Source organism: Pelecanus crispus, chromosome 9, assembly GCF_030463565.1.
Source record: "Pelecanus crispus isolate bPelCri1 chromosome 9, bPelCri1.pri, whole genome shotgun sequence".
In the NCBI taxonomy this organism is placed as follows: Eukaryota; Metazoa; Chordata; class Aves; order Pelecaniformes; family Pelecanidae; genus Pelecanus; species Pelecanus crispus.
The window spans coordinates 37659906-37938494 of record NC_134651.1 but is presented as its reverse complement, the minus strand read 5'-3'; the positions used below and the strand labels follow the sequence as shown (position 1 = coordinate 37938494).

At 48.5% G+C, this 278589-nt stretch overlaps 15 protein-coding genes across 34 annotated transcripts; 7 read left to right on the top strand and 8 right to left on the bottom strand.

Annotated features, from left to right (window-relative positions):
* The first annotated feature begins 18629 nt into the window (after nt 1–18629).
* IER5L (immediate early response 5 like) lies at nt 18630–19628 on the top strand. The gene has a single exon (XM_075717080.1). It carries the CDS (start codon nt 18630–18632, stop codon nt 19626–19628), a length of 999 nt encoding a protein of 332 aa, XP_075573195.1.
* Nucleotides 19629–30763: 11135 nt separating this feature from the next.
* PTPA (protein phosphatase 2 phosphatase activator) lies at nt 30764–58894 on the bottom strand. Of its 2 annotated transcripts, none has more exons than XM_075717147.1 (10): nt 58838–58894; nt 56197–56297; nt 54783–54869; nt 49440–49565; nt 48577–48694; nt 46942–47041; nt 45652–45776; nt 45051–45151; nt 40359–40466; nt 30764–31223 (listed from the first exon to the last, which is right to left on the bottom strand). In XM_075717147.1, exons 1-10 carry the CDS (start codon nt 58860–58862, stop codon nt 31197–31199), a joined length of 918 nt encoding a protein of 305 aa, XP_075573262.1. In that variant the 5' UTR covers nt 58863–58894; the 3' UTR covers nt 30764–31196. The 2 variants fall into 2 exon arrangements, with proteins under 2 accessions (XP_075573262.1, XP_075573261.1); XM_075717146.1 differs by lacking the exon at nt 30764–31223 and adding an exon at nt 34141–34645.
* Nucleotides 58895–59276: 382 nt separating this feature from the next.
* CRAT (carnitine O-acetyltransferase) lies at nt 59277–77009 on the top strand. Of its 5 annotated transcripts, XM_075716534.1 has the most exons (15): nt 59277–59455; nt 61856–61958; nt 63350–63613; nt 64077–64195; nt 66410–66463; nt 67485–67650; nt 68225–68399; nt 68893–69071; nt 70122–70222; nt 70683–70802; nt 71311–71433; nt 71784–71919; nt 72395–72457; nt 72986–73123; nt 73694–77009. In XM_075716534.1, exons 1-15 carry the CDS (start codon nt 59277–59279, stop codon nt 73907–73909), a joined length of 2136 nt encoding a protein of 711 aa, XP_075572649.1. In that variant the 3' UTR covers nt 73910–77009. The 5 variants fall into 5 exon arrangements, with proteins under 5 accessions (XP_075572649.1, XP_075572653.1, XP_075572652.1 ...); XM_075716538.1 differs by lacking the exon at nt 61856–61958 and having other exon boundaries at nt 59429–59455; nt 63350–63502; nt 64086–64195; XM_075716537.1 differs by lacking the exon at nt 61856–61958 and having other exon boundaries at nt 59429–59455; nt 72986–73051.
* A 2923-nt stretch (nt 77010–79932) lies between these two features.
* DOLPP1 (dolichyldiphosphatase 1) lies at nt 79933–93867 on the bottom strand. Of its 2 annotated transcripts, XM_075716947.1 has the most exons (8): nt 93792–93867; nt 85918–86018; nt 84188–84272; nt 83820–83919; nt 82873–82971; nt 81408–81536; nt 80530–80619; nt 79933–80045 (listed from the first exon to the last, which is right to left on the bottom strand). In XM_075716947.1, the coding sequence occupies exons 1-8, from the start codon at nt 93865–93867 to the stop codon at nt 80009–80011; spliced, it is 717 nt and encodes a 238-aa protein (XP_075573062.1). In that variant the 3' UTR covers nt 79933–80008. The 2 variants fall into 2 exon arrangements, with proteins under 2 accessions (XP_075573062.1, XP_075573063.1); XM_075716948.1 differs by lacking the exon at nt 81408–81536.
* A 6525-nt stretch (nt 93868–100392) lies between these two features.
* MIGA2 (mitoguardin 2) lies at nt 100393–113060 on the bottom strand. The gene is made up of 15 exons (XM_009491323.1): nt 112965–113060; nt 112083–112293; nt 111107–111219; nt 108629–108746; nt 107986–108125; nt 106343–106460; nt 106057–106157; nt 105456–105571; nt 104977–105049; nt 104229–104315; nt 103752–103850; nt 103110–103244; nt 102294–102347; nt 101212–101328; nt 100393–100593 (listed from the first exon to the last, which is right to left on the bottom strand). The coding sequence occupies exons 1-15, from the start codon at nt 113058–113060 to the stop codon at nt 100393–100395; spliced, it is 1779 nt and encodes a 592-aa protein (XP_009489598.1).
* Nucleotides 113061–115618: 2558 nt separating this feature from the next.
* SH3GLB2 (SH3 domain containing GRB2 like, endophilin B2) lies at nt 115619–141913 on the top strand. 6 transcript variants are annotated; one of them, XM_075716423.1, is made up of 13 exons: nt 115619–115681; nt 124610–124751; nt 125096–125224; nt 126465–126598; nt 127081–127173; nt 129331–129342; nt 131704–131766; nt 136226–136249; nt 139047–139136; nt 139629–139729; nt 140224–140238; nt 140860–141124; nt 141795–141913. In XM_075716423.1, the coding sequence occupies exons 1-13, from the start codon at nt 115619–115621 to the stop codon at nt 141900–141902; spliced, it is 1239 nt and encodes a 412-aa protein (XP_075572538.1). In that variant the 3' UTR covers nt 141903–141913. The 6 variants fall into 6 exon arrangements, with proteins under 6 accessions (XP_075572538.1, XP_075572537.1, XP_075572541.1 ...); XM_075716422.1 differs by lacking the exon at nt 129331–129342; XM_075716426.1 differs by lacking the exons at nt 129331–129342; nt 131704–131766.
* A 4052-nt stretch (nt 141914–145965) lies between these two features.
* On the bottom strand, nt 145966–176885 carry NUP188 (nucleoporin 188). 3 transcript variants are annotated; one of them, XM_075717142.1, is made up of 44 exons: nt 176860–176885; nt 174881–174935; nt 174205–174278; nt 173528–173612; nt 172758–172838; nt 172239–172283; nt 169570–169662; nt 169308–169427; nt 168681–168892; nt 167775–167889; nt 167051–167251; nt 166251–166340; nt 165601–165666; nt 164953–165072; nt 164351–164477; nt 164075–164230; nt 163582–163708; nt 162858–162945; nt 162688–162764; nt 162414–162528; nt 161949–162069; nt 161647–161713; nt 161123–161251; nt 159793–159926; nt 159274–159380; nt 158254–158460; nt 157431–157600; nt 157019–157088; nt 156300–156367; nt 155471–155666; nt 154872–154949; nt 154431–154516; nt 153849–153994; nt 152501–152682; nt 151912–152112; nt 151149–151241; nt 150774–150932; nt 149841–149978; nt 149352–149426; nt 148421–148630; nt 147515–147646; nt 147304–147374; nt 146740–146869; nt 145966–146509 (listed from the first exon to the last, which is right to left on the bottom strand). In XM_075717142.1, the coding sequence occupies exons 1-44, from the start codon at nt 176883–176885 to the stop codon at nt 146339–146341; spliced, it is 5214 nt and encodes a 1737-aa protein (XP_075573257.1). In that variant the 3' UTR covers nt 145966–146338. The 3 variants fall into 3 exon arrangements, with proteins under 3 accessions (XP_075573257.1, XP_075573259.1, XP_075573260.1); XM_075717144.1 differs by lacking the exons at nt 172239–172283; nt 172758–172838; nt 173528–173612; ... (1 more) ...; nt 174881–174935; nt 176860–176885 and adding an exon at nt 170130–170192; XM_075717145.1 differs by lacking the exons at nt 169570–169662; nt 172239–172283; nt 172758–172838; ... (2 more) ...; nt 174881–174935; nt 176860–176885 and having other exon boundaries at nt 168681–168888; nt 169308–169374.
* A 130-nt stretch (nt 176886–177015) lies between these two features.
* On the top strand, nt 177016–182634 carry DOLK (dolichol kinase). The gene is made up of 4 exons (XM_075716502.1): nt 177016–177043; nt 177654–177794; nt 179010–179135; nt 180103–182634. Exon 4 carries the CDS (start codon nt 180208–180210, stop codon nt 181777–181779), a length of 1572 nt encoding a protein of 523 aa, XP_075572617.1. The 5' UTR covers nt 177016–177043; nt 177654–177794; nt 179010–179135; nt 180103–180207; the 3' UTR covers nt 181780–182634.
* Nucleotides 182635–184435: 1801 nt separating this feature from the next.
* On the bottom strand, nt 184436–191646 carry PHYHD1 (phytanoyl-CoA dioxygenase domain containing 1). Of its 2 annotated transcripts, XM_009490477.2 has the most exons (11): nt 191477–191646; nt 190496–190654; nt 189872–189947; nt 189693–189740; nt 188012–188067; nt 187762–187824; nt 187644–187665; nt 187156–187284; nt 185469–185585; nt 185195–185321; nt 184436–185004 (listed from the first exon to the last, which is right to left on the bottom strand). In XM_009490477.2, exons 1-11 carry the CDS (start codon nt 191507–191509, stop codon nt 184959–184961), a joined length of 876 nt encoding a protein of 291 aa, XP_009488752.2. In that variant the 5' UTR covers nt 191510–191646; the 3' UTR covers nt 184436–184958. The 2 variants fall into 2 exon arrangements, with proteins under 2 accessions (XP_009488752.2, XP_009488760.2); XM_009490485.2 differs by lacking the exon at nt 187762–187824.
* A 6471-nt stretch (nt 191647–198117) lies between these two features.
* Nucleotides 198118–216477, bottom strand: LRRC8A (leucine rich repeat containing 8 VRAC subunit A). Of its 2 annotated transcripts, none has more exons than XM_009490496.2 (3): nt 216365–216477; nt 204110–206273; nt 198118–201060 (listed from the first exon to the last, which is right to left on the bottom strand). In XM_009490496.2, exons 2-3 carry the CDS (start codon nt 206264–206266, stop codon nt 200785–200787), a joined length of 2433 nt encoding a protein of 810 aa, XP_009488771.2. In that variant the 5' UTR covers nt 206267–206273; nt 216365–216477; the 3' UTR covers nt 198118–200784. The 2 variants fall into 2 exon arrangements, with proteins under 2 accessions (XP_009488771.2, XP_075572603.1); XM_075716488.1 differs by lacking the exon at nt 216365–216477 and adding an exon at nt 215153–215174.
* A 9592-nt stretch (nt 216478–226069) lies between these two features.
* On the top strand, nt 226070–231718 carry KYAT1 (kynurenine aminotransferase 1). The gene is made up of 12 exons (XM_009484627.2): nt 226070–226128; nt 227093–227243; nt 227557–227706; nt 228080–228166; nt 228272–228400; nt 228743–228863; nt 229544–229620; nt 229871–229960; nt 230340–230526; nt 230748–230824; nt 231132–231218; nt 231650–231718. Exons 1-12 carry the CDS (start codon nt 226076–226078, stop codon nt 231716–231718), a joined length of 1278 nt encoding a protein of 425 aa, XP_009482902.2. The 5' UTR covers nt 226070–226075.
* A 1823-nt stretch (nt 231719–233541) lies between these two features.
* SPOUT1 (SPOUT domain containing methyltransferase 1) lies at nt 233542–238923 on the top strand. The gene is made up of 12 exons (XM_075716016.1): nt 233542–233583; nt 233666–233708; nt 233941–234060; nt 234386–234545; nt 235189–235278; nt 235629–235678; nt 235919–236049; nt 236462–236534; nt 236904–237002; nt 237683–237785; nt 238336–238483; nt 238677–238923. The coding sequence occupies exons 1-12, from the start codon at nt 233542–233544 to the stop codon at nt 238749–238751; spliced, it is 1134 nt and encodes a 377-aa protein (XP_075572131.1). The 3' UTR covers nt 238752–238923.
* A 960-nt stretch (nt 238924–239883) lies between these two features.
* Nucleotides 239884–242349, bottom strand: ENDOG (endonuclease G). The gene is made up of 3 exons (XM_075716970.1): nt 241852–242349; nt 240880–240989; nt 239884–240169 (listed from the first exon to the last, which is right to left on the bottom strand). Exons 1-3 carry the CDS (start codon nt 242347–242349, stop codon nt 239884–239886), a joined length of 894 nt encoding a protein of 297 aa, XP_075573085.1.
* Nucleotides 242350–246663: 4314 nt separating this feature from the next.
* TBC1D13 (TBC1 domain family member 13) lies at nt 246664–254958 on the bottom strand. Of its 4 annotated transcripts, XM_075716438.1 has the most exons (12): nt 254935–254958; nt 254747–254820; nt 254077–254117; nt 253524–253585; nt 253131–253230; nt 251660–251742; nt 251342–251501; nt 250348–250555; nt 249504–249667; nt 247798–247958; nt 247509–247566; nt 246664–246825 (listed from the first exon to the last, which is right to left on the bottom strand). In XM_075716438.1, exons 1-12 carry the CDS (start codon nt 254955–254957, stop codon nt 246760–246762), a joined length of 1200 nt encoding a protein of 399 aa, XP_075572553.1. In that variant the 5' UTR covers nt 254958; the 3' UTR covers nt 246664–246759. The 4 variants fall into 4 exon arrangements, with proteins under 4 accessions (XP_075572553.1, XP_075572554.1, XP_075572556.1 ...); XM_075716439.1 differs by lacking the exon at nt 247509–247566; XM_075716441.1 differs by lacking the exons at nt 249504–249667; nt 250348–250555.
* An 808-nt stretch (nt 254959–255766) lies between these two features.
* Nucleotides 255767–272551, top strand: ZER1 (zyg-11 related cell cycle regulator). Of its 2 annotated transcripts, none has more exons than XM_075717081.1 (16): nt 255767–255803; nt 260626–260885; nt 261769–261919; nt 262222–262658; nt 264244–264420; nt 265555–265669; nt 266159–266305; nt 266574–266747; nt 267442–267657; nt 268358–268399; nt 268747–268866; nt 269327–269442; nt 269574–269762; nt 270736–270833; nt 271235–271337; nt 272447–272551. In XM_075717081.1, the coding sequence occupies exons 2-16, from the start codon at nt 260728–260730 to the stop codon at nt 272502–272504; spliced, it is 2301 nt and encodes a 766-aa protein (XP_075573196.1). In that variant the 5' UTR covers nt 255767–255803; nt 260626–260727; the 3' UTR covers nt 272505–272551. The 2 variants fall into 2 exon arrangements, with proteins under 2 accessions (XP_075573196.1, XP_075573197.1); XM_075717082.1 differs by having other exon boundaries at nt 271887–272488.
* The last annotated feature ends 6038 nt before the right edge of the window (nt 272552–278589 follow it).

The following is a 278589-nucleotide window of genomic DNA, read 5'->3' as shown; positions in this document are numbered from 1 at the left end:
GGTCTGCGATGGCCATACACAGCCAGGAAGGAGGGAAGATGAAGGGACCCAAGCTTTTGGGGTGACAGTACAGCCAAGCCCCGGTTGCCTCCAGACTACAGAGCACCTCTCCTCCTGCCATGAAGGGGTGGGCTCACCTCACCAAGTCAAGACCACCTAGATACAAAGCTTGGCACGGTTCTGACACCACTGCAATGGGCAATGGCCCAGCCATTTGTCCTCCTGAGGAATAGAAGACATCAGCAGCTCCTTTCAGCTCCAGGAGCTCCAACTATTCCCTGTGATACCCCACAGAGCTTGACCTTATGGGGCAACCAGAGAAAGGGTGGAAGTTTTGAGCTGCTGTGAGCTCCCACTGGGACATCGCACACCATCTGGTCACAGATCCTCTTCTCCTCCACATGCTGCTGGCCTTCAGCCCCTTCTCCTGGTAGAGTCACTCATGGTGAGAGAAGCTCTGGCAAGGGTACCTTCACCTCCTGCCCCCCAGGATGGGGTAAAGGATGGTTATCAGGGACTAGAATTTCACTATTTGCCTCTTTTCATGGTGCTGAAGGACAAGCTGGACCAAGCATCTCTCTGCATGGGTGTGGGCACTGCTCCGGGCTCTGGTGGGGCCCAGCAGATCCCCTATCACTGGCAGGACCCGTCTGGCCGCACTCAGCTACACAAAACATCCATTTCTCTTCAGAGACATGAGGACTTGCCATACCCTAGGGGTGAGTCAAGCCTGGGTTTTGGGATGCCAAAGGCAGCCACTTCAACCCCCCAAAGCTTTGACTTCAAACCTAAAGCTGAGGCTGATGGCTGGGTGGAGACAAGGGACAGGGTGGGACCCCGTCACTGCCTTTGCAGGTCTCATTTGGAGCTGCACCAGCACAATCCTCCACAAACAGGCACCACATCCAACCTCATGTCCACCACTCCATCCCTGGCAGATCAGGTCTATCAGGTGAATCTGGGCCCAAGTTACAGCTTTGCAGCTTCAAGCTTTAGAAGTTTTAAATAATAGCAAGTCATAGCCTCGCATCTCAGATCAAGCTCCCTTTTGGATCATCCAAGCCCAGCCAGGAGTGCTAAACCAGACAGGCAGGACCAGAAAACATTCTCGTCCTACCTCTGCAAAGAGGAGCTTCCACTCCACACCCTTCCAGTCTGCCCCTGGGGTATCCATCTGACAGGCAGAGCAAAGCTTTGTTGTTTAAGACAGCCTAATCCTGCAACCTTTACATCAGTGGGGCCAGATCCTGGCTCTCTTGATTCACCCAAGGTCGGGCCCTTCTTGATTCACTCAAGGTTGGGATGCAGCTGGGAAGAAGGGGAACGACTGCAAGGGGCAAGAGAGGGGACATGACTTGGGGCCATCATACACCAAGCAGCTGAGCTCAAGCAGCAATAGCTCTTCCCTTTTCTCCGCTTCCCTCCTGCCTCTGCAAACCCCTCTTGGCTTTGCCCGGTGAGCGAGGCTCAACCCAAAACCTGGCTGCAGCAAGGCTGTACCTGCACAGGTTGGTGAGTCAGAGCTGGCCGGCCAGATAGACACGCACCAAGCCTTCCCCCAGAGCCCCTTTTAACTTCTGCCTCCTTGACATGCCCTCACCAGCAGTTTAAACGGGGCTCCCCCCACCACCACCTCTTTTTTTCTTTTCTGTTCTTTTTTGTCTTCAGTCCTCCTAGTGGGTGGGGAAAATCCCGGGTGTCAAACTTCAAAAGGGAAGCCTGAGTTCACATCGCATTCATGTCCGAGGCGCTGCCTAACCACAGGCTCCTGCCCGCACCCACACCCCGGGCCCGAGGAGTCGGGCACTCACAAAGGATGCAACAACGCTGCTGCCTCACCTCCCTGCAGCCCGGTTCGGCTGGGGATGTCCATTTGTCCATCCATGGCTTGGTGCACCAGGTAAGCCAGAGATAAAAGGAGGGTTTGGACGTGAAGCCCTGCTCAGGAGGGTTGCATGGCCAGGATTCAGCCCCCTGCCAACAAGCACTCACAAAGGATGCAACAACACTGCTGCCTCATCTCCCTGCAGCCCGGTTCAGCTGGGGATGTCCATTTGTCCGTCCATGGCTTGGTGCACTGGGTAAGCCAGAGATAAAAGGAGGGTTTGGACGTGAAGCCCAGCCCCTGCCAACAAGCCCACACCAAAAGCAGAGCTCCTGGAAATCAGCTTTGCAGGAAGGAGAGAGAACCCCTTGCCTTCTCCTCCCTGTTCAGCACCACATCCCTGACAGCAGCTTTGTGGCATGACGTAGCCCTGCCACACGCCCCATGAGGCATCTCGGTGGCACAGTATAGCCCCAGGATGCTTCACACCAAATATTTTGCTTTGTGCATTTGAATTTCACTCTTGGTCTGGGGGATTTTTGCCAAAGACTGTGCCCAGCCGAACAGAGTGGCCAGACCAAGGAAGAAGCAGAGCACAGACCAGCACAGAGGCACAAGATGTGCTCCGTGCTGTACAGCCAAAAACCAGGAGGTACAAGGAGGCAGCCTGTCCTCTGCGAGGGCTTTGGTAGGGATGAACGGCTGGACAAAGCCATCTGCACCAAACCTGCTCTGCTGTGCAGAGCTTGGGTGCTCTGTGCACGCTGCAGAGCCAACGTGGAGCAACAGAGCCTCTGACCTCAGCCTCGTGTTGCTCCCACCTACAGCAGCCCTGGTCCACACAAGCCGCCACCTTCACATCTCCTGGTTTCCACATTAACAGAGCAGGGCAGTTTGGACCTGATGCTTTCATAACAAACCTATTTTCTTTCCCCCAGTCACCTGCAACAAAGAAAACCAGGCACACAGACAGTGGAAGGAGATGTAGCAGCTATTTGATTTTCTATTGTACTCCTGAATAGTAAGTTAAAGCCTATTCACAGCTGATTTGGTTCTGTTTTCGGTGGCATTTGAGACCCTCAGGCTTCATGGGGAGACAGCTCTCCCACAGAAGCGCTAGCAGGAGACGGCCTTGCAGAGTTAGGAGACAGGTCAGTCCTGGGAGGTGAGCCCAGAAACCCCACATGGAGGGGATAAGGGGGATGCTCAGAGCAGGAGAGCCCAGACCTGTGAGCCTACACCAGGAGCCCCACAGTTAGAGACTGGAAACAGCTTCGGTCCCTGCCAGGAGCGCAGAGAAACGTCAGAGCAGCATTTTCTTGAAAGGGGATGAGCAGGAGTGTGGGAGGATGTGTTGATGCTCCGTCCCCAGAGGAAAGGGCACAGTTTTCAGTGAGAAAAAGCTGTCCTGGCTCGGTAACTGTGCCAGAGAGGTTGGGGAGCACCGGACGGTCAGTGCTGCAGCCTCCCCTGATGCCCAAGGATATATCAGGGCAGCTCTGACACCCAGGTCAACCCGCAGCATATCTGGCAGCTCACCTCTGCCAGCCATCGTCTTACAAGTACACATGCCACGACTTTAATCCCGCTCTCCCTGTTGGACACCCAGTGTGTTTGGATGCAGTGTCCTGAGCCATGGCAGTGAGCACTGCCTGGGAACAGGCTCTTACCCCATCTGCACCTCCAGGCACATGGGCTCTTGAGCATCCGTACCAGCATAGGACCAGATATCGGGATACACAGAACACCAGCCTACCAAAAGCCTCAAATAATGATTCCTGAATACAGCGGAGGCAATGTGGTTGGGGACACAGATCCACCACAGATGTCTGCTCTCAAAATACCTCCTGCAGGCTTGGCTCCAGCAAGGTGCTCACCTCTACCAGCTCGCAGAGCCAGCCGGGAGGTGAGAAACAAGCAGTCATGCTTTTCCGTGAAGCCCACGGTGCCCAGCAAATATTCAGTCCGTGTCTAACCTGGTGAAAAGCCCTTTTTGATTGAATTTGCCCTCTGCTCCCCCTCCAGGTAAGCAGGTACCCCAGAGCACCCCAATGTGCAGATGTGAGAAGGATGCTTTGAGCAGCACACTGTTGCAATGGAATAAGCCACTGCTGCAGGATTGCTGAGGACGAACCTTGATTTTAAGGGCTCAAACATCGCGGAGTTGCAGGGGGGGCTTGAGAGGAGGGATGTCCTTGCAGTGAGGTAGCAAAATAGCGGCACCCACATTTCCCACCGTGAGCCCTTCCCGAGGAGCAGCAGGGCAGGAGGTCCCCGGCATCTCCCCAGGGCTGCCCCCAGCAAACTCTTCAGACCCTCAATGACCCTCCAAAGGCATTTCCACTGCAGGACCTGGGCAGGAGGCGAGGAGCTGGGGGAAGGGGGCTGCTGTTCCTCCAGCCAGCGAGCCAAGGGGGACGCACGTGACTAGGTGTTGGCTTGGATTTCCAAGCCCTGCGACAGCACCAGCTGCTCCTGCCCGTCCCTCTTCCCCCAAAGAGGCCCACAGATCGGGTTTCCCGGGTCGATACGTCCAGGTGAGTCCCCGCAGATGTAGCCAACATCCCCTTCTCTGCAGCCATTCCACAGAGATGTCGGACCAGCCCTTCGGCAGGTGAGCACTGAAGCATCCCCGTGAGCTCTGGGCAACACACTGGTGAAGGAAGCCAGCGTGTCTCACCTCCTGCAAGCCCAGGGGATGCAAGCGCTCGCCCTGACAGAAACCAGATCTGGGCCGCTCCAGAACCAAAAATAACCTGCCAGCTGCCCGGGAAGAGAGGAGAGCCAAGCGTGCACAGATCACACACATGTCAGGAGGAGAGTCATCTGCAGCCATCTTCAGGGATAACGGGGGGGAGCATGGGTTTTGGTGCAATTCAATGGATAACAGCAGAGAAGTGGTGTAAAACAGCCTCCAGGCCTTTTTGCGCAGCAAAGCAGCAGACAGCCAATACCCCCAGGGCCCCATCCTCCATCTGGGGAAGAGCTGCTGTGCCTGGGAGCCATAGAGAGCCCCGGTGCAGCTGTGTCGAGGAGCAGAGACCCCTGCTCGGTCCCTCCTCTCCTCCCTCAAGAGGCAGCAGCAGCAGCAGCCAGAGCAGCTGGGAGCCCAGAGAACTTGCAAACTCGTGCTGGGTGGGAGGGTGTTCTCCCACCCCCAGTCACTCCAGCAGCAATTACCCAGAAATGCCCTCCCAGCCTAAGCAGGGGCGAGCAGTGCTCAGAGCAGCCTGTAGAAGCAGGAAAGAAAATCCAGATGTGCAAACGAGAGTAAGGAGGCACAAGGGTCTGTTCACATCTGATGCCAGCCTCCTGCCAGAGGCTCTTGGTGCAGCCACACCTTGTGTTTTCAAGGACCAGCGAGAGCCCCAATCCTCACAGCTTTCAGGGAGGAGGATAAGATAGAGTTTTTTGTCCCTTGGGTTAGCCAGGGCTCAGGAGTGATGGGGTCACAGAATCCAGAGCTGCCTTTGGGGTGAATGCAGACAGTCAGACCCCATAAACAACAGCCCTTTGGGCAGACACAAGGTTACCATGGCCCACACATATCCCACCAACAAAGGAGCAGAAAACAGGACACTCACTCACCAAAAACCTTCACACTACCAGCACTGGAAAGGTGCAGTCCCTTCTCCAGGGCTTTCTTCTGCCACTCAGGGACACTTTCCCTGGGAGATGTTCCCAAGCAAGGCCACAGATTTTCCATATCAGAAAAATATGATTTTCCAATTTCCATAATCACACACCAATCACTACCAGGAGCAGGGCATAGGGTTAGGCTGAACGAGAGAAGCAGGAGGTAACTTTTCTGCATCAACCCATACTTTAAGGAGTCATTTTTCCCCAATCTTTCCCAAACCTTCCACTTTTCTTGCTTCTTCCTACCACCGAGATACTGGCAAATTATATGTTTCAGGACCTGCCACCTCAGAGCAGGTCAACACCTGCCCCAAAACCCAGGCAAGGAGTGGAAAGACCTGGTGCAAGTCACTCAGCGCCCCAACTTCATCAGCCTCCCAAAGGCATCGGCATTGCTCATCTCCAAACAGTGCTCCCGCAGCCCAAGGGAGGGCATTCACAGGGCACACCTCATGGAAAAGCTCTATAAAACAGGGCCAAGCCCTCAGCAGGTACAAGCTGACCTCAGAGAGCAGAGCCGCAGTGAAGCTGACCTCAAGGGGAAGGCAGGAGCATTTCCAGCCAGGCTTGGGAGGGGAGCTGGCAAGAGCAACACAAGGGTGCAGCTTTGCAGGATGCCAGCGCTCACATTCACCCGCCGCCTCCCAGGGTTGTGCACGGGATCGGAGCTGCTCCTGCTTTCCCTGAGCCAGCCTCCCCGGGCAGGAGGAGGCAAGCAGGAGCTTGGTGCTCCTGGAGCCACCATCCTCCCTGCTCCGGCAGCAGAAGAAGAAAGCAGCATTGAACAAGTCTTGGGCTGTCGGCTTCCCGGCACCCTCAGCAGTGCCGCCCATGCCAGCACAGTGCTCCTCCACCTCCTTCCCTCCTCAGCATCATTGTGTCTGCAGATGGAGAAGGAGCGGCTCTGCTTCCCAGCCCGGGGGTAACAGCAGCTGGGGAAGGATGGAGCCAGTTCCTCCCAGTTTCCCAGTCCCTGGTCGCTGCACCAGCCAGAGGGGAGCGTCTCCTTCCTGCTCCCCCGGCTCCTGGTGCAACAGGGGCCAGGGAGGAACACCCTGCACGGAGCTATCACTTCCCCAGGAAAGGCTCATCCATGCAGGGTGGAAGAGGAGGCTCCTGCTACGAGGTGAAACCAGGAGGCCCTGGTGCTTTCCAGCTCCATCATCAGCTCCCTGCGATGGTTTGGGTAGAGCTGCTTGGTCCAGGTCTTCCTGCCCCTTGCACCCCCAGACTCTGCTCACTGTGCTTCATCAGAAGAGCATCCACCCAGTTTTGCACCAGACTCTCTGGCTGCCATCGATAAGCCTCCTGGGCAGGAGGTTTTAGAGCCTGGCACTGCTGGCTCTGCCCAACCAATCTTACCGGCATGGGAAAGAAACCTTAACTTTGCTCTCCAACGTGGGTCCTCAGAGCACCCACCAGGGATTAAGACCTTGCTATCCTGACCCTCAGCATCCCAAAGGACCGAGTGGTAACTCAGACACACAAAGAACGCAGAAGCTCCATGTTGGTGCTCTGCACCATCTAAAAGCCTTTTATTTCATTTCACTTGCTCTCTCATTTCAAGCTAGCCGCCAATACCTTGGGAAACACAGGCTAGAGAGACTTAGGATTTATTTTTGAGAGCTTAACATCCATTATGCTCTTAAAAAATTTATGCCCTTAAGCATCTCCACAGTGGCTGCTGAACACCCATTAAAAAAATTTCATCCATTGCTTAAGCCTGACAAGTCTCACCTTCGAGAGATACCCGTAAAGACCTGGCAAGGCGCTCAGCTTGAGCCCTGGGCTCCTAAGACCTGACCATAGCACAAACAGCCCTGGGAAAGATGTTATCCCCCCAAGAGAGCGAGACACCAGAGGTGAGGTTTATATCCCGGAGCAACCACTACGCGCTGACTTTGCTGCAGACGACCGTGGCAGGACAGCTTGATGTGTCAGTTGGAAATGCAATTAACTTCGATGTGCAAGGGGATAAGGGAAGAACTGAGGTTCCTATGGATGCAGTTGCTTGGCTCTTAATTCCTCTAGCAACGCTAGCCTAGCAATGTTATCCACATTTCATTTCTACCCTTTCCAGAGCGGGAAAAGTTCTCTTCAGCCTTGGAAATGCCTGCACACGTGGGAAAGTCACGCAGCGTGCAGAGCAGCACTACACCAGGAGCTGTTTGCAGCCAGCTTCACCTCCAGAACCCCCAACCCACAGCTCCTGCCGCTTCCTCCAGCTGCTGCGTTTCACCCTTTGGGGCTTCTGCTCCAACATCAGAGCAGGAAGGGTCCAGACTCAGTCCGGGTCTGAGCGGGACTCTGTCAGAAGCAATCAGCTTGCGGGACACAGAGGGGTGCACCCCTCAGTGGCCTCAGTGCAGGGCCCCTCCAAGGCACCTGCTGCAACACAACCATCATAGCATGTTAGGCAGCAGTAAGGCTGCTGGTACAAGGCTCCCGAATGGCAGGCAAGCGATGAAAAAGCAAAAAGGAACAAGCAACAGAGCCAGACAGGCCTGCAGGAGAACTTTCCTGTGCCCTCCTCCACCAGCTTCACCAGGTCCCCATGCAGCCCATGAACCCCCCCACAAACACTATATCAGGGCTCACAGGCAGGTCCCCGCTGGGCCAGGCACGGCACGCACACGTACAATAGCTGTTTGGCAGACAGCAAGCGTCAGTGTCACAGCACAGCGGAGTACAGGGAGCAAGTGACTGGACCAAGGTCATGCAGCGTGGCTGCGGGCTGAGCTGTGCAGCCCAGCCCATAGCACGCACCACCTCACCCAGCCCCTGAACAGCCCCCGGAGAGCAGCCGGGTGTTAGATTGAGCCCCAACCCTCTCCAGGCCAGACAAATATGTTTCCTCCTACACGATCCTCTCCATTCACACCTCGCCATAAGGGACGCACTGGCCGCTCTGCTCCCGCACGCTGCTGTGGGCTGGCCGCAGACGGGCGAGGACCCCCCCAGGCTTCTATTTCAGCATCCATGAGACAGCAGGCTGGCTGCACCCGCAGCACAGAAGCAGTGTGGGCTCCCTGTGCCCCGGGCACTGTGGGCTCCTTGCTGGATGCAGCAGCCGGCAGCTCGCCGCAGGCAGCTTCTCCCACTCTACTGCTTCCTTCTTCATAGAAAAGGACCCAGTGCAGACTCCGCTGCAGCCCAGAAGGGTCTTTCTGCTGCCCTTGATGCACCCAGGAGGTCACAGCTGCACAGGTTGTGATCCGGCATCCAACCACACGAGTCCCTGCACACAGGGCGGCCGGGTCCTGGCACCACAGGTCCCTCTGCAGCCACAAGCTCTGATGAGCTTCAGCCCTTCCACTCCCACTGTGCCCCACATGCACCAGGAGCTGTCTGCACCCCAGGGGAGAGTTCGTCTGCTCTGGGTAAGAATTTCACTCAGACAACCCCAAATCCAAGCAAGACCAGCAGCTCTGCCCGCTGCCAGCCGTGCCCGGGCCAGGCACCGGGCTGGAAGCAGCATGGACCAGCTGGAGCCCAGTTCCAGGCAGGATCAGGCGTGCCCAATACTCTCTCCAACACCTGCACCCAGGAGGGAAAAAGAATAGAGTGCAGCCCCTTGGCAGGCAAGCACCCAACTCCTAGGCTGCAAGGACGCTGAGCTGCACCCAACAGCCCAGGAGAGAAAGGCTAGGCCGAAAGCACTGGGCTCAGCCCTGCCACCCAAACCCTCCACTTGCCTTCACACCGATGGCAACCCATGGGTGAGCCATGGTGTGCGACCACGGGCAGCACAGGCAGGCCTGGGCCATCTGCCCTGGAGCATCACCCAGCACCAGCCAGCTCAGCTGCCGGCTCCCTGCAGCGTCACAGCCCTCCCCGCCAGTTGCGTTTTGGTGGTTATTCCTGCTTTTCCAGTCAGGGAGGTTCCTGTGCTGTGCTCCAGCAGCCCCTCCACAGTGCATTTGCCTGCCAGAGGGATTTTATCCCCCTCCGCCGAGGCTCAGAGGGGCACCCAGGCAAGGACCGCCAGGAGAGGCCAGCAGGGACAAAGCAATTTAAGGCAGCCAGGTGCCAGTCCGCAGCTGGCGGGCGCTGCTGGGGCAGATGTTTCACAGACACCCCCATCATGATCCCACCACAGGGTTGCTCACTTGGTGGCAGCTCCCACCCCATGCCCAAGCCAGTTGTCCCACAGCAGGCAGGAGCTGCCGAGGGGCTGGATGCTTCGTTGTCATCTCCCTCCAGGTTTGCACAAGCTGTCTAGAGGTAGCTGCTGGCAAGGGGCCAGGCAAGCCGCGGTGGCTTTGATGTGGGTGTCTGCTGGGCACATGCCAGGGCCAGGCCAGGGTGTTTGGCTGGAGGCACCCAGTGCCAGACTGAATTATGCCGGGGGGGGGACGGGGAGGGGGGGGGGGGGGGAGAAATCTCCAGGTCACAGCTGTGCCACAGTGGCATGAGAAATCTGCCTCGCTGCCTACGTCGTCGCTATTCCATGCTTCGCTCCAGAGCTCTTTAGCTGCGGGGCTCACAAGCAGGGATGTCTCCCCTGCGAGGAAACAGCCGCCGCGCTGATTTTCCATGGCACGGAGAGCGCCGGACATTTCGGCACTCACCTCCTGGCAGCACCAGGCTCTGGGGCACAGAGTGCCGGGAGGAGGATGCTCTGGAGGGATGCAGGACCAGAGGTGGCTCAGCATCGCGCACGCAGCCCCGCGGCGAGGCAGGCCCACCGCCGCGCCGGGCTGCCGATGCCCAGGCGCCGAAGGAGTTACTGAGCGCAGGAGATGTCATTAATAACGAAGGCCACGCGAGTGATTTTTATCTTTAAAAAGCCCACAGCCCAGGTTGCACGGCTCCGCTAGGGAGCTCGCTCGGGCACAGCCACTGCTCCTTTAAGGTATTTAACAACAAAGTGGGTGAACACACTGGCTCCTCCCCGAGACTGTACATTCCCTCCGGGTCCCCCCGCCCTAGCCAGGAGTGGCAGCGGGGACCCCCCACGCCAGGCCCGGACTACCAGTCCCGGCATCCACCGGGGAACCCCCGGGGGTTCGCTCCCTGCTGGGGATTGTAGTCCTCCTGCCACCATCCATCCGTCCGTCCATCCCTCCGTCCATCCATCCACAGGGCAAGGCCACGCTCCTCCCCGGCTGCACTGGAAGGGCTTTGCTCAGGGAAGGCTGCAGTTTCCATCACGGGCAATTAACCATTTCGGAGCCCCGCATCAGCCGGCAGCACTAATTGCACATGCTTGGGGTCACTTTTAGCAAGGAAGGGGACGCCCACCGTGCCTGGGGCCAAGAGCCCAGGCAGGTCCCACGCACCATCCCTGCATTCAGACCCCACCTGAACCACAGCTCCAACTTTAACACAGTTTTTGTCCCAATCGCCCTCCCTGCAGGCTTGGCAAGCACAGGGAACAGGGAAGGATCTGCCGCTTTGGTGGTTCTCAGTGCCATGCATCACTGCCTGGCACCGCGAGCCCTGGGAGGGTGGTCTCGCTGGAGGTGGGCAATTCCTATCGCAGGAGTTGCCCAAGGGGCCCCCCACATCAGACGCTGCCTGCATGGTAAGACAGGCCCTGCCCTGTACAGATTAGCATCTAGAAACCACAGGACAGGGTAGGTGGGAGGGGAAACAGAGGCAGAGAGACATGATTAGCCCTAGATCACAGGCGCCTGGTCTCCATGCCCTCCCATCACTGTGTAACAGCTTGCTGCTTGGGCTTCTCCGAGAGCCCGCTGGTCCCATCGCTGGTAGGGAGCACGGCTACAAATCCCACTTGGTCCCCAGCAAGTCCCATCCTGCTCCACCTGGGACAGATGGGAAAGGGATCTGCAGGTAACGTCCCTCGTTCATGCTGGTGCTGGAGACAGGCTTTGCAGTGAGGGTAAGGACTGTGCTCCAATACAGCCACATTTACAGCTATAACACAGGGTCAGGCCAAGGCCAGGGATCAACCCTTGGCTACACAGAGCTAAAGACTTAGGGATATTTGACCTAGCAATTAAATAGGGTTGCTATCAGATACCACAGCCCAGCAAACAGCCCTGGCCGCCCAGGGCATCTCACCCCTCCTGGAAGTGATGCTTTGGGGCAGCAGCAGCGAGACCCCAAAGCAGCTCTGGAGAGCCAGTTGCCAGCAGCTGCCAGGGGAGCCCCCGGCACTGACCTGCTTTCTCCAAGGAGGTGGTGGTCATGTCCACAGCCTCCAACAAAACCAACTCTGGGGACCTGGTGCCAAATGCAGCAAACAACTTTGGAGCCCTTCTCTTGGTTTCTTCCCAGGAGATGGGACCAAACAGCAGCACAGAGACGCAGCCTGACTGCTCAGCACGCAGCCAGACCATGGGGACAAAAGTGCATTTCCCAGGCAGGGACAGAGCTCAAATCTGTCCTTTAGCCTCGTGTCCACCTCTCCATGGGGTCCGAGTGATATTTGTTCCCATCCCTAACCCAAGAGCTACCACAGGTCAAAGCATCCTTCCAGGAGTGACCCCACAAGCCATGGTCACAAGTGTCCTGGATGAGGGACCTACCCTGACCCCCCTGCAGCCCCACTCTCCAGCTCTGCCTAGATGAGAGCTAGTGCTGAGTGCAGCTGGGTTTCATGGACAGAAGCACCCCAAATTTTCTAGCCCTTCGGCACAGCTCCCACAAGCCAACCAGGAAAGCACCCAGGCAGCTGAGCCCAGCCTGGAGCCACACAGCCCTGCAGCCAGGCTGAGCTTTGCTGCCATCACCACTGCAAGCTGCAGGACTTGGATCACCTGCAAGTCACTGCCAAGCAGGGCAGAGGCTGTGGGTGTTTTGACCCCTGCAGCAACTCAGAAATGCTCAGGGGAGCCATGGGGATGCCGCTGACGCAAGGCCCCCGTGCAAGCCCCCAGGCAGCCACCACAGTAGCTGTGCCTGCCCTGCGCATGCAGCAGAGGCGCTCCTGGGATCCCTCATGCTCCCAGGAGGGTGAGCCCCATGTCCATCAGGGAGCTGTGATGAGCTCCCTGGAGCGGCAGGGTCCAGGGGAGCACCCAGTCCAAGGTGCAAAATACTAGGAGGGAGTGGATACCAACTTCATCTCCTCTTCCCAAAAGAGTGGCTCCTAAGCTTGCCGCACCCAGTTCGATCTTGCAGCTTTAGCATCCTGCAATGGTTTTGCAGGAAATCCATGTCCTGCAAATGCCAGAAACAAGGAGACAAGGCACCAGCAGAGACCAGCACAGTAGGATAGGCTCGCTAGAGACCTGCAGAAGCACCTGTGCCAGAAGCTTTACAATGCTGCCGCTGCAGAGCATCACCCCAGCAGCTCTGGGTACCAGGCAAGCCAACCAAATCACACTGAGACCAACTGGTACGCTGCAACCTCCCCATGAACACCCACAGCTCTGCTCACCCCATCGGCAGCATGTTCCCCCCATCTCCAGCAAGGAACAGATCTGCTACTGCAGACGGACCTGTGAGCACAGCAAGCCAGCAGCAAAAGTACGCATGGGCTAAAAAACATCAACGCGGGCAGAGGCCCCCTTCTCCTTTGAGTCACTTCACCAGCTGGCCAACACAGCCAGCATTTGCCCACTCACAGCAGGATAAGCTGAGCCCACTGCAGAGGCGATCAGCAATAAGATCCTGGTAGCAATCCACCCTCCTCAATTCTACCCTCCTGAATTCCACCCTCCCAGGAACAGTCAAAACAAGAGTCATGCAATTCCCAGCCAAGGGGACCTCCCAACACTTTGGTAGGAGTGCAGGAAGCACCGGGAGTGTTTGTGAGCACCACCTTGGGCACAGGGATGGGTTAGGCTGCACTTGGCCACGCAGCAGTGAGAGGCCATGAAGCAATGGCAGGGAAGCTTACAGGCTGCACCCATATCCTGCACAGCGGTGCTCAAGAAATGCAGGAAACGAGTTGGTGAAGTTAGGTAGGAACAGACCAGATCAAAGGACTGCGCACTTCATCCATGCCCCATGCCACAGTGGTGCTTGGGAGGCATTATACAGCTCCCCAGCTAAAAGCAAGGAGGAACAATAATTAAATGGATGATTTTGCGATATGGTTTTGTTCCTATTTTCTCCAGGGTTTTATACAAAGTATTTGACTGTGGTAGCAGAGCTGCAAGAAAGAACCAACAGCTACGACAGTGGGGTGACAGCCTTACCCATCACATGCTCGATCAGTACGGATGGATATGCTGCCCCGAGGGCTGACAGCTTCTGGAGCCAACGTGCCCTGTCCCCAACTCGCTGCAGCAGACCCCATGGGTCTGTGCTATAGGTCCCCCCAAGTTGGGGAGCAGCTTGGGGGTCCAGGCAACATTGCGCCTGCCCGGCACAGGGGAGGGGGTGGCAGAGGCCAGCCCTGATCACGGAGCTCAGCCTGAAAACCTTGTTCTGGCTTGTTTTCCCACTAGCTTTGGGTGCCTGACTTGTAATAAGTGAGCCTGAAAAGCAGGCTCCTTTTCAGACATGCCAGGCACCCACAGCTTCAACTCACAGACACGTCTCCAGGGCGTCAAGTTCCAGGTGCACCCAAAAAAACTCGTGTTTCAGCCAATACCCAAATGCCTCCGCTTCCTTGTCTGAGAAAAGCTGGGCAATGCCCAGGCCCAGGACTCTGAAGCTCAAGGGGAAATTGCTCTATAGCAGCCAGTCTAATTGCACTGAAATTACAAGATCAAGCAGTAAATTCACGTCTGTGTTCATTGCTCTGGGTAGCAAAGCCGCACCGGCAAGCGCCTGATCTCCAGTCGCTGCAACTTCACGTTTCATTGAAAAGGGAAGGAGGGGGTTAATGAAGGAGAGCATTGCCAGTTGGAAGTGCTACCTAAAAAGGGTTTCTCCTACTAGCTGAAGCAAAATGGTTTCTCTTGCCAGCTTGTTTACTCTGCAGCTGAGAGCAGCGGACCGCCAGGTTTTGCTGCTGGAGCCCGCTGCAGGATCGACGGCTGCGAGACCGGCCCTGGCAGCAGGACATCAGCAGGGCTGGACCGACTGCGGTGCAGCTGCACCATCCCCAGCCCAGGGTCAGCCCCACGGCAGCCGCACCGCAGCCCGGCCCCCAGGACCGGCACCATGTATGCAGGGAAATGTGCAGCTACAACCCTCCAGACAGCAAATCCTGGGCCCATCCTCCTTTCCTTTGGGGAAATAATGGTACTCTCCATTTAATGGCCAGTTAAAAGCTGCAATTACATTTAACCGAGATGGTTTCAGACCAAAGGTCCCCTCCAGCAGCAGGGTCCTTAGGGCCCTTTCCCATGGGAAGGACGCACAACCCCCAGCAGAGACCAGGGAATAGGGATGCTAGACAGGACACAGGGATTTTCCTGGGAAAGGCAAGTACCAAACAAACCCATCCTGCCCCAGCTTGCTGCTGCAGAGCCAGAAAACGGACAGGACTCGTTATCCTCTTTTAGAAAAGCAGAGCTTACAGTCATGTGCCAAGACAGGTATCAGCCAGATTCCTGTCTCCAGGAGATTTCGGAGTCCACAGGCCAAACTGAAGCAACGCGGCTTTCGCAGCACACAGACCATCCCAGCTCCAGGATTAAAGCCACCGTGTCTGCAAACAAAACACTCGCACCCGCCAGGAGAGCCAGCCGGGGAGGAGAGGCAGCCTGCAGCCGCCGCCGGCCTCGCCAGCCGCAACGCAGTGCCTGGCAGTCAGCGAGAGGATCAGGCCCATGTTTTATAGCCTTTATATTAATTACCCAGAGTCTAAATAAGATTAAAGTTTTAATTCCGTCTTCATCTCCTAGAGGCTCCTTCTGTGCTCTTGGGTTTTCCTGGTGCCACGAAGCTTCTCAGGCAGCTACAGCAGAGGGCACTTCTCTGACAGCCAGAGACGGCAGCATCTCCTGCAGCAGGGTTGCCCCACGATGCCCGAATGGCTCCAAGGATGCAACACCCTCTGCAAGGCCCTCTGCACCTCCATAAACCCGGCACTGCTGCATGCAGGGCCCTGCAAAATCCACCTGACCCTTCAGTTAAAGCCGTGACCCGAGGCCAGCGGGGCCACGCGATGATTAAAGAGCAGAGGGCCGGCGCTGGGCAGTGTCCCGAGGCCACGCTGCAAGTCCGAGCTGAGACGGGACGGTGAGCGGGAGCTTGAGGCGGAGGATGTCTGCCAGGGCAATGCTTTGCGGTTGGCAGCGTCCGTGCCACCCAAGCCACCCCATAGCAGCTGGCCGACGGGCAATTCAGGCTCCTAGCCTGGACCACCTAGGCTGGAGTTTTACAGCTGGAGATGGGCCAGAGAACAGCAAATGCCAGCGGAGCAAGAGAGGCAATTGCTGCCTGCACTGGCTGGGTGGAAGATGTGGCATGGGCTGGCAGCAGCAGCGCTCACTGCCCTGGTTCGCCGGTGCCCAGGAAGCCACAGAAAGCCCTGCAGAGCCGCAGCTGGGGCTCAGTCCACAAGCACAAATGCCAACACCCTGCGAGGGCAGAGTCTTGGATCTCACTGAGTGGGAGCAAGGCCTGGCTCCAGCCACCAAAGCACCAAAAACTCAGCACTGGTCCGTGCAATGTGCCCCAAACCCCAGCCCTGCTGCACCCTGTATTATCTGTGCAGACCAGCTCCGGACATCACCTCCCAGATCTCCAGCTGCAGCACAGCCACAGCCTTGGAAAAGCCAACCTGCAGCCAGGAAGGGTTGCAAGGGAGAGAGACCGGTGGAGGAGAGGAAGGAGACGGCACAATCCCCCACCTCAGATGCTGCCCATACCTACCACCTTGAGCTACAGCCACCCTCTGGACAGGGTTGTGATTATTTTCCATGTTACAAGACAAGGAAAGCATCAATAGCATCCTACAATAACTTGGGAATGCACAGAGTGTCGTTCACCCCGGTTTGCATGGCTGAGGGCAGATTGTGGGGAAGGTTGCTCCACAAGCAAGGTTGCACAAGCGAGGAGGGCTTAGCCAGCTGCCACTCAGGGGGTAACGAGCTGTCCCAGCCCAGCTGCCACCCCAAGGGCCCTTCCACAGGGAGAAAATGCTCTGTGGTGCCGGGCCTGCTCCCATTCCCTTGGGTGGAGGACATGGATGAGCTGAGCCAGCAGAGTCCCGCCAGTAAGCAAAGCCCCCAGCTCTATGAGTATGCCCCTACAGCCCTGGGCTTTGCACGGTGCCCCCAAAGCTGATGAGCCCAGTGACCCTCTTGTGCGACTGCCCCTGCAATTTGGAGGTTGGGCTGCACCATCGAAAGTGAGGGCTTTGGAGGTTTGCTCTCTGGTGGGCACTCCACAACCTGCAGAGACAAGGCCGCCCGTAGTCACCGCTAAGGTATGCACACCAGCGCATCCCCCAAAGCAGGCACCCAACACGGGGAACCTCTGCAGTCAGTGGGGAAACCCACTCGTCTGTCCCCTACCTTCTGCTTTTTACAGAAGATGCTGTTTCAGAAGCAGCTCTGCAGCTCACGTTGCCCCAGCTCTGCAGTCCCTCCCAGGCACCCCAGCTCACAGCCCCTTCTCCCACCAAGGCACTGCAGCCCCATTCCCCAAAACCCCCACGGTTGCACGCCCAGCCCTGGCTCTTACCTGCTGGCCAAGGGTTGCTCCTCTGCGGCGGCACCGGCTTCCCCAAGTACTGCTGCTCCCTGGGCACTGCTGCTCCCCGGGCAGATGGTCCCTTGATGGTCAGGTCCTGTGAGCAGCCAACATGGGGGGCAGCCCCGAGCCCCTGCGCCCCCTTAGCCCCTGAACACCCCTAACCCCATACATCCCACAAGGGTCTGCCCAGACCTGCCCCCCTCCCCCAACACATGCACCCTGTGAGGGGGGACCCTTTGGCATGGGGGGCCCCGCTGCCCTGCAGATTCAAGGCATCTGTGTGCAACAAGGTGGGGTGGGAGCCCTTAGCTAGTGACAACCCGTGCATGGTCCTACTCCCACTTTGGGGGAAAAACTGGCGTGATTGGAGCACTTTCCGAGCGGTGACTGATGCACAGTCCCGTTCCCAGGTGGGGAGAAACATCTGACTCCAATCCCGAAGCGGGGGCTGAAGGTGAGCGCTTGCAAGGCAGGAGAAGGGGGTGGCCCTGCCGGGGGGCTGCTCGCTGTCGGGCCACGGGGGGAACCAGCAGCGCTGGGGTGCCGCCAGCCCTTCGTTACCTTTAATGCCGCAGGGCTGGGGCAGCCGCAGGCGGAGGGGGGCGAGGGGCTGCGTCCAGCCGGGAGGGGAGCAGCCCTCCAGCACGGCCGGGGAGGGGGCTGCCAGATGGTGCTGCGGGGGTGCCGGTACCACCAAGGGCGCTGGGGGTGGGCAGTGCTCGCGGGGGTGTCACAGTGAGGGGGGGATGGGGGGCCCGGTGCCCCCCAGAGAGCGGGGCGGGGCGGCCCGGGCCGCGTCCCCGGGGAGCGCCCCCGCCCTCACGGCTGCTCGGGGCCGCCCACCGGGGCGGGAGCCGCCCCCCGCTCACCTGTGCGAGGGGAAGCGGCGCAGGGAGGCGGCGCCTCGGCCCCGCCGCCGCTCCAGCGGGGCACCGGCTGACCGGCGCGGCGCCCCCCGCCCGCCCCGGCCTCAGCCCCCGCCGGGTCCCCGCCGCCCTCCCAGGCCGCGCCGCGCCGCGCCGCGCCTGTCAGCATTTGAACGGCGCGAGGGGCCCGCCTCGCTCCTATTGGCCGCCGCTCCCGCCCGTCAGGCCGCCCGCCGCCGCCCCGTTGGCCGTGCACGCCGGGGGGGCGGGGCGGGGCCGGCGCGGCGCTATAAAAGGCGGGGGCTGGGCGGGCGGGCGCTCAGTGCCGCTGCGCGACAGGTACCGGCCGGCGGGGGGGGGGCGGGGGGCGGGCGAAGGGACTGGGGGGGGCGGGGCAGGCGCGCGCGCGCGGAGGGCGGGCGGGGGCGGCGCGCGGGGAGGGCGGGGGCGCGCGCGGCGCTGGCTGCACGCGCCGTGCCTGCACGGAGCGCGGCAGCGGCGAGCAGCAGCGGCAGCAGCAGCAGCAGCGGGAGCCACCGGCGCGCACGGCGATGCCCGCTCTGCTCCCGCCGCTGGCCGCCCCCTGAAGCCACCCCTCTCTATTTCCCTCCCTCTCCAGCGACCTCAGGCTCTTTCCCCCCCTTCCCCTTCCCCCCCCCTTCTACTTCCCCCACCCCAACCCCCCCCCCCCCCGCCTCTTTATCCTCCTTTTTTGCGACCCTCCGCACCCTCCCGGCTGCCGTGTGGATGCGGCCCGGGGTGCCTGGCTGCGCGGGTGGCGAGAGCAGATGCTGAGGGGCCGGAGGAGGATGGAGTGCACCCTCGATGCGCAGAGTTTGATCAGTATTTCCCTGCGGAAGATCCACAGCTCCCGCACGCAGCGAGGCGGCATCAAGCTCCACAAGAACCTGCTCGTCTCCTATGTGCTCCGCAACGCCCGGCAGCTCTACCTGAGCGAGCGCTACGCCGAGCTCTACCGCCGCCAGCAGCACTACCCCGACGGCGCCCCGCTCCTCGCCATGCCCGCCTGCCCGCCGCCCGCCGCCGCCCCGCCGGAGCTGGCGGCGCTCCCGCTGCCCGCCGACACGCAGGACCGGGAGGCGCGGAGCTGCGCGGCGGCGCGGGGCGGTGCGGAGCTGCTGGAGGTGCCGGTGTGCGCGGCGCCCCCGGAGCTGCAGCGAGCGCCCTGCAGAGACTCGTCCCCGGGCTTCTACCGGGCCGCCGGCAGCGCCGGTCCCGGCGGCGGCGGCGGTGGCGGCGGCAGCGCGGCCCCGGGGCTGCTCTACGCCGCCGGCTGTGACTTCGGGAGCGGCGGGGCGCCGCACTGTAGCAGCCGCACCACGGTGCTGGATTTGGACACTCACGTCGTGACCACGGTGGAGAACGGGTACTTGCACCAGGACTGCTGCTCGCAGTGCCCCTGCTGCTGCCAGCCGGCACCGGCGCTCGCCTCCCCGCCGCCCGCGCCGGGCGCCAAGCGCAAGTATTACCCGGGGCAGGAGGAGGAAGAGGAGGGGGTGGAGGAAGGGGAGCCGGGGGGAGGCGGGGTGGCGGGCGGCCCCCCCTTCGCCCCGTGCACCAAACGCGCCCGTTTCGAGGAGTACAGCGCCGAGCACCCCCAGGACTCTTCCAACATCTCCAACTTGATCTCCATCTTCGGCTCCGGTTTCACGGGGCTGGTGAGCCGGCAGCAGGCGGACTCGGAGCAGCCCCTCAACGGGCAGCTGTGCAGCAAGCAGGCGCTGGCGAGCCTGGGAGCCTGGACTCGGGCCATCGTCGCGTTTTAGAGAGGAGCGGGGGGCAGAGGGGGGGCGGGGGGGCTGCAAAACTGGGGGTGCGATCCGAGGGACAGCGGCTCCGGGGGTGGGGGGGGACCCTGAAACAAAGACCCCGGGGGGGGGGGGTGGTGGGAGGGAGGGTTGGGGCGAGGGGGGGTTGGGGGGTGCCGAGGGGTGCGCAGGGGAGGTGGGAGGGCAGAGCCACGCTAGTGTTTTATAAATTGTACAATAAAGAAAAAAAAATCTCAGATCTTGGGACTTTATTTTTGCAGAGATGGGAGAAAAGCAAAAAAAAAAAAAAAAAAAAAAAAGCCAAACAACCGAAAACAAAACAACAACAAACAACACCCCCCAAACCACGGCAGCAGCAAGCACCTACTCCAATAATCCTCTTTGTGTCCGCCGGGCTCTCTCCGCGCCGGGGTTTCCCGGGGCCGGTGCTGGCGCCACGTGAGAGCCGGCCCCGGGACCCCGCGGCCGGGAGAGCCCCGCTGGGGACCCGGGGTGCGGGGTGCGAGGGGCAAGCGGCCGCTGCCGGTTGGCTTTTGTGCGTGTCTTTATGTGTTTAAAAGGGGGTGGTGGTTGGGGGGGGGGCGGGGGGAGAGAGGCAGAAATGAAAACATTTCAACTTTCCTCCCAGAAGAAGCGTGTGCGATGCGACTGCTCCTTCCCAGGCTTGTGCCGGGGTAACGCCGGAGGGGGACGAGAGCTGAATTGGGGGGGTGGGGGGGTGGGGGTGGTGCGGGGGTGGGGGGGAAAAGCAGGGGCCGGGGGTCCCCCCGGGCTGCTCCCCGCCGCGCCGGGGAGGGGGCGAGCCGCCCCCGGAGCCTCCGCCTCGGGGTGCGGGTGATGCCGCAGGTAACCGGGCAGCACCGCTCGCCTCGCCGGCTGCTGGGGCCGCTCGCTCACTTTTCTTTTTTTTTTTTTTTCCCTTTTTTTTTTTTTTTTTTCCTTAAGTTCAACTGTTCTGGTTTCAGCCTTCCAAATCATAAAACCAGTATTGTTCGGTCTTGTGAAGAGATCTGTCTCCCGTAGACTATCTTGATTTTTTTAAAATATACATTTAAAAAAAAAAAAACAACCACAGAAAAACCTTTTGTTGTAAAAAGGTGGGTTTTCTGGTTGTGTTCCCCTCCCCTGTTTATGGTTTTGGGGGTTTTTTTTGTTTGGTTTGGGTTGTGTTCTTTTTTTTTTTTTAATCCAGCCTGCCCACTCCCAACTTCACGGTATCGGCACTATGTGTAACTGAGGATGCTTTGCTAAACGGTCTGTTGGGGTCTCCCCCCCCCCCCCCCCCCCCGCCTTTTTCTTTGTTTGTAAGCCTGTATTTTTGTGCATATGGAATTGTATATCACCGGGTAAAACTGTTCAGATTTGTTTAAATTTATAATCTTAATAAAAAGTCGATTATAAAGTTGCTGTGCCCTCGCTTTCCTTGACACCGCAGCCCGCGGAAGCCGCCGCTTCCCCCCTCCACCGGGGAGCCTTTGCGGAGGCTCCGACCCCCTCCCGTGCACCCCGCCCCGGCCCCCCCCCCTTTGCCCCTCCCCAGCACCACCCAGCTTCACCCTCGCCCCCCCGGGCTGGCAGGAGGCAACAAAAGCCCCCCCCGTGGGTCCGGAGCTGCCACGCACGGCGAGTCCCAGGTGGGGAAGGGGCCGGGGCTTGTGTCCCCTCCCCGCGGCGGGGGGGCCCGGCGGGACCCCCCGGCCCTGCCCCTACCTGCGCGGCCCGGCCGCCCCCGGCACCTGGGCAGCCGCCTGCGCGCTGCTCCGCGCCGCTCCGCGCCCCCCGATGCGCTCGGGAAGTTTTTTTTAAGTTGGAGTTTGTTATCACCGCGCGGGGCCGCTTGGTGGTGCGTGCGGGTTTTTCCTTCTTTTTTTTTTTTTTTTTTTTTTTTTTTTTTCCTTCTTTTTTTTTTCCTTCCCCTTTCTCCCCCCTTTTTGTGTATTTTTCCCCCCCCTCCCCTCCGTCACACAAATGAGCGAACCCGGGGGGTCTCCTCACCCGCCCCCCAGCCAACCTCAGGAGGAGAGAATTTTTTTTTTTTCTTTTTTTTTTTTTTTAAATCCCGTGCAAAACGCGCAGTTTCCAGCATCCAGCGCAAACGCCGCACCCGGAGCCGCTCCTCTGCCCCGCCCCCCGCGACCCCCAGCATCCCCGGGACCCCTCCGCCCAGACCGACACACGGACAAACCCCCCCTCGCCCCCCGCGCATCACCGCGGGAGCGCAACCTTCCCCTCTCCCGGAGAGAAAGCCCCCAAAATGGACTGGCGGAGCAGGACGGGGGGGCCCGGCGAGCGCGCGGCCCCCCCCGAGGGGCCGAATCGCGGGGCGCCCCCCCCCCCGCTCCCACAGCGCCCCCTGGCGCCCGCCGCGGGAGCCGCAGCGCCCCGCCGGGGCCGGGGCTTTGGGGGGCGGCTCCGACCCCACCGCGGGGCAGAGGAAGGGGCAGGGGCTGCCCCCCCCCCCCCCCGCCCTTCGGGCAGCCCCGTTCTGCTCAGGAAGCAGGACCCGGCTGCGGGGCTGAGCCACGCTCCCCTCTCCTGCTGCTCCTCCAAATAGCCCTAGGAAATAAATTAAAATTAAAAATATAAACCCCCTGTCCGGGCGCAGCGGGAGCACAAATGCTGTGCAGAACCCAGGAGCTGGACGCTTTGGCCAGGGGAGATTCCCTCTCCCTGCTCCAGGCCCTGGGGCAGCCCCGAGGCCTCCCCGGGCCCGTCCTGCTCCCCTGCCCCGGGGGGGTCGCAGCTCTCCAGCACGGAGGCGGCTGGAGAGGAGCCCCGGCAGCGGGATTAGCACAAGCAGCAGCCCCTGCAAGCATAGCCCTGGCTGCTGCACACAGCATTTGGGGGAAGTTTTAAAACCCAGGTACTTCTGCACATGCCCACAGGTCAGCACAGCCGGGCGCTGAATCCCAAACCCCAAAGAGCCCCTGCCCCGCATCCCCCACTCCGGGCGGCCCCGCCAGACAGGGGCAGAGCTTGCTTTAGCCGAACAGCCACATGCACGCACTCATCAGCCCCCAAAACTGCTCCCCGTCCCCCAGACCTTGGGGTCTCCAGTGGTAAAGAGACCATCACCAGGAGAACTCCCCATTCCTGCAGGACCCAAACACCCCAGGCGCACCCATCCCTCCGATCTGCCCCTCTCCACGGGGGGATTCAGCCCTCACCCCCCACTCACGGTGGAAGTTTCTGGGGCTTCAGTCAAAGGTTTCAAAGGCTGGAATTGGCAAAGACGCCTCTGCATCAGCGGTAACTGCACGGGGCGGGGGAGATGGGGTGCGTGTGCCATGGGGACACTCACAAAAACCCCTGACACCGAGGGGCGAGGAGATCCCGCAGCTCCACGGAGCCGCTGAGACTCAGCCGCTCTCGGCGGCACAGTTATTTATTTATTTTAAACCCCGGTACATGACAGTTCTCTTCTTACGAAGGTGGCAGCAGCAGAAAGCCCATCACACAGCCTCTCTCCTGAAAGCGGAGCCTGGAAACCAGAGTCTCATCTGCATATTCATAAGTACCTGATAAATTAATCATGATGGCAGAAGCATTCAGGCTAGAAGGGAGGTGACGGGGGAAGGTTGCACCCCCCAACACAAGCCCATCCTCACTCTCGCACACGCTCCTCGTCTTCCAGGAACAAAATGTTTTGATCCCTTCGCAACTCGGCTGAACCCCCTGGGCGCTCGCAGGGAAGGGCGCTGTGCCCCCCACACCCCCCCCACCGCCTCGGCCCCCCACCCCTCCGCTCCCTGTCTCCGGTGAGAGATGCTGAACAGATGGGCTGGAGCAGGGCAGAGGACCCCAAGTCCGGGGGAGCTCAGCTGCCACCACCAGACACCCCCCAGCCCAGACACAAGCTCTGCTCCCATCTCAGAGCCTGTCCCCACCCCAGATCTGCCCCCCCAGCACGATTCAAGGTGCCCCAGTGCTGCCTGACCTTAGAGCCAGCGTTCTGATGCCGAAGAGTTTGACCCTAAAAATCCTTCCATGTCCTCTCTCCCGTTAGTTCTCCCTCAGCTGGGGGTGAACGGGCATCGCCAGGATTTTGTGCCCGGCAGCCCCAGAGTGGGAGCAAGGCACAGAGGGGTGCTGCAGAGGGGGCAGGTGGAGTTTGGCTGGCACGGAGCTGCGGGAGGTGGGAGATGGGGGAGAGCGAGGGGAGCCAGGGGGGTCCTGCACCGTGCCATGGCAGAGGGAACCGCCTCCGCGCACACCGCTCGCTCCGCCAGCTGTGAGACAGCTGTGGCCTTCCCTTCGCCGTGCAAAATGCTCTCCGCAGGCAGCTCCAGTTCTTGGGGTGTCCTCAGTGTCATTCCACTGAACCCCCTTGGTTTGGGGGAAGACTCACCCTGGCCTGGGGAGAGAAGCTGCCTCCGGTAACAGAACCCGAAGCTGGCGCAGCTCCTGAGCCCACCCTGCTTTTCCCAGGAGCTGCCCGCAGCAGAGCGGGCAGCCGCCTGCAGAGCCCCTGAGGGTCGGGCACAGCTCTCGCCTTTATTTCCCCGACCTGGAGGCAATCGCAGAGGTGGCCGCAGGGCTAGGCTGGGCTCAGGGACAGCGCAGGGTCACCCAGTCCCCAGCACCCACCAGTCATGGGGCTCTGCCCAGCACCAGCAACACCCCGTGGGTGTTTGGAGGGCTCAGATCTGGCCTTAGGAAGTTGTGCATCAAATCCAGCACCGAAGCCAAGAGCCCGGCCAGGTCCTCCCGCTGCTGGAGCGGCTCAGCCTGGGAGAGGACACCGCTGCACACCCAGCAGGTCCCTCTGCACCAGGAGGGACAAGGATGGACACGGTGATGGAGAACTGACCCCTCTCACCTCCCGGACTGCCAGCCCAGCTCTGCCCCAGCACCCAGCTCCCCTGGGAATGGTTGGGCACCCACCCAAGGAAAACCCACCCTCGCACCACAAGCCAGGCACCGTTTCCCAGGTGCTGACCCACAGATGGGGCGGCTCCGTGTCCCTCTAAACCACGAGGGCCAAGAACGACACTGCACCCGGTCCCAGCAGCAACTTCGTGCTCTGCTGATCCCAGTGCAGGACCTGGCCTTCCTTCGGTCTGTCAGATCCCTCCCATCGCATCTCGCCGGCTCAGATACGAATGAGCAGAAGCATATCTTGGGATCTGCACGTGTTAGCAGATGTTTGGAGGAGTCCCCTGCAGAGAGGGCTGTAGGAGAGCTATGGGGGACACAGCAACATGGTTGAGAGGCCGCTCCCGTTAGCGGTGTGTTTAATATGTTGGGCTTGGTCTGGGCCTGGGTAATTAGCATCTGAGAGGTAATTATTCACACTTGGCCTTTCTATATCCTGCTTATAGATTTGATGATTAATGTTGCTCCTTGAGTTAAGCCTACCCTGGATTTACCAGTGCGCGTCAGGAAAGTTAAGAGGAGGCTGTCATGTGACAGAAGATGCTGTCCCTTATATCTAACAGCAAAAAAAATACGATAGAAAAATTAAGAGTAAAAAGCGCTTTGCACAGAAGCAGCAGACGCTAAGCACAAAGCAGCCATCTCAGCAACACACCACCGCCACCGTCGTATCTCGGTTGTGTAGTAGAAGCAAAAACCTCCCCCAGCATTCAGAAGATGCCGACACTGGATGCTTTGGGGGTTTGCTGGCACCAGAGAAACACAAGCTGGGCAGATGCCCGCAGCAAAGCAGGGGCGCACAGATCCCCTTCAGCCACCTTTCCACCACATAAACCCAATGAGGGGTCCCCGGAGAAGGGCCTGCTACCCCCACAAGCTAGGAAACAGGGAAGCCCAGCTGCTAACATCTCCATGCTGGGACTAATACAGCTCAGCCAAGCAAAATCCATAAGCCAGCCGTGGGCTCACCTGCTCTCCCGGGCACTGGCTCCCCTGGCGTCGCTGCTGGCCCCGGGTGAGGGGGCTGTGCTGCCCACGACGGTCCTGATCCCTCCACAGAGGGACCTGGGGCAGGTTTGCAGCAAGACTTTCGGAGGCTGAGTGCTTTTCCAGCTGCTCCCCAGGGCAAAAGGCATTTCCAGCTGAGCTGCTCTCAGGGGTTTCTATGCCAGGCAAGCAAGACGGCCACGAGCTTCGTACAGGATCTTGCCCAATGCCAAATAGCGTGTGGAGGCTGGCGTGGAAAGAAGGAGCCAGCCAAGCCCAGAGGCAGCTGGCAGGCAGAGCTGTCCCAGCTCCTCTTCCTCAGGGAAGGCGCTCAGTGATTCCAGGTCCCACAGTGGGAGAAGAGGGGATAAAGAAGGGGAGAAAACCCACCAAACCCTGCTCTTATCCTCACCTCTGGCCCCATGATTGGGCCGGCTGAGCAGAGGCACCTGCCCCACACCTGCGGGATGAGACAGAGCATTAACCCTGTATGTGCTGCTGCCCGGAGGAGGGGAAAGGGCTTTCCCCAGAGTGATGAAACCCCCACGAGCCACCCAGGACGCTGCTGTGGACCATCCCTGCTCCTTGCTACCCTCCTCCGGCTGCTTTCATGGGACTGACACTGCCATTTCTTGCCTGGCTGGCCGGCCCCCCTCAGACCAGACCCACGGCTGGGAGGGGAGCATTTTCCCCCTGCTCCTGTCGTGCCAAACTCGTGGGGGCTCATATGTATCAGAGCACAGCACCTGCACCGTGGCCCCTGCTCCTGCCTTTCTGTTGTGGGAAATGGGGACGGTGGCTGCAGCGCAAAGCCAGAGGCACTTCTGAAGTCGCTCCCAACCAAATCCGCTTTTCGTTCTCCCCAAGCGGGATAAAGCAAAAAGTCGTGTCCTTTAAGGTTGGGGCTGGACTCCAGCTGCCGCTTCATGGCCCTGCTCGGGCTCAGCCCCACGCACGCAGGAGCAGCCTTGGGCTTCATGGCAGCCACGCCTGCCTCGGGTCCCTGAGTATTTCCACATTTTCATTTTGGGGGCTTGTATTCTTTTATAAACTACCGCCAAAGCAGTGCTTTCCTCCCCTTTTCCTCGCCAAAATGAGGCTTTTGCATTGAAATGTGTGAAGCTAGCTGCTTTTTTTTTTCCCCCTTTTTCCTCAGGTTTTACAGCATGAAAGTGGATGTTGATGTGAACAGAATTTTGAAATTGGAGACGGGGAAGTTCTGCTCCGGGAGGCGACTATTTGCTCACAAAATCGTCTCTTTTCAAGCTCCCCGATGAAATTCTGCACAATTATTTTTTTCTCCTCCTCGCCCAGCCAGCCCCGTGCCCTGCGCTGCTCCAGCTTTTGTTTCTCCTCTGCTCCCTAGTGAGGATGAACAAAACACCACCACGACGTGCAGCGCCCGTGCCCACTTCTCCTCCTCGCCGTGGCTGCCCGCAGCGGCTGCCGCACACAGACCGGTGCTGCCCGCACCCTGTGTGGCGCTGCCAGCGTTAGCACACATGCTCAGCAGCCTTTGGGGCTGCACACCCCAAATAGGAACCTGCTCCTGCTCCTAAACTGTTTGCAAACGGCGTGCCGGGGTGCTGCGGATTCAGGGATATTCCCATGAACTCCCCCCCCTAGCAGAGAGCCAGGGCTTGTTGGATGCGCAGCTCAGGGAACGGTGTTTCAGAAACTCATCCTTTCATTTGCTTTGGTGCTGGAGAGCAAACACCAGCCCAAAATATGTGCGTGCAGTGACAGGCTTCGTCCTCATCAGCCCCATGCTGGTGTAAGGCAAGGGAAAGCTTTGCAGACAGCTTCCAGCAGGACTCGGATCGGGATGCGGGATGAACCCATGCAGGGGCAAAGCAGCACCCTGGGTGTGTCCTACAGACGCCACAAAAGCCTGGAGGACTCTCAGGGCTAGAGGACAACCCCCACATCCAGGCTCCACGGCTGCTCTCCTCCATCACCAGTCTTCCCCCAGTAAAGGCCATGCTTGTGGTCCCTGCAGCACTACGAACAGCCCGGCTCTTCCGCTCCCGTATGAACCAGAAGGCAAGAACATGGTTAAAAAGCCCAAAAAGCCAGGACGCGAACATCCCAGGCTCCGCGGCGCTGCGCGCTGGGCTCAGTCCTCCAGCTCAGTGACAAGAAGAGATAAGGGGGAGGACTGAGCCTTCCGTTTGTCCCTCTGGAGCTACTGCTGGATTAACTCAGCCTAACGTTGTTTAAGGAGCATTTACATGCAGAGCTTCTTCAGCTTGGCCCTCCGTTGCCTGCCGGGTTAGGCAATGCCTCTGGCTTATACCTTGGCTTGGGATCTGTTGACTCTGGAAAATCCCCAGGTTTTGGAGCATGTCTATTAAAACAAGCAGCACTGTGGTCATCCCGGCTCTTCCCCGTTCTGCCCATGAACCACCGAGACCACGTGCTCCGGTCCAGCGTGAGAAACGGTGGAGCCGACTGCCAGCCGGGGTGGATCAGCGGTTCCTGGCGTGGTGCCTCTAACGGGGCACGATCTCCACAGCCTCGCTGCTACTTTATTTGTCCCACAGTCCTCCAAAACCAACTGGAGCATCTCAGAGATGCGTGTTCAGGACAGGCAGAATGAGGGGCGTAACCGAAAGCTGGCAGCTCCAGCAAGAGCAGCACGTGGAAACACGGCAAGATGGAGGAAACCTGGTCCCTCTGACCCCAATTTCAAATTTATCTTTTTTTTTCTTTTTTGTATCTTAGGTTGCAGTAAACAGGACCACACCACCAGGCTGGGCTGAGCAGAAACGTGAGGAGCTGCTGGAAGTTGTGAGATGCTCCAGCCGGGCAGTGCAATGTGCAGAGAAGCCAACCCATGCCCCAGCTCCCTGGATTTCATGTTACTGATGTATTTATGTCACCTCATGCCCAGATTTACTGGATTTATAAAGCAGGACAGTGCTTTTATTCTTGGTCTCCAGGTGGGAAACCGAGGTGGTGTCCTTAGTTAAGGTTACAGTGGGGGTCTGCGGTAGAGTAGGCAACTGAACCCACATCTTCTGAATCCATCCAAAACAGTGGGCAGCTCTCTCATGTATATGCAATTTATGTTTGACTCTCTCCCCAGGGACTCATCTCCTATCTTCCCCCTTTAATTATAAAAAATAGTAGGTTTGAGGTACATTTGAGGGGTTTTCTTTTCCTGTGTTGACAAAGCGCAATACTTGATGACTCTAACCCCAAATTCTCTGTGACACAGATACCCTGGCAATTATAAAATACTTCCAAGCTCGCTCCATAAACCCCTTTGCTGTTGCTATTAGTATGCATTAACATTTTATTGGTGTTACAGGATGAAACATCCAGTGTTGCAGCTCCAGTGGGCTTGGGGATTTCCAGCATCCTGCAATATGTATCCGTGCAGAGGAAATTAAAATGTGGATGGATCAGCAAGATACAGTCAAATCCTCTACAGTAATTTGGAGAAGACTAAACTCTGGTGCTAGTGGAGCATATTCCAAGCTGCCTAATAGAGAGCTGATGATCTCTGTAACAGTCTTTTTGTAAGTTTTATTCTTGCCTACAAGGGATTTTTTTCAAAGGGGATATGTAATACCTAAACTAGTATTTTTAAAGGTATATGCTCTGAACATGGAAAAGTAAGACCCTTTGCAGAGCAGTCGCTTTCAGTGATCAGCTAGTACCCAATAAAAGAATACGCTCCAGTATCTTACAATCTAGCTGGAATTTCTTTCTAACCACCAATACCAGTCAATTTTATATAGTTCGTAGCTATTATAGGACATATCGACTCTTAGCAATATTGGAATGCTTTGCTCTTTTCGCAATAGTACAACACACATTTCCTTTAGCAGCATTACCACTTCTAGCTGAAATCCAAAGTGGTGTGCCTACACGAAGGCTGTAGAAGCGCAGTGCTGGGGTACCTCTAACTCCACGTACCTGAAGAGGCCACGCTGGGGTCCAGCAACGGAGACCTCACCATCTCCAAAAAAAAAATGTTTCCACACATAAAACTGGGAGGAATTCATGTCAAGATAGGTAATTTGGGTACCTTGACTTGTGCAGTGCAGTCTGCTTGGGTTTATCTCTGCCAGGTGTCTTAGAAACAGAAGAACTGATAAGGAACTGCTCCTCTGCTTTCTCTCCTTCCTCCATTTATAGGCTCAGCAAATCCTTGAGCACATCCTTAATCTATTTTTATAAAAGGAAGCAAGTATGCATTCAGGAGGACTTAAACACACCTCGGTGCCCATTGGATCAGGGCCCCGCAGCGCTGTTCCCGCAGGATCCCACTCCTGTTTCCATGGGTTTGCATGCACCGAGCATTAAGGAGCCCAAATTCTGATGAGGGATTTCAATGTTATTTATTATCTGTGTTACAGTTGCAACTGGGAACACGGGGAGTGACTCGTTCCAGTTTTAGCGACAACTGAATTTATGCCCTGCGTAGAGCCAGCCGATGTAGATATTCCCAAGCCCAGGCTTTTTATAGCAAGCAGAAGCACCCACTCCACCCCCTCAAAAGCCTTTTCTAACCTCCAAAGCCTGCTCACAGCCTTGTGCTCTTCAGAATGAGCACATCTCCAAGCTGAAGATCTCCGTCATGGTTTAGCCCTCGCTAAATCTGATGTGGAGGCAGCCCTTTTTCAATTTGGCTCATCCTAGTTTGAAGTTTGGCACAATTTTTACAAGATCAGCCCAGAGGAAGGTGCGTCTGTCCCCAGGATGCTCAAGGAGTTTGCCCCAATGTCAATGGGAAGAGTGCTCATACACTGAAGGGGAAGAAACGTTAAAGGATTAAGATCTCTCCTCTTGGTTATTAGAGCATGAAACGACCTCCAAAAGCCCTGTTAAATTCTACATCTGAGCCAGGAGAGTCCTTGTTGAAGCAGCGATGAGATCCCCATGAGTTTCTCAACCGTAGAAGGTTCCCACCAGCACGTTGGCAGCGGGAGAGTTCAGTTTATGTTAGCAGTTACTGTTAACCACCAATTTCACCTTCTCCCACCTATTTCTGCCTCCTTCCCTCTCTCAGGAAGTAAGTCAACACAGTTGCAGGGATGCAGCGCGGTGTCCAGAGCTCTTACAGGTTCAACACCAGTTCCTTGGGGTACGAAGTACGTCTTTGTCCTGGAAACTGCCAGCTCAGATTTTGCTGCTCAACAAATGCTGGTGCTGCAGTGGGGACTTCTTTGTTTATTTAATAGCAGGAACCCAGGACTACGTAATGGAACTGAGCCGCACACGAGGGACGAGTTAATACAGCAACAATAGCACAAAACAGTTCTATTTTTTATTCTTTTACTACTATCACTGAATGAGGCTGCTTCTCTTAACTCTTACTTCATTTATTACTGGCTGCCATGAAGGATCATTTATAAAGGAGGGCTGCGAAGAAAAAGACAGGGGAGGGTTCACGGCGATTTGCGAAACGCACCCCATGTAAAGGCAACAGCTGTTAACAGAAACACGAACTGGCCTACGTATTGCAACCCCAAAGGATCCAGTTCTAAAAACTGAATTTAAAAAAACCTGGCTTGGTCAGTGGGCTGAGCGGGAAGATGGTAAAAAACCCACACTACGTCTGCTTCCTCTTCACTGCGCGTCATGTTCACCAAGGGACATGTTCAAGATGAATTCAAGTGCCTTCAAAGAAAACATCTGTGATCCAAGATGACATTTCTGCTCACCATCCATCCCTCCACGCTGCTGCCACTTTTAGCAACATGCACTCACACAGTTGGCCTGCGTTGACGGAGAAGACATAACCCAGTGACAAGAAAACTAGCATTTGCTAAGCACATCTACACTAGCTCCAACCGCTCATGAGAAGGCCCAGGTATAATTTTCTATATAAATCCAACAAAGCTGCTGAGCTAAACTGATACTGGAAGTCCTGAGTCAGCCCCCTACAGCAGGACAGGAAAAACATCTGAAGAAAAAGGTTCCAGTTCTCACCCTGCCTCAGAAACAAGGCTCAAACATCCTTTGGTTGTGAGAGTCTCTGATCTTCAAGAGGTATTTGCTGGCCTGGGAATAGGCTTCACACATCACCTACCTGCCAAATCCAAGCTGGGAGAGAGGGGGGGTGGACACAGGCAAAGAAGTTAAATAAATAAATAAACCATACTATACGACAGAAAGACACCTAGGAAGGATACAAAGACAGACTGGATATACTTGCTTCATGCAGTTAAATAACGAGTCAATTTTGGTGCAAGCAAGAGATCAACCACCAACACGACAAGTGCCTCCACAAAGCCTCTTCCCTGTGCCAAAGGCTCCAGCCATCGGCTTTGCTGGCTCTGCTCCCAAAGCAGGAGCAAACCCCAGTCCGAGAGAGACCAACACAGTCACCGGTGCAAAACACAGAGACTTTAATGAAAACCACAGTCTGGGAGGAGGTGGGGGAATGCTGCTTCAGACAGCGAGCAGCCCTGGGTGCTGCTACGTGCGTGGACCCACCGGGAGAGGAGCAGAGCCCCGAGACCCAGTGACGGACACCGGCGGGAGCCAGAAGAAGGCAAGCAGCTGACTGCCACACGATGGGGCACATCCCAGGCAGGCTGACAAGACTCAAACTAAGAATTAGCTGCTTGAAGTCCAAAAATCCCTAGCAGGACAGATGTGCAGACTCAGGCACGCAAGAAACAGAGCTCTAGGTGAGCTTCTTCCCACCTCCTCGGCAGGTCCCAAGCCCAGGGACACTGTCCCCAGGGAGCAGTGGCTGCAGCTGCAGGGGAAGGAAGCACCTCCCCACCCTTTTTTGGTGCTGTATTTCACATTCTTGGTGTCCCTTCCATGCATGGATACTGACGTTTCCACCCATCCTTTTGCATGGAAGCCCCATTTCCATAAGATGACCAGGAGAGATGTGTTCCCAACCCTTGGGCAATTTTGGGAAACCACGGGCTTTAGCTCAGCCATTGCCGGCCAGATGCTGCACAGCCATTCGAAGCATGGTGATGCTTGCCAAAAGCCACACAGCAACACGAGGAGGCACAGGTGGAGACACCTGGGTTTTCCGCTCCAGGCACTGGCTGCTAAACTGCTCCACCAGAGATGAATGCATCAAGTCCCAGCAAGCACACAGGTCTTCAGCACCACTCCAGAAGCAGATCCATTTGGAAAGCCAAGACAAAACACACATCCCATTTAGGAATAAAACAAGACTTAACTCCAGTCTTCCATTTTCATTTAAAATGCAAGTTTATACAGTTGTTTCAGGCAGGTGAAAAGATCCTTGCCCTGTCCTGCCCAGGGCTGAGCCAGGAGCAGACAGGACAGTAGCAGTGCTAGAAAGCTCTGCTTCAGCTCTGCGGACACCTGCGTTTCACTGCCTCTTTAATTTAGACCCTTTTCTTGCTCTCCCTCCCCTGAGTGCCTGCGAGAACCTTTACAAGAAGGAGCAAGTAGTTCTGGCAAAAAGAAAACTGTGTGTGGGGAGGAAAAACAAAAAAAAAAAAATCACAAGCAGGCTTCTTCCCCCCCGCCCCCCTCAAAAGTAAAGCAGTGCAGCAGCAAAAGCCGAGCAGGCTGGCTGGGGGCAGCCCCACCACCTGCTCCGTGCTCTGCAGGAGTGCCAGAGAAAGGATCTCTGCTGCCCCCGACCCTCAGCAAACACCAGATCAGAACCCTGTCCCCCCGACACCCCGCCTGGGAACCTCAAGAAAAAAGATCCTCTCTCCAGCTGCAAAGTTGTGGACTACCTTGGTCAAGACCTGTGGACATGACAGCTCATCTCAAACCCAGCACCAGCCGTTCCTGCCCTCCTAGTGATGCTGCTGGTATGATCCGGACCACATCCCCATTCATTCACCTGCCTTGGAGACACCGCTGCTGGTAGCACTGGACGTGCGGTCCCCCCGCCCGAGGTCCAGCACAGCAACACCAGCAGGGAAGGACAAAGGGAAAGAGCTTTCTCCAGTTATAACCCACTGTCCTGGGCTATTTATGCTTTTTGTTTCCAGCACAGGCATATAAATGCATGTAAAGCTGAATGCTTGCCCCCCCATGCTGCCTTTGCTCTGGGGATACCTCCCTAAAAGAGCTGGGGAACATGCTGCTTCATGGGGAAATCCTTTGCTACGGGGCTGTCTCTACAATTTATGACCAAGCAGTAGCAACCATGGTCACCTTGTGCCACTGAGGCCAGCCCAGCCCTGGGGCAGCAAAGAATGGAGGAGGAAAGCAGGAGTGCAGAGGGCAGGTTGGACCCAGCGATGAATGCGTGTGAACATGTGAGGTTTTGTGCCCGTTAAGAGGGAGCCTGAGCAAGCGCCGCTCGAGCAGTGTCTTTGCATAGCTGTTCCCACAGAGCTGGGTCCCTCCGGGGACCTTGTCTCTGACTCCAGAGCCAGCTCAGACCCTCGCAACCCAGAAGGTTCCCAGCTTCACCCAAGGGAAGAGGCAGTGGTGGGAAAGGAAGACCTAGGGAACCTTGCAGAAGACATGGAGGGAGGAAGGAGAGGGCTTTGCTTACCCAGAATAAGGGAGAGATGGTACCCTGGGCTTCCAGCAACCCACAGACCTTCCCTACAACTTCCTCTACCTATTCCAGACCCCCCCGTGCAAGCAGAGGTGGCTGCCTACAGGCACGTGCAGGCTCACACCTCACCCCTTGCAGTGGTTTCCCATACCAAACAGCAACAGGAAACTTCAGTGAAATTCAAAAGGGAAATTGCAGTTACCACTGCCCAACACATACACACGTGCCTTCCTCCCCTCCACACCCGCTTCCTCCTGGAAAGGGAAGCAGAGGGCCTTTGCTGCAAGGCAGCCCCTACCCAAACCCCATTCACATGCCCAGAGCCGTACACAGCAGTCACGCTGCCCGTGGGTGCAGCAGAGAGAGAAGCACAGCCCCAGCTTGGTCGCTGGCGAGACATCCCCGTGCTGGGGTACGTGCAGGAGGAGCCGCTCTGGGTCCCATCTCCCGTGCAAGGCCGGCGATTGCTTTGGATCTGTGGTTGCCGATGAGGATGTGCAGGAATGAATGGGCTGTGTGTAACGGGCAAGGTGATGAGGGGGTGAGGGGAGGAGGAAGAGCGCTGCGCTACGCCTCCGCTGCCTCGACTCCTCCCATGGCCTCCTTAGGACGTCACAGGCTGGATGGGGAGCAGGCTGCCGAACTTAAAGTGCTGGATCACAGGAAACTTCTCCAGGCACTGCAGGAGGGGAGATAAAGAGGGGTGAATTCAGGAGACATTTCCACCTTACACGCGCAGCCAGAGCTACATCCTGCCTCCAGGATCAGGAGGCAGCGAGCTCGGGGCCATTCGGCTCAGCTGCAGGCAGACGGATCAGTCCCATGTCTCCCCCCTACCACCATTCCCCTCAGGCTCCTCAGCCCAGTAAAACTTTATAACCCCATCCCCTTCCCTTCGGCCAGAACCTTTTGCTTGCTGAAAATCAGGCCTCGAGCATGAGCAGAAGAGGCATGTTTATGTCAGCAGTTTTCTCTCTCACCACCTCTCATTGCTCAAGCTGATCTCTTTGAAGAGCTTCACCCTACAAACCCTTTGAGAACTGCAGAAACTCCCCGGGGAAGAGGCTCTCCCTCCCCAGCATGGTGCCCATGCTCCGGGTTCGAGGCACCATCCTCCAGCTGCAAGGCGCTGCCCAAACTGCATTGTGGATTCTCAGGTCTTTGATAGACAAGCACCAGTGATTTTGCTGCCATAGTTTAAGACACGATCCTATTCCCAACAACCCCTTGCCCCTGAAATTCCCATCCCCCACTGCAGAGTAAGGGTAGAGGGAGCGTGGATCACAGATCAGTCATACATGTCCACCGTGAGGCAGCTTAGCTCACAGCTGCTTCGTCCAGCTAAGACCAGGCTCTGCGCCGGGAGAGCTGGGCTGCGAGGGCATAGCCCCTTCTGCTCACCATCCTGCCAGGGCAGGAAGGCCAGTGACTATGGTCAATAAGCACGTCAAAGTTTGCCAGTACTTGCCCAGCAGAGTCACTCAGTGCTCTTTTTTTGAGTCATTGCAGACTCAGACTGCCCAAAACTCACAGAGAGCACAGAGCAGACTCACGTCCAGACACACAAGCCTCAGCAGTACGTGTACGCCAACCCTGCAGCTGCATCTCCACTAACGTCACCCACGCTAGCTGTGAGTGGTTGTGCTAAACAAGGGCTGTAGGCCACCTCACTGTGCTGCAATGGGGACTCATCTACCAGGGCGCTTGGGGGCATCGCTAGTGAGATGGTGGCCACCTCCTCACTGCAGGCAGAGGGGCAAGTTCTTCCCTTCCTAGACAGCACAATATGAAGAGGAGAAAAGAAACCCAAGTGCCCCAAGTCTTGGAAGGAGAGACTTTCCTTTGTACCCAGCTGAGGCATGGGTCTGCTGATGGGAGTCTTATCCTCCAGGAGGCATGAAGTACATACAACCAAAGCACAGCAGCTACCAACCAAGAGGAGTCCATCTAGTCCCAGCAATTCCTTGGCACGAACAGCATCTGCTCAGAGCCAGGGTCGATGGGATTCTGCACTAGGCAGGCGCCCAGCTCCCCACAAGCTGCAGACCCAGCAGCAGGAGGGTGTCAAGGCCACACCAGCTCCCGCCCGCAACCAGCAGCCTCCCAGGCAGATCTTGGGGACAAGATGCATGGCTCGTTCCTCCAGGCATTTCTTCAAGGTACAGTTCCTTCCTACCAAAGGGAGGCAAGAGCCATGTCGTAGTTACAACTCTCCATAGGAAGGAGTCCTGTGCCCTCCACAGGGCTGAGGTGAACCCACTGCAGCTGTGGAGATCCCAGCTCTGGGGATGGGGAGGAAGCAGTGAGCTGCAGACAGCTCTTCACCCCAAGGCAGGGCACAGCCAGAGGCAGGCAGCCTGCCCTCGTGCTGTCATCATGGGCAAGCAGGAGGATTTGTGCTCGGAAGCCCAGGCCTATGGTAATCCCTTTGGAGCCATAGGTCAGATAGCTGGTTCCAGCACAACTGAACTGCTCGCAAGCACACTGGAGCCAAAGCAAATTTGGAGGCGGTGAAGGTACAGCACAGCTGTATCCACTCCTGGGAAATAACAGCCATGCAGGAAACCACAAGCCTCCATGGCAAGGCACCAAGGAGAAAGAAGTCCTGCGACCATCAGGGCACATCACCTTCAAAGCTTCCTAATGTGTGGGATGCTCAGAGCTGCTGCCATCTTCCAGCACAACCACTTAGACAAACCCTCAGAGGAAGCAGTGCTGGACAGCAGTGACATGAGGGAAGAACAGAGAGACATGAATATTGAAGATGTTGACAGCTAGGAATGTCATCCCAACCAGCTCCAAGGAGTCCCACAGAAGACCGGACCGGTTTGGGCTCTGGATGAAGAGACTTTACCACCAGTGGGAAGAATGGGTATCCATTCTACTTAACACATTGCCAGCCCAAGAAGAGACAAGCAGAGAAACTTCTCCTCTCTCCAGCTGGACTAGCACAAATTTACTGGATTATTAGAGGTGCCAAGGGACAGGACCCTCCTTGCAGCACTTGTGGGTGAAACTTAGCCAACACTAGCTCAATGGAGGGGACAGGCTTATTTTCTTCTTGCCATCATCTTGATCACGCTGAAGGCCTGCTCGGAACTCAGCTGGGGAGTAGAAACATGCTTCAGGTCCAACCTTTAAAGATGGAACTGGGACTAGATTAGTTACAATGGAAAGCATTTCCTGACTGACTGCAGCAGAGAAGGAAAGGTCAGAAGACTCAAAAGCAGGCTTGGGGGAAAACCATCAAGGCTGTTGCTTTAACCACACTCTATTCTGTCAACTTCTTCACTCACTTTTGATGGAGAGAATAAGAAAAGCCCTTGCACTTCCAAGCAAACACATCTTCATCCATTATATTTTATAATATAAATAGACACATCTGAGATTTCATAAACACACAGAGCTGAAGACACATTGTTTTCAGTCTACTGCCCATTCACAGACCCTGCAGCAAGCACCCTGGAGTGCCTGGATACAGACTAGAGCTCCCAGCCACATGGATGCACCTGAGCTTTCTGTTGGCTGTTTAAAGTCATCCCATAGCAGGGACAGAGCAGAGACAAAGCATCCAGAGTGCTTTTGAAGGAGCCAGGTCTGGGGACTGCCCTACTCCTGCCAAGTGAGAGCAGGTTGCGAGTAAGCATTTGATCTCTCCTGGTCTGCTTCTAGCAAGTGAGCCCTTTGCCCGGCTGCTGCCTCCAGTCAAAACCCACTCACGGTCAGTGCCACGTGGCACCGAGCGCTTCTCAGCTACCCCAGACATGTTAAGAAGCCGGAGTCTCTGTTCGAGTGTCTGATTTCACCTGATCTAATTGCAATGGGTGATCAAAGGGGCAGGGAGAAGGGAGGAGAAAAAAAAAAAGGAAATCTTGCTCTCACCTTAGCCCATCAGACAGAAATCAACACCACAACCCCAAACCTTCCCTCCCTTTACTATCACACACCCTGAGCTCTGCCACAGAAGCTGCCTGCCTTGAGCTGGACGAAGACCCATGTCAGCACTTGAGGGCTGTTGGCTCACTTATCTTCTGCTAATGTTGGCAGTGGCTAATTGGAGAAAGACCACAAGGGTGAAGGCAACACATCTGGGAACATCGAGCAGAAACTTGCTCCAGGAGCCAGCAGCAAACAGACAAGATCTTCAAGAATGACTGTGGGTGCTTAGTCTGAAACACCCAGAAGGATTCAGTTTTCAAAGGGTGAAGCCTCAGCGATTCCTGAACACTGTGTCTTTCCCAGAAAACCAGTCAAAGAGATCCTCTAGTTGCAAATGTTGGTAAAAGCTGCACGGCCAAGCACACCACAATTGAAAGCTCTGTCCAGCCACACTGTCATGTCCATGCTCCTCTCATCTCCCAAGCCAGGCAGGAACCAGCTGAGCCAGCAGCGGGGTGGGAGACTCCCCAGAGCAGATACAAAGAACCAGCAGGAGTCCCCCCTCTCCTCTGCCCATCCAGGTGAACACAGCACTGTGCAGTGCCAAGAGAGGACATTGCTGCATGGGGACCACGTGCTTAGGAATAGTGCTTTAAGATTTACACACATGTCCTTTGAGGGGGGAAAAAAAAAAAATTAAGTGCTTTGGCTGACTTAATGTTTTCTACACCTTAGCCTAAATTTGCGTCGTTACTCTTCCTAGCCGCTTTTGCATTCTCCCCCCTGACACAGCTACATCTCTAGACATTTCTAAAAACCCACCAGGACCGGATCTGGCATTTCTACAATGTCATCTGCTATTCAAAATAGACCGAGGCCTCCAGAAAAGACCATGTCTTGGGTGCACCTAAAAGAGCCAAAGAATCTCCCAGTCTCTAGAGGATCCCCAGGCTGTGCTGTCCTCAGCAGGCCAGGTAGATCTGCCAGCATACGGTGGCCCAGCGACATCCATGGACACACACGCTGCACCGTGGGCATGTCACTGCCAAGCTCCTCCAGCCATGTATGTGGTGCACGAGGTGGGAGAAACCATACGGCACAGGGCACGTGCGGCACCAGGCAGGAGCACCCAAACAGCATGGGGCGCACAGGATGCCAGGGGAGTGTGAGAAGGAACTGGTCCAAAGGAAAGGAAGGACCAAGGCAGCGCTCTTAAGGCAGCAGCAGCCATGCTCAGGCTCTAGATTTTAGGGGACCCATGTTTCACTTTAACAGCCCCCCAGACCCTCCAGACCCCCAGCTCTCACACCAGAGCCTCCAGCTCAGGGTTTCCCAGCAGGCAGCATTTCCAGCCCCCATGACGAAGCTGCGAGCGGGGGGCAGTCCTGAAGGGGCAGCCCAGGGGCACCCCTCCAAGGAGCAGCCAGTGGAGGGGGTCAACCCCCAGCCCGGATTCTCTTCTTCGGAGGCCTGGAGGAAAGCTGAGCTGGGGGCGGAAGGAGCCAGCGGGCCTGGGAGTGACACCTCACAGATTAGAGAGGTATGTGGCCTGGAACCTAAACACAGGATGTGCAGTGCAGAGGAAAGGCTGGGGGAGGGAGCGTGCGGAGTTCGGCACAGTTAACCCCTTTGTGCGCTGGGCCTGAGCGGAGCTGCCAGCTGAGCCTCTGCCATATGTCCCAGCAACAGGAGCATGGCAGAGACCACAGAGTATAGGATTAACTCCTTCAAGCCCCACCGGTCTCCCTGGGCACACCAGGGAGCTGCGCCATCCCTGTTCCACCATCCCTGCTCTTTCAACGGTGACTCCCTGCAGAGCCAGCATGGTCCCATCCTTCCCAGCAAGAGATGCTGCCTGTCGGCTGTTCCTGCCGGAGGCCCAGATGTGACGGTTCCTGTCCTGCTTCCTCAAGCTCAGGGTTAGCTCGAGCAGGAAGGAGAGATAAGGGAGAGCCAAAACTGCCCGGTTCCCCAGGTCAGGGTTCGTCAGGAAAGCCTGCTGGGGCAACGCCAGCAGAGCCCCGGTGGGTGGAGGGCTGCCAAGCTGAGGAGGTAGCTGTGGCCTCACCGGTCCGGCACACTGCATGGACAGGACTGTAGCGAGGGGATATTGGTAGGAAGCATTCAGCCTGCTCTGGGGCTCTTGAAACATGGGATGATAATTTAAACGAACTCTCCTCCAGCTGGTAAAATAGCAGTGCAGGGACCAGAAGAACAAGCAGGACAAGACATTGGCCCTAATTTGGAGACCTGCAACTTGCACTATGGGAAGACAAGAAATGGCAAAAGTCTTGTCTTCAAGGAACGGCTGTTTTGGGATTGGTTTTGGGGCAAACACTGGGCAGGCAGGAGCCTCCTTCTAGCCAGCAGCACCTGAACTGCCAAGGGCTCCCAAGTCACATTCAGCACAGGGCCCCCACCCAAGTTGCAGCAGAAGGGTAGAGCTGATCCACAGTGAAGTGGAAGGGAGGAGGCGTGTGGTGAAGCAGCCTCCCCCTGCCCATGGTGCTCACCTCTGCCTTGTACATGCGGATGAGGCCCTGGTTGACCTTGGACCAGGAGGGCACAGCACTGATGTTCCAGAGCTGGTTGGAATGCTCGGCAAAGGGGCCCGTCTTCATCTGAAAAAGACCCAAGAGCAGGGCTGAGGGAGCCAGGCCAGCCAGGAAGCTCGTGCACCAGCAGTGACTCACGCTCACACTCTCTCCAAGCAAACATTCCCACCAAGCCCTGTGACCCACGCACTAGCCACCTCACTGCGCCTTCCCTCCCTCCCTCTGCGCTCCCTCCCGCTGCGGCCACATCACATGAAGCCGTGGCAATCCAGCTCCCCCCTTCCCTGATAAAATTAAGTCTCTTCCTGCCACGCTTTCCTAATCAGACCTCCCTCTGCACACCTCCCTTTTAATGACTGCGTTAAAAAAGCCCCACATAAGTCCCGTTCTCCCCCCCTCCCTCCAGTAGAGCTTGGCTCAACGCTGTTCCTATTCTACCCAGAAACCTCCCAGTGCAGCACTGCTGGGCTTTCCAAGAAAATGACTCATTCCCCATTCAGATCAACAACAAGCAGCAGCGACAACCGCTGCTGCCTTCCCTGAATACAGAGGGCAGCGCAGGTTGGCAGCAGCTCCGGTGTCCGCAGCCCACTCCACACCTGCCTCTAGCAGAGGAGGGCTCTGGGGGGAGGCAGAAGCCGAGGGGACATGCTCCAGTCCTGTTCTCCAAACCAGCTCCAGAGCTGTGAGTTGCTAGCTTGCAGCAGATGCTTTAGATTTTTTTTTTTTAAATACTCCAGTGTTTCTCCTCCCAGGGTGAGGGGTTTGGAGGAGCGAGGGCATGGGGGAAGCTGCAATCAGGGACAGTTGTATGTAGATTCCCTGGGTAGTTGTCTCTCCTTCTCCTCCATGAACAAAAACAGACCCTCGGGGAGAAAAAGAAATACAACGCAGCCACTCTGACTGAGAGAAGTTCCCATGACATCAGAAACCACAAGGCCGAAGCTCACGCTAAAAAGGAGCGTGGGGAGAGAGGAATCTCTTGGACTCTCGTTCTTGACTCGGGGCTTGAACAACCAAGCCCTTCCCTCCATGCACGCACAGGCCTGGAGCAAGGGTGGGAAAAGAACCTCCAAAACCACCTCTCTGCCGACTGTAAAAGCAAGCAAGGCTGATCAATCTGCTTTGGGAAATTGCTGCTGCCCTTCTGCAAGGTCTGTGTGGCACCAGCCTGCAGCAGGGAAAGACAGAGGGAAAGGGCAGGGAGGAACCCAAAAAACCCCACTGCTTGGAGGACATCATGTTTCAAACCTGCCAACCTCAGGGCTAGAGCACTGGGGGAAGCGGGTCTGTAGTTTTGCCCACTGCCGGGAGAGTACAGACACATCCCCGCTTCCCCTTGGCAGTTCTTGTGAGCTGGGGGATGACGGATGAGCCACTCGGCCGTTCCCGCTCCCCTTTGCCGTGTGTGCTTTCCTTGCAGATACAAGATGAAACGCACAGATACACAAAGCACAACGTTACCCGACAGAGCCGGCGCATTATTAAACGCAAGGATTTGGCACTGGCAGGCACCCGAGTTAAAGGCTGCCGGGGAGCTCAGCGCCAGGCGGTCTGCTCAAAGCATCCCCCCCCGTATCAGAGATTTGGCTGCATGCGTTTCGACACCAAACCTTCCTCCAGCTTTGCCGCCCTTTGCAGGGGCACAGCTTGCGTCAGCCACCACCACTGTGCTTTGCTTCTCTCCCCTTCCCAAGCTGGGGTGAGCACGGAGGAGGCGAGCGCGGATGGCCAGCCCCACGCTCATGCCTGGGGCTGTGTGAGCGCCTGGCACGGCCGCCACCACGGCCCTCCTCACCCAGGGCGTCCGGTGAGGGACGGCTTGGCTACGGTTTCAAACTGGGGAGGGAAAAATAAGGGGGACGAGGGGGGGAACAAAAGAAATCATCTCCTTCCAGCCACAAAGGGCGAAGAGGGAGAGCCAGGGGGGAGAGCGAGAGGCGGCGAGTGCGCTGCAGTCCCGCAGTGACCCCAGGGGAACAGAGTGAGTCAGAGCAGCCATATTGAGCAGGAAATTACTCACAGACGCGGCGTTCCTGCCTCTCGGTTCCCAAGAGAATCGGCCTTTTGTAAATGGTTCCTCTGTCAGTGCCGGGGGGAGGGGGACGGCTGAGGCCGTGCTTTCCTGTCAGCTCCTTCCCTTCCAGCCGAAATCCGAGCCCTCCCTTCCCAAACCTCCAAATTTAGAAGCCAGATTGAAGCTGAAATTCCTGCTGCCTGCCCTGGGCCCTCGGAAAAGCTTCTGGGCAATCGCACTGATCCACGGCAACAGCTGGGGCGTACCTGGCCCCCCTCTTCCGCACAAACACACACAGCCCAGCCATCACTGCTGTCCACAGGCCCTACTGTGGCAGGCACTGCAGAGATGCTCCCAAACGCTCCTCATCCTCGCACCGACGGGTACCGCAGCACACTTTGGCAGGCAAGGTGGCAGCAGGGGGACAGCTCAAGTCCCAGCCGGCTCCGTAAACCTCACCCTATTCAAGCACCACGTGTTCAGGTCCAAAACCACCCTGCAGGTTTCTCAACAGCGGGCCAGCTTATGCAAGGCTCGCTGTTGTGCCTGTGCGCCGTGCAGGGTGGTGCTGCTGTAAGAGGGTGCCTCGGCGGGTTCAGCCTGGACATCATCGCACTGCTACTTTAAGAGCCCAAGGTTTAAATATACACGTGGCAAACACCACGACAGCGTATATTCATATCCCTGAAACGTCACCCAGGGGCAGAGAAAAATATCTGCTCAAGAGAATATTCTCTCATTTGAAGGAAAACAACCTACCTCGGTTGTAGCTCGCTGAAACAAAACCTGCTCTCATGTCAGTAAGACGTACCAGACCTACTATGGGAACTGTGGTGGTGTTTGCTACGTGTTTAACACCTTTAAAGGAGACCTGTTTCCAGCTGACAAGCTCAGAAGAAAAGAATATTGTTCATTTATTAAAGTCTTTAATCCCTTCTGTCTCTTTCCCTGCTATTTTGTTTTGTTGTTGATTTTGGAGAGAAAGCATTTGGAGGGCACTCAAGGCTGCCTCAGCCCCCCCTAGTGGCAGTAACAGCCTTCCCAGGCATTTGGGAGAGGAAAAAACCAAATTTTAAAAGCAAAATCTTTACAAAAAGGAAACAGTGCCTGCATGAAGATGGATTGAAAATACCATGCATTTGATAATCCAGGTTGTTGCCATCCCTTGGCAGCTCATGCCAGGAGGGCCGGAGAGGAGGGCTCCCTGCCACCAGGTGGCACTGAGGGACACAGCAGAAACACCAAATTCCATGATTCTCAACACATGTGCGGAAAAAGAAGTGAAATCACTTATTTTGAACGCCTACTAAAAAGCTAACTTTCTACAGGCAAAAGCAGAGCGACCTGAAGAAGCAATATGGTGCTGTGTATTTTAAACTACATGTCATCCATACACTGCAGAATTTTCTACACACGTCAAGAGATGCACGTTTTTATGTTTTTAACAGGTTAGTGCACTGTCTGGATATTACAGAGGCCCAAATTAAACTAAATCTTAAGCTCCTGCTTTCCTGTCCTCATCTTGATCTCTTCTGCCAGTGCCTCTTTACTACCCATGGCATGATTTATCTCTGCATTAAGGGTTAAACCCTGTGAGGTGCTAAGTACCAACAAACCCTACTAGATTCAGCAGGACTTGACACAGCACCTCCTGGGGTTTGGGCCAAAGGCTCCCATGACAATTTCCTACATGAAAGGCTAAGTTCATATTCTGTAACATCCCTTCTCATCTAATCACTAAATTAGAGAGGCGGGGGGGGGGGGTGGGGGTGGGGGGGAAGTGAACAGAACAAAGGGGAAGAACCGCATTCTGTCCTTCAAAATTAATTCCATCAACTCCCTCTTGCCAGAGACAAGAAATCCCTCACCACAACAGAGCATGTGGTTCTTGCTCTCCCTGACCAGACCATGCAGCAAGGGGGACGGTAGAAACACAGCCAGGTCATCCACTGCAGCTGAGGGCAGAAAGCCATGCGCTCCCTCATTGAGAAACACTGCCCACAGTTGGCAACGTGCTGAGTATCACCAGTCCCTCACCCAAGGGCCATAGAGAGCTTGAGCAGAAACATCATCCTGATAGCATTGCCAGCTGGGTGAACCTCAGCACCATCTCTGCTCTGGATCATTTGCAAATAAGGAGCATTTAATGGGCAACTCTTTTGGTAGAATCTGGAGGAGACCAAGCTGCACGGAGATTTCGGAGCCTGCCCTAAGCGAGGGGAGGCTCAGGGCCTGCCAGGCAGCACCCAACAGCTGGAGGGAAGGGAGGTTATCTTGGCAAGCCCAGTCGTTTTGCAGGTCCTACTTCATCTTCCTAGCATACTTGCAGGCACCAGTCTTCTCCATCCAAGTTCCCACTGACTGATCCAAGTGATGATCCAAGGTTATTTGCTTGCTCTTGTTAGAGCTCCCTTCAACTGCAGTCCACAGTCCATCTAGCTTAATTGTACTTTCCTCTCAACATCCCTGTCTCAACTCATTCAAAGAGACCCCCTCAGACATGCAACAATGGCTCATCTGCACAGTTCCATGAGAGCAAACAAACAAGCAAAGGAGGAAGAGAAAACCACAGCCAGAGCCAAGTATCTAATGTCAAGAGAACTTCCCTGTGGAACAAACCTTCCAGTCCTCACCTCTGTAATGAAGAGGATGCACTCCAGGAACATGAAGTCCTTATGGTTTTCGTTTACTACCTTCTCGTCAACAAAGTGTCGAGGCTCCAGATTTGGATGGTCTAAAAAGAGTAAGAGACAACAGGAAGTAACCTGTATGGCACCCCCCTTCTGAGACCAAGTTCAATCAGGTCTTGTCCTGCCCCTCTTCCAGAAGAAACACGGTTCTCCCATCAGAACTCTTCAGAAGTCAGCACAGAGCTGCTCCTTTCCATCTCATCTCCCACTCCAGTGCCTCAGCAGTGAGAGCACCTGGTAAACTCCCCAGGGCAGAAAATGTGTTTTCTAGCACCAAAACCAAGACTGTCCTTTTAAAAAGCTTGTAGTCATTGCAATGAAGACAGATGTACTGTACAAAGAAGCCTTCCATCTCCCAACCTAAGCAACTAGATTTGGAAAGCTGAGAAGAAAAAAGTCCAAGCTCCAAGCAAACTCTTCTGCTCTATTATACACAGATTTGACATATTTGAATTTAAAAGTCAGTCCCAAGCCCCATCTTCTTTGCAACCTAGACAGACAGGGCAGGGGGCAGGCTGGGACACGAGAAGATTTTTATTAGTACCTATCAGCTGGGAACTGCCCCATATGAAAGGTAGAAATTGGAAGTCATCCAAGCCCCACACGCCCTGGCTGCCAGCAGGTTCCATCCTGTAGGTCTTCTGAAGTTTTCGCATCACTTCTAGGTACCTGAGACCAAAGAGAGAAGGAAAGGTTAAGACAAGGCCTTCTTCTGTCTTCATTGACTTACATGAGGACAAGAACTACCAGTTTGGAGAAGGACACAACTTTATCACTTGTAAGCAGGACCCCCACATATAGCACAGTACATATATATTCAGCTCCTTTGCCACAGAAAGCAGCCTGATGGTAGGTATAGCAGCAAATAGCAGCACCTTTTAAAAATTGTTTTTTTTTTTTTACACCAAATTCACTAAGAAAGCAAGTAGCAGGGGTTTACTTCATCTGCAGTGTCTTATATTGGTGCAGATCTTTCCCAACCCCCACTGTTACTTGAAAACATTGATACTTCACCCTCCTTCAACAACTTCCAAAAGAGCTCAGAAAGCTTTCCACCTTACAGCAACCGCTACTTCCACTTTCCAGGTGGAAGTACTATTGAAGGAAATTGTTTCTATGTCACCAAGCAGCGATACAGCTGGGATTAGATCTCTGGACTCCAAACACACATTCCACCAGTTTCATCACTACCAACTCTACCTCCTGGGCTGGAAACACATCTAGAGGAGCAGTGAAGGCCTGCCAGTTTCACAGATTTTTTTCTTTTTTTTTAATGCCTGAAGAGATGTTAGATCATCTGATCAGATATTCCTGTCTATTAGAAAGCACAGAGCTTCACCCACATACTTCTGTGGAGCTCAGTAACTTGTGCTCAGCTAAAGTAACTCTTCAGAAAGACACTCAGCCTCTAACACACAAGGTGATATCACCTCTTTTGGAGATGGTTACAGTGGGTCACTGTACAGTCCATTAGAAAGTACATCTGCCTCCTAATTTTGCCTAAATTTGTCTTCAGTTTTCCCATTCTGCCCTTCTTCCTTAGGCCAGCAAGCCCTTCAGTGCTCACATTCCCTAATTATGTACACATCTTTGTAGAAGGCTCTTGATTTGCCCAGCTTACACCCCAGCAGGAGGCTCTTCTTACAATTTCTCACCAAATGGGTGCAGATGAGTGGAAGAAAGGGGGCACAATCTGCCCAGACCACTGGAGGAGTCTGGTGTACAGAACCGGCAGTAACACCTCACACATCTCAGACAGCTGGAAGCGGACACTGTCAGGGATCTGCCCCCAAACAGCCCAATGCTTCCAGCCCTTCTCCTTCAATTACCTCACCTGTTAAATACTTTAAAGACAATGGCCATCTGGTCATCCACTCTGAGCACACCGATTTTGCAGAGGCAGCAGAGAAAGGCTGCAAATGCAGCTTCGTGCCCTGGAGTTAAAAGAGATAAAGAGATGTGACACTGGTGTCTCTGGTCCACAGGACAACCTTTCTGTGGGGACAACGGCTCTTCAGAAGTCACAGCAGTCACATTCCATGTGTCAAGAGCCCCATCCAGCTGTCCCTAAGGTGCTACTTCATCCTGTTAATGACATGAGCTGACAATATTTCATCCCCACACAGCACCCACCCAAAGTATACCTTCTAGACATTCATAAGGTGATTATTAACTCTGAGGGAAAAAAAGAGTTCTTAAGGAAAAACAGCTCCAAAACTGGGTGTGCTGGGAGCAAGGCAGGGCCTTTCCCAGGAGCTTGGCACAGCAGGGGAAGTGGAGCACTGCAGAGTTGTCTGCTCAGGGGATGCAAGAGAACCTCACATCTGCAAATAAACAGATTTCCTCCCGCTTCAAAAATATCTGTGTCAGAAGGATGCAGATCCCATGATGCTGCTGGGAACAGTCCATCCCAGAAGGTACTGGGATCTCAGGCTGAGCCTCTGCAGCTTGGTTCTCCAGCTAACAGCAAGGAAAAGAAACAAACAGCAAAACCAGAGCAATGTCTTTTAGTGGAAAGGACCACAGAATAAGGGAGGGTACAAGATCAGCAGCTCCACGCTATGAAGAAGTGCAGCTGCCAGTGTAGGAACAAAGCTCACCTCTGGTCAAGCCACTGTGAGCTAGGGCATGGGCTTGGGACACGCAGGAGGGGAGGAAAGGCTGAATTTCCTTCCCTGAGCTGACAAAACCCCAGCCAGTGGGGCCCTTTCCAAAGGCAACATCTCCCCCTGGTGCCGGCGAGCCGCAGCTCTCCTGGCAAGCACTGCTCAGCTGCCAGCTCTTCACCCTTTTACCCACGTCCTCTTCACCCTGCCCAGGCCTAAAGTCATGTTTCCTTGCACCCACAGTGTCTTGCTCTTCTGCCTTTTGGTGAGGACACTCTCTTCAGCACACCACCCGTCCTCCAGACAGAGGAGCAGAGCATGTAGAAGATTCTGGATTTAAGTCTAACTGAAGCCAGTGTAGTTACTCCAACCTGCAATTCAGTGTCTCCTTAGGCGCAAAATGCTTCTACCTTCAGGTTTCAGAGCCCCTCTGTAAGCAGTGATGTCACTTCTAGGGAGCACCAGACTTCAAACTACCTCCCACTGAACACAAACTTGGTGCCCATTCCAGTTCCAATTCAAGTAATTGTATTTTATCCCTCTAAACTGCCTATTGCAGATCAGCCATGCAGGACTGCTGTATGCAGAAAAGCAGCTCCTACAGCTTATCCCACAATGGCTTACACAGCTTCGTTCACATTTCTTCAGATGAGACTTGAAAAGGGTGCCCTGCTCCCACCCCCAGCTCTCTCAGTCACAGCCCACACTGGACGTAAGGGTGAGAAGGCCCTTAGAAGGAAGGTGTTTGTATCAAGCTGGCACTAAAAAAGTGGCAATAACATATTTAAATAAATGAAGCACCAGGCTCCAAAGGGTCACTACCCAAGGAAGTGAAGTCCCAAGCAACATGCATGCCCAGGTACCTGTGCCATAGTCAATGCGGGTGGAGTTCCCCACAGATTCCTTCAGGTACACGGCCACTTCTGGAGCTGCGTCAGCCAAATGCTTGGGGATCACTGTTGCCACCAACTTTTCTGCTTCCTGAAAGACACAAAAGATTCTCTCAAATGAGTGCAGATTTGTCACAGTCCCCAGGAGCAAGTCACCCTCTGCACATACACTACTGCAGAGTGGGAGCTGCAATGGTGCACTCCCACAATGGCCAGAGCCAGTATGACAGAGGAGCAATTTCTCCAGAGATGGAGCAATTCGGGAAGAGCTTGCCCTGACACTTACCCAGGCCACACACATCCTGTAGGAAAAAAAAGCTTCGCCATCCAAGTATCAACCCAGTTACCCACTGAGTCATCTCCAGGACAAAAGCATTAACAGGGCAGCAGACTGCCTGCAAGCTCATTGCTGCTGGGACTGAGCCTGTGCCACCTCCAGGGCTCAATGCAGGGCAAGTGCTCTGAGCTGAAGAAGTCGAGCAGTTTCACAACCTTCCTCTGATTTTGCATGTCACCCATCAGCTAGCAGACGCAGTGGGCAGTTACAAGGCAAAGCTGCTCCTTGGGCTTAGAGGGCCCTCGTGGACCGTCCAGGACTTGGAGACCCAGCCAAGAGCATTTACATGGACCATGTGCTCTCATAAGAGGAGAAAACAGCACCAAATCAGGGGTAAAAAATGCATATCAAGAGGTGGATCCTTCACAGCTTATCTGAGCAATTCCTCTGCAGGCTGCTTGGCTGCCACGCAACAACGAAGCCATTCTGCTACCCCTGCTGGGCATGTTGCCCTTCTGTAGGGACTGCATGTAACACTGCTCGTGACAGACATGCTCACCTGGTCTAGTTTGGCATACCAGGTCCTGAAGGCTTTGTTCCCAAAGCGAGAAGGTTGATCCACTGGCGGGGTTTCATCGATCCATCTATCAAGGGTGTTCAGAAGAGCCACCAGCTTTTCAATGGGCTATAGAGACAAAGAAGATGAGGGGTCACGGTGACATAAACAGAGCAGTCCCTCAGGTTCCAACATCTCTGCCCTGGATTGGAGTCGTTAAAGCCCACACCATCCTTCCTAAGAGTGGCAAGCGGAAACGGGATGTGCCAACAACCCCCAAAATGCAGAGGGGCCGGGAAAACCGTCCTTCCCCTCAGAAGATCAGTCCAGTACAAAGCCCAGCCTGAGGCAGGCTCTCCAGTCACCCACACAGTCTTTCATGAGCTGTAACAGCACAATGGTCTAAAACCTCTGGGCGAAGAGCTACAGCAAGCTCCTAGCTGTAGGACATACAGGACAGAGAAGCAGGGACCTCCAACAGAAAACTCAGGCTCTGAATCTTGAGGGTCCTGTCCCCCCCACAGGATACACCACAGCACTTACCATATATCCTCACCAGTGGCTGACAATGTGATTTAGAGGCCCTTCTGAAGGCCTCTAATCTTTGTCCTGAAGTGTCCCTTAGGAGCCAGGATTAGCAGTGATGGTGTTAGCGTTTGTACAGCACCCAGTGCCTAATCGCAAGTCAACCTTCTCAGCTTGATTCCCATTGCTTCAAACTCATACCAGCCAGACTGTTACGGCAGCTCCAACCCAGGGATACCCAGTGCATGTGGCAAAAATACAACCTACCCAGGGGAATAGGCAGCCTGGTTTGCCCACCAGTGGTCTCATCAGAGCAAGCATGAAAAGCTCTTAGCTATCAGAGAAATGTCTCAATATAAACACAAAGCTGATGGGAAGACAAATGCAACAACAAGACAAGAGAGCCACCTTTCTTACACTTTGCGTTGGAAGGAGAAAGTGAGGAACCTGCGTGGGATGTACGAGAGTGCCTGGAGGAGGCACTTCTGTGGCCATGAAGGAAAAGAAGAGAGGTGCAACAGGCGATACAGCACAACGTCTCAAGCCGTACTGTTAGGACCAGGGCTGGCCAATGCACACAGCCTCCTCCCTGCCTTGCCCATACAGCTGGGGAACGGCTACATGCCACGCACCAAGAGGCAGCACTGTAGGCAGCACTTTAAGCAGCTCCAAACAGTTTTAGGAGGCTCTGCCGACAACTGGTCAAGCCTGCCAGAGGCTCTGGGATTCTCCTCACCAGACTCCAAGCAGTTGGAGAGCCGTCAGCCGCCACAGCAGCTGGCCAGGCCCCGGGCAATGTAGGCTCCTCTATCTCAAGAGGGGATTCCTCCTTCAAGGGGACAAAGAGGACAGAAGAAGCAGCGGCTGGTTTGACTTTGCTGGAGGCATCGACCGTGTGAAGCCGGCTGGTCTCCTGGGCTGTGGTTCAATTCTTCACGCTGCCTGCTGGGACGACAAGGAAACAGCCGAGCCCAGCAAATTTCTAGCCCTTGAAGTGCCACTCGAAGGGGGCGGGTGAAGAGACAGGCATGGCAGAGCCATGCTGCTGCTGAACCAGCTGCAGATCGCTCCCCATGCCCTCCACTCCCAGAAGGAAGGGTCTCATGGCAGACACAGCCTCCCACAGACAGCAGTTCCTCAGGAGCCAAGAATGCGGTGGGATCAGCCAGCGGGAAACAGGATCAGGCAGGGGAGGGATCCACCCACCCCACAGGACCTTGACACTTGGCCACTGAGCGAGGCTAGAGGCTGGGATAGAGGACAAGACCTGTGCACACCAGGAACACAAAAGACCAAAGTGCCAAGGGACAAGGGGGTCAGAAGCTCTGGGTGCCCTGGTGAGGCTGGAAGGTAGAGCCACTAAAAGGCTAGTGCCCCAGATTTGCGGGGACCGAGACAGCGTGACCCGCTCTGCTTCAGCTCCCTGCTGCCCAAAGCACTGCAGAAACCCAGCATCTTCCCACTGCACCAGGCCAGGTTTGGACTCAGCTCTACTCCTTTCTGGCTATTGCATTCCCCTCCAATTAAGCAACAGCGTCCCCTGTACTGGGTTGCCTTAAATAATTAAATCGTGCTGGTGATTTATCCGCCGGCACCAGCAGCTCATTATGAGCAGCTACCGTATTTCAAACCCCTCTCAGCAAGCACTCAGTGCTGCCTGGATAAATGGCTGGCAAGGACCAGCTCCTTCCCCCTCCCCAGATCTGCCTACAGGCCTTGGGGAGTGCAAGAGTCAAACCTCCCCTTCCCCACTCGCTTTCTTTAAAGGGATTAAAAAGCCCAACCCCACTGAACACGGGAGAGCAGGACCCAGCTGCTGGCTCAGCCATGCCAATAAATAATTAAAGAGATGCGGCTCGTTTTGGGCTTAAGGCCCTTTGAAAAGGGGGTTACTAAAAGAAGCAGCTTCCCATTGTCCAGCAGAGGAAACTTGTGCATCCAGGGCTGACCCCAGCAGGGGAGAAGGAGGGGAAGAGCAGAGCTTACGGGAACACAACCATCAGCACCACTGCAGCCTTGTTTTGCCTGGCTGGGTTTTTAAGCTCTATTTTTGCTTTACCTTTCCAGTGATCAAAGCAAGGGCAGCCTCCCCCACCACTCTCCTTGGTCTTCTCGTTGTGCTGATTTTGCATCCCCTTGACCCTGAGTCTGCCACCAGTCCCAAAGGCAAACCACAGAGCCTCCTACAGAGCAGAGACCTGTCAGCATCTCTCAAGAGCAGGGGCCAGGCAGACAGAGGTGCTGAGAAGGCATCATGGCAGCCAAAGCTGCCCACGGGGACCAGGCCTGCCCCTGTGGGTCCCTCGGGCCCGGTCAGAGGGGGGAGCTGCTAAAATCGGGGCATTTGCTGCTTCCCCCACTTCCCTCTTGGAACCAGAGCACAAGGCCAGCCAGTTTCCCCCAGTGCAGCCAGCTGTTTGAAGGGAAGGTCTGCTCCTCTCATGGCCAAAATTAACCTCCTCCTTGCTGCACTGCTCCTCTGATCAAAGTCGCAGCTTTGAAAAACTGCTCCAGGCTGCAGCCCCAGCAATCGCTGCACGGATCCCCATGTGAAAAACACTCCCTCCAGGAGGGGAAGGCAGGTCACAGCCTATCAGTCATACAACCTTGTGCCAGACAGAGCGTCTACGCCAGAGTCCTGAACAAGAGCTCAGCTATCACTAGTTGTCAGATGCCTCCAGCAAAACCCCAGACAGCTCCACGCAATTTTTCAGTAACAGCAGAGCAAGCTCAGCAAGTCTCAGAAGGGGCTCAGCCCCCAAAGGATCCAGCTCTCGCTCCAGCAGACAGTTTGGTATCGACACACGCTACTCTAGAAACCATTAAGCTGTCTCTTTCAAAGCAGAGCAGACCATACTTTCTTTTTTTTTCCACGGCAAAGCAGTATCAGTAAGTCATGGAGAGGATACGCATTCAGCAGAAAGGATTCCAGGAGGTCATTTGCCAAAGGAAGGCGTCCCCAGCATTTGATCAGGGAGGAAGATGGGACGGCACAAAAGCACATCAGCAGCAGGTACGGCAAAAGAGAAGAAAGCAGAGCAGAGATGCAGAGGCCACAAGGGGCTGAGCCTTTAAAAGCACAGATAAGCAGTTTGATCTACAAACGAACCCGCGTGAACAGGCAACCTCATCAACAAGGCAACCCTGGGGATGCTCCACCTGTGCCTCAAGTCACAGGCTTCTGCTCTCCTCAGCGCGAGGGGAATGAGACATGTTCCCTGCCACTTCCCGAGCAGTCAGGATCGTGTCTCGTTTATCAGCTGGACTGGGACTGCAGATAGAAAATATTCACTCCAAGAGGGATCTGCTGCACAGACAGAGCCCTGATACAGCTTTTCCTAGATAGCTGACAGCTCAAAGGGATTGGGCAGAAGGGGCCGGGAGGGGTTCCCCCTTTGTTTTGCTCATTTTTAATGTTTTGTTTCCCTAGAACAGCTCCGTGAATGGTTGGGAATGAGCGAGATTGTGACAAAGACGAAACTCAAAGGTGAAATGGAAACAATGGAAAACAAGAGCAGCATTTGACAGCAGTTTCTACTGAATTGAAGGAACAAAAGGCAGACACAAAGCCTGTTAGGGAGGGACTCATTATCCCTGATCCCCCCCATGCACTACAAGCAAGTTTCTCATTCACACGCTGGCTCCTAGAAGGGAAGGCTGGACTTAACATGCCTCCTTCAAACATAAATGACTAGGTTAAAGATCATGGTAGGCTGCCTTCCCACACCAGAGTGAAGCTATAAACACACAGGGCCCAGCCTGCTTCCCATTCTGCCTACATCTTTTTAGACTATTCCCAGCTTTCTTGCAGAGCTGTGATAAGTTTGAGCAGTAAAAATGTACCCAAGAATTTCCTCATTGCAATGCAGAACAAGGGAGGGGGATCCAGCGTGCAACACAGAAGCGAAGCTGGTGGCCAACATACGCTCTGCAGATCACAGCAGCACCCAGAGAGACCTCAGGCCAGCACCGAGCATGGCTGAGGCCAGGCAGTACCACCACTGAGGATGCCTGCCCTTCCTCCCTGGCTCCAAACGATCTCGCCATGCCCTGATAAGGTGAGCAGGCATTAAAACCAGCTGCGGCAGCAGGCAGAACCAGGTGACAGTCACATTAATGCAAGGGGAAAAAATAGGTCCTTTCTGCTTAACACCTTGGAAACAGCGATCCTGCCCCACAGGCTAAACCGACCTCCCCAGTGCAGCCCTCCTGCGCGCTCCACAGCCCCCGTAGCCCTCAGCACAACCCTTGGTCCAGATCCACTCAATGACATGCCTTGAGCTCACACGCTGTCAAACCAGACCTCGCGCAGCTCAGCTACAGCATGGGCCGAGGAGATTAGTGCTGTTAACACAGTCTGAGCAACAAGGAAGCCCAGGGACAGCGAGACGAGTGATTTGCCCAAAGTCCCACAGAAAGGCCAGTGGGAGAACAGGAACGGTACAGACATCTCAGCTTTTTGCTGGCAACCAAGAGGGAATACCACATCTTCGAAACATCAGTGGTTGAAGCCAGACTGTGAAAACAGGGTCAAAACATGTCCTTTCTGCATCCTCCTTTTCACCACCAGCTTCTGTCCACTTGTAACTTGCTTGATTTCCTATCCAGCAAGTAGACACAGAGCCTCTGCATCCTGGGGGGAGGACTGCAGGCTGCCATTTGCATCCCCAAGCATAACCCAACCGCATTTATTCTCCCTGGCTCCCAGATAAGCTGCCAACTCATTCCTCACCTAGGAAATATTCACTGTAGAGCCAAAAAACAAAGAAAAAAAAAAAAGGCAGAAAAGGAGAAACAAGGGGATCCAAACTCTTCTCCTACCTCTGAAACTTTGTATTCGCAGGTCAGCTTCTTGCCCCTGACACCTTCATTGAGAGTGAGGATGAAGCCCATGTAATCTGCGTATGCCTGCAAACACACCCGAGAGATCAGGGCGTTAGTGAATATCCACAGTCTGTCTGAACAAGCAACGCACAATGAGAGCACTCCTGCGCACCAAGGGAACCTTTCCCAACACACAACACTGCTTTCTTGGAGACACCCAGGGTGCAGGGCTTGCTGTGAGGTTACAGCTATTTTTGGCAGACATCAGAGGCAGATGGCGATTGCACTAAGAACTCTGCATCACTGTAAAAAATTACAGAGAGAAGAATCCTAAAAATTACTGCACTGCCCCCAAAATCATTCCCTCAGCTCCCTGTGTGCTATCAGGTCAAATCCAAACTCCTCGACTTTGCAGAGTCTCAGTTGTGCCTAGACATCCTGCTCTGCACTGCTTCTCCCAGACCTATGCCATTATCTCCCCTTTCCTCCTTCTACTCTTCTCCCATGCTCATGCATGATGGAGAAGTGGGAGACAGCCCAGGCTCCTCACCGCTCTTCTCTTTAAATTGGCTGCTTTTGAAGCATCATATCCAGTGCAGCTCCACAGCTCTAAGTCTTTGAAAACATCAGACTAGCACACTGCCACCCCTCCCTCCTTGGGCCCCTCTTGCACAGAAATCCTGACCAGGAGCAAGTCCTTAAAGCCAGGTGACTTAACAAAGGAAGCTGCACTCTGAGGTTTGCTTGAGACCTGGCTGTAACATAAGCTTCTCTTAAGACATCACAGATCAGTCATCAAGCGAGAACTTGCTCCTAAGAGGTGGGACAAGTCTGGGCTAACACACCAATCCCTCAAAGGCAGAGAGGGCAGAACCTGCCTGTTCCACCGGCTCCACACATACTGTAAACAAAAATTATCCAGGAAATTGAAGGCCTTGGCTCCAGAGCTCTTTCCAGTACAGTAAGGTGGGAAGGCCCCAGGAACCAACCCAGCCTGGTGCTATTACAGGGCCAGGCAGCAGGACCATGTTCAAGCTGAGGTCAAACAGCACTGTGTAAATCCAGTTGCGATACAACGTACAGGCTAGGTAGGATAAAATAGTTACCAGCTTCTCATCTAGCTTGTTGGGAGGGAGCAGTAATAATTTTTAAGCATCTACGGTCTCCCTCAACCTCTGGGCTCTCCCTGGCTCACTCCTTTGTCAGAGCATTTGGCTGCCAGACTCCACACTTCACTACCAAGTCGTTTTCCTACAAATAGGCAGTGACTCTTCTGTTTTAAAACACAAATAAATTAATTCCCCATTACTTGCCCAAACCAGCTGTACCTCGTGGCTGCTCCCAGACCAGACCTGGCTGCCACTGAAGCATAATAAGCACTTACCAGTTTTCCCTGGCCCCAGAGCCATACCTGAGAGCGCTTCCACTTGGCCATGTCAGAAACCATGTTTATCTCCTTTTTGGGGATCATGAAGCTCTGCTGTAGGGGAGGAGTCACCTCCTCAGAGGCGCCTGGGAGATGCAAAAAAGAGGTAAAATAGAGGCAGTGGAAAAGAAGAAATCCTCTATCTTCCTTTCTTAGAAATCAACATTCATTTCTCAGGAGACAGAAAGAAAACAAATCCATCCCAGCTTGCGCCATTATCTCACCAAGTCCTCCTCACCAAACAATATCCTCCTGATCCCCAGATAATATACTCCCAAGGACACTGCAAGGCTTCAGAAAGTGGCATTATGTTTGTTTTCACCACTAAAGATGCATTTCCCATCCAGACAGAGGCTGGTGCCGGAGATAACAAAGACAACATCCAGCTAGTTTAATTATTTCTGTCTAGCGAAGACAAGCCTTAGGTCGTGCTGAAGCACTGAGCTCTCCTAACAAACTAAGCGTGCATTGTTTTTAGGGTGTTAAGCCTGAACTGCATTCCACTAAAAAGGACAACTCCTGCAAAGACAAAGCTGGAGCAATTCAACAGATGGCAGTCCAGAGCCACTGCCCCTGGTCCAGGGAGCACAGGGGCTCGGAGTATGCCAGTATGCCGGGACACAGCCTCTTCCAGGTAGAAGCTATGAAGATCATTTAATTTTAAAGCTCTCTCAGAGCTCAGGATGTAATATTCAATGCAAATGTAAGTTGTTAACGCATTAGAGGGGCTCTTTTCCCTGGCATCTGAACCAAGGACCCAAACCTGCTGCAACCCCTACCCCACGCTCTCCAGAGCTCTGCTCTCAGCCGGCAGTCCCGCAATGGGACACAGCAGAGCCAGAAATGCATCACGAGGATAGAGGTAATTTGCATTATGCTCCTATAAGCACAACTTTTAATAGCAAGAGGCAGTGCAGCAGACCACTGTTAAGGAAACTGGGTGCTAATGTGAATTTGTGAATTCTGTTAGAGTCACCCAGTTCATCTTTTTAATCCTAGAAAATCTGAAGGCATTTGTTCAGCACCAGCCACCCTGGCAACACTTCAGCGACTGCTCTCCTCACTACAGCAAGTTCAGGCACTGTCTCCCTAACATACACCACCAAACACCAATTCCTTAAAAATATTATTAGCTGCATTTACAAAGAAAATACTACCCAGAAGCATCAGCAGTCTTTTCTGCAGCAGAGCAGTGCTATCTAGCAGGCAGATCAGGGAAAAAGGAATCCAGAGTCCCAGGAAACACAGAGTCTGCTATAGACTTGTCACATAACCTTAGAAAGTCATTTAACTTCTCTGCCTTTCAAGTTCCCCATCTACAGAACAAATGCAGTCTCATCACCTGCCTAGGGTGTTACCGCGTTTGGTTCGTTCTGGCACATAAGTTACAGTAAAACTTCCAGGTACAAGCATGAGAGGAACTACACGCAAAGAATTTAAATGAAAGACACATGTGCCTCTCTTCTGAAAATTCAGCACACAACTCACAGTGACTAGCACTGTAATGATGGAGCTCTTATTTTCAAAGAGCTTATAACATGAAGAGAATGAAAAACTCCAGAGCAGTGGTGTAAAAAGGCAAACACTGACTTGTCCATTAATACAGATGACACATAAAGACCAGAGATGCGGCCAGGGCAGTGTCCTGGACCAGGAGAACGCAGGTGTTAGCCCAACCTCTGTCTCATCATAGAACATTTTTCTTCTCTTTGCATTTGTTTCTCAATCATCACTTCTTCTGACACATACTTTGTGTGTTTCCGCTTGGGGAGGAGACCACAGATACCATAGATAGGAAGGAAACACACTGAGGACTGCAGGGGTTACAATATTATATATAAAAAAAAAACCCTAAGCAAAAGTCCAAAACCGATGGTGTGATGGAGACAGGAGCAGAAAGGGTTAGCTTTATGATGAGAGGTAACTTGGCCAAAGGCAGAGCTTCCAGTCTTACTCTCGTGTTGTGGGGAGGGGGAATCAAACCCAGCCACAAGACGGAACTTCTACACCGGCAAACACCACCCGTCTCAGCAACGGGAAACAGTCACCAAAAATGGCCTACGGGTGACAGGGAGCCCCGACTCCCTCTGCTCCGGCAGCCCAAATCCCGACCGCCTTGCCCCTGGGACGGGCCCGCACACCCTGTCAGCCCCCACAGGGCAGAGGTCCCCCCGGCCCCGATCCCTGCTGCCGGGTGCGGATTCCTCAGGGAGCACCAGCCCAGCCCTCGCCGTCCCGGGGGGATCAGGCCCTAACCGTGCCGGCAGCTCACGGCCCAGCAGGCCTCAGCCCGGAGCGGGGCCGGGGGGCGGCTGGTGCCGGGGCTCCCCGCCCCACCTGGCCGGGGTCAGGGGGCTCCAGGGCCCCTTCGTAACCTCAGCAAAGCCCCCTCCCCCCTCACCCCACCACAGGCCCGGCCGCTCGCTGCCTTCGCCCCCCGCAGCCTGGGGCCCGGCGCCCCCGGCCCAACAAGGACCCCCATGCAGCATGAGGCCCAGCGGCGCACCCGCCGCACACCTTGGGCCCGGCACCCCGGCCCCAAAGACACCCCTCAAGGGCCCCCGAGCGCAGCCCCCAGCCCAGAAGGCCCCGGAGCCGCCCCTGCCCCGCCCCGGCCGCCCCTCACCTGCCCGCCGCTCGCTCTCTGCCATCTTCCCGGAGCCCGGCCACCGCCGCTGCCACCCCTCACCTCTCACCTCCGGACACGCCGAAGCCGCTGGCGGCCATCTTTGAGCAGGGCGCGCCGCCCGGCCCTGACGCTCCCGGGGCCGTCAGCAGGCGGCAAGGCCCCTCCCGGCCACCGTCGTGCCCTACGCTGCCATGTTTGTGCGGGGCACCGCCTCCTCTTGCCCACACAGGACGGCGGGGCGGCCATGTTTGTGCGGGGCGCTGCGGCGCCGCGCGGAGTGGCTGTGCGCGGAGGGGAGAGGAGGCGCGCCTCGGTGAGCAGGAGGCCTCTTCTTACCGACTCCCGAAGAAGGCAGCTGACAGATGAGCCGCATCCCCGCTCCGACGCAGGCCGCGGCGCGCCCTCCCCGCACAGCGGGAACCTGCCCTTTCCCAAGATGGCGTCACGGGCTTCGCCCCGCTCCAAGATGGCGGTGGGGCGTCTACGGCCCTACCCCCTGGCGGCCGGGCGGGGCGGCAGCGCCCGGTGTCGCCGGTGTCCTTGCGGCGGGCGGCGGCCGGGGCCCGGGCCGCGGGCAGGCGCGGAGCCATGCTGGCCTTCGTGGCGAGGGCTGTGGTAAGTGTCAGCCGCGCTCCGAGGGCGGGGGCGCCGCGGGGACGGCGGGGGGTTGGTCTGCAGCGGGTCCGGGATGAGGGCGTGAGATGGCGGCCGGGCCGCGCCACCCGCCGGAGGGGCGACAGCGGCCGGGCGGGAGGGGACTGGCGGCGGCCGGGTGGCCCCGGGGGCTTCCCCGAGCCGGGCAGGTGGCAGCCGGCGCCCGGCCAGCCCCCGGGCTCGACAACGGGCAGGAGTCGCCGGGGGTCAGCGGCGACCTGGGCACGGCCCCGGGCCGCGGCCCCGCAGCACGGGTGTCGGGGGCCGGGTCTGCCCCGGGGCCGGGTCTGCCCCGGGGCCTCCGCCAGCCGCAGCCTGCCGCCTCCAGCCGCCTGCAGGCGTTTAGAAGGGGCCGGGGAGGAGATCGGCACCGCAAGGCTGTGGCACAGAGGCCCACCCTGGTCCGACCCATGGCATTGCTGCTGCGGGGTCCGGCGCCGGTCCCTAAACCTGGAGGAGAAACACGGCTTCCTTGGTTTGGACCATAAGGACGGTGATTGAGGCACACGGCGGGCATGTGTTTCTCTTGGACGAGGATCCCATTTGTGAGGAGGGGTGTGAACCCGTTTGTGAGGGGCTTGGCCACCGCTGGGCGAGCCGTGAGGGCCCTGCTCATCCCGGGTGGCGGGCAGGGACGCTGCTGAAGTTCATCCTCCAAGCTTGGTTTCTTCATGTGCCTTGAGGCAGCGCTGTGCGGCGGAGCATTCACCAGAGCTGTCAGAGATGGAGGGTTTGGGGTGGGATGACAGCAAGGGAAGGTGGATGCTGGCCATGGCTGGTCAGGGGCGAGGGAAGCCCAAGTAGCAGCTATCTGTGGCTGCAGGCTTTGCCTTTAAAACACAGCTTTCCCTGCAAGCAGGGGGAAGGCTACACACACGGCAGAGCTGTCAGCCCCGCGCCTGGTCTTAGCAACTGTTTATTGCAAACACTGACGGATCCCGGGGGAGGAGGAGGCAGAGCGGGATGACAGCAGCTACATGATGGATTCACTCCCTGAGACGCTTTCTCAGGGGCCAGGCAGGGCTGGTTGTCTCTGGGCTTGAGGGGGTCTCCAGCTTCCAATTTAAAAATAAAAAAAAAAAAAGACAAACCTCTGTCATTTGACACTAAATGTTGTGGCCATGCTGGGAATCAGACACTGCTTTGAAATTCCTTCTGCCCCCCAGGCTGCAGGTGGATTTCCCACCAGCTCTGGAAAAGGTCATCTGCTGTGTTGGAACGTGGCTCAGGAGCAATGCCAGCCCGCGAGCTGGCCATGTCTGCACGCCCCGCTCTCCGCTGGTGTTCGTTTTCCCTGTCGCTTGTGGGAAAAGGTGGCCTGTTTGCTCTATTTGCTGCCAGCTGCCTCCTCTGTTCAGCTGTGGTCGCTATTCGTCCTCCCACCAAACACTTGAGTTTGACCTCAAACCAAACAAGCAGAGGACATAAAAGAGGAAAGATACAAATCCTCAATGTTTTAACATGCAATGTTTTCAATTAATTTGGTTTGGGATTTTCACTGTTACCCCAGGGAAAATCTGAAACTGTTTGGAATCATCATACTTGACCTTAGCTACATAGAAGACTGTGCTTGTCTGCCCCTCAATCGATTAGACAGACACAAAGGAGAGGGTGATATTCCTTGTGACTGCACAGTTCTGTTGTTACCCTGCTTTGGAGATATCTTTTTTTTTTTTTTTTTTTCAAGGATTGACAACCCAGAACTCCCCAAAGTCTCACCTTGCAATAATGATCACACATGCATGAAGCGTCAGGGCAGTTAAGATACCGCCTTTAGCCCCAAAGTGAATTTGCTCCCATCTCCAACTAATCCTACCATCACCTACAGTGATGCTAGGTCACAGTCCAGTTCCTCCTGGAGAGCTGGCCTCATCTGACACCCTCTGGCCACCTTTGCCTGAGCAAAGGGACTAAATTCCCCATCGCCCCCATAAGTCTTCCCTGCAGGTTGTCCCACCTGGTGACAGCCCACAGTGTTACCTGCTTCCAGGACGTAAATTGGGGTCTCTCCTGCCTGATGTTCAGGCTTTTCTCACAGTGGCCGCAGTAGTTTCATGGTCCAGGCAAAGGCTGAGGGAACAACATCCCCAGCACCTTCACTTCTGCCGTGGCTGGAGGCCCAGGGCTATCCAGTGGGGAGAGACTCTGCCCACGGTATTGATCAGCAAGCACCCACTGGGCAGTGTAGGGCCACCGGTCAGTGGCCACAGGAGGGCTTCCCAGAAAGGTGCTTTCATGGCAGTTGACGCAACCCGATGGTCTGATTAGCCCCATCCTCCCCCAGCCGTGTCTGGCCTTGAGCCCTCTGATCAGAGCAGTCATGTGGCAGTTTGCTAATGAGGTGACGCCCTGCATGGGCAGCACATTGTCAGGTGGAAGAAGAAACCGAGACAGGCGGAGGGAGAGGTTTACGATCTTTTCTGTCTTACCACCCATGGATAGGAAGCAGAAGCAAGCAGAGAAGGTACAGTATGCCCACACTGCCATGATTAACACCCTACATTTCTTCCCAGCCCCACTCTTCTTTCATGCTTCAGTAATTCCCTCTTCTCTTGTTTTTAACATTCCTTCTCCAAACCTCAATCTCATAGTTTTTGCCAGGTCCTACAAAGAGCATAGGGCATATTCTCTTGGGGCTCAGCACCACGCAGAGGCTTTGGCACCTTGCAGATTTAGCTTGCTCTTTCTTCTTCTCTGTGCTTAACTGCTGGGAGGAGGTGGGGGGACAGCTATTTTCTCATTGCCTTGGAAATCAAAGGGCATGTCCTCACTGGCTTTGCATCTTCAGTGCACTGAGGATGCAAAGTCTGGCGTCCTGTAGAAGAGTGTCTGATCCAGTAGATCCAACAGAGAAACAGAGGGAACTCAAAACCTCTAGAGTACTATTTAAACATCTTCAAGCCAAAGGGTGACCAACCCTGTTCACCCATGAGGATGTTGTTGTTCTTTTGGGGGAAAACTGGCAAGTTCATTTCCTGGTTAGCAACTGGGTTTGCTCCATTTGATTTTTCCACCCAGAGAAATAGTACGCTGCTTTCTAAGGTTTTCACTCCCACATGACCCCATCGGATCCCAATGAGCCTGTTGGCATCACCCACAGCTTCCTGAACAACTCTCCCTGTTCCCTCTCCAAAGGCTCAAATTACCTCAAAAGGTAATTTGGCCAGTCCCATACTGGTACAACTGGATAGAGGTTCTCTTAATACAGCTGGGTCCTCCAGTAACTGGGAGGTTCATCAGCATAAAGGAGCATTGCCCCAAGGCCTACACATCACAGCCAGTAAGGACTGACCACTGCTGGTTACGTACGATCCCGGGCCAGTCAGAGAAGAGGCATTTTAATCCTGCCCCAAACTTATCTAAATTTTGCCGCCTCAAAGCCCAAAGGGTAGGTTGATTTGGCACAAGGGTTCTGCTTAACTTTCTAGCCTTACGCTGTCAGAAAGTTTCTGACAATACATAACATGAATATTTTTTTCACAACTTGCTTTCTTCCCACTTACCATGGGATGGAAGGGTTCGACTTTGTCGAACACATGGAGACTCTCAGCTGGAAGGTGCCCAGAGAATGGGAGATGTATCATTATCCTGGCAGCATTTCCTCTGATGAGCTGAGAGTCAGTGTCTTGGGAGATCAAGTTTCTCTTTTGCAGCTTTTCTGGATGTCCTACAACCATCCCTAGCGTGGAGCCAGTAGACCTGAGCCTTGCATTTGTGCTTTGTGTGCTCTGCTCCCATGCTGAGACATCTGTGTGCCCTCAGAGGTTGGAATGGAGACTCCCAGATCCAGGTTATTTGCTACCTTGTGCACATTGCGGGGAAGTTTTGTCTCGACATTTGCTCTGTGCTTTGCAGGCCAGGCCCTACGGCCTGCTGAAGCCAACAGCTTTAGGCAAGATCCCAGGCAGACTCCAACTTCATCAGGAAGCGCTGCCCCATCTCCCTGTGCCACCGCTCCAGCAAACACTGGACCGCTACCTGCAGGCCCTGCAGCCCATCATCAGTGAGGAGGAGCTGAACCACACACAGGAGCTGGTGGCTGAGTTCCGCAAGCCAGGAGGTGTTGGGGAGAGGCTGCAGAAAGGCCTGGAGAGAAGAGCCAAGAAAACAGAGAACTGGGTAGGTTGGTGCTCTGGCCCCAGGCTCTGGTTAGGGAGGGTGGAGGTCTGATGCACACCTCTCCAATGTCCTGCCTGCATCTACTGGCACCTGTGTTTTTATTGCATCACCTTCATGACCAGTCTGCTGCTGACCTCCCTGAGCTGTGCAAGCTCCTCACCAGGAGAGATTTATGGCAGAACAGGGAGTCGCTCACCCTGTCTGTGGCTGCTGAAGCCCCTAACCTGCTAGCATCACACAGCTGCCCCAAGAAGTTGAAGGAAACCCTCTGCTCGAGCCCTGCACCAAGAGCCCCCACTGCCTTGCTCAAATCCCTCTCTACCCTTCCACGTGCAAAGCATAAAACCCAAACAGTTTGCAAAGTGTGGGACAGAGCTGGGGGCAAGATGCTGAGACCATTCAGCTGGGCTTGGGTCAAACAGCAGCAGATGCCATGCCTGCATGTTGTCTTTCTCCGTCCCAGCTCTCAGACTGGTGGCTGAAGACAGCTTACCTGGAGTATCGCCTGCCAGTTGTGGTCCACTCCAGCCCAGGTGTGGTTTTACCTAAGCAGGATTTTCTGGATCGACAAGGTCAGCTCAGGTAAAGTCCTTTTCTACCTTCCCCTAGGTTTCAGATGGGATGAGCTATCTCTGCTGGACAGGGAGGAGGGTGTTCAGGCTGATTGGGAGAGTAATTAGCATGTGGTACCCAAGTTTGATAGCTGTGCAAGAGGGCTGTACACATAAGGAAAGGCTGCCAGGCTGTAAGGAGACTCCTGGTTGCACCAGACTAAATATTTCATCAAGAGGGAAAACCGAAGAGTCCAGTGGTTCAGGTACTGAACTGGGACTAAAAAAAACCTAGATTTTGGTCTTTGGTCTAGCACAGATCTTCTTTGCAAGATGGCCACATTGCTGGCTGGAGGCATTGTGAGGGTATATCTGACACACTAAAGATTATGAGACACTAGGATTGTGTGTGCAGTTAAAGAAGGCATAAAAACTAGCCCAGGCACATAAGGGAGACCAACCAGAAATGCCTCTGGAGTTTGCTAGTTCAAAGGGATGGGGGAACCTGCTACAGGGACTATCAGTCAGTCTGTTCCTGCAGGGGACTGTCCCCTATTGTGTTATTTCACTTGTGGATTTATGGTTTGGAAAACTTAAGTCACCAGCCCCTCTCCACTCCCAGTTTTTCCTTGCAATCGAACCCTGCCATGTCCTCTCTTCCCTGTGGGCTGTAACCACTATGACTGTTGTTAAATCCACCTGCAAAACTTTGACATTTATGCAATGAATTGACCTTTGTGCAGGGTAACCTTCACCACGCTTAACAGTCATCACTGCTCTTGCACATCAAAAGTACCAGCCAGGGGAGTAGCAAGACTGAGAACAAATGCTCCCTTTCCCTCCCTTGGATACACCCAAGCAGGGGTGCAGAGGGTGAGCCTTACAGGGACAGTGCAAGAATAAACAAACGTGTGTGAAAGCTTTTTCTCATATTATTCACTCTCAAGTTATCCAAAGAGAAGATAAGATCTGGAGCACTACCAGTGCCCCAGCCAGTAGAATCTAGCAGCCGCATGAGAATCTGGGCTCCCATGTAAAATTGAATTTAAATGCGTGTTTGCATAGTTTGTGGCTGCAGAAAGAAGTTTGACAGTGTGGCTTGAGACTTCAGAAACCAGAAGGCAAGTTTAGAAAGTAGAGTTCTCCATTCCTTAATCTGGCAACACTGTTGGCTGAAAACAAGTCAGCTAACTTCTCCCTTGTCTCCCCCTCAAGTCCCAGCTCTGCTCCCAGGCTGTGTGCTCTCTGGAAAAGAACACAGGCTCTCTCACTGTTGTTTCCCAGCTGTTTTACTTCCTTGGGTTTTCCAATAAGGCTGGGAAGTTTTCATTGAAAGCTACTTTGCAGGATACCTTATTTGTTTAACAGCCCTTAGGTTCTTGGAAGTTATATCCTTTGATCTTTACTAGGGATGGGTAGGCTGAGCAAATGTAGATGACACTGCCTTCAAATGCCAAACGCTTGCACCACTTTAAAGCCTCTGAAGCTCAGTTGACTGCAACCTCTTGTCACAGTGACCTCCTGCCTCCTTCCTCCCATGCATGGGTGGCAGCTCCCAGGTCGGAGTAGGCCAACCTGTCACTCCTAAGCTAAGCAGCTTGATGTGACTTGTCACAGCCTCCCTCCCTGCTGGGAGTTGGCATCGGCAGTGTTTATGTTGATCCTGGTAAACACAACACCTCGGTGTCAGCATGCAGCATGTCTGCATTTGTTTCAGATCCCTTAGTGCCAAAGGGATGCTCTTAAGAGTTGCATTAGCAGCAGAACATTAATCAGGTAGGAACTAAGTCAGCAGTGGTGAGTCTTGGATGCAGGGAGATACAGCTGTGTCTTGGCTTGAAATTCAGAGGTGGCCCCTGGACAGGGAAGGGCAGAAATCCCCTTTTCTTGGTGCTGTTTTAATGCTAAGACTCAGAACTAGGATGTGATAAAATAACAACACCTGTTAGAGGGTCATTTATGCATTTGGACTGAACCCTGCTTTCTTGAAAGTTGTCCATAGTTCCTTGGTTATACATAAGATACATAAAAACAAGTGCTGCATGGTAGGACTATCCAGCAATCTCAAACCACAACCCCAGAGTGGCTGTATAAGCTAACCAGAGATGGGCACAACAGGGGCTTGGCAGAAAGGCTGAACTTTCCAAGGAGCAAAGAGAAGCTCTGCCAGCCCTCCTCAGCTAGTTCCTCAGCCCTAGATGATCTACATTTGAATCTGAACTTGTTACATTTGATATTTTCCCAGGTTTGCTGCCAAGCTGATCGAGGGCATCCTGGATTTCAAGGCCATGATTGACAAGTGAGTTAGTGACCCTCCTGATTTCTCATGTGTTCCTTACTGTCATAGAGAGGCTGAGCCTATTCAGTAAATCTCCCTTGCAAATAGAAAGGCAAGAGTAGACAGCACATATCTGAAAAGAGATATCAACATCACTGCTCACTGCCAAGGTGACCACCACTGGAAAAAAGCAAATTTACTTTTCTTTCTTCATGTTCTTTGTTTACCTTAATACTTTCATTAGCACGAGTATGTGCTTAGCAGGAATGAGTCTGACTGACAGTCCTGTGGAGCTACATACTTTTGTTTGCCCACAGAACAAGTTACAGCTCAGGCAGCAGGAATTTGTTTCTTTCCTTTTGGGTTTCTGGTGTTTCTCATCTCCCAGCTAGATCGGATGAGCTCTAGAGAAACTTGTTCCTCCCTACCCCTTTTCTTCTGATCACCAACAAACCTCTGCTGAACGTGCCTTATTTATATTCCAACATATGTTTACCAACATACTACCAACATCACACCTTCACAGCCAAATTCAGACAAGGCTCAGGGCCAACCATGAGAAGGATAGTTGGAGTAGGACTGCTCAAGTGATCAACTGAGTCCCAGTCTAGTTCATGAGTCACAGATAGCACATCAGACACCCACCACTCAAGATTATAGCTGAAAACCTATTTCTGCCATTTCACTGGAAACAATACATCTCCCAGTATATTGTGCCCTGGATTCTCCTCTGTGGAGAACATAGTGTATGCTAAGCTATGTAGTAGGTCCAGAGATCTGTTTTTCTGGTGTTACAGAGGCTTTTCCCCTTCCCAAATGAAAGACTGGCAAACAGACATTTTTTGTAATCCCTATTAAGAAAACCGGTAGGAATGGGGAAGGACAGCCCCCTTTTTATACCGCCAGTACCAACACATTTAGGTCTTGCTGGAGTGAGCGACAGGAGCTGCATGGCTGAGCCTGTGCCTGTCTTGTGTGGGGAGCGCAGGCCTTCTCACTGCTGTTTTTCTTCCCCTTCCTCCTTACCTTGCTGTGTCACCAGTGAGACCCTCCCAGTGGAATACATGGCTGGGAAGCCCCTGTGCATGAACCAGTACTACCAGATCCTCTCATCCTGCCGCATTCCTGGGCCCAAGCGGGACTCCATTGTCAACTATGCCAAAGGCAAAAAGCAGTCCAGACACATCACAGTGGTTCACAACTTCCAGGTACAGCAGCTCCTGAGCTTTTGAGGAGGTTTGTTTAGATGCAGGTGTCCCTTTCAGCTAGCTGTGGTCCAGGGGAAGGGAACAACAGAACGTCTCTACCTACAAGATTTGCCTCACCAGGGATTCATTCCTGCTCCCTTTATCTCCTTTGGCCTTAGCTGGCCAACAGCTGGGATTGCCATGTGTGAGCAACACTCTCTTCCTCTGTTTCTTGTCCCTGCAATTCCTGTCTCTCAAAGCCCAGAGATCGTGTCTGGAATTGGAAATTACAGGTGGAAATTGGATAACAAACCCTACCACCATGGGCGAGTCTCAGAAATGGGAATTCCTCATGTGTTTTGGCCCTCATTACTATGGTTTCTGAGCTTCTTAAAACCTGGACTGTATTTATGCCCTACAAGGGAAGTTGGACTTGGGTCTCTCAATTCTGAGCATCCTTCAAAGGTCTGCTTACAAGCCAAGTTCTTAGGTGAGGGCTTACCTCCTCAAAGTGGCTGTTCCCTGCTTCTGGGGCTGGACAGTAAAGATATTCTCATGTTGTGTCTCTGTCCTTGTCTGCTCTTCTCACCTTCAGTTCTTTGAGCTGGATGTTTACAACAGTGATGGCAGTCCCCTTACCACTGACCAGCTCTTCATTCAGCTGGAGAAGATATGGAACACCTCGCTCCAAACAAACAAAGAACCTATTGGGATCCTTACCACCAACCACCGAAACAGCTGGGCAAAAGCCTACAACAACCTTCTGAAAGGTCTGCAGAGCCCCTAACATGCAAGCGCTAACAAACACCATGAATGCTTGAACTACCAACCTCACAGCTGTGCTCTGCTCAGTTCTTTCCTTGTTCTGGTCAGATAACGTGAACTTTCCACCTCAAAGAAGCAATGTGATTTCATTGCAAAGTATTGTTATTTCTGTTTTGGAAGGTACACAGGTGAAGTCTGAAGCTTGGTTTGTGTCTAACAAACCTGAAATCCTAGAGTTTGTTGCCTTGCAAATGGGTGGAATGTATGAAACATGAAAAAAGGAGGGTGAATGCAGCATGCTTGCCTCTGCAACAAGCCAGCTGGCTACAATCTTAATTACTGTACGTGCCCCTAAATGACCAATATTGCATTGAAGTACAATGGGAATCCAACCACCCTGGGTCCTTCAAACCTGCTCTTTCCAATTTAAATCTCTCTCCAATTAAAATGCAATTTTTTCAACTCCCATTTCTTATTTGCTGTTCACGTCTCTCCCAGATAAGACCAACAAGGAATCTGTGCGTACAATTGAGAAGAGCATTTGCACTGTCTGCCTTGATGCACCTATGCCACGGGTGTCTGAGGACATCTACAAGAGCCGTGTGGCTGCTCAGATGCTGCATGGCGGAGGCAGTCGCTGGAACAGTGGGAACCGATGGTTCGACAAAACCCTTCAAGTAAGTGCTGATGTTCTAAAGATGCTGAAGACGTGAGTCTGGAGGAGATGCTTTTTCCTGAGACTACAAAGGTCCAAGAAATCCCAGAAGCCTTTTGCAGGAAGGTTTTCCTTATATCAAGAGTGTGGGGAAATAGGGGAGACAAGGTGCGGTGACTGACAGTATGAGATCCTATGGTTTCCCTTGCAGTCACCACAAGCACTCATTCCTGCCTCAGGGACTTTTGTTTCTTTTACTGCCTCTGCCCATGCTTATTCAGTGTAGCAGTTCTTTGTGTTCCTTGTAAATCAATTTTCTGCCTGCAGTGAACAATGCCTCATCTGCTTGGAGGCAGCCCAAACGCAGGGAGGTCTGTTCCTTGTATCTCCTCTAGGCTTGTCACTTTTCCTGTTTCTGCCAGAAGCTGCCCAATGGCTTTTTTGTTTTGTTTTTTCAAACATCAGCTGCCATCCCACGGCATCCCTCTGATCTCTTCTCCATTCAGTCCTGTCAAGAGCCTTCAACAGCAGCTGCTATTCAAGCTTCTCCTTTATCAGTTGGTGTATCCTGGCTCGTGGATAGTAGCAATGGTGCTTTAAGAGAGTCTTATATCTGCTGAACTCTTCATAACATTTTCCGCTATTTTGTTCCTATTTGGAACTCTTCATTGATGGGATAAAGCTTAGATGTTCCAGCTAATTGAAAAGCAAGGGTAAGCCAGCACATGGTGACATTATTCCCGTACTATGTGTGCATCTAAGTAAATCGAACCCATTGAACCACTCTGTATTGCCAGGACACTGAGCACATCAATACATCTATCAGGCACACTCTTATGCAGTTAATTTTGCAAAACTGTAACAGTGCTATCGGATCTTCTAGGCCTGCTGAAAGGCTTCCGTTGCTGTTCTGCTAAATGAGACCTTTGTGCTACCTACCCTTCCAGTGCACAAGGATAGGATCACTGTCCATTCTGATACAGAGCAGTGAGATACTGAGATCTCTCTGGATAGCTCCTGCTTCACACACTGGATGTCTGTCTTCAACACTCTTCTCATGCTTCTCTCATAGTTCATCATTGCTGAAGATGGCTCCTGTGGTCTTGTATACGAACACGCTCCTGCAGAAGGCCCACCCGTTACTGCTCTTCTGGATCACATCGTGGAGTACACGTGAGTCCTGCCTCCTCTCCTTTTCCTCAGCATTGGAGACAGGTTTTAAACCACCTGCTCCCCAAGAACACACCTCTTCACAGCTCACCTCCTAGGAATTTGTTCTGGAGAAAGGGTAGTGGTATGCTAATTAGGTATTGCAGTTCTTGGATTTGTGAAGAGAATTGAGTGGCCAAGCTACTAAGTTTCACTACTGCTTCCATTCTCAGGAAATTGCACTGTTCAGAGTTAACAGGACTTCTGCCTGAGAGATGTGTTCCTTTTGGGCAGAAGGCGCAGAAGACACTTCATTCATACCCTTCAAAAAACACTGGAATGGCAGTGTGAAGAATTTTTCAGCCTGTGACTAGTATCACAAGGTGTTAGGGAAGATCTCCTGTGCATTTCTACCCAGGTTCTGGTGTGCTTAGCTGAGCTTCACGTTAAAGGTCTGATTAAACATAATCATTTCTCTATGCAGGAAGAAACCTGAGCTGGTAAGATCGCCCATGATTCCTTTGCCAATGCCCAAAAAGCTGCGGTTTAACATCACCCCAGAAATCAAGAATGACATAGAGAAGGCAAAGCAGAACCTCAACATGTAAGTATGAAGCAGTGGAGAGGTCTGGTGGAGTGACTGAGTGATTCATGTCCGCCTTTGGAATGTGTCAGTTGTTTAAGTGAGTCTTCCCCCACTGCAGCCAGGGAGTTTTCCCAGTGACTTCTTTGGTCAACAACATTGAACCTAGCTGAAAAGCACACTAAAGTCACCTACCAGGAATAGAGTCAAAGGTGCTGGAAGGGGGTAATTGCTGATCCATCCCACTTCACTGAGAAAAAGCAAGACTTTACTGGATCCAACTAGGGATACTACAGCATACATATACACACAAGGCCATCTAACCCTGTGAAGATTTCCAGTAGTGGCCAAAAAAAGCTCATCTCCATAGTGCTGCCCAAACAAGTCTGTGACTGAGCTCTCTCTGTCCCTGCGTAGATCAGATCCAAATAGCCTGTTCTCTCTGAACCTTGTGAAAGCAAAGTCCGTACCTTTACGTTACAAAAACTAGCAACACGCAAAGGAACGCTTCCTCTTTCCTTCCTTGCAGAATGGTCGAAGACCTGGATATCAGAGTCATAGTCTTTCATCAATTTGGGAAAACCTTCCCCAAGTCAGAGAAGATAAGTCCTGATGCTTTTATCCAGCTGGCCTTGCAGCTAGCATATTACAGGTAAGACCACCAATAGGTAGCTTCTCAACCTCTTCACCCTCAGACTCAAATATGTGAGCTCGATAAAGGTGTCACACACGAGTCTCTCGCAGGCTGCTATGGCCTGCTTCCCAAGTCCCATGTTTTCCCCATGCACTGGGACTGAACAGCAAATCTCATTTGTGGCAGCTGCCAACCAACAGGTGAGATTAACCCCTCTGAGTGTGTACAATCGTAGTAAGGAAGCATCGGAGATCAGCTGTCAGTAGGACTTACTTAAGTCTTCCCCCTCCCCCCAGTTCTTCTGCTTCACAAGAGGCCATTCCTCTCAGGACAAAATCACTTCTGTGACTTTCTTCTCCATCTTACAGGATGTACGGCCACGCCTGTGCCACATATGAGAGTGCATCGCTAAGGATGTTCCGCCTAGGCCGCACAGACACCATCCGCTCCACTTCTGTAGACTCTCTTAAGTTTGTGCAATCAATGGACAGCCCTGACAAATCGGTGAGGATCTCAAAGTGGAGTAAGAGGACCCCACTCCAGAAAAAGAGGAAAGCTGCTTATTTGGCTAACCCTGTATCAGCTGGTTTCAGCAAAGCAGAACTGCACCTGATATGAAGTTGAGCTAAAACATAGCTTGGAGTATATAGTTATACACCTTTGGTTTCATTTGGCTTTCCTTTCACATGTACTGAAAGCATGGGAAACAACATGTGAACATTTCTAATCCCACCAGAAAGAAGTATGGCCCTTCTAAAAGTCTGTTTAGCTACTCAAACTAAGTTCTGCTACTGATGGATGGAGAATTTCATTCAGAATGAAGTAACACAGCCAAAGTGATTTAAAAATTAAATCTAGTAAATCTAAAAATTAGTCTAGTATAGGCACACAAGGCAGAAATGTCCTCCATCCTAGAGGAATAGCTAAAATGAGGTTTTCCATTCTGCAGAAAAACTTAGACATATCTATGTGTTCTCAGGACCAGGAGAAAGCAGACTTGCTGAGGAGAGCTACCCAGGCCCACAGGGAATACACTGATATGGTGAGTGTCCTCTGTGCAGACAGAATTGGGGTTTTACATAGCAAATGAAGGCTCTGGTGAAAGACAAGACCTTAAGAGCTTTCTCTGCTGACCTAGCGATGTGACCATTAGAGCTCTTGCACAGGTCTAACTCTGATCTGACCGTGCTCTAGGCCACAGCCTGAATGCTTTCTCTCTAGCTAGTGGTTTAAGTGTCCCTAGTGACTGACCTAAAGAAGAGCATCAAATATGAAAATAGCTTCAGTTCTCGCTGTTGCTGGTAAGTGCCAAAGTTGCATTGAGGACCCCTTAAACCAGAGGGAGTCCATAGGCAGGAACTGTAAGGTTGGTTCCACTGTGTGTTTAATTTCACAGTCCTTACAAACAAGGCTGACTATCGGTCCTAAAGACAAAATCTAGTTTCCCTCTAACTTTAAACATGCAGACATTTTTTAGAAGTGCTTTTTTTCTTTCTTTAACCCAAAGAAATTGATAGTTTTGCTCACTTGCCTGCTAGACAGGCTTTCATCTAGTCTTCCTTCCTTACAGGCAATACGGGGCAATGCAATAGACCGCCACCTCTTAGGCTTAAAGCTTCAAGCTATTGAGGACCTAGTGAGCATGCCCGAGCTGTTCATGGACACGGCATATGCTGTTGCAATGCACTTCAATCTCTCAACTAGCCAGGTAGGATTCATCTGAGCAAAGATGGAAATGCTCTCTTTATTTTCATTGCCTTTCTTCTCCGCATTTCTCCTTCATTTCTTTCTGTTTGAAACTAATCTTCATTTGGGGGCAGAAATTTTTAAGCCTGCTACCACTCCCATGAAGCTGCAGATCTGATCTTATAGCTGCTACAGTCCCTCTCAACCCTGTAAAACACCAGCATAACTAGGGTCAAGATCACCAGAAGTGTTTGGTGTCTACCCACAAGTGATATCAATTGAAGTTAGCTGATAGAATAGCTTTACGTTCATCTGCTGCGCTGTGATTCTTACCAATATAGTTCTGCTTGTGACTTACAACAAGCTTATCTCGGGGAGAAGTACTCCTTTGCAAATGCTTAGGAAAACACATTGATGCTAAATGGCAGAATCCAGCATGCGTGTGGTGGTAGGTGGGTCTGACCAAAAAGGCCCTCTTCTAGAGCATTTTCATGAGATAGCAGTTTCTTCTACTCTTGACAGAGCTGTTAGCATTTGATGGCTGCATTTCTCTCTGGCTGGTTAGAAGTTTTTAATCACATTGTCTCCACAGGTCCCAGCAAAGACAGACTGTGTGATGTGTTTTGGGCCCGCAGTTCCAGATGGCTATGGAGTCTGTTACAACCCTATGGATGAACATATCAACTTTGCAATTTCAGCATTCAACAGCTGTGCTGAAACAAACGCAGCCCGCATGGCACATTATCTTGAGAAAGCACTGCTAGACATGAGGATCTTGCTCCAGTCCACTCCCAAATCCAAACTGTAAGAGGCAAACATGATGCAAAACCCCCAGCTAAAGGGGCTATCCCTCATGCACTGAAGTTCCCAGTTCCTCAGAAAATGATTGAGGGGACAGCTTGCCCTGGAACCTAGAAGGACATCTGCCATTTGTTTTCAGCAAGAGGTTACAGAATAGTCATCCGCAGCTATTAGTGGTGAGAGGAAACACTGTCTTAAGCTGAAGTAGAACTGACTGGTCCTCTCCCATCAATGTAAAGTGCACCTTCCTGTCCTCAAAGAGGACTGAAATATGATTTTTATGGAACTTATTGTAAAGGAATACAGAAGGCACAGTCCTTATCGAGTACCTAAATCTATTTGGTGAGGAAGGTAGTTCTCCAGGAAGAGCAGGGAATGTTTATTATATGATGGAACTACTCTAAGACCAAGTCTTTTTGCTCATTTAGTCTTCTGGAGAGCACAACACCTTTCAAACTTGACTGAAGATTTTTCTGCTGCTCCAGCAAAACATCACCATTGAACTTTGGCAAGGGGAGAAAGAAGTTCTTAAGTCAGAGCAGATTCAGTCTCGTTAGAGTGCACTTGCACTACTTATCCCAGGCACTCTGACCATTACATGCTTTACAGGCCTGGGAACGTTCCCTTCCCCTTGTTTTAGGATGCTGGGATCTCCTTTCCGTTGCACTGACCCTATTAACAACAGAATATAATTTGCTACAAACTAAGGTGGGTTTTTTTTTGTTGTTGTTGTTCTGGGCTTTTTGTTAAGCTTGCTATTGTGGTCCTAGCCATGGATCTTCAGGCTCAGCATAAAGCTTTTTCCCCCACAAAGCTTCCACAAAACTTCTCTCTCGCACAGGTTTTGCTAGCTTTGGCTTTATGTACCTTAACATTTGGAGAGATGAGAAGGGATTGCCTATGCATTTAGCAGGACGCTTGCTTCATTGTACCTTTCTTTGGAATTGAGGAAAAGAAACAGATGCTGACCTTCTGTTTACTACCCAGAAGGCCACCTGCCTAGTCTCCTTCAGGGCACACATGTTAACCCAGTGTGGTTTTATACCTTGCTTTCAGAAACAACGTATTTGTGCATAACCTGTTATGCCTAAGTTGTGGACAAATAAGAAAGTTTCTGATCAGGAACTCCAGAACATACTTCTGTTTCTGGCCCACAGAATTCAAATCTGTTAGAGCCAAAGGATAATCAGCTGCAGAATCACACTTCTTTCACATCACTCTGCTTTAGCAAGGCAGAAAATCTTGAAAACCAGGAATAAAGCTGAGAACATGTGGGCACCATAGATGTTTGTCCACTGTGGCAGCCATTGTTCCTGCAAGTAACAGTGCTGCACCTTTTCTGCCACTCTTTTTTTTTTCCTACTGCAGTGTAACTCAGATTTGTGCCTGCTCTATTCTGCGAGAGAATGATCTCATGATAGTGTTTTCATGTTCCATTGACAAACCTGAGACAGCAAAAGATTATATATAAACATTAACATACAATTTTAGCATAGGAATTTTTGTAAGTACTACTTCCAATGAATCTGTCAGAATTCAGGCTCCTGACTATACTTTTTTTAGTAAAATCATATGGTAATGAAGAATTGTAGTGCTATTTCTGCAACAGAAATTTAATATTTAAATTGCACACCCTTCAAGACGTGGCTGCTGGGACATCACCATAAACAAGAAGCATTGCAAGTCTGATGGCCTGTTTTGTTACAGGGAAATATCTGATCATCATTGCTACTTTTCTGATCATAGAACAGCAAGGGACATGATCAAAGTGCCTTGGTGAATGTATATGAAGAAATTTGCACTAAACCTGTTTAAAGTAGAAGGAAAACAAAGAAATATTCTAGCTTGCTTCTTGAAAGACACAAGCCAACACTACTGCATTTTTTCATAAAAGGATGTTATTTCAAAGCTTCTATCTTATACCTAAATAAACCTTAAGAAGAAAAATTTAACTGAAACTCACCTGCACAGCCAGTGATTGTATGAACTGCCACTTTCACAGCATCTACATGGATTTAGTTGATCTTTTAGAAGAATCCTGAATGGAGTGAGATAGTAAAAAAAAAAAAAAGCCCCCAAATCCAAAACAACCAATAGGAGCACTACAAGCCTGTGAGCACGCATCCCTGCTCTGTTGACTCCTCTGTATGAATTAAGATTGAAAACTGCAAGAGGATACTTAGTATTATCACTGTGTGATTGTGTAAATACTACATAAAAGACCAAACATTGCTGGAATAACATCTGGATTTATGGAGCCTTTTACATTGAAAAAAAAACTATTCCTTTTGCCAAAGTAATCCTCCCCCCCCATACTGAATCAACCTCTGTTGCTAGGGGATGAGTTATTTTTCCCTGTCCACAATGCCTTCAACCACTGATGCTGCAGTATTGCCACTTAAGTATTTGAGACTGGCCCTTGTCTACTTCTGTCTCATCAAAGGGGAAGGCTCTCAAAGGAAAGTGCCTATTAAAGATTAAGCACAGTCACAGCAGCACATACTTCTATCTCAGAAGGTCGGATTGATCTATTCTGGATCTAAATCTGGATATCTCACTAGCTTCAGCAGAGTACAGCTGCAAGAAGCAGACTATCACATTGAAGGAGATACAAGATTCATAAACCACTTAATGCATCCTTAATGATATAGGGAGCTGAAATTCAGATGAATGAAGCTGATTTTTGTAGTGCTTGAAAGGACACTAAAATCATTACAAGTTTTTTTCCTTTAAAAAGTTTTCTTATTGTACAAGTTCTAAAATATGATGTCCTTCTGATTCATAACTTCTTGATTTTTTCAGTGTCGACTTACTGAATACTATTCTCTTCCCTGTTTTTGATTGTTTTATCAAGAGATGTCCATTGTCTTAAAGGCACATTAAGTACAAGAAACTTAAGTTCCAGAAAAACTACCGATTTGGAACAAATAATTTAAGAAATGCATAGACTGAAAATACTGAGATAACTCTTGGGGTACGAGTGCAATTTATGACACCGCCTGGTAGTGTTGCATGCTTTGCTGCTTAGCTGTGTTAAATAGTGTTTTGGTAGTATCATCCATGTCATGCAAAGTTCTGAAATGTTCTTTGAATAACATGAAACACAATAAACAGATAAGTGCTACAAAAAGGCTTAAATTTCCTTAGACACTGCAGAAGTTACACAACTACCCTTATGGGAGAAGGTTTGTGTGGGGACAGCAAGAACAGCGAACCACAGCATTCTGTCACCTTCCTTTTATTGTCTTAGTATGTCCATCCAGCCCCCTTGATTACAGGGGAGGAACAGAAAGCATCTGCTTGCAAAGCCACATATTCCAAAGAAAATATTCCATTTCAGAAAACTAGTGGCAGGAGACTTCATACAAGTGTAGGATAATAAGGCAGAGCTCAAATCTTTTTCCTGCACAGCACCATTTAGTTAAGAAAATCCATGGGATCACTAAGGAATTTCTATTATATCAAGTATTGCAAAGATTTCTGGAAAGGTACAGCAAAAGTAGGCAGAAGATGCAGATTACAAACAACTCACAGAGAACAGAGGAGTTTATTATAGTGTCTTATAAGAGCTCTTCTTCCTCTCCCTTACTCCTAAGAACTACTGTAGGAAGCTTGGGTTTGAAAGCAACATGAAGTGGAACAGCTTTTTACACTACACTGCTCTCCATGAGGAGATGAAACCTCTTCCCTGTGCTCTAGTTCTCAACAAGTGCTTCCACACAGTTTTTCCAGCAGTCTGTTATAACAGCTTAAGAGAGGCTTGGGAAGTGCTAGCCACTCATGAAGCAATCCACTCTTTCAGCCTTGTCCTTGGGGAAGAGAGCTGTGATCTCCCTTCTGCTTTCCAAGTTAACTTACAAGAGATATAAAGAGAAAATAAATGGTTTCGCAAGACATAAGTCATTAGTACCAGCTTTCAAACTGAAACGTATGGTACCACCAGGTCATGTGGCCTATCTGATGTCTTGTCTCATTTTAATAGGGCTGTTCTAAGTCAGATCAAACGTCCTTGTGAAAGCTGCAAGATGCCTCTTTATCCTGATGCAGCTTCAAAGCAGATCCAGTGCTCAGGTCCTTCAGATGTTAACAGGATTGCTCATGTTATGCAAATACTAAACGGTTCTTTAAAAAAATAGATATTTGCTGTAACAACGGAAAACAGTTAGTTTACTACTCATAGCTACTTAAACACAGAAACTTAAAACAGCCTTCATTCCTGATCTAGGAGATCAGGATCACTGGTTTCTACAGTTAACACTGGTTGTCCAACACTTTCTACAGCAGCTCCCACTCCATATGAACACACAAACTCCTATGGCAACAGGCACAGATGAAAACTTAAAAAAAATAATCAAGATGAACAGAAACACATCTCACTTCAAGCAGCTTTATAATGCAGGAGTCTGACTGAAGTGGAGAGAGTAAAACAGGCAGCAAGACTAAGATGGGACAGTCATTTTACCTCTGCTCACATGACTGCATTGAAGGCACACCGATGACCTTTGAGCCAGTTCAGAAGCTGTCCTTTATCTGTGAAAGTTCAAGTCTATTGTGCTTTGAATAAATACTCCCCTCTAGTTACGCTGAAACTGCTGCATTATATACTAGAAATACAGAAAGTGTCCATGCACAGCCCTGAAGCACTTTGAGTATAGCCCTTGCCAGGTTAACTCATGGATCACAGAAGTTGTAGGCATCACCAGCACACACAGATGGCAGGCACACTCCCACAGAGACACAGCATCCAGAGAGCTGACTGGCCAAATGAAGAATCAGAATGGAAGAAGGATGGAAAGCAAAACTTGCTTGTAGGAGTTCGGCATTCAAGGTTACTACTGCAGAACCCCGACCAAGCCACTGTAACAACTGGTAGGAGTCTCTGCTAGGATAAGCTACTTGAGTTCATGGTTGGATTCTAACAGGACTCTTCAAGAAATAATTCAGACAGCAGCTGAGCTAGTTATTAGTCATTTGCCTTATTATTCATTTATGGTTGTCACTTTGTTCATTCTTAAAAATCCCTCCCTTAAATTTTAACAGAAAAAAAAAAAATTAAATCCAGTGCTTAAGACAGAGACTAGCAACTGAATTTTCTAAGGCTTTGGGCTGACTCTTACTGGAACACAGCACTGCTTATAACCAACGGGATTTCTAGTGCCATCAGCAGCACACTCAGTACAACAACAGAAGCTGTACAGATCACAGCAACCCTGAGGTAATAAAAGTATAAAGGAAGAGATGGAATAAATGTGAGATATGTATGATAATCTTGCCACCTAGAAGAGATTCCAAGAAAGAGACTCTTGCTAATTACACAACAGGAGCAGCAGTGGGGAAAAAAAAAAAGTCAGTATATTTCAGTTTTTCCTTTGTTTTACACACACATTCCCCTTAATGGTATCCGTGCAGGCTTCCCTGCAGAACCGTCACTAGTGTTAAAAATCAGATCTTCAGTCTTTCTTTCCATCTGTACAAAGTGCAGTTGGAATTGATTTTGATCTCCCAAAGTAGTTGCAGAAAGGAAAGGAAGCCTTCTTCTCCCTTCTGCCTAAGTCACCCCATCCTAGTTCCCCTCCCTCCTAAGAGTTTTTAAAAATTAAAAGCCCTCATTAAGCATGATCAGTGAGATTAGTTTTGTCATCTTCTTCCAAAAAGAAAAACCCAAACAAACAAAAAAAACCCCAAAACACACAATCAATGCCTCACCCACCCCAAAAACAATAGTTCCATTTAAAAAAATAAATAAATAGTGTGTATATTTCATGCTGGAAAAAAAAAAAAGTCACAGAAAGGATTCATTTTTGGGTTTCCCTCCCCCGAACATGACACCAGGCATTTTCTTCCCCCTCCCCTGACGTAGACACGATGGTACATTCCAACCGGCAATGTGCATCTGTGTTGAAAATGAGTTTCTACTCCTGCACGGTCCCACATGCATCAGGGAGCATCCAGCTAGCTGCTAAAGCAGAGCAAAGGCTTTCAGGTTTTGGGTACGGTCCCTGCCTGTTCCTTTGGTCCGTCTGTTAAAAGGCTCCTTGCTGCTCCCCGGTCTCTGCTCTTGTCTGTCTCCGTTAAAACGTGCACTCTGGTCCCCGCACTTCCCGAGTCACTGGAGCTTCGTACCCAGCTTGCGCTGTCTGTTTCTGCAACGGCAACACAGAGGGTAGGGTGAGAGAGGTGGCCCCAACCCTATCACAGGGTATTGCGGCAAACCAGGGGGCAAAAGATAGGAAGATTAAAGTAAGGCTCTGCTTAGCTCCACACAAAAATAAAGCTGCCCCCACCGTACTTGACAAGATCAGTCCTTCCTACTCTTTACAGTCCTAGAACATCCGCCGTGTCTTAAGTGTGCACAAGCTCACATGTGGATGCAAGATTATAAACAATTGCTTGAAAAGAACATGGGCTAGGGAGCTGAAATACTGACTATTTAAATGAAACACTCTTTAATCCCAAACACTTCCCAACAGACTCGCCTTCAAGATGCAGTAGTTAACCCACAACTTGGTATTTCTTTACTCTGCTATTCTACCCACAGCAGCTATTTACATATTAGAAAAATAAATTAATAACTACATCTGACAAGTCAAACCAGCTACAGCTCCCGCACCCCCCAGGTTCCCTTACCTTGCCTCTGCTCTCGTGACTGTGTATTCAAACCACAAGATGTTAGGAATGAGGCTGGTGTCTCGGATTAAAAAGAACTCTGAAATTGGCCTGGAAATGGACAAGGTGGTAGAAAGGGGGAAATAATTAGACTTTCTCCACCACAGTTTTTATCAAAATAAAAAAAAATTAGCACAAAACCTGCTCCAGACTTAACATTACTATTCTATTAACCTTCAGTCTGGGAAAGGAGCTCCTTGTTAAATTTAATAACTACAACAAGAAAAACCCTCTTGGTTTTTTTTTCTTTCCTCATACAATGTTTCCAGACTGCATTACATTTAAATGGCTTTGCTATTTCACTAAGTCATCACACATTCATTAAGAAAGGTCTGTTCTGCTTGAAAAGCTTCTCCAGCACTCTGCCACACCTCGCAACTTTAGTAAGACTTTACAAACTAACAACTGCTTAAATTTCTTCTCTCGGCCACCCATATCAGGCAAGGCTATGTGATCCTGTGTATATGCATGCACAAGAAAACATGGAGGAACAAGTAGGTTACACAACAGTCAGCATGCAAAACTGGAACAGAACCCAGGAATTCTCCTTTCTAACATCTGTAACTTAGGTGGTTCAAAGAAGTTTGAGCAGCCCACTTACAGTCAGGGCTCGCACAGCTACAACTAAAATTTTAGAGACTGAAGTATATTTATGTTTGTTTTGCTTCAGATGCAAGTACAATTTTTACACTGATTGATTAGGAGAATTTTCTTTTGCCAGGTAATTCTACTACACCTGTGTTACCAGCTCATTGCAAGGGAGTCATTAATGAGCAAAACAGCAATCCACAAAATGCAGACTTGCAGGAATAAAACCTCCACAGAATGAAGAGACTTACCATGCAGCTATCCTTGGGAAGAGAGGTGTTAATATCTCTTGTGTGAAGGCAAACCAGGCTATGGCCATAATGCTTCCTGCCACACCTCCATATAAGACTTGGCTCCAGGTGTGGTAAAGCAAATAAACCCTGCAGTGAAAGAGAAGAGTCAGACAGGCTTTAAAACAAGAGGAGGCATGACTCAAGGGCTGGTGTTTCACTGGACCCTCAGATATTCTGAGCAAGTTATCCTCCAGATGTTAAAAGTGGGTATCTTACTTTTTTCATTAAAAAGCCAGCAAAAAAGTGGGGAAAAAAATGGGAAAAAATGTCTTGCCTGCCACAGCAGTTTCAGCTTAGCGTGCTTCTAGTTTAAGCTTAACTCGGTAACCCTCCACATTCTTCTTCATGTATCTTTGGATTAGCTGAGGAACTATTACTGTTTGTTCCCATGAGAGACTTTTCCAAAGCCAGTAACAGGACAAGTCCCCTCCAAGCCACCAAAGCCAGGGCTTAAAGGCTTTTAAGAACAGCACTTTTGTTATGATTTTGCTGCTCTCAAATGTGACAGCATGAAGGCTGCACTACCACAGCATGCTTACTGTGACTGCAGCCATTCAGAAAGCTGTACTAATGGTCTGTTAAGTAATCTCTGCACATGAGCTACATGAGTCACATTCAAAATGCTTTTCACCCATATATCATAAAGCCATTAAGATCATCTTATCTGACCCTCTGCCTAGCACAGGCCACTGGATTTCCTCAAATTAATTTTTATTTGAATTAGACCATATCTCTTAGGAAATTGTCCTGTCAGAATTTTAAAAATAACCAGTAATAAGGAATCAGCTCTAGTGTACAGTCAACTGTGCCAACAGGTAATTACTTTCCTGTGGAAAACATGGCCTTATTTCTAGCCTGAATTTGTCTGGTTTCTAGTCACTAGAGCTCATTTTATATGTGTGTGTGTGTATATATTTTTTAAATCTACTAAAGCAGAAAAAAATCATTATCAAAGTTTCATTTTCTTTATTCATCTTAATACAACTAAATCTTGAAAGTCAAACAGCTATAAATGCTTTTATTAACTAATGCTCAAGCAAAACAATCAGCTTGATCAACTGTAGCAATCCACATGCTGCAGATGCTGGTGTGCCGAGGCATGGTATAATGCTTTCATGATTAGTGCTGGAAAGAGGGTGAGGCAGTGAGGCTAGAGCATGGCAATGGAGCCAACGGGGAACTGATACAAGCTCAGCTGATCTTGGGTTTTATAAATGCTTCTGTGAAGCACCACACATGTAGCACCTTTGTTTGCTTATTTGAAGGGTCTCATGGCAACACAGCAGCTTCCACAAAGCTCCGACTTGTACAATGCAGTCATCGAGAATTAGATCAGAAATGCAGGGTAACGAAATGACAGGTCTGCTGGCTGTTAAAGGCCACAGGACTGTATGAGAGCATAAGACAAACAATTGCTCCATACCTACTATATGAGACTAGCAAAGCCACTGTGACGAGGCAGATGGACAGCACATGTCGCCATAGTAAATCCAGAAACCTCGCATTGTTTGTTTGGTGCATTCTGAAAGAGATGGATAGCCATTAGCACAGTGGCAGGGAGCTGAGCAGTCCTTATCTCTGTTCTCACTATCTCTGAAACCCTAGGAAAGCTGTACTCCAGTGGGGTCACGGGCAGCTCGATACCATCCCAGCAGCAATCTGTCCCACTGGCAGCAGTTAAAGAGAAGCCAGAAAGCCATACTTCCCTCTCTCCAACTGTTAATGGGGATTGCTGTGATGGAAGGCAGAACGCTCACAGTTACCGCAACTGATGTGAAAGGCACATGCTGAGCATATGCATCAGGGAGCCAAGACGTCAGAGTCCCTCCATCGCCCACAAAGCTAGGAGGAACTGCGAGTTTTGTCTTCCTCCACACGTGGAGCCACAAGACAGAGCCATGCCCCAGCAAGAGTTTCGGAAAAGCACAGCACAGCATGTAAAACCAGTACTTGGTAAGGGAGATGAACTAAAAGGTCATGCAAGTGGGCAACAGGTATTACCTAAAAGACTGCAGACAACCCCACTGACAAACTGAGTAGACACATGAGAAAGCAGCTCTTCTTTCCTCCTCCCTATCCCCCCCTCTTCCTTCACACTGGTGGATCATCGTGGCTTAGAAAATGCAAATCAGGAGACCTGTACCCAGATAGGCATAGGAGGCCCACCCATACCCTTCAGTTTTCAACAATGGTAACTACAGTTCTACATTCAGATTGAGATAGACATGCTTCATCCACCCTAGCCACAGAAAATTGTGCAGTTCCTCAGATTTAATTCCATTACGCCACTTAAGTGGCATACAGTAAGGGAGCCATCTATTTGAGATGTTTCAACATATTAACAGCCAAAACCTGACATTGAATTTTTACCTTAAATAAAGGAACAGAAAGGAATAGACAGAGAAAAACCACATGAATTGGGAGTGGCTGGACGGCATCCCATATTTTGTGGTCACTGTTGAATGGGCTTCTGGGAAGAGAAGAAGAAAGAGTATGGTCAAGGTCTACTCTGTACATAACAGCTGGAACGCTCCAGTTGTGAAGCCAGACCACTCTGCTGGAGTATGTGCACATGAGTTCACAGGACACGTCTCTGCTCAGATGGCTCTGCCAGCCTTCGTACACCGAAACATCCAAAGCCAACATGAGGCAAAGGGGAAAATACCCTCTAACCCCCCACAGTTAGCATTCCACTCAAAACTCAACCAACACCATGACACCAATGGGCCATACCATACCTTCACAGGGCCGAGGCTCCCGGATTACATTTTTTATTAACCAGTTCACTCCCTCGTTGAATGCCAGCCCTCCCAAGAAAGAGATCTGTGAAGGCAAGACAACTGTGTCATCCTATCTAAAAGATCCATCTACTTACCAGGTGCTCTCTGTTGAGAAAACTCCAAACCATATATTTCTAATTTTCTTTTTTGACTACTAGAGTTAAAACCAATGGCTTCAAAATTCTCTGCCTGAGGAAGAAAGGCATTTCTTTTTTAGCCCACTTTGTGTATTTGGCAACACATTGTGTACATGCAGCTTTTCAGCACGATACACAGAAAGAGACAAAAATGACACTGTACAGCAATTCTGTTAGCATACTTCCACCAGGAAGTGTAGAAGGCAACACTTTTTAACAGGGCAGGTTTTAAGGGATTGTCTTTCCCCGACAACCAACAGGGGGAGGGCACACACTGTTATTTGGGTAAATAGCTTTAAAAGGTGACTTTTTAGGCTTTCTGGCTTTTCCCTCTATGAATATTTTCATCTTGAAGTTGCTGTCTTTAGTCTAAAATTAAGTAATATTCTGAACTGAGCCAGACTGGTAACATTTATTTTTACTCTTTAGTTCCATAGTCCCTACACCTCCCCTAAATTAGTCCTGCTGCTCTGATCAAATTCCCAGATAGTGATGATACTCTGTCTCCATAACATTCAGTCCCATTCCAGATGATGAAGCAATTTTTCACTCTATGTCCTGAGCTACAGGTCAGGCTGCTGCAAGTCAGCTAACATCTCTCTCCAGATCAGGAGAACCAGGAATTGACCTCAACACTTGTCTTGTTATCAACACCTAACAAGCCCCTGTATTCAAAAACCTATGAATTTGTGCAATAGTTACTCTAGCTTATTCTGTCTTTAGGGCCAACAAGAAACCTTTGGGTTGCCAAAACTTAACAGCTGCCTCTCCTAGCTAGCATCAGCTTAATAACCTAGAAAGTCCCATTCCCAGGCCCCTTGAGCCACTGGTTCCCATGACACCATGGCCCTATATTAGAAATCTGCTGCCAAGATCCTTTCACTGGCCCCTATTTTATCTGTTTACCGAAGGCAAACGTTACAAGAGGTTTATACCTCCTAAAGGGAATTTATCTATGTCACCGATTCCCAACTACCTGTCAGAGCAGACAGAAAGCATTATGTATTACAAAAGAGTCCCTTGTTGGTCATTTGGACAGAAGCAAGTCTCTTCTGTCCCTGGTATTTGATTCACAGCTGGGAAGCAGCCCTTATATACAGATCCACTCCCTTGGGAATCTGTAGGTTTTATTTGTATCCCCTTTTCTGCCCCAGTAGCTCTAAGAAAGCACATCCTACTGAGTTACAGACACCATCTCCTGCACATGCTGCCCATCTTGCAGGAACCTACTAGTGCTATGATCCTACTGACCTTGGGAGTGTTCCCACTCTGCAACAGCATTCTTCAGTTCCTCAGACACCTCCCTCAATGTTTTTTGGACAGATAATGCCCAAAACATACCACAGAGTAACAGAAAAGTCAGCAAAGGCTAAGCAGTCTTTTAACCTGGTACAGGTGATAAGTGTCTCCTGCTGTTCTTTGACAGGAAGATCACCTTACCTAAGGCTGCTCTTTGAAGAGAGAAAAAGAAGTGCAAATACAGGAACACCAGGTGACAAAGGAAAAGACTTTTGTCATAAGGAGCAGCTAGGAAGGGAGAGAAGGACTCACCGTGTGAAGTTCTCTCTTGAATATGATGAGTGTTACAAAGCCAACAATAATGAATATTGGACCAAGACTCAAATAAGCTAAAAGCTGACCAGAGAAATCACCTAGGGAAACAAACAAGAGAAACAAATCAGTTTGTACTTCACAGGTACTTGCCTGCCACCAGAACGTGGGTCAGTTGGTGCCCTAAATCACTGAGAGCAGAGGGGCAAACTCAGCACTGCAGCAAGTCTCCATTTTGCAGGCTGACTACTGCTGCTGCTCCAGCCCGAGGAGCTGAGGCAAGGAAGGCAGCAGTGCTTACATGCAGGTTCAAAAGCAGGGATGAGAGGAGCTTGGCATCGTTCAGCAGAGATTACTGCCAGCCAATTTACAACAATGACCATGGGTGTGGGCCCAGAGTCACTTTAATCCAACATAAGCACAGGCTGCTGCAAAAGAGGCAGCGTCTTTCCCTCCCCCTCATTCATATTGCCTCCCCGTGCCAGCCATTACCAGCAAACACTCCCCAAACAAATCCTTTCCCACTCCCTTACTAAAATGGGTTAGTTTTCAGCTGGATCAGCTCCCTAATCTGTCTCACCATGTGTCTGCATGAACACTAGCATTAGCAAAATGGGGAGGAAATAAATAGCTAAACATAGCGGGAGCTAAAGGGGGGAAAAAAGGAGACTGCTTTTTAACCAGCAGCACACAGAAGTGACTTTGGGCCTCCACCCCCAATAGCTAGCAGTCTAGTTATCCCCCAGCAAGAATTGGGGAGCAGCAACAGAACCTCACAAAAGGTCATAAGGTACCTCAAAACCTTTATCCTGAACTATCTCAGAAGTAGGCAAACAACAGTAAAGAGCAGCTATGTATTTTGATCTAAGTTTCTCTTGCCTCTGTCCCCCGAAAAAGGACACATACAAAAGTATTTGGAGAGAAGGTATCAGCATAAATTCCAGTAAACAAAAAGTTACCAGAGCAATTTTGTTCCAAGATCAGCAATTCACATCAGGAGAATGAGAACTATCTACCAGAGAATCTTTAAAGACAGTAGTCACTACAAAAACACGGTATGAACCCAGTCCACAACTTAAGAGACAGGGTACTTTCTATATTGGTTCTCAGAGAACAGATCTTCTCCATCCCATCACTGAACACAAAAGGATCGGCCCCCACATAAATTTATCCTTCCTCCCTCCTCTCAAAAGGAAACAGGATGCCTCTGCAAGGCTGAGCATTGGACTCATTCCTAGATCAATTCCACTGCAAGATACTGAGTCTCCCCAGCCCACGCAACCACATTTTAAAACAGCACTTGGCAAAATGGACTTTAACCTCAGCGTCTGAATATGGGAACTGATAAAAAAAATAAACTTATTGCACTGCTACAAAGTTCACGCTGCTGATGTTATTGCCACATAGTTGTGGTCACATCAGGTACAGTGCACAGCTCCCTCTTGAATTCCAGACTCTGGGTTAGATTTGGGAAACAGCAACATCAGCAACAATTACTTGCAGGAGTTTTAGTTTGCAACACCAGTGAAATTAGGAAGACTTGGAGGACAAAACCCCCAAGAATAGTGGGTTTTCACTGAAGTGACGTTCTGTTTTGGTTTTAACCTGAAAAAGCATTAGAAGACACTGAATTTGAAACTTCTTGCACGATATGGCAGGTTAGCCTTATATCAGGTGGGTTCCAAATGCTCCCAAAGCAGAACAGCAATATATTATGGTAATGCAAAGTGAATATAACTGACAGTCGGTTACTCAGCAATAGCGAATCAAGTCCCTTACGGTTTTACATAAATCACAAACTCTCTACAAAATTAATCCTGTCTTAAATGATGAGGGAATTCATGAGACAAGCCACCAGACAAATCAAAACTACCCAAAAGCCTTAGGAATACTTTCTAATAGTCTCAATTCCAGTGTTATCAAATGAAGATAGCTCCTCAGTAAGGAATCGCCATGTTCCAGGTCATTCACTTTGTTAATCCATGGTACATAAAGGCTTAGCACTTCAAGACTAAAAGCTGTAATTTTGTCAACTAGAAACCAAACCAGATTATTTATCTTCTCGGGGGGGGGGGGGGGGGGGGGGGGGGGGGGGGGGGGGGGGTGTCTTTCTTGTGCAGATGGTGGAAGAATACTCAAGGAAGTAGTCTTTTAAAATTAAATAGCATCAGCAGTACCAAGCTCAAGATCCTTCATCATGTTACATGATAACATACCAAATAAATCAAGTCACCCAGACTTCACTGACACACAACCCACACTTGAACCTGAGGCAGAGAACCAGAAACTATCACTCCCAGATGCTGCCTGCAGGCAGAGTACCAAGTCCTTTACTCAGACAATCTTAACACAATAGCTCCCCAAACATTTCAACTGTCCATTTAAAACAGACCAGAGATAGCCTTAATAATATTTCATATTACTGTGGCTAACAGCAGTCAAACAGACTCACATTCTGAAGCCACTTTTCCTAGGGGAGGAGGCAAATAGGAGCTGTGGACTAACTGAAGGCAGCACTTTCGCTATGCCCTGGGAGCTACACCAGGAACTCATTAATGCCATCATAAAGGTAGTCGCTAGATTAGCGGCTTAAGGCAGAGCTGCACTAACTAAACCAGCTCCGAAATGATTAGAAATCCCCAGCGAAGAAGGCAAAGCAAGCTCCGAGAGAAAGGCCAGCGCTGATCGCTGCACAGCGCTCCCGGGGCTTCAGAGCGTGATTACTCGTGTCACCCCTATCTACTCTCACGCTCCGGTGCGCTCAGAGACTTATTCCCAGGGAAAGGGGACTTGCAGGAGAGCTGACAGTTTTAAGTCCAGTCAGATCTAGCAAGCAGGTGTCCCCCCTACCTTTTCATAAAAAATAGGTTTTCTTCATTTTACTAAACTTGGAAATTTTAAAGCAATTCCTCCAAGCAAGTAAGAACAGAGACAAAACCTCTGGAAAAATGCAAAAGGAAAATCTATATATAGCTTATATATATATAGCTTAGGTTTTGTTTTGTTTTAAATTCCACTTTTTTAAAGTCCAGCCTTTCCTGGACATCATTTGGGGCTCAAAATGCAAAAATTAAGAACCCAACTATCTCATTTTTAGGCATGCAAGAGATAAATAGGTGAAACACTATACATAGCTCAGAAGCATGCTATTTTTTTTCAGCCTTCATTCAGCATCTGCTTCTGCTCCAATTCAACATTTTACCCAGCATTCTTTCAGTGGAAATATCCAAGCTTTACCACATTAGCTTAACCTGTATATAATGTAAAAATGTGAATCAACAGCACTCTAACCACATCCTACCACAAGATCTAGCTTTACCACTGCCACCACTGCTTCCTATAGAAGCATCTATTTGTGGCACTGTTGCTGGTCTATGTTCTTGACTAAGTGCATGTGTGCAAGTTGCACATACAACATGCAACGTATGCGTGTCACATGCATTTACACCAGTAAATATTCATGATGGATCATCATTTCCTCTACTTGCGCATATCCTGGTATCACAAGCTGTGGGACAGTAAAAATATCTTCAGGAGGCTTTAAATTACTGCATAAAAGGCATGCATCAGACATGAAATTCCAGCAGGAAGATTAAACATAAAACCCCGCATTAAAGAAGCCGAATAACCGAGTGGTATCTGCTTCTTTCAACAGATATTACTTAGCTACGAAATGAGCCCTGACTGGTGAGCTACCACCCTAAACAGAAATCACAGCAAGGGTTATCAGAACAAACATTGCTATAGGAGCAACACGTGCTGATACTGAATAGCAACAGAGCTGCTGAGCCAAAGTACATACACAGCACAAGCACCTTTGCTCCGATGCACCTCTTCACCGATGGGTTGATTCTGCACGCTTGCCTCTCCAACTCTGCCTGAGTGTAGCAAACACTGTTCACCACTGAGAAAACATGAAGATTCTCTGTCATTCTGCAGAGAAAGGGTTTGGCACGCCAGGTTTCTCTCCTTCAAGAATTTGTCCTCTGTGAGGAGAGGAGGTCCAGAAAGTCCCAGAGCTTTAAGAATCCCAGCTGCACTGAAGAGAGGAAGTTTTTTTTCTTTTCTCCAAATAATAATAAAAAAACCCAAACAAACCAGGAACTCAATGTTTCTCCAGTGAAACTCACCCTACAGACAGGAAGTCCCTGAAGATGAGTTTTAAGTCTGCAACAAAGTCATCCCGTGCAAAGCAATGCATACGGGAAAAAACAAGCCTAATTATACACACAACATGACAGGATTTAGTTTAGTCCTTATCTCACAAGAAACCCTCAGGCTTAGCATGAGCCGATACCTTCAGAGTAGTATCTAATGCTCTGCAGCAGTCAAAAAGGCAACAACAATATTTTTAAGAGCAAAACAAGTTACTGTTACAGCACTACAAAAACTATTATGTGATGCTGGTGTCACCATCTAAAAAGAGACAGTAAACACAGAGAAGGCAAATAGAAGGGGGACAAAGATAACAAGAATGAAACAGTAGCCACTCAGAAAATATCAAGTAACTCAGATTTTCAGCTGAAAAAGCACAACAGAAGACACAGCAGTTCTATAAAGTCAAGAATGATATGGAGAAACGGACAGCAAACATTTATTACCTCTCACTGCACATGAGATGGAGAGTGCTTGATGAAATTACTGAGCAGTGGACTTAAAAGCAGAAAAGAAACAGCCACCACATTAAGTTACAAAGCTCAGGGCCAAAGATACTGCGAGATCCAAAGCAGAAATGGGTTCAAAGAACAATTAGACATATTCAGAGTATAGCTTTTATATATCCATCAAAGGACTTAACAACACTGATGCAATCACCAGCTGATTACTGGAAAGACATACAGAAGAAGGATTATTCCTGCCTACCTGCCAGCAACCCAACACTATGCCAGATCATTCCTTGGTCTCACCAAAGTACAGTGCTGATATGAAAAGCTGCAGGACTGAACATTTCTGAAAGCGTTATCAGGATGATATTTTTAAAGACTGTCTTCTTCAGCAGCATGCTTTAACACACTGTTAAGTAATACTGACATTGTTGGTTTCTTCTCCCTATGTTTGATCTTGACATTTACTATGGGTAATATTTCAGTTAGGTCTTCAAGATCACACTACTCAGACCGGTTTGCAGTTGACTACCACAGCGTTCATCCGCTGTTTCTCATTTGATCTTGCTCAAAGTTGACATCGCAGAAAGCCCTGGAGAACTGAGCAGCCACACAAGCAGTAAGGATGGGTGTTTGATGTTTTGCACTATACTGCCATTGATAAGGAAACATTAGGTAAAGACAGGGAGGACGAGCACACCCTTCTGGAGACACCTCTCCCCTTCACAATTACAAGCAGAAGCCCAATAGCGGGCTTCATCTGCCAGACAGAAATCAGCAGTGACTGCTTTCCACCTGGTCACAGCGAGAGGGACCATCACTCTTGGCAGATGAAAGCTGGGATGACAGCAGTTCTGCACTGGAAATCTTTAAAGACATGAGATTTTTAAGAGCCGGCTGCCACAGTGGCTCAGCACACTGCACTCCAGGCCAGCAACCTCTGGAACCAGCCAAGAGCAAAAGATGTTTGCCACACAACAGTGTGTGACATACCAGGACAGCTTAATAATTTATGTTGGTAAAAGCGGGATCTATTTCTCATTCTGACCCCTCTCTATCAGCACAAGGCTACGTTAACTCGATTGTGCTGAGCACACTGCCAACATCACTATTTTATAAATATACATTATCTAGCAGCTTTATGGACCTGGACTTAAGCTGTACACAGACAGAACATAAACAGCTTTCCAAATAATGTCAGAGCACTTTCCCCAAATCCAGGTAAAAGTATCAGACCTACCATCTTACTGCAACTCATTTTTCTAGACCAAAATAAATTAAGAAGCTTTTGTACCTCCAGCTGTTTTAATGTTTTAGTCCTTTGTCTCCACTTTATAGGCTTCCATAATTACATGTTTTATCCAAGACAAACACAGCGTTCATCCCTCAATACATAACCCTAATCTCGGTGGTGATTTACCCCCTCCACACAATCATGTTCTCCATTTGCCTGTATAAAAGCACTCAATGCAGAGAGAAAATAATCGCATTATGTCACATTCTTTAAGATCTGACAGATAACCCTCGTGCAATTTCAACCACCTTCACTTCCCAAACCAATCCAACAAATAGCACACACGATGCTCTGTGTACAGTGCCAGGTTCAGATAAGGAGATAAGACAGAAAGATGGATATATCAGCACTACTGGAAAGATTATTCCCCTGTCTTCCCAGAACTGTCACATTAGTGTATTTGGGAAGGAGGATGGCAGAAGAACGTACAGGGTGAAGGAAAATGCAAGGCAGAAAAGGAAGTGCCAATCTTCCACATAAAGTATCACAGAAAACCACTAAACAGCCACACTGATGGGGGCTGGGGTGGGGCAAGTAATAATGTATTTTCAGCACCAGATCTTTTCAGTGTTGTCACATTTCAAGTCTTCTGGCTAAATGGGTATTTTCAACCCAGAAGATCCCTAAGCACTTTAGAAGCTTTAGGTATTGAACTACTGAGAGGAGCTTTCATCAGGAACTAAAATCCAGCTATTGAATGAAACAGGGCATACAGCAACACTTTATGGCAAGTTAGGGACTTGCTAGGAGAACTAGCAATATTGAGAACAGTGTTAACACCAAATTTGGATTTCGACCAGACTGACAATACTAATACTCTGACACTCACATCCTGCTTTTTCTATTACCTTTGATTACAACGAGCAGCCAAAAAAAAAAAAAAAAAAGCTTTTCTACCTCACCCAAAACCAGCACAGCACAAAGCACCTGAAGAGGAGCTCCTAAAGACCACAGTTACTAATGAGACACTGCTTAGACAACTGCTATCTGAATACAGATCCATTTGCTCTTGCACACTGGTAGATCAGGGATTCATCCTACCACAACATGGGCCAGGCTGCTGGCACGCAGTGCCACAGGGACACAGCCAGGACCTTTGCAGATCATACCACTGCCCCAACTGGAACAGCCCATCCTGCGTGCAGGCACCCACCGCTTCTCAACACTGACTGTACCCAAACCCACCTTGCCAAGAGCTGACCTACAGGAAGCCCCGTGCCTGTCCTCCTCCGAGCATTTCCCACAGCATCGCCCGATCAAAGCACGACACCGGGGCCCGCTCCCAGCACAGCCACAAAAAACGCCTGACAGCCAAGCCCACCTCAAGGGCTGGACTGCCCTGCCACAGCATGGCTCCCTGGGACGCCACAAGGGAATACCAGGGCCAGCTGGCCCTGTGACATGCTAAGTCAGAGCTCCAGCATCAACCCAGATGCCCAAGAGCACGCCAGGGAGGGGACACCCGACCCCACCATGCTGCTGTGGGGTGGCAGCGGGGCTGTGGGGAGCAAGGCACGCCCTGGGTGGGGCCCGCACCTCGAGGCCCAGGGGCAACCACACATGGCCAAGCATGCCAGGGTGCTGCGGAGGGGACAGGGCAGTAGTGTGGCGAGGGGAAGGCGACGTGGGAGGGCAGGCCCGGCCCCGGGGCCCCACGGCGTCGGGACAGGGCCGCGTCCCGGCCCCCGCTCCCGGCCCCTGCCCCGCCCGGGGCTCAGCAGCCCCTGGAGCACGGCGCCTCGCCAGGGCGCATGCGCAGCGCCGAGTCCCCCCGCGGCTCACTATCCGGCAGCGAGTCCCACCGCCCCCAGCGCGCACGCGCGCCTGGCCGCCTCGGGGCGGCCGCTCAATGGCTCACTATTTCGCAGCTGCCAGCCCAGCCCTCAGGGGTGCCGTGGGGCGGCGGGCGGGGCCCGCCCAGGAGAGCGGCGCGGCGGCTACCGGGGAGGCCGGGCGGGGACGAAGCGGAGCTTTACCTGCGGGATACTCGACGTGAGTGAGGGAGACCGGCCGCCACGGAGCAGGGAGCGAGCACTCTCCGACTGCGGCCATCTTACCCGGATACCGGGCCGGGCCACGATGGCCAATCGGAACGCACTTAAGGGGCGGTGCTACCAATGGGCGGGGGCGCGGGGAGCGGCGGCCCAATGACGCTGCGCGCCAGGTGAGGCGCCGGCCAACCCACAGCCACCCAATTAAAAATCCAACCCGGGGAGCGGCAGAACCAATAACCTACTAGCATCGGTGCCCAATAGGAGGAGGACGCAGGTAGCGGAAAAACCAATCGAAAGAAAGGCGGGCGTCCTTGCCCTTCGTCATTGGCGAAAGGAACGATGCAGATTAGCCAATCACCAGCTCCCATTGCCGCCAGCTCTTAGCCAATCAGCTGGGGTGGCTGGCACGGGGGGCTGAGGAAGGGGTTCGCTGGCGATCTGGCGGTTAAGATGGCCTCTGCTGCCCGCCGCGGCCTGCGGGGCCCCGGCCGGGACAGCCCTCGGGTGCCCCGCTTTGGAGCCGGGCCGGGCTGACGGGGAGCAGTGCCCACGGGAGGACTGCCCCTCACAACCTCCCTGCTGCCGCCCCAGTGCCTCACGGCCTCCTGCTACGGTGCCTGTATTCCCTGCCGCCGTGGGCTGGGGCCGGGGCCTGGAGAGGGACAGTTTGGGGCTGGCGTGCTGAGGAGCTGCTTCCTCCTCTGGCCCCAGTGTCAATGGATAAAAACCAAACCGTCCTTCTCTCATGTCACCTTTTTCGAGGGTGAAAAGATGTGGTTTTAAAAGAGAATCTTTCATTTTGTAAATGGTACTAGCACAGATACTACTATGTAACAGGATTATTTCACTAGTCTAGGCATAATATTTCTACTTGCCCCAGCACAGGAGTGATGAAGTGACAAGGGCTAAGCTCTGTTGAAAACGCCTTTTTTTTTTTTTTTTTGTCTTTTAAAAAGAAAAACTACGGAGAGGATGGATTTTTATAGCCACATCTGTTTTATAGCTCTGTAAAGCACCAGCAGCTCTTGTATGAACATGCACACATGAAAATAAAGCACAAGATAAAGTCCTTGTAGACTCTCAAGAGAAATCAGGATGCTGCTGCTGATACTCTGCATAACCTTTAAAAGGTACTGCAAAGGCCAGGCAATATCTGGTCCAGGTAATACCTGTTTTTCCTCCCCAAATACCTTTGACTACTGAAATCACCCACTTCGAAGACCAAATCAAAATGAACGTTCCCATATGTGACCCCAGACCATAATACTTACCTGGGGAGCCTGAGGAAAAAGCAGAACACAAACAGTGCAGCACTTCAAAAGTAAGATACATGAGCAGCATTGCACAGAAAGGCTTGTAGAAGGTAAATACACCTTCAGACCAAACCATCAGAGTTAATTCAGTTTTAGAAAACAAAACCTGCAGAAAAATAAATATGCAAGAGCAGCACAAGAAGTGATAAACATAACCAAGGGGTTGCCTTTAATTTTTATATGTCAGGAAAGCACACAGACTAGGATTTCTACCCCTTAACATGTTCACCTTAAAGTAAGATTTCAGAACAGGGAGAAAACTCCTTTTCCTGCAGTTGTAATACACCTGTTTTCAGATAGCAATTGTAACTATGTCCAATTAATTTCAACAGCATCTTCAAAGTTGATACTTTTCCTGGCATTGCAAGAAGAAAAATAGCACTAAAGTCTTATTATTTGGAAAGAAAGAGCAAATATTTACTGCAGAAGTTCAGTTCATTGCAGAAGACTGCTACAAGGTAGCATGAGTGATTTACTGCTTTCATTATTCAAGTTAAATAAATCTCCTCCTTTCCAAGCTATTGAATATAGAGTTATGCTGGCAGAGTGGATTACATTTGATCTATGTACCATGACAAGTACTGAAAATTGTGGGCTTCATTGCTATATTCACCCACTCCTTCCTGAACATAAGAAGAAAGTGTCAATACACAGAGCAGCCTTTGCTCTGTTCCTTCAGCATAAGAAAGCACAAAGCTGCTCTGGAGATGTAATGAGTATACAGTCTGACACCATGGAAACCAAGATAAACTCCTTTTAACTCTTTCAACTAGCCTTCAGGGTGTGGCACGAGACAAAAATTTTCCTATTCATGAACATTTTATTTGCATGTATCATAGGTCGCGACAGGCTTGCATTAATGCTAACCAAGGCTTATTTTTTTATTTTTAAGCGTATGGATGAAATTTTAATCACTGTGGAAGCAAACAGCCTATCTGATTCAATCTGGTTTCTGTATAATTTGAAAATGAAAGTATTTAAACTGTAATTGCTTCAGCAGAACAAGAAGATGAGTTCCCTGCATTGCTCAGCAGATGGGCATCTCTGATATCAACCCACAGTCTTTACTCTGGGTTTCTTTCACAAGGTTTGGGAGGCTGATAAGTATGCTACAAGAACTTGGACAATGTTTAAGAGATTCTGCTCCTTACTGGGATTTCTGTTATCACTTTATCACAGTCTGCTAGCCTACCCACACCACACCCAAACACAATCAAACCACCACGGAGAAAGAAAAACCTAAAAAATAAAACCTCACATTTTTCAACCACTGCTCGAAGTACAATGAGTTGTCTTGTTTATTTTATAGCCTGCTTAATCTACAGACTTGTCTTCAGTAGAACCAGGAAGACTTCCATGCAAACAAAACCCTTAAGTTTACTTGCTGTAAATTCAGCATTTTGACTCTAGAAGAGCAAGCCTTGTTTCATACCACCACTCTAGCACCAGAGGTGTCACCACAACTGTCACCTAAATCACAAACCAAAGACTTGAGTTTCTAGCCAGTTTTGCCAGGAAATTTAGAAACCAAAACCACAATCATGAAGGAAAGTTTTATTTGACTTGTAATGCCCACATCCTAAGATTAAAGGTATTTAAAAAAAAAAAAAATAGCTGCAAAGAAAAAGAAAGAAGCAAAACAAGAACAGTTTTTTTACACCTTTAGGAAATCAAGAAACAAAAATGGCACAAGTTTACATTCATTAGTTTCAGATATGGCAGAGGAATGTTCTAATGAAGAGGAGTAAATAAAATCCTGCTTTCCCACATCCTTGTATGAGACAGCACAAGTCATGCTCTTCAAAGCCACACTGATCTCTCAGATACAAGGCAGGTTTTTCCTCATATTTTTTTTTTTTATTAATGTATTTGTGCTTTAAAGATCATAAAGACCCTCCTAGAGCCATTTGGTGTAGTCTCTACATACATACTAAAGTACTGAGTATGTACTTTAACCACTGGTGAAGCCTGTTACAACCTCCACATAAAAACTGAGAGTCATGCATATTTGAAATTCTGTTTAAGCATCAGAAACTATTGAAGGATTTTATTTTATAACTGCTAAGCCACTTTAAATCCCCATCAGTGTTAAAATCTTGCAAGTGTCAGCCCAGAATGATTTAACCCCTTGAGAATAAGGGTTCATTATAAAAAAGGCAAATATCTCTAGAGATTCTACCTGAATACATATCTCATCTGCTACTAATACTGAAGAATTTCCTTTGCTGAACACAATATGTTGGGGGAAGAAGGATTTTCTAGTGATTTCTTAGGAAGCCAGAGGGCAGGCGGTTGTTCCGTCATAACCTTTTACTCTACCCTGCAAAACAGATGAGTATGAGGTGGTTGCCATTTCGGCCAAGCCCTGCTCTGGATGGGATCAGTGGGAGCAGCCTGAGCCCCTGCTCAGGGTCGCAGCCAGAGGAGCTGAATGCAGCAGGTCACTGACCACCACCCCTCAGGTCAGGGAGAGCTTCTTCCACAGGAACAGCTCCTCTCAACCCGCTGATCAGAACAGTACCCTTCAGAGGCTGCAAACACCTTTCTTCTGCCTTTCCTCTCAAGCTACACTGGAATTGGGGAAGGAGAAAGAGCAGCAGTGAAACAGCAGGGGTGGGGGTGGTGTAGAGAAGTTTAACATCCTCCCCAGTAAAGAGAAAATCAGTTTGTCTCAGCAGACATCCTTGGCTTGTGCAGGAGCAAGTTAGCGTTGGCAAGTGGAGAGGGAGAACTCAACCTGCAAGAAGCTGCGGATGTTCTCAAGGAAGATCCCTCTTTACCTTCCCTGGGAGGGCAGCCTACCCTATTTGCAATAAGAGCTAAGGAACAGCATAAAGCTGTAATAAATCTCTCTTTCTTCCATTTGATTGATTAGGAGTTTACCATTTCTTAGCTTAAAAAGCCACAGTGCAAGTTAGTGTTTGCTTCATGGGGACCCTGCTTCAGTATCCTCTCCCTCGAGGATACAAAAAGACCAAAGACTGTTGTGTTCTTGTCTGTACACAAAGCAGGCAGGCTGCCCCAAGCACTGAGGCCAAAAGACACTCAAAGTAGTAAATAAATACACATAAAACAACTCTAAAAATGAGAAATTAACAGCATTGATTGTTTAGAATTACAATCCATCTTATTACATCAATCTTCACATTTTAGCATCTTTTTAACCACTATACAAAGTTGCTGAAGTTACTCTTTCTTCTAAACCAGCCATACAAGAACACAAAGCACTATAAACATGGTTTTTTTTTTTTTGGCAAAGTAACTTGCTTTCAGAATATAATGTACTTTTGAATCACAGTTTACATATAGCAGGTGTGTCGTGCTAATACAACATCCTCTGTTTCTTCTCTCACTGCATGCTGCCAGGAGCAAGACACCTTAAGAGACCTTTCCTAGTTTCAGTTGCTGTCTCTAAAATCCTTCTGGTAACAGTTTATTTCATGCAGCCTCACTTGGGTCAGCTGCCTCTCACTTCTGCCTCAGCACTGTCTTGTTTATTGCACTAATTGGGTCGTCTTCAGGATAAGCCACATCAGTCTGATGTGTTTATAGAGCAACAGATGTTACATGCTCTACACTTACCCCCTTGCAAGCATCTCAGGAGCATTTATCTACTCCTTTTACATCCTCCTGTTTACTTTTTCCCTGCTTACTTCCTGCTTTTACCAGCAGAATCCACATTAGAGGAAGAAAGAAGACATTTGTATTCTCCAAGCCCATGCACTGACTTTCCACTCATATCAAAACTCCAGATTCCTTTTTTTTCCCCCCTTGCAAAAATATGGCTAGATAAGACTTATGCCTTTTACCTGGAACAGACATAAGGGATAACTAATCAGTCTGGAGAAAAAAACCAGTGAAACCCATGTTTTTGTGAAAGTCCTCACTTTCTTCTCTCTGAAGACCTCCTCATTCTGAGGCTGGGACTTGGAGCTGTGTGTGGACTGAAACAGGAGAAAGCACAGGCTGGACCCTCAACCTTCATCTGTAGCATTGCACTCAGAGGACTCAGCAAATCACTGCAAACCTCACACAAAAGCCAGGACTGCCTCAAGTCCAGCAGACTCCGCTGCCACTACCCTACACTAGTATTCAACTCAGCACGTGTCCCAGAGCAGCCAGATTTCAGGTGCTGGCTGCGCAGTTAGGATCACATCATTTGATAAGAGCCCTTCCCAGTACTACAAGGTCATACATACACATACATTTGATCTATACCCAAAACTACGCTATGTTTCTTAGGACTGACAGACTATAAAGAGTTGTTTGCTCTCTAGCAGCTTGATCCCAGCTCTCCAGCTACCTGCACACATAACCCCTTTTGTACATCGCATCCAACGTCTACACCTCTTGCTGCCTTGTACATAAAAGGAATAGGCACCACGCTATACCGGTTCCCTCTGCTAATGTACACCCCACACCTCCTACCCAGCAAAAACTGCTGCTGGCTCATTCTGAAATACAGCAAGGCACTTTGATGGATGTTAAAGACTTTGTGCATGCACAGGCAGGATGCAAATCCACCCCATCCTCACACTAGCTTGCCTTAGGGGCAAATGTAGATCTCAGCAATCTCCTAAGCAAGGATGACCATGGCACAGAGCCTGTCATCTGGCCTGCAAAGAGCAGCAACACAGAGGGAACAGACCAACTTCCTTAGAGCTTCTGACTGGTTACAAAAGTTTGCATTTTACTTCAGTGCTTTACAGAAGTATTTCTTCCTCCCTGGGAAAGAAATCTTTGCTAGTCACATTGCATGTGTTTAAAACACATAAGGTAAAAATCAGCAGTAATGTCTGTAGAAACACAGCAGGGAAAGAAAGATAATAATCTCAACGCAAACCTCCTTGAGAAGCTAACGGTCAAGTGGAGAATTTACCAATGATGTTCCTGCTCCCACACACAATCATAAACGTCAGGGATCATCTCCCAGAAAACACACAGGCAAAACAGGTACATATGTTGCCCTATTCAAGAGAATTGGGCAAAAATCTGGGCCCCAGGCAGTTCGTGGTTTATATGACACATTAAAAATAATAATAATAAAAAGAACCGGAAGGTGGAACAAAGAAGAAATTCAAACCATAAGCTGGCAAGTGGTCCTGGATCCATCCCAGCAAACACTACTGGCTACAAAAAGCAGAAGGTCCCACCAGGTTGCTGTGCGTTGAGATAGTCTTGCTGCCACCACTGAGCATTGCAGGTAGTTTTATCCATCTCTGGGAGGAAAAAGATCCTTGTACAAAACTGTTTTCCTCCCCTGATTGACATCAGATGAGCTCCTTCCGTGGCTCATTTTCACCAGGAAGCATGCCATTCATTTCAGGGGAAGTCTCAGTGCCCAGATATCCCAAGAGAATCTCACTGCGCCGCCGCGACAGCTGCAAAATGTCTTCAGCTAGTGACTGCACTGTTGTGTATCTCACGTTGTCCAAATCAAACATGTCCTTCAGATATTGTACTATCTGGTGCTGCAAAGACAAAAGGAAGGTTTACAGTAAGGAGACCTCCTCCCACCTGCCTGGACTGCAGCAAGCAGAGAACCCTGTAAGGAATTTTGCACGTTTGCCCTCTGAGCGAAGATCTGCTTCAGGCTGGGTATTGCATTTGTGGCTGAATCCCCTCATGCCTCTGAAACAGGACAGCAGAGCTCCCAAAGTCAGGAAAGCGATGCTGATGTCCATAGCAATATCCATGCAAACATTTAATGAATGCAACACAGCCTCTCATGATATTATCTACAAGAACAAGAGGATTTAGGCTTTAAGATCAAATACATAACTTGTAAGATCCCATGTACTCTTAGACAACATATTCTTTCAGCATATGCACCTGTAATCTTTTCCAATACCGATGGTATAAATTGATCTCATCACACATTTTTGCTATCAACTATGGTAAATTGTGCTGGGAATTCTTATCAATCTGAATTCAGCAATCTGCACCTCAAAACGCAGTGATTTTTAGAAGGCTTTTGTACAGAGCCAAGTTTCTTAATGCCACATCAGTTATCAAAAGCACAAATGTGCAGCTTTAAGCCAGAAGACAGCAGAGTCCCACACAGATTAGGTACAGAAAAGCCATCTTACCTTGAAGAAACTGCAGACTTCTGATAGCTGCTGCTTGGGCCCCAGAAAACCAAAGGCTAGAACAGGACTGACATGCTCCGATACGGAGTAGAAATGAGAGATAAAGCCATCTGGTACCTGCCACAGAGAAGGGAAAAACTGGTCGGTCTCAGTTCTCAGACACAAATAGCTTATTCCGTATCAGCTACCAAAATCCATGCCAGAAAACACTGTGCTTCAGTAACTGAAGTTAAGAGCTACTTAAGAACATCTCTTCCTGCAGAATTACATTTATCTTTCAGATCCCTTCAAGGATGACTAGAGCTTTCTATCTTCATGTTTCTAAACTACTATTTCAGGAGGAAAATAAATAGAAGAAAATGAAAGGCAACCACCAGGCAGTCTTAGACTCTATTTATAATCTCCGGACCAAGCCAGGAAAGGACATGCAAATATCCAAGACAGAGCTACTGCATGACAGCACCAATACAGCTTCCAATGCTCTCATTTATCTTTGTACCATTTCAAGAGGCAAACCCAGTCGTACCAGCTGGTTGTGGGATAGGAGTTGAAAGCTTGCCAGAGGCCACAGACCCTGTGGCAGAACCGGGGTTGCAACGTTGTGGCTTCCTGTTCCCCATGTCCATGAACTCATCTGCTGTTGTACTTTAGAAAGCCACAGATTTAAGGGACATACATCAAGTAATAGCTAGTCAGCGAGCAGCACTGGGAAGTGGAGAAGCGCATGAGCCATGCACTGCACTGCTAGCAGGGAAACTACAATTCTGGAGCAGCCTCTTGTTGGTTGGTGTCTGTGACCATTCCTACAGTATTGTGAGTGGGGAGAGGGAATACCAGACAGGCAATGTTGTCTTTTGAATCCTCACATTAAGAAGAAGGGAGAATAAACTCAGACTGATTCAGTAGAACACTGGCATGGCACTGGAGCAATGACAGCGGGACCCAGTGCTCTAATGCATCACAAAGAATGCAACTCAGTTCAGTCTTAATCCACTTAGATTTTGTATTTTGTCAAGATCTAGGTGTTATCTTTTCAGCTTCAAATACATTAGATTCTTTCCCTTTTAATTAATTTTGCTTACCATCAGAAGCCTCCTTTTTGCTTTCAGAACTGACCAGCAGGCAGTTGCTAGAGCCTACAATTAACAGAGAGAAACCATCAGTTACTGGGATTACTTTAAAAAAAAAAACCACCCAACCAAACAAAAAAACCCCAAACCAAAACAGTTTACCAACACATATCAAAGCAGTGACCCTTTTGCACCAACAACTCAAAAATTAGTGACAAAATCAAAGGGAACTGGAAGCAGATTTAGCCACTCCAGATCCATTCCAGAAAAGCCAAAGTGTTTTTGAAGATTGCTAATATGATCTGACATAGTTGCCAAACACCCCAGAATGCAGACTGTAAGCAGACAGCTGTTAAAAGGGGCCTCCCAACCATCTTCTTCTCAGTCTATGAAACTAATCAGTCTTAAATATGCAGCTGGAGGCCAGGACTAGCGGAAAGTGTTGCTATTTGAGCCTCAGTGTCTGCTGAGGTACCACCAGAATGAATGGCCAGGTGCAAAAAAGCCACACGTGTTTTTCCCTACATTTTGATCCTTTTATTCTCATTCATGAAAACATGTGTTGTCATCTTTTAACATCTCCATAGCATCACTGATAAAGGCCGCTAGAGAAATAAGTCTATTGGAGCCAACCAGATGCTTTCAAAATAAGGAAAGCTTTCCTGTAAACAATTTACATGTACCAGAAGATTGTTGTTTAGAGCTTCAGGAAAGCATGGTATTTCTAAACAGGAAATTCAGCTCAGCTAGAACAGCTGAGGTTATACTCTTTCCTAGCCTTGGCACTGAGATCTCATGCTCAGCATAAGGACTACCCACTAAACGCACCGTCTCCTTGAAGCTGTCAGAGAGCCATCGGTTGCGCAGCACAGCCAGCACAGAGGAGGGTGGGTTCTCCAGATCCTCAAAAGCATCCATGAGGATGAAGTCCAGCACAATATCAAAGAAACTCATGCACACCACCTGTCAGAGAGCAGAACAGTCTGTAATGGAAACAGGTTTAAAAAAAGGAGATGGACTTTACTCTTTTGCTTCGAAGCAACAAAACATAATGAGCTGAAGTTTGCCACCAAGGCAGGAGGACTGAACTGTCTACACTCAGTTCACAGCCCCCAGAGAGGGGCTGGCCAAGAGACTTATTAATCTTGTGTCCACAAAAAGCCCAGTCAAAGGCAAACAAATCTTACAGACCCACAGAGAGTACCTTTGCCCTCTAGAAAAAGTTGGGATTTTGAGTTGGGGTTTTGGGTTTGTTCTTTTTTAACCACTGCTGTGCTGACATTGCTGAAGGCAAGATTTGCCATGAAGTTTAAACACCCCAACAGCCAGTTTTCCTCCCACCCTCCGCAACAATGTACAATTGCAAAATAATCGTATTTCAGCAGCAGTTCTTTCACTTGTGGGTCATTCCTACATATTCATCACCCTCCAACTCCTCTGCAACTTTCTAGAAAGAACGTCTTTACCAACCCCTCTTCCCTCCAGCTCCTGCTGAGTGGTCGGCCAGGTCTCTTGCTTCAGTGCATAATGCAGCATCTCTTCATAGCTTTCCAGAAAAGCTTTGGGATTCTGGGAGAGCCGAGAAAAAAACACTTCAGAAGGTACAACAGTTGTGGGCACGTTTCACCAAAGTTTGAGTACTCTATTTTGAGCTAACATCAACATCAATGCATACAACTGGCTGAAGTTTTTAGCCAAAACACTCTTTGTGCAGCAAGAGAGAATTTATATCTGGGCGGCATGGAAGGCCCCAGGTTCAGCTGTGACTCAAAGCACCTACATTGCTCCACTTTCTTCAAGGAAGTAGCTAGAGGAACCTGTAAGCAAACCAAGCCAGTAAGGGACTAACACTGTGCAAGCAATGATCTCCCAACTCTGGGTTGGGATGGAGGAACAAGTGTCCCTGTGCTCACGAGACACAGCTGAGTTGTTAGACAAACTTCCTACCTTTTCAGCTTTTGTCATCAGTCCTATCACCATTTGCTTCCCAACCTCCCCAAAAAACAGTTGATTGTTTTCATCCTCCAGCAGCTCCTGCAAAGGGAACACAAGAAGCCTCCTGTGAGTGCCTATGCCCACATGAATTCTGAGTTGGGAGAAAAAAAGACAGGACACAAAGAAGTGCAGTGCTGCATACACAAGTATCATTAACCTCTAATAAGCTGGAGTCTAGAAAACAAAACTGCTTTCTCCAGGAAGCGAGTTTAAAATTAGGCTGAAAGACTGGAATCAGCAAGAACAGAGGTACAGAAGCCACAGAGTGGCAGTGGGGCCAGGGCACAAAAGGTGCTGTTCAAGCTCTAGCCATAGATTCCTAGGATGCATATTGCAGCAAGGAGAAGGAAACCTTCCTCCCCGACTTCAGAGGTTTGGACTGCAGCCCAGTGAAAAGCTCTTACATGCGAGTAGCAGCTCCTGGGCAGCTCTGAAATTACCAAACTTTCACTTCCCAGAATTAAACCAGTGTCAGTGACCATGTAAACCACCGCTCAAGCTGGGCACAGGGACCAGGGGATCCTCTCCCTCTCCAAATCAAATCGATCAGGACGGGATTACAGGGTTAAGCAAGGGGAGCTTGGGCTGCTGCTGCTTCTGCTTTTACTTGCTCTAGAGGGTCAAAGACTTCACCCCTGCATGGGCAGAGGAGAACGTGCTGCTGGCAGCAAGGCACCAGTGAGCCTCAAGCCATTCTCACCTGGAAGGCCTGCCTGACGCAATGCAGCTTCGCAAGGAAATCCTGGTCGCTGTAGCAGCCAAGGAGCTCTGTCCTAGAGGGAAAGGGGAATGATTACATAAATTTCAGCTCTCCTGATGTCTGTGTTCTTAACAGCTATGGTCCCCCCAAAAAATTAATTCCCAATCTGTGCCTAGGAGGAAGTAACAACTGCATTCCCTTTGTACAGCTCCCTGGGGGACTAGAGCACCTCTGCAAAGGCTGTTACAGCACAGGACTGTGCCAGCCAGCCACAGAACAGCCACATTTCCCATTACTAATTTCCTAGGACAATTACCCTTTCTTAACATGTGTGTCCTAAAATCTGGGGCTAGTTCCCTGGGAAGTCTGAACCAGCAGGAAGGATGCTAAGAGTTTTTGTCCCCAAAGGGTTATTCTGGTTATAGGGCTGCTCAAAGGAGCCTTGACACAAGGACCCACAACTTCAGCTGGCACTTCACCTCAGTGTCCGGCACGCAACTTTCCCTTCTTTCACTAACTGCAGAGCTTCTTCATATGCTGCTACTGGCTTAGAAAGGTGGAATGGCATTTCCTCAAAGTGGAGAGAGTCAAAGAGCTGTAGAGGTGGCAAGAGGCATGGGAAGAACAAAATTATCTTGTTAAGTATTTGCAAATACTCAGAGACTGCACACAAGCAATATGTGCCTTCTTCAGCTAGCAAACTTTTGCATGTGCCAATTATTTAATGCAAACATACTTCTTTTCCCAACAGTTTCAAAGCTGTCTCAGCTGTGACACAGCTCAGTATCCCCTAAAATTTACAGAACCAAGCCACATTACATTAGATTTACAGTGCTTTCCTAGCTGTTATGGCATGTTTTCTACAGTAAATAGGAAGATGACATGGAATTGCTGGTTGGAAAGGGCTGCACCATGCCCCTAATGAAACAGCTTTTCCTAATATCCATCATGAACCTCCCAGCTTGGGGCTGTTGCTCCATGTTGTATCATCGTCCTCTACCAAAATGTGTTTGGCTCCATTGCCTTTGCAGCTCCCCTCCAAGCAGCTGGACTGCTACATACAGCTGAAACTTAAGTCACCTCTGCTGCAGAGAAGAAGGAGTCCTCGGAAATTGAGCTGTCTTCATCATCTGTCCGAAGCCGCAATGACCCATCCGTCAATGGAAGCATTAAAGTCTTCTCTGGAGGAGAAGAAGAAGGTGCATGTGTTGGAGTTTACGGACTACCACTTCTCTTAGCCACTGGGCTCTCCCTCCCACCCCCACAAACAGCACTTTGCCACCACTTCATTGCCTGGCTTACAGAAAAGACATAAAACCAGAAAAGAAACTGGCCTTCTAATGCATTTCTGACCCAGCTCCCATACCCAGATCCAGCAGCATGCTGTCTGACGGAAGTGAAGACCCAAACTCTTCCTGGAGGTGGTAGGCTCGGTGCAAGAGGGACTCCAGCTTCTCTGCGAACTCCCTTTTCTGGGACTCCTCCTTGAACATACATAAATGCCACCCTTAGTTAGCCAGCTGGGTAGAGACAGATTGACAGCACAAATATGGAAGGAAATTTTGAGTAAAATGGGATTTACAGTTTGGAGAGAGAGAGAGAGAGAGAGAGAGAGAGAGAGGCCTCATTAATCCTACAATGCAGCTAATAACCCAAGGGGTGGGAAGTTTCTATGCAGCCTATTCAAACTCTCTGGCTTTTTAGCTTTACAATTTTGTTTTCCTGCTAAAAAAGGAAGAAAGAACTTAAGAACTTTAACCTGCCATCCAGAAAAACAGGTATTTTAATGAGTTACAGATCACTTAATTCTCCTGACTTTTGACTTTAGCCTAATTTCAAGAGGCAATCACATCAGAAAACCTGTGCTGAATACAACAGAGTATCCAGAACTGGATAACAGAGTAAGAGTCCTTGGATTAAGGTGCTGGACATAAGCAAAGCTTGATGTAAGCAGTGCAGGAGAATAGGTTAAAAAAAAAAAGGATAAAAATAAAACTTACATGGCATCTTGCCTTCATGCCCTTGTGTCTGCATGAGTATCTCACCCAGAAGACAGAAGCATTAACAAGAAGCATGAAATCTATTTTGATAATGAATCAACTGGTTTTAAGTCAGTTTTACAAATACTATAGGACTCTTCAAGGAGAGTTAACAACAACAACAGAATCCAGATTTGACTTGGATAAGTATTATCCACCACAAAGACAAATATCCCACATACTTACTACACCAGCCCCTGTTTGTAAGAGGCTGGGAACACTTGTTTCCAGCAAGAACTCCTGGAGAGTTGGGAGTTTGGCTCCTTTCAGTCCTGAGCTACAGCTACTCTCTTTATCTTCATGATTGTCACTGAGCCTTTCTAGTTTGGATCTCCTCTTATCAGAGGTCTTCCCTGCATAGTCCTCAAGTCCAAGACAACAAGGCATTGTCCTAAAATACTTGTTTCTGTAGCTGTAGGCAGAACAAGTTACACATGTCCCTGACCCACTTGCTCAGTGAGCAGGGGCATAGTTAGCTCCTACCGAGTTACCACTTCACTTTACTCATTACTACATGCAGGCAGCTGGCCTCTGCTTCTCCACCCAGCTTCCTAGTAAGTGATAGTGACCATCAAGATCTCCACTTTCAAATGCATTAAAAAGTTACAGACACAACACTGCCAGGCAAAAAACTGTTTCTTTCTCTCTGGTGCTGTATTTGTTACAGCCTTTTCCTACCGCAGCCTCTGCTGCTGGAGGACCTGCATGACAGTGACTGACATGATGCTGGAAGGTGGGTAGCAAAGCTGGGGAATGAGGAGGCGAGACATTAAAAAGAAAAAGAAATTAAAAACACCCACTCACATTGCATAAGGAAGCTGCAGATATAGACAGCTCTTAAACAGAGTCTGGCCCAACTCTACCCTTAATTTGCTCTTCTTTTAACCTCCTAATTACTGCTTCCAGCACCTAGGCTCGTCTTTCAGCATGTCCCCCAGCTGGCAGGTACAAGGGAAAAGTGGGGACCTACCTCTGGGATGTTCTCAGACATGCTCTCTTGCTGTTTCTTGCTGTCCCAGGGCACGGGGGTGCTGGTACTAGCATTGTCCCTCTGCCTGATGGTCAGTGCTTGCTCCCACTTCTGTAGGGCCTCCTCAAACAGCTCCATGCCTGGCAATGCAACCAAATACAAGCTGTGAGAGTCCCAGGCCACTTAGGAACAAAGCGATACAGCATGAGCCTTTGCTCACTCAGACAAGCCAGCGAAGAGGGAAGCCTCTTCCCAAATGATAAGAAATCTATTTTATATCTATTTCTTTCCCTTTTAAATATGGTTTAATTTGGATTAGAAGATAAGGAGAACCTCCCCAAACTGGTTAAAACATGAACAGTGTTACTTCCAAAATACTGTCCTCCGCATAAGGTGAGCCTGTTGCTCAAATAACAGTATTTTGGAAATAAATTACTCACTGAAAAAACAGCAAAATGTTTCTTTAGGAGAAGAAGATGGGATTTTTGTAACTAACAAGCAACTGAGTTTAAGTCGAGAATGGGAGAGCTTCCTATTAGAGCTCTACAGTGTGCTGCTGCTGCTCTATGTCAATTTACACCCTCTTTTTGCTCTCAGTGATAAACAACCCACCCAGGGCAATGTTACCCTTATGCTTGTTTACCTTGAATGTAGAGGCTTTCTGCACTGGAATCACCAATGGCTCCAGCATCCCCCATTGCCTGGGCCTCCCACATCCCTGCTGATGCTGGTGTTGGACTTGAAGAGTTGACTGCTACCATCTGCAGGAAAGCAGCAGAGAGCAGCAAATGCCTTTTGAATTCTTTCCAAGGGTAGCAGCGTTAAGACTACACAAACACCACAACCAGTTAAATCTGAACAATAAGCCACTTCCTTTCCCCACGTCTGCCCTTGTGCTCCCCCCTTACCGGTACTCCCTTGCCTGGGAAGGGGAAGGTATTAAGTGTTACTGGCCCCCTCCCACTTGGGTTTACACTACACTGTCAACTGCTACACAGTGCTGAGAGGGGAGGCGAGGTGAGAAGTCCTCCCCTTCTCCACCCAGCACCACAGCAGTGTTGGTGCTGAAAGCACAGAAAGTTGTGTGGAAAACACCTTCCCAAGCAATTTACGCTGAAGCTTCATTAGGAAACAGTGAGCTGTACAGTGGTGAGCACTAGCGGGAGAGCACTGATAGAGGCAACAGCCCACAAAAGCTCCAAAGCAATCACTATAAAGGCACAAGGATTTTGATAGAAAGTTCATGTCAGTCCCAGCTGTCTGGACAAAAAACACTGGAAGTGGGGGGGAAGTGACCACAGTCCAAACAAAGGAACAGACTACCAGCAAAAATACAGCCAAGGACTTTGGCCAGGAGGATCCTCGCTCTTCTTTTTGTAACCAAACCTTCTCCTGGGAGGGCTGAGCACTAAGACCCACACAGCAAGTTGTCAGCTTTCTCCAATTTCACACTAGCGCATAAATGTCTTTTAAAGTCTGACCCAATAAAGTGCTGGCTTCAAACGCTATCAATGACCAGTGTTTTCATATGGCTTAGAGAAAGATGTCCAAATACGAGCCTGATACTAGAAAAAAAGCTACAATAATCATCTGACAGATGAATTCTTGCCCTGCCTCCATTGATTAATCTCTGTGGAGTGTTAATAAATCACCTTGAGATCCAGAACTGCAAATCATCAGTTCACTGCTGCTGACTTGTTTACTAGAAGGCAAAGAAGAGCCCCAGGAAGCAGATGAGAGAGCAGGCAGAAACTGCAGCTGTGCGAAGGATGAGGTGTTTTTCCATCAAGTAACATGAAAGCAATGAGTACAGTGTCACAGACTCTAAACTCCCACACAATGAAGGGGGTATGGGAACAGATCCCTCTCCATGTGGATATCCCCACCCATGCACCAGTAGTGGAAAAAGAAATTTAGATAGGTTTTTTTTGTCTAAAGAGAAAGAGACTTCAGCGATACAAAACCCAGACAGCATCTGTGGGAAGGGAGAAGCCACGGGGGAATTAAATGGACGTGAGAGTCCCTGCAGCGGTAGGGAGGCCGGAGCTGGACACAGCTTGGTCCTCACTGACACATCCCATCATATCCCAGGGGAATACTGGTGCAGGGCTGCCTGCCCAGCGCTGTGCCGGCACTGCCGCCTGCTGGAGACACACTTTGGTCAGCGCAGATTTTTGGCAGCTTTCTGGTGCTTTAACTGTACAGAACGAGCTAAAATACAACAACACCTGCACATACTGTAGGGTGTTGGTGGCCGACAGCTCCTTTCAAAGGGATGATTTTTCGCTCTTCTTGCCCCAGCATTGCTAACCAGCCACCAAGCCCAGGCAGGTGATGCCAAGGGGGTGTTTTGCAGTAAGTTGCAGTGCACGAAGCTGCAGAGGTTTGCTTGTGCCATCCACTGCTCCAACAGCAGCACGTGAGGCTTTGAGCAATGGGGATGTAAAACAGGTCTTGAAGCCACAAACGCTCCCCAGCGTTTCTCACAAGAGGTGGATATAAGCAGTGATGGCTTCTCCTGTCTGGTTAAGCCTGAATTACCTGTATTTATAGGCTGCTTTTAGCTTTGGAGGAGGTAGAATGACTAGGCTGTATTCTCAACCTGCACTGTTTCCTGAACAGAGCGATCACATTTTGGTACTTAGCTTGGTTTTAACAACCAAGCAACCTGCGAGCAGCCCCAGCACAGGAGGGCTGTGCTGGCACAGGGGCTGCTGGGCCACCCAAACCCCCACTGCAGAGGGAAGCAAACAAACTCGCCATTGCTGTGAGACCCAGCAACCACCCACCCTCGTTCCTCGAGGGGGTCGTAGAGAGCCCCAAGGAATCACGGCCATGTCCCACATGCAAGTCCCTCCTGCAGCCCCTCGTTGGCCAAAGAAGTAGGATGTACCCTGTGGCTCTTGGCTGCCCTGATTTCAGGCAGGCAACTCCAGACAGTCACTGTGAGGTTAATATCAGAACACGCCCTACAATTACACTGTAACCTGTTCTGCTCCAAAAGCTTTGGCATTATCTATCAGCCAGTGCAAGCCCAAGGACTTGGTGATCTTGTTACACAGATAGATGCACTTCTGTCTCCCAGCCCTGATTCTCCCAGCCCAGCTAAGAAGGTCCTTACCGAGGCAAGGCTGTGGGAGGAACTGGAATGTTTGCTGGGCTCGATGGAGGAAATCCCACTGAGCGTGTCATTGCTCTTGCTGCCAGGACTCTGGACTCTTTTGCTGGAGTATCCTGTAGTTGGGAAGGTCACACAAAAACAGGATTTTAGGCCAGGTTCACTGCAGCTGCGAACAGGAAGAGGAACATCGCCCTGTCAAGTGTGACTGCAGATGGGCAAAGCAGCATCCAATACCTAGAAATGAGTCACAGATCTCCTGTATGCTCTATTTTGCTCTGAGACACTAAGAAAGGTGGTATCAGTGGGGATCTGAGGCTGAGGAATGAGTATTTATTCACCACTTACAGATGTCAGAAGGCAAGTACAAGTGGAAAGCATCAAGGAAGAACAAATACTTAATCCCTAAAGTGCTTTGCTGAGGACCGGGGTCAGTCTTACCCCAAAAATCAACACAAGCAGGTGAAGAAGCTGTCCATGGTCTGGGAGCCGCTGCAGAGCTGGACAGACACTCCCGACTCCCCAGCCTGGCCCAGGCCACCCTCCCTTCCGCCACCCAACCTTGCCAACATGGCTGCACATGGGACCCCTGGGTCAGGCATCATATTGGCATCACCGAGATCAATAAGCAACAAGGTCACCATGTGCCCCGGGCCGTTATTATCGGGGGAAGCATGGCGTAATGGGTGCACAGTCTTTCTGTAGGAAGGGGGATGGGAACTGCAAACCTTGGTGAAAACCTCAGTGTCACTTTTTTGTGGCAAAGGTTTTGAGCTCAGGGTCTCTCCCTTTCCTCCGCTAACCCTGTGTTCATGGTACTGTGCTTCAAGCTTCTAATTTCATTCTGCATCAATGCACCACACAAACGGCTTTGCTTTCCTCTCCCCGCAGCTGTCAGGAACTTCCCATCACTGCCTGTACACCCTCTTTGCTCCCCCAAGAAAAGCTTTTGGGGATTTTCCCTTTTTGCAAGTCCAACCTTTCTTCACAGAGGAGACCCTTCTGGTTGGCAAGATGGGCACTGTGATCCCTCCAGGCTTAAAGCCGCACTTCTCTGGAGCAATCTGCTTCTTTCGACGACGACGACGCTTCAGCTGATGAGCTGCAAGAGCCAATGCAACTGTCCCAAGAGCTGTAGCAAACAGCACCTTACGCAGGCCTGGAGAGAGCCGCAGCTGAGAGAAGACAGACTTTAAACACAAAAGATATGAAAGAGCAACAATGAAAAACCAATTCCACCACCCTTTTTTTTTTTTTTTTTTTTTAAGCAGTCTTAAACATAAGACACCTTGGCATTCCCCCTCCCACCCACAAAACACAGCCCCAGCTACACAACTAAGACTTAGCAGCAGAGAAACTGCAGAGCATCATTGTGACAGAATCTGGAAAACTTGGTCTCAATACTCATTACTAAAACATGCTGCAAAATTTGCACACAGCCCATAACAGATGCAATCTGAGTTACCCAAATTCAATTTTTAAACCCTGGTATGTAGCTGAGCTTTATTGCCGCAAGTGTTGCATTACTACAAGTAGGAAATATATTAATCATCTTTAAAACAAAAGTCTTTTTTTAGTGCCTTTGACGAAAAGAATGTTGAGCCCAGGCATTCTCCTGGGGAGGATGTAGGAAGCCCTTCTCTCCCCTCTCCCTAATCCAAGCCCACCCTGAGCAGCTCTTTCCCACCACCCCAAACTGTCCATGCAATTCCTACAAACACTCAAACTGCCCAGGTCCCCCAGCACCACCCCGACATGCCTCTGTCCCTCACAACTAACACAGACTCTTCTCTCTCCACAGACAACCACCAAAGAGAAAACCCAAGGAACCCGACAGAAAAGCCTTTCCTGCTTGTTGTACCTGCCCAAATGTTGTATAAACAAACACAGGGATCTCTGCCACAGTCATTGCCAAGGCCTGGATGATGGACATTCCCTCTGTCCTTCTAAATGCCATGTCTGAACAAGGATCTTGGCACCTCCAGGAGCCACAAACAGGAAGGCAACTTGCATATGCTGCGTGAGCTGCTCACAAAGAAATCCAACTTTTCTCTGACATCTGGCTCAGAGTCCTGGGGTCGGCCTTCATCCAGCAATCCTCCTGCAGGAAGAAGAGAAAAATCAGGTGAGTGAAGGGAACACACGACCTGCACTTCCTTGTACTGCACTTCACAAACCACACACCAGGTCACTTGGAGCAGCAATGCTGCTAGAGCCAAGTGGGAGATCTAAAGCATCTTCTCAGCAACAGCAGCAATTTTTTTGCTTGTCCTACCAACCACAGGGGCAGATTCCCAAACTGCTCTACAGCAACAGCATCCTTGGACTTGATAGCTGACGCTATTTCTACATGCACCAGAACTGGCCGCACATGGTTGGAGGGATTGCAGGGGGTTGCAGGGCTTGCAGTCCCCATGTAAAAAAAAAAAAATATGACAAATAACCATATATATGCTTTCATTGTCAAAACTCTGCTTTCATACAGTTTTCTGTGCATCAAAAAACAACCAAAGGGTGTTTGCCCAGGAGGTTTCAACACTGCTTGAGTTTACTCAGAGCTTTGCTGGCCATGCTGGGAGCTGGGGAGGAGGGACATGCTTCATGGCAAGGACAGAGCTACAGAAGAATGTACTGAAACCAGAGGGGGTCATCTTTTAAACGCCACAAAGTTATAAACCCTTTGGCCCCCAGTCTCTGCCAGGCCAGCCTTTGCAGCAAGCCGACCCCAACGCAGCAAAGGGACACTGCTCTTATTCTGTGTGCGGCCGCGCTTCGGCCACACCGGGCTCTGGCATCTCCCCACACCGACAAGATAAACCCACCCCAGGTGTTACAGCTGCGTGACGACCCCCTGCTCCTGCCTGACCCCAGGGCTGACAGCCACGTCTCACCCCACAGCCCGTGGGCTGGTGTAACCCCATCTGGGAGACACAGAATCATAGAATCGTTTAGGTTGGAAAAGACCTTGAAGATCATCCAGTCCAACCATTAATCTACTCTACCAAGCCCACACTAAACCAATCAAGGGTAGACTAGACTAAACCATGTCCCGAAGTGCCACATCTACCCGTTTTTTGAACACTTCCAGGCATGGTGACTCCACCACCTCTCTGGGCAGCCTCTTCCAATTCTTGACCACCCTTTCCGTAAAGAAATTTTTCCTAATTTCCATGTTTGGAAACGGTCTCAAGGTGGCTGGAGCCTGCAGGGACCAGACACAGGCTCTCCCCACAAGGTTAAACACAACGCTTTGGCCAGAGCAGAGATGACAAGAGCAAAGTGGAAGAAATTTGGGGCACAGAAAACAGCCTGCGGGTTACTACACCTGGCTGAGGGGTACACTCAGCAAGGCGCCAGGGAAATCCCTCCGTCCAGAGCATCTCGCCACAGCCCTGCCTGTCGTGTGGTCTCATGGCGAGGCAGCTGGGCACCCCCGGGCACGGGGGTGTTAAACCCACCGGCCAGGCAGGCCCCAGGCAGGGTGCTCCCCACGGGACTCCCCATACCAGCACTGCAGCAAGCTGGGGCCCTGCAAACGGGGCTCCCCGAGCCCTCTGCACCCCTGGAGCATCCCCACGCCCCCTGCACCCATACAGCCCTCGGCACCCTCCATGCCCCTGCGCCCTGGGGTCCCTCAGGCCCCGCACCCCTGGGGCAACCCCCGGGCCCCCTGCACTCATGCACCCCGGGGCACCACCCGCACCCCAGGCATCCCCAAGCCTTCCGCACCCGTGCATCGCGGGGGGGGTCCCGTACCCTCTGCACCCCGCTGCGTCCCCCCAGGCCCGGTTCCACCCGGGGTCCCCGTCTCCGATTCCCCCCCCCCCCCCAGCGATGGTGCGGCCCTCCGGGCCCGGCCGCCGCGAGCGAGCGCGGGCGGGCGACACCACTCACCGTGGCGGGGGGGGCGCGCTGCCCCGCTCGGCGCCCTCTCCCCCCGCCGCGCGCCATGGCCGCGGAAGGGCAGCGTCTCCTTCCCCCGCGCCGCAGCCTACCCTGGGCGGGGGCGGGGCCGACCGCGGCGGGGCAGAGCCACCGGCCCTCTCCCCCCGCCTCCAGCCAATAAGAGCGGCGAGCCGCCTGCCGCCGCACCAATCGGGGCGCTCCCCCGGGGCTGGCTGGAGGATGCGGCGGCGAGTGCGGCTGAGCGGCGAGGGGAAGGGGCGGGGGGCCGGCGCGAGCGCCCATTCGGCGGCGGCTGACAGCTGCCCCCGCCGCCGCGGCCCTGCTTAAAGGGGCCGCGCCCGCCGCCCGCGCCCCCGCCGCCTGAGGCGCTCCCCGGGGAGGCCAAACCCCCGCAGGTTGTCCCGAAGACTCGTCGCTCCCCTCCTTTCTCGCTGCCGTGCCGCCCGCCCGGCTGGCTCAGCGTGGGGAGGGCCCATCTGCCACACAGCGCCCTTTTAAGAGGCCGCGGGGCGGCTCGAGGGGGGCCTCGGTCGGCGCTATAAAGGGCGGGCGGGCGTGCGGCGGCCGCGGTGACAGCGGGGGCGCGGCGGAGGCGGCTCCGGCTCCGCCATGGACTTCAACGTGAAGAAGCTGGCGTCGGACGCGGGGGTCTTCTTCTCCCGCGCCATGCAGGTGAGGCGGCCGGGCCGCAGCGCGTCGCCATGGCAACGGCGCCCTCCCGGGGCGGGGGGCTCGGGCCTTGCCCGCGGCCGGGGCTGCCCGGCTCCTGCGCAGGGCCGGGGCTCGCCTGCGGCTGCCGGGCCTTCCCCCGGCAGCGTCTTCCCGCTGCCTCCCTCCCCTCGCACGGGCACGGAGCGTCCTGCGCCGCGCCCTGGGACCCGCGGGTCGAGGCCACAGCAGAGCCAGGGCGCTTTTTCCCAGCCCGAGGGAGACTGGAAAATGGGTTTGGAGCTGGATGGGTCGGCTGGACTGAGCCACAGCCCCAGGAGCAGCCAGCTCTGGGCACCGGGGGCTCTGAGCAGTGCTGAATGACCCTGAGCAGCAGCTAAGCTAAACTGTGGCGAGACTAATAAGACAAATAGCCCCAGAGATGCTTCTAACCAATATCTTGCCAGGGGAAGTGGGGAGAGGAGTGTGGCGAGGACACTGCTTGCCTAATGATTGTTGAGCTTAAAGAAAAGCTTATCTTGCAAACAGCTGTTCAGTTATGTGTGCCCAGGCCCAATGGGGAACTGTGCCCTTTTGCTAGGGAGATGGGGTAGAGGTGGCCTTGCAGGTGGTCTGCACTTCAGTCCCTCAGGAGGTCAGGTAGCAGTAGCTCCCAGGCTTGACAAAACACGGTACTGTTAAAGTGAAGGGAAGGAGCTGCTGAGACTAAGCAGGTAATGTCTCAGTGGACTAATGTGGCATCAGGACCATCCTTCACAAACTTGAGATCAGGAGCTGCTTGGGGATACAGTGACCACCTGGAGCTGTGGAGTGGAGGAACTTGGGGCAAAGTGTGCAGCAGGTGGTGAGATGTGGCTGCTGAGTCTGTCCGCTCCTTGCATGTAATAACTGGAAAACTGGCAGGAGAGAGGCAAATCAGAGCTGGTTGGGATCCTTCCTGAGAAGTGAAGTCCAGCTGATGACTCAGGGACTGGGCTTCTTGTGCTACCTATTGTTGGGGGTTGATAAACAAACAGAGCAGTGCCGTCTTGTTCCAAACCTTCTGTGCAGTGGAGTAATTCTGACTCTTTTAGGAACTGGTCTCCTGTAAACAGATATCACCTCCTGTAACCGTGCCAATGAGTCATATGTTGTGAAAAAGAGATATTAACTACAGGTGCAAAATAAGGAGCAGATGGAAAGCTTAAAGATGCTGTTCTCATGGAAATGACCTTGGTAGCAGAAGAAAGGAAGAAATGCTGTAAAGAAATCTTATGTTTAGAAGCCTTATTGTAAATCTCTGATAAGTGGTTTTTAGCTTCAAGGCGTAGGAAGGAGACAGGCATGGGAACAGTGTCTGCACACAGCGATTCTAGAGCAAGGAGGCGTTTATAAATAGTGGCTTCTGCCTGCTACACCTACTCCACATAATCTTGTGTATGAATATTCATAGGACTAATTACAGTAGTAATTTCTTGAAACAAAATGGGCACTGGTACTTGTGGACAGCATGCAGGTGTTTGCCTGAGGACGGGAGCCTGGAAGGAAATGGATTGCTGAGGCTGAAAACCACTTTCTGAAGTCTAATTACTGGGGAAAATAGGCCTATTTGGGCTGTCCCCAGTAGAGTCCTGCTGCTAGTGGGGGTGAGCACTGCCCTATCTCCAGAAGTGACAGTTGAGGTCTGCTGTTGGCAATGAGGATTAGGCTTGTAGCACTCTTTAGCACAGCAGATCTTCCAGGAGGGGAATAAGACCTGCCTAGAATAAGATCAGTTTTCTATAGCATTGGAGATGCTTTCTTTGGCTCCAGGCATTTAACAAAGTGATGTTTTACTGGAACTGCAGTGACTGGGAGATAAATGGACTGGCCATTATGTGCTGTGCCACTCAGACAGCATTAGCTATTGCTGTCTGACTGAGATGCCTGGCCAACACACAAGAGCTTAATTTGAACTGGAAGAAGGGCTGTAGCATTGCTCAGCGAGGGGAGAAGGAGGCAGAGCATGGTCAGCACACCACCTCTGGGGTGCCCTCCCTGAGGCTTAGTGCAGGAGCAGTCCTGGTTTGAAACCTGTGAAAAACAACTTAATGTAGGTGCTGGCTGAAGGATTTTGCACTAGCCTTGTCCTCTCTCATGACAAAAAAAAAAAAACAAAACACCCCAAACTCAAAAAAACCCTGCTGCCTTTACACTGCTTTTCCTAGGTCAGGCACCAGTTAGCAGGACTCCCACCTGAGGACAAGCTAGGCAGCATGAAGGGCTTGTGTGCTCCTGGGTGAGCAGTCACGTACCAGTCTCCAGCAGGAGCAGGACAGAGGCAGCTGTGACAAAGAAGCTGTATAAGCAGTAACCATCTTACCAGGCTTGAGTATGCGGCTCCCTCACCAGGCAGCGCCCTGTGGGCTTCATGGCATCTCTTATGTTCTTCAGAAAAACAAAATGGGTAGTAGAAGTAGGTGAAGTGGAGGAGGGAGGTGGTGGTCAGTACTACTGCCCTGTGAGCGGGGAACAAGCTTCTAGGCTTGGGCAGCTGCAAGGATAAAGCGCTTTTGTAGGATTCAGCATCCCACTCGAGGATGTGCTACTACATTGACACTTGCACCACCAGTCACAGCCATCGAGTAACCATCTTCAGAGGGAATGCAGCACATAGCCCCTAAGAGCTCTGTCACCTGCAGAGATAATTCAAACAGGTCATGCTCTTCATCTTCACTGAAGAATAAGGCCTTTCTCTTTGATCTGCTGCACCTTCCAGTTATCTTAAGTTGGTTTGATCCCAAACCTCTGCAGAGGAAGTTATGCTAACAGCTCCAGCTTCCCTACAGAACTGGCGTCTCTCCTTCCAAAGGTAACACATTGGATGTCTCTGTTCTAGACAAGCTGCAAGCCAGGCTCTCTCAGGGATGTCTGGAAATAATTGTGGGTGTCTGTCTTTTGTCAGTTCTGATGTAAACTGGCTCTGGGTGAAATTGCCCAAGCATGAGTACTGCTTTTGGGTGCTTATCCCACTGCTAATGTAATTACTACTAGCAGCTAGAGGTTGTCTTATTCTGTCTTGAAGCTCCTGAAGACAGACTCACCCATCTCTCTGAACTCTGGTGATAAAATAGACTTTTCCCCTCCGCTTGCTGACCTTACTGGGGTTGATACCTTGGTTGCTGGACACCTTAAAAGTCAAGAGAACAGGAGTGACTTAAGAAAAGGATTTTGAAGGCAAGAGGTATGGGCCAGAGCATGTTTCCATTTGAAACATACCTATGAATCCATGAGGGCAGTATTTTTTTCCTCTCCTAAATGCCTTGCTCATGAGTTAACCAAGCTGTCCTGTTAATGGCTTCCTTCTGTCCTCTAGCACAGTTTCACTTGGCTCACAGCCTAGCTTTCCTGACTCCTGGTGACCAAATACTTGAAGCATACTCTGTATCCAGTCCAGACTGTTGAGATTCAGGTAGTTTTTAGATGCTGACTGAGTGGCTATGGCTTCTCTCCTATAATGCAACCATGTACAAGGTGGGAGGTAGAATTGCCTGAACTGATTCTGTCATGCCTCTGACCGAAAAAGCAAATGTTAAAATAGCCTGGGCATTATGAAGCTGTTCAGAGGCTTCAGAAAATCCATCAGCCCAAATCTACTGGCAGGTGCAGGAGACTATTCCTGGTTTAAGAATCATAGAATTGTTTAGGTTGGAAAAGACCTTTAAGATCATCAAGTCCAACTGTTACTCCTGGCCCTGGTTTGATCTTTGTGATTTAAGGTGGAAAGTCACAAGTAGTGTCCATCTGGAAAAACTTGCAAGTGGTACAAGGGCCAGATCCTCTGCAAGGGGGCTGCAGCTACCCTGTCAGAACTCGCAGCATACAGGCCTGGGCCAGCTGGAGTGGAGAGGGCTGGAAAAAATCACACAAGCCTGCAAGAGACACAAGTCAACTCGTACTGCATTGTGCAAAACAGCTGTGGTGTTGGCATAACTCAGTGGGAGCACTGGGATTTTATTCCCCTCGCTGTAAAGGGGAGAAAGGTGCTAATGCTTTCAGCAAAGAAAACCATGCATGTGCTATTTTAAAGCCTAATGTTGATGGCCTTTAGTCTCTAGGGCCGTAGGCACAGCCTTTTTTGATATTGTAGCTGTAGTGCAGAGGGACCCATCCAGCTCAGCTCTACTTTCTCACCCTCCTGACATCCCAGTAGTGTCTCTACCAACTCTCTTGGGGAAAGGGGAGTTTTCCCCCAAGCTGTGAATGCAGGCAGCTGCCCTAACTGGAGCCCAGCAGAGTCTGGCTTCTTTTGGGCCTGTCGCCCAAGTGCTGCTCTCCTGATCTGTCAGCCTGCTTGCCCACACGGGCCCTGATAATGCATCTACCATTGTTCCTGCTGGCCAGCCAAGCTTCCCAAAGGAAACCCAACCTTTGGCTGAATTATTGATGCCCTGGAATGCAGCACGACTCTCCTCTTCCTGGAGAGTTGAGAGTGGCACTCAACAAAAGGCTGCCCTGCATTATTAATCACCTCATTGTGCAGGGAAGCCAAAGACGGGACTGGTGCTCAGCTGGGTCAGCTGCAGGGATGCTTCCTGCTGGGCAGGAGCAGCGGAGCCTCTCACACCATGACCTGGCACGTGATCCCAGGATGCAGATCCTGGAATTGGTTCAGGGCAGGACTGTTGACCCAACTGTCAGGTTCTAGAAAACAAATGGGAGCAGTGTGGCTGCAGCAGGAGCTTAAGGTTCCCAGGCATTGCAATTGCATGTGCTCTGCCCATCCTGATGCTTTCTCAGGTAGATATGCACCAAGCCTGTAGGTCAACTTGATACAACCAAATAACACTCCCATTTGTGGCAGTTTGGAGTAATTGGTGCTGCAAAAGACACCAATGCCTCTAGTCCAGGAGCAGCAAGACACAAAATAATCTGTCTTTTTACAGTCAGGAGGCATGAGTGTATGATCAGCTCATCTGTTCTACTGCATCTCTTAGCCTCACAGTGAAATCTTATGTCTGTTCAATGGGAAGGAAAATAATGACATTTCTGTAAGTGTTATGAAAACAAATTCCTAGGAACAGAAGTCCTTTATGGGGGGAGTTCTGCTTGAAATGCTTGAGTAGCCAGACTTCACAAACTGCTCTTGTTCTACCCTGTTTTTCACTGGGGACACTGACTTGGGCAGCTACTTAAGAGGGGATCAGCAGCTGAGACCTGTTGCCACCTGAAAGCTGAGATCTCCACTTGCACCAGATATAAGAACCAGCTCATAGGATAAGGCAGTGTAACTTGCCTCTAATCCCCTTTGCTGGCTGTGCTTTCATGAGAAGCTTCATCTGATCTCACTGCAAGCTGCTCCTGCAAGAAGTGGTCCTGCTCTCCCCTGTACCTAATGGCACATTCCCAGTAGTGCTGTGTAGTCAGGTGAGTTCTCTCATCTGCCTGAAAAGTCACATTAGAGGTCAAGTTGAGCTAGATCAGTGACTCCCCATGCACAGACAAGGAGGTAGAAGTGTGCTGCAGGGGAGGAAAAGACCACCCTCTGCAGCAACCCTCAGTGAGGTGGTACCAACTGCCCCGAGGCTGGGCCTGGGTCTGGACCTGCAGCATAGCTGACTTCTGGGCAGGTGTGAGGGAGGCACTAAGGGAATTAAATGTAAATGGAGTAACAGCCTGCCAGCATGTGAGCTACAGCCTCCCATGCCCTTGTACCCACTTCATGATGCTCATACCCTGCTTTCCAATGCTGAAAGAAAGCCTGAATAAGAGATTGTTTTCTCGCCTGACCCTTTGGAGCCACAGGCTGTGACTGAGATTCCTGCCCATCCTCCCCTTCCGGCATAGCCTGGGCTTGCAGCGATCATGGTGCGCATCCTCAGCCCTCTTGCAAGACAAACAGCTTTAGTGCCCACCCTGAGATAAGAACTGAGTGACTGAGTCCTGGCTGCTCCCTGGCCAAGTGCTGTGCAAATGACCCATGTTATTTCACCGCACTAGGCGAAGGGATGGGTTACAGAAAACAGCCGCAAAGGACAGCGATGCTTGGAGATGCTGCCTGTGAATATAGTAAAGCACCCCAGAGCTGGAGTGATTCAGGAGGCTGGCAGTAGCAACTATGGAGATGCTGGAGGGCTTCAGCAGTGATCTGACTCTGCAGCAATGCTGTAAGAAGCTGACTAAATTCAGCTGATAAGAAACTGGGTTTGTGCTTGACAGCTCCAGGGCAGATGCTGGTGCAGGATGAGTCTAAACTGCAGGAAGAAGAGCTGGACTTGAAAGTGAGATGAGATCTCAAAAAGCTGTCTGGGAAAGGGGGGCGAGAGAGACTGTTATGCTTGCATCAGAGTCCTGGCTTGTTTAAGAAAGCTCTTAAACAGATGACTCGAGAATTGATGCCAAATACCTGGGAAGCCCCAGTTTGCTGCATGGCAGTGACTCAGCCCAGCCTGGCAGAGTCTGAAAACAGCCCTGGGCTTCCAACAGTGACAGAGGAAGAGAGCCTCAGCTGCTCACACATGTCTGATAGTCGAGTGTGTCCCCCAAAGACAATCACAGACATTAGGTACAAAGCAATACAAACACCTTCTCACCTTGAATCCCCTTTTAGCCATGTCCAGCGATAGCCATGGGGCCATGGCAAGACTGAACTGAAAATAACTGCCAGTAACCAGGGGCTACTGGTGCTGAGGAAGAGGCTAGTGAAGTGATCCCTGGTCATGCATGGCTGTGAGTCCTCTCTCCCCACCAGGCTGCAGGAGGGAGTGTGTCTGTCCTTGCACTTGAGAATTTGTCACCACTGACATCCAGCAAAGCAGTTCACTGGCTCCGGCTAGAATCTTGCCCAAACAGGTCACTGTGTAAACATACCTGCAGGGCTTGTATATCTCGGACATCTAGTAACATTTGTGCAGGGCTGGTAACAGGACTCCTAAAGGCTGTTTGCCTGCCTCTGGTGCTGGTTCTGGGCTTGCTCCTTATCTCACTTTGCTCCCAGCATTGTACTGGATGTGAACGCAGCTGGGGCTGTCGGGCAGCCACAGGAACAGAGTGTGCCAGAAAGCCTTTCAGAGGGGCAGCAGATGCCCTCTTCATGGGGTCTTGGTTTGGTATCTTGGCCCACCTAGAGCTGAGCTGTGGGATGGGGAGAGGAGAGGCTACAAGTGGCAGATCAGACAGGAGTTGTATTTCATGTAAGAGTTTTAGCCAGGCTTTAATCTCTTGGTACCTGACTGTACCAGGTATTGTACAGTACCACGTCCTAATAATTCAACAGTGGCACCAGAGGCCAGCAACAAGGGCTAAAAGGACAACTGCAACCTCTGTAGCATCCCAAGTGGCACAGCTGTCTAAAGGGGTCTTTTAGTATGATCCAACAAGATGCTGGTTCCATCAAGAGCAGGAAATTGTACTTCAAAAAGTTGGCCAACATCACTGACAGAAGCAAATGGAAAATGGGGATGGGATGAGAGGGAATGGGCTCTTCTCTCAGAAATCCCCCAAGGAAGCAATGGGGCTTGTCCAGGTGTCGTGGTTTAGCCCCAGCCAGCAACTAAGCACCATGCAGCCACTTGCTCACTCCCCCTACCCCGATGGGATGGGGGAGAGAATCGGAGGAGTAAGAGTGAGGAAAAACTGCTGGGCTGAGATAAGAACAGTTTAATAATTGAAATAAAGTAAAATAGTAATGATAATAATATACAAAGCAAGTGATGCACAATGCAATTGCTCACCACCTGCTGACCAATACCCAGACAGTTCCCGAGCAGCGATTGCTGCTCCCAGGCCAACTCCGCCCAGTGTCTATACTGAGCATGACATCACATGGTATGGAATAGCCCTTTGGTCCGTTTGGATCAACTGTTCCAGCTGTGCCCCCTCCCAGTTTCTTGTGCACCTGGCAAAGCATGGAAAGCTGAAAAGTCCTTGACTAGCATAAGCAGTACTTAACACACTGATGTTTTAGTTGTTGCTATCAACATTATTCTAATACTAAATCCAAAACACAGCTCTATGCCAGCTACTAGGAAGAAAATTAACTCTATCCCAGCCAAAACCAGGACACCAGGCCATCTGACACTGTACCTCCAGACTGACAAACCTTGCTTGTCAGATGTCACTGCCCAGTATGAAAACACTGAAGACTGGGCAGCCTGCTCTTCCCTGCTGCTAATTTTAAACTTAAAAGGAATCATGGAAGGAGGGAGAGTCCATTGCCAGTATGAACCTGAGTGCTGAGAGAAGTCAGACACTGTTATATTTCTCTCAATACCCTGCTTCAGAGCCTGTCCAGCCACTGCGTGTCCTAGAGGAAGAGTCACTTGCTGGAAGCATTTTTATCTAAAACCTGAGTTTGAGCCTCCTTAAACCTCAGATACTCAGTTGGCAGCTCACTGCCAGCAAGGCAGGAGGTGAGCTGGGAGGCAACACTCAGACGCTGTCAGTCTGATGGCTGTCAGAGGGCACTCACAAGCCCTGTAGCAAAACCAATGTTGTGTACATGCTTGTCTAATAAGATGAGAAGAAAGCCTGACTTGTGATGTGGTAGTGGCACTCCTGATGCTGTTGGGGTTGCAGGACATAGAGTTGGTTAGGAGGAGGCGAAGGGAGTTGGTGCCTTGCCTCACTGAAGGATGTGTTGCTCTCCTGCATGAAGTACTGCACTTTTAGATAGATCCCTCACAACTAGAGTATTTTTGTACCAGACTTTATTAAGAGTTTCTTGTTCTGGAACACCTCTCAAACCTGGACTCTATTTTTAGCTCAATGTTTGTTCCACTCTTGGGCAAAAATTTGCCCTTGTCCCCTGAAAGACGCCTGGAAACAAAGAATGACACCTTGAAGGCTTTTTAGCTCTACTCCAAGATAAATGCATGAGACAGAGGAAGCCTCGGTGTCTCTTAATAGCCCTGTAGCACACTGTAATTTTGCTTTAGTAGAACAGACCTTCTAATGATTACCTCCTTCCTGCAGTTTACTGAAGAAAAGTTGGGCCAGGCTGAGAAGACTGAACTAGATGCCCACTTTGAAAACCTCCTGGCCAGGGCAGACTGCACAAAGAACTGGACAGAGAAGATCTTGCGTCAGACTGAGGTTCTGCTACAGCCAAACCCTAGTAAGTCCAGCTTCTTCTAATGCTTGAAGGACAAATATCACTCACAGCTCAGTGTTAAAAGACATGCCTGCTGGCAGAGAGCCCTGTCCCACTGAGTTTGTGGGGGTTGGAAGAAATGTGTCTTTGCAGGGCCTGTCCTTCCTTCCCTATGTAGCCGAGATGACTGGGTGTGCTCCTGAGGACTGGGAGATGGTTGAAAGGGCAGGCACGCCTTCTCCCGGTGCTGCTGTTTGCTATCCAATGCGTGATTGAGGACTGTATGGGGTGGACCACCACGAATGCCAGTTCCAGGGGCCCCTCCTTCATCCTCCATCCTGTAACCGCTGGTGGCATCCTCATTCCAGGTGCCAGAGTAGAAGAATTCCTGTATGAGAAGCTTGACCGGAAGGTGCCTTCCCGGGTCACTAATGGGGAGCTGCTGGCACAGTACATGACAGAAGCAGCTAATGACTTTGGGCCAGGGACACCTTATGGTAAGTCAGTCTCACTAATTAGAAAGCCCTGGAAATCCATCCCTTGCTAAGAGAGTACCCCCACTGCTGTTTTGGGTTAAGACTTCTGCAGCATGCCTCTTGAAGGGGGCAGGGTGGCCTGCTCCCCCCATGGCAAGCTGTCTATTAGTGTGTCAAAGCTGATGCTGGAGAAGGGTCTTCTCTAGCGCAGAAAGGAAATAGCCCATTTGGAGTAGGAAGTCAAGTCTTACTCCACAGCAAAGCATGTTCCACACTGTGGGGGGAAAAGGGGCAGCGGTCTCCCCATTCCTAAAACAGTCCTCAAGTCTGGCAGAGCTAGAGAAGAAATAAAGACATGTGGATCCAGGGTAGCTAGTGGAACTGGTTACAGGACACAGAAACTATTCTGTGCTATTTCTGTGGTTTTCTAAACTAGTCTGAACAGGGAGTTGCAGTGAATGGCTTTAGCTTTGTCCAGATGGAGCATATTTTAAGTCTAAGGTGGTATCTAGTTGCACAGAGTTTCTCTAGACTCTGAACAGGAACCCATCCTTTAACTGTGTCCTGCAAATGGAGGGTGGAAATCTTTCTCCAGCAGAAAAAGAACAGGGAAACAGACTTAGGAAGGTTGGTGCTTGGCTACAAGCCTCAATAGGCCCCTTCTTGACCACACAGAGCATCTTTCTGCTCTTAAATCCTAAGAGTTGCCCCTTCCTGGGGGAATTTTGGACTGCTTTAAGCAGCAGACCTGTACAGAAGCACAGCCTTAACTTCCAGTTGTCCTTGCCTTCACCATGAGCTTTGTTACAGCTCTCCAAATCAATAGTTGTTCAATAGCCAGTCCTGTTACAGGCAGAATGGCTGTAACTGCATCTATAGCCAGCACTGCCTAATCAACTCATTTTTTTCTGCTCTGGTGCTTTTTAATTTGCTGTTCTGTTCCTGTGCCTGTTTTATGAAACAAAGAAAGATCATTTTGCGCAAGCGGGTGTAGCAGTAAAAGGACATTAGTGGAGTAAGTGCCTCAGCAGATAGATAAGATCAAAGCTGCACTGGGAGCAGCTGAGAAGAGGCCTCAAGCTAAAAACAGATTGTAGTTAGGACTGAAGCTGGTGTGGTACAGGCATGGTCACCTTGTCCAGGCAGGGTGCACTGTGCCTTTGTCCCCCAACACTGGAGCCTAGTAGCTCTGGGTGAGTTGGCTGAAGCCAACACAATGTTAATTGGTTTCTCCTTGAGTTGAAGGCTCCTGTTATTGCAGGGAAGACCTTGATAAAAGTTGGAGAGACTCAAAGGCGCTTAGGTGCAGCAGAACGGGACTTCATCCACTCTGCCTCCATCAACTTCCTGACCCCACTGCGCAACTTCCTGGAAGGCGATTGGCGAACCATATCTGTAAGTATGGTAGCAGGGAAGAGGAAGTCTGTCATGTCACCAGAGATGAGGAGGGTGGGGGGAGAGGGAGACAGTGCTGAAAGAACTCATTTTCCTTCCCTATGAGAAAGGAGCACTCCATACCTCTCCCCTCAAAGAACACAAAGATAGGGGGAATACCAATCCTAGATCTGCTCAGGGCTCGCTCCGTGTCAGGGAAGGATTGCCTGTTGATGTGCATGAGGAAGGTAACTCCTTGCCTGACTCCTGCAGCTTAGTGGGCACCACCCACCCATAGGCTGCCCTGCGTCCGGAAGGTTAGCCTGTATCCCTGGCAGCCAGGCCCAGAACTCTTGCTAACGAGATAAACATAGCAACTGTTTCTTTCTCTCTAGCATTTTTTGCTAAGGAAATAGATTTGATTCTTAGATGATACCCTGCCCCTTTCCTTCCCCAACAGCTCCTAAGCAGTCTGCTCCTACCCCATTTTCTGTCCCTTCCAGAAAGAGCGGAGGATCCTGCAAAACCGCCGCCTGGATCTGGATGCCTGCAAAGCCAGGTTGAAGAAAGCCAAAGCTGCCGAGGCAAAAGCAGCGGTAACTTTTTTCCCTCGTTCCCCTCTCTGTCCTTCTGGCCCCAGGGCTTGGCTCACATGCCACATGCTCTCTGGACAAAAATTAGGCTGCCCTACTGTGTCCTGGCTCTGACAGGCATGGGTGGGGGGCATTCCTCATCTGGTATGCAAGGGAACTGGGAGCAGAAGCCATGCACCTGTTCCTCAGATGCCCTCCCATGGGGGAGTTGTTGAAACAAATAATTCTGATCTTCCAGAGTCTGGAAACTTGACCCAGGCTCCTGTCTCCTGACTGCTAGAGGTTACTGGATGACTTGTGCTAGTAACTAAAAGGCTGCATCTTCTGAGGACTTGCTAAGTTTCCCTGGGGATCTCAAAGCAAGCTAAGAGAGAGCTGAGCTGGGAAGCGCACAAGGGGAGAGCATGCTGGGGCTCTGCAGCAGTCCCAGGCTTTCAGACTACTTAAGATTCTGCCAACTCGGTCTTGCCCAGGCAGGAGTGCCAGGGGAGCCTGTAAGGGCTGGCCAGCATCAGACTCTCTACCAAGAGGTCCTTCCTTCAGCCTCTCTATTCACTTAATTCATGATGCTGTCTAGTTACAGGCTAGTCTTGCCCTCTGGCTTTGGGGAATTCATGGCAAATAAACTAGCAGAGTTCCCAGGTCAGAGCAGTGCAGAAGGGACTGGTAAGTCAGCCAGTGTCACTGTCTGCAGGCCTGAGCAATGGGGACAAGTGCTTCAGAGTGCTTGTCTGAGGCTGACAAGACCTGTCAGCTCAGGGTGCTCCCTGGGCATCTCCTGGAGCTGGGCTGTCCCTGGGCAGAGGCAGTGTAGCAGGAGGCAGAGAGGATGTAGCTGAGCCCTAATGGGCTCCCTGGAGGGCCTTCTTGAAGCAGATTGCCATCCTGTAGCGCTCTGACTGTTGGCACAAGGACTTGCCAAGTTCTGCTTCTAGCCTGGGGCCAGGAGCTCAACTAGCAAACACCTGCAATCAGAATAGGCAGGAATCCTTTGTCAGTCAGTCTCTGGAATGCACTGGGATAGCAGCCTGGGAGCCCTGCTGTGAGCCCATTTTCTAACCATCTGCTCAGCTGGGCCTCTGGCCTTGCAGCTCCCTGGGTGGCCAGTTCCCAGGTGTTTTCCCTTTTCTCCAGCTCTAACTGCATACATGCTGTATGAGGAAGCTGTGCTAAGCTCAGCAGCCTCCATCAGCAGGTGTAAGAGAGTGCTCAGGCCTATGTGGGAAAGCCCTGAAACAAAGCTTTGGGTGCACAAAAGTAATAGCTGACCTTTTTTTAAAAGCCTCCTCTCATCAGTCAGGTCACCTAGATCCACTGAAGGCAACTTCAGGCATCCCCGATTCCCCTTCTGAAGGGGCAGTGCCCCCAGTCTCAGTGGGAAGTGGTGGCCATTGCTTTATCTTAAGCTCAAATCAGAGCAGGAATTCAGATACCTCCTGTGCTTCCTCCCTTTCCACCCTCTTTACCTTGCTTCCTACATGAAGTGATCCCAAGGCTTCTCACCTGCACACAGACCCTTGGGTGAGGGACTTCCCTGTAGCTGGAAAAGAAAAACCTGGTTTCCCACTGGAACTGCAGGGCTGGGGTGCCCCAGGCAGGATGCAGAGCCAGTCCAGGCTTTCCAGGGTATTTGCCCCAAGCTACATTTCAGCCCCTCTGCTTCTTTGAGACAGAGATCACACAACAGAAGAACAACCTCAGCTGCTGTTGTGGGCACCCATCTCTTATCCAGCTTAGGTGGGTCCCTGGCCTCAGGGTGCCTCACTCTCTACTAGAGGACAAGGCACAGGTGGAAGCTCCCGGCATGAGGGGAGAGCTGCTGCCTCTGCTCTAGGCATGTTAACTCATCATTAGACCACCGCATTCCCTGTAACATGCCTGGAGTCCCGTGTCACGCCTCTCCATCCAAGCTGGCCTAAAGTATCGCACCTCTCTCAGCTCACCACTCTCTTGCTGCTCCTTCCCCTCTGTAGTGCAAACTTGTGTTCCCACAGCTTCCGTCTTGTGACTGACCCTCCAAGTGTGCTGCTGCCCAGACCTGTGAGCTGCTGTTCGAGTGTCTGGGCTTGTGCATTTCCCTCGGACTTTGTGCTTTGTCCTTCTTGTTGATGCTGGTTTGTTTACTAACCTTTTTGTTTTGTTTCTTTGTAATTTGCTCAGTGTGAGGGAGATGTGAGTATTGACTGTGCTAACAGTGCTGTGATTTTTTTTCTTTAACACCTCTCATTGTCTCTTTCCCATTTTAAATGAAAATTCCCATCTCCCTTGTCCCACTGGGACTGGCCCTGGAGCATGTACTGAGCATGGTCAGGGCTGTGGCTGCCTGGGGAAGGTGCCCCAGAAAGATGGGAGTGTCTGTCGGCTGCCTGCAGCCCCTCTGGAGCATGCACTCAGTTCCATCAATGCTGCTTGCAAGCAGTGCTCAAGAGAGGCATGGCCTCCCATAAAGACCCACTCAGGCTCCTCCAGCTGCAGGTGGGAGGAGGTCAGGTTGGGTGGCAAGTCCCTCTCCTGGAAGGGAGGCAGCCCAGAGACAATGACAGGCAGGTTGATCTGGTTGTGGTGCTGTTCTGTCCTTCAGGCTCCAGGGCTCTGCCTGTTTTCCCCATTACAGGAGCGGAAGGGGGAGGGAGGTGAGTCCCTTTTGACCACTGCTTGCAAATACAACTTGCCCGTGTGTAGGAGTGCAAGAGCAGCTTGCCTCCTTCATCCCATGTGCTGTGACTAGTTTTGGGACTCTCTGGAGACCAGGGAATGGGAGGAGAGGTTTCTTGAGTTCCTCTTGAGCTTTAAAAAAAAAAAAACAAAACCAACCAACCATAAGAAGCTATTCCTGTGAAACATCTCCTCTCCCCACAGGGAGGAGTCAAGCCTAGTTGCTGTGCTGGCTTCAAATGTCACTGGTGCATTTTTCTCCCTATGTTCAGGTTTGACTTGTAATAGGACTCACTCCTCCTTAGTCCTTCCTCCAGCCATCCCTAAAACTCCTAGATGGTTTAACAAAATCTCTTCTTGTTGAGACTGCCTGACTGCTCTTCCACACACTGGTCACTCATTCCAGCAGGCTGCTTGGGGCCCAGCAAATCGGGTCAGCGTGTATAAGTAGATCTGGGTGAGTTGCAAAGAGATTAACCTGGGAGAGGAAACATGGGGCCCGAGAGGATTAACAACCTAGCTGGGTTATAGCTGGATTGTGTGCCAGCCTTGCACACCAACCTGCTGCGCAGTATAGGCTGACCAGGAGGATACCCTGATCCATCACACCAGTGTGATGGTCCTGATGTAAGCTAGCTTGCTGGCTTATCTCTTTGGGTTATGCTACAGCCAAAGGCCATCCTAGGAGGAGGCCTAGTCTTAGCTCAGCTGAATAGAGCGACCATGTTATGTGATGGTTAGTGAGCCCACACCTGTGTGGGGGCGAACTGGATCCCTTGCATTCCCAGTGAGGAAAACCTGCAGAGTGCTTCAGTCTTCCTGCCTCAGGGCAGAGGTTTAGCTATGGAGAAGGTGGCTTGGAGGTTTTCTGACCTCTGGGATCATAGAAGCATTTAGGTTGGAAAAGACCTTTAAGATCGTCAAGTCCAACTGTTAACCTAACACTACTAAGTCCACCACTAAACCATATCTCCGAGTGCCACATTTACACGTCTTTTAAATACCTCCAGGGATGGTGACTCAACCACTTCCGTGGGAAGCCTGTTCCAGTGCTTGACAACCCTTTCCGTGAAGAAATTTCTCCTAATAGCCCATCTAAACCTCCTCTGGCACAACTTGAGGCCATTTAATCTCAAAGAATCATAGAATCGTTTAGGTTGGAAAAGACCTTTAAGATCATCAACCATCAGATGATGAAAACTCATACACTACCTTTGGCAACAGCAAGGCTTTGGACTAGATCTGCTTCGGCTAAGCCGTGCACCTTACCGAAAATAGCAGATCTGAGTCTGTTAGGAGGAAACGTGCCCAGAGGCTTGGTGAGAGTAAGAACAAGTAGATGTGTTTCTTTAAAAGGCACTGCAGAAAGGATGCTCTGATGCTAGTAAACATGCCCACTTTAAGGACAAGGCCCTGTACAGGGACACTTCTAGGACTGTAGGCAGGAAGCAAGGGGAAAGAAGGTCCTGCCCGCTGGACTGAGCCAACATGACATGAGCAACCTGCTGGCTGCAAGGGAATAGGAAATGCCTTTGAGATTGTGCCATCTCATCTCCAACTGGCCGCTGTATGAGCGCATACCTGTAAGTACAGGCAGAATTTCTAACAGTAGAAGTATCTGCTGTTCAAGCACCGGGTGTGACTGCATGAGCCAGTCCACCTCCTCTTGCACGAGCCTGGCTTCCACCTGGGGAGAGCTTCCACGCACCACTACCAAGACTGTTGGGAGACCTCCCTCCTGCCATCCCATAAGATTTTGAATTAGACTTCCAGCACAGACAGGAAAAAACCACTAGTCCCTTCTTCCATCCATTGCCTGACTGACTGCTATGGACTCTTCTGCGTGACTTGTACATGAAACTCTATTCCCCCCACTAGGCTGTGCCTGACTTTCAGGAGACTAGACCTCGTAATTACGTTCTCTCCGCCAGCGCATCAGCGGTAAGATTGCCTCCTCCTAGATGTTGCCTCTCCAACCTCTTCCTGCCCCTCTCTTCACCTGACTTAAACTCAGGCCTAGTGTTCTGCCGTTTTCAACATTTTAATGTGACATGGGCTGCCCAGGGTTCCTCTGACTCAACCTTAAGGATGCAGATCACCCCTGTGGGGGTGCGTGGTCAGGGTCTGGCGCTTTTGCTGCTTGGTTTGCTTTCCAGTTTCTCTGACAATCCTCTTCCACACTTCTAGTGGGAATCTTCTGACTGTTCTGGGGTTTTTTTTATTGCTAGTGGAGCAATTGAAAGGAAAAAAAAACCTCAAAGGTTAGCCTTTCTGGATGGTTCCAGCTGTACACTGGCAATGTCACATGCGTGACTGCCTGATCAGTACTGTGGTGTCAGTGCTCAGAGGCTTTGTAGCTGGTCAAAAGAAGCAAAGGTGGAGGAATCTCTCTGCTACCCATCATGTCAGTAACGCAGCAGGCTGACAGTGCAGGCTTGTCTATTCTGCAAATAGAGGTCACTTTTTTTTTTCCTTTCATCTTGGGGCCTATCTGTTGGCAGCTGTTATGCAGTCAGATACGCTGGGGGTGGGTGAATAGCCCATTACATCTCTCCTGTGTTGCACTGAGTGGTTGTGGTCAAGCAATTGACTTTCCGTGCTGTGTTCATGGCTCCCCGATGCACAATGTCACATTTCTCGTTAAAATGTTGAAAACTGATTATCTTGCTTCCTAAATAGCATTCAGAACAACACTGATGCCTGTTAATAGAATAATCTGGGAGTGCAAGGGCTGGGAAGTGGGATCTGTAGATACGAAAAAGGACAGCCCAGCCTTCTGGCAAACGAAAAACATCACGGAAACAAGTTGGATTTGGTTAATGGGAAACCCATCCCATTTGGAGAAAGAGGTACGTCTGAGCTGATAGCATCAGTGTTAGTTCCCAGGGGGATCTGTCCTGACCTTCTTGGAGAGTGATGCTGGGATCAGAAATAGCTTTGCACAATAGCTAGAAAACTATTTCCGTAGGTAACAGGCCCGGTGACAAGACTCCTTAGGAAGAAGCTGATATTGGTGATGTGTAGCAATTGCTTAGTTTCCATCTCTCCTAGTACAGCAACCAGCAGCAAGCCTGTGGGTCTGGCTTCTCCCCTGGAAAGGTCTGTTCCAAGGACAGCACAATAACCGACTAAACATGAGCTCTAGGAGAATCAGAGGAGAGAAGCTGGGCTTTCCCTGCCTCTGAATAGCTCTGGTTAGATCAGGGTATCCTGATTATTCTCCAAGGCCTTCTAAAGCAGACCTGAAGGCAAGCATTTGCATAACGTGCATTAGCATCTTGCAGAGTGCCCAGATGCTCAGTTAAACATGTCTAGTCATCACCAAACTGCAAGCTGGTCTGCTTTTGATCTATTGCAAAGCTGTTCTGGGGAGCAGATGCCAAGCACAGTAACATGAGAGGAGAAGTAGATTTTGGGGTGTTTTTAGCCCACAGGTGTCTACCTTGGCACATCTCTGCCTAGTTCAGTGGTCCCTCTTCAGAGCTCTGCTAGAGAAGCTCTGACGGCAGCAATGATGATATGGGACAGCTAGAGCAGGGCCGTAGGAGACTGACTTGCTCTAGGTAAGCAGCCAGCACTGGCCTTGATCACTTCATCTTGTTTGATGGTTGCACAGCAGGGCCTGATACCAGGAGTGCCTGTAGGAAACCTGCTGGCCTAGCCAGCAATGGTCCTTGTGGCTTCCAAAACTATCTATTTCAGAGGTCGCAATTGGCAGTTGAGTGCCACCTGAAGCCCAGCTGCACTAGTAGGGGTGACTTGAATAACAATGGGCATCTCTAATTAGCAAAACACAGGCTGAGCCCAGACTGCTCCCTAGCTCTGTGCGGGCAGGACTGCTTTGCAACAAGCTCTCTAATCCCAGCATTCATCCCAAGGGGTCAGGCACTGCAGCAAGGTAGGAGCTTTTCATACTGTTGCTCTGCTTTTCTTCCAGGCCAGAATCCTTGTGCTACTTTAGCCTTAGTGCGTACTGACAGCATAGAGCAGTGGCTGCTGCTCACCTTGCTGTTGAGCTCTGCTCCCTTCTGGAGGGAGGGATTGCTTATGCCCAGGTAACAACTTTGTCTTACAGGTGAGCAAACAGGTCAGCTCTGTCCTGGACCATGTGCCCTCAGCAGGGCTCCGATTTGGATTCTAAATTTATGTTTTTGAAGAGGTGGATAACATGGTGCTTTTATTTTTTCCTCCCTTCCATAACAGGAGGGCTTATATGGAATTAGATCCACCTGGAGATAAGCACCTCCCTTGTTTTGTATGAGTTGGAGACTGAGGAGCTATTTCTCCTCTCTCCCACACTGACCTTTTGTTTTTGTGTAAGAAGGTGTACGTGGGCTGCGTGAGCCTAAACATCCCTTTCTCTCGGACCCTGCCACTTGCCATGTGCTGTACTCCTAGGAAAGATTCCAAGAAAAACATATTGAATACCTTAAAGAGGGTTCCTCTGGCTTGAGCTGGGGTGGAGGAAGATAGATGCAGATCGTGGCATTTTCTGCTCCCTGAGTTGTCTGAAATGCTTCTGACTAGAGCTGCATGGTGCCTTAGCTCAGGGATAGATCTGGGCAAAGCTGGACTGCCCCAGAGCACCATAGTGTCAGAGCTGGAGATTGCACAGCAAGGCCAACAGAAGAGAAATCTGGCCATGAATTCAGTGGGTACTGCAATGATTGAATGGGCCTGAAACAGCTTAAGTAGTCTACAGCATCTAAGTAGGAAGACCTGTGGCCAGAGTGAAAGTTTCCCGTTGCCCCTATAGTAAACCTTGCTCCAAAAACATGAGGGTGGGCTGGCAGAGGCCTTGTGCCGGAGCAGCAGTTCAGGCTAGGACCTGCTTCTCAGCTGCCCACAAGGATCCTCCCACCGCCTGCCTTCCAGAGTAGGAGGCCTTAGACTGAGAAGGGGAAGGGGCTTGTCTCCCAACACATAGCCGAAATTGCCCAGGCCTTATTTGAACCAGTTCCTGATTTGCAATAACAAAACACCCTCCTAAAGGTCAGAGAAAACACCCAGCCTCAGTGCACTGAGCACCGTGCAGGGACACCCTGCGACCGTAAGGGCACCAGCTACAGTAACTCCGCTCAAGTCAGAAGAGGCACCAGTCAGGCTACGTACCATGGAACAGGAGATGAGCAGCAAGCCAGGGGGTAGAAGCCAGAACAAGAGCAAGCCAAAGGGCCTGGCATAGCACCTTCCTGCTTCAGTCCTTCACCAGCACAGGCAGCTCCTGCAGGTGCTCCTTATATTGGCTGGTGAAGTTGTCTCTGCACCTGGGGCTGCCACGGCACACCTGAGGGCAGTTGCTGGTGAGCAAACCTCAGCAAGGTTCAGTTGGGAGACACTGGGTCTAAGCGGAGCGTGTTCTCCCTCTGACACCACAGCATCCAGCGTGGGGCTTCCAGGTGCCTGCAGCGCAAATTCAGCCATGCTATGGTGAACTTCCCTGATCTGCAAAGGTGACATCAGAGGGCAACGCTGAGGTCCTCAGGGGCCATCTCCCCTGGCCCCACTGATGTGGGGTGTTGCTGGCAGGCTGGCGTGCTCCCAGTTGATCCAGGGCGATTTCTCTTCATGTTGTCAGGGCTGAGGGAGTAGTTGTCTGCTGAGGGAAGGCCAAGCTGAGGACCTCTGGGAAGGATCAATGTATTTTTCTGCCTTTTCTATCCCTTTCCCATTGCTGTGCGTGACTTGTGTTGTCAATTGTTTCATGTCCTGGAGCCAGATCCCAGCAAGCAGCTGGCAGTGTTGTGCTGCCCCAGATGTGCCCCTGTGGGTAAGGAGAGTAGGAAGGAGTAGCATGACGTTTTGCCTGGCTCAAAAGCAGCGTGCAGCCATTGCTTCCTCCTTCCTGTAGCTAAACATGCCTGTTGGTAGCACAGATGGCTGGGTTATGATCCCATTAACCTGAGCGCTCTAGACCAGTGGGTGAGGAACACTGGTTTCTGTCTGGCTTGAACTCATGGCAGTTCCCAGGCCCTATTCGTGGGCTCAAGCAGCTCACTTGCCTCTCCACAATCCTAAAAGAAGGGCTGTCCTTCAACACCAACCTCTGCAGGCTTCAGCAAAGTAACCCTTGCTGTTCAGAGAACTCTGCTGCTTAATTCTTTTCTTCCTGGAGCCTGTTGAATGCAGTTGCTGTAACAGCCCTGGCAGGGAGCAGAGCTGGAGTGCTGCTGGCTCTGGCGGCATGGACTTGCTGCCCCATTACGAAACTGAGCTCAGGGGTGCAGGAATGAGGGGAAGGGGCATCGATCTGGCAGCTGCTGCTGGGTGAAGGGCTAGCTTGTCCCCGGAGTTGGCCTGCTGTGTCCACGGAGCATCCTTGCCAATTGGTGTTAATGCTGAGTGCTTCTCGACGTCTCCAACACTGATCTCCTTTCCTGTTGCTCTGTGGCCCCTACAGCTTTGGAGCGACGAGGTGGAAAAAGTAAGTACCCAGCTGAAATTGTGCTCAAACCTTCTGGGCGTGCTGGTGGTGTTTAGGGGGCGGGGGTGCTGCGGACTCCTTCCTGCCTGTGTGCCTGCACACATGCAGGGGAGGATCAGTGGGATGTTGCCGTTGTCAGCCCCAGTCCTGATCCGGCGGCTGTACGGTTCAGCGCGACTGACAGTGGCTTGGGAAGAGCCTGCCCCGTGGGCCAGTCGGCTGTACCTGGTGTGAGAAACTTCCTAGGCAAACCAGGCATGTGTTCGTATGTGATAAAAGGCAACTCTGAGAGCCCTGCACCGGTGTCACAGGAGCAGAGGTGATGTGCTGTGACGTGATTCAGCTCTGCTCCTGTGGCAAAGGCCCTGCCTGCTCCAATTTTGCATGTGCCATGCATTAGCCTGTACTTGCCCCTTGCCTGCTTGTTCTGGGGTCTGAGCAGGAGCTCTGGGCAGAGCGGAAGCAAGGACAGAGGGTTTCCCCATGAACAGCCCCAGCTGCTGGAGGGAACAGCTCTGTCAGGAGGGCAGCGTAGGAAGTTTGGAGCCTGTCGTGGAGTTAACTCTGTCTGGGTGGGCTGCACTTACCCTTCTGAGTGGATCCATGGAGGCAAAGTCCCAGATTTTATTTATTTTCTGGGTTCCCCAAGGGGAGCGTGACTTGTCCATGAAGATGGATGGACGGCTGCTAGCGGACTAGAGACCAGGGTGCGCTCTGTGCGGAGCTCCAGCATGGCATGGAGCTTCCAAAGACACATTCTGGGATCCCGTTGCCTTTCATACGTCAAACACCCCCAGCAGACATTAGCCCGAAGCCTGAACTGCAAGGTGGTAGAATGGCACGTTCCTGCATGCTGTGCATGATAGCAACCTGTTACTGCCTTACTCTAAATGCATCATCAGAGCACGCTGGCTGTTTTTGAACCAGCTCATCCTGCACTTGAAATCCTTCAGTCCCTCAAACAAAAAAAAGCTGATTGCAGTCAGCTATAAGTATGCAAGGCTCTGCTCCTCTATCCTTGGTCTATCCTGGTTGGATGGACCAAGGTATGTCAGTAAACTTCAAAGTTCTCAGTGACTTGGAGAAGCACAGACTGGAAGGGACCACCCAGGTCACAGTCCGGTGCTGGCTTTATGGGAAACTACATCCTGCAGCTGCTCAGAGCTAGCAGGGAGAGGCAATGGGTCAAATCCCAGGTGGTGCCAAGCAGAGCTGGGTCTGCCTGTCACAAGTTTCAAACGGCTCTGCTGCTACCAAAGTCTCTGCTCAGCTCACTGCAAGCAAGAATGTCTTGGTGCTTAGTAAGGCATTGTACTGGTATTTCCTGTTATATTGCCCCTTCTTTAAATAATCCCTTTAATACAGAGGATGCAAGAAAATAGATCAGTTGTAGCTTAAAATAGACAAATCTGATTAAAAGACAGTCAAAGCATTTATTTGTTCTAGCCTAGCTGTACTGGTAATGCTGTTACCAGATGAGAGGTGTAATGGCCCACAGCAGCGCCTCTAGCTTGCCCTGCTGAGAAGGCTGGGTCTCCTCTGGGGTGACCCTGCTCAGGAACACCACTGATGTGGCCTCTGCTCTGAGACTATCAGCCTGTCTGGATTAGCTCTGGGGTCAAATCCAAGCAAGTCCTGTGCCAGATTGCTCAGGGCATTGCCAAAGCAGCAAAAGGAGCTCTATCACAGAACTGGTGCTGTGCAGGCACCACTGCACCAAGGCAGGCAGCCCTCCGATTGCTGCACCCCCCCCGGAGAAGGGGGAAAAGGACACAGAACCTGAACTCTGCTTCCAGCAAGCTGTAGCCAAGTGGACATCACTCTTCTGTGCCATCCTAAGAGGGAACTGGCATGTTCTGCTTGGTGTTAAGGAGTAATGCATGCTAGAGAGAACAAAAGCGCCTGTTTGTCACCCCTTTCCCTCTGGCAGTGGAGAGGGGAGAGCAGGCACCAGAGCACCTGACTGCTCCAACACTTCTGGAGCTCTTCTCTTTGCAAGGATCCACCGGGGTATTCTGGTACTGCAAAACTGCCCTCGTGTAAATATGCTGTTTGGTGGTGAGGGAGAAATGTTCTGTCTGTTCGGTAAAGTGGGTCTCCAGTATCAGTCTGACTTTGAATTCCCAATGTCTGCTGCATAGCTGCCTTATATTAACCATTGTTTAATTCCTCCGAGCTCAAAATAAGTAACTAGCTTCAAAGGAGAGCCTTGGGTAGAAGTTGGATTGGGATGTTCACCTCCATTGCAGAGAGATGTAGTTAGTAAGAGCGATTTGGTAAATGCTCCCTGGCCTCAGCCTTTGTTCTGTGGTGATAAAAAGGATACCGGCAAAAGTTGCACTTTTGGAGAGAAACTTAGGGAGGTTGTCACGTTGCTGTGCCTATAGGCTTAGGAGAGGGGGTTAAAAGGACAGGTGCTGGCATGGGACTGGCTTTCCACATACCTCAGGATTAACAAGCCCCTCCATCTTCATGTTCTAGTCTTGTGGGAGTAGGAGCTTCCTAGCTTGATGGATCAGTCTTGAACTGCCATTCCATGACCTGCAGCGATCCAGTGTAGGATCAAGCAGGACTCAGGCTGTATTTCAACTTGAGGCCTCTGGGATCCTCACCCAGGGTGTTGTGTGCCTGATGTTCAGTGTCACAGGTGCACGTGGATCCTACTGTGCCAACAGCACACTTGTCTCAGTGCCAAAAGAGGGGGTTGGTGGAGGAGGTCAGTGTTGCCTCTCCCTGGAAGAGGCAGAACAGTGGTCCTTGCCTTGTGCCGTCTTGAACACCCTGTCCTGTTTTGCAGGCAGAACACGAGCTGAGGCTCACACAGACCGAGTTTGATCGACAGGCAGAGGTGACACGTCTCCTGCTGGAGGGGATCAGCAGCACACATGTGAGTCTTCCTGGGTAACCAGAGGGGTGACAGGGACTACAGAGACTCTTGGCTCCTTTCTAGAAGAATGCCAAGAGGATGGTGGAACCCTGCACTGGGAGTAGAGGTAGAAGAGGTTATAAATTTGGATGCTGTAATGCTCAAACTAAAAACATAATGAAGCACGCACAGACAGTGCCACTGTGACACCCGCAGTTCTGCAGTCCTCGAGATGCTTCCGAGCCAGAAAAACCTTGTTCTCTCACTAGAGCTGTGGGCTAGCCACATGGGCATGGCTAGAGTGCCATGAGCAGCCTCCTTTCTGAGATCACCCTTGGGCCTATGCAACATCCCCAAACTTAACAAATTAGTGTAGTCAAGCCAACCAAGTAACTTTTAAATACTGGCCTGCGCAAGTCTGCTTCCCATGGGGGTCGGTAGTAGCTGCAGGAAGAGGGTTCCTGTGCCTGTCACCCAAACTCACAGACCAACTTATGGTCCTTCTCCCTTCAGGTGAATCATCTTCGCTGTCTCCACGAGTTTGTGGAGTCTCAGACCAACTACTATGCTCAGTGTTACCAATACATGCTGGACCTGCAGAAGCAACTGGGCAGGTGAGACAAGAGACTGCTTTTACTTCTCTACAGGTTACTCATCTGGCTACCCCTAGCTCAGGCCTCCTTCCCCATCCCACGTCATAATGTTGGGTAGAAGTTTTAAAGTCCCCTCCAAGCTCTGACAGAACTTCTGAGCTTACAGAATGATGACCAATCCCGGTGCTATTGCATTTAGAGCAGGCTTTGCCATTGGATTCATCTGGGGTTTGTACATTCATCTCAAAGCATGATGGCCATGAGAGTTCAAACATTCTTCCTGTAAATTAGTTAAATCGCATGGGAGACAAATTCCTGTTGCCAAGCAGCAAGCCTGAGTGTGCTCAGCTGCAGCAGTAACTAATTCTGTGCTGCTGGCTGCACATCCCGTGGGCGCGGGCAGGGCTGTTTTGTCTGTTAACCCATCCCATCAGTGCAGTGGCCTGACCCAGGAGGGGCTGTTGCCTCTGTGTGATCACTCACGACTCCTGTTCCGTTCTTTTCCATGCTTGCAGCGCCAAAGGAGAAATGTAAGTAAGATGTTGCACAGGACTGGCTCTAAGAGCTCTCCACCTCAGCCAAACTCTGGAGTCTCTGCAGACTTGTACAAAGGCCAGCAAGGGACAGAGCTGCACTCCCTTAGGGCAGAGGGGGGATATTGACAGATAAACAAGACCGTGCTCCATTACTGTCTCCAGCTAGAGAGGCCAGAAAGCCTGGGAGCCTCCAGTTGTGGCATCTAGTTTAACAGCAACAATGACTGTCCCTTTCCTGAAGAACTAGCAGACTAAAGAGATAACACAGATGACGTGAGAGCAGGGCAAGGACACAGCACAATGGGCCCAGTAAAACAGCTGCAAAACCAGACCCCTCTCTGGTGCCACACTTCAGTCTTATAATCCGCAAGTTAGGTGCCAGTCCTGTAACAGGACACTGGAATCAAAATAAGCAGACAAATCTTACCTGTTGCATAGTCTCAGCACCTGAGAACTGAGTGCATTTCCCCACTCAAAGGGCAGCGTAGGTAAGTTACAGCTGTTAGCTGGAACTCTTGAGCATCATCTCTGCAGCATAACTTCTGAAAGAGCGAGCTCTTTCTTGGCTCCTCATACGGGAGCCTTACTGAACTCTGCTTTTTTCTCCCATGTAAGATTTTCAGGCACATTCGTAGGCAACACAGAATCCACATCTCCTCCCCCAGCTGCTACCTCTCCTCCAGCTGTTGCCACTGCCACACTCCCTGCTGTGCCTACTATTCCAGTTGTGCCCACGATTGTTGGGGTGCCTAATACCGTGGCAGAGGGTGTACTGAACCCAAATGAAGTGAAGCCTCCCGCCAGCGGGACACGGAAGGCCAGAGTCCTCTATGATTATGAAGCAGCTGACAGCACTGAGCTGGCACTTCTTGCAGATGAGGTTGGTAGCTTTCCTTTGCGTTGAATTTTGCTGTAACTGCCTAGCAGCCCATTGCATGCTCAGCAAGGTCTTGGTTATTTTTCCTGCCCCTAAAAACCCTATTTTGTGGAACTGCTAATAGAGTCTTTTCCTTGACAGTAGTATCCGTTGAGTTGCGGTGAGCTTGTGCTCGTGGCCACTTGCTGTTTATCACCTCAATAACTCTTCTATTCCTGTTGCAGTCTAGCTGTACCCAGCTAATAAAATACACCAACAGTCAGCATCATCACTGTGACCCTCAAATATAGCTACCTTACCTGAGAGCAATGGGATAAGCTGCTGGCTGGAGGCCTGGTCTAATCATGCTGAGAAAAAAGGAAATTCAGCAAGTTGCAAACTCTCTTGTTGACTAGACTGAACTTTTGTATTCAGAAGGGATGACGTAGCAATATCATGCCACCCTGTACGCAAAAATACCTTAAGTCAATTTGGAGAATGAAAAGGCAACAGGGACATTACTGGGCAGATTTCTGTAGATCTTCTATTAAAGCCGCAGATAGCTCCAGGGAAAGGGCACAGATGCCTGCTAAATGAACTTGAGGAATTATTGTTCTTTCAGTAGCCATCTGACTGAACTTCTTGGCCCTGTCTGCAGAATAAGGTCCTGTCTAATGCTGGCTTCTCTCCCCAGATGATCACTGTGTACAGCCTGCCAGGCATGGATCCAGACTGGCTCATAGGGGAAAGAGGGAACCAGAAAGGCAAAGTTCCTGTCACTTACTTGGAACTGTTAAGTTAAATGTCTCCAGGAAGAAGAATGTACAAGCAGAATGCACCCCTCATCTCCTGGCACTTCTAATGCGGATTCTTCATCCGAGACCATTGCTCTCTTCAGGGTTGACACTCCATTGCTAATATGGGAATTGTGGGAAAGAAGTGGTAAAGCTGTTACAGTAAGGTTTTGGGAAAGGGCTGATGACACCCAAGACTGAATTCGTTAACTACCAGTGCAGCCTGCTTTGAGGTTAGTCTTGATGGCGCAAGATTCCTTGATTACTTTTTTCCTACCCTGTCCTAGACCTGTTTATTGCAGTGGCTTTCCCAGGGCCAGCAAGCTGTCTCCCTCAGCAGCTGCTCACGGAGTTTAAGTTACACTTCCCTTGTGTCTGGTGTGGGTTAGCGCCTATCTGCCCTCCTGTCCTCTCTGTTCTTCAGCAGTAGAATTGCCCAAATCAAACCATCAAGCATTCCAGTGGGGAAGTGTCCCACACAAACCCTCTGACATGTTCTTGCTCTTAAGGCAAGGAAGCTGTACTTCAGAATTAAGAGCCTGTTAAACCCACCCACCTTGTTCACCTGTGAGAGAACAGTAATGCAAGGCTCTCTGAGCCACGCTCACTACCCTGGTGCCTGATGGCTTCAATCTAGGACTGTCCTCTGAAGCTGGAAGGAAATTTCTTTGTGAAGACCAACCTAATAACATAGGGCCTGTATGTCAAAAATCAAACCTCAGTGCAAGGGACCATGCATCTTGCTTGCATTTCCTCTGAGAAACTGCTCTTGGACTGCAAAGAGTTTACAAGCCTTTTTACAAGCTTTGCTCCCTGTGTTAATTGTCCAGGCTTTTCTTTCAGCGCGTCTGTTCCAGGCATGTTTTAGCCTGACTTTATTTTCACCCTAGATCACTGATTTAACGAATAGTTCCCCTCCCATCTTGGCAGTGAACGGACTTGGTGCATCCTAGTACAGCAAGGGATTGTCCCACTTGCTATTATCTCCAACAATGAGCTATTCTTGGCCATGCACACACTAAACAATCCAGGCTGCCCTTGATGCATGTGGTGGTTTAGGTCAAAGGCAGTGCTCAGGTGTGTTTGCCTTTTAATCCTGTAACGAGCTTTTTGGCTAGAGCTCACCTAAAGGACTTCCACTGCTGTGTAACGAGTTTTCCACTCAAGGTGGATGGAAGAGAAACTCGCCTGCACCAAGCTCTCTGTTCACTACCTTCCCCTCAGTATGTCAGAACTAACTTTGCTTGTTTATTGATCTTTTGCACTTTCCCCAATGGTATCGTGACCACTCTAATGTAACAGGGCACGGAGCACCTGTGTATGTAGGGCTCATGGTTTTCAGCACTTATTTGCCAATAAACAAATGCCTGACCTCCAGCCTCAGTGTATTCTGTGGGTTCAGGGCTGCTCTTGCTCTCCAGCCATGTGACTGCAGGCTGTGGGGACAAGCAGCGCTGGCAGGGAGGCAAAGGGAGGCAGCTCAGGTGGGAGCTGCGCCGTTCTGCTGGCCCAGTCTTGGAAGCGGGTGTAAAAGCAAAACAAAGCTGCTAATCTCAACGTGCCTTAAGGCTGTTAAAGTCTTGCAGCTCCTTTCCCAGATGACACATCTCAGTTGTACTACAGATTCAGGAACTCTAAGAAACAACAGCTCCTCCTTAACCTGAAGCAAAAATAGAGCAGCAGTATCACTTTAGCTGCTGAGAGACTGGAAATGCTATTCTAGATCTAACAGACCTTTTTTTGTTGTTATGGAAACTAGACCTGCTGCTAATTTAAAATCCTAAAGCCTTGTCCCTAGCACCCAGCTTGGAAAGAACTCCTGGGAAAAGCAGCTGTTGAAATGCTCTGTAGTGTAGCAATAGCACGCAGTTTTTCTACAGCTAAACGCTAATGAAACCCTAATGTGGAAATCACATTGCGCTACTGTTTTAGTTAGTTTTACCACTGCAATGATTACCATTGCCACAGTTCTACCCTTTTTGTAGATCCTCCCCTGCCTCTTTCCCTTCCAGCTTCCAGTATGTATACCTTTCCCTCAGGCCAGTGACATCCCTGTTATTCCTCTCCCTGGTGCATTAAAGAAAGAGGAAGAACAGCTTTAGCAAAAACAGCAGCAGCTTAATGATGCAGAAAATGGTGTCTCTTCCCTCAGAACAGCCAGAAGGAAGTCTGTTCCTGGCAGCAGCACTCCCTTCCCTCTGTATTAGAAAAGAGCCCATGGAAAATCTAGTGCTACTTCTAACTGACTCTCTACACAAAGGTTACACCCTCATGCTGCTGATTTGCAGATGCCATGGTGAGCCACCCTTGGCTGAAAGCTGTTCCAGGCCCCTTTGTGGCTGAGGGGCAGGCAAAGGTACAATTCAGGGCTGAAATGCTGCTGTCTAAAGTGAAGGTATGGCTCTAGAACAGATGTAACCAAGAGCATCTGCTATCCTTCACTATCTGGCACCAAGGACTCCTGCCTAGCACCACATACTCTCACTCTAGTGCTTCAGGAAGTATCTACAAGAACATACTACTTCTCCCTAAATTCCTGTTCTATCTGTTCTTGTTGAACACTAATAAAGTGACTTGCACACTGCGTGTAACTTCAAAAGCTGTAACAAAATGAAAGACACGTACAAGAGCTATCAAATAACAGCCCAAAGCACTACTGAACTTGCTTAGATGTACTGAATTCTGGCTTTACTTCCACTCCCCATAGCTACCTGTCAGCAATTTGCTACCTCCTCTGCAGTTCTTCACCTTCAAATCTCCATGTTTGCACTCATAGCTCCCTGTGGCAGAAAGTGTTAAAGGTTACAGGTAGCCCCATCTAAACACGATCAGGCTTAGGACTGTCGCACCATCTCCCTCCCTGTCAGAGCAGCTCACCTGAGCTTTCGGAAGGTAATCAAGCCCCTCTCTCTTCTACTTTAAGACCACTTTGCTCCAGCCAGCTAGTTCAAATCCCTCCAAAGCCTCCAGAGCAAGTAAAACTAGATCAAACAAACGTGCTAGAATATCACCATCACTTAAGCTTATAAGGGGAAAAAAAAAAAAAAACCCCAGCAACCTCAAAGCAACATAATCTAATTTTCTCACTCTAGTCTCTTAAAACCATCGAGATTAAAAAGGTTCTGACTGGTAAAGCAATCAAGTGTCTCTTTAGGAAAAAATTGGTAGGTTACTAGCTCACAGCTACATTGAAATTTGATTTCCTACCTCAGTAAAGTCTGTCTAGATTTCAGGCTTTATTTTAAGCAATAATCACTGTCCTCTTACTTTCTCCAACACACGTTGAGCCTTGGACCTTTCAAGAGTTTGTTCATCTACTTGAGAGCTACAACAGCACAACACAACTGCACCGTAGGCAGTGTCTTCCTTCTAGCTTGACCCTGCGCCCTCCCCTGCTGCCGCCACAGGCAGATAGCAGCCTGGACCTGTGCACAGAGTAAGCCGTGCGCATGGTCCGCACCATCATGTGCGGAAGAATCATTCCTGGTGAGTATTTCATAGTGATGCTCGTTTAAATCCTCCTACGAGTTCCTCAACGCAAGAGCAAGAGAAAGGAAGTGGGTGTGGGAAAGCCGAGGGAATCAACCTTGGATTCTAATTGCTTCAAACAGTATCTGCATCTTCACTCACAAGCCACAACTCGCATCACTGTTAGCTGGGCCTTCAGCCCAGCTGATGCAGCAGAACTACTACGCAGAAGATGCAGCATCGGTGCAGGCTGCTATGCCCAGTACAAAACCATGAACCCAGCTGCTATAAAGGTTTTAATATCAGTATAAATAGGGCACAGTTACAAAAAACTGCAAGACTGGAGCAATGGAATTTTGACTTAAAAACCTTGAGTGAGGCCTTGCTCTTCAGAAACACACACAACACACAGACTGCAGGGTGAAGGGAAGGCGTGAGCACGCATACACCATCTTGCCTTGAACCATTCAGTACAAAAATAGCAGTAGAAAGATGGTCTCTGAATTGCTGGCTGATCCCTTGGTTGTGCCTTAACTGGACTCTGACTGCAAGGGAGAGGCAGATTGCACCTTGTGTTACGAGCAGAGTTAATGCCCAGCAGAAAGTTTGTCTCCTCTCTCCATCCAGCCACAGCTTCCCCAGCTGAGATACAAGCTATAAAAATAAAGGTTTTGACTGTTCAGCACTTGTACCCAGCCAGGATGCTCTAGCAGATGGAGCGGGCAGGCTGCGCACGTGGGCTGATCACTGAAGAGCCGCTCTCGGCTTTCCTTACATTCACTCTGCTACTGGGTTGCAAGAGTTCAATGGGATCTCACTGCTGATGTTACAGCTCGGTTTACACCACTGCCCACACCAGGCCTCCCTCCCTTTCCCAACTCCTCGTCACGAGCTCTGCCAAAGGTGATGCCTTCTGCGGTGGACATGAATCGTTCTGCTGCAAGTCCTGAAAAGGGAGGCAGGGGCAGGACAGAATCTATCTCTGCACGTGCCGGACAAAAGCCTGCACGAGCTGAAACAAAGGCTCCTGCCCCTCAGGACCCAGCTTGGAAGCAGACTTTCCTTGGGGAGAGGGAAGAACCCCGCTGGCAGGTGAAGAGGGACCACCACGGCGGAAGTAACGAGACAGGCTGGAGAGCAGTGTACTCTGAAATGAGAAGCACGTAACAAGTTAGCTTCTTTCAAACACACACCCCTCTCCCTTCCCAAACAAGGTGCCGCTGGCACAGGAACAGGCACCAACACGTGCAGCCCAAGATGCCTAAGGCTGCTGACTCGTGCTGGGGAATGGGCTCAACTGGGCAGCCAAAGACAAATGACCTTCTCCCATGACACATGTATGCTGACCAGCGAGAAAGGATGGTACAAGCTGCTTACCAGCTCAGAGCTCAGCTCCTGTTTCATCCGCTGCTTATCGCGGGGATGCACAGCTGGGTCTCTCAAGTACCGAACAGCCTGGGAGATGAGCAGGTAGAAACAGTTTTCCATTGTAAACATGAGCAGAGACCTGTGCAAAGAAACACACATCAGCAGGAGCCAAAAAGGTCAGCACACTCTAGTTTCAAGGTCAAAGACTCTTAGAAAGACTTCGCATACAGGGTACATGCAAGGGAACACCGTTCACGTTCTGTTCAAGCAGCGATACCCAAAAGCTATGGTCTGCAGAGTAGAAACCCCTGTTGGCCATCAGGAAAGTCTGATTTAAATATACTGGCAAATAAGCATCAAACAACTCTCTGCATCTTAGGATGGGATGGCTTCACACACCTTCCCAAAAAACCCCTGCTTGCTCTGGAGAGCTTCTGATGGGCTAGGTGAACTCCTTGGATTCAGAGTGAGCAGCTCTGAAGCTACACAAATGCCTGTAAACCTCAGTTCTGATCTGGGGAGCGTTAGGTTCTGCTCCTTGGCCATGACTAAGTCAAAGAGCTAGAAACTTACTTGAGGGTTTTGGTTCCCTCTTGCATATTCAGCCCTGCAGCCTGAGGGAAAGGTTCCTTCTTCTTATCCAGCTTAAAGGGAAAAGAAGACAGGTATGAGAGACAGGAGATACAAAAGAGGAAATACTCCTACTCTTCAAAATACCGGTTGAGTGAGCGCTCTGAGATCACTGCAACTGCTGTGCTCTCCCAAACAGAGAAATGACTGGTACCTCTCCCAACATGTTAAGGGCCACGTTGACTGTGGCAAGGAGGGTCCCGAAGGAAGGTGCAACATCTGAATCAAAGGCTGGTGTGGTGAAACTCAAAACGAAGAGCACGTTGTACTCAGCAAGGTCCAGTGACTGTGGAGAAACAGAAAGAGGAGTGAATGACCCCGAGGCCATGAGTATGCTATTGTCACAGTAATGGGAATACCTGGTCCCCGTATCACGCTTTTTGTATGGAAAACTAGAAGCACGGAGATCATTTCCCAAATCTCAAGTATACAGATGGAGCATTAGGGAGCATTCTGCACAGTACTGCACAATCAGGCTATATATGGCTCTCCTCACACAAATGAACCTTCTCCAACTCCCAAGCCATACAGCTTGCCACCAAGTGGCAAGCTGAAGTAATGGCTGTTTCCAGATTGTTTTCAAAAGCCCAGGCACATGTACCTAGAGGCACAGGAAAAGGAAGTTAACTATCCAAAAGTTAGCAGCAGGACACTGCCAGAATTAAGGACTAAACCTTCCTTTTCTGAACTTGGAAACCAGCCACTAGGTCACACCAACACAGGAGGATAACAAGATGATGCCTTTTCTGAAGAGTGACATACTGAGGATAAACCTAGCTAGGTTATTAGTCTGCTCCAGTAAGGTTACACGAACACAGCGTTGTGCACATCACAGAAAAGTGCAGCCAACCCTTCCTTTCACACCAATCAGTGCCTGATTCCTCAGGGGAATTCCTTGTGTCCTGAGTTCCTGCTTTGTACAGCAGAACAGCAGACAGATGTATGATGGGGTCACCGTCTCAGGCAGGACACAATGTGCCTCACTGCATAGACCCAGAACATCACTTGAAGTGCTGGAAACTCCCCCCTTCAGGGAGCAGCATCTCTCCTCTTTCTCTACCTGATCAAGGAGGATCTGGCAGACATCAGGGGTGAAATGGCGCAGGGCAGCAAGAGATTTGCTGAGGATTTTCAAGAGGCTGTACTGCACTGTAAGCAGTGCTTTCTGCTCTGCTGCCTCTGACTCAGGGCTGGGATGTTTGGAGGAGGCTTGGGGATTACGCTGCACTCGTGGAGTCACACTTGATGGAAGGGAATCACCATTTTTTGTCTGTGGAGAAAGAAAAAAGGAAAGTCTTAAATACAGATATGATTATTTTGTGCTAGTTTCAGGAAAAAAAATGCTATGAACAAAAGGAGTGAGGCAATAAGGCACCCAAAGTCTGTCACCTGCTAGAAGCATGAGAATCTACATTTGGTGTGCATCGGGGGAGGCACTGCATTGCAGGGAGGCAGCTGCAGAGGCTGTTTAGATTCCACATTCCAGAAACAGAATCTCTAATCAACACACCAAGCCTTAGGCCATGCTGAAATAACACATCAGTAGCAATGCATCGTCTCCACCTCATGAATCTAAGGATTCCCCAAGAACAAGAGCTATCTCTCTTAAAGAAATTAAATCAGATCAAGGACACCAGGTCAACAGTGGCTTAATTAATGGCACTACAGAGTGCTACAGGAATGCAGCTTTCTTGCTGCAGCGTAGGCAGCTATAAAATGGTAACAGCACCATTCAAACACAGGCTGCTGTTTCTCTAGGACTGGCTTTACAGTCCAGAGTTTTTAGAGTCCAGACTACTCTTTGCACATTTTTTTGCTGTGGAGAAATGCAAATCCTAACTATTGATGATTGTCAATAATCACCACTAGGATTACCAACAATCAATTCAATATCCAAGAGCCTGGATATTGAATAATATTTGTCTTTTAACCGGGAGCATGGGCATGCAACACTCCTAACATACAGTTTGGCTTACAGTCCCCATCCTCACCTGCAGGTAGTGCTGGAGCATTTTGCGGCTGTGCAGGAGGGAAGTACAGGCCTGACACAGGTAACACAGATTCACCTGAAATAAATAAGGTGAGGGAGAAATCTCTTAAAAGCTCAAAACCCATCTATTCACTACCATTGGTGGAAGCTATAAAATCGAGTTAAACAGAACACTGTGATCATAAAGGATCAACGCAGCCTCTTGATTTCCCAGTATTTTCTTGGAGTCACCTGGCACTGAGAATGGAGAGCAAGACACTGAACTCCCCAAGTTATTTTTCCAAGCTACCATCTGTCTGTCCCCAACAGTTACCTTTCTTCACTCAATTCAGACAAGGTACTGACAGAACAGACATTTAAATGACCTCAGCAGCAGTTCTTATTAAAAGAGCGGCAATAAAAAGGTGATATAGTGCCATTTTCTCTTAACACATGCAAATCCCTGCGCTCCAAGGCAATGTATTATCCACAGCAGTATCCCGATTCCTACCTGCATGTCCCTCATAAGCTGTGGCAGGTGGAAATGCCACTCCTTTGTGAAATTTGAGAGCTGAAGAATGAAGCCAACAGTATGATCGGCCTCTTCCAGACAGGCCAAGCTCTGTACTGTCCGAACTGCATTCAGGCACTGGAAAGGAGAGAGAAGTAAATCAGGGCGATTACAGTCAAATGACAAAAAGCCCATTCCCTTCTCTAGAAGAAAAAGCCGAAGATGCAGAGGATCTGCCCTTAGGGACAGAAAATGCATTTGTAAAAGTAGCCGCACAGCACATGGGTCAGACTCAGAGCACTTTATATTCTTAGTCAGAGGTCAATGCATTTCACAAGCTATGCTGCCATACGAGAAGACAGCTATTTGTCTAGGGAGCATGCTTATCAACAGATAATTCAGCACCTACGTACAAACAGGAGTCTTCAGCACATCTGCACTGACACAATCCAGCCAGTACAGGTAATTTCAGTATTGCAGGACATGAGAGCTTGCCAACCCGAACGGTGATTGAACCCTGACCACAGCATTTGCATTATTTGAGCAAGGCTGAGCTGAAGCCACCTCCAAGAACAACTCTCTTATTTTTCTTTCCAGAGCAGGCAGCCACAAAGTGAGTTCCCATCAAACTCTCACTTCTGCTACTGTGTTGAGTAGGCATATTAAACACCTGTAGCGAAGTTACAATCCCAAGAGTGAACAGGATGAACAGGTGGTGACTGCCCAGCCCTAACAAGTATCATAACAACCACCCCTGCCTGACCACATGGCTTGTATATTCTATCCTCCTTTTCCCACTATTGAATTATTTCTACTGTAAACCTTTCTGAGGCAGGAACCTCTTTTCAATTCTTCTGCACTTTCTGACATGTTTCCATTGTTATTGCAACACAGAAGCCCAGTGAACCATCACAGAGGAAGTATGTGACATACCTGAAGAATCCTCTCTTGATGGACACCAACAAAGTCCAGTGCTTCCGTCAGGAAGTTGTATCTAAGTGTTTTAAGAAGGCGTTCCATCAGTGACATGGAGAGACGATAGACCCCAGGCCAAGAGGGGGCATCCAGAGACTTTCGAGATGAAGCAGATGTCTGAACAAATCAGATACAAAACCCAATTACTTATTTACATTGCTGCCCGGTGTGGCACATGCCACAAACCCTTCACACCATTTTGGAAGTCTCCAGGCTCTAGGGGTGGCTGCTGTCCTTCCCAGTCTAGGAGGGCTCTGCTCCAATCGCAGCCCGCAAGGCACGGCATGGCAAGCTCTCCTGGCGCATTCCCACCTAAAAGGAAGTAGCACCCACCTGAATGGCTCCATTAGTGCTGAGCTGGTACACGCTCAAGAGGGGCAGGCAGACACTCTGTGTGACACCAGCTCCAGCCACTGCTGCTGCTCCCTACAAGACACAGAACAAACTACTGTTAAAATTTGCATGTATTTCTCCTCTCTGAGACTAAAGAGACTTATTTTGCATTAGATATTTCCGTCCTTTGCACTGTCACCACCCTTTTAGAGAACTTTCATCTACACACATTCTTCTATCTTGTTAAAAATTCAGTATCAAGAAAAGCAAAACTATTCTTCCAGTAAAATCTAACCTGCGTAACTGTACTATGAATTCCATTTCGATGTCACTTGGTTTGGTACATACACAATCTTTGAAAAGGGCTAGCTTTGGAATGACCTTGCTTTCACCTAAAGCCCCACACAAAGCTGAATTTGTAATAGATAACGCTTTATCGCAACTAATGAGAAAGGCGGTTCAAACACTTAACGCTGTTTTAACTAGGGGGATAATTTGCATTGCAGAAGAATACATTCAGCAAAAGTGCCTGCTCTAAATTACAGGTCTGCTCTGGCTGGCCCAGCTCTTCCATCCGAGACATTCCATTATCAAGACAAACAAGGCAAACTAAGCAGGCACACATACAGGACCTACTGCTTGCCAGCCTCTAAAAACACTCTTTACAGATCATTGTTCAGCTGCATCGCAAACAGAATAATGAGATACACAGTTCCTATTAAAAATGTATAGCTATATGCTCTCATTTCTCTGCACCTCTCACCTGTTGAGTCCTTGCTAAGGTCAGCAGTAAATGTAATGAGGCTTCTGTGAAGTGAAGGTTTTGTTTAACTCTCAGGCTGATCTCCAATGCGGCAAAGATAGTAGGAAGCACAGGGACTTTCCTAGTAATCTGTAGCCAGTAGTCTCCCTCTTCATCAACTTCACAGAGCTCTTTAGCCAGATGCAGACCCAGAACACACACCTGCAGTGACAAGGAAAGGAGAACAAGATATAGGCTTGACATAGATACCAAGAAAATCTTGAAAGCATTTACTAACAAAACCTAAAGCTCAATCATTCTCAGAATCATAAATTAAAGCAGCTGGCATCCCTCACATTATACCCTGCACGATTCCTGGCCGTATTAGTAATTGAGACAACATTTTTTAGGACAGATCTGAAAAAGAGGAAGCAACAGCCAATCTCCCAGACTGATGTGTGCCAAAAAGACACGGAGTAATTCTGAAATAGAAACTGCCAGAACTTCCTTTGAAGGCAGAAGGCTGCAAGGGAAGTTGTTCCACGCACACACAGAACTTTTGTATAGAGAAAAGAAACATAGCTGCAAAGCAGAACAACAGGTCCTTTACCCCATCTCGCTGGTCCTTGTGTTTAACTCGGGAGGCATCATCTGTTTCCATGCTGTCCTTGTCATCTGTAGCATCTCCCGAGGTCAGGCTGTGTCGAGTCTGATCAAAGAGTGCAATGACCTCATCTTGGAGTGTTTCACACACGCTCAACACCAGCTGGGAGTACTGTGGGATCTCATTCACTGTGACACACACAGAATAGACAACAGTTAACACACAATTCTTGCACTTAGGTCTCCAGTTTAACTGATAACATCACTGGCCACATTTCTTGGAGTTAGTATTTATTCTGTTTTCATTTCAAAACCTACAAAACAGAATGGGAGGAACTGTGACTAAGTTAAATGATTAAGCCTAGGAGGATATAAGGCATTAGATGGTCATCTGGATAATAAAAACATGTAGTTTTCCCAAAAATTCATATAAACTCATGACATTTCAAGGCACAAATCAAGCACTACTCTGGACAGATTACTCCATAACTGCTCACTGCATTTCCTACCCATTTCTCTAGATTGCTGGTACTGGCCAGTGGGTGCCATCTATGTTCTGTGAGTCAATATATATACCACATTCTCATCAAAACCATTATAATAAATTGCACCAACTTTTACCAGCATGACTGGAAACACAAATTCAACAAAAAAAAAAAAAAAAATTAAAAACCCCGGACCTTCACTTTCTATTTATTTTCCAAAATACAGGGGCTTGCAGAGCCCAAGCAGTGGGACAAGGAATACACAGAAAGGTAAGCTGATACACTTCTCAACACCACAGTTGCCTTTGTATGTGCTGTACAGAGAAATACTGCCCAGATTCCACTGAGGGTCTTCGAGTGCTACTGCAACATCAGATGCCCCTACAAGTGACAGGAGTAATGACCAGACTAGCTTCTCTGGTTTGTAACAAAACGTACCCTCAGAAGACTTCCTTGTGCTTGGGTCTTCTGTTATCTCTAACTAGAAATTCATGTCAGAATCTAAGCTCTACAGTCACTCTATGAGATGGCAGTACTAGGGTGTCCCTCCCACACCTGCTGAGCTATTTTCAAAAACACATGGGAACCCTATCTTGTCTCTGTCAAACTGCTCAAACGCAGAGATTATTTTTGGGGAAAGACAAGAGAAGGGAAGACATAAACATATTGTGAATGATAAACCTCACTGCTTTCTAAAACTAGTTAAAAAAAGTAAGAAAAAAGTAGAGAAGTCCCCAGGTTGGTGACTATATTCAGCATCCTGTACTACTACTCACACCAAAAGCATTTTTATTTTGGAGATGCTAGAGTGTTAGGGTGTATTCAGCCATGGCAGCCCTGCTCTTGACACTTGTACATACACAACCTCACCTTTCATCTCCTTCATTTGCAGCACCGTGATAAGAGCTGAGAACACTTTGGCTTTGGTTTTCTCCATCATCTGCTGATCTGCCTGTAGTACTCCCTCCAGAATCTGCGTCAAGGAGTTTATGATTTTATCCACAGAACCCAACTCGCTGACAACAAAAAGGGAGAGCTCTTCAGATTAGACAAGATCCCTCAATAAATATATTGGCTTGACTGAGCTGTATGTATCATAAGTTACATGATCCACACAAATAAAAGCAGTTCTTCCAAGTAAAATTTAAGTCACCACCTGGATCTCACTAAAGACATTCCACAGTACAGTGAGAATGCAGGACTGACTGTCACAAAAGCTTTTTTGATACACTTTTCACCAGCAAGCAGGAAGCCAAACCATAAACATATTACTACAAGAGATTTCAGCAACAACCTACAGACAATTGCCATCCCAAAAGAGAATTCTATGATAAGGTTTCAGTTTCCTCCCCAAATCACTAAGGGAATCTCACTAGAGCAAAACACTTAGACATAATCTCCCAAGTTTTTACATTTAGCAGTGACTAATAATTATCCAAACAAAATACCTACCTCTTCCACTGTTTGAGCAGGATCAGAAGAAGGGTACATAGCATAGACCCCAGCTGCAGACAGGATACTGACATGGGAACTAGAAGCTAAGAAGAAATACTGCAAGAGTTACAGTTGCAACAGTCATATGTAAGAACACTTAAGAAATCGTCAGCCCTGGCACCACCACCAAATGACCAGGTTTGCTCTTCAGCAGCTAGCAGCATCGAGAGAACCAGAGTCAGGACCCCTGTAGGGTCACCCAGGGATGACAAGAATTACACATACAAAATAAAGACTTATAAGCAGCTCATCAATTCAGGGAGAGAGACTTTGTTTCAGCCCAATTTCATAGGATCTAAAAAACCTATGATGGCAAGCAGCGGCAGAAACAGAACTCCTCATAGTACAAAGGAGATGAGCAATTGGGAAATTAAAGAACTGACAAGAAGCAGCACCTACCAAACCCTTGGTCCCATTTAGCACATCCAGAAACAATTGCTGATGAACTGCAGAATCAGTCAGATGCATTATATCCGCCTAAGATCCACAAAGACAGAGATCAATCAAGCACAACAGAAGATGCACCTTCTTAGCAGTCTAACATCAGTCTACTGTTTTAATTCGTTACTTTAAGAATTCACCAAAATTTATAGCTGCTGAGTGATGCAGTTTTACAGAAATCACTGAAGTACTACATTAACTGTTGACAAGAAGTCAGCAATGACTAATTTCCCTAATGGTGCATCCCTGCCACACTTGACTCAGCAAAATCTCTTCAGGATTACAGAATCACTTAGAATTGCTATAAAAATTATTTACTACCTCCCTCCTCTGCTCAGACAGACAATATGCTCATTTTGATCAAACAGCAAAATACCACCTCTTCTAACCTCTCGTACCATGCTCATGCCAACTTGTGTTGTAAGCATATATACAAGAAAATTGAAAGAAAACCCAGTGAATTCTTCATTATGACTTAGCTGGCCCTGAGAAGTTGACATCATATTATTCAAACTGCTAATTTCAGATTATCATGAAAGGTAAGAGGTAGCTCTTACATGGCTAGTAGAGATTATCAGCAGCATCCGCCAGGCTGAGATCAGCATTTGGTATTCTGTCATGGAGGCACAGCTGCTACCCTCTGTCTCTGCCACGTGATATGCCAGTAACTTCACATATTCTGACCAATAGGCAAAGCGCTTTTTGGTGGAGAAATTCTTCAGTGTGTCTTTCAGGGACTGATCCAGTGAGCCCCTGACCAAATCAAGAGGAGAAGTTATCTTCATTTATTCTTTGGTCAGAAAATATACTTCTTCTGAGATTCAGGTAGGAAAGCCAAGGACACAGCTTGCAAGTGAAGGTTATTCCATATATTAGACCTGTGCAGGGAATCCCACTTTTTGCATCAAATGTGAAGAATAAACATGATCCTGAAGAAAATCTATGGGTTTTTTTTTTTTTTAAAGCAGAGATTTTAGTTAATCATGACTTTTCAACATATTAAAGAGCAGTTATGTTCAGGAAAACAAAATGAGTGGGTTAAAACTACTAAAATGTTAGTCAGCGATCACTATAGTAGGTATATTTAGCTTAGTTTACAATCATATTTAATAAATACTGTATATTCTCATTCCAGGATACAAGGAAAATACTAACATTCTCACCTACAGGCTGCAGAAACACTGTAACATCTCTTTCTGCAACTGGCGATTGCAAGAATCTCAAATGCGCATTTGTGATTTGTTTATAAATCACTGTTGCACCCACATTTTCACAGGATTACATGTACTTTGTCCCTCAAAGCCTGTATGGTCTATCAAGATTTAACACACACAGTTTAGATAATTAAAAAGAACAGGGACAAAGGAGAGAGTACTGAAGACTCACTTGACAACATAGTAGATCTCCAAACAGATTATTTTCATGATTAAGGCACAGGTATCCAAGACACTGAGCTATGAAGACAAAAAAAAAAGGCAAAATCTGAGCACCTAGCTCTGCAGGGTGACCGGAATTCTGATTTATCCCTACCCATCCACTTGCAGTGACTGATACTCCAGTTTTGCAGGAGACTTGTTTCTCCCACGACAGCAATAGTTATGTCATTTGACCACAGACTGGTGCTAATAAGGAAAGAATGCTGTGTTCAAAGCAGCACTCTGAGTGAGAGCACAGGACTTTGATAATGAAGGGGAAAACTCTCGCAGAAAGGAATAATAACAGGAACTTAATCGCTTCCTCTGTGATACTAGTCAGCCTGAGCTATGCCTAAAAAAAAAGAGAGTTTCTTTGCCAAACAGCACACGAGGTATAGTACGGATACACTACAGACAGCATAGCTTCGAAAGAGTGTTACCACAGATGCTAGGTAACAGCTATTTTTGCTTCATATGTGAATAAAGAGCAGAGAATTTCAAAAGACAGTTCATGGCTGTACAATCTCTGCAAATCCAGAAAGCATTCACTTCATCTCCTGCCTGTGTTTAAACCACTTGATCATACTTCCTTTTAGAAAACTGCAAGCGGAGGGAAGAGCCATATACATCACTTAGAAACCTTTCCTGAGAAGTACATAACTACCTTAATTTTGTTTGGATGTAACTCACCTCTGATGATTCTGAAGGTGGAGGAAGGGTCCCAAAGAGGGGATTGGTTAAATTTTCCCAAAACTTTGGCCTAAGAGATATATACAGAAGTAAAATCAGTTACCTCCCCCATGCCACATGCCTAGCAGCATTTTCACTGTTCCAAACTTCACAGAAAATATGCTTTGGTAAATACAAGCTTATATAGCTTTGTATAAAAGAAACAGAACAAAACCTATTTGCTTCTGAATATGCACATATGGGCTTCTCATCTTCTTTCCTGAGAGGCTAAGTTCAAAGCCTATACACTGCATACCCTTACCAGGGCACACAAAGACTAAGATGCAAATGTCCCTGAAAAGTCTGATGAACCAAAGAAAAAGTGTTTTGGAAAAAAGGAAGGAAAATGCATTGTAGAAAAACAACAACTCACTTTGTCCTCAGAACTAGCATGGCACTATCTCGACGGTCCTGCCACAGAGCATGCAGGAAAGCAATGGCAGCACGATGCAAGAGGGGAGGACACCAGTACCTCTCCTGTTGTTTGGAGTCTATCAGCTCTAAAACTACTTGGAGGCAGCTCCACTCCCCTAAGCTGAATTCCTAAAGCAAAAGGAAATGAGAGAGGTTACATCGCCACAGAACCACTATGCAGGGACCTAACAAAGCAGAATGTGCTTGATTCCACTTGAACAATACAGAGACAAATAAATCTTGAGCACATGATGCCATCATATATTTTGTATGTAACTACAAAGAATGTGGTCGTAACACAGGAGAGAAAAAAAATATTCTTAGGGGAATAAAAAATTAGCTAAGCTAAGACTTAGTAAGACCAAGTGCCTTCAGAAGGTCCCAACCCAAGAAGATCTTGAACTGCAAAGCACCAGAATGGGTATTCTGGAAAACTGATATTGTCCATTGTACCTCAATCTTCAGCTTTCTCACTGACTGGCCACTGTCAGAGTCAAGAAAGTGGGCCACAGGGATCTTTGATCTGACCCAGTAGATGTTGTTATGTTAACTCAGTATCTGCCTTGAAATATTGGGGAAAGTTTCTCTTTGGTTATAGGGAAAAGTGAAACTGGGACAGCAGCACATCCATTAACTACAAGCATGAGCTGTGTTTATCTTTACATTAAGCACATCAGGTTACATGTCAGAACTATCAGATTTTAGAGCCTAGCACCATAAGCCTGCTATGAATGCTACAATAAAAGGCTAGTGAGTCCTTGGGCAAGTATCTGCTATTCTACCTTTGACCCGTCACTGCCATCCTTCACTTCCAAGTTCAAGAACAGCTCAATGAGCCCAGGTTGTGTCTCCACGGCAACTGTGAGGAATTCCAGTATCATGACCTTAATACGCATGTCCTCAATCTTGCTCTGCAGGCGGGTGAGGAAGGCATCACGGATGGCAGCAGCATCACTACCAAGGCAGGCATAAACAGACATGGGAGCAACCTGCAAAAGGAAAGAAACATCAGAAGCAAGAATAACCAAACTCTACACAATGCTGCTTCTCCATATAAAAGGTGATTTGCATTTCAAATTGAAATTCCAAAATATTTTGATACTGAATCTACGAATATATGTGAGGGATCTCAAAAGTAGGTTGCTGTGATTAAGCAGGAAGAAACTTGCAAAGTGATCCAAATTTTCCTCTTTGGCAATTCTGCTTTATCCCTCACCTATTTCTCAAGGGTTATGACAAAACTGGAAAAGACAAAGAGAAAAACAGTTTTGGAACAATGTTTCTTGAAATAAATAAACGCAGAGCTGGATTTATATGCTTCAATAAAATTGCAAATACATTCTTAGAGGTTTAGTAGCCAAAAAGAGTAAGTCTAAAAGGCAAAGCTGAAAGCTCCTGATAAAAACTTAAAAAGGATCCTCTTCTCAGTAAGATGTTAAAGTTCCAGTTAAGAAGGTGTAGAAATTGTATTTAAGAGTGTGACTTGAGAAAGTTGCTCAAAAAAGTGGAAAGACATCAACTGGAGGTGCAAATACTTTGCAGAAAACACCTCACTCATGTGAAGCCTCTCAGTGACTGAGTGACTTCTGAAACAGCAGAGGATTACGTTAAAAAACCAAGGGCTCTTTGTGTAATTTTTAATGTGCTCTACCTTACAGCTTTCAGTCCACACTGCCTTCAACTGACTTGCATTAAGCTCCCTGATACAAAAAAGCCTGAAGGAATTATCTTGAAAGAATTTCAGTGGCAGAATCAGTCACAAGGGGAGAAGCAAAGGAGCAGTTGTGTGAGTCTCATCTTACCGTAGCCAGTCGTTTGAGCAACTGGATGGCCAGGCGTGGAAGTGCAGGGTCATGCTTGTGGTAGATGTATTTGGCCAAGACCGCAATAAGATTGTTTCCATGAGCACCTGGAGAGAACACAATTAAAATCAAAGAGAAGAAATTGCAACAAGATTGCAACAATTGCATTATTTACTAAATAATGATTTCCATAGCAGAAGGTGAGAACTACGTCAGTCTTCCAAAAGAACAAGGCATGGGCCCAGCCAGAGGTGCTAATGGCAGCTGATTTACTATATTCTGTAATTACACCCATCTCATTACAAAGCAGCAAACAACAAGCCATGTTTGCTTAATACTTTAGAAGCTATCCCAGAGGAGAAGAATGCCTTAGAGGAGGGAGAGTAGGCCTTCTGTCATCACAAGAAACCACTTTTTGGGACCTTGAAACCGTAACTACTGTTTGTAATGAGACACACACTATTTGCAAATATCAAAAAAGCATAGCTGCCCAGGCTGTCCCCATGGAGAAATACATACCATGCTGAGTAAGTGCCTGTTCTAATGGAGATACCACACTAGAGGGGGGTTTCAACCGGATGACATTATTGGTAACCGAGAATGCCAGCTTAACTGTTTGGATCAGCAGTTGACCTTGGCCTTGTGACTCATCACTGTGTTTCCAAAAAGAAACCAAAGTAAGTAACTGTGTTGACGACCGACATTTATTATCTGCACAACATTCAAAGAGGAAATTCTATACTCTGTCAATCAGGGGTTATACGACATTTTTACTCAAGACTGTCATGTCACCACATAACAGCTGCTGAAATACAAACCCCCACATATCCACAAAAAATAGTCTACCCAGCCCCAAGTTCTCAGCATCAAACGAAAAAGAAAAATAGCCTGACAGCCTATTGTCACTTTTTCCCCTCTTTGGGATAGAGAGATTTAAAATGTGTTAAGACAGAGGAAGAAACATTTACAGAACCAACCTCTCAGAAATTATAGTGTACCAAAACTGGATGAAGAGACAAAACTGGCTCCAAGTCTGGTATTTTCCTAAGATTTTCGTTATCAGATAAACATTCTGAAGAGACATTAAAGCCAAAAAGGTTTCTCAGATGGGTCTCACTTTGTCCTGAACAAGCCTGGATTCCCTTCTAGACTTGTTTTGAAAGAAAAAAAATGGCAGACTTTATCAGAAACAAGCTGCTAGCAACTTTGGCTGGCTACATGTTAAGTAAGGTTGGTCAGGAAAAGAGAGCAGAGGAGAGAGCTTCAAGCCTCGGTGAAAGCCACATAAGGACGTTAAGGCGCTCAACACTGGAGACATCTTCAAGACTTCCACAGTACTTCAAGCTGCCTTCAGAACCACTCTGAAGAGACTGATCATCCCTAGCACTTCCAAAATTACATTTCAAGCTTTATTACAATTTATTCATGAGCACAGCTTCACTTGAACTCTGGCGTTACTTGATGACACAAAACTTCCAACATTGGCTCTAATCTTCTCGCTTCCAATTCACTCATGCAATCTTATAAATAGCGTTCAAATGAATTCTTTATTAAAAAACAGTAACAGCTAGCAAATGTTAAACAATTGAGCACATTTACACCCACCAGCATGCTGCAAATGTCATTTAGAAATAGAAAACTAAAACAACTGCATGAAACCGATAGTGTACAGAGAAGACTATATACGGATCTGGAACAAACAAGGCTTGTTCCTCCAGACCATACAAGGCAGGCTGTCACGGCTAGCCGCTATGCTGCTTCCCCGTTAAGTGCAATCAGTTAAAGCTACATTTCATATATTATCATTTGCTTCCTTCCTCACACTACTGAAACAAAACACGTCACTCACCTACTAGACTGGGAGGCCATTACCAAATCAATAGTGTCGACACCAATTCCCATTATGTTAATGACAGCTTGCCCTGCTTCAGTGTTGGCCAGGCTGAAGATGCACAAGGACTGAAGGCTGGGGGCATTGCTGTGAGAAATGAACAACACAGGGCATCATCACTAGGAGCACTTGCAGTATTTTCCCACCTAGCACTTAGAAAACTACCACAAAGTAACCTCTTAATTTCTACACCCCCACTGACCCCTACTTTATTGACAGGAAAGTGGATAGCAGTCTGTCCCAGGAAATCTATATACTGCTTTCTCTTTCTTCACCAGGTATTCTAAAAAACAATGTCCCTAATCTTTTTCTACCCTTCCTGTACTAAGTAACACTGAAAAGAGCTGAAACCAGCACTACACAACCATGCCAGTTCATTCCTAGTCATTTACATTCAAAAACTGAAACAAAAAGATAGCAACAGAGCCCTCCTGCACCGTAAGCCAGGCTAGTGCAGACCTGAAATCTATCACGTGTCTTACCTGCTGCGAGGATCCATTTCAGGGCATAAATTCAGTATAGCATGGATCAGCTGCAGAATAAGGCATCCTAAAACAGAGATGAAATAAACTACTCAGTTCAGGAAGATCTGTTGCCTAGTTCCTAATAATTTCCAACAAATCACAGCATCTAGCAATACTGGTAGATGTACAAAGCAAATACCAAATGGCTGCTAGAAAAGGTATAATAAAACAAGGAGTAAAAGTTCACACATTCTCTCTGAGAAGACAAGTGATCCTTTTTATCCCCTCCTCCTCCTTCTCCCTCCCATCAACATCCTTACCAATTTTCTCTCTCACTCCATGAGAGTTATAACGCCATTTGTGGTAATTTGGTAACATCTCCTTCAGGACAAACACAATGCAAGGCACAAGTCCTTGGCTCTGGGTGCTACCAAGTTGTCCCTAGGAGAAACAGAAATATTATTGTCCCCCTCCTGGTTAAAAGGACAAGAAACCTTTTGCAGGAAGATATGCCATACGTCTTTAAAGTGTGAGAAAACTATTGAGCATGGGGACATAGATTTATAAGCAACTTCTATTCTTTTGTAGATCAGATGAATCAAAACAGTTTTTTGAAAAAATCAGGCTACAGAGAAAGTACAAACAGTAGCACAGAAGGGAGTGTCAACCAATGATTACTCATAGAGACTCGCTGCACAGGGGATCTCAGACACAGCTGTATTTCACTTTCCTATCATAACAGCGTACAGCTGACTTCACATGCAGACCATTCCAGAAGCACTCACCCGGACAAGAGTCGTGACCAGGTTCAGGAAGGAGATGGTAACACTGTACTCGCCTTGCGGCTGTTCTATGCTCATCAATAGGTTTCCATAGCCCCCAGCATTCATTCCCTCTGCACTGTGAAATGAGCAAGAGGGTTTATTACTTGAATAGCAGGACTCTGACATGAGTGAGAGACGTCAGATGCACAGATTTCATGCTGGCAAAAAGTTCTTATGACAGGTTATGAATAGGTTAGGCAAAAAAAAAAAAAAAAAGTTGGGAGGTCATGAATACCTAATCATGTGATTCATACTGGACACTGGATTCGCAACAAATGGTAAGAACCCCGTATGGTGAAGGTCAGTCCAAACCTGCAAGAGAAAAAGTACAGATATTCCCTCTCATTCACATATACATGTCTACTAGTTCTCAAACTGAGCAAACCCAGAAGATCATTTCCTCACCTTAGCCGGCATCCGAGCAGCCAGTACTGTCAAACAATTGACACAAGAAGCAATAACATCCACAGGAGGAGAGATTACAGTTGTTAGCCTAGGAAAAAGAAATATTTTGCATAAAAAGCACTGCCATCTGTGGTCTAGCTGATATACTGTTGTTTTGCTCAAAAAAGCTTCTCTCTCACTGAAGTACACAAGTATAAAATCTAACCAGGTAAATACAGACACCTGCGTCTGCACTTTCAGTCTAGACTTGCCACCTCCCTCACACACCTGAGTCAGATCAATTTACTGCAAGAGGCAAGGCTGGCAAGAGAGCAGACTGTCACAGCGAACAACAAGTATCCAGCAGAACATCAATTCCCAGGCAGCTAACACTGAGCGGAGAGTTAATAAGCACTGTTTTAACACCTGGAAGTTACTGCTCTAATGATATGCCTTCTTCCCCTTTCATCTAAATATAGCTACCAATGAAAAATGCCTTTAAATTGATAAAATCACACAACATTCAGGAAAGAAGTAGAAGAGAGGCCATTCTGCTGCATCAAAGTATTAAACAGCGTGTAGCCAGAACAGTCTTGAGAACTGAACACCAGTCTTGGGAGTTCAAGCACTAAGACACACTTCTTGCAAAGCTCTTGGCAAAATTAGTAATTAGCCATTCTTCCAGCTCATTATATCTTCTCAGGTACCTCCGCTGTTAGTGACTTCATGCCAGTCAATGACTTACCTCTGCAGGAGCATGTAGATTCGCGACGTGATTGGCAGAAGGCAATCTGCTATCGATACATCAGTGCTGATGACTTTATGAACCAGATCAATTATTGGCTTGACCCTCTGGCAATGCTGAATCACATCTGGGTGAAGAAAACTAACACTAGAATGCGAAATCATACTTAAGCGGTAATCAAATCTGGAACAATGCACATTAGTCTTACCATACATCCCCACGATCATTCCCCATACCAAAAAACATTTATTTTACCTATATCAACTTTTCCCTCATCTAAAATTTATCTCATCTCACTACATGCTCTTGACTTTTTTCAGTGAATTTTACAGTATGATAGTAAAAATTAAAAAATCAGGTTTCTGGGAAACTATTCCATGCTCTTTCAGAAGTAGTTTTCAGTTTTTTCAGGGCTGTTCAATCCTACTATTAACCTCAAATTGATACCGATTAACAATTGTTTATTCTCTTTTATACTCCCAGCCTATCTCACCTGCTGTTGATACAACATGGAGCAGCATCTCAATCTCACAGGTAAACAGTGTCCAGCTGCTGTAGGAATACTCCCATCGTACCAAGTAAGCCCGATCATCCAGCATCACTTGGCCCACTGTTCCCTGAGGTATCCGCAGATTTGTTTGACCTAGTCCTAAAGATTGAAGAAGCAGGTGAAATAAAGTAACAAATTTACACATGAGTTAGAAGCCAGATAAAGAACTAAATTCCCCAAAGTATTTCAATAAGAAAAGGTTAACTGCAGCTTCCTTACCAAGAGGATAGAGGAGCTTTGGAGCCTGTCTTCGCCAAAGTGTGCCATCTTCATGAGAGATCACATCAGGAGGTTTATGCTTGTACAGTTCAATATAGAAGGACATTTTATCCAGGAAACTGTATACCTGCATAGAGAGAGAGCTTAAACAATACAGCCAAAGGGCCAGACCTTCTTAAAAATCAATCAACCAGGTCATTTCCAGGAATAGGCAAGTTTTCTTGGTGTGGACAGTATCTTTCTAATACGTCAACCCTACCAAAACATTATTAGACAGCCCACATGTCCAGACAAGTCTCATCTAATGAATCAGGAGCTTCTTATGAGTAAAGTACAACCTGAAAAACGAGGCAGTATCTTAATTTCCAGCCATTAGAGTTGAGAAGTTTTCTAAAAGCCAGAAAACAGTGCCCTGCAACAGCACAGGACTATAAAGGAGCCCTGTCCACTGTTCTTTGATAAAAGCTTAATATCTGTTATCTAAGATTGCAATTGAGATAAGCACATGTAATGGAAAGAAACAATCACACAGCATTATCACATAGCATGTTATCCCTGTCTTGAAATAAATCATCTCCCAAACGCCAACAGAGATCCCGTACCTTTTTTGCAGTAGATTTATCAGACACAAGGGCTTGGAGCAGCTGAAGGAGAGGAGTAAGAAGATGGGGGAACATCCCACACACACTGTCCAGGATAATACCCAGACCCGCAGTAGGTTCCTGGCGGTGGAAACAGAAAACAAATGTCGTATTACCAAAAAGAAATGCTAAAATGGTCTCAGCATACCACAAGGATACAGTTCCTTTTTAAGTTGTATATTTTAACATTAATCATGCACAAAAGTATCACTCCAGTCCTTGCACAGACTAAAGCATGAGGCAGTGTGCAAGTATAAGGCAGGAAGTAAGACTATAATGCATTACATATCATCCTAATTCTGTGACAACAAAAAAATAAGCATGCTGCTTTTGCCAGCAGTTAGTTCAATCCTTGCAAGCCCTAGTTTAAACTATCACCTATATTAAAACTTGTTCCAGTATCCTTCAAGAGTAAAGCCAAGGCTGTACCTAAAAGGCAGGAAAGGGCAAAAGTAAATCAAAGATAGATACAAATGAACACTAGCTCCTCAGGCCCTCCTAGAAACTAACCAAATAAATAACATCAGCCTGTTCCTTTCCTAAAAGGATATCTTTTATCAGGTTTTAGTTATAAGCAAGGTAGGTCAAAGAAGTTGCCAACACACTCACCGTCTTCCAGAAGAGCTGAGGAATGCTGGAAGCTGCCAGAACTTCACATGCAGCATCAATTATATCCTTCAAAGGAAGAGAGAATGGAGAAAGTAAAAGTTACTTTATACCGGGGGGATTTCATCCCAACCAAGTTCTGCCACATCTTTGGAATTTAAGTTTCCATGTTTATCAGCCAAGATGTAACTACTTACTCTAGTCAAAACAGAAAGAAACAACTGAACGCACCCAAACCCAGAACACCCAGGCAGGCTAAAGCCATGCTCTTTATCGTGAATGGACTGGCCAGGACAAGTATGTCCACTATATCTGCAAAGGGCTATATGATGTCTTCTCAAACTTGGAAATGAAGCATGTGTTATTTCCGTTGCTTTGGAAATAACACATCAACAATTAGTTTCAAATCCATAAGACTTCAAGTGCGAGATATGCTCCTTCATTATTAATCAGCCAGTCTACAGAGGTGTTTACTAAATCTGCATTGTGTAAATGAAGTAGGAAAACCAGCAAATCACTCTTTTAGATCTATCTGCGTCACATAAAGTTTGCAGTCTCAAATGCAGGATTACAATTTGACAAAAGTAATTAGCATCAGTTATGACAGGTTATTTTAAATTAGGTAACAGACGCAATGAGCCTTGAATGCTTACCTGCTGATTTCCCAATGTATGTAATTCCAGTGATGTCAGAACAAAGGAAAGAAGTCCATAAATACACATACAAGCTGTGCTGGCAGTACACTGGAAAGAAAGAATACACAAGGCCGTTAAAGGGAAGACTATGAATTACAGAACACACTGTGCTCAGTCTGCTTTACAAACTGAGTAACTGCCTCTTTCATACATCCTTGCTGCAGTCAGCAGAGGGGCAGCAAAACAAGAAGCAGTCATTAGTTAAGCTCCACATTAACATGAAATATTTCACCAAAATGAGAAATCTTGCCACTACTGTTATTATTAGAAATGCCTTCCCAACATCAAAAAAGCAGCACTCAGTGTTCATAGAAATCAAAAGGATTTGCTTTCACTGGTTTCTGCCTACAGAGCAGTTTACTCTCATACACAGTGCTGTCTAATGAAACCATATACAGAGAGTAGTGCAGTTAAATCATCTAATACTCAAGATCCACAATGGTAAGTACACTTACGGAGGCAAATCAACAAATGTATTAAATGCAGTCTATTCTGTTCAAGAGAGATGTAGTCCTTCAACTTACAAAAGCTTTTTTTTTTATTCTTTGGGCATAAAAATCTGTTTCATTTCAATTTGATTTCTGATCTTCACTGAAAGAAGGTAAGATGATACAATATGCTTTACTGCATACTCTGCTTAAAACCAGATTTAGTTTGAAATAAAATTGGTTCAAAATCATCCACTTCCCATCATACCTTTACATCAGTAGCAGTTAAAAACCTTCAAGAGCTTACATATATGATTATAAGAAACTCACATTCTTCCCCCCACTGCTCAGTGATCGCAGAAGCTTTGTCAGATACTGGAAAACATTCAGCTGGATAGCAGTGCTGCCCATTCTCCTGATAATGTTTGTTGACTCCTCTGGGTTTACAGTGTGACGGAGCAGAGCCCAGGCCAAAAGCACTGGAGCATGATGTGAGACATCCCCTAACTGCAGCAGCTGATTGTCCATCTCCTGCACAGAGACAAGACAAAAGCAAAATAATTGAGAAGTTCTGAAAAAAGTTCATATTCGGCAAGCATATAGCTGATTGCATCTTCTTGCTAACAGTCCCTTTCCCTTGCAGGTAATTATTTCAAACATGCAACTGACAAAATTATATACTTGCAGCCTCAGTCTGTTTTTCTGCATGGTTTACTGACTTATAGTTGGTCTAACCTCAGATGTTCTCCATCCTAAAAGGAGTAATTGGACGCTACAAATCTTTTGTTTCATTCCTTTCTGGGAATGAAACAATGCCTACTCCTTTGCACATATCCCTCTTTAGAGAAAGGCCTAGGATAGCCAAGGGAACATAAGGGGGAGAGGAATTAATTTTGTTCTTATTTGCCCCAGAATGTTATGTGGATGCTAGGTTCCTACACTTGGTCAAAAAAACGAAACTTACAGACATAATCTTTAAACAGCACTGCTTGGGTAATCACAGTAAGTTCTGTATTGTTAGGCCTGACAAGGGGTTACTCTGCCAGTGCTTTACCTGATGGATGCGCTCATTATTGGCTAACTTGTGCTCCTCCGTCCTGTCATCCAAAGCACGCTCATGGAGGGAGTCAATTTCCATGCCTTCCACCAGAATAAGAGCACTAAAGTAGCTAAAAGCAGGAAAAGAATAAAAACAAGTAGGTCAGAAATTTTATTTAAGAATTCAGGTTTTTTTTTAAAAATTGTAAGTGGTCAAAAAACAACCCTTAGTTTGCTTTTGTTCAGCTGTTCTTTGAAGCAGTAAGAAATTACATGAAATCAACAGCAGGTAATCCAAATTTTGTCTTGAGATGCTAGTATATGACAGATTACAATCTTCAGAACTACCATTTCAGGTTGAACAGACAAAAAAAGGTCACTGAAATTTGAACATAGCTTTTCCATCTTTGTAACTCTCCGCCACCTGGCAGGATTTTCATTCCCTCTGGCTGCAGCTCAAGTTTATGTCCCATGCAGCAAAATGAAGACATTACTGCCATTTGTAAGCAGACCCCCAACAGCTTGAACTGAGGCAACACAGTTAATGATCCAGGTCAGAGAGTGCTAGGCTCCATGCAGGTAGCAGCCAGACTACCAGCACAGGACTGTGGAGATGCAATTTCACTTTACCACTAGACCATCTAAGGAGTGGCATTGTATCTTCATTGCCATTCTTATCAGAGGGAAGATTATATACTAATTAAAGCTAGCATATGGATACCTCTCTACTTTGCAATCACACCTTCATTTTGCCACAAACCTCCAACGTGACCAGAAAAGCTATTTTGCCTTCAGCACAATAAGCTTAGCTTGAAATCGTGGTGATCTTAAGAGGCAGCAGCAAGAATTATAAACGCTTTTTTTCCTGAGGAAAACAATTGTTTTGCTCTGTACTCACTTCACAAATATACGAGATACTTACCCAATACGATCCACCAGGTGATCCATGCTCTCATCTACCAAATGTCTGTTGGTTTGTCTAGTGCCAAATCCTTGTTCTTTGAACATCTTTGCAAATGCCAGAAGCTCATCAGGTGCCATTTCAAAGTACGCATAGTAGAGGAAGATGACTTCCAGGAGCATGGACTGTTCACGGAGGCATTGCACAAACCAACGGGAAACCTGACGTTCTGTCTGCACAAGGAAAAGTTCTACCATCATATGTCGAAGCTCACAGGTCAGTCAAAGCAGTTAGAAACTGAGAAGTGTTGAAGCATTTCAGCAGCTTGTGTAGCCAGAGGTTTCTATCAATGGCAAGGAAAGCCACTGTAAATACAGAGTGTGCTGATGCAGAGAGGTTATGAACAACTACACATAAATGGATCTGTTAGCCTAGGGCTATCCGTGGATTTATTACAAGGAGCAATACGTTCCAAGCAACTCTGTTTCTGAGCAAAAGTGTGTTCTGTTAGAGAGAAAACAAATTTTAGGTTTCTTGGACCAGGAGAAACATCTTTTTTAACTGCACCTGCACATACACATTTTCCAATACACTACATACAAGGAAAGACTTTGTAAGTTTGATAAATAATAGCCAGAAACAAAATACCATGAGATTTCCATGTGTTTCCCATGTAGGAGCTTCTGCTTTGTACAGCGCTTCAAACTGTTTCCGGTAATTAGGAACTAGTTCCTTGTCCAACTTTTCAACACACTGGAAGTATTGTGCCTTAAATAAACAAATAAATAAATGAACTTCTCACATGCACACTCACGTGCCTTTTACAATCACAAGTGGACAATTACTATACAACTTACATATTTAGCCTATTTCAATGACATCACATCCAGGAAAAGGTTCGTGTACTCACTGTGTAAGGGTGCCTCTCATCCTGAAAATAAGTGAGTAGATGGAGGACACAGCGCAGAATGCAGATCCTCTCTTCATAGTAATAGTCAGCAAGCTGTGAATACATAGTGTCACTAATATCAATTTGGTATTGTGTCCAACTCCCATACACTTTCCTCTCCCATACACTGCCAAGGCCATCATCACAAGAATATAGAACTCAATTCTGGCCACTGTTGTAAGAGATAATAAAAAATGTTTCTACAAATACTTTAACAACTAAAAGAGAGCCAAGGAGAATCTCCATCCTTTTATGGATGCAGGGAGGAACATTGTCACCAAGGATGAGGAAAAGGCTGAGGTACTTAATGCCTTCTTTGCCTCAGTCTCTAATAGCCAGACCAGTTATCCCCAGGGTATTCAGCCCCCTGAGCTGGAAGACAGGGACGGGGAGCAGAATGAAGCCCCCATAATCCAGAAGGAAGCAGTTAATGACCTGCTACACCACCTGGACGCTCACAAGTCTATGGGGCCAGATGCGGTCCACCCGAGAGTACTGAGGGAGCTGGCAGAGGAGCTTACCAAGCCACTCTCCATCATCTATCAGCAGTCCTGGTTAACAGGGGAGGTCCCAGACGACTGGAGACTTGCCAGTGTGACACCCATCTACAAGAAGGGCCGGAAAGAGGATCCAGGGAACTACAGGCCTGTCAGCCTGACCTCAGTGCCAGGGAAGATTATGGAGCCGTTCATCTTAAGTACACTCAGCAGGCATGTGCAGGTCAACCAGGGGATCAGGCCCAGGCAGCATGGGTTCATGAAAGGCAGGTCCTGCTTGACCAACCTGATCTCCTTCTATGACCTGGTGACCTGCCTGATGGATGAAGGAAAGGCTGTGGACATCATCTACCTGGACTTCAGTAAACCCTTTGACACTGCCTCCCACAGCATTCTCCTAAGGAAGCTGGCAGCTCATGACTTGGACAGGCATACTCTTCGCTGGGTAAAAAACTGGCTGGGTGGCCAAGCCCAGAGAGTTGTGGTGAATGGAGTTAAATCCAGCTGGCGACTGGTCACAAGCAGGGTACCCCAGGGCTCGATTATGGGGCCAGTCGTCTTTAATATCTTTATCAACATATCTGGATGAGAGGATTGAGTGCGCCCTCAGTAAGTTTGCAGGTGACACCAAACTGGGTGGGAGTGTCGATCTGCTGGAGGGTAGGATGGCCCTGCAGAGGGACCTGGACAGGCTGGACTGGGGCCAAGGCCAACTGTATGAGGTTCAACAAGGCTAAGTGCCGGGTCCTGCACTTCGGTCACAACCCCATGCAACGCTACAGGCTTGGGGAAGAGTGGCTGGAAAGCTGCCCAGCAGAAAAGGACCTGGGGGTGTTGGTTGACAGCCAGCTGAGCATGAGCCAGCAGTGTGCCCAGGTGGCCAAGAAGGCCAACAGCATCCTGGCTTGTATCAGGAATAGTGTGGCCAGCAGGAGCAGGGAAGTGATTGTGCCCCTGTACTTGGCACTGGTGAGGCCGCACCTGGAATACTGTGTCCAGTTTTGGGCCCCTCAGTACAAGAAGGATACTGAGTTGCTGGAGCGTGTGCAGAGAAGGGCAACGAAGCCGGTGAAGGGTCTGGAGCACAGGGCTTATGAGGAGTGGCTGAGGGAACTGGGGTTGTTTAGCCTAGAGAAGAGGAGGCTGAGGGGAGACCTTATCACTCTCTACAACTGCCTGAAAGGAGGTTGTAGTGAGGTGGGTGTTGGTCTCTTCTCCCAAGTAGTTAGCGATAGGACGAGAGGAAATGGCCTCAAGCTCCATCAGGGGAGGTTTAGATTGGATATTAGGAAAAATTTCTTTACAGAAGGGGTTGTCAAGCATTGGAACAGGCTGCCCAGAGAGGTGGTGGAGTCACCATCCTTGGAAGTGTTCAAAAAACAGGCAGACGTGGCACTTTGGGACATGGGACATAGTGGTGTTGGGTTGATGATCTTAGAGATCCTTTCCAACCTTAATGATTCCTAGTTTTTACTTTCATTAAAAACTAATCCAGCAACCAAGCCAGGAAACATGAAATTACTACTCTACCCTTAATAGGTTTAGTGGTGGACTTGGTAGTGTTAGGTTAATGGTTGGACTGGATGATCTTAAAGGTCTTTTCCAACCTAAACCATTCTATGATTCTATACAGATGGAGTTTCAACTAAGCAGTTTTTAAGTTATCTGAAAAAAAAGATACTTATTAACTTTACAGAACTCAATAAAACATGCCTATAGGTACATACCTATAATTACACTGCTAAGTGAGAAAACTTGGAAAAGAAAGGCAAAAAGAGAGAGATGATCTCTCATTCCTCATCCCTATTATCCTCTGTCAGATATGACCATTGGTCTCCATCTCAGTTGTCACTTCAGACAATAACATAAACCTATAAGCTCTGGCAAACATGGGAGTGTACATCTGCCCAGCTAAATTCCCTGATATTAAGCCTATAATTTCCTTTCTGTAGCAACTATTAACACTGTTCAAGTTTTTATGCACACCCCTCTATTTCAGAAGCATCTTCTAAAATCTGTTCTTTATATGAAGGAATACTTCAATTATTCCAAGATTTTCTGGATCCATAGATATCAAGTTGGTTCTCTGTCAACAGATCTTTTCAACAGAAAATACAAATGGAAATTACTAACCTTCAGCATCAGAGCCTGACTCTGCCTTTCATCCTGAAGAACTGTCTGTAAACAAAACACCACAAAATTAAGAATTACCTACTGCAGAAATACCTACTGACAAAATACATACTTACAAAAAAAAGACTGAAATAAACAACAGTTTTTCTTTCCATTTCTTTTGGAAAGACAGGTTCCAAAAGTACAAAGCCAAAACACTCATTTGTAACTACATATTTGTTCTTCATCTCCACTCACTCTCCTTCACAAATCTGTAGCTTTCCTGTATTCCTGCAACAGAGAGAGGAGCTGAGTTCCTGCAGAGAGATTCAAGCAGGAAGACATTCTAGTAAGTCAGGCCTGGATACATGCTATCACATTTCCTTAAAGCGGCACTTAAGCACTGTAGGTTCAGGGAAGAAAAGCTACAAAGCCATTTCCAAATCAGAACTCAGACTCATATGTGACCATATGCATCAACAAACTACCAGTATTAAGGAAAGATGTGGAGTAAATAGAACATAAATGGGAGCTATGGACCTTCAGGGAGTCCCTTGTTCCTCTGTAATCCTCTTGAAGATAACACTGCAACAACTGCACACTCTGCTCTTCATCCAGACCCTGAAAAAAAGAGAGATGCTCTGAAATGAATAGAAGGCAACGGATTCATTAAAGACGAAGATTCTCTCCAAATATTCAGGCAGCTTTTCTCTTCAAAACAACTAACTTCCAAAATATGCTGAAAGACTTTTTTTTGCGTCAGGCAGATGCTTGCTTTAGTAAGCACTTCTGTTTAAAGCAAAATACATAAGCTTTGATGTCGCTTAGATGTAGCCAGTTTAACTTCAGCAAAAGGAGTACCAGTGATTTTAAAAAAAGGTACCACCACCGGTCACCAAATTCCAACTTCTGGCTTGAAGGAACACAACCTTGCAGGTAAACCAACAGCATTTTCAAACATGGCAACTGATTTAAGGGACATCAGATTTTAGCTGAGCAGTTTCAGATGTCTTGAAAGAACCCAAGAAAGACCAAAAGCAGGTGACTGCTTCTGAAAAGCACGGCCCTTTGCAGCAGGAGGGTGTGTTAACCAGGAAAACTGAGGCACCCCAAGGTCACTAATCACTTTTTAAAATTTTCACCCACAGCCCCAACATGTACTTCTAACATCCTTTAGATTACTTTGAACTAAAAGGAATTTCAGTTTGCCTCTGTTCAACATCAAGCATCTTACTTAAGTAACAGAATCCCAGTAACAATGCATTCCAATTGCAGGGATAAAAAATAACCAGAATAGCACCTTCACTCACCAAAAACTTGCTGACCCTCAGACCCAACTCTTTCAGCGGAGCAGCTACATCTTTATCAGCTTTTATTTTCTCTGCGGAAGTCGTACTAAAGAAAAAATAAATTTTAGTCATGAAAAATGCAGCAGTCCCAAGGAATGAACTAAAGAGGCTTAATTTCAAAGTTCTCCATCTTAGCAGTTTAAACTGAACATTTGCTTTTTCCTCAATGGTCTTTCAATATTTCATACAACAATATTCTGTAATCTTCCCACCAGACAAAACTTAACATTGTTCACAATAATTACTATAACAAGTGCAGCTATATTCATTCAGCCTTCTCCAGTGAGGGAATCTGGATATCCTTCTGGGACAACTGAGTGTCAAGAGGAGTCACTTCTCCACAGGCTGTACGCTTGCACATGATCACTGCAGCTCAGGAGATGCAAAGGTTAAAAGCTACCTAACATTAGTAATGACAGCAAAAACTGCTGTTACTTCTTTCTGGTCTGTATTTCATGCCCAAAAATGTTATGTGGATTAAGTACTTTCTCTTGCTACTCCTCTCCTGAAATCTGAAGTCATGCAAGAGAGTAAAAATCTATTTTTATGTAATCAGAGAGAAATATTCAACATGCTCCTCTACTTATTAGGATATCCCATTTTAGAGGTTAAATTCTAAAATCAAGCAATTACTATACCTTGGCGGTTTATAGTATGAAAGTCCCTCTAACAATCTCTGCCAGTGCTTGTTCAATTCTGCTGCAATCTGTGCCTAAAAAAAGAACCAAATACTTCTGAACAAATTTCTCAACGTACACTGCTGAGTATCAGAGTCATTAAATTTAAGCAAAGCAAAGAAATTCCACCACCACAAAGAGACAGGAACAACACAAGACAAGCATCTACGATTCAGACTGATTCAAGGTGCATATTGTATGAGAAAGCTCACTGCTTTGCCTAATCACGGGAAGGGAGAGGAAACAGAAGGCAATGGACTGGGTTCAGAAACATTTGGATTTCCAATCTCTGGGCAAATTCTTGAAAGCACAGGCTCCACCCCAGAAAATAAGGAAGCAGGCTGTACCACTCATGAATACCCTAGGCCAGCCAGTCTAGAAAGTAGCGCTTGTGTCCACACCAGAAAGGAAACCACCTTTTCACATACACCCTTCCAGGTAGTTCATGAGGCAGCTATAAACAAGGAGTGGAAGAATGAACAAGCAGTGGAGACAGAGGAAGAAAAATCACACTGAGGAAGAGGGAAAAGCAGCAAAACATATTTCCACTAATATTCAGAGAGATGTACAAATGATAGATGTGGCCACGGAGTCCATTCAGCGATGGGCAAACGTGCTTAGCAAGACATGGACTTACTGGTTCTCTTAAAGCTGATCTGCCCAGAAGAATTGTCCACAATTCTCTGCTGCTCCTGTATACAAAGGGAAAAGGTGGAGAGTATTTTAATGATGAACACTATTTCAGGCTTCCATTTGGCTTACACCTTTTCAAACCTGCCATTAACTCAGAGCAGATCACACTGCAATATAAGAAAACTGATTTAAGGAACACTGGTTTTTAGCTGACCAGTTTCAGATATCCTGGAAGAAGCCAGGAAAGACCCAAAGAGGGTGACAACTGATACAGCAAGACTTGCATACTTGTATCAAAGAAGCATCACATTTATATCAGTTTATTAGCTCAATTTGATTTTGCTACTTGGACATTTGAGGTTAGTAAAAAGAAACCTAATGAAAGTATAGAGCAATATTTTATTCAGTCACATTCGATACTCTCCTCCAAACAAATTCTTCCGTGACAGTTTCATCCTTCACTCTAAGTGGAACATAAAACTGGGTAAAGTGAAAAATTGCAACACCTTTACATAAGACAGAATGATTTGCCACGGGTCTTCAGAACATTTACCCTTGGCTTCTTGTTTCTTCCCGAGAACTCTGTACAAAAGCCAATCTGCACTATAAGGTATATTACAGTCAAATCCTGACCCTGGCATACACCTCCAGAAAAATGAACCTCCCTACAACAGCTCTGAAAACAGATGTTTGCCAAGAAGAATATTTCAGAAGCTTAGACAAATGCTGATTTGTTAGCAACGTAATACAAATCAGGAGTTAAACACCACAGCTCCCCATGCAAAGACTGTCTACAAAAGCAGGAACACTCATTTAACTTACTTTTAGAACAGCATCATCAAAATAACATGCTACGGCAGTGAAAGCCACCTGCAACTTCTGTGCCACTTAAATGATAAGACCTATTATTTCCTCCAGTACACCTATTAACATAATTTCTACCTGTTAATTCCTTGATAGTCAGGTACACCTCCCTGCGTATAAGCTAACAAACCTCCCCATGACTTGGTCGGCAACCCGCTGCAGGTGCAACCTCTCCAGCCCATAAGGAGCACTGAAAGGCCACAGGATTTTACCAAGAAAAGAACCGCTTTGCAGAACTGAGCACCAGCCTAGCAGAGCCATCCCTTCTACTTTTCATTCCCTCCGAACCTCTTCTGTGAATAAAACAGACCGCGGTTTGTCGTCAGTTCATTAATTAGACTCCAAGACAGCTAAGGAAGGAAAGCTCTCTCTAGGCGATCACATGTAACAGTGGTGGTGTCCCCATTAGGGCTTACAGACGTTCATTTAATAAAAATCAGACATCTAAGAACACTCCAGAGCACCAAAACGTTACAATTCATGTCAAAAAACACGCTCAGCACAAATGAAGGCACCAATCTAAAGCGATCACTGAACCTGGGATTCATCGAATACCTTCCTTTATACATCCTGCGCATCTCTATTTTGATTTTTATATTTGCAAAGAGTTGCCCAAAAGGTGAAAGTCAGCCCTGGAATGCTCTGCTCTTCAGGAGAGCAACTCTGGGACCTGGGAGGGGGTCTGGCAGACACCTCCGGGGTGCCAGTGTAAATCGAGGCTTCAGCTTCGCACAAGCAAGAGCTTTTAAAGAGTTCCATTTCACATTCCACCTTTTACAACACGGCAGGATAAAAGAAACGCAACATCACCAGAAAGTGACACCTAACACCGACATTTAGCCGCCTGCGGGGGTCTCCGAGGGGCCCCTCAGGGAGGGACGGGACGGGGCGGGGCGGGGCCCCGCCGCGCGCGCGGGGGGCGGGGCCAGGCCGGCGCGGGCCCCGCTGCCGTTAACCCTCCCCGCCCGCTCCGCGCCCCCCTCCCCCCCCCTGCGGGGTCCCGTCCGCCCCCCGCCCCCCCGAGAGGGGCCCGCGCGCAGCCAGGGACGGGGCCGCCGCCGCCGCCCCCCCCCCCCTCCGCCGCCCGCCGCAGCCGCCGCCGCCGCCGCGTCCCCGCACCTCGCGCACAGCCCGCCCGCCGCCATCTTCGCTCCCCTCTCACGTGACCCGCGGCGCGGAGTCGTCCCCCCTCCTCCCCAGCGCCGGCGTCACGTGGTGGGGCCGCCGCTCCGCCTCCGGCCCCCTCCCCGGCGGGTTGGGTCATGTGACAGGCGGCAGCGCCAAGATGGCGGCGTCCTGGGAGGTGGGTGCGCGCTCGGCTCCCGGGCGGTGGGGGGGCGGTCGGGGAGGGCCGCGGCTCCCCGGCGGGACCCGGGCCTCACCCGGGCAGCGGCTCCGAGACCTTCCGGGGTCTGTTGCTGTCGCCGTCCCCGCCGCGACCCGTGCCCCGCCGCAGCTTCCCAGTAGCGAAGGCTGGGTTGCGGGGTGCCGCGGCTGAGGGGGAGAGGAGGCGGAGGGCGGCGCGGAAGGGCAGGGCAAGGGGAGCCCTCCTCCCTGCGGAGGACACAGGGAGGAGGCAGGTGCTGCGGCGAGGCGAGGGCTGGCGGGCCTTGGGGAGCACGTCGGTGGGAAGCTTCCCTACTCAGAGCAGCCGGGATGCCGGTCACGAAACGGGCAGAAGACGCTTAGTCCGGCTTGAAACTGGGGGCGATGGGTCCCGTTCGATGTGTGAGAGAGCGGGAGTGCTGAGGAGCATCACGTTACCTGAAGGAAGGTGTGAAGAAGGGAACTGCAGCAGGCACAAGAAAATGAAATCATTCAGCAGTGAAATACATCGTGTTGCAAATTCAAAGCTGGTGCGTTAGAGTAGGAGCCCTGCGTTTCATATGGTGACATTCTTCCTTGTCTTATAGCCGAGCTGGCAGGCTGCCTGCTGGGGGAAGCTGTCATGTGTTGATGCAAGAGCTGGGTTGCAACCTTAAAGCTGCCAGACGGAGTGGGAGGTCTTTTTCAATCTTTGGCTAGCTTGTGGTATTTACCCCACCTTTTCTCAAGTAAGTCTTAAGCTTCCCCCTCCCCTGTGCTCAGAAACAAGGAGTGGGACCCCAAAACCATTATGAGTCGTAGGCAGATATTGCCCATGCCAGTTCTGTTTTATTGACTATATGATTAATTCTTCTCCTGTTCTGTTTAAAAATGAGTTGTGATAGCAAAAAAGGTTACACTTGGCCTGATCTAGCTGTATAGCAACAGCAAATGTAATGAAGTTGTTTGGCAATCAAGTATTTCAGGCTATGCAAATAAGGATGCCAAAAAGAAATCTATTAATACTAAAGAGTTTTCAGTACAAAGTCATAAATAACTAAATGCTCCAGATACACAGTGTAAGGGAGTTTGATGGTACAAACTTTAATAGTCACCCAATAATATTACTACTAAGATCTCTATCAGCTTTGTAGTCTGGTGACACCATTCAACACTGGATGAAAACCCAAACCAGAACTTTAAATAAACTTCTAGCCTTCCATGAGGGAGCTAATGTAGATATTAGTAATGAGACTGGGGGAGCAGAATTTAGTAAGTTTACTACTAATTGGCTTAAGGGTGGGCCAGAAAGGATGAAGCAATCCAAAGTTTTAGCTGGAGGTATCATATCCAGCAGGGGTATATAGAACTGCATCAGCCATTCTATTGCCAACAGAAACAAGGACCAATACCTTCAAAGAACCCAAAAGAGATGCTAGTATAATGGCATTGGCTTATGTATGGCTAAGACATAATACCAGATTATGGATGAGGAGAAATAAAGGTTGCCAGAAGGCAATAAATGCTGGTGAGAATTGCACAATGTTTGAATGCCCATAATACTTCAAAGAAGATAAGATATGATTTAACTTAATAGAGTCATTGTGTGCATTGCTGATTATCTCAACTATTTATCTTATAGTTGAAAAGTTTAAAGGAAAGATTAGTTTGCAATGCAGCTGTCATTGGCTGTGAACCTTGATTCAGAGAAGGTGAAGTGCTGTAAATGCAGCGTTAGTAAGACAAGGGCATGAGGGGATATAGAAAACAATGACAGCTTTAGAGCATGATCAAGAATGTCTTACAAGGTTTACTTACTCTTGAAGAATTTGAGGAAAATAGTGCATACCAGAGGTTAGTTAAACAAATCACTTAGTAATGATATGTTTTTGGGATGAGACTTGCTATTTGTCTAGTGTCATTAATGACTGACTAACATTAAAATATTTTGCTTATTGATACAGACCTAGAGCCTGTGTAAAATAGGAGTGTGGGATTCTCACTCAGAAAATGGGAATCAAGATATCTGCCAGGGGGAAGGGGCTGTGCCATGGGTTAAAGAGAAATTAAGCCATTACCTTTCTTTAAAGGTAAGGAAGAATAAATCAGACTCATTTACTCACATATGAAGCTGTATAATGGTTAAATCGTATGGCTGCAACACATCCTAGAGTTAAACAGAATATTGCCAATATGTCAAGATGGACTAGAAGCATATTTTAGAATAGGTATCTTTGTCACAAATATGACCCAGCAGTGCTGTAGAAGCAGAACAAATTAAGCTGCTTAATACTAAGGATGTGATGAACATCCTGTCATGGCTGCAGGCACAATTATTTCTTTTCATTTGATTTTTCTGTGCGCAGATTTCCAACAGCTTATCTTGACAGTTCTGGTAATAGACCAAAATTAGATAAAGTATGCCATTTGACAATTTTTTTTTTAATGATTGTGATGTTTTCTTTCCTACTTTTATTGTAAATACTACATAGCATTATAAAACACCTGCTGCAGTAGTGGAAGTATTCAATCATAACACCAGTAACAGAAAGAGAGAAAAGTACGTAGGAGGGTTGGCACAGCAGTGGGAGAAGAAATATTTAATAAAAGGAGGAACATTCTGTAAAACTACAGTGAAAACTGCATACAAAAATAGGTTCTAAAATTATCTTTAAACTTCAAATTAACTGTATTTCAAATTCACACCATCACAATGAAGCCTTCTGGAAATATTTATGGCTTGTTTGCTTCATATTTCATTTCAAAGACAGTGCAACAGAAATATTTAAAACTGTATCTGAATACCCCAGTATTCAGCGGTTCATTTCTGTCACTGCAGGCTGACTTCTCTGATTCTCAGGGAGGGTTAACAGTTTTGGTTGATCCATTACCTCACTGGTTTGGGGTTTTTTTTTTTTATTCACCTGTGCACTGACATTAACAATTGGCACCTAATTATCAGTTTAAATTGAGCTTAAGAACAAAACAGCTGTGTGGAAGCTTTCGCTTTTCTAGTAGTTGCTTTAATTGTTTGCTTTTTTTTTTTTTCTTTAATAGGAATTGTAGTAGCATGAAAGGGAATTCTTCCTAATGGACAACTATTGAGCACATCGGGACTCCTGAGAAAGATTTTGAAAGCTTGACCCACGTTGGACTGGAATCATGTTAAACAAGCCAGTGCTGGTGGAATCCCTGATCGTGTTCATCATTGTTCTCTTTGTGCACGCTGTGGTGTGGGACCGGTATTCCTGGTGCGCTGTCGCTCTCGCCATCCAGGCTTTTTATGTCCAATTCAAATGGGACCGTCTGCTGCAGCTGGGTGGGGCTGTATTCCAGTTCCGTACAGCAGCGAACAGTGGCCTCCTGCCAGCTAGCATGGTCATCCCCTTGTTGGGGATAGTGATGAAGGAGAGGTGCAAGTCCGCTGGCATAGTGTACTTTGAACGTTTTGGCATAGTTGTAGCTTCCACTGGCATGCTGGTTGCTCTCTTTCTGTCTGTAATAGCGGTTGGCATCACAAAACCTGTGCCAACCAACACTTGCATACTTACCGGTGTTGCTGGCAGTATAATTATCTATACCATGAAGCACTCTCTGACTGTTTCAGAAGTGATAGAGGTCCTAGAAGTGCTGCTAATTTTTGTCTACCTCAGTATGATCTTGCTGTACTTGTTGCCTCGATGCTTTACTCCTGGAGAAGCATTGCTAGTTCTCGGAGGTATAAGTTTTGTTCTCAATCAGCTCATTAAACGCTCACTGAATGTAATTGAGGGCAGAGGCGATCCCATAGACTTTTTCCTTCTGGTAGCAGTTGTTGGAGTTGTTCTTCTTGGGCTTTTTTTCACTGTGCTCTTCGTTTTCATGGATTCGGGTACGTGGATCTCCTCCATGTTTTTCCACATGATGACAGCAGTGCTAGGCTTAGGGGTCATCATGCCTTGGCTTTACCGACTGATCCAGAGGAACCCTTTGTTCTGGCTACTCCAGTTTCTGTTTCAGACACAGACAAGAGTTTACCTTCTTGTATATTGGACCTTTTTGGCTGCTTCAGCATGTGGTGTAGTTTTCTACCAGAATGCTAAGAGATCGTCTGAATCTAAAAAACACCAGGCTTCAACTATAACAAGGAAATATTTCCATTTCATTGTTGTAGCTACTTACATTCCTGGACTAATCTATGACCGCCAGCTTCTCTACATCGCTGCAGTACTGTGTCTGGCAGTGTTTATCTTCTTAGAGTATATTCGGTACTTCAGGATCAAACCATTTGGCCAAACCCTTAGGCATTTGCTGTCTCTCTTCTTGGATGAAAGAGACAGTGGACCTCTAATCTTGACTCATATTTATCTCCTCCTTGGCATGTCCCTCCCAGTATGGTTGTTCCCCAGATCTTGTGCTCCTAAAGGTACCTTGTCTGGGGCAGGAGCACTGATCCCCTACTCGGGGGTACTGGCAGTAGGGGTAGGAGACACTATTGCCTCTGTTTTTGGTAGTACAATGGGGGAAATCAAATGGCCAGGAACAAAGAAGACCTTTGAAGGGACAATGACAGCTATTTTTGCTCAGATCATTGCTGTGGCTCTTATTCTGATCTTTGACAGCAGTGTGAATCTGAACTCCAGCTATGCCTGGATTCTGGTGTCTGTGAGTTTAGTTTCTCTTTTGGAAGCTTATACTACCCAAATTGATAATCTACTGTTGCCTCTCTACCTCCAGGTAATGTTTATGGCTTAGAAGCACTTCCAGGAACAGAGGTTTCTCCCTTTCTAGAGGAAAGCGGTAATAGAATATGCACTGTATTGAGAGCTCAAAGCTGATCTAAACACTGCTTTTGGTACAGCAGATAAAATTCTTAAAAATAGAAATGAAAAAGACCTTTTAAAATAAAGGTTTTGGTTTGGTCTTGTTCTTTTCCTCCTGTTTAAAATAGCATGAGTTGATTTATGTTCTCAGAACACCACAAATGTGACTTGTAAATTGGATTATTAAACACAAATGCTATTTTTCTGTCTCTTCTGGGTGCTCAGAGGCAAAGGAGTTAGAGGAAGAAGAGGTAAGTCAATGAGAGGAAAAAAAAAAATAAGCAAACCTCTCAGATTTTGCCACCTCTGTACTGCATCAGAGCCAAAACTTGTTTTACTGTACTGAGCCCTGCAGTCTTGTATTACTGCATATGCAAACTCCTTATTTCTGTATGAGCACCATTTAAAGCATGTTTTATAATGAGGGTGGCCACCATCTATACAAAGTGAATGTGACTGTCCCAATGTATCCAGTCACCGTCAACAGGAGCCATACTAACACACTACGATGTATGAACACAGCTTCAAATTCAGTAGCTATAATAGCTAAGTTTATCTGGGGCAGGTACAGGAGGTTTGAGAATGTAAGAGACTGTTTATTCCAAGCAGTACTAACAAGAGAGTTGCAGTTTTAGCCCTGGAGATGTATGCAACAAGAAAAATGTTGTATCTTCAAGATTTTAATTTCTAAATTAATTTTGAATAACATTCAATATAGGGGGAAAAAAATTAAGCGGAGTCACAGAAAAAACTAATTGCACATTAATCATGAAAGCAGAAAATCTGTTAAAACTAATAAACTTTAATACTATTGCAGTTTTCTACTTTTCACATTTTTTTCAGCTAGATGTTTAATCAAATAATTTATAAAAATGTGTCTGTCAACAAATTGAGTAAAGCTATTTAATTCTGTCCATTTAATTAAACCTATTACTACCAATTTTGTGGCCAAAAAAAACCCACCTAATTTTTATGTATTAAACACTTTCTTGCCAGTTTGCCAAATGTCCATTAGAACAAGGCACATTAACACATACGCCTCCCTGCCTCTGCCCTTCCCCTGAGAAGTGTCAAAGCAGAAGACTTGCATTCCCCGATTCCTGTTTGCAGGATGCAGTTAACTTCTGACACTTCTTTTATTCACTTTTGGGAACAGTTTTGTGTGAGTCCAAGATACCTGACACAATACTGTCCTGCAGTCCTAGCCCTGAGACTGTGTCTTAGGAGTGAGAATAAGAGCAGGGGTGGAGTGAAACTAGTGCTCTGGGCCAGCAGACCAAGCCAGCAAAATTGGCCCCAGAGTCTAATAGTGTGTTTGTCCCTGCAACAAGCCAGGACTCGAATAGCTGAGACGCAGCATTGCCCAATTTACCCCTCCCCAGCCTGGGCAGGGCTCCTGAGATTTGATACTGCTTTTCCCAAGGTTGTCAAAATTGTCCGGAGTTGGTTAATAATGCAGTAATTTGTCAGATACTCTTTGTAGGAAGCCAAACTCAGTAATTGTGCTAGACTGAGTTTCCTTCACATTTAATCTTGCAAATCCAATCCAGCTTCTTGCTTTTATTTATGCACTTGAACTAGATGGTTTTGTACATTGCAGGTAGTGATGCATGTAATCGGAGGACAAACTATCACTCCTCAGCAGAAAGGTGCTATTCTAAATTATTAACTCTTCTAATGGAAAGATACGGAAAAAGCTTTAGCTGCTTCCATCACGAGCCACAGGCTTCACCCCTAACATCACAAAATAGCACCAGAGTTAAAGGAAGTCACTTTGCCTCCGCCCCACTCACAGCTTTCAAACAAACTGTAGAAAAGGTAGGGGAGGGGCAGCAGCTGTACCTGCAGAAACTTTGAACATTATTGCTGTTGCCATTACGCAGCTTCCTAATTCCTACTACAGCCACCTGATCATTCCTCTGTGATGAATTCTTTGCTGTACTGAACCTATTCTGCACTGCCTAGCAAAGCCCAAAGGGCTGAAAGGAAACATCTTACCATAAAGAAACCAAATTTGCCTATTTTGCATCAAACAAATGCCAGAGACAGGCAATATACTTTTGAAAGGGATGAGTCAGTAAGAACTGGGGCTCACTCTGCCAGGGTTGAGCAGTCTTAAGGTTGCTACGATGTAATTAGTGCATTGATGATACCAGGCTCATATCTCAGGGTTGCCACTGCACCAGTGCCACTGAAATTAGACCTATACAGCTGCTCAGTTTAGGATACAGGCTTGAGGTTGCCTCGGATGTAACTTATATTTCTTAACATTCCTTAGGCTTCACCTTGCTATAAGTTGGTTTGCTTTTGTTGGGGTTTTGGGGATAGTAATTGTTCTTGTGCATATTGAGAGTTCCAACCGGTCATCAGACAACTTAGCACTGGCCCCGTCTGTTGGGAGAAGGTCACACTATCTTCCTCAAAGAAAAGATGAGGGGGATGAAAAGGAGAATTTCTAATTTTTTATTTGTTAGGAGTTTGATTGGGGTTTTTTCTTTTCATAATTTCAACATAAATCTTTAAGAACTGTAATATTTTTAATCAACACACCGAGAGATCAAACACTCAGCTACAGTTTGCTAGAAATACTTAGAAAATTTATTATAAAAGTAGACTTCCTGCTTAATTTTGCCCACAATAGGATTATTTTTAATCACTGTTATTCAAACAATAGGACAAAGACCTAAGGGTAGAAGTCGGATATCTTATATGACATGTTCACCTGAATTGCTGGGATTGACACAGCCAAGAAAAGCACTAGACAAGCTCTTGACTTAAACAGAAAAAAAATACTCAGTATGTGCAAGAAGAAATACTTCTTAACTGGTCCCAGTCAAGGTGCAATTGTCTTTAACGGTCTATTCCCAAGACTGAAGAAGTTTCCTTACCAAAAGAACTGGGCGACTATTCCCATACTAGTAGGGCTCATGCTGTGGTAGAAGCTTCTGTCTAATGCAGGTATCTTCAGCTGTGTCAAGGGTCCTCGTTCTGAGAAGAGGATTAATTACTCTTGAGAGCTGATCTAGTGAAAGTTGTATGTAAAGGGAACATGAATGAACAATCAGAAAGGAATATTGATCAGCTACTGACTCCAGAAGCCAATCGCTAACTTCAAGTGTAGAGCGATGGAAAAGGCAGTTCAGGAGTTGGCTGGAGCCTAGGAAGTAAGGAAGAGGTAAAAACAAAACTTCAGAGGCTATTCCAGTTCTACAGGTATGAAATCAGTGCTAACTGAGGTACTACCAACAGAAACTCTGACATGCAAGACCACCAATAAAAGTTTATGCTGGCTATTGCATTGAAAAGGCCCTAGTTTCCTCAGCTGCTTGTTAGGATGGCAACCTTACCAGTTCTCTTTGCTCCAGCTGGTGTCTTTGGCTTCCATCACATGGAAGGTGAACGCGTGGCGAGAAGACTCCGAGCTGTTCAGTTCACTCTTATGGACGACTTCACCGTGGATGAGAATGAGTCCACCTGTTTGAAAGAAACATCCATACCGCTTGTTTCAAATTGTAAATGCTAGCTTTAAAATATAAGGGAAGTTGAAAGTGCTAAAATACAATTTTAGCACTCTCATTTTTCTTAAGCTGAAAAGCAGACTTGTTTGGGGGTTGTTTTTACCTTTACTTATAGGCAGAGGTATGAACTGGCTGTTATCGTAGGCCGGCTCTGAGCCTACAAACTCCACACATGTTGAGGTACCTGAAGCTGCACGAACCATTCTCCGGGTAATTCCGCCTGCAAATCCACAGAATAAGCAAACACACATAAAAATTAAACACCTAGTTACATTGTGCACAGCAGAGGAACAGTATCTGTGATTTCTCTTGGCAATGATAGGAACTTTATTATTGTAGTATATTTAACCTTTTCCTTAGTAATTTGGGTGGGTTTTTTTCCTTAAGCAAAGATTTACGATTTTCCAGCTGTGGCAGAAACTGATAAATAACTGCCTTTCGTTTGCATTTCTGGCTCTTTCTGTGCATTGCAACATAGCCCCTTAGGAACACAAGCAGTCTACACTTATGCAAAGCCAACCTTTGGTCCATTTCTCCTTTCTGTAAGAGCATAAATTGCAATCACAGTGCAGCTGACTCCAGAATTTATGAGGGATGAGTACCTTAAGAGCAGTATGATTACACTCACTAAGTGAATGCTTCGGTGAGCAACAGTTTAAAGCTGATTAGTGTTCCCTCGGGGTAGTGAAAAACAGAAAACTACGCTGGTAATCCAATAGTGGTTACACACACAGAGCAACTACCATTGGTCACAACAGCCATTACATGACTGTGCTGATCTGGTTTTGTCTGTGTGTTCCCCTGGGACACCGACTGTTCTCCGACGGCTTGGATGGTGTCCAAGTGATCCTTGTGTAGGCTTGGAGGTTTTCCTTGTCTACTGAAATTCAGACCAGTATTTGACAGTTGTGTGTGTGTGTGTGTGTGTGTGTGTAGGAGTATTTTTATTCCCCTTACACAGGGCTGTCAAGTCTAAAAATTTTGTTGGCCAGGGCAAAAAAAGGGGATCTTTGTGAAGGGGACGCAACCTGGAAAAGAAGAATAGTTATGTGAGTGGATTAAAAAAAAAAAAGTGATTTCTTGTTGTATTCCTACTCTGGAAGGCAAAAGGAGGATTTGCCTTTGACTCTTTGCAGTCCAGATCAGACCTGGTGAACATTTTCAAGGCTACAGTCAAAGCTGGGGAAGGAGCACCAGCAATGACCTGTTTCACTACAGGAAGAAAGGACCTAGTAGTTTAAGACCTTCTTTACATTAAAGTCTTAAATCTCAGTGGCCTGGCAAGGAAGACTCTGAATCTTGCAGGGGAAGCTTCTGAAATAATAATGAAGTGAAAAAAAAAGGATTCAGGAGCAGTTTTAACAGACCTCCCCTTAACAGTTCTGGAGTAAATAAAAATTCAGGAGGACTGTTCTTCCTTGCCCCAGTACCCTGGATTCTTTGTTTCTAGGCTAGATATCAATTTCAAACTGAACACAGTATCAGTCATGTATACTATGTATTTTTTATTAAAAAATACTGTTATATCAGACTCCTGTGATAGACTGGTGGCCAAGAGCAAAGTGAAGCAGTTAATAACGTGCTGAGAAATGTGGTTGTAGATTTAACAACAGCACAGGGGGAGACCCTTGCAGTAAATAAAGTCATCCTTTCACCAAACAAGAATAGCAGCGTGTTTCTGCAGGCACTGCGCGATGCAGAGAACACAACACGGGCCAGTGTTACCCTCCGCCCTTAATCAAGACAAGGGAGCGCATTTCACAGCACGCACCAACTACCAGGACTCTTACTGGTGTGAGAGCCAGGAATGAACCACAAGCAGCCGTTCTCCTGCGTGGCATCCTCCAGGGCAATCCAGAAGCCCAGGATTCTGCCCAGAGGCTCCGTGTGCAGGAAAGTGGCATCCTGGTGTGGGGTCACTGCAACGAGACACAGTTGTTAGGGTCTTTTCATGCCTGAGGAATTCAGCACTGCTAGAAGGACAGCAAGCTTGTTCTCCCTGACTTCACCTGACCTACTCTGCCCACCCATCTGTCATTAAATCTTACATAAAAATACCACCTTCCAGCCTGCTGCAAATGTAAAAGTATCTCTTTGTTCAAACTGCATACGATGTAGAAACATTCCTGGAAAACGTGGATGCTTTTTAATAATTTTAAGAAGGTTTGGACCACAAAACTCACAGGCTTAAGTCTGATTCTGAGCCTTTTTCCTGGTAATACTCCTTTCCTAAAGGAGTATTATCTGCAGTGTGATACAGAGATAATACGAATCTCACCTTCACCACCAATGCCAGGTTGCTGCAAGGAAAGAAAGGTGATGTGTGAAGAGTTTCACAGCTTCCCACCTAAGAGGATCTTATTTTTTGAGTTACAAGACTACTTGAATTACTGTACCTTGAAGATGTACATGCTTTGCACAACTACCGGTCTCTCAAGGCCTAGTTTTCTTCCCAATTCCTGCAAGAAAACTTTCCAAGATTTATGTTTGCTGTTTTCTGCACACTATAAAGCATTATTCTTTGAAGATATTTCCATTTCCTTTTACAGACAAAATTACTAACCTTGGGAGTCTAGAAAATTAAGATTAACTACTCCGTAATTTTTTTTTCCCCCCAGACCATTCTAGAAAACAGTAACAGCTCACCTGCACCTTGGAGGAGTGGGTGATTTGCTTGAAGACAGGATCATAAGCATGTAAAGCTAAGGGGAAAGAAAAGGCTCAGAGTGAAGATTTCATTAACAGAAGGGAACTTGGCAGCTCTCAATGACGAGCTGCGGAGACAACAGCCAAGCGAGATAAATTGCAGCCAGAAACTTTCATGCCTCCCAAGAGCGCATATACGTGGCTTATCATGCCTAAGGTGATACGATACTTGTAGATTTGTACAATCTGCTTTAGAGACCAAAAATATAATCACTCACTGGTCACAAACTGCAGCTATATAAAAATAGTGTGTAAGAGTGAACAAAAATTGAGTGTTATGTGATTAAGTGTTATATTATGCAAATGCTAACACGACAACCACTATAGATGACCCTGAGGCACACTGGTGAATTCACCCTTTAAAAACCACAGTTCTTAAGATCTACCATAAAAGTAATTACTACAAAAATGAACTAGGGCTTCTCTTTGGTGCCCTTCGCAGAGGGCCACAGCCTGCAGGTCAGAGCTGTTTGCGCACAGACACTTGCTACATCCCAACTCTGACAAAACCCTAAAGCAAAGACTTTGAATCATGCCCCCGTCTCATCGTGATCAAATTTGCCACGAGGACACACGACTGGGTCCAGCAGGGGCTGCTCCTGAGCAAGGGATGAGACCAGACTCGACCAAAAGAGTAATTACAAAAAATAAGTCTAAAGAAGCCTTTTGAATTGTTAAGTTGCTGAGTCTGCAGGCATCTACAGTTGTTTTCACTTCCCCTGGGGAAAAGCTGAAGTGTAACAGAATGGCAGGGGACTGGGAGAGGGAGAGTGTTTTTCTGAGAAAACCAAAGCACTGAGAACACTCAGTACTGAATTTCCAAGTTTAGTGAAGTTTAATCTGAACAAAGTTCATGTGTTTAGAGATGCCATGAATCCTGCTCTCTTTTTCCATGTATTGTTTGAAAACAAAAGGCATCAAAACACAGGTTTGGTAGCTGGGAGAGAGGAAATGGGTCAAACTGAAACCAATAAGGGTAAAGAAAAGGGGCTGGTGACACCAACGGAGGGAGGACAGCTTCGGCCTTGGCAACCCAGCCCTGCACAGGACACAGAAGACAGAATTTTATCTGTACTGAACGCGACCAGTCTCAGGTGGTAAATTTACTAGAGCAATCTCTTACATGAAGGAGGCAAGGGCTGAAGTCCAAACTTTCACACATCAGTGACTCTGAGCTATGTGTAGCTGAAAAACCTCCTAGAAGGGTTTTTTGAAAAGGATCATAATGGAAGATGTTTAAGTCCTTTGATAGCAAAGAGTGAGGGGCAGCATGGAGAGGATTGCAGACACAGCGACAGAGCAACATGGGGAAAAGCAGACTGGCGTGTAGAAATCAAGTTGAAGAAGTTAATGCAGAAACCCAGAGTAAAACAGCCTGGGGTTGGAAACACAAGATCTGGGTGGCCACAATGGCAAGAGGGCGTGAAGTTTGCAATATTTGACACAGTGATCCCCAGGAGGCACAGAAAAGCAACACAAGAGAGAAGAAGTCGATTCTCTGCTCAAAGTTTTCAACTCAGATGGCCAAGGTTATTTATAGTGAGCAGGTCTGGAGAAATCCTCATGTCCGAAAACCGCATCCCTTTTGTCCATCTCTCAAAACCCCATCCTTTAAACATACCGTGGCCAATCTTGCTGATGGATTTCTCCTTTGGAATTAGAAAGTTACCTACAAAACAAAACCAGAATGTGACATTGTTTGCAAAGCAGGAATTGTCCCTCGAGGTGGAAACTGGCCCCTGACCCCTCACTCAGCCTTCTCCTGTCCCCTCCCTGTGGCTAACTCAGGCCAGAGCTTACCTCTCTCATCCAAAACACCTTTCTCAAAGAAGAATCTAATCTTGTCTCCACTGGTTAGGAAATAATCCGAGCTACCCTGTCAGGGATAAGAGCCCAGTAAAGATAGTGTCCTTGTAAAAACATAAATGAACCTTTGATCAAAGCGTTAATACTCACCTGCATCTTTTTCCCATCAAGCCGCAGCATAAACAAAACACGGTCAATAGAAATCACAATCAAAGGCTTTCCACAATACTAAATCTCTTGGCACTGATTAGGACTTTACAAGAATGTCTCACGTAGAGGCTACTCTTGCTTTTCTTTTGCTGGCTGCCTGGAAAATAATCTATTTTCTGTCTGCAGAACAAGTACAAAGTGATCTGAGAGAGCTGCTTGTGGCTACCAGGGGCAATGGTTGTAGGGGCTGAAAGCACAGCAGAGCCACACGCACCCTCTCCTCCTTCTCCCTCTGATAAGTCCACCACCAAACATTTGTAGAAAGCTGGAGAGCAAATGCCACTCACAATGTTATGTGCAGTTAGAAGAAAGAGTCTTCTTCCCCCAGAGAGAATCCTGAGCAGCTATTTGCCTTTTCCCTTTCTCCTTGCAGCGCTCCAGCGGGGACAGCCCTGCCGTTCTCGGTACCTGCGCCTGGAGCTGCTCCTCTTCCTTGGTGGAGAACTCAGTGCGGCAGTGCGGTGGCACTTCCATCTCTGCTACGATTCTCTGAATCTGGTTCCTCATGCTGTCACACTCCTCTGCGGTGAAAAAATGCTCTAGGACAAGGAAGCCATCCTTGTGGAACTGGAAGAGATGGGGGTGACTGCTCTCCCTCCAGGGTCCTCAGGGGAAGCAGCACAAAGCAAGAAACAACAGTTCCAGCCCTCCGTTGTGCCTCAGCTCAGTGTGAAAAGCATCCCAACTTCAGCTCTGCAGCTGGACAACCTGCTCTTAATTTTTAATTTCAGGAGGGGTTTCTATTGTAAAAAAGATAGTTCATTAACAGGCTCAGATTCCATACAATTAAGAACAATGTATCCCAACCCCTCAGTCCACAAAGCAGAGAAGATATCATCGCTAGAGCCTTTGTGGCTTAAGGATACCTTATCTAAGATGTGTAACCAGCAACTATTAAATTACAAAGCCTTCTAACATGATCAGATTCCAAATAAGAATGAGATTCCTTTACAAGCTGCAAAGCATTGTTTCCTCTAAGGGAAAAATCCCTGTGTGATTTCTCACAGTTGACTACGCAATCCCTTACAAAATGAAGTGAACTCTGTTAGCATTACTGTTTCTTTATATAGAATACCCTGGAGATTATCCTTTGACAGGCAGATACCGACTTCAGGAATGAGAGCTGAGCAGCGGAGACAGAAGGGCACAAGAGAAATTCCTCCAAGAGCTCTGTGGGACAAGCTGCCCTCTGGAAGAGTTTGTAGCCATGAGAGGGTCCTCACACTCTCAAAATGAATGCAATACAAGAAGCTGAGAAGAATATAAAGTGTTGTAAAGCAGATCTTCGCTAGACCTGATCACGGGTTAACTGTTAGCGACCGCATCTTACAAGTAGTGTCACCTGCCCGCACTACAGGCACGCTCCTTCCCTGGGGTGCAGTTCCTTACCTTTTGGATCTGATGCTGGGTTACAAGTGCCATCAGAGACAGAAGCTCCCAGGATCCCACCAGCAACACCACAATGCCACCCCAGCTCTGCAGGGCTGATTCCCCGCCTCTTCACGTGATCCTTTTCTCAGCATGTGATAACAGCAAGCGCTGGGCAGCCGGACTGTTGCGCAGCCAGCGGAGCTGCCTCTCCAGGAATTTTGTCCCCATCTCTGGCCATTTGTTCCTGGCAGGGACATTCGGAGCTGCAGAGTTTTGCTTTGGCTCTTGGTGCAACTTAAAGTGCACAAAAGTGTTCTGCTCAAGGGTGATCACAAACTTGATTCACTTAACCCCAAGGAGGAATCACTGTTTTAATTAACAACCAGATTTAAAAAAAAACAGAGCAGTTAAGCTAGTAAACACAGTGGTAAAACAAGATAAGGGAGGTAAAATAAGATTCAAGTGGGATGAAAAGATCTAAAAGTTTTGAAACAAATTTGAAGTGGTGACTCGGGCTCCTACAGAGCCCTTTTTGCTCAGTCAGCGAGTCCTGCCAGTGCTTCAGCACCTGAAGGGGACTCCAGCAACCCAGGAGATAACAAATGGCAGACTAAAGGGTGTTAAAGCTTTCAGTAAGGGCTCAGTAAAATTTATGGGGAACACATCTGTTATTTTCATTCTCAGATGCTCTTTGGCAATGTACACCTTCACTTGCTCGGTTCGCTCTCCTGCGGCTCCAAATGTAAATAGGTGAACCCCAAGCTACAGTTCAAACTAGAGAAAGAAAATGCAGAAACTAGATCTAAAAGGCAGAAAAGAGTGAAGAATAGATGCCAGCCCAGCGGTGGCGCTCCCCGCCAACACATCCTTCCCATCACGCAGGAATCCCTGGGGAAAATTTTTCTCTCCGGGGTGGGGGGAGGGAAGTGTTCAGATCTCGTAGGAAACACCAAAAACCTCATTTCAGCAGCACTCCACAAAGAAATAACATCATGGGGGTGGTTTTATGCATCACTCACCTAGCCAAAAAAACACCCCAATGAAATGAAGGAGTGCAAAATGCTCATGGGAAGGTGTTTATTTCCAAATATATTTGCTAGCAACTGAAAATCCATCTTAAAGAGATGATGTTTGAAAAAAAAAAATAGAGTCCTCTATTCTGTAGGGGAATCAACTCTGGACAAAAATCTCTCCCCATCTTGTTCAAGGTTGGGTTTGGTTTTTAATGACAAGGGAAATAAGTGTTTTCTCTTTTTGAGCATTTACAGCTTATTTTCAAGCTTTTCTCTGCACACAAGAGGATATGAATTCAGTAGTTTAAAAAGCTAAATTTTGCCAGACACTTTAATCACTGGGCTACAAATGTGGAAGGGAAACTATCAACCTCCAATGCTGCAAGACTCAAAAAAACAATCAAGTAGTTCCTCCTTCCTGTTAAAGGACTCCTACCAACTGATGGAGCTGAAATGTTTTTAAGGAAGGTGTATAACCAGCAGAAAAAAGTCCTGCTGTAGCTATTGCCTGTAAGTCAATCTCGTGAGGACCCACCTCACTCCTCACCGGGAGGCAGCAATCCTGGAGAAACATGCCTTCTACACACGGTCCCATGCCACTCCGCAGTCCCTCTCTGTGTTACCTCTGTCATTCCTAATGTCATGTACTTCTCATTCCCAGTCATTTTTTTTTCCAGCAATTTAGCATGTCATCTTCTCCACTCCCCACCTTACACACACGTGATGACTTCAGAAGCTGTTTTAATTCATACACATGACAGTAAACCACAGCCTTCCTGTTCTATGGATTGTTTTGAGCAATATAAACAGCAGATCGCAGCACACAACACAGCAAGTACCAGAAGATAACTGATTGCATAAACTAGGAGCGACAACTCATCTTGGTTACAGTAGCATTCATCAGTGTCTGTCCTTAGGAGTCCTCCAGTTCTTTGCCACTCCAGACATGCTCCTATTTTGAGCCTTAGAAAGACTGTTTCAGCAAGAGGAAAACCACTCCTGCCACATAATACCCAAAAAAAGTAAGAGAGAAAGATGTCATCTTTGTAAATACCTTTTCTTCCAGTAAGTTTAAATAAGGAAAGTAGAAAGTACATGGACAAAACTGGGAAATGACCCCCTTTTCCTTCCCTTCCTCCACCTCTGAGAGCTCTTTTGCAGACTATTAAACAACATTTTCTCCTGCCAGCTCCGTAAGAAAACTGCACTTCTGGCAAACTCCGTTGGAGGCTGCCAAAGCCCATCCCATGTCTGTATGAAAGGTACAGGAGCAAGTGACATCTGCAGCATGGACAACCCTGCAGCAGACAAAGCACAAGTGTTTCAAATGCCTTTTTGACTGGCACGATTATCCTAATTTCTTCCTCAATAAGAGTTCCTGTAGAAACCATTTGGAGCCAGGCCAGCTTGCCAGTTCTCCAGAGCCAGTTTAAGCAGCTCAGCACTCTCACCAAAACTGCTGCTGTTGGAGCTGCCAGGGTTATTAGGTAAGCAAAAAATTTCAGCTAGATCTCTTATCACCTCTCCTGAAGTCTTCAATATGATTGGCAACAAGTGACAGAGTATTCAATGAGAAACAAGGAGCACAGGAACAATAACCATAATGAGTATTTAAATTGTATTAAATAGTATATTAGCATTTAAAATGGCATAGATACTTGAATACTTTTGTTTTCCCTGTATTAGCAGTCCTTTCTTTCAAGTTATCAGAAGCCTCAGAAATGCAGCAATTTTCCATCAAGAGAATTCTCTTTGTCATCAACAGGTAAAAACAAGATGGTTAGTTTTTTAAAAATCAGCAAGATAAAAAGCTTATGGTGCAGCAGGGCTAGAGGATTTTACTGGAATGAAACCAGTATCATTCCAGCTACCTCTACTGCACCTTTACTCTGTGCTTTTCAGTGAGCTACACAGAAAATTTGGAGTTACCAGGATTAAAAGTCTTTTTCCAACAAAGACAGATCAGTTATTTAGGCTCCTTCCCCATCACTGTATTAGTCCTGCAGGAATCCAGCAAGCACCAGTTTTCTTTGATGGTACCTTTCATTCTTTCCTTTTGCTCAGCTATTCAAAGAGCCAGTAAATCCTTGCCAAAAGGAGCTGCAGTCCAAGTGAGGCTTAGATGACAAGGGGCATTTTGTCCTCTCTTTTCTTTATTCAGTCCTGCTAAGCATTTCATTAAAACTCATCAATGCCAATAAGCAGCATCACAGACAACCACCTTTCACCTGTTTCACAGTCTGCTCACATTTTCTATCACTGAAGTGAAGCCAATGTCACTGTGGTCAAGTAGTCTTGGACAAAGGAAGCAAGGGAAGGCAAAATGTAAGATAAATACCTTTCTATACAATAAATGAGCCGCACAGAAACTCAAATTGTCTTTGAAAGTTACAGGCTGATTCTCTGTAACACATCATGAACACGCTCAATTAGGAAAGATGCTATCTGCCAGCATTTTCTGTTGAGAAAGTAGTGCGTGGGGTAGGCAGACAGCTAGGAAACACACTTAAATAATTTGTTACCAGTAGTTGGCTGAAGACACTATTTCTATGGCAACAGGCATTTTTTTTCCATTGACTTCAGTCCCTATCCCTTTCCTAGGGAAAGAGAGCACAATATGCATTTTGAAAACTCAACTGAGCTTCTATAGGACCATGTAGACAATACTCTAACAGTCTTATATTGGGCAATGTAAACTGTATCAGCCATTTGCAAAAGTGATGGTGAAATATGTAAGGCAGTCCAGGCTTGTCACTGAGCTGTACTTCTTTCGCTGTACATCTACTTTTTGCTTATTCATAAAGGAATGTCATAATCCACAAGGACTCATGCGATGAGTAAAAAAACCCAATAATCCTACACAATAGTTGGAACTATAAACATCTGTCTTCTGAAAAGCGGGATCGTGAAAGGTTAAGTGCCTTTGCATACAGAAAGCTTAAAAGAAAGCAGACATAAAAAGGAAAATGCAAATTAAAAATTAAAATTTTTATTCTGTTAAAGTGTCCAGTCTTACAAGTCTTTCAGAGAAAACAATAGCAGCCTTCAGTGCTTAAGGTGGAGGTGCTGTTGATCAGCTGCCCAAACAATCCCACATACAAAAGTGAATGTCATGATTCCGAAATGTTACATCAAGTTGTAGGTCTCGGATGCCAAACCACAACCCTGCTCGTACATTTACAAAATGGGAGTGAACAATGTTTAAGCCATGAGTAGTGTCTTACTTAAATGGACACATTTGTTGGCTGTAAAAGATGACTCAGGCTCATTAGCCCCCTTCTCATCAAGTCTCCTCTGGAAAAATTCCCCCCATTGTTCCATAAACTTCCTTTGAAGGAGACCAAGAGGGAGGAAGGGTAATTCCATAAATCCTAAATTAAGCCTTTCTTTGTGTGAATTCACACAAAGTTCACCTTTGCTATTGGGGTCCAGCAATTCAAGTACAGCTACATTCAAAAAGGGATTTCAGAGATGAGATTTCTGGAGGATTTCATACTGCCAAAGCAGTTTAATGTGATCCTAGCACTGCAGCTGGAGGGATGGAGGGAGAAAGGTCCAAGTCAGACAATACTCTTGTCCAGTTCCAGTTCTGCTTCATGCACTGTTAGAGAGCAGGTAGGGCAGAAAACTCACTGTTTTGGCACATGCTTAGTAAAACTACAGGATCCACTGTATGGCCAAACAGTGGAGGAAAAAAATAATTTTTAAATGCAACAGGGCGGTGGGGGGGAAGGGGGATTAAAGTGAAATTTAAGCAATAGTTTTACTAGTTACCATTCACACAGCCTTACCTTAGGTAACATTTCAGAGTAGATGACGCTACTGTTTATGGTATGACAATATTGTTTGTCAGTGAGAAGTCATGCCAAAAGTTAAGAGATCTCTCCATGGCTGAAAGAAGAAGAATCAGAGGGAACAGCTGGCTTCAGGCAGAGACTATTACAAATACACTTGAAGCAAGTGCCTCTGTGGAGAAGTTACATTAATGTATCTCTAGAGAAGGCACAGCTATTAACAGGAAAAAAAAAAAGTTACCCCTCCCCTGAAGGAGGACTGGGAAAAAAAAAAAATTCCAAACAACTCAAACCATGACAGTCCCTTTCCAAAGCAGAAAAAAGGTAAGGAAATGAAACTGTCACAGCTGTTGAATCAATAATATTTGAAATTTTTTTTTTCCATACACCTCATCCTCTGCAAAGGATGTGTTATTGTTCTCAAAATTCCTAGAATCATTTGTTAGAGAAGAAAAAACAAAAAAGAAAAAAAAGAGGACCTCAGTGTTGTTCAGCAACAGAAAGCCACTTAATACTATTTATGGTAATGAACACCAAGAACTTACTTTAATTAAAATGAAGTGAGCTAAATGGAGTGTATAAATGGTAATAAGAAAAAAATTAAAAAATGAGGTAGGATATTATCAGGAAGTGACAGTTAATACCAAAGAACACCGCATCATGAAAGATACCTGTAACAGCTATTTAACCATTCAGACTGGCAGAGTAAATTAATTCCAGCTGCTGAATTAACTAGGGACCAAATAATTAAAAAAAAAATCAGAAAGCAATCTTAAACAAAGAACAACTTCAGCTAACATTTCAGTGCATAGTTTCAGAGATACAGCAAGATTTAACACATTTAATAGGTTTGGTATCCCTTGCCTTTCAGCTGGTTCAAAATAATTAGTTGCAACTTATTACTTTTTGGGGTATTTAGCAGGAAGGTAAAATTAAATTTTACTAACATTCAGTCCTAACATGAGATGAGTGTGCTTGTGATCTACAGGGGTTCCAAGAACTCATTCAGCTCAGAAGTGCTATTAAGGAAACAGTTGGTTTTAATTGAAGTTGTTGTATGGTTTAGCAGCTAATAAATAATCTGGTTTGCTACTACTAGAGTGCTTTGAAAAGCCTGTCAGGAGAACAAGACACTGACCAGACTGCCGATTGTCTGCTTAAGTTGAACTTTTTTCTGAATGTACAGATCAATGTCAGAAATAAACCCCCTAAACTTCAGTTTGATGGAAACTAAAAGGAAAAATAGGATATACACTGATTGAATACTTGCAAATGAGGAAGGATTGTTGACATAAGTTTATCCCTCAAAGACTGAGCAATCCAGACAAGTATGGGAAGTGGATGACTCACTCTGCTGTGGGTTGAGTTTTGCAGGAGTCCTGAGCAGTAAACACATTCAGGACCTCATGGTTTAGACCCTATCCTTGAAGTTTTAAACCTTCTTCCATCTCATCATACAAGACTGATACTCTGGAATCAGTATCTGTTTGAGGGAAGACCAAGAAGCATATATCAGGAGTAAATAATACATATTGCTGTTTTCCAGAGTGGCAATGTATTTTTGTGCCACCTGTGTTTCTGGTACAAGAAGTTATCAGACTGCTCATCCTAATTTTGCCACACAGGAAGCTATCTCAAGCCCTAGCAGCCACGACCAAAAAAAATTGAGCTTGGAATATTGCAAGAGCAGCAAAAAGCTAGAGTTTTCATGCATGATCAATACTGGGCTGACTTACAATTGCTTTGTAGACCTCAGGCATAGGACAGTCACTACTCAGCAAGCAGGAGTATGGCTCTGTTATTTGATCAGAAGTTAGAGACAGTCTCTGACTTCTGGCAGAACAGCCTATTGTTCACTTGTCCCATGGACTCAGCACTGAGATACATGGCAGTTCAGGAAGCTTGCAAGCTTCTAGAAGCACTGCAGCATACTTTCAGGAGCTGCTTATAGAAGCTTCTAACATAGCTGTGTAAAGTTTAGTTTATATAATTAAGACCACAACCAGAATCAAGAGTCAAAGCACTCATCTAAAATGATCTAGACATACAGAAGAAATATCTCTGCTCCTGTAAGCTAGGTGAAAATCCTGTGATACACTTTGTCCTTTCAGCCCTGCCTAGTCTAAAGTACATGTGTTGTAAACCACCTACCCAGTGCTCTTGAATACAAAACAGAGTTTAAGCCTCTATTCAGTAGCCATTACTCCCAGCACTATCTTTTGGTGTAGAGTAAGAGGCAGGGGGGAGAGTTTCCTTCACAACCAAACAGCCCCCACACCCACCACGAGGAACTGACCGGAAAACAGTATACTGTAGCTAAGCCCAAAGCCATTCCTGCTTTACTGAAGAAGCATTAAGCCCGCCTAGCAATTTCTGCCCTCTCTGTTGATCCAAAATGCTTGTCCAAATAGAACAAGTACAATCCAAGAAGCATCAGCATCAATACTTCCCCATCCTTTCAGTAGTGGCCCAACTCTTAACACAATTTCAAGACACTAACCCTGTTAGAAACAAGAAGAGCTTTTACAGTACCTTGCCTTCCCGATAAGGAGATTTAATTATATTATTCCCTGGACTGTTTAAACTTTTCATAATGAATGGACTAAGGGAGGCAGAATTTACAACTTTCTTAAAAGCAGTTTTATAAACAGATCTCCTGGATTTTAATGTAGCTTTATTTAAGCATCTGAACATCAACAAATCCAGAGCCCAGTTAACATTGTTCATGATTTCAGCATGTTTAGTGTATATATTTCATATCTTACATCTGATGAACAAAGCCACAGCGTGCCTTATTGCCCCAGCATCCAAGGGATCACCACAATTTGCTAAGCCAGGGCACTCGCTGGCAGCTTGCCAGGAGCCACTTTGGAGATGGCTGCAGCTTCCCTCTTTTGTACACATGGGAGGCCTCCAGACTTCTCATGCCTCAGCTTGCAGCACTCCACCTTGGAGACCTGTTAGTCTGATGCAGAGTATTACAACGAGGACCTCCAGGTCCTTGAGCTTCCTCTTCCTTCTGATGGAGAAGAGCAGACTTAGGATGTATTGTAGGCACACCTTAACAACCCCACCTTAAGGACATGATTATCAGTAGATATTACAAGCTGTCTACCTCTGCCAGTGCAGAAGGGTTTTTTTTGTCAAACAATACCAAACAGGTCAGACTTGTTTCAATAAAGACTGCTCTGTCCCAGTGATCTAGAGGAGCTCAGTCCACAGAGGATTCTCATACTGCTCCTTAACACTGAGGGTATGAAAAGGGGAAGAAATAGGAGGACAGGTTTCTTTTCCAGCACCAAGTTCAATCAGCATTAGCCTCTTATTTAGGTCAAGAGGTGTAACAGGAACTGACAGCTGTAAAAGTGAGGAGGACAACAGAAAAGAATAAATCGAGCAGCTCTGTAGACTGCATTAATGAAAAACACTGGCAAAGCACCTAACAACTGTGGTGGTGGGGGAGGAAGAGGTGCAGAGGAAACCTGAGTGTTTCTCTTTAACACCACCAACCCCAGGAGACACCCCAACACGCTGGCCAGTTGTATGTTCATATTTGATACATGACAAAACACCAGGAATTTAAAAGTAGCTTAAAAACTTTAAAAGCCAGATCCTGAAGCAACTCAGTGCTTCTGGGAGAATAGATGACAGTCCAACTGCTTTTTATCCAGATCTTTCTCCCACTTGCACTATAACCATTAATTTCAGAACAGGCTAAAGCTCTGGAATTATGTCAGTTAGTGCCTCCAGCATATCAGCTGGAAAAAGATGCTATGTGATCCGCACAAGTGACTTGAAACTGTTAAAATAGTGCAATCTTAAATGAGCAGACAGAGTTTGGGGGGTTTGGTTCCTTCTCCAGTGAGAGAGAAGGTATGGAGTGCAAAGGGGAAAGACAACTTGTAAAAAAAAAAAAAGAGATCCTGTATTCAAGCTGATGTCTGAGATAAATTTATCCCCCAAATCCTAATGCCAGCATCTAGGTAAATCAGCTGTCTGTATCCTATCCCACCCCACTGTGGGGCCTCACTGACTGGACCTCCAAGTCAGAGCAGAACAGTGCCAGGTGTCACAGAAAGAGATGGAGGTTCAAGAGGTTTCCTAGTCTCTTGATCTTTGCTTGCAGGACACTGGACACTCTCAGTCCCTGACACATACAAGCCCCATTTGGAGCAATCCCCACATTTCATTTTCTGCTCCATTCACAGGTCATTTCTTCTCACCAGCACCATCCACCTCACCCCATTTCCTGTCCAGAAGAACAGCAACACTTCTTACTCCCACTGGCCCTTGCTCAGAGGCCGACTAATCTGTCTTGATCCTCATCCTGATCCCAAGCTTCCCCCATCCTGCATCTGAGGCAAGAAGCCGCCTCATTCAGAGTCATGTTTGTTTGGGACTCCTTGGCGAGTCTGGTAGTGATCGGAGGGGAGAAAGGGGAGGATCTGGGGAAAAGGGGACTGGAATGGCCTTTTGTTTCCTTCTAGTTGGTCAGAGGCTTTTCCCTTTTTTCAGGGGTTCAAGCTTGCTCTTTGTCTGCCCTCCACAGCCGTTCTTTAACTTCCAAGGGCAGTGTGTTGAACAGGTCCTCCTCTACCACAAGCCCGCTGCGTTTCAGCAGAGGACATTCTCCCAGCTCCACAGGCAGGCACTCCAAGCGGTTCCCTCGTAGCTCTATCTGCGACAGATTTGTCAGCTCCCCAACCCGGGATGGAAGCGACTGCAGCACGTTGTTTCCCAGGTTCAAGGTTCTCAGCTTCCTGCACTGAAACAGCTCTGGTGGGAGACTCTCAATCTAAAAAAAAAAAACCACAAGCCAATCATAAGCAAAGTCACCAGCAAACAGGACACATGCTCATGAGAGACCATCAAGCCCACACAATGCTTTAAGGTTTACAGAGCACTTGTTTTCAGTCATCTACATCTCCCCTGAGTGAGCTCCTGCTTTCCACCATAAGGACTGTTCCCAAAGTAAAAGTCACTACACCACAATTGTATGGATTCTTCTTTCAGACACTCTATTGCATTAGTTAGAAGAGATCACCAAGGACAGGATTAGAAGACCAGAAACCTGCTCACAGCTGGCCTGTATGGCCACATGCTCCCACCAGTATTAGCTTCTTTCCATCCCAAACTCTTTATACCACCACTGGATCACAGCCCCTTTGCTTTAAGTAGCCATTGTACAATTGGTATTATATTGAATGCCACAAAGACTGGATTTAGTCAGTACTCCTAGTCTTGCTGTAATAAGAATACAGGCTACATGGGTATGATCTCCAGGCCCTGAGAACTAGGGCTGTTCTTTCATCATTTCTGTAGGGCTTTGAAATGTTGCAAGGACTTTCTAGGCTCCAAAGCACAGTTTTTCTTGACAGTGCCAAAATGCACCGCCCCCCCCCCCCCCCCCCCCCCCCAAATGAAGCCACCAGCTGTTAGGTTTCCCACCACCACCTTCATGTATCCATGAGTCACTAATTTAACAAGGCTTATTTCTATTAAAGCCTTTTAATAGTCCAGTCCTCCCAAAGAACTTCTAGGAAAACAATATGGATAAGGTTTAAGAAACACTGGGCTATGACCTAAACATAGCCAATTCAGTATTCTCCCCTTAATTCAAAGTCTCATCTTAGAGGCTATCATTTGCCTTTAAATGCAACCGTGTCTTTTTTAAAACTTAAGTTATGCATGACCTCATTCATGGCTAAATTAGACTGTAATCAGTTCTGAATGATATGAAGTCCAAGAAAAAGCCAAAACAAGACCAGACCAATTAAAGACAGTTCAATTCAGTCATTGTTACTGGTACTGTCGAGTGTTTTGCAAACAGCAACATGCAATCAAATGATCAGAGTCTTGAAAATAATAGTGTTAAAGGGACACGTATTGGTTTAGGAAGGAAACAATGTGCTATAATACAGCCTGCTTCCCAGAATGTTACACTGGTACCAGCCAACTCCAGAAGCCTCTATTCGCTAAGACTGCTGAGCTAGGAGAGGACATTTGAGATAATTCCTGGCCTTGGGAAATGCCAGCCTACCAGTCGTTGTGTTTCTTGCTGTCACTGTTTACTGTAAGTAACCAGGCTGTCAGAGCCCCAGGGCAACTGTGGCCTTGCCCAGGCACCTGCCGAGGATATGAACAGCTTAGTTGTTTCACTGGGTCCTCACCACCTTTTGCTTCAGAACACACTGGAGAGAAGGCTGCTCCAGCCTTCCTGTTGCATTAGTGTTTTTTCCAGAGAGAAATGGGTGGTGCCACACGGTGCTGCAGAAAATGGAGCTGCCTCTAATTCCTTTTCATCCAAAAGAGGCTCCACCCCAAGACTGCAGAGGATACATTGCAGATTAACCCTCAGGAAGCTGTGCTAGGAAGGTTGCCAGAAGACAAATGGTGCAGAATTATCCAAGTTCTGAACAGCAGCTTAAGAATCTTTAAGAACTCCCTCATCTTTGCCTAATGCCATCCTCAGAAACTGCCCATATCAGCCCCATTTGCCCCAAGAAAATGTTTTGGCTTTTAACTTAATAGGAAGTGACATGTGCATACCATGAAGTTTACCAGAGCTTAAGCCACCCATACAGACAGATGCACAACCATCCAGTCTGTTAGTGCTGGGAAAACAGAGCGAGCAGCTGTTGAACTGGGATAGCTGAATGGCTGCTGCTTGTCTGCCATTACTCTTCAGTGGCACAACACAGACTAACTTTCAGACACTAACTTCAAAATGCCAGCTGGAGTTTTAGGAACCCTGTATAATACCAATCTGAATTAGCAATTAAATCATAAAATGACAGAATCATAGAATGGTTTGGGTTGGAAGGGACCTTAAAAGATCACCAGTTCCAGCCCCCCACCACAGGCAATACTCAATTTGAGAGCTTTTCCCCTGTGAAAAACCAAACCATACTAGAGCTGCCCTGTCTGCCTCTCATGGGCAATATGACAGTGTTCAGTTATGAATACATCTTGCCAATAGTAGTAAGGATCTTGATATATGACAGTGACTTAACCTATCTGGGATTACACAAGAAAACCTGCAGCCATCATACTGAGGCATAGCAAGGTGCCATCATATTTCCTCTTCTCTGAAAGTCAAGGAATCACCACAGTTCACACTTTCACATCTAACTGACTGCCAGTTGACAAACCTGCTTAAGTTCACTCTGCCCTGAGTAGGGACACTGCAGAAGATTGCTTTGCTCTCTCCAGAGTCACCTTTGTTGAATGAGACAATGCATTTTAAAAGTGAGAGCTTAAAACCCAATTTTTTATCAGTCTCTCCATACCCAACTTCTCATGAAAAGTGCATGCTTATAAGACCAAACTATGGAGTATTCCCTGGAAATGTGAAGTACTATAAGCAAAGCCGTAAGCCACACACATATATGCCCTAGATGGCTGCTGCCATAGTGTATGAACATGGCTGAAGTACATAGGCTTAAGTGCATAGTTCTAGATTAAGACTGCAGTTTCTCAGATCTCCATTTTAAGCCCAAAACTGATGTCTAGCTAGAGACTACAAGCTCCCAACTGCAGAGAAGCAACTGACAGGCAGGATTTCTAAACAGCCTCCAATTGCCACTTAGTAGCAGTTTCACTGTTAAAGGGAGGAAATGCTACAGAACAAGGGCTGTTTGAAGAAAGGCTTGTCCCTGGAGTTACTTGCTATGGTTTGCCTTAGATAAAGCCCTCAAGAAAGAAACAAAAGCTTGAGAATTTAAATAGAATGGCAGTGCCAGGAGTATTTCACAAACCATTATAGCAAGTTTAATCACACAGATAATGGAAGTGCCAGAGTTACTTTTACTCACACAGGAACGCTCAGCTCCTTGCTCACTTACCCTGTTCGCTGTCACAGCTAAGTTCTGCAGGTTTTGAAGAAGTCCAACATCTGGTGGTATGGAAGTCAGGTTGTTGTGGCTGAGATCCAAGTACCGAAGTTTTCGGCAATAGAAGAGCTGGGTAGGGATCTTTTCTATCTTGTTACGATTCAGGTAAAGACGTTCTAAATTGGTTAGGTTGCCTATTTGCATGGGGATGTAGGCAATGTGGTTGTACCACAATTTAAGGCAAGTGAGACGATGTAAGTGCTGGAAGCTGATGATTTCCTCAATGGTCTTCAGGTTATTGTCCTTCAGGTCTATCTCCTGCAGATTGTGGAGGCTAAAGATAGAGTGAGGAATACGTTCCAAGTCACAACGGATCAGCTCAAGCTCTGTCAAGTTGACCATTTTCTTAAGGCTGTTGAGAACAATGAGCTTAGTGCCCTCATTGTTGATGGAAAGCTTCTGAAGATGCACACCAACATCTGTCACCACCTGTGGTAGCTTGGTGAGGTTACTCTTCAACCGTAACACCTTCAGCCTCTTCAGCTCTCTCAATCCATCTATCACAATGTACCGGTTGTTTTCAGCACTCAAATTCCCTGTCAGATGAAGCTCCTCTAGTGTCTTCAGGCTATAAATCCAAAGAGGAATCTCCTTGATGTCTGTGAACTTGATGTGGAGAGATTTCAAATTCTCCCTTAAGAAGGCAAGTGCTGGAGCCTCAATTTTGGCAGCTGTGTGGTAAAGCCACAGTTCCTTAAGGCTGGTGAGCTGAGCAATGCTTGGGGGAATAGTGACATCAGGGATAAGCTCCAGCTTCAAGACCTCCAGCTCGATGAGGTCAAAGACTGTGTCAGGAATGCCACTCAACATGAAAAGATGCAGTTCCAGCTTATCCTGGGAGTTCTTTGTGATCCTCTGGCGCAGCTTCTCCAAAGTCCACTCATTGTTGAGGTTCAGCTGCCGCAGTTTGTTCTCACTCACCTCCGAGAGAAAGACAGCAAAGCGCTTGGAGTACAGTGGATCATACTGATCGATCAGATGGAGCATAAAAGCAAAGTCATTTTTCACATCAGGAATATCACTGTAACTGCTCTCTTCCCGGATGGACTCAAAGGAGTATTTCTTGAGTGATCGCCCCAGCATCCACCAGAGTGTGTACATGCAGATGAAGCCATAGAATATCACCAAACTGATGTAGAAAGATGCCAAGATTTTGAAGAGAGTGGCCAAAGGATGAGCACAGCGGTACATCCTGTAGCCAGTCAAGCTCTCAATGTCTACTTTACAGTCAACATCAAATGTTATGTTGTTGACATAGTAAACAGTATAGCAGATGATCAGAACAAACTTGATCACTTTGATGATGGTCTGTCTCATGTACAGGCGATAAACTATATCTCCCTCTTCCACATGTGTGCGGAACTTTTTCACTTTTTCAAAGAGTGCTTTGGCCTGTTCACCTTCCTTTTTGTCCAAGACACCAGTCTCAGACCGGTCCACAATCCCTTGCTCAATTCGAGACTTTGTTCTCTGCAGCATGGGAACAGTGGCTTCCACATCCTCACTGACTGTGGAGGATTTCTTGTCCATGGAGCCATTCATTTTCCCAAATGCTGGCTTGGGATCACTCTCTTCCACCACCGTCTCAGATAATGCCCTTGTTGTCCATGGAGAGTCAAAACACTTCAGCAAAATAGACACAAAATGCTCCAGCTTGGAGCTGGTCCTTGGGAATTTGAACCAGAAGTTGCTACAAGCCAGGAAGATGAGAGTATGTAGCAGCACCAGATAAGGAAAATATTTGGCAAACCAGTGAAGACGGTTCTCATAACACACCGCATCCACATAGTTATACTGGTGCCGATCCAAATCATATCGGATCCCTGTAGGCCCTGTATCAGTAGAGGGAACAAGACTAGAATTATAGTAGGTACGCTCTGGGGTTGTGGCTGTCCAACCTCTGACTGAGTCATTGCAAGAGTCTTTGGTAACCCATTTACAGGGCAAACAAATCATTTTGTCTTGGGTGACCTGAAGTGTCCCTCCAAATACTGCAATCATCAGCATCACTATGGAAATGTAGTCTGTGAAGACATCCCACCATGGCTTCAGGATGCGGTACGCTGGCTGAGTGTCAGCAAAGTAGCGCAGTTCAGTGACTGGAATCATGATTCACCTGAAAGGAAACCAGAAGCAGGCATTACTAGCTTAAACTGTTTTGTTCTACTTTTCAAGAGGGCATCAGGAAACTCACGTTTTAAGCGCTAGCACAGCAAGAATGGAATTAGATGAGGCCCAATTTCAAGTCACTTTGAGACAAATCAGTGAGGCTTCCTGTGAGTAATTTGCTGCCGCTGAGGCTATGAAGTTACTTTGTTGCTATCTTCCCCAACAGATGAATTGTCACAAAACATCAGAACTGGTACTTCCCATTAGCAGTTTGTGAGGCAAGACATTCACACTTAAAGAAAGCTCACAGGACAGACTTAAGCTACCCTGGCCAGACCAGTATTGGGAAGTTTACTGTTTTATCTAGGGATTTTATTTCAGGGATGAAGGAGTTTGCCAACAGTGTCAGAAGTGATAACATCCACGCACAAAGCATAGCTGTCTGAGTTTGCTACTGTTTTTACAGAGCTAGAAAATAACAACTCTGCATTTGTGGTGTTCTCAAACTGCAGGGGCAAGGAAGAGGATTTACTTACAATACAGTTATCTCAACATCACATTGATAAAGCAATGGAAAAGAGAACAAAGTTGCCTGATATAATGACTTTTCCTTCCATGTAAGTAGTTTTGGCTTTCCCCCTTTGCATTAATTCTCCAAGGAAAGTTTTGTTACTTGCCCTCTGATAGATTCAGTACTGAAATGCTGTAACAGCTGCTCTTTGCCTTATTTACTTCAGAAGCAGAGGAAGGGTGAGACATACTTAAAAGAAGAATTCACTTCCCTGACCAACCACTCCCACCTAGAGTTCATCTCAGCTGGGATTTAAGTGTCAAAGGAAATCAAAAGGTTCTGGGAAGCAGAGGCCTTATGGCAGCACTTGTTCTGTCCTTCAGACTTCCAGATGAAACTTCAAGCACATTCTTCAACAAGCCATAGAAAGCCCGGAAGCCTGACTGATCCATGGATAACTGAGCTCATAAAATTCCCCTATCTGACAGGTAACACAAGCAAAGAACATGAAGTCATTGTAACTTGTACTAATGATGGTGAAAAGGCAGTAATATCACATCATACTTGCTAGCAAAGTTCAGGAGTAGGACAAGCACTAATCTTTCAGTCTTTTTGAAACTCCCATGACTTCAATTCTAAAGGAGGAAGAAAGGAAATTCAATCACGTTTCCCCAACCCATAAGATATCATCTGTACAGACAGTCCCAACAAGTCCTGGGGGACAGCAGGGTCAATAGCAGGTTTCTATATACCACTGGCTGAGAGAAAGCCGCCTTTGACAAGTGGGGTGCCCACACAACCCACTTTGGTAGAATTCAAGTTTGTATTTAAAATCAGCTTCCAGCACAGAACTGCAAAGGAAGCCCTTCCTAATATGAACTCAAAGAGCACCACATTCCCTAGAGACACTAAATACAGAACTCTATTCCCTGGTTTGCTGCTTACAAGAATAAACACCAGCTTTGACTTAGTGTTACTTGGGAAGGCTGCAAGCAATTAGAGGTGGTAGATTGAGAGATGACAGCCATCCCTGAAGAAGTGTTTGCCCTTCTGCCCATCCAGTTCCAATACTACATTAGTCTACCACAAGAGACAGACTGGGGTAACTCTACACGCAAGTTTGGTTGGGGTTTTTTTTGAGTGAGGAATTTTGAGACAAAATGGCAATACCTGTTTTAGAAGTTCAGTAAAACAAGGCAGACCAGCAAATCTATTAATTTATCAACCAGTATACTCATGCAATCCTGGCACAGGATGCAGAAACAAGGGATGAAAATAGCCATACACAGCACTGTCAGAAGAAACTACTGTCCTGTTAGGCTGCAGAGCACTAGCAAAGTCGCTGGCATGCCTCTGCAGAATGGACTGCATTGAGCAGATTAGGGCAAGAGGATTACACATTCACAGGGACAGGGAAGGGCAGACAAAACTGAACATCTTCTGAACAGCACCTGAGCAGCTAGAATAAGAGGAGTGACAAGGTGTTCAGAGCCCTCCTCCCAGTCCTGTTGCTAGTTTGCTGTAAGGCCCTAGGCAAGGCATTTCAGCCATGCCTCAGCTTCCTTCTCTGAATGCATCCACCTCAGGGAGAAAGGAGTCCATTTGCAAGACACATTTGAGAAGAATTGTCCATGCATACTACAGAAATACTAATTCCAGGATAAAACAGGGTACAGACATTTTCTTTACACCCCCTGCACTCCAGAACACCTCAATGAAGCCAGCAGTTAAACAGCTCCCTGAATCACAGTTCCTGGTGATGTATGTCTTCTCAGTTTGTCTACACAAACAAGAAAACTCCAAGTCAAAACCCATTTCACACCTGTATTTTCTGCAGGAGAATCTATAGCTCTGACAGAGGCCTTTAATCACTACTGACAGAAGCCTTATACTATCCCAGCCCCCTTACCCATCCATTCCTTCCCTCTTCAGAAGCACCAAAACAGGATATAAACCTGATTTCCCCTCCCCTCCCCTTTTTGGTTTGTTTTTGTTAGAACCCCTACTACACCAGGCTAGGAAAGCAAGACAATTCATAGAAAAACCAGGAATTTCAGCTACTGAAAGGTTTGAGAGCCAGGGCAGGACCACTGACATACTGCTGGACCACAAGGAAAACCAAACAAGACAAGAACACACATGCCCTCCCTGTCACCCTCTGCATCCCTCCCACCATAATCAGACTGAGGGAGCAGGGTCCAGCACTCCTCCAAATAAGTCCAAATAAGAGAAAGCCTGGAAAGCTTTGCAAAAGGGGAACATCAAAAGCTACTGCAGTCATCTGATGGAACAGCCAACTTTGACATGGTTTAGCTTCTGAAATCCAGCTATGCTTGCAGGTGAACACTGCTTCAGTTCTACAAGACTTATAACCCAGGGGGGGCTTTGAGAGCCAGAGGTCTCACTACACACCACCCTAAGGCTCCGTGAGAATCTAATGGCAGTCTCCCAGCAAGTACACATCTTCCTTAAATGCTCTTGCCAAATGCGATGGAAAGCTTTTGTAGTGACTCCTAAACTACATCTAAGAGGTAACACAAATGCTGCCATACTATTCATTGCTCTCCATAAATGCTGTGTAAGATCCTATTCCGCTTTTCAGGAACATGCAGTGAAAACACTGGTATTGTTCATAAAAGAACTGCTCCCTACTTAAACAACTCCTTACTCCTCCTACCCCACACCAAGGGAAAAAAATATATTTATCTCTTTCCTAGATACCACTTCTCACCAAAGATCCTTCCTCCTCCTTCCAGTGCTTCATCACTCTTGGTAGGGAAACTTTTGCAGGAATTGTCAGGCCCTTTATAGTTACCCCTAGTAGGCTTATGAAACAGGGAAAATACCTTTTCAGGAACTGGGGTTGCATGGCTAAGGCATTTGCAGACTCAAGTTGTAGTGCTGAATCGTTAGTTTTGCCCAATCCAGGAAATGCCTAATTTCTTCTCACAAGAAGTTAACCTTGGGCTCATTTTGATTTGTATCTCAAGATAGCTAGGAAGGAAATCAACAAGAAATTAGTGCAGCAGGCTCCCTAATCCTATCTACCAGTTACATGGGGTAGGAAATCTCCCTTTACATTGTGCACCTAGACGACAGCTAAAAAAAAAAATCATTTGAGTGTCCCATGATAGTCTATTACAGCTCAGTGTCAGCAATTAAACCCCAGTAGGGTGGAGCAGGAAATTGTCTGCCTTCCAGTAACAATGACAGGGTCACTGGAGGAAGAAAAGAACATTCATAGCAAGTCCCCACTCCTCCTGGCAGCAGTGGAGACCCTGTTCAAGTCCCAGAACAACAACAATAAAACTAGGAGCTACCTTTACAGAAGCTGGAATTTGCCATGTCTCATCTAATCTTACTCCCAGCATCTGCAGTAAAAGGGAAAATTGCCCACCAAAAACTTGAGAAAGGTTGGAAAGTTGCATCCCTCTTCACCCAGATCTCCCATGCATGTAATCCATTTCTAGCTCCTGAAAGACAGTTCTGCATCAAGATCCAAATGTCATCTTTATTTTGTGGACTTCATTTTGTGATTTTAGAGTGCGATTCTTGTTGCAACACTCTCCCTTCTGGATTAGAGCAAGCAGTTTCGCTGCTGAGGTTGATGACAACAGCAGACTAACTCCGAGAAGTCAGACTCTGAGAATGGGGCCATCTCTGTCACTTGATGCTCCCCTGTGCGGCAGGATTCTTCCCATAGGGACTGCGATTCCAACCACTATATAGAAACCAAGCAGGTAGCTGGAACACAGGCTCTCCCAAAAAGTACACGGGCAGCAGAACAGAAAGATTTACAGGGAGGATATTATTCTGGCATAAGACTAGGAACAATCCTTGCATGAAGACAGCTGGCCTTTAAAAATAAAGTTACCTCCCTTGTGACCAAGACCAGACCAAGCTCCACAGGACCAGCAGGCAGACTGCAAAGGTTTCAAGCTTCTGCTCTTTTCAGAAGTCGAACTGCAGTGTGCTTTGTCAGCAGGAAAGCATTTACTGTGAAGAATCTTCATTTCCTAAGTCAGTTCTGTCATGTAGCCTCACTGAAGGCTGAGCACAGAACACATGAACTGAGTGAAGGAGTTTATAGACAGGAACGGTCATAACTGGAAAGGAAGTACTGTGTCATAGCAGTCTTGGTGAAGAAGGATCCAAGCGCCTACATATATACCTGAAGCTGCAGAACTTTCCAGTTGGAGCTCAGAAACAGGTGATTTACTTACAGCATAGTTAACTGCTGCATGGAAGGCATCGATACTGAGATTTTGAAAGAGTGCTTTATTCAAGTTAAGGCAAGTTGATTTCACTAAACTTGCATAAGCTGATAGGTTGGAACATCTCTGCCTAAAATCCTGTCAACTTACCAGAAGTATAAGGAAGTAAGTTTTCCAAGGGTATAAATAGGTAGGCTTTAGGTATTGCACACTGGGCTGGGAATCTTACAGGTGTCTACCTCAGAGGTGTTTCAGCTTCTGCATTCCACAGGGCTTTCCCAGCTACCACACAGTCCCTGAGCAGTCCCTCACCCCCCCCAAGAAATTACTTTACCTTTGAGGGTTTCAGCTACACCAAAGCAGCACTACAATTCATATCCAATATAGAACCCCAGGACAGCTTATAGCAGCAACATCTGAGATTGTACCAGGAAAGATCTGCATGCTGAAGCCTCACTATCATACAGCAGGATCAATCCAGCCTGAATAAATACACTTCTGAAATCTTTGCACATTCCACATTTAGATACTACATACCTCTTCAGTGCCTGCAGATTCACCTGGATCCAAGTTTGCATCTCACAATGGACTCCTTTTGCCAGACAATAATCCCTGCGTCAGCCTGCTGGGCACCTACCTACTATGTGCAGCACAGCCTCATCATTAATGCTGAACAGGCTGCTACAACAGAAGAAACAGCAGTTTCAGACTTACGTAACCAGCCTGCCAAACCTACCCAGACTTCAGCCAACCATAAGCATCACCAAGTACTAATCCTGTGTTTTACTAGACACACCTGGAGGAGAAAGATAATCACTCATGTTAGAAGAACAGGGGCATTCTGAGCACACCACACCTAAATAGTAAAGCCACTCAGAAACAAGATTAAATGTATCTGGCTGACAGAGACCTCAAAGCAGCATGTATCTTACTTGATAAAGGCAGACAGAGCTGAGAGCATGAATGCTCTCCACAAACCCCAGGACCCCTGTGATATTTAACAAGTTCAAGGTATTAACAGAGCAACTGCTGCAGGAGCAAACATCCTCCAATTTGGACAATTCCTCTATCTAAAACCATCCAACCTAAACAAGTGAAGATTGACTTATTGTGACAGACACCTGGCTGAGTAGCACTTGAAATTCCTGCCTGCAACTGCAGGCCAGCATATCCAGCTAGGGACAAAGTGAACAAACAACATCACTGTTTTGTTTCACTGGCTAGTTTGTCAGCTTGACTCTTCATTTGCCAATTACTTTACCCAGCCTCCTCTTTCCTCCTTTCTTTCTGTTGCCCATTCTGATACTAATGGAGCTACTGGCAAAACAGGACTACATGCAAGATCTCATGACATGCACAAGAATTGGCATTTCTGCCCCTTACTTTCAGGACCTCCCTGAAATCAGGGAAGTCCTCCTCACCTTTAGTGGCATGAAGCTTCCAAGTGAGGCAGTCTCATAATACAGTTTTAGATAAGTAGACATGGATGCACTGTATGCTGGATCTTGCAACACTTTAGTTTCCACAATACATATTCTTAATTCTCAGTGGACTTCCCTGTAAGACTGTGGACTGCAAAGCAGAAGTCAAGCACTGCTGACAGAATTTCTCACCTCTCAGAAGCCCAGAGAAAGAGGGAGCTGTTCATGTGCTGACAGCAATGGAGATAGATAAGGGAAAGAAAAAGCTTGATGCTGTTAAGACTATAGCCCTGATTATTGACAAGCTACAACATGTTACAATAAGTTTTCAACAGAGCAGAGCTTCCCTCCCCAGCATGCTGCCACCTGAAATCCTAAAAAAGGGCAAGACAGAGCTCTTTGTTCAAAAAGCAGGAAATGCAAGAGCTTTGCTGGTCAGAAATGGGACTGGGAATTTATGTGCCTCCTCCCCCAGGCTTATTAGGTCCAGAATTAAAAGGAAAAAAGGAGGCTGAAACAGAGCTGCTTTCAGGCACCCCTCACAAAACCTCCCAAGCACAAGGACAGCCATGTGATCAACTGGAAAAGTCCAAGACATGAGATGGAACAACTCAAGTGATTTTGTCCTTTGCTGTTTAGAAATAAACAGCAATGAAGCCAGATGCCAAAGCCCTGACCAACTGTTATCCCTACATCAGGCCCTTTCTGCATTAAAAAAAATTAATCCCTTCTGTGGGACAAAATGTCTTCCAAGATAGAGAAGTGAAAAGGGTCATTTATCATTTAGCCTAGTGGACAGAGTAGTGGAATAGCAGCTGCCAGAACTTACACTCCTGACTTAGTGGAACATCCAGTGAACTCACTGACACCAAAGTAAGTTGGTTTTCACACAACCATCCAGCAGCTGTATGCATCATTCAGCCCCACGCAAGCCACAAGATACAGCAGGATGAAGTGAACCAACTAGGTCACAACGTCTTTACTGAAGCTCATGAAAAAGAATAAACCACCTGCACTATGGATAGCACTTTAGCATCTTTACAGCTACCTCTTAGCTGACTTTTCCTGTCAGATGCAAGACTGACATTCTTTTCTTAACAGGCTAGTGCAACAGCTCCTGTTTACCATCACACAAGCAAGCCTGTCCTAACAAGTACAGGGAAGAACATCTGCACTATCAGAACAATCCATGCCAGAGACCTGGCTTGGCCTGGCACATTTTCTGACTTCTGACAGCATTTTGCCCCAGCTGCATGGAATTGGACACAGTCTGAAGTTATCAGCATCACTGACACTTGGAGCAGGGACTGTATATCAGTGTCATACAGCTATGTAAATTTAAGTGCTATCAGATGACTTGCAACAGCGATGCAAACCAGAGAAAAATGTCTGTGTCAGCTTATAAATTATGAATGTACATGGTCACAGGCTTCCTATCCAAAATTAATTTTCTCTTTGCCATAAAAAAGATGCTTGAAGGAAAGGGCATTGGAGCTTGTCTAAGAAAAGTACGACTGCCTTATTCCAACAGGACACTATGAAACACTCCCTTGTACTGACTAATGCAAGTGATTGAATTAATTCTGTTAGTAACTAAAGATAAACAGACAGCAACAGCATTAACTTGTAACAACCAGAAACACTTCAAGCACCTCGTCAGCTGCAGGAGAAGGCTATTCAGCATTTAATTCCAGCATTGAGAAGAGTCATACAAGAAAAGGTAACCAACTGTTTTCAGCTAAAGACAGAAACGGTGGACAGAGCAGAGCTTTGACATATCTAACAGACTAAGAAATCAAGACACTAGATTCAAAGTGAGTAAAAACTGTGAAGCAAGGATAATCTTCATTGATTGCTGACAGACTGTCACAACATGCACAAATCCATGGGTGTTGCCACAGCTGTTTTCAAGCTCAAAGAGACAGAACTTAAGACAAAAGAAGATGCAGATGAGAGCAAAGCAAGATAAATAAGACATCAGTTATCAGCACAATAATACTTAGCCTCAGTCTGAAGAAAGAGGAATAAGTACATATTCACCATACCCTATAAGCCTTGCCTTCAGGACCAGGAGCTCCAAAACAGTGACTATGACTTCCAGCTCAGAACATTTTCTGACTGCATTAGTCGATTAGTAAGGGACAGGCCATCTAACCTTTGATCACTAAAGTAGAACCTGTTAACTAGTCCAGTACACAGCTTTCCTGTGCACAAAGGTAGGCTGTAGCTAGAGAAGCAGCTTGCAAATTTGTCACAAAAGAGGAGCTCTGAATTGCCAAGGTAATTTTATAGCAAATGTTAACAATGCTTAGCACACAAGGAGAAGCAAGCACTATTATGTCAGCAGGGAGGTCATGACTGAATGGCTTTTAGTTTCAAATGTAGTTTCACAGCAGCAGGAGTGGCATGTATAATCCAGCTATATGAACTGGATTTCAATTCACAATACAAAATACATGCACCACATCAACAGTTTAAGGAAAAAGCTGCTTGGAAGCATTCAAGATATGCTCTTCAAAGCATGTAGACTGCTAAGCGCCTGTTCAGTATTAGCGTGCATATCCTAAACTGAAGCTATTTTTGAAAATACTTAAAATGCACAAAGGAGGCTCACCACACTGCAGCTGAGTACGTTAATTTTTAATCATTACCAAAACAGTATCTGTGCACACACCCCCATATTAAGGATCCCCTCTCAAAACTCCTAAACGCTTCTTGTCTGTGCTCCACCAGCACTCACCTGACATTGCACCTCTGTTTTCCTAGACACCAGTTAGGCTCAGTCTAACACCAGAAGTGAGTTTCACTTTCAAGTACTCTACTGAACAAAATCCTTCTTTAGAATGTGGAAGAATTACACAAAGGCCTCTAAATAAGCCTGCTCCAATCACACAGCAATAGCACAATAACTTATACATTTGACCTCCACTGCTTATTTAAAAAAAAAAATAGTATTGGAGAGCCCCAAACCACAGACCATCTTTCTGAATGCCTGCATCATTTACTAGAATATACTCAGCTCTAAGCATTCAGTAAGTCATCACTGGAAGGCTTCAGGCACTCCGCATTTCAAACATGGAAACAATAGCTTTTAACACATGGCTTCTGGCATACTTAAAGGAACTATTTATGCACATTGTCTTTGACCTATGTGACTACAGTTAAGGTTTCCAAATACCATGAGAGGATCAGTATGAAAAACAAATCAGTGAACTGCCAGAACACCAATCAGATCATCAGATAAGTCTTAGGGATACTTGTATTCTGGAAGCAGCATACTGCACATTTCACTGCTCAGAATATGGACAATCTGGACAGCATTTGTCATCTTGAAGATAAGCACAGAATTCTGCAATACCTTTCATCACTATCCTAGTGAAGAACCAAGGAAGCAGGGAGTTTCTTGCAACTAGTTTCTGCGATTGCCTAATTGACACCCACGTGGGTGACTAGCCAGTGCACTCCTGAGCTCACTGTGAAAAATCGCCTAGGAGATGGCTACACAGCAATACAAACACCACCCTGCAGGAAAAGGAAGAGCACCTACCAAAGTGAACAGTTCTGGCTACTTCTCAGCTGCATTCCTTTTAGGCAGCAGTCACCGAGACATTTACTGGACAGCCTTCAAATATTTACTGTTTAGTGCAATGAGAAGTCAGGCTTTATGTGGCCAGGAGTCAGATGTACACATGAATAAATATAACAGTTATATTTTACTTTGGACAACACTGTTCCTTTACTCTTTTCATCTTCAAGCTGACTAAAGGCTCACAGAATTTAATTAGCATACCACCACTCTTCCCATATCACCCTCTGATCAACCACCTTTCCTCCTTGCTCCTTATCAGTCATCTCATCACTGCCCTGTGCTTCGCAACTATGTCTAAGTAGTATCCCGGTGATTTTTTTTTGGCTTTACTTTACCACTCAAGAGCTGGCCTGTAGCCCTTACCCTGCAGCTGGGTTCTGCTATCTGCACTTCAGTTCTCTGTGCTGGAAGTGGATGATGTTCCTGCGTGCTGGATCCTGAGCAGGTGCTGAAGCGTTGCATTCCCCACACGCCATGGGAACAGCTTCCCTGAAATGAAACAGATTATCAGCAAAGAAGAGTTCACAGAGGGACCATGTTATGTAAAAGCTTGCTAAAGGACATCTAAGAAGCAAGGAACAACTCAGAGGGTCACTGGGAACCAGGAAGAGACATGCTGATACCTAGAAAGATGGCAAGAGCTCTAAGAGCCAAGCAAAACTCTTAGGAGGAAGGAATCTCCAACATCTGTATTCCAACAAAAGTTACCAAAAAGCAAGTGTTGCAGACCCAGCCAAAGGAAATACTATAACTAAGCCTAAACTAGTAGGGACAGATTAACCTCGTGGAAGAAAGAGCAAAATTTTTCAGATGGGAAAAAGAATTAGATTACTACCTACTTTTAGTCTGAAAAGTTTGAAGTTTTTTAAAATGTTACAATCACGAATATCTGAAAATGTTGATCATCCTCCTTTCCATTCTGGATTCAAGCAACTGTCCCCCTTCCTCTCAACATATATCTACCAACACAAACCTTTTTAAAGTGGCAGCAGTTTAGCACCATCAAACAAGAATTACTACAGCTTTTTTTTCTTGCTTCCTGCATGTCAGCATGGGGCATGGGAAAACAGACAAGGGAGCCGACCTAGGCTTTGAGAGATCTCTCAAGTGTCCAGCCTCCTAGCTATGTAGGAGAGGACTGCAGAACCTCAGAAAGCATTTTGTCAACAATAGGGAAAAATGAAAAGGAGGAGACATCACTAGAGGGGAAAAAAAACCCCAACCCATACTGGTGAAGATGTTCAAGAACACATTCCTCCTGATCCCAAAGTCACCATGAGGGCTGACAGATTTTGAAGCGACCCCCTCATCATGAAAGCTATTTTATTTTAGCTATGACAGACTGCTGAAAAGGAAAGGTTTAAAGGAGAGGAGTCTCTGACCTTCTCCCCCCACCTCCTCCCAGGCGACGGCCTCGGCAGCAGCCCAAAGCCAGAACACCTCGGTACCGCACACGCCGACTGCGCATCAGTCCCATCCGCCCACCAGCCTGCCACACCACCTCAGGTTTCCAGAAACAGAAAAGCCATCCTCTATAAGATACAAATAAAAAACCCAACCAGCTTCCATCCCCAGCACCGCTGCCAGGTAACAAATACAGGACTTCTCCCCCCTTGCCGGGGAAGCAAGGCCCCCCGGAAGGGACACCCAGCCCACACGCAGACGGGACGGCCCTGCCTCGCCCCCCAGACGTGGGGGGGCCCGCCCGCCCCCAGCCCCGGCTGCCCGCCGGCTGCCCCGCCGCCTGACAGGGCAGGGACAGCGGGGACACGGAGGAAACGAATTACTGCCGAATTAGTCAGCAAATCCTCCCCGCCCGTGCGAGGGGAGCAGCTCAGCGCTCAGACCCCACCTGGCCGCTGCCCTGCCCTCAGGGCTGCGCCCCCTTAAGCGCCCGCCGCCGCCGGACCCCGGCCCCGGCCCCAGCCCTGCCCACCGCGCGGTCCGGTCCCGCTTCCCTCACGGCCACCCCACCCGGGGAACACGTCCCCACAGCCCCACGCGTCCGCACCCGGGCCGCTGAGGAGAGCGCGGCGTGAGCCGGGCCGCAGCACCCCGCCACCGGCACCCACCTGGCCGCCTCGGCCCCCGCCCTCCCTCACGCCGGCTCCGGCTCCTTTTGTTCGCCCCTACCCGCACCGCGGCGGCCCCACCCCGGAACTGACCTCACCCGCCCGGCATGGCAGCCATCAGCCCGTCTCGCCGCCGCCGCCGCTGCTCCTAGCGAGGAGAGAAGGAGGACACCGCCATCTTGGGAGCGGGCATGACGAGAAGGGCACGCTGCCATCTTTGTGCAGGGCGCGGTCGACCCGGGTGGGTGGGCGGCATTTATGGTGGCGGGGGATAATGCGGAGAGGCGGGGAGGGGACAGTGAGGGCGAGGGCGCCATCTTGGTGCAGGGCAGCGCGCAAAATGGTGACTGTCTTAAAGGGGCCGCCACAATTCCAGCCTCAGCGCTGGGCAAGTGAAGGGAGGGAGCTGCGTGCCTTCACCTGCTGTGGCAGGACAGCAGGACTGTGGAGTCCAGAACTGATTATTTTTGTCCAAAAAAAACCCCAAGCCCTCTTTATTAAAATTTATGACCCAACTATGATCAATCCTTCTGTCATTATTTCATTTAATGTAATTCTACGTACAGCAACTCAGTCTTGCAGCCTGTGGTGCTGAGGGGTGGCAGCCTCTGTCCTTCAGGAAGAACAGGGAGGAAAGCCAGGCCTGCCAAGGACAGCTTCAGGCCCTGATTCAGGCAGGTGTCACTGCTGTGAAAACACAGGTGGGTAAAAAATTATAGCTGCCATGCCTTACAGTCACATTGTTTCAGTTTTATCCCCTCGATGTGGTTCAAGCCGTATGGAGCCCTGAGTGGAGCATCCTCTCGGCTGTCTGGACCTGGCGTGCATCACCTCCAGGCTCACAGACAAAAAGGAGGCTGTGTCTTTTGTTGTAGGGGCCCTACCTCCTTTCAGGTGACATTAAACCCTTTCCTTAGCTCCTAAATGGTTAAAATCAGCTTCATCTGCCTCACTCTGCGGCTGTGCCCTGTGCAGGAGGAGGGATGGTACATAGCCCAGGCCCGACCACCCGGTCCTCCTCTCACACACCCACGCCAGCAAAAAACTCTGATGCACGCCCAATTCCCGTCCTTCAAATCACCGAGCAATAACTGCGGTCGCAGACATCATCTGTGTTTAAGGACTGGGGGCACATGGTCCCGATCGGTGGAGAAAATGTGGTGAACATCTCACTGGATGCCTCAAATAAAAAAATAGTGGATACAACTAGTATCAAAATTAAAGACTAGTTAACAATAAGAGAATGAAAACCATTTAAATTGCAGCTTTTACCACTTTTTCCTTAAGAAGCACCCTGTGTGATATTTCTAAAGTGAAATATTTTGAAAACCCTGTTCCGTTTCCCTAACAACACCTCACTGAACTAAGGCCCCTGAAAAATACAGCGTTTGTTTCCTCGCAGCAGGAATAGTAACACTGGTGTGTTACAAGGATATATCCAACAGTAATTTTGTGGTACCTGAAAAAAGCAGGCTGATTCACTAATGGTTATTTTCATTTGGGTGACTCATTGGAGGACACTGGGCAGCATCATTTTTTTAAAAATTCATAAAGGATGGTTCAAAGGCATTCATTATAATTTCATTAGTGTACAAGAGGCAGTTCTGAGTGCTTAAGTGCAGCCAATTTTAACTTGTATACACCAGTGATCACTGCTATAGTAAAATAAGCATATCTGTGGCTTTCTAGGAATATTATAGGTCTTAGCATCCTCCTGTAGTCATAGGCACAGGACCTGTACCGGAGGAGCTATGATCCCACCTGCCAGGGGACAGTGTTGCAGGCACTCACCAGCCCAGCGCAATAGCGAGGTCTTTTAAAAAAAAACATAATTAAGAAGAATTGTTCATGTCTAGATGCACTTGTTAAATTAAAATGACCTGACAAAAGAGAGGGTCCTAATTTTCCTTGAGTTTTACGGTACAAACTCCAAGAAGATCAGATGGCGTCCTTTTCCTCACTGGCCGCATGCATACTATCCACCAATTTCTGCTGAATTTCAAGAGGACATTAAGGGGAAGTTACATGTTACTCTTGAACCACTATAAAGGCCAAACTCTGCCAAAGAAGGTGGGGGCTCATGCTCTCGTGCATCCCTTCTTCTCCCCACTCCTCTCTGCTCGGGTCCCCACACAGATCTCCATTTCCTTGCAGTGCCTTTAGCACTCACACCCACCCTGCCCTGAGCCAGTCCAACTCATGGGCCTTGCAGAAAACTGGCCACTTTTCTGCCAGGTTGGCTTTTTGCTAATTTAGCTAGTCAAGTGAGCTCTGCTCAGGGGCAAACAACAACCAGGGAAGGTGCAACACTGGCAGAGGAGGGGGCAAAGAAAGCATGGCGAGGGCAGCAGGAGGGAGAGGAGAAAATGGCACTGAGCCATTAGATGGCTCAGGATGTGCCACGTACATTCTTACGGAAGCAAACACAAGTTTTCCTTTCATCTGTTTGTTTCAGTGTTTGAGTTAAACAGAAGTTCAGAAAACAAACAGTTTGCATCTGCCAGCACTGACATTCCCTCCCGCTTAGTCATGGCAGGGATGCTGTGAACCCAGTGGCCAGACGTCAGGTTAGGATTCAGGAACCTTTGGCACAGCGGATGTCAGGCACTTCCTTTCCCTGTGGCTCACTTTTTCCTACTGTGAAAGGGAGACAGTAATTACTCACTCAAGAGTGCTACACAACCTGATTCATCCGTGCAGGTAAAGCCTTGTCACAAAAGCAAGAGGGAAGCCAAGAGTGGACAATTTTCCCTCTACACCTCATTTGAGCAATTGTCACCTCTCAAATGACTGATGGGGAGTTCAGCTCCTGCATCCGTGCGCTGAAATCCCCCTCTGAGGCTGCTGTCTCCCTGCCCGTCCACAGCCCAGGGGTCGGATGATGCCGCAGGACCCTGCTTTAGGTTGTATCATGGACAGTTGGTCATTATCCTCTGATGAACCTAATGCTGATGCTTTCATCTTCTGTACCTGTGATGCATTCTCTTCTCTAATAATATTAAGCCTGCAGGGCGAAATTTTTGTGAATGTCTGACTGACTTAAAAATTAATTTTTCAAAATGACTGAAGGCTTCACTCAAAGGGAAATTCCCAGCCATCACCATGACAAAGTAATTATAGCCATACCACAAAAATTATCCCACTTACAATTATGCCGATAGGAGCCTCCATCTGAACAATATGCTGGGATATTTTTCCCAGGTAGCTTCCCAGGAAGCTCTGGCTCTAAGCATCCAGGAGGAAGGGACCTGTTCCCAAAAGCCCTCCCCTCCCTCACCCTGGTGCTTTAGAAAGCCACCCAAGATCTCCCTTTCCCTGGTACGATCTCCTCCATGGGAGTGTTGTAGCTCAGCTCCTGCCAGCCCTGCCTGCCGGCGTCATTTCCCCTGCGTCCCCTGCAACCTCTTCCACTCCTCCCAGGAAGTCCCAGCTGTTTATGAAGCATTTCAGAGCCAGCGAGAGGGAGGCATGTCTGCAAATGCAGCCTGGGCGGTTGTTCCAGCCTCTCACAGCGTAAGGCAGCGTGGCCCAGCTTGATGTAAGTTGGTTTAACCTCCCACTGTCCCTTTCTGGGAGCTGCCTTGTGCCTTCCTGTGCTCACTTGCTGGTTGTCGCTGCTGCATTCGCCCGTGCTCCTGCTGTGGCTTTGTACTCCACGGTGTGAGGGGTTCAGGCGGACCCTTGTCCCTAAAGCCTTTTGGGTGCACCTGTGAGCAGCCAGGCTGGCCAGCACCATGGAGGTGCTTGGGGAGCACCGGGACGGAGGAGACGGCTGGCGCCTGCGGGCTGGAGGGCAGGAGGTGGTGAGTGACCGATCCCCACGGTGACCTTTCTGCTGTCACCTCCGAAATCCTTAGTGTGCTCCGTCCTGTGCCCTCCGCCAGGGCAAGAGGTGCCCCGGCTCCCTTGCAGGGAGCATACGTGCAGCACAGCCTGAAATGCCCAGCCAGGTAAGAGGCTCTCTGAACCTTTCCCAGGATTTTTGACTCTCTGGTGGCTGACCCCACTCCAAAACGCTGTCCAGGGCTGGGGAGGTGAGGCAGAGCCCTCTGCCCTAGCCCCGGTCGGCTGCTCACACTGGGAGCAGCACCCTGACCCCTCTAGCTCTTCACAGGAGCCTTGTGTACAGCTCTTACACCACCGCTGCAGTTTTCTGTAATCCAGTGAAGCCCTTTTTACTACCACACTTTCATTTTGTCACCTGCAGGGTTAGTCCCCTCATTCCAGTACTCATTCACTCTGCATCCCAAAGCAGCGTCCCCCACATCTCGGCGCCCGTCCCTGACATGCAACTGTCCCCCACACAGGGACAGGGTGGATATTTCGCAGTCCTGAGCAATGTTATGCTGTGGCTTCCTGTTTCTCCATAAATTGTGCTGTTTTTTCCCACCTGGGCAAAGAGATGTAAAACCCCACTGGTCTCAGCTGGCAGCCGCTTTGCACTTTTGTTAGAAATAACACAAAATGCAAACAGTGGGGACTCACATCCTGCATGTAAGGATGGAAAGTGCATCTAGCAGTACTGAGAACTTACTTGTGGGCTGGCTAGCTTCAAACCTGTTTTAATTTATTTTTTGGCAGCTGGGTAAATTAATCCATGGCTGGTCAAAATAAGGGTGCATGCATCGTCCAGACTCACCGCTTTTATCTCAAGTACCTAACAAAACATTAACTTATATTAGCTTAAATACTGCATGTTTAAGCAATGCTGTAGAATAGTTGAGGGGACCTGAGGTGAAGGAACAGGCTGCATCAGGCACAGATATTAATTTGTTTGGGGCCTTGAAGGAAAAGTAAACACCAAAATCACTTTGGAGATGGAAGCTGACATCTTGTTAATCAGAATAAAACTTGTGACTAAACAGCCTGGAGTTGCAGCAGCTGGGAGGCCAGAGTTCTCAAAATAGCAGCACTCTTGCTTTGATTTTTTTTTTTTTTGGCAACCTTAAGAACATGAAGGAAGAAGGAGAGATGGGTTTGTATGGAGTAGGTTTGCCCAGCGTACATCCCTAAGGCTCTTTGTTTCACTTGCCAGCCTCAAGAGGCAGGGTGTCCAAACAGCCCTGCCGAGGCACAGCCCCAGCAGTGAGGAAGGTGGAGGTGCTTCAGGGGAGGAAGGGCAGAGGCAAGAGATCCCTGGGATCAATGAAACTGGATGGGAAGCTGATGTTGAATAGCGAATTCGCAGAGGATGCCCTCTCACTGGTGTCCATACCACACCCCCCAGTGCAGAGGAAAGTGGGGGAGCCTGGAATTGGGGACCAAGAAGGCAGAAGCCATGGCTGCCCTTGTGATCCTGACTTTGTGTGTGTCACGGGTACTAAGTGCAGTCCCAGCACTGTTTGATGTTGCAGCAGCAACACACAAAGCAGCTCGCTCTCCCTTTTCCTTTCTGTGGCAGAATAACCACAGCTTTGGGTCTGGACCTGCCTTGTTCCCAGGTACACAGAGTGTTTGCTTTACCCCTGCAGGTGTGGAGCAATTGTCTCACCCCCCTGCTTTGTGTCTGGGGGAAATGCAGGTCTGTGCCCATAGGAGTGAGACAGCAGGAGCCGTGGCATGCTCAGGAGAGTGGGACCGTCTCTGCGTCACTTCTTGCTGGAGAGGAAGAGCAGCGCTGGATATAGCTTGTACTCGAGCGAGGTATTGAATGCCCAGCATGACTTTCTGGCTGGCAGCCTGGTCCCTGGCCCTGGCTGCAGTGGTCTGGAGCCCGGGGGAGCTCACTGCCCAGGAGCTAGCCTTGGCAGCAGTGGCAGACAGGGCACGTCAGGAAAAGCCACACTGGTGCAATCTCCTCTGTACCTGCTTATTTCCAGATAGCCTATTTAAAAGGAACATCTCGTAATCTCCATACAGAAGAAAGCTCATTGTCTGTGGGGTTGCCTCATCTGATGGTCTCTCCTACTAAAGCCTCTTGTGTTGCAAAGTACTTGGGAAATACCAGCATCCCTCTTGGAGATACAAACTTGCAGAGCAAGGAAATCATGTGTGGCAGGAAGTCAGTGGTGGAAGGTTGTGGCCGCTAAGTCTTCCACATTTGCACCCAACCATTCTGTTTGGCTGCCAGGCAAATTGCCACTGGAGAAACACATCATTCAGTTTGGGGAACAGAACAGGCTGAAAGAGATTCGGGGGCTGCTTGGCCCCAAGCTTGTGTTGCTCTCCAGCCTGATGGGCAGCCGCCCATGGCAGCATCACGCAGGCTGAGGATGGGGTGAAGGGGACGTCAAAAGAAGAAAGTATTTGTCATTTCCCTTTCTGAAAGGGCTGGAGCAGACAAGGCCTTTCCTCAGAGCTGGGAATTTGTGGGCTTAAAGCACCTTCTTCCCACTGACCCCCTTCACAGTCGCCGATGCTGTTAAGTTCTCTGAACTTTGGCCAGCAGCAGCCCCACCACAAGAGAACAGAGCTGGAGCTGTTAATATTTCACCTCCAGCTATCTTTTACTTCCCAAGCCACAAATCTGTCTACTGCCACTAAAATCAGCTCAGGCACCAGATCTTGCTGACTGTAATATCCATAAGCTTGTGCAGAAAAAGCAAAACAGAGGACTAGGGGAGGCAGTGACTTCTGCTCACCCTTGGCTACCTGCCTGGCATCACAGGAGAGAGCAGAGGCCACCCGGTGCCTTCTGAAACACAGAACTCCTCAGCAAGTTATGTGCAAAGGTCCCAAGTGAGGGCTGAAGCTGTATAAAAATCCAAAGACGTCAACGCAAAATATCGTCGGGGCACTTTTCAAATTCTGGTGCAGCCCTCTAGGAATGGCGGAGGTGAGCAGGTAAATGGGGAGTTACCACTGCAGCCGAGCCTGGGGAGGGGGGCTGAACTGGTACCCCCCGCACCATCCCAGCACAGCAGAGCACATCCCAGCTCTGCGTCTTACATCTCAGCTGCTTTCACATGCCCTCCTCATCCCTGTTCAAGTGTATTTTATTTGCTATAGTGACGATCTTTTTCTTGGCTCATTGCTTCAGAGACACCCTCCTCATGTCCCCATGCTGGCTTTTCTTGTTGCACTGAGCATCGTTTGTCTCTGGTTTCCAGTCCCTTCGCTGTCTGGTTACCTTTTCCCCATGCTGTTGAGTTATTAAATTCTGCCTCTGACGCTCTTCATCATCCTCATGATAAATCCCCCATCAAGCACATCTGACTTTCTCCCACTGTGCTTATCTGACTGGAAGGAGGATTTTGCTCTCAAAGTTTCCTACTGTCCTTCCTTCCACCACCGCTAGCCATGATGCACGTGGAAATTAGGTATCAACTAGGTGAACGGTACCTTGGTGTCTCTGTACATCAGACTGGCCTGTGTGCTGTACTCCCCTCTTGCCCGTACCCAGCTGCTGCCTGGTTTTGCCCTGAACTTTAGGTGCAGAAATCAGTGTTTTGCTTAGGATCTAGAGCAACTTCCTTCACCGAGGGCTCCAGGAAGACAAAGGAGCACATACTACTTCTACTACTCCTTAGAGCAGTATGGAATAAAAAAGTTTTTTCTTCTAGGAAAAGGGGATATTTTGTGGCGTGTAGAGAACAAGGAGGTCCTTCTGATGGAGGACAAGAGAGGCTATGGAAGGCAAAAGCCTGAGGTCTGGGGTCGTTGGCCTGGCTGTTACAGCTTGGCTGAGCTCATTTGACCCCGTGATCTATTCCAACTGAAAATTGAGGCTTAAGGCACTGCCAGCTCCCCAGTGAGTGTACAGACGCTTCTTTTGTTCATCTGTTTTCTGAATTCTTGTTGAAACCTGTAAACGGAACATCCTTCTCTGCCAGTTCTGGTCTGTTTGATCTTTCATAAAAGTATGTGAAGCTTTTTCCAGAAACCACTGCAACGCTGTTACCGCTCTAAGGTTGGTCAGCAACAGCCCATGAGGCAATACTAAAGGGCACACCTTCTACTGGGAAAAACATACCTGGAGAGGCCATGTCCCCTTTGTGCGTGGCCCCATTGCCATTAATAAAAGCTTCAAACTCACTTTCTTTCTCTCTCTTTGCAGGCGAAAATGTCAAGGCCAGTGCAAGCTCGGAGGCTGGAGGGAACAGATAAGAATATCTGGTGAGTTAAGAAAGCATCTGGTTTACCCCAGTGGTAAATGTGGTTTTAGGCAGCCCAACACCAACAGATAGAAACCGCCACAGCCACATAGCGCAGAGCAGCAGTCTCCCTCCACTGCTTTGCATTTGCTCAGGAAGCGCATCAGGGCAAGCTTGTCCCAGGAGGCTTTACCCTGGCTGAGTTCTGTACCTGCTGCTCACACTTCATGCCGTATCAGGTGTCCCACACCGTCCTGTGGGAAGGCAGGCGGAAGCACCTTGTAGTGTATTGCACTCCATCCAACCCATCTGCCCGAATGATCCCAGCAGCACCCAAATCTGAGCCACATGGTTGCAGCACAGTGGCTGCAGCCTGGCGTCTGCTTCAAGCCCACCCTAGGGCACTGCAAGCAGAGAGACAAGCGAAGGGATGCTGCAAATGCCATTTCCAGCCTGCCAGGCACAGTATGGCATTGGGAAAACTGCATGTTTGAAGAAGATATTTAAATGGACTTTCCCCAAAGCCATGCTGCGCCTGGTTTCAAGCTACAAACTGCTGATGAGCCGGCTCTTGGGTGAGACAAATGCTGAGTTCAGCTTGCCTTTCCCTCTGCAGAGGCCTTCATGGTGCCCAGTTGCTAAATTTCGCAGAACTGATATGAACTTGAAAATCTCTGAGACCTCTCCTGCTCGGTCTGGTCTGATCAGAAGCAGTGCACAGCTTCAGCTGTGACCACACACCCAGACAGCACAATGGATCTTTCCTTCGAATTAAAACCACTCCCCAGTGCAATCGTGGCTCACCCTTGTTTTAATTGAAATGGGTCTGAAATTACCTGTGCTTGGTCCTGCCCACCTGTGAGCAGCAGGATGGCTCTGCAGGAGGGACACCAACCTTGCTCACTTCCAAAGGGATGCTGGCAAGCAGAGTCAGTGCCAGCGTGCTGCCCAGACCCTCTGTAAATGCTTGTCTTTCTTCTCTCCAGGGTGGAGTTTGTAAAACTGGCTACCACCTACTCCACAGTGAACCTGGGCCAGGGCTTCCCCGACTTCTCCCCACCGGACTTTCTGACGGAGGCGTTCATGAAAGCCCTCAGCAGGGAGAACCATATGCTGCACCAGTACACCCGTGCCTTCGTGCGTGCACAGACCCCCCCTCCTCGGCAATAACCCCTTCACTCCCCATTAGCCTTGGCCGCTTCAGGGCTCATCAGGCAGCAATAAACAGAGCAAACCATATGAGGCAAAACATGCATCCAGCCTCAGGCCAGGCCCCCCGTGCCCAGGGCTGTAACACCCTGCTTTACCAGGGCGTTTGAAGCAGCCAGGCTGGAAGATGCCCCACGCGCTCTGTCACAGGGCACTTGGCTGCCCAGACCCCTTCCAAGGGCTCATCCATGTTTGAGAAGGCTTCTGCAACCCAAATCCCACCCCTCCTCTCACCCCACAGGGCCACCCACCTCTGGTGAAGATCCTAGCCCAGTATTTTGGGAAGCTGCTTGGACGAGACCTGGATCCTATGACCAATGTGATGGTGACTGTGGGGGCATACCAGGCCCTTTTCTGCTGCTTCCAGGCTTTCATTGACGAAGGCGATGAGGTAACCCAAGATTTGGGCTTGTTGCACAGGCAGCCTTCCCCCAGGAGAGCCCTTCCTGGCTATGAGTCTGCCAGGGGGAGGTTTGCATAGTCCTTTTGCAAAGCAGAAAAGGTTTTATCCCCATTATCCAATATTTGAGCTTCCAAAAGAAAAAACTCTCTGCTGCAGGGCACTGTTTCATTTCTGCATAAACCAAAATAACAGTTTTGCCCTGAGTGATGTTGTTTTTCCCTGGCACTGCCCACTGGCAATGCAGGTTCTGCATTGCAATAATTCAGGGATTAAAATTTCCAGTCCCTCCCATTGCTCTCTGCACCCATCACAGAAGGTCTGAGCAGGGCCAGGAGGGCGCTGACATGTCCCTTTCTTCCAGGTGATAATCATTGAGCCCTTCTTCGACTGCTATGAGCCAATGGCAAAAATGGCTGGTGGGATGCCTGTGTTTGTCCCACTGAGACCGGTGAGTGGGTCGGAACAAAGCTGTCGAGGAGGGAGCGAAGAGGTGAATGGTAAGCAAAGTGCAGAGGTAGCAAAGCAAGCTGCGATTCCCCTCTGTTCTCTCTAGAAAGCTCCGAAAGATGGAAAATTGATGTCTAGTGCAGACTGGCAGCTGGACCCAGGTGAATTGACTTCTAAATTCAGTGAACGGACAAAAGCCATCGTCCTGAACTCACCCAACAACCCTCTGGGCAAGGTAACACCTCTGGCCTTGCTGTGGCTGGCTCTGAAAGCAGCTGGACTGCTACTGCTCACCGAGCCACATTTGCAGCATAGCAGTCACTTGACCTTCCTTGCACAGGAGGCAAATGGGTGTTGTGGCAGCACTGCATACTGCACCCACTCTTTTGGTGTTTTTAAGCCTGGTCTTTTGTGCCAGCAGTGGCTTTGCCCTTTTAGACCATTGCAGCCAGCTCCTGCCCACCCTGGCCTGGGAGATGGTGCAGGCAGGGCATGCAGACTTTGCAGAGAGGCGGGGACAGGCAGAGGCTCAGAAACGCTCCTGCTGCATCTCTGATCCACTCCCTGCCTGCTGCAGGTATTTAGCCGAGGGGAGCTGGAGCTCATTGCAGATCTGTGTGTGAAGCATGATGTCCTGTGCATCAGTGATGAAGTGTACGAGAGGCTGGTGTACGATGGGAAGGAGCACATCCGCATCGGTATGGAGAATGGCTTGGCTGAGGTTGGATGTATTCTCTGGGTACAGCATCTTCAGGGAAGGAACTCGTGATTTAACTGGGGTCCCTGGAAATTACCTGGGCTGCTTGCATGCACAGCTCTACCAGGCATGTATCCCCATTAGAGGTATTTTGCTGCACTTCAGTCTCAGCCTTCAAACCAGGTCTTAAACTGGAGCCCTGACTTCCAGAGCCAGTCAGAGGAAACAGAGAGTTGGCTTCACAGTGTGAGATCCAGAGCAAAGAGCCCTTTGGCTCCAGAGAAACTGTATTTTTTTTTTCCCCACATGTTGTAAAAACACAGTTTTCTGGTGTCTCTAATTTTGGGGCATCCATTTCAACACGATTTCAGAGGCCTGTTCTTCCTGTTGCAGCAACATGCAATCACCTTGTTGCAGGGTAATGGTGCTTGGCACTTCTGGGAACCCCTGGGGCTGGGTACATGCATATGAAAACACTTAATTACAATGAGATGCTCTTGAGAAACCTGGCCGCCTGCTTGGGATGTGCTTTGAGGCTCATCCAGGTGAAAGATGTGCTGTGAACACAAGAGGCCACCATGGGTTACTGTGGGCAAAAAGCTCTCACCTTGTTATTAATGCAGTCCAGAAGCAAGCACGCTGAGCTCTGCCATCATTGTTTCTCTTTTGCTGTGTTGCCAGCCAGCTTGCAAGGGATGTGGGACCGCACGGTGACCATCGGGAGTGCTGGGAAAACCTTCAGTGCCACTGGATGGAAGGTGAATTCCCCTGTGTGGCACCTCGTTGTCGCACCCCCTTCCCTTTGCTCCAGGGCATGGATCCCACTGCCATAGCATGGCACTGGGGACACTGCTGCCACACACTCAGCTTTGAGTCAGGTCTGAACGTATCAAAGCTGCTTTATGATAGCTGTCTGGAAAATACAATGAAGCCAGCACAGGCAAATAAAGGGGAGCCTGAGCAGGTACCCAGAGGCTTACCACCTTCCTCCTCCTCTCCTGGCTGCAGGTGGGTTGGACCATGGGACCCAACCGGCTGCTGCAGCACCTCCGTACCGTGCACCAAAATTCAGTGTACCACTGCGCCACAATTGCCCAGGTAAGGTGGATCCCTGCAACTGGCCCTGCAAGTCCCAAACCTGCAAAACAGCAGTGAGAGAAGGTCCTTCTGCCCATGGCTGACCCGAAAGGCACAGACAGAGTGATGTGTGGTGCCCTGGAGAGGCTTCTTCCCCTCTCCTTGCAGTTGCCCCATGCCTGAGAGGAAGGGGAGAGTCCGGCCTGCTTGGGGTATAAACTTTATTTTGCATTGACAAATCCAAGGGGCAGTTTGGAGGGGCCAGAGGCAGAGAGCTTGGCTTGGTGCAGTGAGAAATCACCCCCTGCTCCCTAGTCACCTGTGAATTGCATCAGAGCAAAGACTCTGGTTCTGAAGCAAGCCTTCACCATCTTCCCTCTGGCTTCCTCTCTCCTCACAGGAGGCTGTGGCTCAGGGTTTCCAGAGGGAGCTCGAGCTCTATGGGAAACCAGAAAGCTACTTCGTCCAATTGCCCAAGGAGATGCAGCAGAAGAGAGACTGGCTGGTCCAGAGCCTGGATGCTGTGGGGATGAAACCCATTGTTCCCGAGGGCACCTACTTCTTGGTGGCAGACATCTCGGAGTTCAGTGAGTCGTGCAGCTGCGGTTTTGCTCAGGCAGGGCTGAGTATGGTGGCCCAGCTCAGAGTCATGCCATTAGCAGGGATAGGAACCTGCATAAACCACCACCAAAGCAGGGATGGACAACAGCGTGTTTCCCATCCAACCTCCCAGAGGCTGTGGGTTTGGGGCTTGGCTGAGGCACGCAGCAGCAGCCCCCACCTCTGTGCTGCTGTGCTTCTCCTGCAGAATCTGACGTCCCTGATGCCCCCGACTCCGATGAGCCCTACGACTCCAGATTTGCAAAGTGGGTGGTCAAGAACAAGGTAAATGTGTCTGGCCCTTTCCACCGCATTTGCCCTGGGTGGGTTTGTGCCCTCCCTGCTGGCTGCGCTCACGGGAGCCAGCAGCACACCGCCACTGTCAGGGCCAGCATGATGAGCATCCAGGGGCATGCCTGGGGTGTCTGTCAGCAGCTGGCCTCAATTCTGGCAGCCTGAGCTCAAGCAGAATGAGCAGACAGGTCGCCAAGGGCATCTACAAGCCCATCCATGAGACTTGTGAGCAGTAAGTGCATAGCTCCATGCCAGCCCAGAAAGAGTAACCTCAGCTCTACGTATTTCCTCTTCCCAGGGCCTTGCCACCATCCCACTCTCCGCTTTCTACTGTGAGGCCCACAAGAACAACTACAACCATTTCATCCGGTTCTGCTTCGCAAAGGTGAGATACGTGGCAGCACAAAGGAAGGCAAGGTTGGGAATAATAATCAGGGCTGGTTTAATGAGCTAAACGCCAAGAAGAAATGCAGAGCGCCTTGGGCATTAGAGCCTGAGCGTGGCATCACAGCTGGTCCAACGCCCTCCTGCAGACATGCGAGCAGAGCCGGGGGCAGGAGGTGTGCCGGTGCCATCCTAAGCTTTGCCCCGTCAGCATCCCACATTTCTTGGTCAAGGCTGAGAGTCTTCTGGGTGTACATTTAGCTGCCAAGTAGCTGTGCCCGCCCCAGAGATGGCTGTGCCTGTGTCATACTGAACACAGGGCACTTGAGATGTTCCAGAATGAGAATGGGATTTTTATACAAATGATGACTGCAATGGGGGAAAAGGGGATTTGGCTGGAAGCCACTGACCAAACCTGCGGTATTTGTTTAGGAGGAAGCCACACTGAAGGCAGCAAACGACATATTGCAAAAATGGAAATGGGAAAAAACTAGTCCCTGAGCGCACTGTAGAGAAAACCAGGTTCTCCTTGGTCCTCACCTGCCACATTGCTCTTCGTCCTCTTCCTTTGCTTGGCTACAAACTTTAATCTGTCCTTATTTTTGTGTTTTCAACCACATTTTCTGTCAGACAAATGGGTAAGAGGTTTGCTATACCCAGGGTCTGGGCTACACTTTCTGTAACTGTGAAATGATCGCACTGTTCCTTGCAAGAAATGAGTCTTTGCCAGTATTCAACATTTCTTCCTCTTGGGTTTAAAGACTTTCATAATCAGTTCTGGGATGCGTCCAGCAAGACACAAGGTAAGGATGGCTCCTGGGGTCTTCTCCGGCACCAAATTCTGAAAAGGTGTTTCAGGACCTACCTTTAAGGCTGTGCTGGGCGGTTACTATGACTTGTCTTGCTCGACATCCCCACTCATGTACCCCAGGGTGCAGGACAGTGCAGTATTACCACCCATCAGCAGGTTGATTCCTATGATCCTGAAAATTATAAACCTAGTGAAATGCTATTTCCCATAATTAACAATTTTCCCATTATTTTTTTTCCTGTGCATCTCTGGGGAAGGTGACCATAGAATCGGTAACTGGCTCCCCCAGGAAACAGGCTTTCATAAATAGCCCAGCTAGTGCCAAACCTTCCCTGTCCACCCTCCAAACCACCCCTGGTACTTTGTCAGGGCTTGGCAGCATTGCCCAGGCTGCAAAGCAAAACCTTCAGACCTTTGACAAGTGCACGCAGTGGCCGGGGAGGAAGGGCACAGCGGCCTTGGGCTGCTCCTGCTGCTGATGGCCCCCACAGCCTCCCACCCACCAGGCTGGTGGGGTAATGTGAGCAGCATTTTGAAAGGTAATTCTTGCATCATTCTCGATTTCAGCCTGGATAAGAATGTGAAACAGCATCATCAATCACGCAGGAGTTATGTGCAACAGACTGTGCGATAAGTATTTGTGGTGGTTAAATTATTAAAGTGGAATTACTGCAGTTACTGAAGAGTAAATGTCTCTGTAATGATTATAGGGCTGACGCAGCTCTCCTGGAGAGCTGCCGTCACCCATGCAACATCGGCGTTGCATCCCGCAGTGGTGGCTGCTTGTCCCACCCAGGCTGGCAGGTAGCAGGTCTGCCAGGTTTTCTATGTCGGGCTGCAGCTGGCGGTACCGACACCCGTGGTACACCCGACACCCGTGCAGCAGGGCTGCGCTGATCTGCGTGAGCAAGGCTAACACAAACCTGCCTTCGCCCAGCGGAGATGCATCCCATCTCACCTGCCTGCCCAGCCTGGGTGGGCAAGGGTGCTGCTGAAGGCCCTTTTGCACCCACACACATGCCCAGTGCTGGGAGAGCTGCAATCACCGAAACAGATGAACAACTGTGAGATTAGATTATTAATGTAAAGATTAATTGCAACATGCCCACATGTGCAGGCTCTTGCTCTAGGCCATGACACACCTCACAAGGGGCAGGGTGCATCCCCACCATCTTCCAACACACACGCAATGCTTGTGCAAAGACGCCCAGACGCGGATGTCCAGATTTTTTACACCCACTTCGCCCCCCACCCCCGACAGACACTCCGTCCGCCCCCCCCCTCCATGAGCTACGCCCGCACCCTTCCATGGTTTCCTTTAGGCCACCCATTCTCCCGCAAAACGAGGCAACCCCTGCTTAGCTTGACAGCCCGCGCAGGCGACTTAAACACTGCTCCTCGCCCCCGCCATTGGCTCACGTGACGCCGGCCTCCTCCCCGCCGTGGGCGGGCACCGGCGCCCTCCGGCCAATCAGCGCCGCGCAGGGGCGTGGCCGGGGAGCACGGGCGGAAGATGGCGGACGGCGGCGAAGCGAAGCGGCCCAAAGGGGTGCAGGTGGGGGGCGCGCGGCGGTTGCGCGGTCACCGGGGGCGGCCCCTGAGGCGAGCCCAGCGGTAACGGTCGCTGTCTCCCGCAGGCTGAGGAGAGGAGGGTGGACTGGCGGCGCTGGAAACAGGAGAGTAAGGCCGGGCCCCCGCGGGGGCTGGGGGCGGGCGGGCAAACCGGGGCGCACCGCGGGGGTGCTCGGCGGGGCCCTCGGGCCGTGAGGAGCCGCCCCCGAGCGCTCCGTACCCCGGCGCGGCCCTCACCGCGGCGTCCAGGCCCGCGGCCCTCGTGCTGTGCCCCTCCAGCCGCCCTGCTGTGAGGGCTCGCGGCTCGTCGTTTAAAGCGAGATGCTGTCCTCCGTTCCAGGGAAAGCAGAGAAGAAAAAATGGAAGGAAATGAAGCTATTGAAGAAACTGGAAAAACAGAGGGAGCGGGAGCTGGCAGAAAAACAAGCCGAGAAGCAGGAGGAGCAGAAAGAAGACAAAGGTGATGCCACTGTGACCCGGTGGGGAGGCCTGGGTTGAAAGAACTGGGAGAACTTGGTTGTTAAAGGTCAGTCAGTTTTATGTATCGATGGGAAAGGTGACTCTCGGCTCCATAGATCTGATACAGATCAATCCACGTGCATAAACAGGCATGAACACAATGCAGTGAGCACTGCACAAAAGACCTTTCTTAAGAGAAAACCTGTGATTAAAATCCAAGAAACGGAGGTTGCTTTTTTCTCCAATTGCAGTTGAAGTAGTAAATAAAATGCTCTACATGCAGCTGTCACGCTGTGGCTCTCTTCTGATGGCACTCTGTTCCCCAGGGCGTCACTACACACTGAGTGTAGCCCTGCCAGGCTCTATCTTGAACAATGCCCAGTCGCTGGAGCTGCGGACATACCTTGCTGGACAGATTGCTCGGGCCTGTGCCATCTTCTGCGTGGATGAGATCGTAGTGTTTGACGAGCATGGAGAAGATGTAAAGTAAGGAGGAGCCATCTTGTTCTGCAGAAAGCGTTTCCTCTTTGCTTTCTGTTTCTTCAATCTTTTATTAAGCTAAGACCAGGAAAGAACTGCATGTACCTCAAGCAAACGTTTGAGCCTCTCTTAGATGCCAGGATTACAGGGACCCCTATACCACTGGGCAAATTATGTTGACTTCACTGCCCTGGCAACTAGGATCGCTTATCCCAGCATAGGGATGACAAAGCAGCAGGAGGTCAAGTTCTCCTGTACTCTTAAATCTTGCTGTGGAGGGACAGGGCTTGCCTATATCCTCATGAAAGACAAATTCCTGTCCTTCAGCTTTTCAACCTGGACCTGTATCTGTGTTAACTGGCCAAGCCATGCAACCTTGTAGCATCTGGCTGCCAGGTTGTGTCAAGAAAAAAAGATCAAAAACCAAACTGAAAAAGATACTTGACTTAGAGAGAGAGTTTCAAATATGATTTGCTAACAGTCTCTCCCTCTGGAGTAGCCCTTTTATAAGGCGGCCCATTTACTTCTTAGGGGCAGAGGGTGCTGCTATTTTCAGATTAAGGAGCAAGGCTTGGTATTCTGGAGACCTGGCCATCTGGGGCTGTGCAGTCTCATGCTGGGTTCACAGGCTGCTCTTTTTCTCTTTCAGGAGTGTGGAGGGGGACTTTGAAGGAATTGGGAAGAGAGGCAAGGCTTGTGTGCAGCTGGCTCGGATCCTGCAGTACTTAGAGTGCCCTCAGTAAGTCCACCATGGTCAGACTGTGCATCGGATTTGCATCAGAACTGACTACCATGGGTATCTCACGCTAGAGGGTATGGGAGCAGGAGGCAAATTCTGTTTATATCACATAATTATGCAGGAACACAGGATCTAATTGTTTCTCATGTCTGGTTCAGGAGTTTAACTAAAAGAAGAGCAGTGAATGGAGGATACAACCCACATGATACATTAGAGGTAGATCAGGGACTTGATGGAGCTAAGCATGCTTTTTTCTGTACTCAGCTCCTTTGAGTCAGAACAGCGCTAGAATTGAGGGTTGGATTCCTTAGAAACAACCATTTTCACATTTGAACCTTCTCTGATAACAGGTACTTGAGGAAATCCTTTTTTCCAAAACATGAGGATCTGCAGTTTGCAGGTAATGATTCAGTTGTCTCTGTCCCAAGCTGCTGGCTCCCCCTTCCTGAGCTCTGGCTCTTGTTTTGCATGACATGCCCAGAATTGAACAACTTTTCCCCACTTTAAAGTACAGGCGAGGTGCTGTGCCATGCTATGCTGGACCAGAGAGGGAGGGGGCAGCAGAGCAGTTGTACTTAAACCTGCGTTCCCATGGTTTGTGTCCTCTCCTTAGCAGTTGCTTTCCTCTGTGCTGTTTCAGGGCTGCTCAACCCCCTGGACAGCCCCCACCACATGCGGGTGGATGAGGATTCAGAGTACCGAGAAGGTGTAGTGTTGGACCGGCCAACTAAGCCAGGCAGAGGCTCTTTTGTTAACTGTGGGATGAGGAAGGTATGTCTGTCACCCACAGATCCCAAAACAATTTCCCTTGTCTCTCTGGCAGATGTGAAGTAGGCAGGGTGGGTACTGCTGAGTTTCTGAAGGTCATAGCAGGCTGGCATGGGGTTTAATGCTGTTGCTATCTTGTCCCTTCTGGCTCGTTAACGGTTGTAGCTTCCAAAGTCCTGGCAGGCCTGCCCATTCCAGCACATTGTTTCTTCACTGCTGGAGTTGAACCTTTCAGCAGCAAAATAAGTCTCAGACTGCTGACCCAAGCCATGCTGAGCCTGCTCTGCACTGTGTGAACCACGCAGGCCCTGATTGCAGAGCTCCTCATTCCAGCTCCAGGCCAGAACCCCCACTTCCTCAGGGGGTTCCCCAGTACTTCTGGAATGTCTGATGCTGATGGTGACTGTCCCTGCAGGAGGTGCAGATTGACAGACAGCTGAAACCCGGTCTGCGAGTCACTGTGCACCTGGAGGAACCCCAAAAGCCAGGTAATCACTGCTCTGTTAGCATTGGTAAGCTTCAGTCCTGCAGGAGGTGGTCCTTCCATACAACAGCCTTCATATTATTAATGTTTGAAGGTACCCAATGGCTCTGCATGTTCCCTTCACTGCACACACAATTTTAATAACACCCTTACCATACCTCCTTAGTTAACTGGAAAGAACTATTAGCTCTTTGACCAACAATAAACATCCCAAACATAACCGCACACTTTCCAGAATGCGCTCAAACGGGCAGTTCTTGGTTCTACACCAAGTCAGTGCCCTGCCCCAGAAGAAACTGCTGTATGTGGCTGGTCAAATCCAGCTCTCACTAGGCGATCACAGGGGTTGTTAATCTCTTTGCTTCCCTTTCAGAAGCTAAAGTGCGGAAAGGCACCGTGGTGTCCTCACACCACCCTCGGACAGTCTCGGGCTTGTACTGGGGTTACAGCGTCCGCCTTGCCTCCTGCCTGAGTAAGTATTTGCAGGGGTTCTCTGCTCTCTGCCATGTCTCTGTCTGGGCTTCCACACCAATTTCAGGCCTACTGGCTGCACATCTGCAGCACACATGAACATCTCTTTGAAATCTCTCGTCTCAAAGGCAGCTTACATGTGCAGCTAGCAGCCATGTGGCAATCTAAATTTAAGGGCTAAAGCTAGGGGCATGAATCACCCCAGTCACCTACTTTGCCCTGTACTTCCCCTCACCGTTGTGCCAAATGCCCGTGTTGTAGCAGGAGACAAGAGTTGGTGCTCTGCAGCCGGTACATCTCCATGATAACTACCTCTTGCTCATTCACATCAAAGCCAGTAGTGACATTTGAACTCAAGAGCTCTGCAAAATCCTTTTCCTGTCTTCTAACTGATTTGACCTCCTAGGAAAATTGTAAACCATTAGTCAAGGAGTGGCTCCTGGCACCTGTTTGAGCTTTGAGGAAAAGGTGCTGCATTTGAGAAGAGTGCCAGAGACTCCTGCAGCAAGGGAATTGTGTAGGAAAGAGGAATCATTCTTCTGTCTCCTGATGCACTAGTGGCACTGAAAAGCAATTCCTTCTGCTGCTACCACTCACTGTGGAGCATTCAGCCTGTCAAGAAGGCACACAGCATGGACGAGGGCACCACATGAATGACCCCACATTGTGTTTGTTTCCCAGGTGCTGTCTTTTCAGAGTGCCCGTTCAAGGAAGGCTACGATCTCTCTATTGGGACCTCAGAGCGGGGCAGCTCCGTGGACCAGGCCACTCTCCCCTCCTTCAGGTTCGTGTTCTGCCCACTTGGCCACACTCGGAGCCTGCAGGGAGGCCTGGTGCAGGCAGCAGAGCTGCACTGTGGCCTTGGTGTTCTCCCAGGAACGCTCCTAGATACAAGCACAAGATGCTTCTGTGTTCTGCTGCTCCCTTTTGCACCAATGCACGTTCTTCCGCATGACAGAAGCTGGGGCAAGTACCCCAGGACAAGGCCAATTCCTTTCTTCTTTCTCTGGAGTTGGTAGCCAGGGACTGTCACAGCGGCCAAGTGCTGTGGGGCTTTGGGAGGCAGCTGCATTGGGCAGTGTCAGCAGGGGATGCGGCTCCCTGCTTCAGTGGCACAGAGGAGCTTGAACGCAGACCCAGATACCTGAAAAAACTTTATCTGCAAGAAGTAGACTTGTTTCTTTAAGAGAACTGTTTCTGTGAAGCCAATTCTTAATCCACTTGAAGTTTCAAGGCATGTGAGCAGCTCTCCTATGTAAAGCCAGTAGCATCTGCCTTGGGACAGGGGCAAGAGCCAGCCTCCCCTCTCACCCTGTCCCTGTGCTCTCCCCTAGGCATGCCCTTGTTGTGTTTGGAGGTCTTGAGGGCTTGGAAGCGGGGGTTGACGTGGACCCAAACCTGGAGGTTACCGACCCAAGCGTCTTGTTTGACTTCTACCTGAACACGTGTCCCAGCCAAGGCAGCAGAACCATCCGGACAGAGGTAGGGCGGGTAGCTAATGGCGCGGTAGGGCGCGAGGCCTCTGTGCGCAGAGCAGTGCTGCGTTTCTGCCTCTGGCGGTGACACGTATGGCCTACGTGTTGTTCCCCACGGTGTCACCTCAGCAAAGAGTGGCTGGCTTGCCTGGTCTGCCTCAGAGAGCAGCACCTCTGACTGCTGCCTGGATCTGTTCCAGGAAGCACTGCTGATTTCTCTGTCTGCGCTGAGACCCCACATTGATGAGGCTGTGAAGACACCCAGCGACAGCTGAGGGAAGGAAAACCACTGACCTTGCCGTCAGCTGAGGACTGCCTTGGGGAAGCGGCTGTTCAAACACGGGGTGCTGGGCAAACCACTCCAAGAGCCTGGTGGGGCCAAGACGCAGCGTGACTGAAGCTGGCAGCACTGCTCGACCAAGTGTCTGGCTGCTGTTGGGACCAGCAAGTGTGCACCCTCCTGCCTGCGTGGTCCAGCCACGGGCTGGTTGCTGCCTCTCGGCAGCTGGGACAAGCCTGGCAGCAGACTGGGTCTCAGCAATTCAGACATTCGGGGTGGGGAATAAAGCCAGTATGGAACCTCAGCTGCCTGGAAGTCTGTGTGTGTCTTGGCGTAGAGGATGGGCACTCAATGGCCAGGGGGCTGGAGCCAAGAATCAAAACTTAATCCTTATGCCAAGAAGCTGTTCCTGTCCCAGTTAGCCTGACTTCCCCCAGTCCTCCCTTCAACTCCAAGGCTTCATCCTTCCCAACAGCAGGAAGGGCTGGAGTTTCAGCTGGGCCTCAGCACTAAAGCACACCAGCATAGCTCGTTACAGTTTGGCTCCATCTATGATGCCTTAAGCTCTGCCTACAGCAAGCTCAAATAGGAAAGCAGCTGGAAAAGTTGGCTCTGTCCTTCCCCCTGCTCTGGCCGAGATATTCAGAGCTTTGGTAAGAGCAGAGAAGACCCAATGGTGTTCAAAGCTTTACTGCTAAAACCATCTTCTGAAAAGAAAACAATCGTACAATCATTTGGCCACAGAAAGGCAGGAACCTCTCCTCTCCCACTGCACCCATCTTGTTCTTCTCTGCTAAACAGCAGAAATTAAGTAACTTTCCTTTGTGTCTTAATGAGCCCTACACAACTCAAAGGGAGCAATTACAAGGGTACACTCCGTACCGCAGCACAGGGGCAAATTCTAAAGACGTACCATGGTGTCAAGTGCCTGGGAGCTTTCTGCAGGACCTGCCTTTGAGACCTGCCACGTGTACGTTTCACTGTTAGGTGAAACGAGGGGAAGGGTAAAGAGAAGCATTGGTTTGATTCTTATTTCTCACATTTAAAATTGCACAAGGAACTATTACTCTGTGGGTGACTACTGTCAGTCCCTTGCGAGGGGATACCTGGGTTTGTTTAGTCAGAGTTCAACGTTTGTTTCCAGCTGTGATGGCTTTCAAGTTACTTGTTCTCTTCAAGATGTTTGGGACAAAGAGGAGCCCTGAGGCTCGCTCAATGCTCTCAATGGGGACCAGGAACCGTTCCAGGGGGATTTTCTCATCCACAGGGCTGTTGGGCATCACATACGAGCGCAACTCGATCTCTCCACTCTCCTTTTCCAAGATGAGCACCTTGAAGAAATGGGTGGGGACGGCCACGTTGTTCTTCCCAATCACCTGGTACTTGACGTACATCTTCCCATCAGCCTCCATCCTGCACCAACAGCAATGTCCCATGTTACCGCATTGTCTGGTGCCACATCCACCCCCTCAGCCCTCCACCATCCCCCCCCCAAGTGAGCCCCCACCCCACAGCATGGCAGGGAGCAGCCCTACTTCTGTGGCAGAAACAGAGGCTACGTGACATGGTGAGGCTGAGCTGTGTATTGGGTCTGTTCCCCGCAAATCCCTTCCCTGCTGTCTCTTTAATAGCCTTTCCAAGCCATTTCCTGCTGCTGAAGAGATCTCAACATGAGACAGCTGCTCTTTACCGCTACACGAAGACCTCTGCAAATAAAGTCAATGCTCTTAAGTGGAGAAATGGTCCATGAAATAAAACCTAGCAGCTTTATTCTGCAGGGAAGGGGTCTGCAGTCTAATCTGTTAATCTAATAATCTAGTAATCTGCTACTACTAGATTGTTAAGGACTGCAAACAAAAGTGACTTGGTTATGTTGTAGCTCAAGAAACCCACCTTTACTCACGAAATAATCGACCGAATGGGAAACACACAAACTAATCCTAAGCCCAAGAAAGCACCTTTCCAGAGAACCTCTGCACACAGCTGGTCTCACCTACTGAGCAGGGCCGTAGCAGATTGCTCCCGTTTGGGAGCAGCTGGGAGGCTGCATCCCCTCAGCCTGCTTTCCTTTCCCAGCACGATGCATCTTTGAAGCACGGGCCCAGCTTGGCCCTCATGCTTACCTGGGCAGGTAAAGGGGTCCTGTGCAGACATAGACGTTCTTGTTGTTCCTTGCCAAGCTTCTGCTGTACTTCTCAAGGTTATTCCAGGCATTCTGGTTTAAATGAGGATCCTAGAAACACAACCAGGGCAACACAGAGAGCAAAGTCAGTTGCTGGGGTACTTCTTCGCTGTTCAGAGTAATAACACCCGCCTTTTCTGTAACACGTCTCACAGTACCCCAGGCACTTTCCCGAGAGATCTGCGCTATCACCTCCACTCTGGAAGGTGCGTACGGTGAGGTCCCGGTTTGCACACCCAGGAACAGAACCCACTCTCCCCAGGCCGTGACTTTTGCAAGCCTCTGTCCGCCTGTTTAACTTTGCTCCTGCAACGAGCTGCACTGAACGACACCTCACGGCTCGAGAGGAGCGTGCAGGCAGGCAGGTGCGTTTGCAGGATTGCTGTTGTTAAGTTTAGCGGGAAATCATAGAATCATAGAATCGTTTAGGTTGGAAAAGACCTTGAAGATCATCCAGTCCAACCATTAACCTACACTACCAAGTCTACTCTAAACCAATCAAGGGTAGACTAGACTAAACCGTGTCCCGAAGTGCCACATCTACCTGTTTTCTGAACACTTCCAGGGATGGTGACTCCACCACCTCTCTGGGCAGCCTGTTCCAATTCTTGACCACCCTTTCTGTAAAGAAATTTTTCCTAATTTCCAACCTAAACCTCCCCTGGCGCAGCTTAAGCCCGTTTCCTCTCGTCCTACAGCACCCCCGAATGAATTTGGCCACTTTGGTCCCTCTCTGCCTGAACCGCTGTAGTGACAGACACAAGGAAGAGCCGGAGACGCCCCGAGGCGGTTGCCAGCAGGGAGCAGCGTCTGCCCTTGAAGCCAGGCAGCTCCGGCTTCCCGCCTCCCCCCGCCCCGGCCGGGACCAGGGCCGCCGGCGCTGCGCGGAGCCGGTGCCCGCGGCGGCTCCTACCTGCGGGGCGATGTTGCTGAGGTAGAAGGTGTCCCGCATGGCTTTCTGGCTCCATTTGTGGTTGGCGGCGGCGGCCAGGTGCCCGCGGTCGAAGCCGCTGCCGCGGTAGTCGGCGTTGGTGGCGCGGTGGTACTCGTGCACCGAGTCGTCCTCCTGGAAGTCGCAGCCGGCGCGGTCGGAGGTGCCGCTCAGCGTCTCCCGGTTGAGCTGCTCGATGACCCAGAGCGCGCTGCGGCTCCGCGGGTCGTAGCACAGCACGTAGGACTCGCGGCTCCGCAGCTGCGCCAGCCCGGGCAGCCCGTACTTGGTCAGCTCGGCCCGCCCCGCGCCCGGCAGCGCCGGCGGACCGGCGGCCGCCACGGCGGGCACCACGGGCAGGCGGGCCAGCAGCCCCTCCGCCGCATCGCCCTCGGCCCGGCGGCGGGCGGTGAGGGCCGCCCCCAGCCCCGCGCCCAGGGCCAGCGAGGCGCCGGGCAGCAGCCACCGGCTCCGCAGCATGGCCGTGCGCTGCGCCGCGGGAGCGGCCGCCGCTTAAAGGGGCCGCGGCCTGCCCCGCACGGGCCTCTTCCTGCTTAGGCAGCGGGAGCGTCGCCCCTTTAAGGGCGAGAGGGCGGCGCGGCGCTCCCCGGGCCGGGCCCCGCCGGCGGCGACAGAAGCGGCTGCGACACCGGTGTGCAAAGAAACCATTTTATTAGGACAAACGAGAGAACAGCATTCAACGAGAGCCCCGGAGGCCACGAGGGGGGCTCCAAAGTACAAAAATAAAGAGCGGAGCGGTCAGCGAGGCGGCGCGGGGGCACCCGCGGCTCCCCCCGGCCGGACACGACGGCGACCTTGGCGGCACGGTCTGCCCCGGGCCCCGCCGCTGCTGCTGCTGCTCGGTCGCTTGGTTCCCCCCAGCCGCTGTCACAGAGGGCATCTAGAAATACCGCAGTCACCACCTGCAGCAGCATTAACTCCAAGCTCAACACGGCGATTCACATCACCAACAGGAGACGTTTGCACAAAGCCACCCGTTTAAGTTAAAGGAAGCGTTATAAAAATAGTGTTTAAAAAGAAGCATAAAAGAAGGAGGTTTAGAGTGATGAAGTGTTCTCTATACCCTGTTCTGGCAATTCTTTCCAGACAAGGGGAAAAAAAAAAAAAAAAAAAAAAAAAGAAAGGTGTTATTTGTTCCTCTCTTTCAGGGAAAGGGCATTTTAGAAGAGCGCTCCAAATAGCTAAAACAAAGTCACTGACACTCCTTAAGGGAAAACAGCCTGTGCTTTCCCAAACACCCCACACTCCCCCAAAGCAACTTCTGGCCTTCATTCCACTCACTGCCAAAGTGTGAATAATTCTAGGTTAGGTCACAAAATTCAAACTCAAAAATCAGTGTTCTGAGTGACCACCATCAACGGCTTGATCTCCTGTACCCTGCTGGTTCTACCTCACTGGCAAAGCCGCAAAGCTTCCCAAGGTCTGAATTACAACATGCAGGTAGAGCAGACCTCTTCTTCCCAGGAAAGGCTCATCTCTACCGACATCCAGAGCATCCTGTTTTTCCTCCCGGTTGAAGATGGGTCCCCCCTCCCCTGCCTGGCTGTAGTCCTGTCTGCAAGGAATGAGTTGCAAGAGTTATTTAAAAATCCTCTGTTTAGGCCCCTATGAAACAAGGGGTCCTAAAGGCACCCCAGACTAACACCTCCCAAAGCAAAGAACTGCCACTTCATCCAGCCTTGCTGCTCCTGCAGCAGATTAGGATTGAAAGAAATCAGAGGTGGAAACATCTCAAGGTGGAGCAGTTGTTACTTGGGCACAGAAGCAAGGACCACTAGTTAAATACCATCTGAGTTGAACAACAGCAGCAGCAACAACAAAAATCAACAGAAGCTTTTGAGGAACGAAGCCAAGGAAACTCATGAGGAGATTCAAAAGCTGGAAACAAGACTTTCTTTTCTCCCATCAAAAAATCTGGTTTTGCTCTTAAGGAAAGGAGAAAGTCCTTGGAATAAAGAAATGGATGTCCCAAGTCATTGAAAAGTACAACTCCTTTCAATAGCCCTTTTCAACAGCAGGACAGAAGTCTTACTGCACGGGAGGGGGTAAGGAGGGACATAAAACCGCTTTTCATGTAGGAACCAGCCTGTCTGGGTGTATCAAAGTTGTTACCAAAGTTTTCCCTAAAGAAGAACTCCACCAGTTTAGCAGCCATAGCCTGGATAAGGCTAGAAAATTTATCCCAGAGAACCTTTCCATCAACCGAAGCTCTCATTGTATCCCATTAAACCACTGCAGACTCCTTTTAAAAGTACTCACCATCACCCCCTAAAGAGAAGTAAGACAGCCCAATATAAGCCCTTCAGCACCTAGGAAGGAACAAGACGGCATGACACCCGTACCCAGACAGCCACCCGCACCACTACTTAAGTAGCCATCTCCCCTGTGTCTTCGAGTGTTCATAATGCTACAGACCAGCACCTGGTTCAGAGTAGGGCAACACCACTGCGGGACGTCAACCTCAGGGCCCAAACGCTACTCTGAGAACAAGCCGAAGTTCATCTACAAGTAATGCTTTAATCCCGACTGGCCTGCTGCCTTCTCAGATTATTTTAAGGAGACTTCTAGCTATTCAGAGCAGGAACCCTCATAGATGCTCCTGTTAGCAGTGAGAAAATACAGCATAAGGGAACTCTGCACTTGCCAGGTGGACCTGAAATGGACAGGCCAGGTGTTCAGGGAGATGCGAGCAGAGATTGTACATGGAATGCGAGCGCTACAGCAGTATATTAGAGCAGTTCTGAGACAAAAGTGTATGGATGAGGTCCAATTCTGCCTAAGAGTTCAACCCTCCAGTTCTACATTTGTGCCTACCAGCTGGCTGTTTGGCCATATGAGGGCTGACTACCGGCCTCTCTAGCACAGGGTACCCAAGAGCTGAGACCATGAGACCACAGAGAATAGCTCAGCAATACAAGGCAGGAAGAACATCCATCCCGTGGTTAGAGCAGACAGGATGCTTCATCACACAGCTGTCCTGGTCTATCAGTTCCATATTTCTTGGAGGAAAACTCTACCCTCTAGGAATGATTGCAGCAGAGAGGGATACTGTTAGCCACAGGTATTAATTACAGATTGTTTTGTCTTCAGTTGCTCTTGCTGCACCACAGCAGCAACACCTGGCTGCTCCAGCGTCACTTGAGCATCTTCTGAAGAGGCAGAGAGATTGCTTGGGATTGCCAATAAGAACATAGGTGCATGCATCAACTTGTCCTCTGGTCTCCCCACCCACGCGGCCTTATGAGAATTACAGCAGCCTGTAAAGAACTGGCCTTCAGTGAAGGAAATAACACTAGTAAAAAAGCTGAAGGCTGACAATATCCCTCCTGCTAGGGCAATTCTAGGCCATCAGCAGCTTAAGCAGATCTTACAAAGACTGACCTTTAACAAATCAATACCCATAAATACCTAAAATTGCAGTGTTAAACAGCTGTGCAGAGGTGAGCCAGCACAGCACAGAAAGAAAAGGAAAAGCACGCTGGATTAGTGTTCACTCAAGATCTTCTGCACAACCGAAGCACCTGGGTGCTGGCAGTTTTTCCCTCTGAGGATTACAGTTTCTGATCAGCTTGAGACTGCTGGCAGGTTAGCAGTTCTCTCCATAGTTTGTCTTAGTCAATGTTCACCTGAGCCTGCTCCACTGTGTTTGAAATGCAGCAGTTTCCCTCTCAGGAGGACAAGCGTCCAACTCAGGAGTGTGACTCCAACAGGACCGGTACACAGAAAAGTGGATCAGCCCCAGCAGTCAGCTAATGCCAAATGCTTGTATGCCCACTGGATTACACCAGAAAAGGACTCTTAATTGTAAGTTGGACCTGTACCATGTCTCCTCCTGACAAGAAGCACTATGAGACAGTAGCAAGGTTACCGTGACCAGAGCTTACACAGGGTAGTATTATGCAAGCCACTGAGGCAGAAAACCCCAGTGCCATGCCTGTATAAGCCCCTAAATACGCTGTCTTCATTGCACATGACTAGATGCCCATTTCTTGTACTGCAGAATCCTGATTGTAGCTGGATGTGCTCCAGTTCAGAGCCAGAAAAGCAGCTTGAGGCCCCTCTGCAGCAACAAGCTCCTGCTCTAAGGCTGTGCATAATAAAGCTTGACTTCAAACTACACTTCACTCATTGATTAAAACCACCACAGTTTTGCTTTCAGGGAGACCTTGTTGATAAGGTGATTCTGGATTCAGGCAGTTTGAGTGCACAAAGCTGCCAGCTGTAATTGTGTCTTCCCATCTCAGCTTCTCAAGGTCTCTTTCCCAGGCAAAGGGGTCCAAACTGCCCGATATCAGATGACAATCACCAGAAACTGATGCGATCACCTTCACTGCACACCCCAGGGATGGCCAAGTGCAGACATGAGGAAGAATAATCCAGAAGCAACTTGACTGGCAGGATGCATGACTTCATTGGGATACATTCTACTCACAAGAGGAAGATCCTTCTATACTCACCCACCAAAATCCACTGGACTCAGCCTGTCTCTTCCCCATCAGAAGTTACTCCATGTATTACTTCCACGATACAGGAGCCCATCCCTTCAGGGATATGCAGACAGATGGTTTCTTTCTCCCCAGACTTAAAGTCATTTAAAAAAAGAGATACAAAGAACTGCTTTTGGCAGCATAGAGGCATTTGAGAGTTGAAAAAAATCTGGAGTGCACAACCCAAGTAGATGGGGAAGTAATCAGTCCTTGAGCTAATAAATAGAGTAGAAGGAAGTCTTCAAGGTGGCCAGTAGCCCAAACACAAAACCTGAAGTCCTGCAGAGACCACGAGGCGCTTTAATGCGCCACACTGTATAGGGGCATCTCCTGGGATCCGCTGCCATACAGTTTCTCTGACACTTTTTGTTAGGCTCATGGACTATTTGGAATCTTGAAGTTCCTTTGCCTTCTTCAAAATCAGGTGAACATCAGAGATAGGATAATCCTATGTCAAAGAAACAAAGTGTATTTCTTGTGCACATTGTCTCACTTAAGCAGGGCCAACCTTGACAACAGCATTCTTGGCCTATTATAACACACAGCCGCATTCAGTTACTCCCCTAACAGCTAACAGTTTCCTGTTTTGTAACTGATCAAGCCTCAGAACCCTCCAAGAAGGTTTTTTTTAATTTGTCCTCCAAGGGTACAGTAAGCTGGCCTGCTACAAGGGCCAGAAAGCCTTATCAGTGCCAGTACCTTGCACAGCCCAAAGCAGGAACTGGCGGAATCAGAGATATCCTACTGTTCAGTGCAAGCAAGCATTTTCAACCTTGGGCGCTCGCAGATCTCAGAACTAAACAAAAGCCTCTGGACAATAAACTTAACACTGTTACATAGGATTTCACATATTTGCTGGAAAACACTAAATTTTTTGCAAACCAAAAGATGTTAAAAACCTCTAGTCTATGACAATTCTCTGTAGGCTAGAATGGGCGCACAAGCAAAAGATTCACATTTCCAGTAATCAGCATGCTGTAAGATCCCTTAAGATTTTTCTGCATGCAAACATCAGAAACCTGGTACTTCTCTTCAGCCAGGCATACCCTCTCTCATACCATCACCTCCTCTCACAGTACTATTTTAAGACTCTTCAAATTGCTCCCTATGGCCACTATATTCGATCCTTACCTGTAGCAGCCTCATGTTCAGAGTGAAGTCTCCTTCCAGCAACTGATCCCGGATTAGTCTGAAAGATGGGAATTATTCCAGCTACTTTTGACTCTTTATAGAGGAACTTTAAAAACAGACTACACCGTGCCCTTACAGAAGCTTTTGAAAACACTTTTGCTACCATTGTAACAAGTAACTATAACCTATTCACCAGATGCTTTAACACATGCCTACAGAAGACTCCCGGATTCGCAGATTTAGGTAAAGGAGGGAAAGAGAAGAGCAGGAAGGCTACCTATGTACTTACGTCAACATGGCACAACAGACGAGCAGAAGAAAATCAAAGCGCTTATCATCAGCAAAGAGGGAATCCCAGATACGGATGACATCTGGCAGCAGGAACTCTTGTGACAAGAGCAGCGTCAGCCAGCGGAAGGCAAAGAACTGGGGTTTGATGTTCTGTTCTTGCTGTTAGACATGCACCAGGCAAAGAATGAATACATGCTCTCGGCCAGTTCCCTGCAAGTAAGAGATGCACCCCACGTTTCCATCCCCATCTCCACCCTGATGTAGATCTAAGCTGCCAACTTATACTGCAACATCAGCAAACCCACTGCCTCCTTTGAAGACTCTCACATTCGAGCTAGACTGAGAAAGATTTTCAGTGCAGCCAGGCTCCATGTCTACAGACAAGCCAGAAAATGCTCCTCTGTCCATAACATGGAGTCAAGGAAGTTTTTCTTCTTAAAGGCACTATTTGTGTTAGTTCCGTTAAACTTGCCAAGTAATTTTAATGTTCCCATTTGAACAGCATTTTATCTGCAAAGCCGCAGCCCTCCCCCTCCAACAGAGGCAATGTTTTGTCAGGATTTCCTCTCATTTCCAGAAGCCCTGTATTTATCAAAAGGTTTACTATTCACAAAAAGAAACAAAGATGGAGCAGAGTTCACACCGATGGTCAGTAAAACATACTGTAAGCCCTTCTAGCCTGAAGCTTTCTTGTTTTCTGCTGTCCAATCCCAGGGACCATAAGTTTAATCAAGGTCAAACAAGTTCAGGATCCTGCTGATATCCTTAAGGACCAGCTGTTGCATGGCCAAGACCACTTCCTGCCAGCCAAACAGTAAGCAGTTTATTTTCCCGCCCCTGAATCAGCCAACACTGTGGGTCGTGTCACTGTACTGACAAACCATCTTTTGGTTTATAAAAGAAATGTATCCACATTTTTCCAAACACAAAAAAAATCTCAGTATGATTTGGTGAAGGTAAAGTAACAAGGACAGCTTTCCCTTCCAAATTCCCCTTGGACTTTCATACCAAATGGGCTATAAGACCTGAATGTATTTTCAACAAAAGCTACCTTCTGCATGTTCTACAAAACCCACATTGATCCAAGGCACTCAGAGACCCTTGGATGAAGGAGAATGATAGAATTAGGTAGGCGGCATGTTCCAGCTTGCCGTATTTCAGTTTACTTCTGGAACGATCTCCATGCAGTTTAAGTTAGCGCTGTCAGGGCAGCCAGTGGCAATAGAATTGTGTGCATGGAGGGGTGGGCTGGTTTTTGTCTTGTTCTTAAAGACAGAGACACAATTCCTGTATCCTCAAATTCCAAGGAACTCTATAGCAAAACTCATGTTTTGCCTGATGACTAGAAGAGAGCAAAGACTCCAGCTCCAACTAGGCCTCAACTCAGGTGACATGGGATTGTGGCCAAGTCACTTCGGACTCACAGCTGGCAGCTTTGCAACAACCATTGTTTGCTTTCACACTCAGGCAGGGGAGGAAAGCCTTGCTGTGTCAGCTCGCTTTAGGCTTACTCCAAGGAGAAGTTGTTTCAGCTCACAGATAAGAAAGCGTCTATGCCCTATAGGCAAAGCCCTTCATACACTCTTTCAACCTTTCTATTCAAGCACGGTAACAGTTTAACAAAATTGGTTGACATTTAAATGCACTATTAAGCTTCACTCCTTGCATTCCAGCAGAAACTCAGAGAAACACCTAGCTCCTCACCAGTTTCAAATACAGCTCCACATCTTTTTCCTTCAGGGTGGAGTAGACCTTCTCCATTTTGTAGGTAATACCACACTGAGAATCATCCAGGCTCTTAATGAAGTTGTCCCGAATTTCAGCCATTAGATTGGTAAAGCAGAAAAATGTGTCTGCTTCAGCATGTTCTGAGGAAAAAAAAAAATTGTTTTTTAAAAAGTGAGGGGGGAATAGAAGAAGCATCACTGACAGAGGCACACAGACTTAGAACTGTTCTTGCTCTATAATCTGTTTGCTGTACTGGATTCAAGTAGCATATCCTACAAGATCTTGGCTTGCTTGATCTGGGACAAGACTAGACACTTACTTTTTTAAACTAGAAATGTCTACAGAGCCACTGCAAATACAGCCCCTGTGTGCCACACAAGGTCTTCATGACATCGGGTCACAAATGGGTTATCTGCTCTCCCCACCATCAGCACACACCCTCGGAGCTCCCATGAAGTAGAAGCAACTGGCAAAGTACTCCCATTCCATTCTTTTCTTACCAGGCATATATGGTATGAGCAAACAAGAGTTTCTAAAGGGATTTTAAGTTTCACAAAGTGCAACTTAGATCCATGCAAAACAAACAAAAAACTCTCAAAAACTCTCACTTCCCATGTCCTCACCACTCACAGCCCTTTCAGTTTCTATCAATTTGCTGTGGTCTCCAAAACTCCTCATCTCTTGCTATATTTGCTTTTTGGCAAATAGTCAGATCAGTCAAAACAGAGTTATTTAAAGAGAGTCTTATTCCCCAAACAGTTCTTTACACAGAGAGCATGCAGTATGACAGCCATACTGAGCAGTGAAGAGAGTCTCTCACCTTTCCATTCACTGTTAGGATCTGTAGCAAAGGTGTAGTAAAGAGGCCCCACGATTTCATTCATCCCCTGAACATATGCTATCCCGGGGTTCAGCTTGGCATAGATGAACAGGATTCGCTCCACCACTTCCCAGTGAGCTTCACAGCCATTGGGCAGAACTTCGTACTCGCTCAGAGAATTAGGAGTCGTTTTAAGAGGGGAGCTCACCTGAAGAGCAAGGCAAGACTAGGGCTGATTCAGGACAACCAACTAGCACAGGTAGTTTTGTAAAAGTGACAAGCTTGGCTTGGCCCTAAAAGACTTGGGCAGCTTATACCAAGCAGGCAGGTGTTCACATAAACCAGGACAAGTAATTCAGGAAGCACAAAGGCACTGAAGTCCTAGTGCTGGCTATCCTTGAAGAACAAAGCAGTCTATAGTAACAGACAGTTCCCGTGGATTACTGCACCACCTGATCCCATACAGTACCAAACTACAGCAGTTCCACTTCTTTGTTAGTAGCATGAGGAAAAGCATAGCTCTGTTGTGGTAGCAAGCCACCTTCCCCAACAGTGCATGGCACTTGTACTGTAACACTCATGAAAGAGGAAAGAGACAACACACATTTCAGCAGATACCCAGCTCTTTTCCTAATTGCGGGTTTATGAGATCCAGTTCTGGAAGACCATGTAAATTCAACTTCAATGAATTAACGCTTCAGTGTTTTGTTCCCATACAGAAAGGCACATGTCAAGCATAAAATACTCGCATCTTCCTGCAACTCCAACTTCCACTGGAGGTCAGGAAAAAATAATCCTTAAATACACCTATAATTCCCTACTAACTCTCAGGCACATCAGCTGGTTCTACAAAGCCGTCTAGTCAACAGAATACACAGTACCTGCTAGGGTATTTGCTTAATTCAACAGCACAAGCAGAGAGAGAAACAGAAACACCCTTTCCCTTATCAGCCAAGATGCCTTGCCCCATGGACAGCTCCCACCTAGATCTCACATTTGTAACCCCGCTGCGGTTTCGCGCCACCGTCTGTGACTTGAGCGTGGTCTGCTCCACCCGCTTGCGCAGCGTCTCAAATTCATTTTGGGGGTCCAGAATTAAAAGGCAGGGGTAGTCCGTTGGGCGCTGGAAGAATGCCATGTCAGGGTACAGCCTCCTAGGATGGACACAGAAGGAAATCAGGCACAAGAAGAAGGAAGTACGTGCCCCATGTTGAATGGGAGGCTCAGTTTAATATTAAACTTCGTTTTCAAAGTACAAAGTGTTAACCAAACCACTTGGATTCAGAAGCCTGAGTCATTAAGCCTCACACACCTGACATCTTTGTCTATCTGGAGAAGCACTTCATTATCTTTGAAGTAAGTATTCCATCGACTGTCTGGGTTTGGATTGAGGGGCTAAAGAAACAAACAACAGAAATAGAATAAGCATGTTTCACATGTATCAAAATCCTCAGTAAATATACAGTAATTTAACACTTCTGCTGTCCTTCTGACATCTAGCACCTGCACACTCCTGGCACGTCAGGTTTAACTTTTTCCTCTCACTAGCTACATTTAGTGTTGTTTCTTTACAGTGTGCAGGAAGTGGATCAGAGCTTGTGAAATGAGTGAGCATGCAGGTTCATTTAGGCAGAAGCCAACATTTCCAATCCTTTTTCACCTGCTTCTTAATGACTTTGTCCCCAGATCAGCTATCCTGTCCTGTGTCAACAAGATGCCTGATTGAAGCTCCAACCTGTACAACTGAGATGGTCTTTGTACTTGGAGTTGCTCACCCACACAGTACTTATGCATTGTGGTTATTAGTTACAAGTATCCCCCTCTATCTCAGCTCTGAGAAGGCTGATGAAGCACCACCATTGCACCCAGGAAAAAGGAAATACATATTAACATGAACAGCCTATCCTGTATCTGACCAGTTTTCCAATACGACAGACTTAACTACCCCTCCACACACACTTTCCTCTCCAGATCAAGATCCATGCAAAGTTAACTAACCGAGAGAAGGGGAGCGGGGGAGAGGAAGCAATGTTTCAAGAGATTCAAACATCACTGTAACCTGCCAACATGTGGAATGTTACAAATGTGTTAGTTTTGCAGCACCAAGGCCTCCAGCGGCACAGATGACTGTACGCTAGCAGAGAAGTTAACGTTCAGGACAAGTCATGGAAGCAGTTGTATCATTTTACAGGCTCTTCTGATCGGTTTCTTCATTCCCTCCCCCAACACATACACTCTTAACAGCACTTTCAGAGAAGGAAAAAGCCAAGGGATGCAGGAATTAGTCAGTTAAAAAACAAACAAACCAACCAAAAAACCCCCAACCAACTCAGCAGCAGAACTAGAAATAAGTGAGTTTCTTGCCTTCCATGCCACAGTCCAGCTGTCTCTTTTATACCCTCTGTTCAGAGCAGCCTGCTCTGAGTCCACCCGCAGACCTGACTTCCCAGGAGAGCATCTCTTTGCTAGAGGTACCTCTTGTGAGCCTCTCCCTTTCCCTAGGAGACCCGTAGCCTGGGCAGCTAGCCCCAAAGGAGGGGAGAAGGGATTTGCACAGCTGAAAACAGCTCTCCAGAACTACTGGTGCTTTGCCAATAATTCACACTGAAGGCTACTAAGACACAAGCACGAGGCTGGTACCTAGGCTCTGTCCCTCCTGCTAGCAGGGCAAAGTTCTCTCAGTCCAAGAACAGAGCCAAGAGCGGCCCAGGGGTCCAGACTCCAGAACAACACTTTATAGCTCTGGGGAATTTTCTGCAACACAAAGGCTTAACAGCACTTACATGATCTTCTAAGGTCACATCTTCCCTTGAAACACCCAGGTTGGCTTTGGCGATCCCAGGCTGGATAATCATTTCCTTTAGGAACTGGGAATACAGATCCCTTAAGGAAGAAAACAGGAACTTGCAATGAAGCAGAAGATTAAGTCAATGTAAGCATCCAGACTGAGTTCAAATAGATCTCTCTGTACCACCCTGCTCTGCCAGAAGGCATTTGATTTTCTCTTCAGCTGAGTTCAGCTGAAGAGGTCAATCCACCAGACCCAGGAGACAGCCTACAGAACAGTACATTCCACACAAGAACAATTCATTTTATGAAGGTACTTAATTATTTAAGGAACTATTCTTCTCTGCAGATATCATTAGAAATAAAGGAGCAAGTACCAACGTCCTCACCTCTGTTTCTTCAGCAAAGAGCTCCATAAGGCTTTCTCTAAAGGGAGGTAGTTCAGAAGTATCTGTACAGAAGACAGATGCAAACAAATTAGTGTTTGGAGAATCAGCTACTATACCTGTAAGATGAGCAAACCAAATGCAGCAGCTAGAACTGGCTCTCTGAAAATACTGGGAGCTTTCTCCAGAAAGCCTAGTACTTTGCCAAGGGACAGTCAGGAATATTTTGGGGACTGGTTTTCAACACAGACCTATTTGTAGGATTGATCAATAACAAGCCTGACTGAAATGCACTTCTAGCTTAATACTGAGGGCTGTTCTCATGCAAAGAGCAGACAGCCACTTTCTATCATCCAAAGAAATGGCCATCCTGTGTCAATAAATGCTATGGCGATTGTGCCAGTGCTGATGTCCACAAATTACTGTCAATTTTGAGTGGCTTTTAGGCTCTGGATTTTTTTTTGTTTACAGTTGTAAGTGCCCAAAAATATTATGCGTATTTAAGCAACCCAAAGCATCACTCGCAAGAAACAAAAGCACCCCAAGCAAAACCCACCTTCCAGCACAGGCAGCGCAGCCCACCATCAAAGGGAATTCCTGTGGAACATCAGGCAGAGAAATAACTACATTAGCCCCAGCCTCCTCACCGCAGTTTGCTAACATCACCACACAAACAGGCAAGGCAGCACCTTTGCTCCCCAGGGGGCAAGAAGTTTTCACAGGGACACTACAGGGGTCATACACAGTGCCAAACTTGCCAGCACCTCCCACACCGCAGGGTGCCTGCAGCAGGCGTCAAAAGCAGAAAGCTGGGGACCGTGCAGATGATGTACAGGGCACAGCAGAAACCATGAAACCCACAAGCATCTCAGAAAGGGGGAAGGAAGGGCTTGCCTGGAAGTTTGTGGCTGTGGTCAAAGGTCGGGTGAGGACCACTGTGGCCTGACAAGAGCTCGGGCTTGAAAACACACACGCCAGCCCCGGGCTCCCAACACCCGCCGCTTCACAACAGCTCTAGGAGTGAGCTACTTCGCGGTACCTGAGGCGGCCTTCAGCCGTCGGGCCTGACACGCCGTGCCTGCGCCTTCAGGCGTCCCGAGACCCCCGGGGCATCACCAGCCCCGGGCCACCGCCGGCAGGAGCCCCCCCTCCGCGGGGCTGGGGCCGTGCCCAGCGCCCTCCTGCCCAGGCCGGGGGCGGTCCCCACACCTCCCCGGGCCACTCACCGCTGAAGCAGAGGTCGCGGAGCTTGGCCAGAGCCACCGTGGGTTCGCCGAGCACCTCTTGGAAGTCCGCGATCCTGAAGGGAGGGGAGCCGCGACCGTTATAACCGTTGCTACCGGCACCCCCCGACCCCACAGAGCCCGCCCTGCCTCCCGCCCGGCCCCGGCAGAGGAAGGGCCCCAACACCGACCTGCTCTGGTGCCACCGCGACATGGCGGCCCCCGCGCCCCTTCCCCGCGCGCCGCATAAACGGCTCCGGCTGGAAACCCTGCCCGGGGGAGGTGGGCGGGGCTGGAAGACCACGCCCACCACCGGCGCTGGGCCCGCCCCCGCGGAGCGCCCGCCCGCCGCGCTGCGCTGCCCTGCCCCGGGGCTCGGCCCCGGCTGCCCCGCCGGGCAGCGGCCCCGCTGTGCGTCCTGCCCTGACAGGGCACCGCGATCCCACCCGGGGCCCGCCCGGCCGGGGCTGGGGCCCCCTCCCCACGCACCAAGCGCCCGCAGCGCTTACAGCTGCCTACAGCGCCCGCCTCGGGGAAGACCCCGCAGGCAGGAGCCAGCCAGGCCTCCCACCCCCCCGCCGGGGCTCTCCCCCGGTCGCCTGGCGCGGGCGGGCCCCGCTGGCGCTCACAGCACAGCGATGTCATTGCCGTGAGCGCCACGGCTCTGACGTCACCACCACCGCACCTCGTGACGTCACGTCACTGCCGCGGGAGGCGGCGAGGTCGCGGCGTGCGAGGGAGGGCCGGGGCCGGCGGGGGCCCCACCGCCCCGCGCTGCCTTCCGGCTCCGGCGGGTGACCGGGGGGGGGGGACCGGCGGGCACGGCCCGGGCGTTCCGGGCTGGCCACTGTTTCCGGGGGGGGGGAAAGCGGCCGCGCTTCCGGTGAGGGCGGCCCGGCTGGCGGAAGTGACGGCGGGGTTTGTTGACAGCGGAGGCCGCGGCGGGGGGAGCGGGCCCGAGGAGGACGCGGACCCCCTGCCCGCCCCGGGAGCGGCGCCGGGACCAGCCGGGACTCCCGCCGCCCCCCATCCGCCGCGCCGGGCGGGGGCCTGGCGCCAGGTGAGTGCCGGCGTCCCCCTCCTCAATCCGACCCGCGGGGCTCGCCCTGCCCGGGGGCACCGGGCCCTGCCCGCCGAGGGGTGGGGAGGCAGCGCCGCCCCACGCGGACCCGCCGCCCCCGGCAGCGCCGCCCGGTGCCCCCCGGCGAAGCCCCCATCCCCTCCCCTGGACTGCCGGGAGCAGCTGGGCCCCGCCAGGCAGGGCCCTGGGCCGCGGCAGCCCGTCCGGGAGGATCCCCGGCGCTGCCGGGCGAGGTGACCACTGAGCGCCTCGGGAACGGAAAGTCGCCCCACGGAGCGGGGCCGGCGCCCCGTGTCGCGGGAGCGAGGGAGCGTTTGGCTTTGTGACCAGACCTGCCTGCAGGCTGGTGGAACGGCTCGCAAAGCTGTCGGAGACCATCGCGGTCTGGCGGTGGCGGATCCCCAGTGCCCAGGGAGCAGTAACCCAGGGGCTCCCGGCGGTGTCCTCTTGGGCAGGTGACCTTTTGAAAAGAAAGTCCATGATACAATTCAGTGGTCCGAAGGAGCATCTTTACTGCAGGCAGGTACAAAGATCAACGTGTTTCCCGACTAGCATGAGTCATTTCATTTGCAGTGTCGGTCTCGGCAGGCCAACAAGTTTGGAAATTGCAGGCTTTGCTGGGCCACAGAATAGTTCAATCTACCCCTACTTCAGTTTCTCTGCTGTAAGACAGGGATGGTATTTCCCCGCACAAACTGCGATGACCCATCGATTAATAAAAACACAGTGATTTGCAGCTGCAAGATGCCAGCTAAAATGGCAGTGCAGTTTTCCTTCAAAATGCAACCTGTGCCAAACTCTGCATTTGCATTACATTTGTTATTCTATAAGTCGTCGTAATCAGTTCACGTCAGTGTGTATTCTTTGCCCTCTCCTTGGACAAGTCCCTGATGCTGGAAAAGTCAGCTTTGCCAGTCATTTTTGTAGTAACAGCATAAACGTTATGTTGTTGGCATGGAGCCACGGTGAGTCAGGCTTGGCTTTGGGCAGCTGCCTGGAGGGAGAGACTGGGAGAGAAGATCGGTCTGAAGTCCAAAGTAGAGAATATTGGCACAGGCGGCCCCAGGAGTGCCAAGAGTGGTCCCAAGCCTCGCCTGCCAGTGCAGCGTGAAACACTGTAACAATATGGATGTAGCCTACAAATGAGCAGTGTTTGCCAAAGAGGCTGGCAGGACCTGGAAGGCTGCTGATGGGGGAGTGCGAAGCTGCATGTGCTGCAGCTTCCTTTGGGTCCGTGGATGGTGGGAGGGTGCTGTTGCTCCACAGAGAGGGCTGCTTCTGGGGGTAGTTGGATATACAGGCTTTTATATGCCTGCTCCTGTGTCTTCAAGGGACTTGATTCCTTCTTGCATTAAGATGGAAGCAAATCTATTAGAGAAATAAATTGGAAAAAATATTGGCAGCTGTAGTTCTACTCACTTTTTGATTCTTCCACTTCTTCAGCATATTTCACATATCTGTCTTTGACCTTTCAGAAACACACATGTGCTAGACAGCTCATTGCCCATCATTGGAAAGCACTGGTGACAGTCTGCTAGGCAGGCAACTTGCTGATCTATTGCCTGTGGAAAGCTGCCTGAGGATAATGATTAGGCAAATGTTAATGATTTGTCGGCATCTGTAGTTCATTTATTTTTATCAACAGACTGAGCTTATAACTAGAGACAATATTGATCCGTGCAGCTATTGACACTCTTACTTCCATCTCCCCCTGCCCCCGTGTCATGTCTTGAGTCTAACTGAGGAGGGAGAGAGCTTGTATCATGTCCTGTTAGAAGGTCACAGCAGCAGCTCTGGGTGCTACTCAAATATCCCTAATAAGTCGTGAGGATGAAAGTATTTCTTTGGTGTTATTTTACTGGGACAGTTTAACCACTTTCCTCTATATTAACCATCTGTATGGGATTTTATTGGTGGATCACAGGGAGCTCAGAAGTTAAAGGGCAGCTGATTTCTCCAGGGCTAGGATCAACCAGCTACATTGTGCTGGTCTCAGCAGAGGGGGAATAGAGGATTGTCAGAGCCACAGGAAGGCAGTCCTTGCCCTTTAGTGTTCTAAGCTGCTTGGACAAGTCCCAAGCACTGGCCGTTTCCAGCTGCACGTGATAATAGATTGTCAATGGGAATTTGTTTTCGAGTTCTCTGGCCACTGGTAGTAAACAGTGGAAGAACACTGGCTGCAGGGGCCTCCTGTCTGATGGCATAAGGGAACAGGTAGGGATAGCAGAACACGTTTCCCTGCTGGTTCAGATCTTCCTGTTGATCTTGCCTTTCTGGAAAGATTCTCTCAAGCAAGCTTCAGGCAAAATCTGTGAGATGGACTTGTTCTGGAGGTGCAGTGGATTTGTCTCCAAAGCAGACACAGTGCAAAGCACAGGACAACTTCCACCTGCATTCCCTTAGCCGGAACCTCAAGGCCAGTGAGACAATACTCTGCGCTCAGTGGCCCATTTCATCCTTGACTTCTCTCCTGACTTAACTGCAAAGGAGAGGGCTGTGGATTATGGATTTTCTTCTTTTTCAAGATTGAAGACCCACCATTTTACTCATTTTCGTTGTTTGTACCACATGTATCTCAAAGACCTCTGAGCTATTGTGGCACCATTGAAGAGTCATAGTTTTGTGTTATTACAACCCCAGCTCAGGACTCAGTGACCCAGAAGAGCAACTTACACCCTTTAAACTATCTCTGATCAGGATGTTAAGTACAATTTTTGTGATTGCTGAGGTTTTGGGCTTTTTTTTTTTTTCCTCAGCATCTGCTTTTGCATGGAGACCTTTTGCCTCTTGAGCCAAAACCAGCAGAGAACCTGCCTGAGATCCCCACTAGAAAGGCTGTTGAAAGTTGTAGGTCAGAATGAGTTTGGGATTGGAACATGATCCTGCCAGTTGCCTGCAGGTATAGTTCCCAAAGATGCTTATAGGAAGGAGAAACTATTGGTCAAATTCAAGTAAAGCCAAAAGACAAGTTCATCACCTGTGCCTGCTTCTGCCTGTAAGGTTTTGTCCACTTACACTAGAATGAAATTTGGCCCAGGGAGACAAGGCCTGGGGTGCACGTACCTCAGGAGCGATCCAGCATGGCCATTCATTGCTGAGCAAGGAGCATTTCTGATCTCTGCTTGATTTTTGAGAGGCCCCTTTCTGTATTGGGTTAATTCCTTGGCCAAATCTTTGTCCCTGGCGCTGAAGCACACCCTCAGAAAAAGAATTAATGAAACACGGAAAGAAGGAAGAAAAGAGCTTTGATTTCCAGCTTGTGATGCCTTCATGTTTGCATGGAAATCCATTCTGCAGCACAGGGAGGAATCAGAAGGCCGGGAGCCCAGGCTGCCGGGCAGGCTCAGTCACCCCTGGAGACGATTTGGTGCCTGAATTTGAAGGGTTACCTTGTCCACAGCCTTAACTGATCCTTTGTACAGGTGTCATGGCCCAGGCAGTGGCTGAACACAGCTTCTGAAGGGGGAGGAGAGAAAGTGCTTGATCCACCCGGGGTGCCTTTGGAGATAGTGATTAGGGTGAGGAAAGGGAGTTAAACTCAGGAATGAAGGAAAGAGAGAGCACTGGAGGCTTCAGAGAAGCAGAGAGCTGGAGATGCAGACAAGTGTCCTAATCTTTGCAGCTGCAGGATAAAGATCAGAAACGGAATATAGTTAAGGACGTTGTGCAACAACTTCCCCAGCGATGGCTGCTCAGCTGTGGCACAGAGGAGAATAACTGACTCCACAGCACTGGTGTTCTCACTGTCAGCAGGGACATACTTATTCATAAGACACAGGTTTTACATCAATAATAAACATTTCAACACAATTTTTGTATGCCCATGTAAATACATAGACGGGTTCACATGAGGGTTGCTTCTAATCTGATTTGACCCTTTGAAAGTGAAATGGCGTTGTTGGTCTTCAGTCACTTCTGCTAAACACCTCCAAGACTCCAGCAAGCCCTCCTTCAGTGCCAGTGAGCGAGTCTTAATACTGGAGCCATGCGATTTTTCAAATAAGAAAATAGACAGGAATAGCTTCCCCTAATTATCTGCCTCACCTATCCTTCTTTGTCCTATACTAAAAATGAGGAAGGGCAAAAGTATCTTGCCTTTTTCCAGGTCAGTCACTCATGCTTTTTTGTGACAGATTTGAAATAGTTTGGGTGAGCAAGTCCCAGGGAGGCACAGGTACAGATGTCCAGCATGTGCATAAACCTTGCTTTATGCTGCGCTCAAAGGGAAGCCAAACCAGTCTGTATGTTTCCCTCTGGCTTCCGATCCACTTCATGGTCTAGTTCAAGGACTTGCATGAAGCTTCTGGCTTGGCACTACAGAAAAACATTTAGCTTGAACATGAAATTTCACTTGGAACGATGGCAAACAGAATTACAGGCACAAGATATGTGGCCACCAGACCCCACTGGGACTATACAAAGGATCGTCCCGACAGTAAATTTTCTGGTGGTTTATCCAGCCCACTCTGAAGGAAACCAAGCAATGTGGTTTCTGCCACTTCCCTTTCAGAGGGCCTTTGTCAGCCAGATAACCCCTGCAACGAGGAAACATTTTCTTGCTGCGTAGCCTCATTTCCAAACATGTTTCATGTTAACTCATTCCCACAGTGTCCCCTGGGGGTGGGGATACCAAGGAATTAAGGTCATACTGCCAGGGAGGCCAAAATGCTGCAGGTTCTTTTGAGGTCAGCAAGTGATGGGCTGTAAATGCTACTATCAACATCCTGCTGGTACAACAGCTTTGCGGGACACTTGCCAATGTGCCTTTCTGAATGCATCTTTTTTTCCCCTCTGCTTATAGCTGTCCTGATGTCCCTGTAAATTCATCCTGGAACTTAATTTGAGGAAAGGATCTACTGAATCAAAAGCTTCCTTCTGCTCTTCCCCTTCCCATACCCTCAAGATGGCATCCGATAGCCCAGAGTCACTAATGACCTTGTGCACAGATTACTGCCTTCGCAACTTGGAGGGGACTCTCTGCTACCTACTGGACAATGAAACTCTCCGGCTCCATCCTGACATCTTCTTGCCAAGCGAGATTTGTGACAAACTTGTCAATGAGTACGTTTCAGGCCTGTGGAGAAGCTGTTATCTGGTTTGGGAAGGAGCCAGGAGCTCAGGGAAGGGGGAAGATAGTTCTCTAAAAAGAGTGATGGGAAAGGATAACGGGGGGAAAAAAAAAATGGGGAAGAATTCTTAGGGCTGTTTTTTTCCAATTGATCCTCATATTAGAGATAAGGATTTGCATTAACTTCATAAGGAAGTGTCCTCAGAGGTTATTGTACTGCTACATATCATTCTAGTTTCTGTGGAAATCACCATTTCCACCTAGGTAAACCCAGAGTGAAACAAACAGTCGCTGCTTCTTCCAAGAACATCAGTAAGCAATAAAGGCCAACAAAACACTTCCCACTGCTGAAGCATTACAACTGTCTCTCAAACCAGAGAAACAGGAGTGCAAAGTGCTAACAGATGTTAAATTTTAAGGCTGCTGCTCCCATAGCTTTACAAAGCAACCTGTTTCCAGCGCTTTGTAATTTGGCTATCACAGTCTCTCTTGGCTGAACTCCTGCCCACAAAGTCTGGCAGAGAACTTTGGCCAGCTAATTTTCTGAAAATGAAAAATCAAATTACTAGCTTTAAACAGCTAAGGGGGAGAAAATAATCCTGGAGTCTGTGCTTGCCAGAATCCAGTTTGCTTACAGATACACACACACATGACCTTGCACAAATCTTTGCCTGAGATTTTTCTTAAGGATTGTTAGTACTGTGCAAGAAGAAGTAATAGGCAAGCTCCAATTACCCCGAAGGCTATTCTGGATGATCAGGAGAGAGTCTGCATGTGCTTACACACTTGGTCACATTTTCTCATAACCAGCAAAGGCACTAGAGCTGTAGCTGAGCCTTTGTGTTGTGCTGTGCTAACACCATTGCCCCAATACAGGTACGTGGAGCTGGTGAAGACTGACAGCATCTTCGAACCCCATGAAAGCTTCTTCACCCTGTTCTCAGATCCACGGAGCACGAGGCTAGCTCGGATCCACTTGCGGGAACAGATTGTGCAGGACCAGGACCTGGAAGCCATCAGGAAGCAGGTGGTATTGCACTGATAGCCTCCAGCTGCCACTTCGCTTAGCAGCATTGCTGCATGGGCACCAGCTAGAATCCCAGGCACCCAGAGATTCTCAAGACTCTATCCTTCACCATCCAGATTTTCCCTGGGAGAACCTCAGCTTTTCCCTTCTTAGCTCCCAAAGCTGCTGTAGGGAATGGGATGGAGACACTGGTCAAGTTTGGTGATATATGGTCTCAGGCTCTCCCAGTGGGAGGTGTTGTAGCAAACAGGGTGGGCACTCTACCTGTGAAATATTTCTAACTTTGATTTCCCATCTTCCAGGATCTTGTTGAGCTCTACTTGACTAACTGTGAGAAGCTGACAGCCAAGAGTCTGCAAACCTTGGTGAACTTCAGCCACACACTTATCTCCCTTAGCCTCTTTGGCTGCTGTAATATCTTCTATGAGGAGGAGAACCCCGGAGGCTGCGAAGATGACTGTTTGGTGAACCCCACTCGCCAGGTCTTGGTCAAGGACTTTACTTTTGAAGGCTTTAGCCGCTTGCGCTTCCTGAACCTGGGCCGCTTGATTGAAGGGGTAAATGTGGAGACATTGCTTCGGCCCTTGGCCTCCCTTGCAGCTCTTGATCTCTCTGGGATCCAGCTGAATGATGTGGGATTTCTGACCCAGTGGAAGGACAGTCTGGTTTCCTTAGTGCTTTACAATATGGACCTTTCAGAGGAGCACATCCAAGTGATCGCACAGCTTCGCAAGCTCAGGTCAGCAGATCTGTTCTTCCTTGTTTATCCTTTTCCCACTGATAGGGAAAGGTCTTGTAGGAATGGTCTACTTGCCTGCTAATGGGGAGCCACCCACTGCTGCTTTCAAGTTATAAACCTTCCCATGAACAGGCTCACTCATTGACTCACTGTACATGTCTGACAGGTCTAAAGCCAGCCTGCATTTTGCTTGCAAAAGAACACCACTTAGCAGAAACTCCCTCTTGGAAAAACAAAAAACAACACCTCCCACCCCCACCAAAAAAACCCACACACCAGAACTGCACACACCAAAAAAAGAAAAAAAAACCACAACAAACCAACCACCACCACCCCCAGCCAAACAAAGAACAGCTGAATACCTGAGAGATGGCAAAAAAAAAAAAACCTACAGATGTGTACATATACTAATATAGCGATAATCACACTGTGAAACTCAGTCCTCCAAACCACTTGTCAATCAGGAATGTCCCAAGTTTAAGCCTGGCTCCGAGATAAAACTAGGAAAAACTTTGAGCTCAGACTGCTCGCTGTGCTCTGTGCAAGTACAAGCGTGCATGAATGGTGCAACCAAGGGAAAAAGCAGTGTAAATAAATAGGCACTCCTGACCTAGCCGTGTTGACAGTGAAATGACTTCCTGAAATAGAGTTGAGACAATTGCTATTCAAACTGCACAGTGGTATTAGGAAAGGGATCCAGGACTTTCCAAGCCAAAGAGAAAGGCCTTACTATTCACACGAAGGATACTTTGCAATGGCTTTAATATCGTCTCTACTGACTGCAGACATTAGGGGGTACCACGTTAACATGTGACCTAGGAGTCTCGGGAAACATCCTGGATAACATTTTCTAAATCCCAGTACTTTAACTCCCAGTAATTTGCAATGAACCTTGGTCTACAACAGGTAGGAAATGCCTTTGTGAGTGGGATGTTGGCTCCTGTCTTAGGCAGTTTAGAAAAGTCTCTCCCAAGGGCCTTAGCTACTGCTTGGCAGGCACAAGCAGCCCCTGTCCTGTAAGGGACCCCACCTGCACATGATGGTTTGTCCCACCACCCCCTAGCATCAGGGTTTCCCCAAAGCTTAAGCATTTAAATACCTGAAGATAAATGAGATCAGGGCAGCGTAATAGCCTGGGGTGGAAAAAATAGAAGATTGGATTGGGGAAGCAGACAAAAACTTGTGTAACTTAATTTGTGGGATGAGGCAACATATGTCTCTAGGGATGCAAAGATCCTCTATCTAGTGCATCTTAATCATCAGGCAGAAATGCTCAGGTAGCTGCTGTGATGGAGCTTGGAAAAAGCAGTTCCTGAGCCTGGAGCAATTTCCTTTGTGATGTGTGGCCAAATGATTCATTGTGCTCCATTCTAAGTAGACCTCTACCAGATATCTGTGTACTTTGGTTAGACACAGGGCTAGATCCTGCTGCCAGATCCTACAGAACCACATTCCTGTATCTTGTGAAGGAAATAATAATCATAATAAATAAATAAAAAACAATAATCACACTTGGCTTGTCATCTTCCTCTGTAGAGGGGCAGAAGCCCCAGCTAAGCTCTGAGCTCCTCTCTGTCATTTGCAGGCACTTGGATATCTCCCGAGACCATCTGTCCAGTTATTACAAATTCAAGCTGACCCGGCGGGTTCTAAACCTGTTTGTGGAAAACTTGGTAAACCTCACTTCGCTCGATATCTCAGGGCACACCATGCTGGAAAACTGCACTATCCCAAGCATGGAGGAGAAGATGGGCCAGACGAGGTAAGGAAACAGCAATTACTGAGGTCTGCTTGGATGGCTAGATCAGTCAAAAATGAATTAAGAACAGTTCCCTCTTCTAAGTTTCCAAATTCTATAGGTCTAATTAATACTAAAAAGCAGGATATGGCTGTTGCTAGTTTCTCCTGATGCTAAAGACTCTTATGGGAATCAGCTTTGATTCTTGTATGTGACACATGTAAGGACTTTTAAGAGTAGTAAAGAATTCATCCTATCTGCCTCCCATACATATCTGAAGAAACATTTCAGTTCTTTTCCACACACATTCTTCCAGGGATCTCTTGCAGTGGTTTATATTTCTTCTGAAAGGACTCCAAAGTCCTTTACACATTTTCTACACAAAACGTTCTTACCTTCACTGAAATCCAGGCTCTTCCAAGACAGAACATTTCTAGGCTGAGTCAATACATCAATGCGCATAGGAGGGCTGAGTGTTTCAGGAACTTAGAATCTAAAGGCATATTTTCAGATTTGACCTGGATGCTGGGCAAATCAACCTTTGAAAATCCTGGTGCATCTTAGTAGGGGCATACCTAGAGGTCTGGTTTTCCAGATCAGCCAAGAACTCTGCCCTCCTATTCCCCGAGCACTTACTGAACAAAAGCAAACAAGTGGGACAGTACTGGCTCCTTTCCACCCACGCTGGTTAAAAAAAATACTGGCTCTTGGTCAATAAGGAACATGGCAGCAAAACTAGAGTTCTTGCATGATCACAGATGCAGACTAGCATGTCTGCTAGCACTAGCAGATGACATGCAGTCCAGTTTGCAAATAGTTTGGATTGGTGAAATCCACAGATCTTTCCTAAGAGGAAATGTTCACCCCAACTAGTGAATCTCCAGGACAAATTCTGCCTGGGAAAGCTGCATTCTGTCTGTGTGAATTCTTACTGCTGTTTCTTTTGAACATATTTAGCCCTTCACTCATGATCACCTGGGATGAATGTCTAATGTTATGTTTAGGAGAAGCAGACTGGCATACAGCTGAAGTGTGGCTATTACTCTAGTTCTGGAGCAGTACAGTCAGAGTGAATGGAGAGCTGATAGCTGTCTGTGGCAGGAGACACCTGAAAAAACACAGTACCAACATCAGTGATCTCTTTTTTTCCCCCCTCAGCATTGAGCCAGCAAAGAGCAGCATTGCTCCCTTCCGGGGTCTGAAACGACCGCTCCAGTTCCTGGGCCTTTTTGAAACATCTCTCTGCCGCCTGACGCATATTCCAGCCTACAAGGTAATGAGGCTGCAAGAATACTGGCAGCAGGTACTTGGTAGAAGTTGAAAAAACATGAAAATCATTGGCTGCCAGTAGAGTGGGGTTCTTAGTGTCTTGGGTGTGACAACTGAGCTCTGACCTTCCAATAGCTACTTGATAATGCAGGAAAACTGCCAGAAGGCAAGACCTGTACCCCACATGGTTTTTACAATTAGAAAAGGGCATGGAAGGACCAGGATGTCTGTGACTACAAGAAAAGGCTTTAAGACAACAGGAGTCTTACTTGTGAATGGCATCCTCCTGCCCCGAAGGTGCCATTTCTTGACCCTCTGGGCGGAGAAGTGACTCTGCCTCTTTGCTCTCATCCTGGGCCTGCCTAATCCTACTAGCAGGGTAGAGGGAAGTTGCACCCTTCAACCTTGCAGATCTACCCTCAGAATTCCATTCTCACATTGGTTTTCCCCCTTCATCATTTCTTTCCCGACTCTTTTTGTTCCTCTGTGCCAGGTGAGTGGAGACAAGAACGAAGAGCAAGTCCTGAATGCTATTGAGGCTTACACTGAACACCGGCCAGAAATCACTTCCCGGGCCATCAACCTCCTTTTTGACATTGCCCGTATTGAACGCTGCAGCCAGCTGCTGCGAGCCCTTCAGGTAAGCCCCATTTACCTCACACTTACAAGAGAAATTTTGCAGTCCCAGCCTTTTCTTCACACTGGGACACCATATCAGGCCATTCTGGAGAAAGTTCCAGTAGTGCAGTGGAACTGGGTACCTTCATTTCATAAGCATGTTCCTGCAATGCCTGGGCCATGCATTCTATGCAGGCTTGTGACGGTCTTTGCTCCACACGGCCATAACAGTCACTCCAAGACCCAACAGCAAGTCAGTGGCACTGAAGCTTCATGTTGCTTCTCTACAGCTGGTGATCACAGCCCTCAAGTGCCACAAGGATGACAAAAACATCCAGGTGACAGGCAGCGCAGCGCTGTTCTACCTGACCAACTCCGAGTACCGCATGGAGCAGAGCATAAAGCTGCGGCGCCAGGTCATCCAGGTGGTGCTGAATGGCATGGAGTCCTACCAGGAAGTCACAGTAAGAGTGGCCCAGCCTCCTTCGGCTCCCATATTCCTCCTTCCCTGTATTAAGTCTTTAGCCTGGTGTTAGCATCTGTGTCTTCTAAGCCTCCAGGATGCGAGCCAAGGCAGACACCAGATAACTGCCCAGATCTGCTCCTTGCCTTCACTCAGTGTTGGGGATTACATGCAGGGGGCTCCTTATCCATGTGATGTTCTCCAGAACAAGGGGAAGAAAGTGATTATAGCAAGGCTCCTTTTTATCTGATGATAGTGGTCAAAGGGTGTGTACAACACACAGCACAGATATCCAGCACTGGCTGTGGGGTGAAAAGGGTGTGGGTGTTGAGTCAACAGAAAGAAACATTATCCCAATACACTGTACCGGAAGCTAGCTGACATTATATACTGTGATGCCACTGGGTTGCAGAATGGCAACTGCTGCATGGAGAGCTTACAGGCAGTGAGGAACTGGCTTGGAAAGTGATGGGCGTTGGGTGATTATTTGGCCACATGAGACTAGAGTGACAGCGAGAGAGAAGAGGGTACTGATAGAGCACAGCTAAAGCACAGTGCTAGATAGGAGGGTAACAGAAATTTTAGTGGTCATAGTCAAGAGGATGGTTTTGGTACCAAGCAGCAAGGAAGCATGAGGTGATAGGGTCTGTGTTTTCGTAGCCACTTTGCCCAGCGTTTGCTTCCTTTTGACCCAGGTACAGCGAAACTGCTGCCTGACACTGTGTAACTTCAGCATTCCTGAGGAGCTGGAGTTCCAGTACCGCCGAGTCAACGAGCTGCTGCTGAACATCCTCAACCAGAGCCGGCAGGATGAGTCTATCCAGCGCATCGCTGTGCACCTCTGTAATGCTCTGGTCTGCCAGGTGGACAACGATCACAAAGAAGCTGTGGGCAAGATGGGGTTTGTCATGGTTGGTATGGTCCCAAGGTGTCTGCTTATCCTTAACCCAGGCTAGCACAATTCCCTTGCAGCAGTCCACCAAACACATCCAGCCAGTGATCCAACCTTACAGTATCACAGGAGGGAACTAGTGTCCTAGCAATGCTAACCTTTCCTGGAACCTACCCCTCCACGTGACCTCTTTTACTTGCTTACCAGCACTGGAAGTCATGATCTCAGAAACAGGCTGTCTGTGAGAGCAGGAAAGCAGTGTAACCTTATACCGTACCTCTTCACCGCATCATATTATTTCCAGAACTGGTACCACCTTGAGACTAGCTCCTTCTGCATCTCCCCAAGTTTGCATCAGCTTTCCAACTCATGTCAACCCATATACCTCACGTTGAAAAAGAGCTGCAGAGGTCAGAGGTCACTGCTTTGGTGCAGTTATACCACATTCCAGACTTTCTCATACAGATCAAAACTCACTTGACTGCAAACTTGACAGCCTGGGGCCTGTGATATATTTCAGCTCTGTGAATATTTGCAACACTGAACATAACCCAGTCCCACTGGTTTAGAGAAAGAGACACCAAGTAGGTTCTCTACAAAGGATCAAAACTGCATATGCCTGCAAATTGGCTGTAGCCAGCCCTGCAGTACTACAGCAGCTAGTTTTAGCTCTGTGATTCTTGAACTGTTTCTCACTCTTCCCCTTCCTCTGCCCACAGACAATGCTAAAGTTGATTCAGAAGAAGCTGGCTGATAAAACGGTGAGTGTTTCCCCCAAAAATGTATACATAGAGTATATTCTCTTCAGTCCGACTTAGGCCTGGAGATCAGTCCAGAGTGCTAGCTCAGCTTCTCCAACAAACACAAGACATCTCAGCTGATGCTGCAGAATTTCTTGTCCCAGGGTGAGGGCGGGGGAATGTGACAGGGAGGCAAAAACATTAAACAAAAAACCCCACTTACCAACAAGTTAAAAGTGAGTAACAAGGTTTTCTTACCTCTGGAGCCATCTAGGGTGATACCAGAGAGGAAACACATGTGATTGGTTTGCACTGGGCTCCCATGTTAGCAAAGCTCTGTTTCTGTCCCTTTCTCTTCGGCTCTGTAGTGTGATCAGGTGATGGAGTTCTCCTGGAGTGCCCTCTGGAACATCACTGATGAGACCCCTGATAACTGTGAAATGTTCCTTAACTACAGCGGCATGAAACTGTTCTTGGAGTGCTTGAAAGTAAGTATGTCTGGTTTCCTCTAGAGGAATGCTGACATTAGCAGTGGAGATGCCGGTGCCTGGGCAGGATCCCTGGCTGTGCTAATCTATAAGCAGTACTTCCTATGTTGCACAAACAGAAAAGAAAAAGCTTGCATGTTTTCTTCTTTCTCACAGCCACCCACCCAACCAGTAGAAGAACAGAGAAACTTACACTCAACATATCTTCCTCTTTCCCCATCTTGTATGCAGTCCCCCCCAAGTAAAGCAGCAGCAAATAGCAAGCTCCAGCCTCAATTCTGTCATTTCACATGTATCTTAAACACTAGAGATCCCACTTGGCATCTGCTAAAGAACCATTAGTGACTACATAAAAACGCTCAACCCTTCTAGATGTGCTGTACAATCTTTCTCTAGGGTTGCTTGTTCTCAGTATCACCACAGTCCTACTTTTGTATAATCCTGTTCTTTGCTTGCTTAGGAGTTCCCAGAGAAACAGGAGCTGCATCGCAACATGCTGGGCCTCCTGGGCAATGTAGCAGAGGTTAAGGAGCTCCGCCCACAGCTCATGACCTCCCAGTTCATCAGTGTGTTCAGGTGAGCGCCTGGCTAACGAAGAGCTGAGCTAGGGCAGGGTGAATGCTCTGGAGCTCTGCTCCTGAATCACCTGGAGACTTTTAAACCTTTGGTGCATCAGCACTTCTAAATGATCTCTCCTCTCTTGGCAGCAACCTGCTGGAGAGCAAAGCAGATGGGATTGAGGTATCCTATAATGCCTGTGGTGTGCTCTCCCATATCATGTTTGATGGTCCAGAGGCTTGGGGTATATGTGAGCCCCACCGAGAGGAAGTTGTAAAGAGGATGTGGGCAGCCATCCAGAGCTGGGATATCAACTCCAGGAGAAATATCAATTACAGGTGAGGAATAGAAAAGTTCGGCCTGCTCACCTAGGAGCCAGGATTGTCACAGGAAGCAAGCACCAACAGAGAGAAGGGAAGAGGTATAGCCCGGCATGGAGCCTCTGTTTAAAGTAAAGGAGAAACATCCTCAGGGACATATTTAGTGAGGGTTCTACATCTTCATTTGAAACACAGGCTGCTGAAATTAGACACCTTACCTGGCAATTCCTATGGTAGAAGTGTGAGAGCCCAACAGAATTTCTCCTGCGTGTTTCTGGTGAAATTGCATAGTTAGGAAACCCCTGATCTGACTATCTGGGACTGCCTAAGCATTTTCCTTCGAGACTGCTGTCCTTTGCACCTCCTTAGGTCTGTTTGTTTCTGAAGGTCACATGGATCGCTTAGCTTTCACTCTCCTCAGGGGGATATTTAGACACAGTTGCCAGAAATCCCTTCAAGGGTTAATACAACTGGTGGAATCCTCCAAAGCCCTTCCTGTAAGAGGGTATCAGGTACTCTGTATTCCCATAGTGCTTGGCAGGGGTCCAGAACGAATGGCATTCCAATGCCTGAGCTACAGTGTAGACACATTATTGTTGTCAGAAGAAACACAGCAACCATTGCACGTGAGCAGCCAGCTTTGGCTGGGTATAATTTTGCTTTGGCCCCTCTACAGAAAGATCAGTGCTGCTGGGTTTCAGCTGTCATGAGGAAATGACTGTCAGAGGATGGAAATCAGTTCTTAGACTCAGTTGCATTCGTTGCAGCTATTTATCTGGGCGGCATGTTTGTGCTAAAGTGGTAGGGCCTGTAAGCCTGCCAGTATTGCCGTGTGACACAGACTCAGTCTTTGATGCCCGAGTCTTTGACGTACCAATGGGTTTACTGCTATGGTATCTCTGAGCACAGAGTTTGTATTGCTTTGAGTGGCAAAGGTGCTGAAAGTAGCAGCTCTTGGATTTTTAACAACCTCTGCAATATTTCTGTGCAGGTCATTTGAACCAATCCTTCGACTTCTTCCACAAGGGATCTCCCCAGTCAGCCAGCACTGGGCTACCTGGGCACTGTATAACCTGGTCTCTGTCTACCGTAAGTTCCCTTTTCGAAATGACATCCACTGCACTGTAAAAGTTGAGGGTGTGGATCTGAGCTTGTTAGTTGAAAAAGTCTTCCCAGCTTAGCTATGTTAGGTAGAGAGAACCTTCTTTGAATGATGCAGGAATGTCTGGGCAGCACAGCCAAACAAAAACCAATAAGACTTAGTGTGTAGGAAATTCCTTCAATGTTTTGATCCTTCTGGCCATGCTCTTATGCTCTTAGCCACTTTGTGTCTGCTGTTTTCACAGCCAGGGCACCCCTAGCAGGCTGGCTCCATAAAAAAGAGAAGTTTTGTGGCTTCTCAGGCCACAGGCTTCTCCTTCTCCTCCTGCCACCCTTTATACCACTCTTGTGAAGGTTCACAAGGTCCTGTTTTATTCTTTTCTTTGCAGCTGACAAGTACTGCCCACTGCTGATCAAAGAAGGTGGAATTCCCCTTCTGAAGGACATGATTAAAATGGCGTCAGCACGGCAAGAGACCAAGGAAATGGCCCGGTAGGAAACCAATGCACTAACATCAAACATTCAGTTTAGCTTTAGTTTAGTTTTTATTCTACATCAAGTAAGGCTACCAAAGAAAGGCTTGTACTGGTGTGTATGAGGGGTAACAAGCAAACACAGGAGAAGAGCAGGAAAAGGAGGGTGAAAACAGAAAGCTAGAGGGCTGTTTATAGGTGGGCAATGCACACAGATCATTCAGGGTTGATGGATGCCAGGCAGTTTGTTTGTAGAAGTGGCTTGTTGGACAGGGGAGCCACATGGCTAGTTGCATCTCTTATGCCAATAGTCTCCAGTCATCACTAGTCTCCATCCCTGTGTGGGCTCCCTGTCTCCAAAATTGTATTGGCCTGTCAGTAAAATTGCTGACTGCACAGTTAAAATGAGAGGATTTTTCAAAAGGTAGAGAGAGTCCATCACCTTTGTGAGCTTCCCCAGCTTACTTTGTTACATGACCTTCCTTTGGAGTCATTCTTTCAGAGTTTTAAAAGCCAGCTGCAGTTTCTAATCATTGGCAAACTGAGAGCTGTCATTTCATACCTGCAGGATGAATATAAAAGAGCAGTAGAGATCGGCTGGGAATACGTCTCTTGTGGGTGGGCAGCAGGCATCCCCCATAGCTGAAGGGTTGCTAAATGCTGGAGGTGGCTGAAGCCTGCAGAAGACTCTCACAGTTAGGCAGCCTGTGTATGGTGATGGGGCAGTGCAAGAATGGTAAATGAAAAGAACAGGAAAAGCAGGGACAGAGGACAGCAGAGTGAATGACAAACAACACCTGTATGCACATGTTTCCCCATGTAATTCAAAGTTACCTGACAATTTGGATACGGGGGTGACGAATGAACAGTCATATATGGATTTGGATGTATACTAACATGACTTGAAATTCCAAGGGGATGAACCGTGAGCTCTAAGCTGCTTTTGTGGAGTATACTGGTTTTGACACAAATATCGGTTGATGCATCTCTCAAGAGACTGCCTGCTGCAAATAGTATACATTTACATAGAGATCAAGCTGTTGGACAGTTCTTATGTTACTGTCCCACAACGGTCGTGCAATAAGCTTGAAACTAAACCCTCTCTCCTTGTCCTTGTTTTATCCATAGGAAAGTTATAGAGCACTGCAGTAACTTTAAGGAGGAGAACATGGACACTTCCAGATAGAGGCAATCATCTAATGCCTCTTGCCAGCACTGTATCCAGCTTCTCTCTAATTCACTGTATATAGGGAGGACTCTTTCTTACCAACTTGCCTGTTGGAAGGAAACTTTATGTGTGTGTGTGAAACCCTCAGTAGATGAAGGTGAACGGGGAGGGGGGGAGGGACTTTTTGCACAACAAAATGCTTTCCTTAAATTAGTGGACTTTTTTGTTATGAAGTTTCAGGTTGAAGTTCTGTGTGTATGATTTCTGTATAGAAAGAAAACAAAAAACAGAGACAACTACATTATGTACCTTTTAACCTTTTTATTTTAGACTACACAGAGCGCCTCAAATGATCATGAGCTTGAAGACCTAGTTGCGTGATCGCTAGTGTGACATTTTTATTTCCCACTTTTTAGAAAAATTCCCTTTTGCTGTATTGCATGAGGTCCTGTAATGTCTGCAAGAACACCAGTCTTGAATCGGTATTGGCTGCTCAATGGGGTTACAGGCAGTGATGAGTTATTTAGGTGGTTAGAGAGGTTGGGGGACACAATACCAGCGAGTTAGACCAAAAAAACTGACCTTTTTAGCGATATTTGTAAATTGAGGAAATGGGAAAGAAAGATTTTTCAAGTAAATTCACTGCCTTAAGGGCTTTTTCAGAGAAGACTCACATTAATGGAAACATTGCCAACTGTATGTGGGTCATTCGGAAGTAAGACATTTCCATTAAAGTCAAGAGGTCTGGTTTGTCCCCTTTGGCGGTACAGTAGGCTCTGCCAGCCCACCCAGCCTCGTAAGGGCAGGGATAACCAGTAAAAGCAGTTACACGTCCTTGGCAGCACAGAGCTTTTTCTCTCTAAGGGAGCCTGCGTAACAAGGAACAAGGTTTGTTCACAAAGGGCTACGCATCTTCATTCCAGTCCTTCTCCACCTTTTTAGTTGCGTTCTGTTTTATGGGGAAGGGCTACAAATGCCAGAGAGTGTATTTCCCCTCTGCATAATAAGCTGTACTAGGCCCCAGTCCAGAGCGGCTCATACCACTTGTGCAAGTCCCAGTAACAGACCGGAGCTGTTCTGCTCTTTTTCAGTCTGCATCAGTGCAAGCTGTGCTCAGTGGCAAAGTAGTCTCCCTTTAATGGAAGCTCACTGCAGCACAAATGCTGTAATTGGAGGTGCTGAAGTCCTCTCCTGAGACTGGGGAGTCTCCAGACACCCTTTGGAGGGTGATCCCATGAAGTAGCACCTCCTGTTCCACCCCAACATCTTCCCCCTCTTCTGGGAAGCAAAAGGCCCTATTCTTATCTGACTCCTGCTAGCACTAACCAGTGCAGTCCCGCTCACATCAGCAGCATTACTCCAATTTATGTGATGTCAGTGAGAGGAGACCAATTTATGTGATGTCGGCGAGAGGAGACCACCCACTAAGGTGGTCTTCACCTGTAAGAGTCTAGACCTATAAAGGCTCAAGAAACCAAAGGCCAAGGTTTGCCTCAACAGCCAGGCACTCAACAACACGACGTGCAGTCCATACTTAGAGCCCTCTGCTTGCCACAGTTCTTTCACAATTCACAAATCTTCCTTTAGAAGGGGTTTAGAAAAGATTTTATGTCTAGTAGCAGTAAGAGGAGACCATGGCCATGTGAGTTGGGACATTTCAGGCCTCTGAGCACAGTAACCCTCGCTGCTCTCTTCCCTTGTATACATTGCTCTCGGATTTGACTCGCTGCTATGAGGTTCTTCTAATGCTCAGAGTTAATGTTGTCATTGCTGAGCACATTATAGACAGATCCTAGATACACAAACTGACACTTTAAATGACGGAACACAGCTGCCCTGGAAAGGTTTACTTTTTCTGCCAGTATGGTGTTACTCGATGTCTTTTTTTTTTTTTTTTCCTTTTTAACCATACGTCATTGGTTTTGATATTGTGAGATCTGTACTTTTTTTCTTTAAGTATTTTTCAAACTTATATATATTTTTGTGTCACTTTTGAATTGTTTTCATACGGTTTGCAAAACTTGATGAATTATACTTTTTTGCAGTTGTTTGATTGAAATATATTTTTCTCTCTCTTATTCCTGTTCCCCAAGAATTTATGTCCTATGAGCTTTAAGACAGGGAAGCTTATTTCAAGATCTGTTTTCTGTATAACATTTGCTAATCTTCCTTCTAGATGCAAAACTAAGAGAGGCTGCAAATACTGCCAACCAGCCTTAGAGCATTAGGGGAGCCAGGCTTTGCTCATTTAATTCTCCATTCAGTGTTGCTGTCCTTTTGAAGTTGTTTCACGTGACAGTGCCACCCACTAGGCTTTCTTCCTTTCTAATGCCCATATAGTAAAAGCTCCTGCCACCAAAATCTTGAATCACGTGACAAAGAGCACTCAAGATTCTGACTATGCTGGCAAGGTGGGAGCGGAGCAGAAGGGGACACATCACAGATGCGAGAGGTATCAGAAACCCATGTCCCCAGAATGCAGCTGCCACTTTGGGGAGACAGCTGGAGCTCGGGAAGTCCCGTCTCAGCTAGAGCAGACCTCAGCCTTGCATTGTCATCAGAGCCAAACAATCAGGCTTTACACTGAGATTTTGGCACAATTACATCACAGTTAATGAACAATCGATAGCTTGGTTCCACCTGCCTCAAGACCCCAAAGGTTTGGGTTTTTCAAACCAGTGCCCCTGTAAGTTCAGCTATTACTGAAGTCTCACCTGCTGCAAGCTGGACCATGGTATCCCAAACTTAACCAGATCCAAGCTGCATCAAACCTTTGTTTCACACTGTAGAGATAACCTCTATCCTTACTGCTCACATATCCTCACCAAGCTGTACCTGAGCCTGAACCAGGATAAAAAGATTTCAAAGTCCCAGCAACATGGAGATTAGTGGAGTCAGGCCAGCCTGCCAGAAAAGCTTAGCTGTCTGAAATCTGTCACTGATCGCAGGGGGAAGAGGGAACTATAACTGGTCTGTTACACCTAGCTACACATAAGATTTTGAGTAAGGCCACCAGCAAGGTAAATTCCTGAGACAGCATTTTAAAAGAAATAGCATCTCTTTTAGAGTAACATGAGCTTTGGCTACAAGCTTCAACGTCTTCAAGCCAACAAACTTTGTGAGCTGAAAAATAACATTTACTTTCAGTAAGGAGCAAAAGAGAGAAAGGTATCCTCTGAACACCTGAGCGTAATCCAGGAATTCCTGTAACTGGGAGTCTGAAACTAGGTTGTACCTTGGTTTCCCTAACCGAAACAACAGGAGTTGTTGCACCCTAGGCAAATGCATGTAACCGTGACCTGAAAGCACTTTTTGGAGACAAAGAGGAGTTAATGAATTGCTGCTGTAGATCCAACGCTCAGGACAGAACAGAATAGTTGTCTGCAGCCATCATACCAATATTCTGCAAAGGAGGGGAGCGCAAAGTGGCTGATTTTTTATGAAGGTCTAATGTAAAAGGGGAAGTTGGATACCCTGAAATGCTTGACTTACAGAGAAGCCTCTCAGGACTCCCAGCTTTGCTGGAGCAAAGGAATGAACCAGGAGACTTAACTCCCTACAGAATTATAGAGCCAACGACCAACCCTGCCCAGAAAACTAGAACAGGGTTCTGTCTGTCAAATGAGAATCCAGCTGGAGAGAAGTTCATAGTGTGTAAAGATATGGCAGAGGGGCTCCTTGTGCTCTGTAGTTGTTGTCCCATTCAGACTCTTATTCATGTTTTCACTACATTTCCTTTAATACTCAAAAGCTTGGCAAGCAGAGCATGAACACAACTCGGTAGTTCTCTGCAGAGACTGTGCCAACAAAGGAACCCTCTACCTTGGCTGTACATAGTTTCCCTTCCTGGCTGGAGGATGCCTCGTCGTTCAGTGGCCCAAGTCAATGACACAGCAGTCCTCAGCATGCAGGGTATCAGGTGTCTGCCATTTTCTGTGGAATAGGTAAGAGAGCAAATTGGTGGGCAACTTTCCACAAGTGCTTCCATTTTACAAGATCTGTGGGAGGAATTGCTTATAATGATTGGCATCTACTTGTACAATGCCCAACACCCAGCAGCACCAGACTTTCTCATCAAAACCAAGCCAAGAAAGTTTAGCACTGATATTTGTGGCAATTAGTAACATTGCAGATAATTCATCTGCCCCATCTGCATCATGGCTGCTATTACCCTGCACCTACCTACTGGCTGAAATGGTATCTGTTCAGCACTGAATCCCACCCAGCCTGTCACTTTGGCTGGGCTTCTGCTGCAGTCACTCTGGTCTCTGCAAAAGATGAGTGGGAAGAAAAGTCTTGGAGCTGTGAGCCTATTCCCCTCTCATCACTTGAAGAAGGCAATTAATTACCGATAGAGCAAGAGCTACAGGGGCACTGCATTCCAGCACTACTCCACAGAAAAGATGTTTTCTTGAGACTGTTTAGGGAGGAGCCTGCACCAGCTCAGGTGTTAGAGGGTAGCTTGTGCTGGAAAAAAGATAATTAAAAGTAGGGAAACAGCTGGTCTGCACGACAACCATGTGTATGAAGCACAGAGGGTAATGGTCATCAGGAATGGATGAAAAGCAACATGGGGGCTGGATGAGAAGACAGCACTTAAAAAAAGGAATGAGGGAGATTTCCTGCTGAACTGAAACACTTCTGCTTTAGCAGACTATATTTTGATTCCATATAATTGTCACTGATTCTCTCTCTGTAATTCTTTTCTTGTTTAAAAAAAGTTTTTAAGCTAACCAAATATGTATTTCCTTGTTTTGCGTAAAGAAAATAACCTCAGTTATTCTGAGCAAGCGTCTGCTTTTACTCTGTCCATTGACCTGCCTAATGTTGAGAGGCCTGGTTCAAATGTTTGTACATGTTGAAACCGAGCAAAAAAATAATAATGCACAACTGTTGCTTCCTTACAATTCTGAATGAATTAACTTTTCTGTTGTATCCATTGGATACCCGCTGTGTATTAAACCTAGTGCTTAACAATGTCTTCTTCCTTTGGTCTATGAATGTGGTTTATTTAGGTACATTACTGGTCCATTTGCTGTCATATATTTCATTAAAAATGAAAGGAACTGCCATGTGTTGATGATGCAGTTCAGTGGCTTTTCCTTTCATCACTCCAAGGGATACAATACTGTTTGTCAATAGAAAAGAGGCGTGGAGGAAGAGTGTATTGTTATGAAATTATGTGGGAGTAGAAAAAAAACTCAGAACAATATCTGACTGTACAGATTGTCTCTGAACTCTGTAACAGATCTGTGGCTTGCATTCCACAGCCTAAGCTTTGTAAGTGGGCTGAAGCTGAGTACTTAAGAAAAGGCTCTAGCTTGAAACAGTCAATCTCCTTTAAGGCCAGCGTGACTTTCTTCTTAAGACCCTGGTCCTGCAAGGGTTCAGCTGCCAGTTAATTCAATGGTCATTGTAAACTGTCTGAAGGATCAGACTCTAGGTAGCTGAAGTAGGAGGAGGAATCATGTGACACTGAACTGCCTGTAGGCAGCTGAAAATGTACCATGTTGCAAGACTACAGATTGATACCTTAGGCTTCCAGCAGCATGAAATTCCTAGCCAGAACACTGTAAGAATCTAGATTCTCCGCTCAGAAACTTGTTAGTAGAGGCTTTCTGGAACTAAGCCTAATTTCAACCAGTCATTTAGGTTGAAACCCTTGAGACAGAGATAAGCTCTGATCTCTATAAGGCAGGTTTCAAAGCTGTAAGAGAAGATAAAAAGCATAACATGCACCAAATTATTCTAATCACAAAGAGAGTGAGAATACACTCCTTAGGATTGATTATTCTAGAGTATCAAACTGTTTCTACTTTCAGGTGGGTAATGTTACTACTCAAATTGCCTTCGTTAAGCTTTAACATTTACACCTCTGCAAAGAACAGAAAGACACTACCCACCTTTTCTTTCTGTTTGTAGACAGATACTGATGTTACTGTTCTGAGCTTCCTACTATTCTGAAAGGCTTCCTTTGCAACTCAAGGAACAGAAAGATTTTCAGGATATTTAAAGCAGGCAGAGAATAGCAGGGCCATCTCACATGCAGACTGTATGTGAGGTTTGCAAAGCACTGATGCAGCCTATGAGATGTCTGTGGGAA

Excerpts from the sequence above, each read along its gene's own strand:
- SH3GLB2 (XM_075716423.1), top strand. The coding sequence starts at position 115,619 with ATGGACTTCAACGTGAAGAAGCTGGCGTCGGACGCGGGGGTCTTCTTC. Across the intron at positions 115,682-124,609 it reads TCTTCTCCCGCGCCATGCAG|TTTACTGAAGAAAAGTTGGG; the intron begins GTGAGGCGGCCG and ends TCCTTCCTGCAG. Across the intron at positions 124,752-125,095 it reads TCTGCTACAGCCAAACCCTA|GTGCCAGAGTAGAAGAATTC; the intron begins GTAAGTCCAGCT and ends TCCTCATTCCAG.
- TBC1D13 (XM_075716438.1), bottom strand. The coding sequence starts at position 254,957 with ATGTCGCGGTGGCACCAGAGCAG. Across the intron at positions 253,586-254,076 it reads TGCGCTGCCTGTGCTGGAAG|ATACTTCTGAACTACCTCCC; the intron begins GTGGGTTTTGCT and ends TCTTCTGTACAG. Across the intron at positions 247,959-249,503 it reads TGGAGCTGTATTTGAAACTG|CAAGAACAGAACATCAAACC; the intron begins GTGAGGAGCTAG and ends CATGTCTAACAG.
- PTPA (XM_075717146.1), bottom strand. The coding sequence starts at position 58,862 with ATGGCAGAGAGCGAGCGGCGGGCAG. Across the intron at positions 45,777-46,941 it reads GTCTTTAAAGTATTTAACAG|GTACCTAGAAGTGATGCGAA; the intron begins GTGAGGTAATTG and ends CTTTGGTCTCAG. Across the intron at positions 45,152-45,651 it reads GGGCAGTTCCCAGCTGATAG|ACCATCCAAATCTGGAGCCT; the intron begins GTACTAATAAAA and ends TACTCTTTTTAG.
- ZER1 (XM_075717081.1), top strand. The coding sequence starts at position 260,728 with ATGGCATCCGATAGCCCAGAGTCACTAATGACCTTGTGCACAGATTAC. Across the intron at positions 260,886-261,768 it reads TGTGACAAACTTGTCAATGA|GTACGTGGAGCTGGTGAAGA; the intron begins GTACGTTTCAGG and ends GCCCCAATACAG. Across the intron at positions 267,658-268,357 it reads GCAAGATGGGGTTTGTCATG|ACAATGCTAAAGTTGATTCA; the intron begins GTTGGTATGGTC and ends CTCTGCCCACAG.
- PHYHD1 (XM_009490477.2), bottom strand. The coding sequence starts at position 191,509 with ATGGCACTTGTAACCCAGCATCAGATCCAAAAG. Across the intron at positions 187,285-187,643 it reads ACCTGGCATTGGTGGTGAAG|TGACCCCACACCAGGATGCC; the intron begins GTGAGATTCGTA and ends GTCTCGTTGCAG. Across the intron at positions 185,586-187,155 it reads CATTCCTGGCTCTCACACCA|GCGGAATTACCCGGAGAATG; the intron begins GTAAGAGTCCTG and ends GTGGATTTGCAG.
- KYAT1 (XM_009484627.2), top strand. The coding sequence starts at position 226,076 with ATGTCAAGGCCAGTGCAAGCTCGGAGGCTGGAGGGAACAGATAAGAAT. Across the intron at positions 226,129-227,092 it reads GGAACAGATAAGAATATCTG|GGTGGAGTTTGTAAAACTGG; the intron begins GTGAGTTAAGAA and ends TCTTCTCTCCAG. Across the intron at positions 228,864-229,543 it reads GAAGGAGCACATCCGCATCG|CCAGCTTGCAAGGGATGTGG; the intron begins GTATGGAGAATG and ends CTGTGTTGCCAG.
- DOLK (XM_075716502.1), top strand. The coding sequence starts at position 180,208 with ATGTTAAACAAGCCAGTGCTGGTGGAATCCCTGATCGTGTTCATCATT.
- NUP188 (XM_075717142.1), bottom strand. The coding sequence starts at position 176,885 with ATGGCGGCGGGCGGGCTGTGCGCGAG. Across the intron at positions 174,936-176,859 it reads GCGGGCGGGCTGTGCGCGAG|GAGCAGCAGAGAATTGTGGA; the intron begins GTGCGGGGACGC and ends CTTTGTATACAG. Across the intron at positions 154,517-154,871 it reads TAAATGGGACCAAGGGTTTG|CTTCTAGTTCCCATGTCAGT; the intron begins GTAGGTGCTGCT and ends ATTTCTTCTTAG.
- IER5L (XM_075717080.1), top strand. The coding sequence starts at position 18,630 with ATGCTGAGGGGCCGGAGGAGGATGGAGTGCACCCTCGATGCGCAGAGT.
- DOLPP1 (XM_075716947.1), bottom strand. The coding sequence starts at position 93,867 with ATGGCCGCAGTCGGAGAGTGCTCGCTCCCTGCTCCGTGGCGGCCGGTC. Across the intron at positions 84,273-85,917 it reads TCAAGAGAGAACTTCACACG|ATCTCTTTCTTGGGAGGGCT; the intron begins GTGAGTCCTTCT and ends TTGCCTTCACAG. Across the intron at positions 81,537-82,872 it reads TTGCTAGTCTCATATAGTAG|GGTTTATTTGCTTTACCACA; the intron begins GTATGGAGCAAT and ends CTTTCACTGCAG.
- MIGA2 (XM_009491323.1), bottom strand. The coding sequence starts at position 113,060 with ATGGCATTTAGAAGGACAGAGGGAATGTCCATCATCCAGGCCTTGGCA. Across the intron at positions 108,747-111,106 it reads CCTCCCACAGCCTTGCCTCG|ATGGTAGCAGTCAACTCTTC; the intron begins GTAAGGACCTTC and ends GCTTTCCTGCAG. Across the intron at positions 101,329-102,293 it reads CAAAAAGGAGGCTTCTGATG|GTACCAGATGGCTTTATCTC; the intron begins GTAAGCAAAATT and ends TCTCTGTGGCAG.
- ENDOG (XM_075716970.1), bottom strand. The coding sequence starts at position 242,349 with ATGCTGCGGAGCCGGTGGCTGCTGCCCGGCGCCTCGCTGGCCCTGGGC. Across the intron at positions 240,990-241,851 it reads TCAGCAACATCGCCCCGCAG|GATCCTCATTTAAACCAGAA; the intron begins GTAGGAGCCGCC and ends TTGTGTTTCTAG. Across the intron at positions 240,170-240,879 it reads GGACCCCTTTACCTGCCCAG|GATGGAGGCTGATGGGAAGA; the intron begins GTAAGCATGAGG and ends CTGTTGGTGCAG.
- CRAT (XM_075716534.1), top strand. The coding sequence starts at position 59,277 with ATGGCGTCACGGGCTTCGCCCCGCTCCAAGATGGCGGTGGGGCGTCTA. Across the intron at positions 64,196-66,409 it reads GATCGACAAGGTCAGCTCAG|GTTTGCTGCCAAGCTGATCG; the intron begins GTAAAGTCCTTT and ends ATATTTTCCCAG. Across the intron at positions 73,124-73,693 it reads TCAATCTCTCAACTAGCCAG|GTCCCAGCAAAGACAGACTG; the intron begins GTAGGATTCATC and ends TTGTCTCCACAG.
- LRRC8A (XM_009490496.2), bottom strand. The coding sequence starts at position 206,266 with ATGATTCCAGTCACTGAACTGCGCTACTTTGCTGACACTCAGCCAGCG. Across the intron at positions 201,061-204,109 it reads TAGCTGTGACAGCGAACAGG|ATTGAGAGTCTCCCACCAGA; the intron begins GTAAGTGAGCAA and ends TTTTTTTTTTAG.
- SPOUT1 (XM_075716016.1), top strand. The coding sequence starts at position 233,542 with ATGGCGGACGGCGGCGAAGCGAAGCGGCCCAAAGGGGTGCAG. Across the intron at positions 233,584-233,665 it reads AGCGGCCCAAAGGGGTGCAG|GCTGAGGAGAGGAGGGTGGA; the intron begins GTGGGGGGCGCG and ends TGTCTCCCGCAG. Across the intron at positions 234,061-234,385 it reads GGAGCAGAAAGAAGACAAAG|GGCGTCACTACACACTGAGT; the intron begins GTGATGCCACTG and ends TCTGTTCCCCAG.